Source organism: Neovison vison, chromosome 6 (genome assembly GCF_020171115.1).
Source record: "Neovison vison isolate M4711 chromosome 6, ASM_NN_V1, whole genome shotgun sequence".
Taxonomy (NCBI): Eukaryota; Metazoa; Chordata; class Mammalia; order Carnivora; family Mustelidae; genus Neogale; species Neogale vison.
Window position 1 is genome coordinate 94,251,014 of NC_058096.1, and position 248,686 is coordinate 94,499,699.

Here is a 248,686-nt window from a genome sequence, read left to right on the forward strand (position 1 = left end):
CATTAAGAAGATTTTTCCCCTTCTTTTCTGTTTTATCAATTAAATAAGAATATTTTTCTGAAGATTGAACATATGGGAGAATATATGCATTTGTACCTCTGAAATATGAATATAAAAATAAAAATAAGGGGGGAGGCATCTGGGTGGCTCAGTTGGTTAAGCAGCCAACTCAAGGTTTCTGCTCAGGTCTGATCTCAAGGTGGTGACGTGGAGCCCAATGTCAGGCTCTTTGCTCAGTGCAGTCTGCTTGAGTCCGCCTCTCTTTCCCTCTGCTCCTTTCCTTTCTAAAATAAATAAATAAATCTTTTTAAAAAATCAAAATAGGTTGTAAAAAAGGAGGTTGGTACTTCCAGAATCTTGCAAGGCTGGTTTAATTTTATTATCGCTTGTAGTGTGATGTGGTATTTCCTGTGGGCTCATTAACAAACTCCAAGGACAAATAGATAAATGACTAAGTTCTACAGTTGTACCTGGGTGCTTAAAATGGAGGGGCTTTCATGTAATTTAAAGCTTATTATAGCAGTCTCCCCAAATGTGGGGGAAATACAAAAGGTGTTCATTGTGTTCAAGAAAAAAATCCAATAGTTCACAAAAAGTAGAGTTACTTGTTAACATATCTATCTGATCCCTTCTAGAACTCCATCAGTGGCGAGAGATATTGATGATAAATCCTATGATGGCCATGAACCCTTTGTTGACAGCATCAGGGCAGCAGAGAATGCCACAGGTTCCTTCACCATTTGAACCTCCAACGGCAGACAGGTATTTTTTTCCAGTATACTAATCTGGTCTAAGGAGAAAATGGATGATCATTAACTTTTCAAATGATAATAACTCCAGTGTTGTTTCTTGACTAATGTTATTTCCCTGATTCGTGTCCAGTGCAGTGTCCAGTCAACACACTTCCTGCCACTTCCCATTTGAGGCCTGCTTGATATATTCACTCAACACATAGCTGATGAGCACTTGCCCTGTGACACTGAGAGAGACACAAGCAGGGGAAGCGGGAGAGGGAGAAGCAGACTTCCTGTCAAACAGGGAGCCCGATTCGGGGCTCGATCCCAGGATCGAGATCATGACCTGAGCCGAAGGCAGGTGCTTAACAAGTGAGCCACCCAGGCTCCCCATGTTTTGACATTCTGAGAAGAAAGTCATATCCATTATTTATTGTTGTTCGTGGAGCATCAATAATAAATTTGGACTTCTTGAGACCACTGAAGTTTGGCAAAATAAATAAATTGTCACCCAGGTAGTCAAACCCTGACCCCAGATGGCAAAACCCAATCCAAAGTATGTCCATAACATGGGGAGAGAATGTAGTGATCCAAGCGGTATGTTGGTCACGGGAAATCAGAAAGCAGTATTGATTTGATTAGATCTTGTTTCCAGACATTCTTAAAACGTTCTCTTCTTGCTTTATCTGTCGTGCTATCAGCTGAGTCAGTCTGTCCTTAGGAGTTCTTTCTTATCACCTTTCTACTTAAACCAATAGAGGCTGCAGGATTTTTACATTTCATTTTGGGAAGAGATGATAGAATTCTGTCTGGCAATTAAAAAAGCTCACTGTCTATAAAATGGGAAATTTGTACTATTTTAACATCATTTTATCTACTTTATATCTTTTTTCCCCTAGAGATTTATTGCCTTCCACCGTAGCTCCTCCTGACCCAAGACAGTTTTGCATTCCTTCCCAGTTTGGATCTTCTGCTCTACCAAATGCAAATGTGCCGAACATGTTGTCTAATCGTGTCTACTCAGGTATGGGCAAAAAATGGCTCCAGTCTGTGGAGCAACTGTGACCTGGGCAGCTGCTTTATGCTTGCCATCAAATTTACTGCTAAGTTTTGGTGGCAGAACTCTGTGGCGGTAATACGTGTAGGTTCTGTACTTGCAACCTAGATTTAAATCATGGTTCTGCCACTGTGTGCCTGAGTGTAAGTTGCTTAACTCTTCCAACGATCAAGTTACTGGTGAATAACATGAAAAGGTGCACTATTACTATCTGTCTTATCTTACACGTGAGGAGCTAAGGGGGTCACGAGGAGATGAGATCTGAGAGTTAAAGGGGTTTAGGGCTGTTTGTCTATGTCCTGACAGGTCACTGTGGGAGTTTGCCTTTTATTCTGAGTAAGAAGCAAAGCTTTTGAGGAGTTCAAGCAAAGGAGGCATGTGGTCTGACTTACATTTTACCAGGATCACTCTGGCTGCTGTGTCTGGGACAAACTTGATAGGATCAAAGTTCTGAGGATAAACTGATGGGAGTTAATGGGCTATTAGAATAGCCAAAAGATTATGAGGGGTTGGCCCTGGGTGGTGACAGTTCAAGAGCAACATGTGGTTGGATTCTGTAATTATTTTGAAGGTAGAAATAACAGGTTTTTTTACAGTTTAGAAATTAGCTGTGTGAGAGAGAGGTGTTAAGGAGGACAGCAAAAATTTTGGTCTGAGCAATAGGAAAGGCAGAATTTCTGTGTTGAGGAAGAGTGTGAGAGGAACAGAGTTCTTGGGGTGGAGAGATATCCTAGACAGAGTTCGCTCCTATTATGTTTGAGGCGCCTAACCGACCATCAGTGGGAGATGTCAGGAAGGCAGTTAACTCCCAGAAAGGACTTCTGGAGACAACCTGGAGATATAATTTTGGAAGTCATCAGCATAGATGAGGCTAGATGAGATCACCCACAGAACGAGTGTAGATAGAAGTTAAAAGGGTGATTCTTAGGACACAGAAAAGATCCAAAAGGTGAAAAGGAACAAGCAAGGAAGAAACAGGAAGAGAAACCAGTGAGGTGAGAGGAAACCCAGGACAGCGTGGTGGCCTTGACAGCAAGGGAAGAAGTTGTAAGGAGAGAGAGAGAGCATCTATGTGAAGTGTGCCAAGTAGATGAAAACTAGTGATATATGACTAGATTTAGCTAAGAGGAGCACATTGGTGATCTTGATAAGAGCAGTCAGTAGAGTGGTATCAGTGAAAACATGACTGGTTGGGGGCTCGAGAGAGATTAGGAAGTGAGAATTTCCTCACGATACTGAAGATCAGACTGATGTATCTTATCTCCCCAAAACTATATTCGTGAATTTCTGTTTGTCCTTGCTCTCCAGTTCCAACAACTCTTAGTAGATAAGAACAATGTGAGTGAAAAGTTTGACACAAGAAGAAATATCACTGGTGTCAGGGCCGGTGAAGACCAGCCTGGATTTGAGCGTGCTGTGCATGGATCCATTACAGTGGGATCGGGCAGACAAGCCAGGGCCAGATATGAAACTAGACACACTCCGTGGAGTGATCCAAGGACCAAAAAGGCTGTCCCAACAGTTGATCCAGATTAAAGCCCCTCCTGGCAGCAAGCACCCAGTAAATCTACAGCCCATGGTTACAGACAACACATAAACAGACCAGTTAAATAGTTTCATTGCTGACTCAGAGAGCTTGTCTTAGTGATAAAAAAAATCCAGAAGCTGCAAATATTTGAATATACACAAGCAAGTTGACCACCTGTCTCAGGGACATAGGTCAGGTCTCCTGCCTCAAGGCTGATGTGTAGCAGAGTGAGCCAGGGAAAAGTAAGGGCTGAGTCTTACAGAAACTGAGTTACTAAGTAAGTTAGCAAAACAGAAGCTAAGACAGAAATCTATTTCAAAAACTAGATGTTAGGTAAAGTGGATTATTACAGCTGGACTAGCCCTAAGTTTGATGTCATCTATTTGGGAAAGAGAAAGAAACTTGAAATAGGTTTGATGGTTCCAAATTTCAGAGGGTCCTAGAATCCAAGTAATTAGAACTGTGCCCTCTCTACTGGACTTCTCATGAGAATTTTCTCTGCATCCTTTGCCAGTACCTCCCGGGTCGAAAGTTTCATGCATACCGTCTCCCTAAAGAAGAATACTTTGAAGCCACTGAATTATAAAAATATAGAGCTTTAGAGTTAGGAAGATTTTAGAGGTCACCTCATTTAATCTCTGAATTTTACAAATGACAAATAATCTCCTTTAAAAAGATATAGTACAATTTATTTCAAGATAGGTTATTAATAGGAGTTAAAGGAGATCTTCTAGCTTAGTACAAAGGTTGTACAAGAAACAGTTCTAGCCTGCATGATACTAATCCCCTTGTTAGGGAGAACAGATTTTCATATGTAAAACTATCAGTGAACAAAACTATATTTAATAAGTACAATTTGGGTGTCTATTATGTTAAAGAGTGTTCTGTAGACCTGTGCTGGTCTGTGAGGAGGTTGTGCAAATAAATACATATATAAACTTTTGCAATGATTTGACAGGGTAATTCTCTATTGATCCAGTAATTTTTTTTTCACTTGTATTTGTCCTTGTTTTCATTTCAATTTTATAAAAGTTCATTTTGTTATAATTTTTAAAAGTATTGGTCCATGGGCGCCTGGGTTGCTCAGTGGGTGAAGTCTCTGCCTTCGGCTCCAGTCATGATCTCAGGGTCCTGGGATCGAGTTCCGCATCAGGCTCTCTGCTTAGCAGGGAGCCTGCTCCCCCCCCCCCCCCGCCTACTTGTGATCTCTGTCTGTCAAATAAATAAATAAAATCTTAAAAAAAAAAAAAGTATTGGTCCATGATTGATGATGGATAGAAAGTTTACGAGAAAAACATTTCCCTTTACCATAGATGGTTTGAAAAGCAACATATAGACACTAAGTGCATTAGGAGTACAGAGAAAGAAGATAGTCAATACAGCATAAAGTTACAAAGCAAGAATACAACCTTCAAATCTGTGATGTCGCTGTTATCTCAAGATATTTTAGAAGATTACATAAAGAATGTAATTTCTACCCAACATCATTGAAAACATTTTGGAAAAATTATCTTCCTCAGATACACAAATAAGTCCACATAGAGAGCTTTATATCCGACCCATTAAATCACTGCATTTATTTCCAGACATTTTGAAGCATAAGAAGCACTTATTTACTTTTTTTTTTTAAGGTCAACTAATTTCTCTTATAGCAAAAAAAAAAAAAAAAGTTATCCATTTTTACTTCAAAAACTAGAAGTGAAGAGATCCACAGCTCATTTAATCTTTTTTCCTTTTTGAAGTATGGCAGGAAAATGTCACCAATCATGAGACTGATACTTAAAGAAAAATAAAATTATCTAGTATTTATCATTCCATCACCAAAGTGACCGTAAAATGCTGAATAGCAATTATCTGATACTGTTTCCAACATTGTACTCTACTGGAGGGTTTTGTAGATGCTGTTTTAAATCATTATTTTTTTGTATTATTTTAAAATAAACATTGTTAATTTGTTTGTGGGGTGAGATGATGGTTTTCTTTTTTAAGGTTGGGGCATTTTACCACCTGAATCCATAAAGGCAATGGCCAGAAGAAATGAAATGATTCAAAGGCAGCATACTGCCAGGTAACATAACAGTGTTTTGTTTATTTTCTATTCACTCACTTGTTCGTTTATTCATTTGTTTTAGACACATAGATAAATAGACAGAAAGATAGGTAGACAGAAAAATAGCTAATGACAGAGATAGAGATAGTTTTTGTATACATACACTCATTCATTTGTTATATTTGTTTATTTGTATATATTATACATACCCTAATCATACACTTATTATATTATGTATATTTGATAGATTTATGATTATATACAAAAAGTATTTCAGGAATATTACAAAAAGAAATATATACAAACATAGATTCAGGCTGGTTAAAAGCAAGGTTGGAAATTATGTAATGAAGCAGGTAGATCATAAGAGTTTAACAATGCCTCACAGTTAAAATGCCTACTTGTGATGCCTCTGAAATTCATATCAGCCCTTCTATTTTAAATGACTTCAATTCTGCCCAAACATAGGAGCCACGCTTGCCAACTCCACTTCAGACTCTGTGAGCAGAGCCCAGACAGCCCCACGTCAGTAGCCCCCCACAATGGCCTTCTACTGTAGCAAACTGGAAAGAAAAGACAACAATAATGATAGGGCATGACCCTGGGGTGCAAGAAGGCATTATCCTCAGTTTTCTCATCACTAAACCCCAGGGGGTCCAGGTGATAACCAATAAGCAAAGTAAAGTAAGCAAAGCCCTCAACAAGTCCTCCTACATAACCCCTGCCAGCTGCATTGATTTGTAACAGTTGAGACTTGCATTGACTTACTGCCTGCCTTAAGTCCCACTGTGATTATAGTACATGGTTTAAAAACCTCTTTCCAGAATTTTAGTTTCTTTGAGGATTAATCTCTGGCAAGAAACTACCCTCTGCTATGTTATCCCCATTCCTGCTGAATTTGCCAGACCTATTAGAATTAATGCTTTAAAAACTGGCCTTGCCTTTCCGTTGAGAGATTGAACCAAACCTCTCACCCTCAGATCTTTATTCCAAACTCTCCTTCCCAGTGAATTTTGGGGGAGCTCGTGTTTCCACCCAACACACTTCAGATAAGCAGTGTGAAGACTCAGGAAAAGCAGAGCTCCCATCTCAGAAAAGGCAGAGGTCCCTTAAGACTGTATTTCTAATGGTTTTCTTCAGGTGTATAAAATATATTGTTCTGTTTTTAGGATGGAAATGGAAATGCATGCCATTTACCAACAAAGGAGAATAGAAAAAGTGAACCCCAAGGGACTAGCAGGCCTAGGGATACCATTCCTCTATGGCTCCAGTGTGCCACCTGCCCCAGCCCCCTACCATGGCAGAAGTATGCTTCCTGCTGGTGACCTGCATTTTCATAGAAGCACCCTGAGAAATCTTCAGGGAAACCCTACGCTAGTGGCCACTGGTCCACATTTTCTAGAGAGCTGGGGTCAGAAATGTCGTCGTCTCAGGAGAGGTACAGGGAATCAGAAAGTTCTAGACAGCGATATTGAGAGCTCCAAAAGTCAAGCAGAAGAAAAACTCTTAGGCCAGACTCATGGGATTTCCTATGAAGAGGATGAGTATGCAAAGGAACCAGAGAATGAAGCTCTCAACAACCAGAAGTCAAGTGAAACCAATGAAAAGCCAACTACAGCTCTTGCCAACACCTGTGGGGAGCTTGAGCCCTCCCACAGGAAACCTTGGGGAGCTCATGGTGCGCCTCTAGAAGCAAAGGCCTCCTGGGATGGTACTAAAGAGAAGCCTTCAGAGCAGGGCTTCTCAGCCTGTGGGGAAAAGAATGGTGTTTGCCCTCCAATTCCTCGACCAGTTCTGCCAGGTGGGTGTCAGAGGCCAATGGCAGATCTTAATGAGCCACAGGTCACCAATCCCTAAGTTATTCCGTAATGCTCTATACTCATCATGTTTCCTTAATTCTTTTCTTAGTCCTATTGAGAACTATGTCTTTTTGAAGTCATTTCAATTTATTAGCTCCACTAAAGCCATATTAGTGACATTCGTTTCTATTCCTATGTAGCTATAGAGAGAATTTTCAGCAAAAGCTAGGAAGGCAAGGGTGAGGAAGGGTGGGGAAACCTACCAGCATTTTAAACTAAAATTTTAATTTCATTGGCTGCTAATTTTTTCAACACACAATAGAGGGACTTCTTGCTTTAAAGTATGAATTCTATCTCCCCTGTATTTAACTGTAGAAAACTATGGACAGTGAAACAGAAACATTAACTTTCAATGCCCATTCCTGTGGTGATACCTTCTTACCTAAAAGCATTAGCATACTACCCACCCCACCCAAACACATACTGAATAGTTTTCTAGAACTTCTTTAGACAAAAATATTTTAAAATACTGGGATTTGTGGGGAGGGGAGGGGGGTGTGGTCACTGAACCAACTTCTTGCCTTACAAAGTGTTAATTTGCCATTTTTGAATATGTATCTAAATTCCCGTGTCACCTAGAAAGCATGATAAATCACAAAACATTATAGAACATGATAGTGTTCATCTGGAGAATGAAATCCACATGGCATGTCTCTTGGAATTGCAGAGAAACAGAACAGTCGGCAACTTCTTTGTTTATTTATGATAATGCTGTCATTAAAGATCTTTAGGGGAAGAAAAAGAAAGGACATACTCAACTTTTAAGAAAATATCTCCCAGTCTACGGCCATACCACCCTGAACGTGCTGATCTTGTCTGATTTCGGAAGCTAAGCAGGGTTGGGCCTGTTTAGTACTTGGATGGGAAGAAAACGTCTCTCAGTATCTTTTAAGGAGCATACACATAGATCTATAGGAACCTAAAGGGACCCTCTGTGGTAATAGAATTTGAGGAAATTAAGGTAACCATACATGAAACTGTACTCCTAGCTTCCCCCTTTTCCCTGGAAATTTTATATCACCAAATAATTTCCTTTCCATTTTTAAAGGAGCACACCCACTGGCTACAATTGGGGAAAATGTGTCCTTGGATGAAGATATTCAGAAATGGACTGTGGATGATGTGTACAACTTCATTAGTGGCCTTCCAGGTTGTTCAGACTATGCTCAGGTGACTTAACACTGAAGTGTTTTCATGAAAATAAGACACTTGTAGGAAATATATTTCCTTCCTAATGAGTTCTGTTGAACATGTATTTTTCTCTCAGAGAGAATTCCCAATAATCTGCCCCTTCGTATGTCACTGGTTGAAAGGATAGGAGCCTGGGATCCGTGAAGCTTGGGTCTAGTCCCTGCACCCCATTTCAGGGGAGGCTGGTAGAGCCATGTCTGTCTGGCTTGTTTCTGTTCTCTCAAGACTCCCAGGAGGTTGGACTTCACCCCAAATTAAAAGATTCAGTGGACAAACATCCAAAAACAGGGAGAAATGTCTACTACATTCCCTAGTCTTCTGTATAACAAATACTTTGGGTGTACACACTTCTGTACCAGAAGTTTAAGGCTACTCATAATAGGTAACAGAAATATTCTTCATTCTGAAAAGGGTAACAGGACAATAGATCTGAAAAAATAAGTTAACTCTTCTAAAATTCTATATGTATGCTGGGGTAACATACAAAAGTGCGTACACACAGATAATTAAATCTGGTAGATAAAATACTATTTTTTTTAGTTATAATGAACTGTCGGGAGAGTTGGAAAGAAGACTAGTTTCACTCATATGGGAAAATAAGTTGGCCAGTTTTTAGAGTTTATGTCAGTGCTATATTTTTGTACATAAATTTTATTTTTTAAAGTGCTTTATTTTTTTAAAATATTTTATTTGTTTATTTGAGAGAGAGAGAGAAAGAGAGCACAAGCCAGGAGGAGCAGCAGAGGCTAGAGGGAGAAACAGATTACCTGCTGAGCAAGGACCACCGCCCCCCCCCGATGTAGGACTTGATCCTAGGACCCTAAGATCATGACCTGAGCCAAAGGTAGCCGCTTAACTGACTGAGCCACCCAGGCATCCCTGCAAGTGATATAATAACACAATTTTAAGTAACAATTTGCCTAGTAAATCTGGTGTCATTATCTTTGGTTTATATATTAAAGGAAAAGAAAGCAAGGAAAGGACATTATAATTGAACATAATTAACAGATGTTAAAAATAACTTTTTTCAGCTATCAGTGTTGTGATCATTTTTTACTTCATTGTAATGCTGTCAATTCTTCTACATTTTCTTTTTTTTTTTTTTTCTGTTTATGGGACTTATGGAAAAATTAGCGTACTCATTAAGAGTATGGCTTATGAAACCAGGAAGGACAAGTGCAAAACCTGGCTTTCATGTTTTCTGGACATGTGACCTGGGACAAGTTGCCTATCTTCTTGGTACACAGTTAATCATCTGTAAAATGGGTATACTTGTATAATATATTCTCAAAGGATTGTTGTAAGCCATGAAGAGGGCCTCACACTTTATAAGTACTTGATAAACATTAATTTCATCATTCTAGCAGAGGCTCCTCAAGAGAACAGAACCGCAGCTTACTTACGAAGCAAGCTGTATTCTTCAAGTCACCCACCTTGTCTTTTTGAATACTTGATGAAAATTCCTGTCCTGTTCTCTCCTATTCAGCAAGTATAACATTATTGTTTTACTAGTCATTCACCATGGGGTAATCACTTTTTAAATTTATCTGTGCCATGCATCAAGTGCCTCATCAACCACTAGGAAAGTTATGAAATTTTGATAACAGCCAGAAATAAGCAACCCTGTGTGTAATGAACATGTGATCTCTGACTTCCAGTGGACAGAATCTATTTGAACCCTCATCATTCTTAATCAGACATAAAAGTGCTCTTGATAATAACCACTCTTGTGACAAATGATGCCACGTGTGCATTTCATACTTTATCATCCTCCACATCCTCTTGCGGACACACAGAAGTCACATAAACACGAGTACCCCAAACTTGGCTGACTCATTATCTCTCACCAACAGGATGTCAGTGCTCCTTTCCCCACCCCGAGAAGTGGTACAATTATTTCTAGGTGTTTCTCAAACGTGGCTAGGATCAAGTTCTGCTCTCGCTTCCTCGTTAGTCTATTGCCTCCCTGGGACTGCTGGCAAAATCAGCTGCAGAAAGGCCACTGCCTTACTGGGCACGACCCGCCATGCTCAGTGACAGTACGGTGTGAAACAGAGAGAATGTCCCTGGACACAACAGAGAGCAACAAGTATCAAAGCAGCACAACTCAGGCGCAGCTACCACTAAATCCCTTGTCTAGTATATCACAGCCTGGGGCTACCCTGGAGTTGCACTCCCTGTCCTCCCCCACATCCCCCAACCCTGTCCTCTTCCTCATCTCTGCCTTAGGTGGCTACACAGCAGCCTCCCACTACCTGCTTTCTGCAGGTATCAAAAGAAATCTGGAAGAAAAGAACCACAACTAGACCCCGAGGCTCCTATGCGAATGAGTTCTTTTAAACAGATGTAGAAAAGGGGTTGGTAGCTCACTTGTTCAGGGATGTCCAGGAGATGTTCCAACAGATCTTATTTGTCTGTTTGTTTTAATGTTCAGTTAGTCACTGTACAGTACATATCATTAATTTTTGATGTAGTGCTCAATGATTCTTAATTGTTCTAGGTGACTCAATGGTAAAATATTCTCTGTCTAAAAATAACTGAAATCACTAAAATTATGTGTATGTTTATAGGGTGCTCTTCAACTACTGTGTTGAGAATGAGGGGGGAGGGACATCCAAGTGACAGTGGAAAGTTCTGCAACTTTGCCTTGGGGCCAGGTTCCGCCACCAGGGCTGAGGGTCAGGCCATGCCTGCCAACCTGCCTGGGTTTGAAAATGTATCCCTTCCCTGAAGAGTGAGGCATCTGACAGTGAGTTTACAACTGAGGGGGCTGGTGAGGTGGAAGTGAGGCAAAGGAGGAATTTCCAGGAGAAGGGCCAGGAACCAGAAAGAATTTAGCACAGTTGGGATTTCAAGAGTAGTTCCTGGTAGCACAGAGAACCAAGGTAGGACAGGTGAGAATGGCAGGACAGGAGGCTGGAATAGGGGAAGGTGCCAGGTCACCAAGAGCTGGGGACACCCTGTGAGGGATTATGACTTTATCCTGAAAGCAGATGTGGTTTTAAGCATGAGTGGCATGCCTAGCTTTTTATTTCAGAAAAGTTACTTAGGTTGCTTTTATGAAAATAGGTTGAAGGTGGCAAGGCTAGTAGGGAAGCCCTAGACCCAGGGTAGCACCAGATGGGTAGGTAGATAAGAACACCATCTAGGACGCCTGCATGGCTCAGGCAGTGAAGCATCTGCCTGCGGCTCAGGTCATGATCGCAGGGGAGTCTGCTTGTCTCTCTCCCTCTGCCCCCACACCACACCACTGGTGTGCTTGCTCTGATAGAGAGAGAGAGAGAGAAATAAGATAAATAAAATCTTAAAAAGAAAAAAAGACAACTATCTAAAAGGCAGAATTAGCATGATGCAGTTTCTAAGTCTCAGGGAGACTTTAGCATAGAAAGACATTCACTGAGGCCAAAGACTGAGGTAAGTCAGGAAAACCTAAGAGGACCTAAAGTAGAAGCCTCAGAAACCCAAACAGAGAAGGATTTGGATAAAGAAATGGTAGCCTCAGTAGAGTCCCCAGGAGGGAGATGCCTCACAAAGGCAAGGAAGACCATTTTTCATGAAAAAGTGGTCAACGATGTCAAATGCAGCCAGGAGCACATCTGTGGTTAGGTTGCTGGGCAGAAATAGAAGAAGTTCATTTTTGGTGTTTTTATTTTTTTTTTTAAGATTTTATTTATTTATTTGAGAGAGAGAGAAATAGCAAGAGAGAGCAAAGCAGGAGGGTGGGGCGGAGGGAGAAAGGGAGAAACAGGTTCCCCACTGAGCAGGGAGTCCCAGGACACTGGGATCATGACCTGACTTGAGGCAGATGCTTAACCGACTGAGCCACCCAGGTGCCCCAAAGAAGCTCTGCTCTGCTCTTCTCTTCTCTTCTCTGCTCTTCTCTTTTCTCTTCTCTGCTCTTCTCTCCACTCCTCTCCTCTCCCCTTTTTTCTTTCTTCCTTCCTTCCTTTTTCCTTTTTTCTTTCTTTCCTTTCCTTTCTTTTCCTTTCCTTTCCTTTTCTTTCTTTCCTTCCTTCTTTTTTCAATTAGGAAGTTATATGGTCTGCTAAAAATGAGGGAGAATTCTGTAAGGTCTTAAGCTTGAAGAGTGTGAAGAAAGCTTGAAAATAGAAAAAACAGATCACATCAGTAAATATAGGATTGCTGGGCAGATTGAAGCTGGAGATCATGAAGTTACAGGGCTGCCAGTCTGCCCAGATTTTTTGATTCACCTTTTTATCTGCCTGGCATCTTTGTCCACCAGCAACCTTCCTAGTTTCTGAAAGAAAGGAAGGCGTGATGGCATCCACTCCACAGTCAGAACAGAGAGGGCCCCAGAAAGGCCCAGAATGATGGTTCTCACCAGCATTATCTCTCCTCCCCTTGCCATTCATCCAAGGCAGTGGACAGAGGCTGTATCTGTCTATGTGAAAAGTGAAATTTGTCTGCCATTATCTTTACCCACAATCCTTTACTCAGTCTGTTTGTGCATTCATTGAATTGTCCAGCAACATTTATTGCATATCTACTACGTGCCAGCCATGGCATTACAGGGCCACTGGTAAATAAGACACTGACCTGCCCTCAAATAATACCTACTCCAGGATGGACTTGAGTCCCATAAACAGAGTTATAATGTGCTCTAAGAGTAATGAAAGAACACAGACAACTTGCCACCAGAGCACAGAAAAGAGAATGGTATAAAATGAGAAATTTTATAATATTTAGTGTCAGCCTCAAGCAGCCTTAATGTTTCCTCCAAAACTTAAATACCTATATACAAAACAAGAATTTTTTTAAAACTCATAGAGACAAAGTTAACACCTTTTGTATTTAATAAGGTATTTAAAGATCATGCAATTGATGGGGAAACCTTGCCGTTACTCACAGAGGAGCATCTCCGAAGCACTCTGGGATTAAAGCTAGGACCGGCACTAAAGATTCAATCACAGGTATGCTGAGTTCTTGTAACTAAATATGCATTAATGGTATGAGACTTAAAAGAAATCTGTTATTTAATTTTTCTCCCGTTGTAGTATGCACAATACCTATTTGACCTCTTTATGAAAAATTGCCTCTGTGGGTGGGGACATGATAGGAGCGAGGGAACCCGAAAGCTTTGGATGGAGTAGTGGTACATGTTCCTAGCTATAGCTGGAAGGCATAAAGCAATGGTGTGCTGGTTAATGCTTAACAACTAGTTCTCTTCAAACACAAAATGAACGCTGATTTGTAGCATTTCATTTCTATAGGGCAAAAATCCCAATCTGACTGACAAACTCCTAATGTAATGCCACTGAATACAGAATTGGGAAGAAATGCACAGCAGTACCCCATTTGCAAATATTTTCTCTATTTGAAGGGACCTAAATGAACTCAGGAGTAAAGATAATAATAAATAACAGTATGAGGCATCTGGGTGGCTTAGCCAGTTAAGGGTCTAACTTGATTTCGGCTCAGGTCATGATCTCAGGGCTGTGAAATTAAACCCCACATTGGGCTCTGTGCTGGGTGTGGAGTCAGCGTAAGATTCTCCCTCTCCCTCTCCCCCTCCCCCTGCTTGCACGTGCACATCCACTCTCTAAACTAGTAATAGTAGTAATAATAGTAAAATAATTCAGTAGAAACAATTAAGAAGTGAGGAGTTTTTGAATATTTATTACTCGAGTTTTCAATATAATGTATTTAATTGTAAGTTTACCATAATTTAACTTCTAATAATGCCATGCTTAACAACTGGCTTGCAAACTTCCAAGGAGTTTCTCAACTGGCTCTTGAGACTGGAACAAGCTGACTCTAGCTCACCGCTTCTTGCCATCTCCACTGCTTCATTTGGGACTAATGCTCCATTATCTGTCCTTGGATTACTGCTTTAGCCTTCTGTTCTCTCTGCTCTGCCCTTGCCTTCCCCAGCATCTAGCCACAAAGCAGTTATGGATGATCCTTCTAATACATAATACAGATCATGTCTCCCTTCTCAAAAGTCTGCCTTAGCTCCCCATCTCCTTTAGAGGAAAAGCCAAAGATCTGTAATATTTGTGCTCCTATCCACCCACCACTATCCTTAAATTCCTGACCTCATCTTCTACTTATGTACCCTCCCTCCCCTGCAGTTACTGCTTTTGACCAGTTGCCTCTAGACGCTGCTTGAACATGTGGGCACACTCCACCTTAGGGCTGTTCCCTCTGCCTGGGATGCTCTTCCCCCGATACCTTCGTGCTTTCCTCCCTCCTCTCCTTCATCTGTGCTCCACATACCTGCCTAATGAAGCTTGCTCAGATCACCCTATTTAAAAGTGTACACAGCCTAACCCCCATGCATACTGCTGCTATCCCTTTTCTGCTCTTCTTTTTTCCTCCTTAGCACTTATAGATCATACTATATAACTCATTTATTATATTCATATTTATTGTTGATTTCCCCCACCCCACTAGAATGTAAGCTCCACAAGAGCATAGATACTTATCTGTTTTGTTGACCGATGTATTCTTAGAATATGCAAGACCAATAAATAGGTCAAAAATTATTTACTGAAAGAGTGAGTTTCCTAAAAGTGAAGCCAAGAAGCATCAGCTAATTCTTCCCAGAATTTATACAGGACTGCACTTTTCTACAATGCTTGTTTTATGCAAAGTACAATGAGATTTGAAAATATCCTTCAAAAACCATTCTTATCTGCTTAAAAATTTTAGGGCAAAAAAGTTCTTTATTTCATGTAAATACTTTCATGTTTCCATTGGTATTCTTTTTTTCAGCTTCTTATTTTGGAACAATTTTAGATATAGAAAAGTTGCAAAGATACTACAGAGAATTCACCCAGCTTTTTTTAACGTTAACATCTTACATAATGTGGCACATTTGTCAAAACTAAGAAGTTAACATCAGTACAATGTGGCCTTCATTTTTTAAAGATTTTATGTATGTATGTATGTATGTATGTATGTATGTATTTAAGAGAGAGCCAGAGAGTGCAGGAGCAGGGGTGGAGGCAGAGGGAGGGGCAGTGGACAAGCAGACTCTCCGCTGAGCAGGGAGCCCAGTGCGGTTGATCCCAGGACATTCAGATCATCACCTGAGCTGAAGTCAGTGATTAACAGACTGAGCCACCCAGGCACCCCATGTTCACTTTTAAATAATTTATTTTTCTTTAATGAGGATACTGTATCTCTTGGCATACTTTATAATGACACTGCAGGATTTTTTCCTCAATCTGATTTTCTTTAGCTTTAATTTATCATTTAGGTTTTTTTGTTTGTTTGTTTTCTTTTCTTTTGTTTTATTTTGGTCCTTACAATGTGGCTAACTCCAAGTAATTCTTTCCCCCCCACCCCCACCTTGACTATAGTTGTCATACAATGTTCTCCAAGTCTTCTCGCTTGCCATTAGTATTAACCGTGAATCATTTTCTGAGGGCTGTAGTCATTTCTTTGGCTCCCACCTGACATGTCTCAGTGCCTCCATAGAGCTGAGCTCTAATGTCCAAGCTCCTTCTGCCTGCACGACAGGACAGGGCTCCCACAGGAGTTGTGGGGGAAGGTCTGACTGATGCCAGACATTCCACCAAATGCAACAGTTGTAGAGTCCTTGGGATTGAGAACTTCCAGGCATCCAATTGAAGTAGCATAATTGGAAGGTTCTGGGTAACATCTGGAAGACCCAGGAAGTGAGCAGGCATGAGTTCATCAATGGATAAGATAACAAAGTCTCAATCTCCAAAATGGGAAGCAGGGGCAAAATTCCATTACAGTGAGCCCTGCTAAGAAGGAGACTCCCCCTCAGAAAACCAGAAACTAAGAAGGTGGACCTGGACAAGGCATACAAGGAAAGGGATAGAAGAGGAAAGAGTTACTAGAATTTGAGAACCCAGATATTATTAGAATGGAAGAAGCTGGGTTTGAGCTATGATAATGTGAACAACATAGAAATTGCCTGGGTCCCCTTGAGGGTTAGGTTTGTGTAGGAGCCCAGTGGATGATACTGGGGCATTGAGGCCCAAGTGGCAGTGTTTATGTCTCAACACTAAGCCAACTTAAAGCCAGCTGTGTGCTGAAGTCGTCTAAAGAATTACAGCCTGGGCTTGGAGAGGTTACCAGTTGGCCATTAGTAAACATGGAACGGTGTGTCTGTAGGATCTCTTGCAGGACTGTTTGAAAAGGATGAGGTGGACTGAACTCAGAATAAAATAATAGTATACACAGATGAACCACAGCAGACCTGGGAATGGGAATTTGGAAGTTACTACCCCCTTCATATCTAGTATTACAGTAATAAACACTGTATGCTACTGAGAGAAATAAAAAGCCCACCATGTCCTAGAACTGTGTCCCTCACAACTATTACAGATGACCCATGCCTGAAATTACCTCAACCTCCCTGCCCTCTGTGGCTAAGCAGAGTGTGTTGGGTTACTGGAAGAATCTCTAGCCTTAACTACTGTCACCATTTTGTCTTCAAAGGTATCTCAGCATGTGGAAAGTATGTTGTACAAGAAAAGTCTTTCACTTCCTACCAATACAAAACAAGCATTTGATCAACCAGCACATACAACTCCTCTTTTGGATTTTAATTCCTGGGGTGATAATACATTAGACATCCCTTGTTCCCAGGATATAACAATTCCTAAAGGAATTGAACGAGATAGCGTGAGAAATTAAAACCCTCAAGGAGTAAGAACGGCCTTAATCAGTTTTCCAAAGAGTCCAGGACATTCTGAAAGGTGTGTGAGGGTTTCCCGGGATGAGATGGAGGCTGGGAGGGAGAGAAGCCAGCCCACCTGGAGCTCTTAGAGACCTTGCCTGAAAGGCTTCCTAAAGTAACCTCAGAACAAAGTGGCTGGAGGTGTATCCTTGGAAGCAAATGCTAAATGAAGGAGAGAAATTGCAAACACCAAAACAAGCTACAGTAGGATGTTTCCATGTGGAAATCTCTGAAGAAGCCAAAAGAACCTGTATTGCATAAAAGAGCTCCTTATGTCTCTTCACTCATTTCCCATCCCCCAACCCAGAAAGAGACAAAGGCAACCTCCAGCAGTTGAAAGGAGGTAGAAGAAAAAGTGGCGAAGTGCAAAAAGGAGGAGACGTTGAAGTGCAAAAAGGGGGAGACGTTGACGGCAGGGCCTCCACTTTTTCTCATTTCAGGCTTCCAGGCTGAAGAAGGACCATGTTAGGGAAAAACAGAAACTTGGTTGGAACTTTAAGTTCAGAGTGACTGTTACTCAGCATTTTCTTTCTGACATGGAACTATGTTATGACTAAAAATAACTACTGGTTATCTGAGAGGGAGATGAAAAGCCATACTGCCCACCTCAGATTTCACCAGAGGGGTGGGGAAGAGTTATCTCTGCAAGCAGGTTTGAGTTGGCAGGAGGGAGGGAAGAAGATGAAAGTGGCTTTCTGCTTGTCCCTGTGGAGTGCCTTTCAACCTCCCATTTGACAGAAAGTCTCTGAAAGAATATACAAAGAACTGCTAGGAGTTTGCTCAAAGTGGGCCCGGTAACAGGGATGTGAGGGAAACTGACTGCATACCCTCTTCTACGTTTTAAATGTCTAACAATGAGAATGCATTTTTTATTTTAAAATTTACATTCAAAATAAGAAACTATAGCAGGCAGCCTCTGGGATAGCCCCCAATGATCCCTGCTTCCTGGCACTCATGTCCTTGTGTAATGCCCTCCCCTCTGACATGGGTTAGACTTACTGACTCTTTTAATGAACACAATATGGAAAACATGATGAGTGGCACATCTGTGGGTCTGTCTGTCTTCCTCTCCCTTTGAAATTCCTACTCTTGAAGAAGCCAGCTTCTGTGTCCAAAGGCAGCCCTGCAGAGAGGCCTGAGTGATTGAACATGGAAATGAATCTTCTGAGTTCTGTCAACAGCCACACTATGGAATTTGAAGGTGGCTCCTCCCCATTCAAGCCTTGAAATGGCATTACACACAGCTCCTGCCCCAGCTCAATGGAGGTCTTGAACGAGAGGCCCCAGCTAAGCTGCTCCTGGATTCCTGACCCACAGGAACTGCAAAATAATAAATGTGTTATTTTCCACCACTACACTTTAAAGTCATTAATTCCACAGCAATAGGTAACTAAAACAAACAAATAAATTGCGCTGATAAACATTTATAGCATGGTACCCACATTCACTTTTTGATTTGGAAAGTGGGCTTTTGAAGTTATTTCCCTACAAGCCCTGCTAACATAACTCAGCTTTGCTTTCTTTTACTTTAAATCTGAAAACAGCAGTGTTTTTTGCCAATATAAAATTATATTATACTCAGAAATATGCTTGTGACTTCCCCTCTATAGAGAGAGAAAGAGAGAGAGAGACTGAGGAGAGAAAGAGGGAGAAAGAGAGAAATAGTCCCTCCAAATTTCAAAACTTTAAGAAGTTTTGTCATATGACCTTTCAACTGTTACGATTTTCAGTATACAGAAGTTTCAGAGGATGCCACGTGTGAGTTAACAGATATTATGGTGGGGGATAAAAAGGAAAGCTTAATTAATATTTTTAGTGGCAAAGGCATCACGTGGTTCAATCCATATGATGGTTTTGAATTTCTTATCCCCGCTAAATGAGTCAATTGAGCTGGTAACTGATTCACTTGAACAGATGTGTCGCAGTGCTGTTCTAAGAAAGTGTTCTGATATGCCCTCCTGCCGCGTACTATCACTGAAAAAGGCACTGTGCTTAATCTTAGATCCCTGCATTAAAAAAAGAAGCAGAGGACACAGGTGAAGGAGGTGATTCCTCAGCTCCCCCTACTCTTCTGCAGAAGAAAAGAAAGCTGGAGTTGCTTGTCCACACTCAGGTTACTTTCTTTCCAGATGAATGAATTCAGGATATTTTTCAACAACAAATCTGCTTTAGAGATAGAAATTATATTGGGGGATGAAAATTTCACTCAGGTTATCATATAGAAATAGTGTTTAACTTTGCTGCAAATACTACTTTAGTCTTGAGCATACTCCGTAGTCTTTGTGAGAATATAACAAAGGACAGCAAGCGAAAGACCTCTCCTATGTTTGAAAACCAATCACAATGAAACTGTGTTTGCTAAATAAGATCTTTGACTTTTGAAATATTCTGTTTATACAGATTGAATAAATATCCATACAATGGAATACAATGTAACTCTTTTCCCTGTGAAAGTTTACAGATATTAAGAAGCAAAAATAGAATTTGAATATTATCATTTTGTACCCCTGAAAAATAAAGGATCCAGATGATGATCATGAGTGGCTGCTAACATCACAAAAAAAGAAACCACCAGACATTCCATGCCTCCTATGGAAGTCCATGAAACAGTTATGAAAATAGCAAAATCCAAGCTATGGGAAACTGCACAGTAGAAAATATTTAGTAACAGTGTAGTAGAAAAGACCTGATTTTCTTCAACAGATAAATTGCAAAGAAAAACAGAGAGAGGAAAATCAAAAGATTAAAAGATGCTAAAGATTCAGATCACTCAGATATAAACATCTTGGAAACAGGTAGTGATGATGGTTGCACAACATTGTGATTACAATTAATGCCACTTAATTGTACACTTAAAAATGGTTTAAATTGCAAATTTTGTTATATATATCCACAAAAAATTTGTTTTAAGATTCAAATCACCCAAAACAATTATTTGGATCCTATTGAATGCACTGTAAAAAACAAACAAACAAACAAACAAACAAAAAACTAAACTAAACTAAACAATTGGGGAAATTTAAATATAGTCAGAGATATCTGGTACTACTAAGGAATGGTCATCTTTTTTTTAGATGTCATCATAATATTACAAAGGATTTTTTGTTGTGGTAGGAACATATGAAGTGAAATCTTTCCTCATAGCAAAATTTTAAGTGTGCAATACAATATTGTTAACAATGGGCAAAATGTTATATAGCAGGTCTCTAGAACTTACCTCTATTTTAAAGAGGTCTCATCTTTTAGAAATGCATATTGAAATATGTATGGATAAATGATATACGTTGGATCTAGGGTTTGACTTTACCTTAATTACAACCTCATAAATTACCCACTTAGTATTTTATGGAGACTGGCAGAATATTCAAGACTCTTGAGTCAGAGACAGGGACTTTATTACTCATGACACAACAAGTCGTCCAAACCTTAGCATATTTGTGTTAGTTTCACATGCTCTCAAGTGCCACAGGGTAACAGACATGGGTCTAGAGGAGGCCTGCACATGCAGTGTTTTGCTTCAGAATAGAGTAGCACTGAGTTTTGGGAACCCACTAATTTTATAGAAAGCAGTAAGCAAAGCTGCTCTTTAACTGAGCTAGGGATAGAATGTGGGGGGTGGGATGGGAAAGAGAACTCATTTCTTAAGGTTACCAGTACATAATCAACCCTGAAAAATGGGCCCTAGTAAAAGAACTGTAATCTTGGCCCACCCAGAAAGATCTGTAGGAACAAAAGAGGCCAAGAAAAGAGTGTCTCTTCCAACAATATCATGGCATGGATTTGCTTCAAAAAAACCACTGAGAGGAGAGGGTGTAAGTCAGTCAGGGCATACAGGTGAAACAATTTTGCCCATGAATCAATACTTGTTGAAGCTGGGTTATGAGTCTATGAGGTTCACTATACTAGTTACTCTTCTTTTCTATATATTTGAAATTTTCCATAATAAAAGTTTTTAAAAATCTTATTACTAAAGAGTTATCATATATAATATGTGTGAATTCCAATATTTTGATAGAATACTCAAAATATATATATTCACTATTTAAAATTTATGGAATATTTTTTCCATCCATTAGTACTAAGAATTTACTCCAAGCAAATGCAGTTACTCATGATGGGAAGTAATTTTATTACAGATATATGAAAGATCTGTTTTATAAAGAGTTGTAGCCAATTTATTATATGTGTCCATCCTGTCTTTGGGGAAATTAATCTCTCTTCATGGAAATCAAAAGCAGAGTCTGGGTTCTTCAATATATCTGCTAAATAAGCACAAGATTTCATTGTGCAGCCATAAGAAGTATCTCCCTGGAAATGGTAATAGTTCACTTAACATGACTGGATGCCATTTTGAAAAAATCGGGATGCTTTTAGGCTGTGCAGATTTGTTTTTTAAAAAAATACATTTCTATGGAGGTTCCTCAAAATGTTGAAAATAGAACTGCCCTATGACCCAGCAATTGCACTACTGGGTATTTACCCTAAAGATACAAATGTAGTGATCCGAAGGGGCACGTGCACCCGAATGTTTATAGCAGCAATGTCCACAATAGCCAAACTATGGAAAGAACCTAGATGTCCATCAACAGATGAATGGATAAAGAAGATGTGGTATATATACACAATGGAATACTATGCAGCCATCAAAAGAAATGAAATCTTGCCATTTGCGACAACATGGATGGAACTAGAGCGTATCATGCTTAGCGAAATAAGTCAAGCGGAGAAAGACAGCTAACATATGATCTCCCTGATATGAGGAAGTGGTGATGCAACATGGGGGCTTAAGTGGGTAGGAGAAGAATAAATGAAACAAGATGGGACTGGAAGGGAGCCAAACCATAAGTGACTCTTAATCTCACAAAACAAACTGAGGGTTGCTGGGGGGAGGGGGTTTGGGAGAATGGGGGTGGGGTTATGGACATTAGGGAGGGTATGTGCTTTGGTGAGTGCTGTGAAGTGTGTAAACCTGGCGATTCAAGACCTGTACCCCTGGGGATAAAAATATATGTTTATAAAAAATTAAAAAATTAAAAAAAAAACATTTCTAATATATTTCACCACTACTCCTTTGGCTCATTCCCTAGTAGGTAATTTTATTTTGCAAGCTAGTTAAAAAGTTTGACTGATTATTAAATTAAATTCAATTATTCCTTCTTTCATTCTGCTAAAAAGTTATACTCATCAAATAAAATATAAAAGCAAGGGTTTCAAACACCTTGTTACTATAAAAATTTTTTTTAATCACCTTTTGTCTTAGTCAGTTTGGGCTGCTACAACAAAATACCATAGATTGTGTAGCTTATAAACAAAAGAAACATATTTCTCACAGTTCTGGAGGCTGGAAATCCAAGATCCAGATGCCAGCACAGCCAACTTCTAGTGAGAGCCTTCTAGGTTGAGGACTGCTGACTTCTCATTGTGTCCTCCTGTGGCAAAAAGCAAAGCCAGACCAAATTCTTGTGTCTCTTCTTAGAAAGGCACCAATCCCATCTAGGAGGGTACTATCTTCATGACCTGATCACCTCCCAGAGGGTCCACCCACTAATACCATTACATTGGGGGTTAATTTCAACATATGAATTTAGCAAAGGGATGCAAACATTCAGTCCATAATACCTTCATCAGCCCATTTGCTGTCAGTCCCCTCTCAACATTCCTCAGTTCTTTGATGTCTAAAGAAGTATTCAGCAATTTTAGATGCCCTTCTGTGTCTTTGGCGGGGTGGGGGTGGGGGCAGGAAATAGCCAGATTTCTGTACTTTTTTTCCTCCCACAGTTGCATTCCTATATAGGAAACAGCAAATTTCACATCGAAGAGGATGAGGGAGTTCCAGAAAAGATGATAAACCAGCTGTTACAAGAACTTAAAAATCCTGTTTTTTAACTGTACTTCTTCTTAACCATCTCCATCCTAAGAGCATGTCTTGGGAAGCACAAAAAGAAAAAGCATATGTCTCCCTTCTGATATTCAGCAACCACTGCAAAGCTTCTGCACAGGAGCCCTCATCACGGATTCTGCCATCCCACCATTCTTACAAAGATGGTTCTTCACTAGGTACCTGAACATCACTGTTGAAGCCATACCTGTGCTACTGATGTGTGGCCCTGGGGGATGTGGGCTACAAGGGGTCCAGGCATTTGTGTCAAGGGAGAGAGGCCCCCAAGCATAGCAAAATGTATAATGCATTCTGTTTAAAGTAAAAATTATCTGGGAAAACTCTCCTCCGAACAAATGCTCCAAAGTCCATCTATAACCAGACCAAAAGTACTCAAGAGTGAGCTCTGAAACAAGGAGGAGAACAAGGGAGAAGATGCAACCCAAGTCTACTGGCTAGCTACTCACTGGCCATAGCAAGAACAGAGGTGGGATAATTGCCTTTCCCACCGTACTAGGCACCCATCTTTTAAGCTAATTCCAACCACCCAAGGAAAAAAACAACACTGACTCACCCATACAGTTCATTGCTGACCAGCCTCTACCTTGGCTCACAGAAAAAGAAGGAAAATTTTTATTGTATTCTGGGTGGAAGAGAAGGGACATTACAGAATATGCTTTGGATTTACTCTCTCTACTCACACTGCCAGGAAAGATGAATGCCACTGGGATAGCACCTGGCAGATGGTCACCCATCTTTGGCTCAAGGCCCCTTCCCTTTTCCCACCACTTCCTCCTACTGAAATCATTCTGCGGTCTCCTGAATTAGGACTCTGAGTTTTGCCTTTCCCAGATAAGCAAACTCACCACAAAGAGCTTTGTCCACTTGTGAGAATCTCAATATTCAGAAGTCTCACTGACCCCACTCTATGGATGGATGTCCCTCCCTGTCCTGAGGACCAGGCTGAGACACGCCATCCTTTGTTCTACCTCTTGACTCTAAATTCCTTAGGACACCAGCCCACCCGTTCTAAATCCAGCCTACCTCCTTCCTGAGCACTTCCTGTTAACTGTAGGATATCCATTCTTTCTTCTAAATTGTTCCATCTTCCTATCTTGGTTACCTCAAGCAGTCTCCCACTAACTGTCCCGATGTCCTGAGGAAATATCTCCAGGGAGACAGGATCACAATCTCCTCTTCCCTCTAGAAAACAGGCCTCTACACACACACACACACACGCACGCATTAGGATGCAGAATCTATGAGCTATATTTATCATGTGGCTCTGAAATAGTCTTCCGTGTCTGCAAACCATTCTGCTGCTTCTCTCTACTTATCTGGGTCCTCAAACTGTAAGCACTTCTAAGACTTTATTCCATATTGTTGTAGAGTTATTTGATGAATTCAGCCAGACACACTGTACAGAATCTATGATGCAAAGTTTTCTGTGTATGTTGTACATCAGAAGCCCTTTTCTTCCCTAAGGTATGTTGTGCCACCAGCTGCCTTGAATCAAACTAGCAATGCCCACTGTTCTCTGAACACTACAAAGTGTTCTGTGGGGACTTGAAATTTCCATGCTTTCTCTATGGGCTAGGCAGATATCATGGTTAACTGTCAACGTGTTTTTTTGACGTTATATGACTAATCCAACCAGTTCTATGAAGAAAGCACAGTATTTGCTGGAGTTATGTCAAATACAGTGCTGTGCTTTGCCTTAATAACAGAATAGAACTGCTGCAGTGTTTTTTTCACCTACATGACAGAAATTACAAGTGTTTACAAAAAGCATTGGTACAGTTGATAAATGATCACTGAAAACAGTTCTGCTGATATTTTAAAGACTCCAACTCTAGATTTCTCTTGAAAAAAGGCAACATTTTCTTTTCAGATACACATTTAGGTCCCCAGACACTGAATAAATAGAAATAACTTCATTCAAACATCAGAAAGCAATTTTGTCCATGTTAGGTTTTGTTTTTGTTTTTGTTTTAATAAATTATATGATGAACAGCTGGTTGGTTCAGGGTCTCATGAGACTGGAATTACTATGGTAGTCTAACAGGTTTAGAACCTTTTAACACTCAGCTTTTCTTAAAACTGTTGGTTCTTAGTACTTTATATTAACACCAATGGTTTGCCACTAAAACCACTCATTTAATTGAGCAAGAAAATAAAGGGTCACAACATAAGAATCAGAATGAATCTGCCAACATCTGATTGTTAGGCTGTACCTAAGAGATACAGCAGCCACCCCAAAGGACAAATCCTTAAAAGACTGTTGCCTTTTTAATCCTGGGAGCCTATGACAAAAGTCCTTATTTCTAACCTGATGAATGTTCCCATGCCAGAGGCATAAAACTATCATTATTCACCAGCTTTTGTTTACGTTCACCAGCACTTAAGCAAATGACATTCACAGAATACATTCTAAGCATTGTTTCCCTTGTGGAGAATTTTCCAAAGTGAATGGTCTCATTGGGTTACTTCTTATGAGTCTTATTTCTGAAATATTTAATTCAAAATCAGAGCTATGTTTTAAAATTTAGGATAAGGAGGGATGCCTGGGTGGCTCAATCAGTTAAGATTCTAAGGAATCAGTTAAGATTCCTTGATTTTGGCTCAGGTCATGATATCAACACTCTGTACTGGGCATGGAACCTGTTTGAGATTCTTCCTCTCTGCCCCTGCCCCCTGCTTGTGTATTGTCTCTCTCAAATAAATAAATATATAAAAATTTAAGATAAAGAATAACAATAAAATGCAAGAATTCTTGTGAAGAGTCAAATGCTTTTTATGAACATGAAAATCTTTTATTTAAAAATAGTAATTTGCTTTAGTTAACTTGTTTTGGGATGGTGTGTCAATTTGGATGCTCTATGATGCAATTGCTGTACCTCTCTGTCCCCAAATGCTGACTCCTTTTGCTGAATTCAGATCACAGAGGGACTGAAGAAGGCCAGAAGCACTACCAGTAAATGATTTTAACCAAGGACAGCAAAACACACATCAGATTTTCTTTTTTGAAATTAGAAGACTTTCAAAAAAAAACAAACAAACAAAAAAGAAATTAGAAGACTTTCACTGTACACACAATGTTTTTAATAATACCTTAATGTCAAAGTTCAAGAACAAGATAACATAAAGTATGCTTAAACGTTTCCTGTTGTTTCAAGAACTTTGTTTTTCCCTGTATACAATGGACGGAGTTGCCCTCATTAAACTGAAATGCTTGTATAAGATTTAATACTGCTGACCTCTCAAAAAAAAAAAAATCGATTACACTCTCTAAGCTAAAAAAATATTTTAAAAATGTTTTTGACTCTCATTTATCTCTTTCTTGGGTAACCAATGATCGTGTCCCTGTTGTTCCAAGCTGTTCCAATGACAGAAGTTTGGCCCTTATTTAGCATGGACAGGTAGAACAAGTAAAGTAACCATGAAAATTAGTGCAAAGTGCCTGCTGTCCAAGAGGTGGCAGATGGGGTAAGAGAGGGTCACGTGAATACAGAAACAATGCCTTCCCTGTTCACGCTCACATCCAGTCAGTGCTTCCTGGAAGCCACAGCTCTTGGGGGAGACTGGAGACCACTAAGGACACTGCAGTCTAGGGTTGGAGAACACCTGTGCACAGCCCACCTGGCTCTGACAGACTCACCCAGCATATCTTAGTCAATTCTCAAAACTGAAAATAACTTTCCTTCCTTATTCCAAAAGTAATGCATGTTAATCATGCAGAATGGAGAAATTTAAAATTAACCCCCATCCCCAAACGGGAGGTAGGAGAGAGTAGTCCTCCCCCTCCCTCCCCAGCATACTGTTCCACTCACCGCCCCCCCGCCCCCACTTCTTGGTTAACATTTTGGTGTATATTTAAAGTTTATTCACTCCTCTCCCAATGACCCCAGGATCTTACTGTAAATATTCTCTCGAGTTTCTTTACATATTATTATTTTTATTCATCTTTCATTTCTCACAGAACCTAACACAATCCTGCCTGAGTAGGTACTCAGTAAAAGGATAAATAAGTGAATGTCCAAACCTGCTCCTTTTTTTTTTTCCATATGCTACTGGAAATAAACAGTAATTCCTCCACCATTTCTGTTCCCATGTCCCTGCCAAAAGAATACCAGGTATTGGCATTTGTCAGAAACCATTGAGAAACCACAGTATTTAAAAACTCCCTCAGAAAATCTCTCCTTAAAAGGAGTACTTCACAAGTGGAGAAGCCCTTAATTTGGAGCTAGAAGGTCTGAGTTTGAATTCCAGCTGGTTCATTGTATTTCTCCTTTTACTTCTCTTATTTATTTATTTATTTATTTATTTGACAGACAGAGATCACAAGTAGGCAGAAAGGAAGGCAGAGAGAGGGGAAGGGAAGCAGACTCCCTGCTGAGGAGAGAGCCCAATGCAGGGCTCAATCTCAGGACCCTGAGATCATGACCTGAGCTGAAGGCAGCGGCTTAACCCACTGAGCCACCCAGGCGCCCCTCCTTTTACTTCTTTTAAACCTCCATCTTCTAATCTGTGAAATGAAGACACTAACCTTTAGGATCCCCAGCAGTTAATAGCCCATGATCTATGGATCACCTTTTGTGTTTCTATGCAAACATACACACACATATATGTGTATATATAGGCTTTATATTTTAGTGAAGAAAGGGCCCGGAAACTAACCTTTGTAGTACTAGTATGATAGATTCTGGTTTTCTTTACTTATTTTCTAAAATCTGAAAATATTTTTTTAAAATATCTTATTTATTTGAGAAAGATAGAGTGAATGGAAAAAAAAAATGGGGTGGGGGAGGGAAGGGGCTGAGGGAGAGGCAGACTCCTGCTAAGCAGGGAGCCTGAAGTGGGGGCTCTGTCCTAGAGGAGCTCTGGGATCAAGACCCGAGCCAAAGGCAGACACTTAATCAATTGAGCTATGCAGGTGCCCCTAAAAACTAAAAATCTTATAGGAAATTGAGGTGGTTGTGAGTTTTACCCCATGTTGGGGGTAGAGTTTATTCAAAACAACAAAACTACTTTCCATGGCTAAGTTGGGAAAACTGAAAGCATGAAAACCAACAAAGGAAAACAGAACAATAAAAACATCTATGTGTGTGCCTTTTAGTAATTTTTAGTCCAGTTCTCAGATGTATGTTGTAATTTCATCTGAGTCACCCTGTCTTGTTTCATGGCTTTACATTCTGTTGTGTCATTTCTGAAATACCTGCCTCCCCTCACCCCATTCCCAAGATTACAAGCAGAGAATAGCTCTTCACCAATCTGTGAGTGATGAGCTGTTTGGTAAAGGAACTTAACAACTGAAGCAAAGAAATCCTAATATCAAAACAGGTTGAGACAGGAAAATGATTAAATCATTGACTAAATGATCAGTGTCTGGGTAAAAAGAGTAGGAACCACCACCATGTACTCTTTCTGGCCCATCAAGCTTGGAGTCACTTTTAAACCCCACACTCATTAGTGGAGAGCATTTATGAAATGAGTTGTTTCCAACATGATCTGGGCTAGGCTGGGGTTCCTTTATGCCTGTGCCTCTTCATCTGCTTAAGTGAAAGGTCGATGAAGGATGGTTCATGCTTCGGGGGTATGGTGGGACTGGGGAGAACCACCCTGGGAAAACCCTGCTCCTGGAAGTTTATCTACTCAAGGGCAACAAGCCTTTGGAACGCACCACCTTCAGTGTCTGCTTTTTCCAAATGACCAATCAGAACAGATTTGTCCATTCCCAATCTGACTGAAATGCAACCAAGTCTTATGCATTTCCTCTAGCTTGGGACAGCTGGCCCCTCTGCTCATTGCACCTAGTGCAGGCCTGGTCCAAAGTGTTGTCTTTGATTCCTGTCTAGGCCAGGTCTTGCTTATCCAGTTATCACTAATATGGCCACCAAACAGGATGTGAGTTTAACACCTGGGCCCTTCTGTTCCTGCGGTTCTAGCACTGGGGGGGCCGGTGTTGCTTCCAGTGGGGTAGGAAAGCAGTCTTCTGTCTTCTGTCTTCAGCTAGAGGTGCTGCTGCTACTGCTGCTGCTCCTCCTCCTACTACTACTTTTGTTTTTTAAATTTGAAATTTTAAAAAATATTTATTTATTTAGAGAGAGAGTGTGTGCCTACAGGGGAAGAAGGGACAGAGGGAGAAGGAGAGATAGAATCTCAAGCAGACTCTCCACTGAGCATGGAGCCCACTGTAGGACTTGATCTCATGACTCTGAGATCATGACCTGAACCGAAAACAAGAGTTGGATGCTTAACTGACTGAGCCACCCAGGCACCCCTGAGTTTGAATTTTATGGTTAAAAAAAATTAGTGCACGAGGTCAGGTTGCTCAAGAAGGTATACAGTGAAAAACCGCTGCTCCAGTCCTACCTTCCAGCTACTGATCAGCCTCTCATAACAAGCAAACATGTACATATATTTTTTACCCCCTTTTTATGAAAGCATTAAAATACTGCACTTGGCTTTTTTTTTAATGTAATAGAATAGTACACTGTTGCCAGCCATGCATGAGTGCCTGTTGCCCCAGACTCTTGCCAACAGTTTTATCAAAACTTCTGATCTTTGCTAATGCAATAGGTAAAAAATATCAGTAGAGTTTTCACTGGTAATATTTACCCTACAGGAAGTAGCAAAAATGTCTGCTTGAGGAACCTGTTCATTCTCTACATCCTGAAAAGGAGGAAAGATGGATCCCAGTATTCATTCATCAAGCCAGTCTGACCACCAGCATCCATTGTTGCCTTACTCTTGATACTCTTCCTAGAGAGCTCTTTGCCTGTGCCCTCAGTCTAGTAGCAGCTGGAATCTACCTTATGCTTAAACCTGAAGGGCCAAGGGCTAGAACTGTTTATAGAGCCCCAGTTGAGAGACCTGAATGGAGAGGGCCACCTAGCAAGAGCTATGATCTTCAACTAAGAACACAACAAGACCACTGTCTCCCAGCAGGGATGGGAACTGGCAGACTAAGCAAGCTGACCCTCTCTACCCTCCCTCCAATCTCCTGCCAGCACTCTCCATTGGCTGAATGTACCCAGAAACCTGAGTGGGAGGGAGACTACTGATTAGCCTCCTGATCACAAAGTAATGGGGAAGGATGGAAAATGGACCTAGGAAAGCAAGAGAAGACACTCAGCATGCTCACAAAATGGTCAGTCTCGTTCCTTTGGAACCTGTACCTCAGATACTTTACTTCATCTCTGGAATTTTCCAAGCTACTGAAAGATAAAGGTTTTCAGTCATGACTGTCCTTGCCTTAACCCATGTTAGATTTTTCTGGTAGATGGGCACTCAGTAGCATAGTAGCCATAATTGCCTCTGGGTTACTTATATATTTTTTGAAGTTCATCATTCAGATCTTGGACTAGCACAATTAAAGTCATATAGAAGAAAAAAAATATATGTTTATAAAAAATAAAAAAAATTAATTAAAAAAAGTCATATAGAAGAAAAAGATCTGAATAAGGATGACACAATTACTATTATTCATTTGCAACAGGAAGACAGTGTTTCATGAAGATCTCCTTATTTCATGGGTTGGAAATGGCTCATATATGTGCTCTGAAGACCAAGGAGATGAGGCCAAATTATTGTTTTAACCCTAGATCTTGGTGCCTCATTATCTTAAGACAATAGTTAAAATGAAGCCTGTTGATATTAATTATTGATATTAATTAATCAATTATACCTCATTCCCACTTGCTCAACTCTCTGTAAGAGGCCCAGTTTTTAACAGAGTCCTTATTTCTGGAAATTTGCTAGCATCCTTGGAGATCTCCCATGTATCCATGAGTCAGTAATGTCCATTGCTTGCCATTCTGGTGAGTTTGACTAGGATTGCAAACTCAGGGGCTGATGGTTCCATAAAAGTGATACCCAGCACTAAAATCACCCCTGCACCCATGGCTGTCCCCTGAATACTGGTAGAACAGAAACTCAACAATGCCTAGAGCTACCTCTAGTGTCACTGGTCTGGTGGAGTTGGAGAAGTGTTGTCTTTGAGGTGAGAGATCCAAATGTTGGTCTTACGAAGTGAGAAGGAGAATTCTCCCTGTAGGTGATGCTCAGGAGCGGAGTATAGGACCCCAATGATCTAAAACCTCCCCCCTCTCTGAAGCTCTGTTACTGGGTCTGACTTCCCTGACCAGGTCCCCTCTTCTCTTCTAAGGTGCTCCTATTGCGTTCATGCCCCACATTATTCCTTCCAAAATTCTGGCTCATGGGAGGACCCTGCCAGTCCATCACCCATGTTGTATATGCTTTCCTAGAGTTCAATGTCTTTTTCTTGCAAAGAGGTCTGCCCTCGATGCAGATGAGTGGATGCAAACAGATTCATAATGAGAGATGTCCTCTAGGTCCTCCCCACAAAAATACATGAGCTCTCTTTCACAATCTGACTGCACACATAGCACAAAGGCAGTAGTTCTTATGGGGTGGAATAGAGAACATAGTACCCAATGGTCACTGTGTTATCTCTCATTCTCAAACCATTCCTAAGTGATAGTCTCCAGAGAGTCAAGCCAAACTGACAACTAAATAACTAATTCACTATTCCCTACAGTAGTACCCCAATTAATAAATGTAGAGGGAATGATGGAAATAGAAATTATCTGTTTGGCAAAGATAATAGTAATAATTATTTCAGGCAGAGATAATTAATAAACCCTAAAATAAGCAGGCAGAAGTATGACAAAAAGCAAAATATTTATATACTTTCAAAATATCATCTCACTCAGGACCCCTGGGTGGTTCAGTCAGTGAAGTGTCTGCCTTTGGCTCAGGTCATGATCTCAGGGTCCTGACCTACATCGGGCTCCTTGTCAGCTGGGAGCCTGTTTCTTCCTTTGCCTGCCACTCCCATTACTTGTGTGCTCTCTCTCTCTCTCACTCTCTCTCTCTGGCAAATAGATAAAATCTTTTTTAAAAATAACAACAGCAGGGGCACCTGGGTGACTCAGTGGGTTAAAGCCTCTGCCTTTGGCTCAGGTCATGATCCCAGGTTTCTGGGATGGAGCCCCACGTCAAGCTCTCTGCTCAGCGGGGAGCCTACTTCCCGTCCCCTCTCTCTGCCTGCTTCTCTGCCTACTTGTGATCTGTCTGTCAAATAAATAAATAAAATCTTTAAAAAAATAAAAATAACACAACAGTATCACCTCATTAAATGCTTATTAATTTCAAAAGGAAGGCTATAACTTTTCAGTAGTGAAATGAAAGCTGGCAGATATCACCTTAACTAATTAGCATCATCAGTGATGGGAACACATCAACTATGTTCCTCCTGATAGGATGCCTTGAGAGGCACAATGTCACTTCTGTGACTTCTTGCTCAAAACGTGCAACCTGAATGTAATCATGCGGAAATAATCAGACAAACCCAAACTGAGCAACATTCTAACAGACCAGTTCTCTTCAAAGATTCAAAGTCATGAAAGACAAAGAAAAGCTGAAGTTTTTTGTTTGTTTGTTTGTTTGTTTGTTTGTTTTTTAAAGATTAAAGACTAATGAACCATGAAAGCTAAATGCAGTGCAGGAACTTGGGCTGGATCTTGAGCAGAAAAGAGATACATTAGTAGGACATGACAAAATCTGAATAAGGTCTGTGGATTACTGAGTAGTATTCTGTCAAATTAATTTCCTGCTTTGAAATGGTACTGTGGAAAAAGAAAGAAAGAAAGAAAATGGTACTGTGGTTACATAAAATGTTGACATTTGTAAGTTGGATGAAGAGCATATGGTAATTCTTCATATTCTTTTTTTGTAACTTTTTCATAAGTCTGAAAGTATTTCAAAATGGTTAGTTAAAAAAAGTTTTAAATACATTTAAAAAACTATGCCTGAGCAAAATTTACTTATTACAATATTGGTTTTTGGACAAAATAAAAATATACATATTAATTAAAAGAAATAACTTCACTCTTGAATTTAAGACTAGACAAGCAACTTTCTCCTTTGATTAGTCAGGTGTGGAGTTATTCAGGCATTTCTTAAAAGCATGCTCTAAGCTTTTAGCAAGTCATCAAAAGACATTATTACCAAAACCTGAATATCAGAATAGCAATTGTATGTGAAAATTTTTAGGTGACTCGGGTCTGTCCTTCTAACGATATGAATAGACCTTTGCTGGGAAGTGTTTTATTATGACAATAGAATTCTAAATAAACTGACCTCCAGATCAGCAATTCCTCGGTGGAAACTGGATAGAAGAGGAAAGTTTTCCAGTTGGCAGATAAAAAAATCAAGAACCCTCCCCCGCAAATCCCTTCCCTTAAACATATAGCTTAGGAAGTAACCCAGTACTGCTTTGCTGTTTGCCTTACCACGTCAAATGCAGTGAGTTCTTTTGTGGGGCAGGGGAGAAGCTGCATAACTTAGAAGCAACCTGTAGAAAGTAAGATAACAATAATTGGAGCCATGGGAAGCAAAATATCTTACATGTCACATAGGAATAGAAAATGTTGTATCTTAATAGTTGCTTACATAGATATACAAGGAAAAATAATTGAATAGTTTGTAGCTTTAATTTGGGGGTAGACGCATAATTACCACAGCCTCCACCAAGTTATTTAGATAACTACCCAAAAGTTAAAATATCCAATCTGTAAGATTTACTTGGCCTATTGTTCTTTTTATTTCAGAGAAATCAGCATTATTGAACTGCTAGTCAAGCACAAGAGTTGTCAGAAAATTATCTGAGGCCAACATAAGGAAGGAAAAGGTTAGGATTTTTCTCACAATGTCCAGGCTCTCCTGGTCTAGAAGCCCTGGTTTTCTTGGCCTGCCTCACTTCCATTCCATGAATTCTGTGCCAGGTGGACCTCTGTTCTTCATGGCCAATCCTCTCCTCTCTTCCCATCTTCACAGATGCTGGGTTTGCACAAAAAACAAGTTTTAAGTATATTAATAACCTCTGAGGTTTAGCTGCCTTTTCATGTCCAAAAGGCTTCAATCTGAGGCATTTAGCTTTGCCAAACCCTGTATTTCCTCTCAGATTGCTGGGTTGAAGGTAGGTTGAGAGGGTAGATTCTCACATGTCTCTTTTCTCAGATGAGACTACACTCACAGGAAACCAGGCAAAATGGCTGATAGATTTCTCTCTTCTTGCATGGGAAAGTGCCTCCTTAACCTGGACTAGGGGAGCTTCTTATTAAACTGATTTCCTTTTAAATATCAAGAGGACTATAGAGATAATAGAAGCCTTGGGGTATAATGAAGAGTCCCCAACACAACTTATAAGAATATTCTTATTTATTAAAGCTCCAGAGAATAACCTGTCAGTCTCATCATTTGTCACCTACTCCATTGACATCTATTCGCTCTGAACCAGACACTGGACTAGACATTGAGAACAGTCTGAGTGTTCAGTTTGGTAGAAAGAAAAACAACAAATTATAATGTAAATTTGTATACTATAGTAGTGAGTCCACAAAATGTTATAAGGGTCAGAGAAAGACACAATTGAGTCTGCTGAAGAAAGAATTCAGGGACGGTTTCACTGTGAAGGTGGTGTGTTAACTCGCCCTTGAAGGAGATGGTAAATGGAAGGGGAAAGAAATGGGAAACATGTGAGTATGAAAGTGCACATGGCAGGATGGGGGAGTAGGAGGAGAAATGTAGTCTTGGTAAGAGTGGAAAAATGTTTACCTTTCACCCAGAAGGCTGACCTATAGCCAGCATAGTTTTGATAAGGATCAAATACATGTTGGTTGCTACGTTCTTAACGGGTCTCATGACTGCCTGTAAATCATACTGATAGCCAAAATGAAACTGAATGACAAGTACCAGAGAAATCTTGCAAAGGTAGTTTCATGAATAGAAGTTCAAAGAAGACATTTATGATCTAATTCTCTTGCATGTTCTCTCCCCCCTTGAACGCGAAACATGTTACCATCACCTTCATACAGCAAAAGTGTAGCCCTTTCTGCCCATGAGTCTTGTCTCCTTGCGGTTTAACTAAATTTACTAAGTTGTACCCTAAAACGTCTCAAGATTTCTTTCCTGGTCATTGTACCCCACCACCCCACAATTGTCTCACAGTATCAAAGATGAAGGAGGAAAGGTAGACATGTACTACGTGATTCTAAGGAAGAAGGTGATGCTTGGATGTGGTCAACTAGCACACAGCAGAAGATGGAAAGCTAAAGTGTTCATTTCCTGACTCCCTTACAGTTAGAGTTCTGGTTCTAATCCAATGCACTGGCAGGGTATCAGGACCAAAGTAATGGGGAGGCCATCTTCCTGGTGCTCCTGGCAAGCAAGGTCATGGAGACAACAGGGTTTTACCACATTTTTGCTCCAGTGTGCATTCTTCAGTGTGGGAGTTAAGAGGCAGTTGTGACAGTGTGGGCAACAGCTTCTGATTCTGGCTTCCTAGTGGTTGGGTCACAGTTATCCTAGGAGTTTCTTGAACTCAGTGTTCCTAATTCTAGATTTCTTTCTCCCCAAGGGTAGAGATTTCCCTCACTGGTCTATGCTGAAGGGTTCTGGCAGTCATTCAGGCAGCCTCAGACTTGAATCTGCTCCTCCAATCTTTCAAGAATTTTGGAAACATCTAATTATGCTAATTAAGTTCCTTTCTTATTAAAATACCTAGATTAGTTCATCTTTTACACACTGAACCCTGATTAATAGGGTAAAGGAAATCATGAGTATCTGTTATTGGAATGAGATTGGTACTGCTAACATTTGTCCTTGAAATGACAAAAAAAATTACCATTTCAGTTAAAAAGACAGTGATTCTTACTTTATTTTTTTATATATTTTTAAGATTTTTATTTATTTGAGAGAGAGAGCATGGATGTTGGGAAGAGCAGAGGGGGAGGGAAAGGGACAAGCCGACTCTATGTTGAGGGCTTAGACTGATGGGGGGCTCAATCTTATGACCCTGAGATCATGAATGGAGCCAAAACCCAGATTCAGACCCTTAATCAACTGAGCCACCCAGGTGCCCCAACAAAGTGATTTTTAAATATTAAACATAAAAATATACATTTTTTAAAAATAGTGGATATATATATATATATAGCACTTTTTCAAGACAAAATATCTGTGCTTGTTTTTCAATAATACATGCTCAATGTCTTACTTATGCCATTTTTAATTTATGCTAGAAGTCTACAGAATCAACTTATTTTAAATATTACATCGGAGTGCCTGAGTGACTCAGCAGGATGAGCATCTGCCTTCAGCTCAGGTCATGATCCCAGGGTCCTGGGATTGAGTCCACACATTGGGCTCCCTGCTCCATGGGGAGTCTGCTTCTCCTTCTGCCTCTGGTGCTCTCTCTACTTGTGTTCTCTCTCTTACTTAGTCTCTGTGTCAAATAAATAAATAAAATCTTTAAAAAAATATTAAATTTGAGAGGCAGGGCGGGGGGGTCATTGGGGAAAGGGAGGAAAAAATGAAATAAGATGGGACAGGGGAGGGAGACAAACCATAAGAGACTCTTAATCTCAGAAAACGAACTGAGAGTTGCCTGAGGGGAGGAGGATGGTAGGGATAGGGTGGCTGGGTGATGGACACTGGAGAGGGTATGTGCTATGGTGAGTGCTGTGAATTGTGTAAGACTGATGATTCACAGACATGTACCCCTGAAACAAATAATATATGTAAAAAAAATAAAAATTTGGCTATTGCAAATAATGCTGCAATAAACATAGGGGTGCATATAGCTTTTCCAAAAAAATAAATATTAAGTCAATTTTTAAATAAAATGGGGCTCACTGTATTTCGTTTTATATTAAATATATTTATATTAAATTTATTTTCTTTGTAATAACAACTTTAAGTCACTGACATTAACTACATATTTTTAAATGCTCTTATAAAAACCATGCCCTCAAAAGGCCTGTTCATTTATTTTGCGATACTTCTCTATAATTTCTTCCTTTTTGATTTAGTCATACATATATGTTTAACATATACAATGGACCCAAAGAAAGTGCTATTTAAAACAAAAATCTGAATGTACCAGTTTCCAGTTTACTTAAGTCTGGTCAATGAGAATACTACTATATACTATTCCCTTCCAATTACTGAGATGGTAGAACCCAAGAAACTGAATTTTTCAAACCCCCATGTATTCATCAGTCCTCCCGAGACAGGATGCAAAGTGGAGAGCCCTTTGTTTAATAGAGCATGGTAATGAGTCTTTTAATCTATATGCCCAAAGGAATCCAGTAAAGAAGGAAGAACTCAATTCCTCTATTCTATGAATCAAGAGAAATCTAATTTTCAGAGGGAGCCCTAGGGAGAAGTGACAGACTTTAGGGACAAAGAAAAGTTTTGCTTTGGCAAAAGAAAAAAAAAGAGGCAATGCTCCTCCTTTGGGAAAGAAAGAACAGTCGAATGACAGGCGTGAGATTGTAAATTCAAAAGGAAATCAGAGCAAGAAATGCCTAGGAGAAACTCCCAACTACCACTAAATATATAAATGGAGTGCTGGGGAGAGTGTTTGAGCTGTAAATTTGGCTTAAATGTGTGAACATTGGCTATCATGAATGCTGTACCAATGGGGAGCCATAGGGTGGGGGAGTGGAAGACCGCTGGAATGTAGCAGAGAGGGTAGGGTTGAGGCAAATGATCAGGAGGCTCTTGCAACAATAGTCTAGGTTAGTAATGCTGAAGACCTGAGAAAGAAATGGCAGTAGGAATGATGAGGGAGGAAAGAATTCCAAACATCTCAGCTGCAGAATCAATTGAATTGGTAACCGATTAGCAAAGCATGGTTGGGATACCTCCAAGGTTCCTAATATGAGTAATTGCGTAAACAGTGATAAAACGATCAGAGATTTAAAATACAGCCAAAGGGGCAGGTTTTGTGAGGGAAATAGTGACTTTTCATTGGATATTCAGTGGAAATATCCAGAAGACAGCTAGAAATAAACATTCATGCAGTATATTTTTAAATTACGTTGTAAGCCTGCCTGAGAATCTCTAAAATAATAATAGCTGGAGTAGTAAGAGTAATTCACCAGACTTCAAGTAGCCTGCAGCCTTCTTCACTCCCAACTTCTTCGACTTCTTCTCCCATTTATCTTACTAGTTGCTTGTATTTCCCCAGGTTCTGACTCTCGGATTCTAAAGGTGACTTTTGGGAAACAAGGTAGAAAATGGAATGGAGAATCCAAACTTTAAGACGAGCCTTCCTACCCCGTACTTCGTATGGAAAAGAAAATTGGTTTAGGTCCCGGCTCCGCCAGTCTACCAACTGTGGGGACTTCGATAAATCAGTTCAAAACTCTGCCCCTCAGAAGTTTTCCCTCTCTTAAGTGGGTTTAAAGAATTGACACACGGGTCAAGTTTCGGTGGGTCAGAATTCGTTGACAACATAGGAATTGCCACAGAGACGTCCGGAATTCCGTAGATCTTAGTAAAACTCACTGTGAAGAGCCCCACCCCGACCCTGAGTGGGGTGGGGCCCGGGAATCTGTATGTTACTAACTTCCCAGGTGATGCAGATGCTCAGTCGGGTTTGAGAACCAAGGACTCTTTCCAGCCCTCCTGTTCTCTGAACCACTTCTCAGTTTCCTTCTGGTCCCAGAGATTTCCAGTTCACGCAACAAAAGGAGTGAAGAGGAGAAAGGAAGAGCCAACAAGGCCCGCCGGGCCCGCGGGGCCGCCAGGGTCCCAGGTTCTCGCCCGCCTTGCCCTTCTCTGGGCGCCCGGCGCCAGCAGCCGGCAGCCAGCCGCCGGATTACATAACGGGCCCACGCGCGCTCTCGCGAGGTTTCCAACGCCCCCCCCCCCGCCTCCCGCCCCCCTCGCTCCACGTCAGAGGGAACCGGGCGGAGCGGCCAACATGGCGGAACGCAGGCGACACAAGAAGCGGATCCAGGTAGTAAAGGCGAGCCCTGGGGTAGGGGGCTTCAGCATGCTCGGCAGTAGAAGAAGCGAGGGAAGCCCCTGGAAGGGCGGGCGAAACCGAGGGCGAGATGAGCTGGGGTTCTGCTGCGAGGTCTCCGGGTGCGGGCTGCGTCGTTGTGAGGGGCCTAAGGGGGGGCGGTGTTGGCGACCGTGGAGAGCTAGGCGGACGTGGTGGGGCAGCGGCGGAAGGCAAGAGGAGCCGCGCTTGGAATCGGCCGCGGAGGCGCGGCTGCCAGAGGAGGCTTTCAGTGACTGCTCCGGCCCAGGCCTGCGGGGGGAGGTCAGCCTCCTCCCGAGCTCAGACATAGACCTCCCCGGGCTCCTCCCCTCCCTTTTCTGCCTCATCCTCTCGCCTTAGTTATCCCGAAATTAAGGCCATGGTAATTAGGGTAGAAGGAGGTGGAGGACTGATTGACCTAAAGCAGCCGGTTCTTTGTGCGTAAATAGGAGACGAGTGATCTGGGTTCGGTCAGCTGCCTGGGGGCCCAGGCGACGGTCTGCCTATCCAGATGTTCAGTTGCGTATACCCCTTCTTTCTTCTCAATGTTACTAACTTCATAGTCCATTTGAAGCCTTCCGGCTCTCTTTCGGGCGACACAGTGTAAATAAATACAACCTCGTTGGTACTGCAGCGACCTGGTCGCGCCCAGAAACCTTTCACATGCCAGTGTGTTAGCCTCATAACCTACATAACATCCCTCGCTTGTTCCACTGCATGTCATTGGTGCATTTCTTCCCTGCAGTCTATCCCCCTGTTGTTCTTGCTTTTTGCCAAGAGGATTAAATACGTGGAACATCTTACACTCAGGATGTTTTTTTATTAGTTGTCTCATTAGCTTATTTGCCTAGAACCCTTCATATGTTATCATAAATTGATGAAATGTTGTGACTTTTTACTATACTAATCTCAAATTGTTACACTCAATGTCTTTCTGTTTCTTAGGATTTCATTGCTGAGAATGACTTTTTCTATTTAAAGTTTTATTCCACATTAAAAAAAAATAACAAAAAACTTTGTTTTTTTGCCTATACTGCAGGTGATTTGAGCCATGCACGTTAAAATTCTCTGGAAAACTATGAATTACTAGAAAAAAAAAGACGCCAGTGATCAGTAAATTTGGAATTTTGGAATAGAGCAGAAGTAAGAAAGTAGTTCCGAACAGAGTACAGAAGAGAATCAAAAAGAGACAAGTCCCCCAAGTTCCAACAGGTCATCAAACCAGGGCTTGAGGTTATTATGGAAGAAGTTTGTAATTCTGCTATTCCTAGTTTCAGAATTTAGGATTATTGGTTGGGTGTGGATATGTAATACTTTTGTTAAAATTTATATTGAAGTTGTTGGCGGGATTTGTAATTACTTAAATTTACACGTATAGTCCATGTTATGCCCTTTAATACACATTATTTGTACATTTCAGCTTTTCTTTATCATTGTTGTAAAGGTGATCCTTACTCACTTTTGAATAGCTGCTCTTTTTTCAGTTTTGATCCCCCCCCCCTTTTTTTTCAGTTTTGATCTTATATTCAATGGTAAGGTAGATTAGGAAGCTGTGTAGTAGTGTCAGTGGCAGGGAGCTAAAACTTGGGCCAAACTGTGCCTGTTTGTACCCTAGTTTCACTAATTATTAGTTGTGTAATTTTGGGCAAGTTACTTAACTTTTTACCTCAATTTACAAATCATAAGAAAGGATATGTACCTCAAAAAAAAGTTGTAGAGTTGTTACGAAAAATAGGTGAGTCAGTGATTTGTTATTAAAAGTTGTAGAAGTTAGTAAAAGAGGGGTTGGCATATAATTCATTCCTTTCCACTTCTTTAAAAGGAGGAAGGATTTAGGATAGTTTGTTTTATTTCTTTTTTAACCACTCTGATATGCTGAAGAAAGATTAACAGCTATCTATTCAGTAAATAAACCATTAAGTTGTGATTCCATAAAATATAGCTGTTTACTTAATATTATTTATTTGAGGATCAGATAAATATGTGAGGATTTGATTGTTAAAAATCAGCTTCACATATTGCTAAATTAAAATATATAACATTGGGGCGCCTGGGTGGCTCAGTGGGTTAAGCCGCTGCCTTCAGCTGGGGTCATGATCTCAGGGTCCTGGGATCGAGTGCCGCATCGGGCTCTCTGCTCAGCAGGTAGCCTGCTTCCCTATCTCTCTCTCTCTGGCTGTCTCTCAATCTACTTGTGATTTCTCTCTGTCAAATTAATAAATAAAATCTTTTAAAAAAAATTTTTTTTAAATATATAACATTTATTTTTCCCATCCTCAAAGTTTATATGTAGCTGTACTAGAATGTTGTGGAGATCTTGGGAGTGCTACTTGGAGTACTACTATGCAGTGTTAATAAAGTAATATAAATATAAAGTATCTTATAACATCCTTGGGTTTCTCTCTACCCATCCCACCCAAAATCAGAAACTATAATATTGGCATCACTTTAGACAAAAAGATCAAATGTAATGACAAAGTTCAGAGTTTAAGTTACAGAAGAGATTCTATTGTAAGACTTTTGGGCAAAAAGGTCTGTAATATCAACTGAATTTCCTGTTGTTTGTTACTTGATGTTTCATGTTTAGAAAAAAATTTTATGTTTAAAGATTCAAGTGACCTTGAATTGTAATTGGTACATTGGGGGAAATGATTGATACAATTTCAGGGTTTGGAAAAGTAGCTAATCCATTGGCTTTTTCTAGTATTGCATAATTTCAGATTCTGATATCCCATCAAAGTTGGAAGGAAGAGAACTATTTTGTCACATTTTCTTCTTGGATTCACTTCACTGATCACTGAAAACTGGAAGTGAGCTACATGTTTGTTAATGTTATAATAGGAAATTTTAATGATTGAGGTTCTCAAATGAGAATGATGTCAATCCAAATTAATGGACCATTTGAAAATAATTTTAAGATTTAAGAAATGAATTATGTAGGTTTTTAAGAATATACAGTAGGTGCTTTTTGGTTAACAAAGTGCTTACTGGTTTGGAATCGGGGCATCATGAAATTTTAGAGTTGAGAAGGATTTTCAGATAATAGAATGTGTTTGGGATCCTTTTGCACACATGCAGGGTTTTTTGTTGTTGTTGTTGTTTTGGTTCTTTTTTTTTTTTTTTTGCACACATGCAGTTCTCATGTAAAAGCAGGATGATGGGCCCAAGGCCCTATCACCTCAGTACCCCACTACCATCATCCCATACCTCATCGTCCTTTAAACTATTTTTAGGACCGACATCTACAAGTTTACTAGGTATAAAATTTATAGATCTAATATATCACCATCATTTTATAAATAAACTGAGGTTCAGTGAGGTTATGTGATTTGACCCAGTGTCACTCATCAAGGTAATAAACCCAAATTTAGACCAAGTCTTCTAATTCCCAGTTGAGTGTTCTTTACACCTCCCCAGTGATGTGATAAATTGTTCTGAAATACTTTAATCCTAAAATTTTTATATTAACTTGTATAACATAAAGATTTAACATAATTTGTCCCTGCTAAAGAGAAACATCCCATTTCGTGTACTGCTTATGTGTATTCAGTTGAGTATTGGGACATTTAAATGGCTTATTAATTCTTAGAACTTTTATAATCTTCATCTCAGTTAATTTTATTGCACTCCTCTGTCTTCCTGGCAGTAAAACCCTGACATATCATGGGCCTATATGCTTAATTTCAGAAAAGGGAAGGAAAGAGAAAGTTTGTGACTATACAAACTGTCTGAGAACTTCTGAAGAAAATAGAAGGAACCTGGGAAGCCAGTACTAAGTCTGAAAACTTCCCAGGAGGCTTAATGGAGAGTTTGCAATAGGAGTGAACAGTGGTATATTTACAGAAGGGCACTGTCATAGTCAAGATACAGAGACTCTTGAAAAGCTTTATTAGTAATGTGCTGTGTGACTTTAAGCAAATGGTTTATCTAAGGTCCCCCCCCACAACTTTCAGATTTTACTCTGTTAATCTATTTGCCTTTCACAAATATTTTATACTGCATGTATGAAAATAAAAATTAATGATTTGTGAACTAATCTTTTTCTTTTTTGCTTACTTCACTCAACAAATCAAGCAAGCTTATTTCTACTGAATATAGTAATTTTAAAAATTCAGTAAGATTGAAGACTGGCGTATTGACCCTTGATCAATATTTTTTCCTGAAGAGGTTATCATAGGTACTGGCTAAAACAATTTATGGTTTAAAATAGTAATCCTTATTTCATTATTGTATTTGCATCTTGATCTATTCTAAAGTAAAAAGAGTATTTGTTAAGTAACTTAAAAAGAGTGTTCTAACCGAACTTTCAACTTAAATAATTTTGGATTGTAAGTTGTGACAGCCAGCATTTGGTATTTGGGTGCAAAGATGGCAGTCCAGCCTAAAAACCTATTGGCTCTTTCTTTGCTTTCTCTTTCTAAGACATTTGAGCTCACTCATTGAACTATGAAGTTCTTTCCATTTGAGGGTTGATGAGCTGGCTTCTCTTTCTTAGTGGTTGGTACTGTTCCCAAAAGGCCTTCACTTTTTGTTAGAAGGTTTCTAGGAAAGTTAAGAAAATATTCTGAAGATTTGTTCACATCAAAAGGGAACAAAGAAGGGAAGTACTATAGTCTAAAGTATAAACAGGAAGAGGATAAGACTGTTTTTTATATACTCATTGGCTGCAGCAGGGAGCAGTGAAAGTGAAGACTCCATGGCAAGATCTTCTATCTAACCAGCTTTTATAGCAGTCTTTCTTTCTGTCTTCAAAGCCCCAACAGATGGCACAAATTCTATACTTTTCACCTAAAGGCATTCTACAATGTATATAACTTATATGTGGTATAATGAACTTTTCATAATTCACAAAAGAAAATAGAAACTTACTAAGGATTTGAATTTGAAGAAGGAATAAGGAAGTTTATCAGTTCTGTTACACCAATTATCTTGATAGAGGTCACTACTTTTCTGGTCATTTTCAAAGGAAGTTACAGATACTTTTAAAAAGTATCAATAGATAAGTAACTGTGTCTACTTAGGAAAGATTTTTCAAGTCCATGTTTTCTGGGTCTCCTCTATTCATTGTTACTTAGTAGTACCTTTGCCAAGGAGGGGAAAGGAATAAAAATACATTACTTGCATCTATCTTACGGTTGTTGGAAGAGTTTGGTAAACTGGAAGTTAATTGTTAAAATGAGGTGTAAAAGTGTTGTGGATTCATGTAGTATCAGATTCCCTACTGTAAAATAGTAGAATGGACTTTTTGCATTTCTTGTGTATCCTTATATCGATTTTACATGTGATCCCTCTGTCAAAAATCATTAGATTAGTACATTTATACCTCTGTTTAGTAAATGGTTTGAGTGCTAGTATAAGTTTGTCACATCTAAAGTTGATGTACTTAGAAAATATGTATATGTTTCCAGAATATAACAGTTGCTATTTTAGATGGTTGTAACAGAGTATAGATATTATGTCTTACAAATTTTGGTATTAACCTAAACACCCAAAGGTATTCTAAAGTATACACTCAGTAATATGTATTTGAACGAATAATGGTCATTTTCAATCAAGTATATTCCAGTAACAACTTATCAGTTAAGTACATAAAACTTTAAATGACAACAGATGTATCATTTGAGAAGAAAATTGAGCATATGTTGGTATGCTTATAAAGTAGAATTGGTTTCCATAAACTAATTTATAATATTGCATTATTTTCAACTATTTATTGTATTACGTATTACTTTTTTGGCAGCACCACAAATACATAGGATATTATTTACTAATAGATGAGCCTCCTAGAAATCCGTTTTATTATACAAGCATAATTAAATACTATCATTTCACATATACTAATACATATTAATATATTTTAGTGTGATTTCAAAAATTGAAATACAGACTTTCACCTTTTTAGTTTATCCAAAAGTATATTTTGTGGCTAAGTCCCAAATCATTATGAACCTTGTAGCTGTTAGTGAACTTGGAGCATTAAATTTTGTTAATAGTGTTAAATTTAAATTTGTAGTTTTTTAAGATTTTGTTTTTCTATGATACATATTTTTATATAAAACTAAAGGCTTTTTATTCACACAGTTATTTGTTTTTTACTCTACTCTTCTTTTGAATTGACTGGTTTGAGCTTTTAATTTTTATTGCTACATATAACCCACAGATGGCTTACTAACAGAATGTAAGAATCATGAACTATTAATTGGGTAGTTGGAAGTAGGGGAGTTGGAAAATGCAGAGGAAGAAATAGGAGAAGTAGCTACCAAGCCAAAGCACAGGCTTTCACTTCATCCAACAAATTACTCCTTTTCAAGATAAAATCAAAGCTGGAAGCTTTGTTTGTTAATTGTTTCCTCATTTTCATCAAACATAACTGAATTCAGACTTATATAAATTTTGCGTGATAACTGACATAAAGACAGATGATTTGGGTAGATTATTTTTTCTATTTTGTGTTATTAGAATGTCTTGTCTAAAACATAACTGTCAGGGGCGTCTGGGTGGCTCAGTCGTTAAGTGTCTGCCTTCGACTTAGGTCATGATCCCAGGTCCTGGGATTGAGCCCCACGTCAGGCTCCCTGTCCAGCAGATAGCTTGCTTCTCCCTCTCCCACTCCTCCCTGCTTGTGTTCCCTCTCTAGCTGTCTCTCTCTGTGTCAAATGAATAAATAAAATCTTTAAAAAAAAATAAAACATAACTGTCTTTAATAGCATTAATTGTTTTCAGCATCCTAGATTCTCAGCAGATAATTCTTTACTAATATTTGGCACTTCATTTAGTTAAGAAACAAACCTTCCTGAAATCATTCACATTTAGATTATGCATTGCTGGAAATAGTGCTTGAGTGTATATCATGCTTGAACATGAAATTAAAGACAGTACTTTTGTTCCAGTAGCTTATAGCAGTAAGACAACTTATAGAAGTTTATATATAAGATGTATACAAATGTAGACTGCCTTCATTTTCTTCAGTATATGGGTAGTAAGAATAAGTACACAGGAGGAATTGTCAAATTAAAGGTTCAGAATGTAAGGAAATAAAAAGAAGGTAGGGAATGAGAAACAATGAAGAAAGTAATAGAAAATTTGGAGAAATGAAGAGAGAGAATAGGGAAGGATTTAAGCAGCCTTTCCAAACTTCTGGGTACTTCCATAAATGAGTTAAATTAGATGATAATTTATCTGTTTATTGCATTTTAATTTTTGCTTCCCCCCTACTAGGGAAGAAAAGAAAGACAAGGTGAAAAAAGAGTCTGAAATAGTCTTATGGCTCCTACACTGAGACAGATCTCTGATTAATCTGAGAATTCCTCCTATAGTCTTTTGTCCATTGTTCAGGGTTCATAGCTTTGACTATTATTTAACATTTATTTATGGCACCTGTTTCTACTTACTTTGACATTTGGGCACTCACTTTTGGCAGCCTGTTAATCTTTTAAATTATTGCTTCATGGGTTACAAAGAGATCGGGCAAGAGAGAAGATGGGCTAGTACAAAGTAGTTACCATACTGGAAAAACAACTCAAAAGAAATAAATGCCTTGTAGCTGAGGCAAAGAGGCAGGTTTTGGCCCTATCAGCTTGTATTCGAAAACCATGTAATTTAAAAAATCTCTATTCCAGCTGTGCTTCATAAAAAGCTTGAAAGGAAGGCTTATACTTCACTTTAAAAGATTTGTGAAACACATCTGTAAATTCAGTGCACAAATTTGTGAAATAAATTATTATATTAAATTAATACTCTTATTTTGCAGGAAGTTGGTGAACCATCTAAAGAAGAGAAGGCTGTAGCCAAGTATCTTCGATTCAACTGTCCAACAAAGTCCACCAATATGATGGGGCACCGAGTTGATTATTTTATTGGTAGGATTACATCAATAATATTAGTGTACATATTTTATGAAGATAGCTAAATCTCAGTTGTGTAGATGTTTTAAAAGTGCTTTTTGAGTATGCTTGATGAAGTTGGGTGATGGGCATATGGCAATTGATGATTCTGTTCTTTTCTTTTATGATTGGAAATGTGAATAGCAAAAGATAAAAGGGGCATCTGGGTGGCTCAGTCAGTTTATCTTTTTGATTGGGCTCAGGTCATGATCTTATGGTTGTGAGGTCGAGCCCTGCATAGGCTCCTCACTGGACATAGAGCCTGTTTAAGATTCTCTCCTTCTCCCTCTGCCCTTCCCCTGCTCTCTCCCTCTTTAAAAAAAGAAAAAAGAAAAAAAAAAGTGCTGTGTAATACCTTTCATTGCAAATTTTAAAAATAAGATTTATTTTCAGTATTAGTACTGCCTTTTATTCAGATAGTATATGTATTGAAAGTAATCTTTTTAAAAACCTATAGTAAAATTCAGTGTGAAATAAGTCTGTTGGAACTAATGTAGGAGCTTTGTTGGAACTAATGTAGGAGCTTTGGTCTTCACATAATCCAAAGAACCTCATTATAAGCTAATGTCATCTATAATATAGCCCCATAACTCACCCACTAACCACAAGGTGGTTGAGTTTGCCTCTCATTGATTAAGATTGAATTGCCATTATAAAGAAATTTCTTATCTTCCTTTTCTTTAGTGTTATGATTAATGGTTTTGATGTTCGTTAAAAATAAGAATAAAAATAAAAATAAATGCTATTCTCTTCAGATCTAATATATTTAGCTCTTTCTAGTGGTAGCAGTAGATTGTTCACAGACTTATTTCTCAGCGGGTAACAGTAAAGCTTGATTTCTATTACCCTGGGAGAGGAAGATTTTTGGTTTGGTTAGCATACATTTAATGGTGATAATTTGATTAAGAGTGATACTTACATTTATTTTAAATGTATTTAGAACATTTTCCCATGTTTTACTTAATATTTTTGAATGTCATTTATTTCCCAGCATTATCTTAAAAAGATCTTTATTGCTGTGTTTCATAAATTGAGGTTTTGAGGAACTGTTTGTTTATCATGATCATTTCCTCTGGATTTGTTTTTATTTCCTGATGTCAGAATGTTGATAGTATGTCTTACAAATTACTATTTAGATAGACATAAATTCCCATGTATACTAAATTTAAAATGACAAATTTCTTCTTTAGCTTCAAAAGCAGTGGATTGCCTTTTGGATTCAAAGTGGGCAAAGGCCAAGAAAGGAGAGGAAGCTTTATTTACAACAAGGGAGTCTGTGGTTGACTACTGCAACAGGTAGTGTTTATTTCTTAGTGACGGATAACATAAGTAGTAATTTCAGAATCCTTGCCATAGTCCAGAAGCCCCTTACCCATTTTTATCATTAAATATAGTAATATAATAACATAGCACAGAGCTTTTACATGCAACCTGAATTTTTTTAGTACCTCTGGAAATGGCATTTATTTGGTGTTAGATACGATATTTTCATAATTTTAATTTGTGTTCTATTTGTACATTTGCTAGGCTGAGTGAACTGAAAGATCAGCAATAAAAATCATGTACCAGTGCCAAAAGTAACCTATTTTTCCTAGGGCGAATAGCAAGGGAGTCTTTTTCAGACCTTTGGCAGGGATTCCTAATAGACCTGTTACCCCTTGGCTGGTTGTTAGTTATTTTTGTGCCCACACGGGGTTATTAGTCAGGTACCCTTCCTTATTTTATTTAGTGATTGCTCATGTATTCCTGATAAAATCAAGGCAACTACAACATCTGGCTTTTCTTGATTCCATGGTGAAATGTAGATAGTTCAGTAACATCCATGTTTTTCATAATAGGTACTTTGGGAAACATCAAAACTGAAGTTTATAATCAGTAGGAATTTAACATCTCAGATTATTTTATATCGGTGGTAGTGATATACACATAGTATTTACTAATATATTGTTTAATGGCATTTAAAGTATCAGCCAGATGAGAGCCATCTAAAAACTACTGTTCCACAACCTGGTTTTAAAACTGTGAAGTGAAAGAATTATCAAATATTTCTTAAAATTCTTAGTTGCCAATAACTAGAGTCACTATTGGACCTTTCAGAAATAATGAAAGTTTCACTGTTGGTGGCAGAAATGAGCTTAGTGGTATAGCTGGTATTTTTCTCTTCAGCTGTTTATGTAGAACTCTAAAGTGCAAATTTCATGCCTACCTCAAAATAGATTTATTTTGTACATATGGTGTGAAAATTAAGAGATGTTATACATGCAAAAACGGAAGTTAGATAATTTACCCAAGGTCACATAGCTAGTAACTGATAGAGCTAGAATTCTAAATCCAGCACTCAAACTCCATAGTCCATGCCCTTAACCACTGTGGTATCCTTTCTCCTCCAACAAAATGAAGATGCATTTAATGAAACAAAAATTAAGATGAAGGATTTGTCTGTCAATACTATGTGAATATTAAATCTGTCAACCCAGACAGAGCAGCCAGTATTCGTGCACATATCTCTTTGTCTTTTCAGGAGCCATCATATAGTATTCTGTGAAAAGCCCTAAAGACCTAGAGATACACTCACTTTTTGTTGTATATTGTTATTCCCATTCATGTCAGGTTGTTTGTGTCCTTTCTGCACAAAATAGAGAATCATAACTATGTAAATTCTTCAGAGCCACTTCTGATAACAACCGCAGCCAGCCCTCATGGGTTCCAGCTTGACCATAAACAAAACCAGGAAGGGACATTTGTCTGGTCTCATTTTATGAAGCTGATAAGTGGACTTGAAGCTGTCTGAAGAGAAACAAAAGTAAACAGGAAAGTGTAGGATGATATACAAAGCAACCTTTTTTAATATGCTCTGTGCCTCTTAATGATCTGAGTATGAACCCTTGATCTAGCACCATTCTAACTCCATGTGACTTTGCCATCTCCAACCCATTACTACAGTAATGTCCTTCTCACTCTCATTCATAATACCACTTAATAAAACTTCACCATTGCCACATAGGTGAAAGTTTTTAACACATGTCTGGCTTCAATAAATGTTTGTGAAACCTGAAAAAAAAAAGAGATGAGGAAAAATATAAGCAATTAATAACTTTGTACCAGATGCTTTCAATGATCCATTTGTGTATTCAACAAACATTTATCAAACAACTGTTGTAATCCAGGCCCCAAGAATACTAAGATGACTGTGACTTGGTCCCCATCTCCTAAATATATATTCTAGCCTTCAGAGAAGATTCATGACTAATTATAATATGTTGCATTCTATAAGGAGGACAGGGATGAGAAAACTTCAAAAATGGCTTCACAGGGAAAATACTTAAACAAAATTTGAAACATAAATAGATGATTACCCAGGAAACAATGGGAGAAAGGACAGTCAATCCTGGCAAATGGGACAGAACATACTGGGACAAGGCAGTAGTTCTGTGAAAATGTAAGAGAGGTTTGTGTGAGTGATTTATACTATATGATGTGTTAAATAACGGAGACACTGATTTTATTACAATAGTAAATGTCATGTCACTTTTCTAGCCATAGAGTGAGTTGAAATAGGCATTCTCTAAGGACCTATTGAGGAATAAGTCAATAATTTTACTTATTACTGAGTAGATTGATGCTGTAATGTAATAATATGAACCCAAAATGTGTGTGTGTGTATTCCATAACTATTAAATAAAATTAAGATTTTGTTATAGCAATAATAATGCTAACTTTGAGTACATACATTCCAGGGACCACACTATATACAGTCTGCACTTCTCATTTAGTCCTAGAAACCCCTGTGAGGTACATAACCCATTTTTGAAATTTTACTAAAATTAAGTAATTTACCCAAACCCGTACAGTTAAGTGATAGACATGGCATTTGAACTCATGTACCTGAATGTGAACTTTTCAACACAAGTTTGGTTAATAGTTTGCAGTTGACCCTGAACAACATGAATGTTAAGGGGTGTCAACCCACCACACAGTCAAAAATCCATATTTGAACTCCAGAACTTAACCACTAATAGTGTACTATTGACCAGAAGCCTTACAGATAACATAAACAGTTGATTAACACATATTTTGTATGTTATATCTGTAATATGCTGTATTTTTACAATAAAGTAAGCTAGAGAAAAGAAAATGTTAATATGGAAATGTTATTAAGCTCAGTTGGTTAAGTATCTGCCTTCGGCTCAGGTCATGATCTCAGGGTCCTGGGATTGAGTCCCACATCAGGCTCCCGGCTCAGCAGGGAGTCTGCTTCTCCCTCTCCCACTGCCTGCCTCTCCCCCTGCTTGTTCGTTTGCTCTCTATCAAATAAATAAATAAAATCTTTAAAAAAAAAAAAAAGGAACTTATGGGAAAGAGAAATGCATTTATAGTGCATACTATATCTATCAAAAAAAAAACTGCATGTAAATGTATATGCATGGTTCAAACCTGTGTTCAAGGGTCAGTTGCATCTGGGTAGTAGATATTAATGGTAGAGTCTTTGGGGCATTTCAGACGTTGTGTAATTTTATGCTGTATGATTTTCTGAACAAGGAGAAGGCCAAATGAGAAGACCTAAAAGTTAGTTTTGTGGAGATGTTCATGGGGTGGACCTAATTGGGCAGGAGAGTGAAGCCCAGCCAGGCAGTTGAAAACACGTGCCTCAGAGGCCACAGCATAATGACCGGAAGTGGGCATTGGGCAGGAATGAAGCATCTAGTTAACAAGTGGTATGATGTGCTGAACAGGTATCAGTGGCGGTAGAAAGGCATAGATAGTGACAGTTAAAATGTAGCTTGTAGGTTGTGTTTTGGTAGCTGTACATCATCAAGGAAGGAATGAAGGAAGAAGTCAAGAACTCTGAAATTGGAACATAAAATTTGAAAGGATGGCTTTTAGGTAATAAAGGCAAGGGCAACCCAGTTTCTTGAGTAGAATTATAATGTTAGAAAGGAACTACCATCTACATTGACTTAATTTTGGGTCTTCTAAGTTCATCAGATAAAGAAATGAATAAAGCGAAGATCTCCTAAGGAGTTTATAGTCTAGTGAAGGGGGCAGACAAACATAAATTGTATATTAAGTTAGAAAATAAATGCTATAGATAGGATAAGAGGAAACAGGAGGGAGGGTGGGAGAATGGGTTTATAATTTTAAATAGGATAGGGCTAGTTGTGAAGGAAACATTTGAGGGAAGACCTGAAGAACATGACATGAAGAAAGACAGCTGAAGAAACGATTTAGATCAGACAAATCATGGGCACATTTTTAATCAAACATTCTTAAACTGTTTAATTTCCCCTTATGTCTGCTTTTGAATTTGAGACTTAATATTAAATGAAATAGAATCTTGATTTACTTTAATAAATTCATAGAAAAGCTTCATAAGCATAATTCCAAGCCTGTAATCTGTTATATCTAAATTATGTAGTTGAAAAGTGACAAACTTTTATGTAATCAATATAGTTGGCAATACAGTTTTTTCTAATTATTTATGTTAGGGGTTGATTCTTTCCATTGATTTACTAGTTGTAATTTCTTTTGTGAGTTGCCAGTGTAGTGTTTGCTCATTTTATTTGGGTTTGGTGTTTTTCTTTTCAGTCTGTGTTTGTATAGTTGATAAGGAATGGAATGTCATACCATTTTTTCCATAGGCTTTTAAAGAAACAGTTTTTTCACCGGGCACTAAAAGTAATGAAAATGAAGTATGATAAAGACATAAAAAAAGAAAAAGAGAAAGGAAAGGCCGAAAGTGGAAAAGAAGAAGATAGAAAGAGCAGGAAAGAAAATCTAAAGGATGAAAAGACGAAAAAGGAAAAAGAAAAAAAAAAAGACGGTGAAAAGGAAGAACCCAAAAAGGTGATTTCAACTACAGTTAAGTCAGAATAAATTATTATGTGGACATGATCACTGGCATATGAGTATTTTTGAAATGCTGTGCAACAACACTTAAATATAACTGTATTAGGTTTCTTATAAATACTATGGTTGAGAATTTTTATCTCTGTGTCTCGAAAGTGAAACTTTTTTTTGCCTCTGTGAATGTCTTAACTGTTTTTTTGCTTTTTTAAGTGTTTTTTTCTTCTGTTTAACTTGTGTTTTATTAGGAGGAAACTCCAGGAACTCCCAAAAAGAAGGAAACTAAGAAAAAATTCAAACTTGAGCCACATGATGATCAAGTTTTTCTGGATGGAAATGAGGTGAGAGTATCTAGCTTATAAATAGAATTCCAGTTTTCCATAAGAGTTTTTAGAATCATTTTGATAACTTTACTAAGACAAGAAGTATTTTTTGTAACTAACCATGTAGATACTACTCTTTAAAAAAAAAAAAAATCAGTAATTTCCCTGAATTTAGAGTTACAAAAATGTGTAAGAAAACCAGTCAGAATTGGGTTTAGCTATCTATGAGGGATAGGAAATCTGAAATAACAGTGACTTAAAATAAATGCTCTTTCTCTCTCATCAGTGAAATCTGCAGGTAAGTAGTACAGATGTGGCAGCTCTATGGTAGAGCTGTTTGAGGCAATTAGTAAAGATTAACTTATGGTTCAAAATGACTGCCAGTCTCATCTCTGCATCCAAAGGAGGAAAGAATGAGGGACATGCCTTCTCTTTAAGGACACCTTCCAGGAAGCTAGTGGCTGCATTTCTGCATGGATTCCATTGGCCAAAACTTGGTCACATGGTCATGGCCTACCTGTAGTAAAGTCTTAGAAATGTGCTTTTGTACTGGTGGTCATTTGCCCACCTACAATGCAGAATTTCCTTTACTCTCAGAGGAAAAAAGAGTAGAATGGTTAATGGAGAACACCTGTAGTTTTGTCCTCCTATAGTCAGACACAATATTTTGTTGTTTTTATTTCTTTTGTAATGGAGAGTTCTGTGATGATAGCCTTCCGTGAAGATTACTTAGTCATTTAATTCATACAGAAACATTAGTTATATACTACATTAGTTATATACTAGCCGTTGAATTCTTGTGAAATTCAAGACATATTTCTTCTGTTATACCTAGTACAAAAGTAATAGTATATATGAAGTAGTAGTTCCTAGAGCTATGAGTTTGAAATTCTGGGAAGGCTTTTCAGAAAATATGTGTTCTTGGCTCATTCCAAACATACTTGTATGAGAATCTGTAGTATGGAATATAAGGGTGTGTGTGTGTGTGTGTGTGTGTGTGTGTGTGTGTCTGTGTGTGTGTGTGTGTGTGTGTGTGTGTGTTGTATAACGTGTTCCAGGGTGATTCTGTTGTGAACCCCTGGTTAAGAACCACTGTAATAGAAGACCATAGGTCTTCGCTAGTGTGAAAGCTAAGATACCTTCAGTTAAACATCAAGCATTAGCTATATGCAAAGATATTTTTATAGGTGCTAGGAATAGCGTGATAAATAAGATAAATTCTTTTCTTGGAAGTGCTTTATACTCTAGCAAAGATATAAGCTTTTAAATATTACTGTGTTGTAGTGTGGTGAGTGTTACAATATGAGAATATCAATTAAGAATAGTAAATTTAATCAAGACAGGATAAGAAGGGTCTGGAGACCTTGAACACTTGAGCTGAGCTTTGAAGGACGACTGGCAGATTACCAGCTGCAGTGGGAAGGAATTCCAGATCTGTTAGGTGAAGGAAACAGCCTGAGCAAAAGCAGAGGTGCTTGCATTCTTGAAAAGACTATATTTTATTCTGTAGGAAGCAACATGCTTTCAAACTTTTAAAGCTGGGAAATGTCTTTAAAAACTTGGTTTTTAGAATGCTAACTGGCAGAAGTGAGGTCTGTGGATCTGATTTCCAGGGGAAATTTGCAGTTAAAAAAGAGGAATGGAACCCCCGTGTTAGAAACAGAACAAAATCAATTATAAAGAACTCTGGTCAAAATAAAATCAGGAAATGGAAGAGTACTGATACTTATAGAAACTAAGATAAAAGTAGGAGTTTTAGATAGGGATTGAGCAGATTTCTGATTGTTGTGAATGAAGTAAACTTCTCTTGTGTAAAAGTAAATCAAGCTTTAAAGCAGTGGTTCCCAACCTACAGGCTATACACCCTCCACAACAGAGTAGGCAATGTAATTATTGCAGATAGTCATAGCATCTTTATGTCTAGTAAGCATGAACTTCATTAATGAATCTTTGCATTTTACTGATGAAGGGAACAAGGTAGAGTTGATTACTGCTGGATCTGTAATAGGGCCTGGCTCAATCTTATCTTAACTGTGCTCTTAGCCCAGACTGCTTCTGCTTACATCAGTGTGTACCATTCCATTAGGGACAAAAAGTTGTACAAGTGCTAGTCTTTGGGTTGAAAATTAAGTAATGGTTGGCACACATGAACAAATTGTTAAGTTCATGTTAAATATTTGGAAATTTACTTAAGTGTATTACAGAATTTATAGTCTTGAAAATAATTTTCTAACTAAATGAATACCCAGAGAAACCCTACTACTGACGAAAGGGTCTTTGGAATTTGTTTGCCTTAGGGAATAGTTCTTATATGTTAAGAAGTTGAAAGCTACTGTAGTACAGGATATAGAATTAAGCTTAACTTTCTAAAGTAACCTTAAGCACTGGGGTTTCTTGATTTTTCTAGGTATTTGTGTGGATCTATGACCCAGTTCACTTTAAAACATTTGTCATGGGATTAATTCTTGGTAAGTACAATCTCTAAAATTTAGAAAGGAAAATAAAAATACAAAAGTCATTAGAATATTCAACATAAAATAGTTATTTTAAAATAGGTATACTTTAAATAAAGTTAGAAGATAAATGATAAGCTGAGGAAAATAATTACAAGGCATGAAAACAAAAATTAAGAGATTAACAACCTTGTAGAAAAATGGTAGGAATGCCTGGGTGGCTCAGTCAGTTTCAGCATCTGCCTTCGGCTCAAGTCATGATCCCAGGGTCCTGGGATGGGTCCCACATCAGGCTCCCTGCACATCAGGCTCTGCACAGGGAGCCTGCTTCTTCCTCTGCCTGCTGCTCCCCCTCCTTGTGTGCTCTCTCTTTATAATAAATAAAATCTTTAAAAAAAAGAAAGAAAGAAAGAAAAATGGTAAAGGCAGCCCACAGATAAATACAGTAATCAGTAATCATGAACAAAACTTAGCCATTTTATACACACACACACACATTAAAGCAACCATGATTAAGAGGCTTACAGAGTTTGATAGTACAGAGTCTTAGTGTAGGTCCAACACTTAGGGAAAACCAACACTCTCTAGCAATTGATTTTATGTCCATTGTTTTAGTTTTTAAGGAGAAGTTTGGCATTGTCTTCCATATTTTAAATGCACACACACTAACTCAGGTGTTATACTTCTAGGAACTTATCCCATGACTATTCTTAATACAGTTCCACAAAGTATCTATTCAGAAATGTTCATTGACGCATTATTCTTTTTTTTTTTTTTTTAAGATTTTATTTATTTGAGAGTGCATGCACATGACGAGGGTGTGGGGTGGGAGAGGGAGAGGGAGAAGCGGACTCCCCAGGGTGCAGGGAGTCCCAATGTGGGGCTCTATGTTGGGCTCCATGCAGCTCCCAAAACCCTGGGATCATGACCTAAACAACTGAGCCACCCAGATGCCCCTCATTGACATCCAAGTCCGTCAGACTATATTTAGGGTAATTAGCAAGTTTTAAAGTTTAAATGTCAATACCTTTGACCTAACAATTACACTTCAAGGAATATATCCTGTGAATTTACCCTATGTATACTACCCTAATCACACAAATGTATAATACTTCGGTATTGGTTGCATTGTTGTCTCTAATAGAATAAAACTGGACAATTCAAGTTCCTGCATAGGAGAATGGTGAAATAAGTTATAGCACAGCTGCACAGTAGAATACCATGCAGCTTTTAAGAATTAGGTAGGATATACTGATGGATAAATATCTAAAATAGACTAAGTGAAAGAGACTATAAATATAAGAAGAATATAAACTCATTTTTGTAGAAAAAATATCTTATGTCCCTTGTTTTAATTATACATGGGCAGTCTCTGGCAGTATAAATTAGAAACACAGTAGTAGTAACCTCTGACCAATAATTGGATGAAGACTTCACTTTATACCTTTTGGATTATTTTTCTGGGTATCTGTTATTCCAGTAAGTTCAAGGTGGGAGCCTGGGGAGGAAGGGTATTTAACGAACAAAAAAATAGAGAGCGGTCAAATAATAAGTGTCGTCGATATGATAGCGTAGGATCCCATACAAAATAACTCAGTTAAATCCTACCCAAATTGCTAATAAACGTCAGTCACTTACTAAGTACTAGAAACTTCATTGAATATTTTACATGCATTATTTCATCCTCATGGCAACCTTTAAAAAAAGAGGGAAAGGCACATATTAAATATAAGGTAACTTAGCCTTGAAATAACTTGCCTAGAGTTACTTAGCTTAAAAATGATAGAGCTCTCTTGTTCTCAAGACCTGAAACCAGACTTCTGATTTCTTCTGATTATTCCATGCGGTCCCATGGTACTTAGAAAAAAGCTGGAAGTGTTTGTATCCAGTTTTCCCTAACTACCAAAAAACAATCAGAGTCTACCTGCTGAGCTTTTTAGTCTATAGATGTCAGAGCTCCACCCCAGACTCACCCCTCCCTGGGGGAGGGATCTTGGGAATCATTTTTTAGTTAGAGTTGTTTGCGATTGTTTCTTTAAGCTCCCCTTATTCAGTAGGCAGATATATTCAAAAAATAAGACAGACATTGCTTGGAAACAGTAGCAGTTGATCATTTAAGGGGCTAACAATTTCACATTTTTAGACACTTTTTTCTAATCATATGTAATTTGTACTAGAAAAAATCCTAACCTGAAAGCAGTAGTTAAAATGTTAGATTGAACTGGGGCGCCTGGGTAGCTCAGTGGGTTGGGCCGCTGCCTTCGGCTCGGGTCATGATCTCAGAGTCCTGGGATCGAGTCCCACATCGGCTCTCTGCTCAGCAGGGAGCCTGCTTCCCCCTCTCTCTCTGCCTGCCTCTCTGCCTGCTTGTGATCTCTCTCTGTCGAATAAATAAATAAAATCTTTTAAAAAAAAAAATGTTAGATTGAACTGTGTAAAATGGCTGGTGATTTACCATTTTTTAACCTATAAAAATGGCAATTCTATATGTTTCAATATGTTTATATTGCACTTTTGTCCCCTAGGAAAATATTCACTGTTATTGCAACCAAGCCATTTAAAATTTTAATCTCAAAGTTGTCTATGTAACTTTGTCATTTCTTGTTCTAGTGATTGCAGTGATAGCAGCCACCCTCTTCCCTCTTTGGCCAGCAGAAATGAGAGTCGGTGTTTATTACCTCAGTGTGGGTGCAGGCTGTTTTGTAGCCAGCATTCTTCTTCTTGCTGTTGGTAAGTATTGTTATTAGTATATTTGGCCTTAGTAAGGTTGATACCCAGGAGTTGGGACTGTAGTCTGGAGCTTCAAGTAAAGCTTAATAGCAAAACTAATGTAGGCGAATGAAGAAGTATATGGACCTGCATTTTGGGTTATATCCCAAAACTGACTCAGGCTTGAAGTAGAATATGTACCTGATTCGATTTGGTCTATTGTGAAAAAAAAAGTATTTAATGTCTCTTAATCTGCATATAGATATGTTTTAAAGTTTAGCCACCACAAAGACTTTAATATTTTTACAGTGGTTGATCATTTATGAGATGTAATACTTTTAGTAAAGCATTATTATGTATCGATTTAAGGCAAATGAAACTTGTATTAAATATTTAAGTTCTATGCATATATTAATAAATGATTCTAATAAATTGAGTTGCCATTTTGGGAAAAATTTTGCACCCATGTACCAAAATAAATTCTAGATACATTAAGGAGTTTTTAAATGGTTTTAAAAATAAGAATGTAAGTAGTAGTTTTTTACATTTCTGGATGAATTAGGGTCTTTATAACTAAAAACAAACCAATATGAAAATATCTCACTTCAAATGAGAAAGTTAAAAACAAATGATTTTTAAATACATGAAAAATTCTTATTACCAGTAATCAAATAATAAAATTAAGATGATAAAGTAGGTTTTTTGCGTGTTTAAGTGGGAAGATTTTTTCTTTTCTTTTCTTTTTTTTTGAAATGGAAATAATGCCAGGGAGGGTTTGACTAGAAGGAAATACTCCTAAATATAAATAAGTTATGGTAGTTGTGAATACTTTTAAGGCTATTCTTTATGCTTGTCTGTATTTTTTACAATGAGTATGTTACTTACCATGAAAAAAAACCAACAAATACTGTTATACTTAAAATCCTAGTCTTTGAAGATTTTCCCATATAGGGTGGGTAGGTCTAATTTAATTTTTACTTTGAGAAAGAAATGGGAATTCTTCTCTGCTTATCTAAAGCTGTATATTGATTTTTAAACCTATATATAATTCTGTGGTAGAGTTTACATTGGCAGATGGTACTAAGTTCTGATTATTTCCCCAAATGACAAATCCTTCTTCCACCAAGACATAAGAGAGTACTTTCTGTACAAAAAGAAAATACAACATCACAGTATTGACCTAACATTTGCTGTTAGAGGACGTACTTTGTCTAAGATTATCCGAGCTGAGCACGTGTTATTCTGAGATTTGTGAAATATAATAGATTCCTATATTGTAAAGCATTACTCATCTGCCCCTAAGCAATTTTCCTCTGCATGCGCATTTCACCCTGAACTTCAGGGCATCCTGAGTTAGTGCCACCATCCCTGGACCCAGTGGCTCATGTAGTATTTTCATTCAATTTATCATGTTTATGGGCCTCCCTTTTTTCTCTGTGATCTCTGACTGTGTGAAGCTTTTTTCACCACCTTCATATTTTCCCTCCTCTGGTTTAGTCACCTTGAGGAAATCCCCTGATGCTTCTACATACAATACAGCACATTTGTAGGCCAAGAAATTATATCTAAGATTGTAAAGCAGCTAACTAGTGACAGTACACTATCTGCATCAAGAATGAGAAGCTATAAACTTTGATCTGACATTAGATAGAATCAAATTGGTGGGCACCTGGGTGGCTCAGTTGGTTAAGTGACTGCCTTCGGCCCAGGTCCATGATCCCGAAGTCCCTGGGTCAAGCCCCACATCGGGCTCCCTGCTCAGAGGAAACTCTCCTTCTCCCTCTGACCGTCTCCCGTCTCATGCTGTCTCTCACTCTCTCTCAAATAAATAAATAAAATCTTTTAAAAAAATCAAATTGATATCTTCAGGCTCTCAAATCCCTGAAAATTTAGAAGCTCTTTGAAAAATTTCAGTGAAGATTTAACTCTCTTGAATAGAATTAACCCACTTACTTACCTTTTATTTAAACTAGTATCATAATAATTTATGATTATTATGTCATTTTGCTCTTTAAAATAACAGTTTTCAATAGTGTTTTCCATCGTTTTTCATTTTAAATATACTATTAATCTAAGTATTCAGTGTGGATTAATAATCTTGTGAATTAAACCAGAAAACAAACCCAACATTTTTTTTCTGTTAGAAAATGCAAGGCCAAATATACTTTCAAATAGTGTTCATCTGTAGCCTACTTATAACCTGGATATTTATTTTATATTGTCCTGTGAAGTATTATATATTGGTCAAAATTATATTTGGTGCTCCTTTGAATATGTATAAGACCTTTGGCAGTTTTCTAAATGTATCCTTTTTAGTATGAACAATAGGACATTAAATACACCATGGTTTTCCCGTGACTCTTCACATGTTTGCCCCGGTAATCTAATGCCACAGAAAACCTGTTGGAATTCTGCTGTGCCCAGTTTATATATGTGGAGAATTTAAGTTTTATTTGTGTCATACCTGGTTTTTGTGGGTTGTTTTTTCTTTTTTTTTTTTTGATTTGAGTCAAGATTTCCAATTATGGACCATCTATCTTATAACCCTACAGTATCTCATAGTATCATAATTTTATTTGGAGGAAAAAAACATGCAGCCTCCTTAAGAGATATTCATTATTTCTTTTTATCTGTGGAATTTATTCTTAAATCGTAATTTCAAACATATTTACCTTTACTCTTTGTACCTTAAAAGATATCAGTGTGTACAGACTTTCAGAATATTTATGTTCTTTGTGAAAATACCAATTACTGCTTCATAAAACTCAAGGCAGTTATAACCATTTCCTTTTATTTATCCAAAGCAGGTAAGTGGAGGAGGCACAGATAGCTGAGCTTTTTTCAGACCTAATATGAAAATGGTGATATAATTGTAAAGAAAACAAAAAGTGAAACAAACCAAAATCTATCATAATTGTTTGTCCATAGCATTCCCATAATTATGACTTAAAAAAAAATAGGAAAATCTGTATAACTGGTAAAATAGAGAAAACTTTATGAAAAACTGAGATTGTGTTTGTGAAAACTCATTACTATAAACTTTAAAATTCTCAAATGCTTCCATTATCTAACCACAGTTTGGAGTTTGCAGTTTGCAATTTGAGAGTAACCTCAAGTCCTACTGCTTTATTATTTCCTAATATCAGGAGAGGAATGGTCCCTAAATAACAGAAATTATGTAACTAATTAATAAGCAAAATTGTAGCTATATTGTAGCTATATTCTCTTACTGTTCAGTAGTATGTAATTTTACTTAGAAGACATATGGTTCAGGCAGAGTAGGCACACGACTTGGACCCATGACATATTCGGGGCCCTATTGAAATGTATTTCCATTTTTTTTTTTTTAAGATTTTATTTATTCGACAGAGAGAGATCACAACTAGGCAGAGAGGCAGGCAGAGAGAGAGAGAGGAGGAAGCAGACGCCCTGCTGAGCAGAGAGCCCAATGTGGGGCCTGATCCCAGGACCCCGGGACCATGACCCGAGCCGAAGGCAGAGGCTCAACCCACTGAGCCACCCAGGCGCCCCTATTTCCATTTTTTTTTTTTTAATTCAGAAGTAGTAATATATACACATGTATATAATAATGAACCTATGCATATTTGCATTTACACCAGTATGATTATAAAGAGTATAATTTTTAATATTTTTTTTACAAAGGATTGCCTTTGTCAGGCAATTCCTAGAGTCCAGGAAAGTCATGGTGCAGCCTTGTTTTTTTTCATTTAAAGTGCTTCTTAAGATACCCTCCATCCCTGACTGCATGTATTTCCTTTTTCTTATACCATGGTCTCATGAATACTTAAACGTCAACTGAGGCTGTGCTTATTGATCTACGACATAGCAAAATGTGTCACTCAGGATCAGAGCAGAATGCTCTGCACCAAGAATACTGTGGTTGCTTCTGTAAACTAGCCAGGATTTAATTGTTTATGTTCACGGTACATGTAATGTGCAAATAATAAACTGAACGTTTTTTCAGTTTTTTATCAACTATTCCCTGCTATCTGAGTCACTGCTTGAATTACTCAATTGGAGACATTTTTTTTCCTACAGCTCGTTGCATTCTGTTTCTCATCATTTGGCTCATAACTGGAGGAAGGCACCACTTTTGGTTCTTGCCAAACCTGACTGCTGACGTCGGCTTCATCGACTCCTTCAGGCCTCTGTACACACATGAATATAAAGGACCAAAAGCAGACTTCAAGAAAGATGAGAAATCTGAAACCAAAAAGCAACAGAAGTCCGACAGTGAGGAAAAGTCAGACAGTGAGAAAAAGGAAGATGAGGAAGGAAAAGTAGGACCAGGGAATCATGGAACAGAAGGCTCAGGTGGAGAACGGCATTCAGACACAGACAGTGACAGGAGGGAAGATGACCGATCCCAACACAGTAGTGGAAATGGGAATGATTTTGAAATGATCACAAAAGAGGAACTGGAACAGCAAACAGATGGGGATTGTGAAGAGGAGGAAGAAGAAGACAATGATGGAGAAACAACGAAATCTTCACATGAAAAATCATAATCTGACTAATTTGGGACTAAAGTGCAGGAGGTTGGATTTTCTATGTTGGCTGATCATCCTAATGTACACATTTGTAGCATTCTTCAACTCCATTTGCTGAAATGTATTTTGACATCCAGGCAATTATATTCAGTCCTTCATTTCATAGAATACTATTATTGGTACAGTCTAAAGCCATTTATAAGTTGAATCTATTTGATAATTTTACAGTAAGTAGGTTTTACTCATTTTGATAGTTATCAAAGATGCGTTTTCCACAATGATAATGTAGATTAATGGCATTTTTGAGAGTTGTATGGCTTTTTACTATTAGATTAATCAAAATAACTAAAAGAGATAAACAGGAAACACCAACATTTCAGATTATGCATAGTTAGTGCTCGCTTCGGCAGCACATATACAGATTATGCATAGTTATATAGCCATTTCACAGTTTCTTTAAAATGAAATGCTTAAACTCCTTGGTCTTGATAGTTAAGCTTTGGTTGATTATAAAAGTATACCAGGAAATTTCTAAGATTCTGAGTTAGCAGGGTTCAAAGCATTTTGTGGAAACAAGTCAACTAATAATACAGCAACACTTTTAGTTTAGCTACAAATTCTCCTTTTCCAACTTAGGAAATCCAAACTGATTTGTACATCTGACTCAGAGAAAGATAGTCATCTCCAACATAGAAAGCAAAACAGCGTTGGTTGGAAGGCGATGGCTCTTCTTCCATTTCCTTGTCGTAAAGTAAATGTATTCTGTACATAATTTACAAATAAACATTTTATTTTAATTGTTACTTATTTAGACATTTTCTCAACACTTAAATTTGTAAAATTAAGACCATGTAAGGGTATGTTTTTAGAGAAATGGAAGTTTCAATAACCCACAGAACATCTGTGATCTTTCAACAGCAGCTTCAGTTTTGTGCCAACATTCCATGTATTTGAATATGAGTTTTAAAGATCCTTATTAAATAAGAGCAGACTTAAAGTAGCTGTTTGTACGCCTTAATGTTCATTTTGATTTATCTTAAATCTCTACATTCAGAAAGGAGGTACTATATTATCAGATCACGAGGCACTGCTATGAAAGATAATTTACTGTTTTAAAATACCAATTTAAAATAAAGAACATGAAAGAAAACATGAGAGAACCATTGGACTCTAATTGCTTTGAACTAGTTTTCAGTTTGATTTTATGTCTTGCATACCTTAGTTACAAATCTTTGGGGAAAATCTTGTGTTTACCTATGAGCAGAATATCATTCCTTGGACTTCTACTCTTTTAAAATGATAATGAATATTAAATTATTTTCCTTCAGTCACAGAGCATTTTGCTTTGTAGTTGAAATGGGTGTTGTGGGTAGGTCTTTTTTTCTTTCAGGCTGTTTCCCATCTAGTGTTTGACTAAAGATGTTAAATTTTTCTATTTGTGACAAAGGACATTTTCTGTATACTGACACCTTTTATTAAATGGCTTGACTGCTTCTTTTTAGTATTCCTTCTAAGTGGACAGAAATATGGCTATTTGATGTTAACACAACTCTGTCAAGGCTGCAAACAGTCATTTAAGAAGTTTCCTCCTAGCAAATGTTCGCTAAGTGTCTGGGTGTTTCCCCCTCACATTTTCAGGGCTCTACTGCTTATTTCCCCAGTAAGAGTATGCAAATTACAGCGTCTGAGCGTCTTAATCACCAGTAGCACTGATAACCTATTTTGGGGTATGGTAATGGTACCAAAAGCGTTTTTTCAAAAATAAAAAAATGACTTAATTTTTACTACTGTGATAATACCCAGGCACTCAATATTTATCCTAAAGCTCTTTATAATATATGTAGTGTGTCTAGTCTTAAAGACATTTGGAGCATGGCAAGAAAGTCAGCTTCTCATTGATGTTTGTGGATTCTTACAGAACGTTAGTACAAATTTTTATAAATATTTGGTGGTCCCTGGGGGAAAATATCATTCTTACTATGGTTAGAAAGTGAGTTAGAAATTTCAGCTCAGTATCTTCTACTATTCAAGGTTGTATACTTTAAACAACTATAAAAATCAAAAGGCTGCCACTATTAGATGCCTCAGAAGAATAGCTGGTTGTCTTTGTTGGCTAACATTAAATATTCTGAGGCCAGAGCATGGAAGAACTGTTTACATTAGTCAACGAAATGGTGATTTTTTTTTTTTAAAGGAACTTCAAGTTTGCAATGCTACTGTAAGTAGAAGCATGAAGCTTTTGGATAATGTATGACTTATTGTGGAATAGATATAAATTGGCCTAACTAAGGATTGAATTAACCAGCTGAGTCCAAATAATAAGCATAAATTGTATGTAATTGTTCTTAAAGTCAATGTATTAAATAGATTGTTTTCACTTTTCCCTCCCACTAATTTCTTTAATTTTCCAACTATATGGCCTTCTAGACAACTTTAATTGAAATAATTTGGATTTAGTCAAATACTACTCAGAAACTAATAAATTTTACTGTAACACATCAAAATTATGCAGTGGTGATGGATTTTAATGTTTCTCCCTTTTTTGGTTTTACATTGTAAGTATCAATTAGCTGCTGCCATAAAAAAATCATGTCTTTCATAAATTGAATTTTCTTACTTGAATCTTTATTAGGAACTGGAAAACAACAAGAACAGTTTATTGTTCTTCTTGGCAGAACTATTCTGTGGTCACCACTAACACAGAATTAATGCTAAACCATTGCTCCTAGGGGAAATACAGGGCTATTGTTCTGCAAGCCTCTGGTCACATTTTTATCAACTAATCAATACCTAAGCTTGTTTCAGGTGTCTTTGTGTTTTGTTGACTTACAAACATTAAACTTGTGGTCAACAGCCCTGTAACTTCACACTTGACTAAAGCTCGTCTTACACATGTTATTTTCTCCATGAGGCACGTCACAGCCTTCTTGTACCTATTAGGAACACTAGTCAGCCCTTCAGCACTACATCTGAGGGACATTTTAAACAGGGAAATCACCAAAGAAAGGACAAAGATGCAAAAAACGTGGTACTAACTAGAGCAAAGGATGCTCATTTATAATATGAGTGCTGAGGTACCCTGCTCAGCCTCAAGTGGGAACATACACGTTGAGCAAGTCAAAATTTTCATTCCACAGGTAACCATGAAAGTACCAGGGAAGTTTTAAAGAGTAGGCAAACATCCAAATACAGAGCCCATGTATAATGAGGCTCAATCGTACTTAACTGTATTACAAAGCTATGATATCTGTCTGCCTGATCTACAGAATATTGCTGAATCGTGTTCCCATATTTCTGTAACTTTTTTTAAAGATCTTATATATTTAATCTCTTCACCCAGCATGGGGTTCAGACCCACAATCCCAAGATCAAGAGTTGCACAATCCACTGACAGAACCAGCCAGTTGCCCCTCTGTGACTTTTTTTTTTTTTAAGATTTATTTATTTATTTTAAAGAGAGCATGCGAAAGTTGGACCAGAAGGAGAGAATGTCAAGCAGACTCCCGCTGAGCATGGAGCCCAACATGGGGCTTGATCTCATGACCTGAGATCATGACCTGAGCCGAAATCAAGAGTTGGAAGCCTAACCAAGTGAGCCACCCAGGTGCTCTCCCCTCCATAATACTTTAAAGATTTTATTTATTTATTTGTCGGAGAGAGAGGGAGAGAGAGCAAGCACAGGCAGACAGGCAGGCAGAGGCAGAGGGAGAAGCAGGCACCCTGCCGAGCAAGGAGCCCGATGTGGGACTCGATCCCAGGACGCTGGGATCATGACCTGAGCCGAAGGCAGCTGCTTAACCAACTGAGCCACCCAGGCGTCCCTCCCTCCATAATACTTTAAATGTTCAAAGTCTAACAGTAAATACTTGGTTCCTAACTGTTTGTAGTAGATAGTTTGCTTTTACTCTCTGTTTCAGCGGCATTTCAGTTCTTGGTTTAATCATTCAGTAATACTCAGTACTTAATGTGTGCCAGAATTTTATTAGGCACAGCCATGAATTTGAAAATTACAGATGTGCCCCCTTGGACCATCAAGTAGTGTGATATGTGTTCTGGTAGAGATTGGTCATACGTGGTGGACATCTCTCCCCCTCTATCTTTTCTTCACCCTCTTTCCCATGAAGCTAATGAATGGACCACAGCAATGAGCTCCCTTGCCTCGGGTCTTCTGAATGGGTTTTGCCAAGGAGAGTCCTTGTCAGAGACAGACAGATGATCAGGGTGTCAATTCTTTTGGCTCTGTCATAACTTCTTCCAAACTTCTCTTCACTAGTTTCCTTTGAATTGCCACTCCCTGTTCTTTTCCCTTCTGTCCAGGAGGTCATGTCACCTCTGCTGCCACTAACCTGGGGTTGCTAAAGCTAGTGCGCTTCCTGTTCTGGGTCTCTGGACCCATAGCTTTGCACAGTATCTCCTCAGAGTATCTTAATTTAAGGACCATCTGCTTCCTGTTGGAACCAAAACCAAGAAACCAAAGAGGAATTCCTAGAGAAAATACTCCAAAGAGTTTACCTCTGACAGTCCTTGTCACCAATTATCAGAAAGGATCTCACAACTTTACCGAGTATGTCCTAACAGTTTTGATAACCCAAACCCTTTTGTAGTAGATACCTATGCAGATAATACATAAAGAAATGAATTTGTTTTCTTGGACAAGCTCTTAAGCCAATGTCTGCAGGATTTAGTTGTGAGCTTATGAGTAGTTCTAACAGCATTTACTCCACTCTTTCAGCCTACCCTGGGGACCCTTTGAAACTTAAATAAGTCACACAGCTTTCCCATCCAAATAGATTCTCAGTCTGAGAAAGGACATCTTTTCTTAGATCTGTAGTTTTAGAATTGTCCAAAAGGCCTGTAATCTCTATTCTTAACCCAGCAGCAGAGAGGGCAGGAGGGCTAAGTTTCTCTGGAGTCAGATCACCATACTTTGTTCTCATTTCATTTAAAGTGAATGCCAAGATCCATTCAGTTTTTTGTACTATGGACCCTTTTTCAGAAAAACGTGTTTAAGTGCAGAAAATGAAATGCATGGGATTACAAAGAAAACCAATTATATTGAACTGTAAGTTATCAAAATATATGTGTGATACAGTAATAAATGTGTTCACTTAATAACCAAATCTAGCAGGAGGTTTAATAACTGCTCTGATAGCAAAGTAGCATGAATACTATATGGAGATCTCTGTAACAACTAATGAGATATGAAAATACCTGCTTTCTGTTATTGACTAGTCATAGTCACTGGCCTGATACAGTTCTGCATTTTTGCATTTATTATAATCAAAGGGAATACTAAATTCCACTTACAGTTTACAGAAAATAATTTTTATTCCCATGCAATTGCACATATCCTCTGAATTCTGCCCTTAAATCTCTTGTAGGTCTGTGACTCCAGGTTAAGAGTTCCTTACCTAGCTAAAGATATTGGTGGCAATATTTCAAATAGAACTATAACATTATATTCAAAGACCATCATAATCAAATGCTATTTAATTTAGCATAATTTGGTGTTTAATCTTAGTCATATCTCATGTCTACCTCATTAATACATATGTAACATGTGTGAGTTTCATTTAAAATAGCTTATACCTTGGGGTCCCCGGCTGGCTCAGTTAGTAGAGTGTACGACTCTTGATCTTGGGCTTGTGAGTTTAATCTCCACGTTGGGTGTAGAGATTACTTTAAAAAAAAAAAAAACTTTTTAGATAATTGTCATATGATCTCTCTGATAATGAGGAATTTGATAGGCAGGGTGGGGGGTCATGGGGGTAGGGAGGGAAAAAAATGAAATAAGATGAGATCGGGAGGGAGACAAACTATAAGAGACTCTCAATCTCAGGAAACAAACTGAGGGCTGCTGGAGTGGAGGGGAGTGGGAGGGTTGGGGTGGCTGGGTGATGGACATTGGGAAGGGTATGTGCTATGGTGAGTGCTGTGAATTGTGTAAGCTTGATGATTCACAGACCTGTACCCCTGGGGCAAATAATACATTATATGTTTTTCTGTTTGTGTTTTTTTTTTAAAGATTTTATTTATTTATTTATTTGACAGAAATCACAAGTAGGCAGAGAGGCAGGCAGAGAGAGAGGAAGGGAAGCAGGCTCCCCGCTGAGCAGAGAGCCTGATGTGGGGCTCGATCCCAGGACTCTGGGATCATGACCTGAGCCAAAGGCAGAGGCTTAACCCACTGAGCCACCCAGGTGCCCCAATACATTATATGTTAATAAAAAATTTTTTAAAACTTTTTTAAAAAGTAAAATATTTTTAAAAATTCATTTTTTGTAGGAACTTCATTAATGGGCAAAGCAGGGCACACTCTTATCCATGCTGAGGTTATCTTCCAATCATTCAGTAAATATTTGTGGGACATTCATTGTGCAATCACTGAACTCAAGGAGTTAGTTCAGTGAGGGAAAGACAAGTGCTTACGTAAACAAATACTAGCAGCAGAGCGCAGTGTGATGGCAAGAGTATCAATGACATGCTTGTGGGATCACATAAGTGTACATCCAGCCCAGATAGGGAAGGTCAGGAAGAGCTTGAAGGATGAGTTGGCAGTACGTAAAGAAGAGACAAAGGCTATCTGCGGTCACTACAACGAGATGCACAAAATAAAAGACAATGAAATAAGTCTGCCATGTTCTTGGAACTGAAAACAGTCCAGGTGCAGCTGGGAGAGAGATGAGTCTGGAGAATCATGGAGTGTGCCTGATGGTCGCACAGCCTCAGAGCCCCGGGAACAAGTCTGCTGCCACCATGGTCATGCTGCTTCCTCTGTGGCATGATTGCCAGCAACAACTGGGATGCCTACCTGGGGTGTTGCAGGCCCGTACCCCTAGGAGGCTGCCCTGGAGGCACGGGGCCTGAAGGGCTACTGCAGGGGCTGCATGCTGCTGGCCCACGCTGACCTGATCAAGAACCTGCTCGAGTCTGGCCGCCTGGAGAAGCGACCGTGCTGGAGCCTTCCGTTGCCTGCTGAACACAGGCAGGCAGGGTCAGGCCCAGGGTGCAATCCACTGAGGCAGAAGAGCGGCGAGCAATACCTGACCACCACCACGTGGGCATGTGTGCTCCCATTCTGGGAGAAACCATCCAGTAAAGGTCTTGGCAGAACCAAGAAAGAGAGAGAGAGAGATGAGTCTGGAGAGGGAAGAGGTCATGGTTTGCCTCAAATCCTTTCCTTTTGAAAATACTCATTCTCCTCTGTTGTACTCCTCATTCTATTCTAGAGTGATGGGCCAAGGAAGACCACGTGACCCACCCCAGGCCAACCCTGGGCCTCCCCCTTCCTCTGGATCCAAGTTTGAAGGACCATGGGTTGTCAGTGGCTATGTTGCCTTCACATAGAGCTTGTCTAGAAACAAAACAAACATGAGAAAAAGGAGGACATTATCAATGCCACCTTTGAATTCTTAGATCTAGCCCTGCCTAAAGACAACCTTGGACTCCTCAGTTACATGAGTAAAAAAAATTCCTCATTTTCGCTTAAGCTACTTTGAGTGAGGTTTCTGTCACTTGGAACTGAAAGGTGACCAACCTACACAGGACAGTAAGTTTGGACAGTGACCCTGACATCCCTTTGGAGGGGATTGACTCAATGCAAGGAAGTGACACCATCAAATTTGCATCATGGACGGTACTGACCACTGGAAATGGGCTGATGAGGGGAATGTCCAGATGGAAGGAGAATGATGTGGCTATTGGAGTGGCCATCATCTTCTCTGAATACTTCTAAGAATCCTCATATTTTCATGTTCTAACCATAACTCCCCTCTTGTTTCAAAATAACTTGAGATTTTTTGTGTATTATAGAAAACGCAAAAAATACTCAAGAGCAAAAATAAGGAAACAGAAAACCCCCAAACCTACCTCCAGGGACTATCACTGTTGAAACTCATATACATCTTTCTAAACCCTTATGTGTGTGACATGTGTCAGCATGTTCATGGAAGTAGGAAAAGGTATTAAGCAAATGAGATCATACCATATCAATGATCTAGAAAAAGGAACATGTGTGAAACCAGAGACTTAAGATTTTTCCAGAAAAACAAATCACTGATCAGCTTATGATTTTGAATCATATTCTTGTTCATCACCTTCAAACTTCAAAATGCAAACTTAATGTTAACCTTAGACTAGGTGTATGCCAAACGCATGCCACAGATAAGGATTTCCACATTGCAGGGTGTTTGATGATCAATGTAAGAGGGGATCAGAAGATTTCATCATTAGCTTTCCCATATCTTCAAATATACACCCTCATCTCTTCCAATGATGGGACTTTGCAGGAAAGAAGAAGTAAAATCAATAACAAGCAAAGTAGTCTAAAACTGAGAGAAAGCAGTGTGTACGTAGAAAGTGGTCTGCACGTTTAGAGTCTATTCAATATCCGACAGACTTCACAACTGTAAAGAGCTACTGGCATCACAGAAAGGAAGACAGGTGATAGCTCTGTTCCCACTCTTCAGCTGCATATAGTCTTCAAGGTTTACAAAATTGAAACTCCTATCCTTAATAACATTTTCTCTTACTGAAGTTTAATAAAAGAACACCCAGAGTTTTCCATTTCTCAAATTCCTATGCACTTTCTTCTACCTCACCTTCCATCCTACCCACAACTTGGTCTCTTCCCAAAGGTCTGGTTGCAAATTTTACTTCTTTAGAACAGCATATGGAAGGACTCTGAAGATGTCTAGTACTTCCCTCAGTTTCCAGCCGAAAGGACTTACAAAATCACTGTCTTAGCAGGGAGTATAGAATGTTTGTTTTAAAGGTTCCATCAATGTAAAGCCACAATTATAAGTAGATGAGTTCCCTATAGCAGGGAAATTAACCCCTGGGAAATAAGCTCTAATCTTCAGCTCATCGCCACCTCACATTCTTTCTTCTGCCCTACCCAGATGGAAAGGAGTGTGGTGATCAGCAGGGACAGGAGGAATGCGGTGGAGACTCCTTTTTCAGGGGCTGTTAGAGTTTCCTGCAGGACTCGGGAGGCAGGTCATCTGAAGAATCTTGAAACTGAAAGACCCTGATCCACCATCCCTTCTTCTCATCATTCAGCCAGTGAACACATTCTGAACCCCTGGTAGGTACTGAACAATGAAAATAAAACACAAGGGACCTGCAGCTTCTTCCCCCAGGCAGCTGAGTCCAGAGAAGGGGCTCACAACCATGCAAGAACAGATAAGGGGCAGGAGATCCATTTCTACCCAAAGAGCTACAGTCTCAGCCACTGCAAAGTTTCCAGCCTGGAGGGGAATAGGGCAACTACAAAGCCAAACCCCATGTGCCCTAGAGACAAAATATCGATGCTGTGGACTTAGAGAGAACCAGAAGGCGAGATTGGGGAGGCAAAGAGAAGACCAATGAGATCATGTTCGTCCAGCCAGCGAGGATGATACAGCTGCCATCACTCATTCCCTGTTTCTTTTTTGCCATCAACAGCTGCTTTCCAAACCTGAGAATATGACCCTCCAGGAGGTTACAAATCCAAGTGAAAAATAGCCACTAAGTGTTGGAGTAGAAAGGGAAGGGACAAAAGGATAACTCTTCAGGCCTCTGTGATAGAGACTTGCAGCACCAAGCCATAACACTAGGATAATATTCAACTAAGCATTCCATTTCTCTCTGAAGTATCTCTTCACTTATCATGGCTCAGGTTAAATCTGCCTAAAATAAAATCCACCAGGATGTTCCTTTTTTTCCCCCTACCCCCACCCACCATGTTACAAAGAGGAAGCAACCAAAGACATTGTTCTAGGCTGCTGAGAACAATTCCACTTCCTTTCTGTTGAATTTTTTTTTCCACTTTAATTTTTTTTTATTTTTATTTTTAAATTTAATTTTGTTTTTTCAGTGTTCCAAGATTCATTGTTTATGCAGCACACCCAGTGCTCCATGCAATAGATGCCCTCCTTAATACCCACCACCAGGTTCACCCAACCCCCACCCCTTTTTCAACATTTCCTTAGCAATTCGGGGTCTCTTCTGGTTCCAAAAAAATTTTGGGATTGTTTGTTCCAGCACTTTGAACAATGCTGGTGGAATTTTGAGTGGGATGGCATTGAAAGTATAGATTGTTCTGGGCAGTATAGACATTTTAACAATGTTTATTCTTCCAATCTATGAGCATGGAATGCTCTTCCATCTTTTTGTGTCTTCTTCCATTTCTTTCATAAGTCTTCTGTAGTTCCTTGAGTACAGATCCTTTACCTCTCTTTAGGTTTATTCCCAGGTATCTTGTGGTTCTCAGTGCTATGGTAAATGGAATCAATTCTCTCATTTCCCTTTCTATATTTTCATTGCTAATGTATAAGAAAGCAACTGATTTTGTGCATTGATTTTGTATCCTGCCACATTACTGAATTGCTGTATGAGTTCTAGTAGTTTGGAGGTGGAGTCTTTTGGGTTTTCCATATAAAGTATCATGTCATCTGCGAAGAAAGAGAATTTGACTTCTTTGCCAATTTGAATGCCTTTTATTTCTTTTTGTTGTCTGATTGCTATTGCTAGGACTTCTAGTACTATGTTGAACAAGAGTGGTGAGAGTGGGCATCCTTGTTGTCTTCCTGATCTCAAACGGAAGGTTGTCAGCTTTTCCCCATTGAGAATGATATTTGCTGTGGGTTTTTCATAGATGGGTTTTATGAAGTTGAGGAATGTTCCCTCTATCCCTATACTTTAAAGAGTTTTAATCAGGAACAGATGTTGTATTTTGTCAAATGCTTTTTCTGCATCAATTGAGAAGACCATGTGGTTCTTCTCTCTTCTTTTATTGATTTATTCTATCACATTGATTTGCGAATGTTGAACCACCCTTGCATCCCAGGGATAAATCCCACCTGGTCATGGTGGATAATCTTTTTAATGTACTGTTGGATCCTATTAGCTAGGATCTTGTTGAGAATCTTGTCATCCATATTCATCAGGGATATTGGTCTGAAATTCTTCTTTTGATGGGGTCTTTGCCTGGTTTGGAGATCAGGGTAATGCTGGCTTCCTAGAAAGAGTCTGGAAGTTCTCCTTCTGTTTCTATTTTTTGAAACAGCTCCTGGAGAATAAGTATTATTTCTTCTTTGAATGTTTGGTAGAATTCCCCGGGGAATCCATCAGGTCCTGGACTCTGGTTTTTTGGGAGGTTTTTATCACTGCTTCAATCTCGTTACTAGATATTGGTCTATTCAGGTTGTCAGTTTCTTCCTGTTTCAGTCTTGGAAGTTTATAGGTTTCTAGGAATGGATCTATTTCTTCTAGGTTGCTTAACTTATTGGCATATAACTGTTGATAATAATTTCTGATGATTGTTTCTATTTCCTTGGTGTTAGTCATGATCTGTCCCCTTTCATTCATAATTTTATCAATTTGGGCCCTCTCTTTTCTTTTGGATTAATTTGGTCAGTGGTTTATCAATCTTATTGATTCTTTCAAAGAAACAGCTTCTAGTTTCGTTGATGTGTTTTACTGTATATCTAGTTTCTAACTCATTGATCTCTGCTCTAATCTTTATTATTTCCTTTCTTGTGTGTGAGGTTGGCTTAATTTGTTGTTGATTTTCCAGTTCTTTAAGGTGTAAAGAGAGCTTTTGTATTCGGGATTTTTAAATTTTTTTGAATGAGGCTTGGACGGCTATGTATTTCCCCCTTAGGATTGCCTTTGCTGTATTCCATAGGTTTTGGACCAATATGTCTTCATTCTCATTGGTTTCCATGAATTGTTTAAGTTCTTCTTTGATTTCCTAGTTGATTCAAACATTCTTAAGCAGAGTGGTCTTTAACTCCCAAGTATTTGAATTCCTTCCATACTTTTTCTTGTGGTTGAGTTCCAGTTTCAAAGCATTGTGGTCTTGGTTTGAGACCTGTGGTATCGATTGAGCCCTGATTTATGACCCATTGTGTGGTCTATTCTGGAGAAGGTTCCATGTGCACTTGAGAAGAATGAGTATTCTGTTGTTTTAGGGTGAAATTTTCTGTATATATCAATGAGGTCCATCTGGTCCAATGTGTCATTCAGCTCTTATTTCTTTATTGATTCTGCTTGGATGGTCTGTCTATTACTTGGATGATCTGTCTAGAGTGGCATGTTAAGATCCCCTACAATTAATGTATTCATTAAATATGACTCCTTATTTTGATTAACAGTTGGCTTATGTAGTTGGCTGCTCCCATATTGGGGGCATGCATATTTACAATTGTTAAAACTTATTGGTGGATAAGCCCTTTAAGAATGATGTAGTGTCCTTCTGTATCTCTGACTACAGTCTTTAGCTTAAAATCTAATTTATCTGATATGAGAATTGCTACCCCAGCTTTCTTTTGAGGGCCATTGGCATGAAAGATGCTTCTCCATCCCTTCACTTTCAGTCTGGATGTATCTTTAGGCTCCAAATGTGTCTCTTGTAGACAGCATATGGATTATCCAATCTGCATCCCTGAGCCATTTTATGGGAGCATTTAGGCCATTCACATTGAGAGTGATTATTGAAAGATAAGTTTTTATTGACATCATGTTGCCTGTGAAGTTCTTATTTCTAGAGATTGTAAATTTCTATTCTATGTCACTCTCAGGTTCTTCCTTCTGTTATAGAACCCCCTTTAATATTTCTTATAGTGCCAGCTTGGTGGTCACATACTCTTTTAAACCTTGCTGGTCTTGGAAGCTCTTTATCTCTCCATCCATTTTGAATGTCATCCTTGCTGGATAAAGTATTCTTGGCTGCATGTTCTTCTCATTTAGTGCCCTGAATATGTCTTGCCGCCCTTTCTGGCTTCCAGGTTTCTGTGGACAAGCCTGATGTTATTCTGATGGACCTTCCTCTGTACATTAAGAATCTCTTCCCATTAGCTGCCCTTAGGAACTCTTGTCTAAAATTATGAATCATGAATTCCACAGTCAAGTGTCTGGTGGTCTTTCTAGATTCGCTGATCTTGGGAGGTGTCCTTTCTGCCTCTAGGACACAAACACTTGTTCTGTTCCCCAGATTGGGGAAATTTTCACCTAGAATTTATTCAACAATGACTTCTAGTCTTCTCTCTTTCTCCACCCACTCAGGGATCCAAATAATTTTGACACTGGAATGTTTCATGGCATCATTTATTTCTGTAATTCTGTTTTCGTGGTTTTCTAAGTTGTTTCTTCCATACCTTCTCCTGATCCTTTTTCTTTATCAGTTTGTCCTCTAGATCAATAATTCTAACTTCTGCCTCACTTACCCTAGCTGTTAGAGTATTTCGATTAATTGGATCTCATTGATAATATTTTTAATGTCTTCCTGGGTGACTTTCACTTCTGCCCTTAAAGATTCTATGTTGTCACTAATGGTTTTCTCCAAACTAGCCATTGCCTGATAATTGTTACCCTGAATTCCCTTTCCAACTGTTTATGTCCATATCCAATAGTTCTGTGGGAGAGGGCATCGTCTCTGAATTTTTCCTCTGTTAGGTGTTCCTCCTTCTAGTCATTTCGGTGAGAGGCGGTTGAGGGGATGTATAGCTGAATATATCAACCACGATCCAGGCCAGGTGCACCCTCATAAAATGACTTCAGGAAGTGACCATAACCTCCTAGGAGATATTTTCTGTCTGCAAATGGCTGGTTTTGTGTTTTGTTTGCTTGAGATTCCCTTGTCTTTTTCTTCATTCACCTTTCATTTCTAAGCTGCCCCCAAATTTCCCTTGAGATCTAGAAGAAATTTGGTTCTTTCCACTCCTAACCAGCTGAGAACTTCCCAGCTACTAGCACAACTGTAAAATTTTACATTCGTTCACTAACCATCCATTAACACCCTATAACAGTAGAGCAAGAAATGGATTTTTTTTCTTAATACGACATGCAATTATGGGAATTTTTTTCCAAATACATTTGTGCTTGAAAATTTAATTCCTCCTAGAGCAACATAAGATCCCCCTGCAGATGAAGGCAACAAAGAACTGTGCATTTAGAGAAGGTGGTTTGCTTTAATATTTTGTGTGACAGGGATACCTGGGTGGCTCAGTCAGTTTTAGCATCTGCCTCCAGATCAGTCATGATCCCAAGGTCCTGGGGTTGAGCCCTGCATAGGGCTCCCTTCTCAGCAGTGACTCTGTTTCTCCCTCTCCCCAGCTGCCTGCTTGTTCTCTCTCTCTCTCCCTCTCTCTCTCTCTCAAATAAATAAATAAAGTCTTGAAAAAATGTTGTGTGTAACCCACTTCCTTTTGCTTTTTAATGTTCTGTTGCTAGAACAGTTTAACTGGATAATTAAATTCAAAATGTATACATGCACAACAAATATTTTAAAACAAATTCTTAAAATAAAGTGTATCATACCTAAAGAAAAATGTTCAAATCTTAAGTGCATGGCTCAGTGAATCATTACAAAGAAAACTTACCCGCATGACATCAGTCAGGCCAAGAAGTCAAACACCAGCATCTAGAAGCTCCCCATGCACTTCCCAAGCACCTGACTCCTCCTCTCCCCACCATGTTCACTTTTGACACCATGGATTAGTTTTGCCTCTTTCTAACTTCATGTAAAGGGAATCCTTTACATGAAGTAGTGCAGTAGTCTTCTGCATTGGACTTTTCAACACTGTGAAATCTATATTGCATATAGCAGCAATACCTTCATCTTCTCCACACCAACAATTAATTACATCCTGGAGGGGAGACAGGATGACACAGATGAGTGTGAGTTTTCCCTCAGACTAGGACTCCAAGTGCAACTTCATTTCCTCATCTCCCAGTGTAACCTTGGAGAAGCATAGCTACCATTAATCATGGAGGGTGGATCCTGGCTAGAATAATAATTTCCTGAGAACTTGCTAACCATTGTAGCAAGAATTTTTCTGGAGGCGCCTGGGTGGCTCTATCGGTTAAACATCTGGCTCTTGCTTTCAGTGCAGGTCGTGAGCTCAGGGTCTTGAGATGGAGTCTGCTCTGGACTCTGTACTCACCAGGGAGTCTGCTTCTTTCCCTCTACTTTGGCCCCTCCCCCTGCTCTCACAAGAGCACTATCTCTCTCTCTCAAAATAAATAAGTCTTTTAAAAAAATAACAATCCTAAGTATGTATACACCTAAGAAAAAAGCTTCAAAAGACATGAATCAAAAACTATTCGACTTCATAGGAGAAAAAGACTGTCCTACAGATATAAAGATTTCAGGACTACTGTCTCAGGATGAGTAGAGAGAAAAATCAGAAAATATGTGGCAGAAAATTACATTATCAAGGAATTTTATTTCACCCAATTTATCAAACTTATTGTCATAAAATTGTTCACAATATTCCCTACCTCTTTAATGTCCGTAGGCATCTGATATTTGTCATTTGTGTCTTCTCTCTCTTTTTTTTTTCCTTGAGTTCCCATAAAGAAAATCCAGGTTCAGATAGTTTCACTCATAAATTTTAAAAATGCTTCACGATTCTCTTTATATAATATACTCACAATGCACAACTATAGACATGGAGAATGGACTAATGGTTACCAGAACATAATAGGGTAGCACAGAGGAGTTCTTTTGTGCTGATAAAATGGCCTCATATCTTGATTGTGGTGGTAGTTATATGAATCTATGTGTAAAATAAATTTGCACAGAACTATACACACAAGGGTACCTCGGTGGCTCAGTGGTTAGGTGTCTGCCTTCAGCTCAGGTCCTGATCTGCTCAGGGTCATGGGATCGAGCCTTGCATCAGGCTCCCTATCTGCTTCTCCCTCTCCCTCTGCTTACCACTCTGCCTGCTTGTGTTCTTTCTGTCTGCCAAATAAATAAATAAAACCTAAAAAAAAAAAAAGAACTATACACATGAACACAGATATATGTTAAAAATGATGAAAATCGGGGCACCTGGGTGGCTCAGTCATTAATCGTCTGCTTTCAGCTCAGGTCATGATCCCAAGGTCTCGGGATCGAGCCCCGCTTTGGGCTGCCTACTCGGCGGGGCACCTGCTTCTCCATCTCCCACTCACCCTGCTTGTGTTCTCTCTCTCTCTCTCTCTGTCAAATAAATAAATAAAATATTTTTAAAAAAAATTTTTTAATGATGAAAACCAAATAAGATCTATAGCCTAGTTAACAGACTTGTACCAATGCTATTTTCCTTGATTTGATATTGCATTACAGTTATATCTTTAGGAGAAAGTGGGATAAGAGTACAAGGAACCCTATGTATGCTTTTGCAATTTCCTGTAAGGCTATAATCACTTTATGATAAGTTATAAAAAATAAACTGTGCATTAGTGAGCTGTGGGAAAACTTTAGTTGAATATGTGTGTAATTGGAATCCCTGAAATATGAGAGAGGGCAACTGAAAGAACATAGGAAGAAATAACGACCAATGTTTTCCAAATTTGATGAAAACTTTCAACCTACAGCAAAAAGTCCCAAAAAACCTCAAGCACAAGAAACATGAAAAGAAGAAAAAAAAAACCTACACCATGGTACAGCATAATGAAAATGCTCAAAACCAGGGATAAAGAGAAAACCTTAAACGCAGAAATAGAAACAAATACATTACATACAGAGAAACAAAAATAAAGGCGATAGGGGAGTTCTCATCAGAGGCAAGTGAAGGCAACAAAAACAAAAACAACTAAGTAGGACTAGGGCAAAGGAGAAAGCTTCTGCACAGCAAGGGAAATCACCAATGAGATGAAAAGGCAACAACCTGGATGGAAGAGAATGTTTGCATATTACGTATCTGATAAAGGGTTAATATCTAAAATTTGTAAAAAGCTCATACAACTCAATAACGAAAAATCAGTCTGATTTTTTTTTAATGGGCAGAGGACCTGAATAGGCAATTTTCCAAAGGAGACAAATGGAGGAGACAAAAGATATAAGAAGCACTGTATATTAACTAACTAGAATTTATATTAAAATTTGAAAAAACAAACAATAAAGCAAAAGAAAACAAACAAAACAAAAGGTACTTTAAAAGGTGCTCCATGGGGCGCCTGGGTGGCTCAGTGGGTTAAGCCACTGCCTTCGGCTCAGGTCATGATCTCAGGGTCCTGGGATCGAGTCCCGCATCGGGCTCTCTGCTCAGCGGGGAGCCTGCTTCCCTTCCTCTCTCTCTGCCTGCCTCTCTGCCTACTTGTGATCTCTCTCTGTCAAATAAATAAATAAATAAAATCTTAAAAAAAAAATAAAAAGTGCTCCACAACACCTGTCATCAGGGAAATGCAAATCAAAACTGCAGTAAGATGTCACTTCACACCTGTCAGAAAGTCAAAAAGACAAGAAATAACAAGTGTTGATGAGGGTGTGGAGAAAAGGGAACCCAGGTGTGCTCTTGGTAGGAATAAAAATTAGTATTACCACCATGTAAAATGGTATGAAAGTTCCTCAAAAGATTAAAAATACAACTACTATATGACCTAGCAATTCCTCTCCTGGGTATTTATCTGAAGGAAGTGAATATACTTACTTGAAAAAGATATCTGCACCCCCACTTCCCTTGCGGCATTATTTATACAGCCAAGACATGGAGGCAACCTAAGTGCCCAGCGATGGATGAATGGATAAAGAAGATGTGGTCTATATAAATACAATGGAATATTATTCGGCCATCAAAAAGGAAAACCTGCCATTTGCAACAATATGGATGAACTTTGAGGACATTATGCTAAATGAAATAAGTTTCTCAGACAGAGAAAGACAAATTCTGTATGATCTCACATGTGGAATCTAAAAAAATAAAATAAGAACCTGAACTCAGACACAGAGAATAGATTTTGTCATTACCAGAGGTAGATGGTGGAGCGTGGTTGAAATGGATGAAGGTGGTCAAAAGGTACAAACTTCCAGCTATCAAACAAATAAGTCCTAGGGATATAATGTACAGTATGATGACTATAGTTAATAATATTATCTTGTATATTTGAAAGTTAAAAATACTATATTGTATATTTAAATTTACCCCAAGGAAAAAATGTTACTATGTGTGGTGATGGATGTTAGTGAGACTTATTGTGGTGATTCTTTTGCAATTCATACAAATATTGAATCATTCTGCTGACATCTCAAACTGCTTCAATGTTATATGTAAATTATAATTATATCCCAATAACAAAAAGAAACGTGAAAAGACAGTGGAGCAGCACCATTAAAAAACTGAAATAAAACATTGTCAACAGAGAGTTCTAACCCGCCCCCCAGTGAAAAAGACTTTCAAGATCCAAAACAAAATATACATTTTCCAAACATACACAAGGTGAAAGAATTCATTACAATAGACCACACTGTAAGAAATGTAAAAGGAAAATGGTGCCAGATGGAAGCACAGATCCACACAAAGAATGAAGAACACCAAAAATGGCAGTAGTTCTCAACAGCTGGTCTGGGGACTGCTGGTTGTCCCCCTGCAGGAGGTCTGCAAGTTCTAATTATTTTCATAATAATGCTAATATGTTCTTGCCTTTCCGTGCCCGTTTTCTCAAAGTGTACAGTGGAGTTTCCCAGTGTGATATAACAGAACATAAATGCACAGGCAAATATGAGATTCCAACTTTCTTCTATGAAGCCAGACATTGAAGAGATTTGTTAAAAATGGCACTGATTTTTAATTCCTGGGAAACATCTTTATGTGATTTAAATTAATCTGTAATCACTTTCACTGTTGTTTTAGAATTAATTAATGACTTTTTAAGTTTTAATTTTTTTAATTTATGCTTTTCAAATGTTCAGTGCAGTGAATGATCCACAGAAACAGAAGCTTTTCTTGCATCCTCAGTCATTTTTAAGATTATTTAAGGAACCCTGAGACCAAAAAAAAATGTGAGGGCTGCCCTTCCAGAGCAGTTTAGCATTTAAAGGCCCTTGACAAAGATGATGAAAACGAGGGTTTGGTGACACATCGAGCCATGTGGTGAGAAAAGGGATGAAGAAAAGGCTTCACAAACAAAACAGACAGCATAAGACCCAGAAAACCCAAGCTGGAGGCGTGCACAAAATAAAGGAAGGGCAAAAGCTTTGAGGAGATTGTCTCTGGGGTGTAAATCATTTAACTGCTCACCGTGGACCCATCGTGTCTGGCAAATATAATTGCCCAGCAACTTCAGTAGTGAGTTGTTTGAGACACAGATACGATCGCCGATTGTGGCTGCATTTAATAATACTACCGTTTAAATTGCATGGAGGTGCGGGGGGTGCCGCCAGGCTGGCTCATTCGGTAGAGCATGTGACTCTTGATCTCAGCATTCTGAGTTCAAGCCTCCTGTTGGACAAGGAGCCTACTTATAAATGAATGAATGAATGAATGAATGAATGGGTAAATAAATTGCATCGGCCCAAAGGGACACTGTCCATGTCCCTGGCGGCGTCGGCCACCACCTTCCCACCATCGTGCATCCTCTTTACTTTAAAGAAACTGCATACTTGCAGAAGACAGGAGTGTGGGGCTTGACTTCAGGGAGCCCCCTAATCCCGCCTCCCTATCAGACATTGGGACGTGAGATGCTAAGCGTTTCAGGCTTGGACTGCAGAAGGTGCTGGCCTGGGAAACCAGAGCGCAGGCTCTGCTCGGTCCTGCCAGCGCGCCTTCTTCTGCTCCAGCTTCTCACAGGAGTCTCAGAGCCACGCGGACAATGCCTCTCAGTGCATTTGCTTCTCATAACCTTAAATGAGGGCTCCCCTCTGCCCTCTCCTCCCTCGCACTTGTCACGGGCCGTCCGTTTTATTACAGCTATCCTAGCCAGAGTTGAGTTCCAGTGTTCACGGCGGAAGTGACTATGGGTGATCTCAAAGCAAACCAAGACCTAAGCACTTCTTGGAAACCCCACCCCCATGTGATGCTTCATCTTCCAAGTTGAGGGACTAATCTGACTTTTAGGAGCCCAGAGCAGTAAGAAGTCAATACCACATAACCCCAGAAAGCAAGGAGCATTTGCCCTTGAGGCCCTGGGGAATTCCCCACCCTTTTGAAACGGAGAGTTCCTGAAAATATCTATCCCTAATTTCCAAGTCCCAACATTTGCAAAGACTCTCTCTGAGTCCTGGGGTCTACATATAAACCTGGTTACAAGTTCCAGAGAATTAGCACATCTCAGGAGTGGCTTTCAACAATGACTACTGGGGGCTGGGATGTAACTGTTACAGTTGCCTCATCCCAAGGCAGGAGAGTTTTGTTAAAGATCCACTCTCTCTCACGTGCCATAAAACTCACACTTTATAAAGATTTGTTTATTTGAGGGAGAGAGAGAGGCAGTAAAGGGGGAGGCAGAGGAAAAAGCAGACTCCCCACTGAGCAGGAAGCCCCACAGTGGGGCTCCATCCCAGGACCCTGAGATCATGACCTGAGCAGAAGGCAGACGCTTAACGACTGAGCCACCCAGGCACCGCTAAAACTCACACTTTAAAGCATGCAATCCAGTGGTTTTTATATATTCACAAAGCTGTGCCACAATCACTACTAGAAAGTTTTCATCACACCGAAAAGAAACCCTATGCCCATTGGTAGCCACTCCCCATTCCACCCTCACTCCAGCCCCTGACGATCACTAATCTACCTTCTGTCTCTATGGATTTGTCTTTCTAGAGATTTCAAATAAAAGGAATCCTGTAATTGTGGTCTTTCGTGACTGGCTTCTGTCATTTAACATGTGTTCAAGATTCATTCATGTTGTAGCATGTATCAGTACTTCATTCCTTTTTATTGCTGAGTAAGATTCCATTTCATGGATAGACCACATTTTGGTTTTGCATTCATCAACTGATGGACTTTTGCGTTGTTTCTGTTTCATTTTGCTCCTCTGAGCATTTGTGTACAAGTTTTTGTGTGGACATGTATGTCCCATTCTCTTGGAATATATACCTCAGAGTGGAATTGCTGGGTTATATGATAACTCTATATTTAAGTATTTGAGGAACCGGAAAACTGTTTTTCAAAGTGACTGCACCACAATCTCACCAGTAAGGAATGAAGTTTCCTACTTCTCTATATCCTCATTAAGCCTTGTTATTGTTCATCTTTTTTATAATTAGCCATTATTCCCTAATTTTTTATGATGTTGCTATAGACTGAATGTTTGTGTTCCCCAAAATTCATATATCGAAGACCTAATGTGATGGTGTTTGAAGGTCAGGATGTTGGGAGGTAAGTAGGTCATGAGGTTAGAGAGTCAGGATGGGATTAGTTTCTTCATTAGAAAAGAAAGAGAGCTAGTCCTCTTTCTCTCCTCCATATGAGGGTACAACCAGAAGACAGACATCTGCAAGCCAGACCTTCTCCAAGAACCTGACCATGCCGGCACCCTGACCTTGGACTTCCAACGTCTAGAACTGTGAAAAGTAAATGTCTATTGCTTAAGCTATCCAGTCTATGGTATTCTGTTTTAACAGCTCAAACGACTAAGTCTGATGTTAAAATCCTTTCTTATACCTTTTGGCTATTTACATATGGATAAATATCTATCCTTGCCCATTTTTAAAAAAAATTTTTTTTTAAGATTTATTTATTTGACAGACAGAGATCACAAGTAGGCAGAGAGGCAGGCAGAGAGAGAGGGGGATGCAGGCTCCCCACTGAGCAGAGAGCCCAATGTGGGGCTCGATCCCAGGACCCTGGGATCATGACCTGAGCTGAAGGCAGAGGCTTAACCCACCAAGCCACCCAGGCGTCCCTATACTTGCCCATTTTTAAATTGAGTTGCCTTTTTTTTGCTGAGTCGGGCAGGACAGTTTTGAGATGCACATTCCCCATTGTTTACAGAGTTGTCCATTTGAGATTAAGACCCATTAGGGCATGTTGGTAACTCGCTTGACAGCATATCATTTATCGGCACCTTCTCTTCTGTATTAGTTTGCTGGGACGGCCAGAACAAAGGTGTACGGACTTAGGGGGCTTCAATAACAGAAATGTATTATCTCACAGTTCTGGAGACTGGAAGTCCAGATCGAGGTGCTGGCCATCTTGGTTTCACCCAAACAGAGAAAAAAATCTGTTCCATTCAATTAAGCTAGCTTCTTATGGTTTGCTTGCAGTCTTCAATGTTCCTTGTCTTACAGAAGTATCACTCTGATCTCTGCCTTCATGTTCATGTGGTTTTCTATCTCTGGGTGTGTTTGTGTTCAAATTTCCCCTTTTAACAAAAACATCAGTCATGTCGGATTAAGGCCCATCCCACTTCAGATGACTTTATCCTATGTGTAGGATGTGGAATATCATATTCACAAATAACATCACACAGGGGTTAGGAATTCAACACAAATTTTTGGGGAAAACAATTCAACCACAACATCTTCTTTGTTTTACTTTCCTACTCTCCAGCTGATGTTTGCTATCACTGCCCGATAAACTACAGGCACTCAAATCCTTGTCTCAGGGCCTGCTTCCAGGAGCCAAAGTCAAGACAAACAATCAGGCCCTTGCTGGGTTTAAAGGCAAACATCACTCCCAGGTCCTGTGATCACTTTCTTCCAACAGAGTCAAAAATTCCAGTGATACTGATCCTTTCTGAAAGAACCAAGGATTTGGTCTGCAAATATGAACTCATGAGCTACTTTTCTTAAGAACTTAATATAACCTGGTAACTCTGGAAGTGGAATCTTTGTCAGTCAAGCTTTTGTGGCTTATTTGGTGACATTTTCAACTTATAAAAATATTCAGATGAGGTTGGTAGACTAGAAGGAAGGATTTTTTGTCAAAGCTGTGGAGATCAAGTAAAGAGTCTGTCTAAAGCTCAAGATAAAAAATTGGGCACACCACTTATTATTCACTTCCCCAGTGACCACCACAAATTCTTCCGACGAACTGGAGTTTCAGATTTCGTTAAACGCATCAAGCTCTCATAGATCTTTCTGCCTTTGCCTGGGCTATTTTCTCCATCCCACCAACAATTCACAAGTTCTAACACTTTAAGTTCCAGCTCAAATGTCGCTCCTTATTTTAAGTTGTTCCCAACTTAGTCTAATCAGAGTGAATTCCAGGACCTATGTGGCAGTTATCAGTCTAGATAGGCAGGTGCCTGGAGCTCCTGGCATTCGTCTTGCCACCATATGGAGCCCGAGAATAAAGCCAACACGAAGATGAGTGGACAAGAGAAATGGAGAGAAGCCAAGAACTAGGACATCATTGAATTCCTGGATCAAACTATGCCAAACCCTGCCAATCTCTTGACATTTCCATGTCATGTGCCAAAGTGTTTCACCTTCTTGCTTAACTCATATAGAGTTGGTTATTGCCTTTCAAAAATGAATCAGAGATCTAAGACTGAATCATCCATCAGACACAACTTGCAAGACATGGGGGGGATGGCTATGGAGACCTGCAGGTCTAGCCTCTACCACAGCAGGCGTTCTAGAATGACACGGCACCTAACTCTTTTGTCAAGTCTCTTCTGGGTAGAACCCTTTGTTAATAAAGTCACATAATTTGGAAGTTCCCTTTATGTTATAATCTCAAAAACAGTATTCCCTAATGTTTTAATGAAAGTACTGAGGAAATCTTACTATTTTCACTGTATCTTACACTTAGTGGACATCCAATTAAAATATCTAGTTATGATTTTTCTATTTCTTAGCATCTAGATTTTAGAATGAGAGAAGATTTTTAAAGACATGGAGTCTGCCCCTTTTAATTTTACAGATGAAGAAACAGTTGCACAGACATTTAACATTTGATTAAATGGCTTTGCAAAGGTCCTATGGCTAGCTAATAGGGGGTGAAGGGGAGCCAGAGGGAAAGTACCCGGGTCTCCCAGCTCCTATGCCAATACTTTTGCATTATACATCTACCCCCCAAAGCATTAGCACAGTACTGAGCACATAGCAAGTGCTCGATTAATGAAGAAATGGTTGATGACCCATAGGGCATGCTGCTCAACTCAGGTGGAGGCCTGAGAGCATCAGCTCTGAAACTTCTCCCAAAGGACAGCAAAAATGCTTGAGGAGCCTCCTAGCTGCAGGGTTCCTAGCTTAGTTGGCCAGCAGTAGCTACCTTAGTGCTGTTTTGGAGAGAAGCTCAGATCTCAAGTAAGCTGGTTTCTTATAAGTCAGAGATGACACTCCAGGGCTGCTGCCAGCAAATGCAAACATCCAAGAGGCAGCTGGGATTGAAATCATGCTACCTAAAGCCCCCCCTCTTTCTTGCTGCTTTGCAGAGCCAGGGGCTTCAAAGACTGGTCTCTTGCTCTGCAATAGTAACTTTCCCAACTTTTAGGGGAAAACCACATCATGACCTTGAAGGTGATTTTCAGGTGGAAAATAAGGGGCCTTGACATGCCCCATGTTGAAAGATTTGGTGTTTCGAAGTCACCTTCTCCTCCAAGTGATGGGAGATCACAGAGAAGCCTCTGATAAAACAAACAAACAAACAAAACAAAAAAACCCGTAGCTCTCAAAACTACACCAACCAGGTCAGCAACCGAAAGCTGAGAGTCACCCTAGACTTCTGATAGGACAATTTAGCCCCATTACAAAAGGCTTCATGCTTGGCTTTTGAAACCCTCTTACGGGTTTCCTCGTTCTAGGCTAAAATCCCAACAACAGTGCAGATAGGGAGGAACAAAATGGTCTGCTACAGACCCAGTCACCAAAATTACCTGGACCCCAAACCCCAAATCCCTCCTTCTTGTTCAAGGAGTCCCTAGATAGCTCACAAGTGTTCCCCAGTGGTCACAATTGTCCTTTTGTGACCCTAGCACGCTCCCTGTCCCCCTCGCCCATGCACAGGGACCACTTGTGCTCTATATCCATCCCTTCCTTGCTATTCTGTCAAAACCCTTCTGCCATAAGGGCGGCCCCCTGTCATCACTCTCCTGACGTCCTGTTGTGTCATCCTAGCCACCCTTCTGCCAGGCTCCAGCAGGCACGGCTCTGTCCCTCTAGCCTTTCTCTCTCTGGTTCTATCAACTGTCGCTGACAGACTCTGTTTCGTGAGGCATTTCCCTCTCTTCACAGGAATGTGATGCCAGGCACCTGGTTGGCTGGACCGGAAGGTGAGATGAGTGCCCTACCAGGGCCCTTTCTGGGAAACATGCGAGCCCTTGGTAAATGTCCCCACAAACCAGTCTCAAGAAATGCTTGACAAAATATTCAGCTCCTGAAGAGTCCCTATCTTTTAGAAATATATACTGAAATATTTACAGATGAAATGATACAAAGTCTGGGATTTGCTTCTGAGCAAAACGTGGGTGGAAGTGGGTAGGTAGTGATGAAACAAGCCTGAGCTAAGAATTGCTGAAGTTGGGTGGTGGGAACATGGGGGTTGATTATACTAACCTATTTTTTGCATGTTTAAAATGGTCCATAATTAAAAATGTTAAGGAGAGAAAAGTCCTCACATTTCACTTTGTGTCACTGAAAGGAACTTAACGTTTGGATGTCACTCGCTACGTAATTTCCTAGGGGCACCTGGGTGGCTCAGTTGGTTAAGCGTCTGCCTTTGGCTCATGTTGTGACACCCCAAGTCCCAGGATCGAGCCCTGCATCAGGCTGCCTGCTCAGAGTCTGCTTCTCCCTCTGACCCTCCCCACTCTTGTGTTCCCTTTCTCTCTCAATCTCTCTCTCATATAAATAAAATCTTTTAAAAAATAAATAATTGCCTAGATTTAAAAAATAAATAAAAGCAAGCATACAGATATTTGACAAAATAATCATATTCTATGGTCACTGGAGTCACAGCTGAGAAGAGAAAGTGTTGGATATCTTGACTGATGCTCGTCTTGAAACAATAGTGGTCCTGTCCTCCAGAGAAGAACCAATAAAACTCTAGAATGTTATTCCAATAATTTGATTCAAGAGCTAAAGATATCATTTGGGAAAAAAACAGTTTAACTTGACTAAGGGATGATTGTGGCTCTTCATGGTGAAAGTGATGACCTGGCTTGACCTGTCTCAGAATTCTCATGCACTAATTTCTAGGCAGCGTATTAACTTTAGAAACCCTTTAGATAATGGAGCTGTGGTTTTTAGCCTCAGTACCAAGCTGAGAAAAACAACTTGAGAAATGGGTAGAATTTTCTTTGGAACATCTTCACCTGCCTTTTCAATACTCTTTTGAGGCAGTATTAGGTAGTGAAAAGACCAAAGATTTTGGAGCCAAAAAAGTTGCCTTGACTTCCATTTCAGCACCTGCGGTATGAATTTGGGCAAGTTGCATAACCTCTCTGAACCTCAATTTCCTCATCTCTGCACTTTACAGGGAAGCTGTGAGAATTTTGGGTTAATATATGTAAAATCCTTCTCCATCACAGACAATTTATGGTACCCTACTGTATTTATAACTATATCTTTCTCTTTAGCCCACTCCATATCTCCCAATATAGTACCTAGCACATGGTAGGAATGCAACAAATGTTTGCTGAATTACATTAAACCTGGACGTGGTAGACAGAGTTGGCAGGAAGAAGTAGTAGGACTATACCAGAAGCCCCCTCTTTGCAGGTCACTCATCCTCATGAGAGTTTCTCCACCTAACTGTTCAAGCCAGACAACAAGGACCTACTGGTGATGTCTCCAGGAAGAGGAAGACGTCTTCCTCAGATCTAATCAATCACCAAATTCTATCTATGCAAGTTCTCAATTACCCCTAGAACTTTCCACTTCCCTCAAATCCTACCATTATCACCTCAGTTCAAGATCTTCTCTTTTACTTGGTCTGTAGCAAACTCAGTTGTCCTCACATCTGTTCTGATCCCTCTACAATCCTTTCTGTTCAGTGCAGCTGGAGGGATTTTTTCTTCCTTTTAATTGTGGACAATTTTATTATTCACAAAAATAGAGAGTATCATGTAACTGGCATTTAGCTTCAACAGTGATCAATGAATGGCCAATTTTCCTTCATATATACTCCACCAACTTGGCTCACTATCCTCAGATTGTTTAAAACAAATCCAGAAGTCATCGGTTTTTAGAAGGATCTTTTCATGCATTCAGAATAAAATTTGAATTCCTTCACAATCTGATCCCTGTCAACTTCGACTACAGATCACAATTTGTTATTCCCCCTTCCCAGACTCCATCACACTGGCCCCCTCCCAGTTCCTCCAGCATTTTAAGTTGTCTCCTCATGCTCCAGAAATCTTCACCTTGGGCTATCTTCAAGTGCCCAGAAAGCCTTTCCTTTCCCTTCTCTTGCCCTTGTTGCTCAGGGTCAGCTGCTACATCCTCTGCTATCACCGTACACATCACTCCTGAGAGGCTCTGATGATGGGGCTCGAAACCCCATGTCTGCACAGTTGGTATCCTATGTTTCTCCTCCAGTTATACATACACAATTTTGTAAGTAGTCATGTGAAGTCGTCTCCCCTGTTAGAAATCAATTCCATGGACTAAAGAACTGTGTCTGTCCTATTCCTTAACGAGAGATCCAGTGTGCAATTCAATACCCTCATTATAAGAAACATTTAATAAGTATTTGTTGAATGAGATGCCTGAGAAAAGGAAACACAAAAGCCAATGCATTTCATGTTATAAATTGCTTAGAGACCAATGTCCTAAACCTTTTAAAACCACAAGAGCAGTGCTTAGGCTTTTAATTTTCAGTGTTTTTTATTCTGTTCAGTGTGTTACATGTTATATTCAATATGACTTTTTAAAAAGATTATGAGCTATATTATGCTAAACACTAAGGATTCAGAGATGAATAATGCATAGATCCTATCCTCAAAGAGCTGAGTCTCATAGAAAAGATAGTCATCTAATTGTTTGAAAATTGGTAATTTCTCATGTCATATATATATGAATCAGAATATTAATAGTCAGAGAATCTGCAAACTTTCAAAACAACTAAGAATAAACATAAATAGCTATAAAACAATTACTGACATTTACTGGATCCTTCATTTGGTCCAGCTGTGATCAAAAGCTTATTTCACACATGATGTCATTTAATCCTTATAATACCCTTTGAGATATGCTTTATTCCCATTTTGCTGATTTTTTTTTTTTAATTTGACAGACAGAGATCACAAGTAGGCAGAGACACAGGCAGAGAGAGAGGAGAGGCAGAGAGAGGCAGAGACACAGGCAGAGAGAGGCTCTCTCTGCAGAGAGCCCGATATGGGGCTCAATCCCAGGATTCTGGGATCATGACCTGGGCTGAAGGCAAAGGCTTTCCCACTGAGCCACCCAGGCGCCCCTGCCAATTTTTTTTTAAACTACAAAGACATTAAAAGCTTAGATAACTCTAAGTTACCCAGGATTTGAAACTGGGGAGTCCAACTCCAGAGAGCAGCTCCTGACACTCTTTGCTGGGACTGACAAGCAATCTTTGAGTATTGCTGCAAGAAAAAATATAGGACACTTTCCAGTTCATCCATGGTTTCTACTTGGTGTCCTGGTTTCTGAGCTATGTGTACACACTTTCATAGGAAAACAGCAGCTGTTGAAAACCTGTTACTGATAAGGTCAGGCTCCTGTGGGCCCAAGGCTCTAATCATTGAATTTGGACTTTGGTTGTTTTTTTTTGTTTGTTTTATTTTAAGATTTTTATTTGTCAGGGAGAGAGAGAGAGGTAAGCAGAGGGAGAAGCAGGTTTCCTGCTGAGCAGGGAGCCCAATGCAGGATTTGATCCCAGGATGCTGGGATCATGACCCGAGCCAAAGGCTCCTTAACCTCCTGAGCCACCCAGGCATCCCTGAATTTGGACTTTGTACCAAATCTTTCCTGTTAAGAAATATAAACTAGAAACTTGCAAGTTGTAAAGACACTGCCTGCTATGAACTTAGCCTGTCTTCTCAGCCAAATTGAAAGCTCTGCTTGTTTCCTTCATTGTGCAGTGGATCTTGTCTGCTTATTTCCTACCAATGGGTTCTGACCCAGAGGAAATTGATTGTATTTTAAAAGGGAGAAATTGTTAGAGTAAATTACGTGTGTACTCTCTGAGCCATGAAAAATGATTTTGTATTAATTATGCATACTTCGGAATTTGTTTCTAATTTTTTATTAAGGAAATTTTCCATCATATACAAAAGTAGTCCAAATAATATAATAAACCCCCTTGTACCCATAACCCTGCTTCAACTGTGACCAACTAATAACCATTCTGTTCCATTTATATTGCCATCGACTTTCTACCCCTCTTGTGTTGAAAGCCGACATGTTTGGGAATATTCTGAATGCTATGTTCTGCTGGTAAAATGTAGAATGCATGGAATCAAAAGAATAAATAAACATGACTTGGTCAGCAAGATACTTGGGGGAAAAGGAACAAGAAAGAGGAAAAAGTTGTGTGATTTGGAGCACAAAAAACATGGGAAGACTGGCATGGATTATTGGTGGTGTTTGCAGAAGCAGACAAGAATGCACCACAGGGGGCGCCTGGGTGGCTCAGTGGGTTAAGCCGCTGCCTTCGGCTCAGGTCATGATCTCAGGGTCCTGGGATCGAGTCCCACATCGGGCTCTCTGCTCAGCAGGGAGCCTGCTTCCTCATCTCTCTCTCTCTCTGCCTGCCTCTCTGCCTACTTGTGATCTCTCTCTGTCAAATAAATAAATAAAATCTTTAAAAAAAAAAAAAAAGAATGCACCACAGGGGCAAAGTTTTGATTGTGGACAAGGGAATATGGTGGGTCTACCTGTCAAGGTTCTTGAACATACCACCTCTGCCTCTTGTTCTTCCCATCCAGCATGTTCACCACCAACGTAATTAAGTCATTTAGTTGTGGATCCATACTGCCTCCCTGTCTTGCCTAAACCATTTCTTCATGAAAGGGACCCCTAGAGCAGCACTATCCAATCAAAATATAATGTGAGCCACAGGTATAATTTCACACATTCTGTAGCCACATTGTAAACAGTAAGGAGAAGAAACATGTGAAATTAATTTTAATTCTCTTTCATTTAACCCAATATCTATAAAATATTATCATTCCAATATGATATTAATATACAAAATTATGTAAGTATTTTATATTCTTTCCTTTATGCAGTTATAGCATATCTCTGAAAAATGAGATTTTGTTATCTGAATCACTGATATTTTAAGGGCTTAAGAGCCATATGTACACTAGTGGCTACTGTACTGGACAGAGTAGCCCCAGAGATCCCAGGGCAGCAGAGGCAACAGTCACTTGGCAATTTACTTGAAAATATTGCTATTAAGATTTCTGGTAAAAGTTGAAGTATATTATGTATAGCTGGGCTTCTCCAGGAAATCTACTGAGATGAACAAAAGAAAATGCAACAACACACAAAAAAAACTTAGGGACACCTGGTTGGCCCAGTTGGTTAGGCATCAGCCTCTGGCTCAGGTCATGATCCCAGGGTCCTGGGTTTGGGTCCCATATTGGGCTCCCTGCTCAGTGGAGAGCCTGCTTCTCCCTCTCCCTCTGTCTGCTGCTCCCCCTGCTTGTGTGTTCTCTCTCTGTCAAATAAATAAATAAAATCTCTTAAAAAAAAAAACAAAAACAGCCCTATGACCCAGCAATTGCACTACTGGGTATTTACCCTAAAGATACAAACATAGTGATCCAAAGGGGCACGTGCACCCGAATATTTATATCAGCAATGTCCACAATAGCCAAACTATGGAAAGAACCTAGATGTCCATCAACAGATGAATGGATAAAGAAGATGTGGTATATATACACAGTGGAATACTATGCAGCCATCAAAAGAAATGAAATCTTGCCATTTGCGATAACATGGATGGAACTAGAGCCTATCATGCTTAGCGAAATAAGTCAAGCGGAGAAAGACAACTACCATATGATCTCCCTGATATGAGGAAGTGGTGATGCAACATGGGGGCTTAAGTGGGTAGGAGAAGAATAAATGAAACAAGATGGGACTGGGAGGGAGACAAACCATAAGTGACTCTTAATCTCACAAAACAAACTATGGGTTGCTGGGGGGAGGGGGTTTGGGAGAAGGGGGGTGGGGTTATGGACATTGGGAAGGGTATGTGCTTTGGTGAGTGCTGTGAAGTGTGTAAACCTGGCGATTCACAGACCTGTACCCCTGGGGATAAAAATATATGTTTATAAAAAATAAAAAACTTAAAAAACAAAAAACAAAAAACAAAAAAACAAAAACAGCCCTATGACCCAGCAATTGCACTACTGGGTATTTACCCTAAAGATACAAACGTAGTGATCCAAAGGGGCACGTACACCAGAATGTTTATAGCAGCAATGTCCACAATAGCCAAATTATGGAAAGAATCTAGATGTCCATCGACAGATGAATGGATAAAGAAGATGTGGTATATATACACAAAGGAACACTATACAGCCATCAAAAGAAATGAAATCTTGCCATTTGCGACAACGTGGATGGAACTAGAGCGTATCATGCTTAGTGAAATAAGTCAAGCAGAGAAAGACAACTATCATATGATCTCCCTGATATGAGGAAGTGGTGATGCAACATGGGGGCTTAAGTGGGTAGGAGAAGAATAAATGAAACAAGATGGGATTGGGAGGGAGACAAACCATAAGTGACTCTTAATCTCACAAAACAAACTGAGGGTTGCTGGGGGGAGGGGGATTGGGAGAAGGGGGGTCGGGTTATGGACATTAGGGAGGATATGTGCTTTGGTGAGTGCTGTGAAGTGTGTTAACCTGGCGATTCACAGACCTGTACCCCCAGGGATAAAAATATATTATATGTTTATAAAAAATTAAAAGTTAAAAACAAAAACAAACAAACAAAAAAACTCAGACAAGTCCATCCAAAAAGAAGGAAATGGCTACAACATCTAAAACCTAGACGATGAAGAAATGTGGCTCTTCAGATCTTGAGCAAGGTTATAGCGAGTTTACAAGGATGGCAAAGTGCAATGGCCCTGGTTACTCAAACCCTGCTCTGTTCTGTACATCATGCAGCTTGAGCAAGTTCTTTCATCTCTCTGTGCTTCCAGTTCCTCATCCATAACATGGGGATCATAAAATTGAGCATAGTTGGAAGACTTCTATCAGGGAATATCGATTGTAAAACACTTAGAATTATGCCTTGCCCATGTGTACTTCACCATGGAAGTTAACCATTAAAAGCAAAAACAAACCCCAAAGCCACAGAATTGCGAACAGACAGAGAGGAAAGTAAAGCTGATGATAAAACTGAATTCCTGAATCATTTTTATTTTCTCTGCAACCTGTGTTCTAACCTATTGAAGTTGCTTGGCAGTCAGAAGAAGGAAGAGGAGGGGCGCCTGGGTGGCTCAGTGGGTTAAGCCGCTGCCTTCGGCTCAGGTCATGATCTCAGGGTTCTGGGATCAAGTCCCGCATCGGGCTCTCTGCTCAGCAGGGAGCCTGCTTCCCTCTCTCTCTCTCTGCCTGCCTCTCTGTCTACTTGTAATCTCTCTCTGTCAAATAAATAAATAAAATCTTTTTTAAAAAAAAAAGAAGAAGAAGAAGGAAGAGGAGACCAAAGCTGGCTTGGCAGGTGCTGACCAGTCCCACTCAGAACAAGGACAACACAGATAACTTGGCCTGAGCAATCCGAGGCCACATTTTCACTTTGAAGCTGCCCTCTATGTCAGCTCACTTCACTGACCCTCTCCAAATTGTTTTTGAACAACACCAGACCCAGGCATAACTGTTCACATTTGGAGGTGAGTCGAACACAAAGTATGACTTAAGTCATAGCACAACTGAAAGAAAGAGACACATATGGTAGGATATTTAAGAAAAATACTTCCCTCAAAGAATTTAAAAAGAACCTATGATTCACTGAGCCTATGATTCAAGGGCTTCAGGAAGAGATATGAGAGGTCAGAGAGGAAGATGAAGTAAAATGGCATCCACCAGGAAAGAAACGAGATGTAACATTGAAAGCATTTTGGAAGTGAAAACCACAACAGAAATGGTACAAAGTGCAGATATGTTTGAAAAAAAAAAAAAAAAGAATCAATGACTTGAAAGATGGTCTTGAGAAAATAGAGAAGGCCAAGGTAAAGGAAAGACAATGAATTGAGATGATAGATATAAGGAGGGGTGACTCAAAATATGGCATTGATGCATCAACTCTTCTCAGAAAAGTTACTTGCAAAATCAAGACAATCAAAAGACAGTGTGAGATAAAGAATTTAAGAATGGGAAAGACACTACTTTAGGGGATCATTGGTGAGCAATGATTCCTTTAAATATCAAACTAAGGTAATCATTAGCGAGAATTATTAAATCAGACAAGTGGTCTAGCAAGTTAGACATCTGGGCCCAGAGGCACCAGCAGTGGGGTGTTCGTGGGTGCAGTCACCAAGGTACAATTTGGCATTGTTCCTGTCTGCAGAGGTGCATTTGGCTCTCTGGTCTGCCCTGAGATTCTGTGAATTTCCCTTTAAAAAAAATTATTTTTCTACTTACATTAGCTAAAATGGATTCCATTGTTTGTCATTGAGACTCTCTCTAAGAAGCCCTTTAAATACACTGAAGAGGGGTGCCTGGGTGGCTCAGTGGGTTAAAGCCTCTGCCTTCGGCTCAGGTCATGATCCCAGGTCCTGGGATCGAGCCCCACACTGGACTCTCTGCTCCGTGGGGAACCTGCTCCCCTTCTCTCTCTGCCTGCCTCTCTGCCTACTTGTGATCTCTGTCTATCAAATAAATAAATAAAATCTTTTAAAAATAAATAAATAAATAACACTGAAGAAAGACAGGTATGTGATCAAAGTGGTGAATGTGAGTGGAAACCAGTGCTCAGTTGGTAGGAATGTTGTTCCAACCTTTTGAAAGGGCAATTTGGAAGTGTAGATGAAAATCTTGAGCATAAAGCCCCATGACCCAGAAATTGTACTTCTATTCTAGGAACTTCTCTTACATATTTAAATATTTATGTACATATTTACATATTTCATTCATTCAACAAGTCTATCCTGAAAACTGCTAGGTGCTAGAGATACTTCAATAAATGAAACAAATCCCTACTCTCAACAACAAAAATCCTTACCTTCTCAGAGCTCACAGCTTGAGGTAGAAGGATGGAGGCATAACAGACAGTGAAGTAGGTAAACACTTCAAAGATACAGCATGTTAGAAGGTAAAAAGTGCTAAGGGGAAAGGAGAATGAAAGGGAACCAGGATATCTTGGGCATTTAGTAATTTGTGGCCAGGGAAGACATGCCTATGAGTAAAGACTTGAAGGAGGTAAAAGATGAAGTCTTATGGTATTTGGAAGAAGAGAGTTAAGAGAGAGGAGATGGCAAGTGCAAAGGCCCTGAGGCAGAAGCATACACAGCACATAAAAAAATAGACAAGCTACAAGGAAGCTAGTGTGGCTGGAACAGAGTGGGGTACGGTTCAGGGAGGTAATGGAATTGGGGGCAGACAGTATAGCTTTATAGTCCATTGCAGAGACTGGTTTTCTCTCTGAATTTGAGAAGGAAGCCCCGGGAAGTTTTGAGCAGAGAGGGATAATATCTGACCTGACATTTTAGAACATTTTTTAAAAATAAATTTTATTTATTTGACAGACAGAGATCACAAGTAGGCAGAGAGTCAGGCAAAGAGAGAGGGAAGGAAGCGGGGTAAGGGAGCCATTCAGGAGGCTCTTCAAATAATCCAGTCAACAGATGGACAGTGGCCTGGAGATGGCAGAATGGGGAGGTAGCAGTGGAGTGGGGAAACGTGGTCAGCTTAATGTGGTAGCAGTGGAGTGGGGAGACGTGGTCAGCTTACTGTGGGCCAAAGTGTGGGGACTAAGATTTTCAAGGCAATATTGTTTGTAATGAGAGAAACTAAAAATAACCAAAATGTCTAGTAATAGAAGGCAGGTTAAATTATGGTAATTTTTTTAAAAAGATTTTATTTATTTACCCAACAGAGAGAGAGATCACAAGTAGGCAGAGGCAGGCAGAGAGGGGGGAAGCAGGCTCCCCACTGAGCAGAGAGCCCAATGCAGGGCTTGTTCCCAGGACCCTGGGATCATGACCTGAGCTGAAGGCAGAGGTTTAACCCACTGAGCCACCCAGGCGCCCCCTCAAATTATGGTAATTTTTAAACTTAAAAACTACAGGGTGCCTGGGTGGCTCAGTCAGTTAAGCATCTGATTTCCATTCAGGTCATGATCTCAGGGTTGTGAGATCAAGCCCTGCAACAGGCTCCATGCTGGGTGTGGAGCCTGCTTAAGATTCTCTCTCCCTCTCTTTCTGCCCCTCCCCCCAATAAAAATAATAGTAAAAAATAAAAAATAATTAAGGAGGGCACTTGTTATGATGAGCACTGGGTGTTGTATGTAAGTGATGAATCACTGAATTCTACTCCAGAAACCAATATTGCACTGTATGTTTACTACCTAAAATTTAAATGAAAAAAATCTGCAGTAAGGCGCCTGGGTGGTTCAGTGGGATAAGCCTCTGCCTTCAGCTCAGGTCATGATCTCAGGGTCCTGGGATCGAGCCCCGCATCTGGCTCTCTGCTCAGATCTCTACTTGTGATCTCTTTCTCTCTGTCAAATAAATAAATAAAATCTTAAAAAAAAAAACTGTAGTAGTTGAAAACATGTATATTTTTTAAGTAAAAATCTAAGTGAATAATACTCATTTTTTAAAAGATTTTAGTTATTTATTTGACACAGAGAGATCACAAGTAGGCAGAGAGGCATGCAGAGAGAGAGAGAGAGAGAGAGAGGAGGAAGCAGGCTCTCTGCTCGGCAGAGAGCCTGATGTGGGGCTCGATCCCAGGACCCTGAGATCATGACCGGAGCTGAAAGCAGAGGCTAACCCACTGAGCCACCCAGATGCCCCAATAATACTCATGTTTAATGTTATTCAACGTCAGCAAAGAGGGATATGTTGCAATTTGAACAAAAGCAAGTTTTTGTACCATTAAAACATTTTGTTTGGTAGTTAAAAATGCAAACCTAGAAGCATTCAAATTAGAGTTTCTTGTTTTAGAAAGAGTCAAATATGCACCTGTATTTGTCAAACTAGGGTACCAGTAATTCATGACTAGTCACTACAAAACACACGTTTCTATTCTTTCATTTTTTAATTTTTAATTTATTTTTTTAAGCAAACTTTAGGCCCAAGGTGGGGCTCGAACTCATGACCAGATCAAAAGTGGCAAGCTCTACAGACTGAGCCAGCATGTATCTCTCTATTCTTATTTTTTAAAAACAATTTTTGGTACAGTAGGTATAGGTTAGAAATTGAGGAAACAAGATACTAGACAAGTGAAGGTTTTTACTTAAGGATTGGCTTTGCTGTTACAAAGCATCTAAAATCTGAATAGGCAAAAAGGCTTGTGTAAGGGATGAAACTGGAAAGTGAATACGTGATTCTGAATCTACAGAAGGCCAGGTATGCATCTAGTGGAGACTAAAAACCATTAGATAAGAATCATCCCAATATCTCAATGATCATTTATTAATCACTCACTGTATGCCAGGCACTGCATTTTGTGTGTGTGTGTGTGTGCGTGTGTGTTTATGTTTTTATGACTCCTAATTTTGTGTTTTTATGTGGTTTTTTTTTTTTTTTGGTTTTTATGTGTTTTTATGACCTCTGGGGTTTTTTGTGTTTTTATGGATTTTTGGGGTGTGTGTGTGTGTGTGTGTGTGTGTTTATGTGTTTTTATGACTTCTAATTTTACAAAATCTAATTTCACAAATTTGCCCAAAGTGGCTAACTAAAAACAAACAAACAAACAAAGGAACGAAGAGTTGAAACTCATACTTGGACTATTTCATGCCCAAAGTCCTCCTCTTTCTGCTATTACTACTCTGTATTAGGCAGAGTATTAATCAGGATTGATGTTTGAAGCTTATTCTTGGGAAAGAATAGCGTATCCATTAGGATTGTATTCAGTTGCTCGAGACCACACCCCTGGTGTGTCGCCCTGAGGTCATACCACAGCCGCCCCTCCTCGAACCTCACAAGCACCTCACAGAGGGAAGGAAACATCGAGGCAATGTTAGGAAGGTAAAAATCTCAGATGTGTTAGGCAACTTCCTCCTGCATCCCCATGGCCTGAATCAAGTCATGGGACTGCCTCGCAAGGACCTCTGGGAAGATGAGCGTTTTCCCGCTCCGCCTGTTGCCTCCCTGAACAAAATGTGGGTTCTCTCAGAAAGGTCGGGGAAGCGGATATCAGGAAGGCAGACCGCAGTGTCTGCCCCGTGAAGAATGTCTGACAGATCAGAGATGCTGGGGGAGGGCTAGTCGTCTCAGAAGTGCCGCTGCGTCAAGTGGATTCTGAGGGCTCTGGGCAACCCTGTCGATGAACATTGTTGCTAGAGAGGCAAGGAAACGTAGTCTTTGTTCTAAGCGGTCCCAGGCTCAGCTCAGCTCTGTTCTTATGGAGGGAGAGAGCAGATACTGGGGGGCTGGGGGAGCGACCCGGGGTTCTGCCTCCGTCCCTCCCCAGGACCCTGAGAAGGGGTTCCCCTTGCGAAGGAGTCCCACGGGCACAGCCGCGAGGTCGGGCACCTCTTCCAGACCGGAGGGGTCTGAGGGCAGTTGGGGACCCAGGCCTTGGGAACGGAGGGAGAGCAGCCGGCACTCGGGGCTATCCGGGGATGCTGGGAGCGTCGGAAGACAAGTCCAGCCTGCCGGGCTGGCCTGGAAAGGGTCGGCTAGCGGGAGGCTAGCGCCTCAGAGTCACCTCGTCCCAACGCCGTCGCCGGCCAAGTCTTCATTTCGCTCTTGGAGGAGTGACAGCCCTGCCTTGTGGGGCTGGTGTGAGCTTCGCTTCAAGGGATGCGTGCCCAGCTCCTGTCTTACCTACACTCCACGGATGGCGGCTGTTACTTTTCACAGGAGCACCATCTGGCCCCCCGCGGCCGCGGCCCCAACTCAGCTCGCGTCCTCTCCTCAGCCACACTGACTCGCGTGCCATTCCTCCGTCCAAACACGCACACCCTGCCCAGCTTTTTGCTTCTGGCTTTGCTCTCGGTGGGATCCCGGCTGGAACACTGCACTGCCCAATGAACCCTGCAGTCCTTTTTTTTTTTTTTTTTTAAGATTTTTATTTATTTGACAGAGATCACAAGTAGGCAGAGAGGCAGGCAGAGAGAGAGAGAGAGAGGCAGCGGACTCCCCGCTGAGCGGAGAGCCCGAGAGCCCGATGCGGGGCTTGATCCCAGGACTCTGGGATCCTGACTGAGCCGAAGGCAGAGGATTTAACCCACTGAGCCACCCCGGCGCCCCTACCCTGCAATCCTTCGTGACAGCTCACCTCTCCCCTTCTTCTGGAACTCTTCACGGGGGGAGGTCTTGGGTTCCCTCGGCGGCGCACACTTACTTCTACCACGGGGTTCTTCTTGCGCCCTCTGGCGGGCGTTCCCCAGACTCCTTGTAAAGCCGGCGCAGGCTCTCTGAGAAATTGAGGAAGGCTCAGGCCACGCCCCTCCTTCAAGGCTCTGAAGGAAAACGAGGAGGAAATTGTGCCACATTTTAAACGTTTAAACGACTGGCAAGGTGTAGGTGTTCCACAAATACTTACTGGATAAAATCAACATTTTAGCACCGTTGTTGGCGAAAAAAAGAAAGATAATGTAATATAATTGTATTATTTGCAAATGTGCTATTTGCAGATTTTTATATAAAAAGTGAATTCATAGTGCCCTACCGGCGGTTGCCTAGTGGCATGCCTGTTTCAAGGTCTGTTACCCTGTGTGTACCTTCATCTGGAGACAACTGCCAATGGCCCCCGCCCACCCTGCAGACACAGGAGCTCCTTGGGTTGGGGTCTCAAGGCCGGGTACGCGGAAAAGGTCTCCCTGAGCGGCGGGCAGCTCCCGCTCTCCCCATCCTCCATCGCCTTTCTTCCCCCCACCAGCAGGCGGCGCCCCTCCGGCCAGCCTCGGGGCCGGCGCGCTCAAAGGCTGCCCGGCTCGGACGCCCGCACTTCCTGGTCGGAGCGGGCCTAGCGGTGGCGGGGTCCCAACAGAGTCCCCGGGGGCTACGCTTGTTACTCCGCTCCTTCTCCTGGGAGCGCTGGGGGCGGAGCCCGGCCAGCGCGCGGAGCTCCCGCCCCTCTCCCGGCGGTCACCTGGGGCCGGGCGCAGCAGGTGTCTGGTCCCGCGCCCAGCGCCGGGGACGCGGAGCGCGATCCGGAGCCCCGCCGCGCCGGGTGAGTGCGACGGGAGGCGGTTCGCCGCTGCCGGCGCGCCTCGGCTTGGGGCAGTCGACAGCACCCGCGCTGCCTGCGGCTTCTCAGGCGGGCGGCGTGCGCGTCAGGGAGGGAGACGAATTTCTCTCAGGGATTCAGAGGCTGGGGTTTCTCTACCACTTGAAGAGATCGTGGAGTGGGGCGGAGGCCCTTGGCGGAAAGCTGCAGACGCCCGAGCCTGACTGCCTGGGCTTGGGCGGCGGCGGTGGGGGGGCGGTTATCGCGTAGCCTTCGCGCTGGCGGGCCGTTGTGGGTCTGGGGCCCCGGCGTGCGGGGATGGAACCCGGTGGCCTGGGCTGGCCACACACTCGCACCCTGCGTTTCCAGTGGAGATAGCTTTTTAAACATTATAAAATAGGTGACGTTTCAGAAATGGTGTCTGTAAGTTTCATTCTTCTGGCACCCAAAGGTGGGTGTAATCAGTCACGGACACAGACGGACGTATGTTCGCTGGGGCGGACCCTGCGACCCCTCTCCTCGCCCTTAGTCGGTGGAGACTGTGTCCCCGCGCGCCGGGCACTGGGATTAAGCGTCAGGGATTTTGCGGGGCTGTTTGTTGGCGGACGCCGTGGCGTCCTGGTTGGTTCTTCTGTCCTGGCTGGCTCAAAAGTCTCCCTCAGTAACCTGGGACTGCCCTCCGGAACTGGTTGGCTGAAGCTCTCTTTTTCTCACCTGAGCAGGTGGCCCCAGGAGGTGGCGGCAGGGCCGATCCCCTGAATTCCAGAGGCGACCGCAAGGACACAGCCCGCGGAGGAAGGTCCTGCAGGCCGAAGACGTGCAAATGACTCTGGTAAGGCGGGGGTGTGCAAAGATAAACCTACACGGATCAGAATTGCAAAGGGCACGTGATTGAGTGTTTGGCTCTGAGAATTGCTAATAATTGCTCAGGTCAAATCGTTTCGCGTTTGCTTTTCAGATTTTTTTTTTTTAACTTATTTCATTTGTAAAAACGTCTGCTTAATATGCGTGCCTGATTTCTTTGACGAACCTCTAGGACTGGAATCTTTTTGTGGTATCCGCGGTATGGAATTATTGGGAATTGCCAATAGAGATCAGCCTGGCCGCTCTGAGAATCGCGGCCACGGGGAACCTGCGGTTTAAACACTGTTGAAGAGACATGACGCAGTAATGCAGTGTGCGAACGTTGGTTGGATCCTGATTTGAAGGGGAAAAGTTCACCAAAAATTGAGCTGATAAGGACTTTTTATTGGTTAGTTGCTAGTATTAATATTATTTTTGTTATTTTTGGTAATGGTGTTACGATTTTTAAAAAAAAAACCTTATCTTTTAGAAATACATACTGAAATTGAAATACAGGTGGAGGATTTGCTTCCAAATAATTTAGTTTTGCAAAGCGCTGCTAGTGGAAAAGTAAGGGGTGGGAGAGAGTTCCAAAGGAGATTGGCTGTGAATTGTCACTAGCTGGGATGAAGGGTACGGTATGGAATTCCTCACACTATTGTCTCTACTTTGGTATGTTTGGCATTTTCCTTTAAAAGTAACACCATCACCACCAGTGGAACTTGTTGTGCAGAAGGTAGGTTTGGAAAGCACTGCTGATGTTTCTAGATTGCAGGCCTTCCACAGACCCTCACTCTTTGTAAATCAGGTGTAAAGTCTGCCTCTCTAGACTCATTAAAAAGTCTTCTTCTCCCTGCTGCAGTGCTGCTTTATTATTATCTTTTTCTTTTTTTCCTTTTTCTTTCTTTTTTTTTTTGGCTCTGTAGGCATTGGGTGTTGCTGAGGGTGACAGAGCTGAAGGGATCAAGTTGATGCAGGTAGATGCTGGGTCAGCTCTTTTTATACAGAGGGTATTAGCAAGCTGGGGATTGAGTTGTGCCAACAGACAGGTTGTGTAAAATGTGTTAGCAGTTTTTTTGAACTACCCAAATTTTTTCCCAAGTTCTGCTCATCAAATAAAGCTCAGAGTAATAAACACATGACTTACCCACTTGATATTTGTGTATACTGGGTGCCTAGGTGGCTCAGTTGGTTAAGCTTCTGCCTTTGGCTCAGGTCATGATTTCAGAGCCCTGGGATGGAGCCCCCCACCTCCCTGGGATCCTTGCTCAGCGGGGAGCTGCTTCTCCCTCTACACCTACCCCCCCCCATGTTCTCTCTGCACTTTCTCTCTCATAAATAAATAAAATCTTAAAAAGATTTATGTATGCTTCTGGAAGCATGGTATACATCAATAAAAGGTATATGTTGTAAAAAAAAAAAAAATCACAGGGTGAGTGAGGATGTACTTATTGCCTGATAAAGAGATCTTATCTGTTTGTATTGGCTTTTTCACCTTGTTGGCCTCAGGCATCATGATGTATAAATATTTAGCAAAGAATTGACTTCTAAAATATTGGGCTCTGTTCTTTTTGCTTTCCAAGAACCGCATATCTATATATTCTCCCAGCTTGCTCATTCTTTCCTTTCTAGATTTATCATACAATTCCTACTCATTCTGTCATGCTTGATTAGTAATTTGGAAATGTGGTGATTGCGTGAGGGGGATGTTAAAATTTGGGGGGGCATACTCCTGAAAGATAAACCTACATTTCTTAGTAGCTTCAGCGGAACTGACTTTAATGCCTCGTTGCTGTTAAGAGAAAAATTAAGTAGATGATACTGTGCTCATTGAAAGTTGAAGTGCCAGATCAGCCTAGCCCTTGCTGGTGTGGGTCCACCAGTGGAAAGAAGTTGTAAAGATGCTGTCAGTCCGTGCAGGAAATGCCAAAGCATGTCCCAGTTTTCTCACAGGGTGTGGGAAAGGAGAGCTGACAAAAATTCCCTTAGAGTTGGAAAATGTCATAGTGAATTCTTGATGATACTTAAGTGGAGTCATTTGGCCTGTGGCTGTTTTTTTGGTGTGTGGGTAAAAGAAAGCAGCGGCTGGTAAGTGACTTTATTTTCTACCTCAATTCCCTAAAACAAGAGCATGGAGAGAGAAAAACAAACTTGCTGGGCTCTTAAGTGACCAGGCGGTGACCTAATAATGTTTCCTGGCTTCTTTGTGAGGGTGGAGGGGATTCAGCCTTGAGGAGTTGATTGCTAATAGCCGTTGTAAGGAATGACCACACCTGTGATTGCATGTTATGGAAGGGTAGAAACACATCAGGGAAGCAAATTAGTGCTTTGTTGGCCTTGAAAAGAAAGGAAAAGGTGTTGGCAATCAGGTCAACCATAGTTCTCTAATTTTTAAGCACCCTGCTTTTATCTGCACCACTTCATGCCTTCCTGTGGGGATAGAACAGAGCTGCTGGAGCATGATTCTCCTTTCCAACAGATGAGGACCGTGAAATGTAAAGAAGCTAAGACTTGGCCAAGTTGTTTCTTTAGAAAGATGGGGAAAGGAAATGTGGCATTTATGAAGGGTTCATGGTAGTCTTCACACACACACACGTTTTGTTAAGTGTCTCCGAGTTGGGTATTAGCCCATTTTGCAGATGAAATTATAGCTAAGAGAGTTTGTTTAATGGTTTACTTGAGGCCTTGCAGCTAGTAAGGGTAGAGCCAGGATTCAAACTCACATCTGTTAGATCATAACATTTACATGATTCTCCAGCCTCTGTGCTGTCCACACTGCCTTTTGCAGACACCTGAGTGCCACACCCGAGTTGGTCAGTCATTGTAGGCAAGCTGTCTTTTGACTACTTTCAGCTGCCATGGTTAGGAACTCGGGGCATGGGCCATGTTCATACATCAGCTGTTTTATCAGGCCAGGCCAGCAGAGTTAAAACTGAACCGGTGTTGCGAATTGGGAAATTGAACTGTTCTGTGCCCAGGGATTCGCAGAGGCAGGCCTGAAGCAGCCTCCTCCCTGGAGCAGAGTAGCATGCCCTGGTTCCCCTGGTCTCCTCTGCTCCCTGAGATGCCCGCCATCTTGAGGCGGGGCCCCAGTGTGCCCGCGATTCTCCCATAGTGAGCAATCTTTCTGTGGATTTGTCTGTCCAAAAGGGGATAACAGAAATAGGTCGAGAGGCTCTTGTTCCAAGAAAAATGGGAAAGCACATACTCACTTGAGGGAATGAAGAGTCTTGTTTTCTCTGCAGTGTTTGCATGTCACAGGAATACAAGGTATGTCATTTCCTCGCACCCTGCCTGCTGGGCTTATCACATAGAACTTTAATTTCCTAGCGTTGCTCTACAACACAGACGGAGTGTTGCATGTATGGGCAAGCCACAGTGGAGAAAAGGAACGCCCCAATATCCAAACCACTAACTGTGAGTGGGAGTATGGGTCTTGTGCACCTTGGGGGTCCCCAGGATGTTCCGTGGGGATAGGGCACCAAGAAGCCCTCCTTCCTTTAAGCAGCCTGTCACTGGGATCCACACGGATCCTCGAGGTTGTGCATTGGCTCTCTTGAGCGGCTCTGAGGGGTTCCGAGGATTTGCAAAAGTACTCCCCACCTTCTGTTCCCTGGCCACCCATCTCCAGCTTGGGACAGATCTGCTCCTTCCTGCATGCTGCTTAGACCCAGCCCTGTCTGAGTGCTCTACAGGAACGAGGAACTGAGAGGCTCACAGCCCAGCCTTTGAGAGATTTCTGTGATATGAGACAAAGGATGGCCCAATTTCCTCCTCTTGAAACTTTCAGTTAAGGGTCATGAAACAGGTATTTTCTCCTCTGTCTGTATCCGCAGTTTCGTTACAGTTGAAGCTTCTGTTTTAATCTGTGTTTCCTTTCCCTGAAGTCCAAGTGTTCATAGATCTTGGAGGTTAAGGGGGTTGAAAAGGAAGAGAAAATAACACCACAAATGGAACCTTGTGGAGTGGTTTCAAGGAAATGTCAAGTGATGTTTTGTGGTCTTTGTCACTAGAACTGTTGGTGCAGGTATATAATACCTTAGGTGACAGAAAAGAACGAATGAGGGCTGTAAGTAGAATGCCTTGTTTAAACACAAGTTTAGAGACTGAGGTGTTTGGGATATGCTGGAATACCCAGTTGATTGCACCCTTTCAGGAGAACTTGGATTCAAGTTTGTGGGTGCATGCTCCCACAAGAGAGGAGATTACTAAGACCCGGTCGCACAGACAGATGGCAAAGGAAAGCGGGCTGCTTGGTATTGGCTAGACCTAACAGAGGTCTAGAGGTCTAGCGATCCTGCATGTGGACTGTTGCCAGATGGCTGGATTTATTTCTGGTTCTTCTATTACTTAGCTGTGTGTCCTTGACTGATTTTTTTTTAAACCATTCTGAGCCTCGGTTTTCTCCTGTGTAGAACAGCGGTAATAATAATCCCCATCTTGTAGGGCTGTGTAAATTCCATGGCACATCAAGCCTTACAATATAAGGATTCACCGGGGGTTAGCTCTTACTGTTGTTGGTAGAGCCCTGTCTCCTTCACTTTTGCCTTTATTTGCAGGATTTTCCCCCATGGCTTTAGAAGGCAGGCTAGGGGGGAGAGATGGTTCCCAGCTCTGACCCTTCTGTTTTCAGAGTGAGCCAAGGGCTGCCCATCTGAGCAGACTTGGGGCTTAGAGAAATGTTCTCCATGACAAATGCTCACAGCGTGTCTGGTGCAGCAGCAGCTCTGGAATTGATGAAGAGTAAGGCCCAGGCCCATGGCGGTCAACCCTGAGCTTTGGCTCTATTGTTGGGGGATTAAAACCTGCTCTGACTCTGGAAAAGAGATGGAATCTCCTGGCGTTCCATGTGGGTGCAGACTTCATCCTATGGTGGAAGAACAGGCTGATGTCAGCGTAGACTAGGGGGGATGGACACAGGAGTCCCAGCCCCACCTCTGCCACCTTCTGTGGCGGCTTGGGGCAGATGGAGGGTGCTGTGCTACCAGTGCCTCTCCCTCCATCGGCTAGGGATCAGTGTGTCTCACAGGAGGAGTGTCCCGAGAGGCTTACAAAAATTTTGTGAAATCCTGATACAGGTACAGTGAAGCCTTGTGTCCAACTTGCCTCTCTTGAGCGGTGAAATCATAGAGCAGGTCCACTGGCAGGTTTATCCTTTAGCTTGGAGAAGGAATGAAGATGCTGTTAACGAATACTTCCATAGTATTTTGCAGTTTTAAAAGGAGCTGTCCAGTTTGATCATCAGGCAGTGGTGCAGATTTATTTGTCTTCGTTTCTGTTGCCTTTTGTTGCCTGTCAGGAGAGGTACCAAAGCAAAATGAGGATCAGGCTGGGAGTGAGCCCAGAAATGGGAACGCAGCAGGGCTTTATTAGAGGAGGTCAAGGTGAGTGTGTATTCCTTACGCCCTCAAGGAATTCTAAGGAGGCATGACATCCTGGGGAGGGAAAGGGAGAGAATGATAGTTGGGGTGTTCCTAGGAATCAGAAGGCATCCATTGTGCCCAAGGAGGCAGAGTGGTGCAGCTAGCACCCTCCAGCCATCAGAGGCAGTGGCTCCCCTGTTGACAGCTTCTGCCCAGACCTCTCCGTGGGAGTGCCAGCTGGGTCAGGGAGAAAGGGAGTGGGCTTTTGGACCCCTTCCTCTTCCCAGCCCATATCCAGACTTGTAGCTTCAGCCATCCAGCCTGCCTGACTAAACCCTGTGTCCTTCTCCTCCCATTTCTCTCCCTCTACTCCCAGCCAGGTGTTCCAGTGAGTTCTCTCACAGTCCACACTAGCACCCCACCCCCCAGCTAATAAGCCCCCAAGCCTGCTTTCTGTCACCTACCCTTGTATGCACTTCCCTTCCCTCCACTGCCTTCTCCACTTTGCATGGGTACCCTTGGATCCCTTTATCCTAATCACTCTCAAGCTCCTTTCTTTCCATCTTATTTTATTCTTGAAAGGTGAAAGGAAAAAAAAATCTTCCATTACCCCCACTATTCAAGGACCCAAAGACATGAACATTTTGACCTGTTTCTTGCCAGTTTTGTTGTGTTTTGCTTTTTTAAAAAAATAATGATTTTAACATGTTATAAACGTTTAATTCATTTTATGTTAGCATTTTAACAAAGTTCTCATACTGTGATTAAAATTTACCATTGCTTTTTTTCATGTCATTACAAATACAGTGTGTAGTAATTGCATGCTATTTCAACCTTTTTTGAGCTATTCTCTTAATATTGGAGAACTAGAGGAGTGCTTATTTTTTGATACTGTGTATCATTCTAAGTTGCCCATACATAAACCTTTGATTCTGCAATATTATAAGAAATTAATACACTCAGTCTTCATCCCAGTTCCGGTACCAGCTTTGGACGAGAGGAGTGCCTTTTGTTATTCAGAATAAGCTCCTTTCCATTATAAAGGCATTTAATCGAATGAGAGGATTCTTACCCGGGGATCTGGTTGCAAGAGGAGCCAACCCTGTGGATAGAGGGGTGGAGCTTTCAAGCGCCCCCTCTGCCATGGGGCTGTAGGTTCTCTTAATCATTAACGGCCAATTACTTAATCAGTCGTGCCTAGGTGTTGGGATTTGGAGAGCTTTGGGTTGGTGAGCACCTCAAGGTGCTGGGTTGGGGGTGATGTGCCCAGAGCAGGTGTGGAAGCTGCTCTCCTCCCACTTTGCTTTGTGCATCTCTTGCATTTGGCTGTTTCTGAATTGTAGCCTTTATAATACACCAGGAATAGTCAAGCGTAGTCCTGAGTTCTGTGAGCTGTTAAATCGTTAACCCGAGGGGGGCATTGTGGAAACCCCCAGTTTTGAGCTTGGTAGAAGTGTAAGTGACAACCTGGACTTGTGGCTGGTGTCTGGAATGGGAGCGGCCTTCATGGGGGGACTTATACCCACCCTTGGGGCTGTGCACTAACTCTGGGCATTGTCAGAACAGCTTGGTGTGTAAAACCTCCACCTGGTATTAGAAGTGTTGTGAGTAAAGACCGCATTTTTACCTTTTGATTTTACTTTTTGATTTTTACCTTTTGATTCCGTTTCCCATTATTTGGGATGGACTCCTGTGAGAATAATTACCAGGTCCCAGGTTTTGAATAGTAAAAAGTTTTCTTTCTGATTACAAAAGCAATACATTTTCAGCATAGGGGAGGTGTAAAAAGTAAATGCGCCCATGCTGTGACCAACCAGAAAGTCAGTTAGTGTAGCTTGGCTGTTCTGCAGGATGTGTCCATCTCTAGCCATGCTCTTCTGTGTGTGTGTGTGTGTGTGTGTGTGTGTGTGTGTATATGTATCTGTCTGTCTGTCTTTCTGTCTCCCGTGGATCAGCAGGCCGGACATAACCTGGAAGCTTGTTAGAAACGCAGAATCTTAGGCCCATGCCAGACATTGAATCCATTTTTCAAAAGGTTTTTTATTTATTTGAGAGCACGAGTCAGGAAGGTGGGGGTGGAGGGAGGAGAGGGAGAAGCAGACTCCCTACTGAGGAGGGAGCCAGCTGGACTCTGGGCTCCATCCCAGGCCCCCAGGATCACTACTGGAGCCGAAGACAGATGCTCAATCGACTGAGCCACCCAGTCACCCCCACAATCCATTTTTTAACAAGACCCACACAGATTTGAGAAGTATTGATTTACAAGGCCACAGTCTTACCAAACACAGAGGGCCTGGCATTGATTACCCCTGATCTGTGTACATACGTACATTTTTCCTATTCACCCGGTATTAGGGTAGTCCTCTCTGTACCACTGGTTTTCAGCCTCCCATCCCCCCTACCTAAGACTGTCTGAGGACAAGGGCTCACTCCCCTCAGGAACACTGATTCCAGGATCAGCAGAATCTTTGGGAAGCAGGGAGAATTCCACTCTGGGCCACGCCCCTCCCCCCCGGAGCCCTGATACATACAGCTTTTAGCTTGCTTCTGTCACTTAACATTATATCGTCAGCATTTTCCACTATGCTTTCCCACAAAGCTTATCTTTGATGGCTGCAGGTAGTGTGACCATCATGATTCATTTGACTACTTCCCTGTTGTCAGACATTTAAGTTGTTTTGATTCTTTTGGGGCAGGATGGTGTTCTCTAGGCAATTACAAGTTTGCCCAAGTAGGCTGCTCATGTGGTACTTCCTCCAGCTCTGATTATTTCCTTATGATAAATTCCTGGAGTGGAGATACTGGTTCAAAAGCCACAAACATTATAAACGGTCTGGAGAAGGTATGAGAGGAGTGTAGGAAGTACCCTGATACTGTACGCTCCTGTGCACTGGCCCATGTGTGCTGTAGACAGACTCTCTGGGGAGCAGAGGTCGTGCCTCATTCGTCATCACATCTGCAGGCCTGTTGAGAGCAGACTCTAAGCTGTACCTCTAAGGTGGGGGTTGGGAGCGGAAGGGTGGTGGCTTCCTGTGGTGGCAGCGGTCCCTTCCTCCTAGCCTGAGTCCTGAGCTATAAAAGATGCCACTGTCCAGTGAGTGGCTTCAGGGTGGAGGGGAGCAGCTGTGTGTGTGTGTATGTGTGTGGACGTGTAGTTAGTGGAAGCCTGAAATAACCACCTCATTTACTAGTCCTGAATCTGCTGGACTTGGTTGGCACCAAACGTGGTTTTGCTTCAGAAGTCTGAGACAGTCAGGTTGTCTGACACCACTTCTTCCCATGACCAGATGAGGAAACTCACATTAAGCAGACATCGTTCTGAAAGGCCCACTCTGATTCTGATGTGAAGAAAAAGTAAACTGTCAATATTGTTTTTGTGATTGAGTTGCAATTTGAAGTTGGATGCCTGGAAAATATTTTTAGCCCTCCCTAAATATTTTTGGAGGAAATGAGTGAATGAATATACAAAGGGTAAATGAGTTTGATTCTGTTCCATAACACAAAGAAGTTAAATATATATGTATATATCACATGATATAATTAAAACATTTAAAAATAAGTATTAAATCATTAGCCACTCATTTTTATTAACTGTTTGGCATGTTACAATTTCCAAATAGACACATACCATTCCTTCTGGAAATAAGTTATGAATGATTCAGAGTTGATCTAGTAGTAAGGTCATTGTGGGGTTTGGGAGGGCATTTCTATTTTTTTTATTTTTTTAAAGATTTTATTTATTTATTTGTCAGAGAGAGAGAGTTAGAGAGAGAGAGCACACACAAGCAGGCAGAGTGTCAGGCAGAGGCAGCGAGAGAAGCAGGCTCCCTGCCTAGCAAGAAGCAGGATGCTGGACTTGATCCCCGGACCCTGGGATCATGACCTGAGCCGAAGGCAGTGGCTTAACTAGCTGAGCCACCCAGGCGTCCCTGGAGGGCATTTTTAATCATTTAAAAATTCATCAGGTGCATACAGGAAAATGCACAGATCTGTAAGTGTTACGTTTTGATCAGTGTATGCACCCAGATACACAACATCCCTGTCAAGGTACAGAACATTTTTGGGGCGTCTGGGTGGCTCATTCAGTTAAACATCCAACTCTTGACTTTAACTTAGGTCATGATCATGGGTTCTGGGATCAAGCTAGGCATCAGGACTCTGTGCTCAGGGAGAAGTCGGCTTGAGGATTTTCTCTCTCTCTCTCTCCCTCTACTCCTCCCACCCACCCCTACTTGCTGTCACTCTCTCTTTCACTCAAATAAATAAATAAATCTCTAAAAAAAAAAAAAAAAAGATACAGAACATTTTCATGCTCCAGAAATTTCTCTCATGCCCCTGTGCAGTCTCCTTACCCCAAAGGCAATTGCTGTTCTGAATTCTAGCACCATAAATGAGCTTTGCCTTTTCCTGAAATTCATATAAATGAAATGTAATGTACATTTTATAAATGGAATACAGTATAAATAGAACAAAACTGGCTTTTTGTTAACATGTTTTAGAGACTCTTTCATGTGTGTTTCAGTAATTTGGTTTTTATTAATAACTAATATTCCATTTTTTAATCTATCACAATTTATTTATCTGTTCTCCTTGGAAGACCATTTGGGTTGTTTCCAGTTTGGGGCCATTTTAATGAATAAAGCTGTTACAAACATTGTTGTACAAGTTAAAAGACAACAACAGTTTTGCTGAGGTGTAATTTACATGCCCTAAAATCCATCTATCATACGGGTACGGTACAGTTCTTTTATTTTTATAGACTTTTACACCCATCACTGCATTCTAATTTCAAAACATTTCCATCACCCCGAAGTTTGCTCATGCCAGTTTACAGCCAAGACGGCCATTAATCTACTCTCTATCTTCTGCCTTTCCTGGATATCTCCTATAAATGGAATCCTTGAATCTGCAATTTTTTTGTGTCTGGCTTCTTCCACTTGGTTTAATAGTTCTGAGGTTCATCCACTTTACCACGTACATCAGTAGCTTGTCCCTTTGAATTGTTGAATAGTATTTAGTTTTATGGATGTGTACTGTATTTTGTTCATCCTCTTACCAGTTGATGGACATTTTGTTTCCAGTTTGGGGCCACTATAAATTTTGAACAGGTGTTTGTGTGGACCTGTGTTTTTATTTTTCTTATGTAGATTCTTAGGTGTGTGATTACTGGATCATATGGTATGTTTATATTTAAGTTTTTAAGAAACTGCCACACTTTTTGCAGAAGAGGCTGTACAGTGTTAGAGTCTGACCACAATACACGAGGGCTTTGATTTCCCTACATTCTTGCCAGTGCTCAGTATTGTTAGTTGTTTCGATTATGACGGGTTAAGTGGGTATGTGGTGATATCTTACTTCAGTTTTAATTTGCACTTCTCTAATGACTAATGATGTTGAGTACCTTTCCGTGTGCTCATATCTTTGGCAAAATGTTTAGTTAAATCTTCTGCCCATTTTCAGGGCGCCTGGGTTGCTCAGTTGGTTAAGCGTCTGCCTTCGGCTGAGGTCATGGTCCCAGGGTGCTGGGGTCGAGCCCCACATCAGGCTCCCTGCTCTGCGGGCCTGCCCTCCCTCTCTACCTATTTGTGCTCTCTAAATAAGTAAGTAAATAAATAAATAAATAAATAAATAAATAAATAATTTTTTTAATCTGCTTATTTTTATTTTTTAATTTAAAAAAATTTTTTAAACTGAAGCTTTTTTTTTTTTTTTTAAGGATTTTATTTATTTATTTGACAGACAGAGATCACAAGTAGGCAGAGAGGCAGGCAGAGAGAGAGGAGGAAGCAGGCTTCCTGCTGAGCAGAGAGCCTGATGCAGGGCATCATGACCTGAGCCGAGGGCAGAGGCTTTAACCCATTGAGCCACCCAGGCGCCCCAAAAAATCTGCTTATTTTTAAAACTGGGTTGTCACTGTTATCTTAGTTTCAACATTTTAAAAATATTCTTTAGAATGTTTAATAAATTCAGCAGGGAGTGTGCTTCTCCCTCTCCCTCTGCCTGCCACTCCCTCTGCTTATTCTAGCTCTCTCTCAAATAAATAAAATCTTTTAAAAAATTAAATGTTTAATAAAAATATTCATGTTTTAAGAAATTCTTTAAGAAAGTCTTTTATCTGATGTGATTTGCAAATATTTTCTGAATCTGTGACTTAGCTTTTTGTTTTCTTAATGGTGCCTTTTAAAGAAAAAGCTTTGAATTTTGATGAAGTCTAAGTTACCCATTTTTTTTCTTTTATGGTTTCTGCTTTTATATATCTAAGAAATATTTCCTAATCTACAAGCCTTTTTTATTGTAGACTTTATCTTTTAGAGCAATTTTAGATTCACAGCAAACTTGAGCAGAAGGTACAATTTCCCAAAGAGATTCCCCATCTACGCCCTACCTCCACACAGGCACAGCCTCCCCGTAACATCAGAGAGCTACTTTTGTTGCAGTTGTTGAACCTACATTGACAGATTCATAATTATCCCAAATCCACAGTTGACATTGAAGTTCACTATTGGTGGTACATATTCCGTGGGTTTGGACAAATCCATAAAGACATATATTCACAATTATAATATCATACAGAGTGCTGCTTAAAATCTCTGTGCTCCGCCTGTTCTTCCCTCCCCACCCCTCTATATCCTGGCAACCACTGATCTTTTTACTGTCTCCCTAGTTTTGCCTTTTCCAGAATGTCATACACTTGGAATCATAAAGTGTGTAGCCTTTTTAAATTGGCTTCTTTCACTTAGTAATATGCATTTAAGTTTCCTCCATGTCTTTTTGTGGCTTGATAGCATTTTTCTTTTTAAAGCACTGAATAATAACAGTTTATCCAAGGACATCTTGGTTTCTTCCAAATTTTGGCAATTACAAATAAAGCTGTTGTAAACACTTGTGAGCAATCTTTTGTGTGGAGATCAGTTTTCAGTCCCTGTGGGTAAATACAAAGGAGGACAATTGTATGATAAGAATACATTTAAGGGGCACCTGCCTGGCTGAGCTGGTGGAGCGTGTGACTCTCTGGGTTCTGAGTTTGAGCCCCACAGTGGGTGTAAAGATTACTTAAAAACAGAGTCTTTAAAAAAACAAAAACAAAACAAAACTACCAAACTGTCTTCCAAAGTCGCTGTACCATTTTGCATTCCCACTAGCAGTGAGAGTTCCTGTTGCTTCACATCGTCACCAGCATATGGTGTTGTCACACCAGTTTTTGGGTGGATATTATTTTAGTTTCTCCTGAGTAAATACCTGAGAGTGGAAGCACTGAATCATAGGATGGGTGTATGTTTAAGTGCCAGCCTGATTTCCAAGGGATTATACAACTTCACACTACTGCATCTTTTCCAATACGTGGTAGTGGTCATTTTAATTTTAGCCATTCTGATAAGTATGAAATTGTATGTCATTGTGGTTCTAAGTGGCTTTTTCCTAATGACTAATGATGTTGAGCACCTTTTCATTTGCTGTTGATCATTTGTACATTTTCCTTTTGAAGTGTCTTTTCAAGTACTTTGTCCATTTTTGTTCTGAGTGTTTGTTTTTTTATTCTTGATTTGTAGGCTATCTACATGTATATGTATGTGTTTGTAGTCTGGTAGTCTGAGCACAAGTCCTTTGTTAGATACATACATTGTGAATATTTCCTCCAGGGTGTTTCTTGCCTTTTCATTTTCTTATGAGCACATTTTAATTTTATTGATTCTTCTTTAGCAATTTTGCATAAAATTGAGGTCCTCCCCCCACACACACACATTTATCCAGTTGGTCCAGAATTATTTGTTGAAAAGACTTTCCTTTCCTCCATTGAACAACATTGGTATTTTCTTGTAAGTCAGATGGACCTTTGGTATTTATTTGTAAATCTTATAAACTGTTTTCTTTGTTCTTAAGTCAGTACCACGCTGTCTTTGGTTCTGCGGTTAATAGGTCTGGAAATCAGGTATTGTAAATCTTTCAAATTTGTCCTTTTTCAAAATTTTTGACTATTCCAGTCCTTTGTATTTTCTTATACATTTTAGAATCAGCTTGGTTGATTTTTCTACAAAAAAAGCATAGTTGGATTTTGATCAGGACTATATTGAATCTGTCAATCTGGGAAGCATTGCTATCTTAGTATTAATCTTTTTATTCATGGACAAGGTATATTTGTCATTTATTTAGGTCTTCAGTTTCTCTCAGCAGTATTTTACAATTTTTAGCATTGATGTTTTGTACATATTTTAAGAGTTTTGTTTCTACATATTTGATGATTTTTAGTCTATTGCAGAAGGTATTTTTTACATTTTAAAATTTTGTTTTTATATATATGCACATGTGTATATATATAACTTTTTAAAAATTGATCTGTAACCTTAATAAAGTTAATTTATTAATTCTAGTAAGTTTTTGGTTGTTGCCTTAGCATTTTCTCTTTACAGTTGACCTTGAACAGTGCAAAGGTTAGAAGTGCTGACCTATCCCCTCCATAGTGGAAAATCCACATAAAACTTTTGATTCCCTAAAACTCAACTACCAGCAGCCTACTTTTGACCAGAAGCCTTACCAATAATATAAACAGTTGATTAACACATATTTTGTATATGTATTATATACTGTATTCTTACAATAATGTCAACTACAGAAAAGAAAATGTTAAAAATCATGACAGGAAAAACATTTATAGCACTGTACTGTTATTATTTTTTTTTAAAGATTTTATTTATTTATTTGAAAGAGAGAGAGCATGAGACAGGACAGGGTCAGAGGGAGAAGCAGACTCCTCACTGCACAAGGAGTCCGATATGAGGCTTGATCCCAGGACCCTGGGATCATGACCTGTGCCAAAGGCAGATGCTTAACTGATGGAGACATCCAGGTGCCCTGTACTGTGTTTACTGATACCAAAGTTGATGTTGTTTGCTTACAAGATGAATCATTTCTCTGTCAGTACCTACACCAGTATTGTTTTATATGGTTAAAAACACTGTAGCTGTTTATATTGCTAACACTAGACGTTGAAAATGAAAAATAATGTGAAAAAGAAATTCATGTTTATTTACAGGTCTAATGATTCTTGGTAACAAAGAAACACCAATGTAATTGCTTTTTCTAGCTTAGCTTATATGTTAATTAATGAATAATTATAATATTTTTATGGCAGGGGCCTGGGTGGCTCATCAGTTAAGTGGCAAACTCTTGGTTTCAGCTCATGTCAGATCTCAGAGTTGTGAGATCAAGCCTCGTGTCCAGCTGTGCCCTCACCGTGCAGTCTGCTTGAGATTCTTTCCCCCGCCTCCCTCCTACTCTGTTCCCCACCCCCCGCCCCTGCCACCTCACATTTTCTCTCTTTCAAATAAATAAAATCTTAAAAAATTTTATGGCAGGGGTGCCTGGGTGGTTCAGTGGGTTAAAGCCTCTGCCTTCGGCTCAGGTCATGATCCCAGGGTCCTGGGATCGAGCCCCACATCAGGCTCTCTGCTCAGCGGCAAGCCTGCTTCGCTTCCTCTCTCTCTGCCTGCTTCTCCACCTACTTGTGATCTCTGTCTGTCAAATAAATAATCCTAAAAAAAAAATTTTTATGGCATACAGTATTACAGTCAATTTGTAATGCAATATTGGAAACATTACATTTTTTTAAACCACTTACCTTTGGTGATGGGTTGATACACAATATCTCCATTAGGAGAGAGAGGGACATATTGTATGGTAGTGTTATTCTTTGAAAACAAAGGTATGAAACAATATGAAAACAACACATAATTAGTTTTACATTAAATATCATTCAGCTTATGCTGTGTAGGAGAGGCTCTCCAATTCTGTACAAGTTTACACACAGTTTTATATGATGAACACTTAGGTGATAATATTGGTGATGGCATAAAAATGTGTCCTACAGTTTTTGCCATACAGTTAATTAGATTTTCACACAAAGATGCTCACACACACACACACATACACACACACAACAGGTAGGTTTATTAACTCTGCAGCATGATGATTACTTACTGCTCATTAAGTGGAAGTGGACCATGGTAAAGGTCTGCCTCCTCCTCATCTTCACATTGAGTAGGCTGAGAGTGGCAGAAGTGGAGAGGTGGAAGGGGAGTCAGGAGAGGCTGGCACACTTGGTGTAACTTTACGGAAATACATTGTAATTTCTGTCTGATGTTTTTGCTTTTTCACATCTCTAAAAATGTTTCCATATGGTACCAGTCCTCCTTCCACCATTTGCTTTAGCTTCAGTGCTAGTATTACAGAAGAGTTCATACCGTAAAAGTAAATAGCAATCTTGAATAAGCAGAACCCTTATTGTCTGCCAGACTGTCTAATCTGCCAGCTTGGCAGATACAGTTTGTTTTCTGGGACTCCTTGCTCTACATCTTCTTCCTCATCATCTTAGCACAGGTTTGGAAGCACTCAAGTCATTTTCTGTTAATACCTCTAGTATGGTGTCTGTTATTCTGTAATTTCTTCAAAATTCATATCTTGAAACCCTTCACCCCTACCTTTTTTTTCCCCACCATATCCACTGTTTCTTCCATAACTTCTTTGATTGGCTCTGTGTTTTTTTTTTAAAAAATATTTTATTTATTTATTTGACAGACAGAGATAACAAGTAGGTGGAGAGGCAGACAGAGAGAGAAGAGGAAGCAGGCTCCCTGCAAAGCAGAGAGCCCGATGCGGGGCTCGATCTCAGGACTCTGGGATCATGACCTGAGCCGAAGGCAGAGGCCCTAACCCACTGAGCCACCCAGGCGCCCCTGATTGGCTCTCTTTTAAATCCCATGAAGTCATGCACAACACCTGGACACAGTTTTCTCCAGCAGGAGTTTGTTTCAGGTTTGATGGCATTTTCAGTGGTGTAATCCTTCCAGATTTTGATGACGTTCTCTCCACCAGCATTCTCTTCCATAGCATTGACATTCCTTTCCATAGAGTACCATGATCCAGAGGCTGAAGACATTGTGTTTGGAGGCAAGTAGGCCACTTTAATGCCTTGGTGTTGAACTCATGGGGTTCTAGGGTTCATATGGGTTCTGTCATGTTATTCAGGGTTTGCAGTATCGCACTAAACATGATGAAGAATACAGAAAAACTGTGAGAAACCACTTTTTATTCCGAAAAGCCTTTTACTGGAGAGGCAAGTGGCTCACGTGGAGATGATTAAGTTGGCATCACATGGCATTTTAAGGGGATAGTCGAAACACTTGAGCCACCACAAACAGGAGGTGGCTATGAGATTATTACGGTAGTACAGTATATACTAGTTAGTTTCATGCCGCTACGATTTCACACTGCATCTTCACGCTTGTTTACATTTCTCTTGATTGCAAATGGTGCCATGTATGACCTGTAAGTGTGTGTATAAGTTTTGATTAAGTTTAACTTTTTATAATTTGTGTGTATTTTATGGTAGTAAATGTTAAAACAGAATAGTATAATGTATCTACATATATTTTATGCATTCTTGGCATACCTTTTTCTTAATTTTTTCGATATTTCTAAGTTACACAGTTTGTGTCTTAGTTTCTTCAACTTGTCACGGATCTGAAAAAGTTTTCCCATATATTTATTGAAAAAAAATCCACATGTAAATGGGCCCGCACAGTTTAAATCCGTAGTTTTAGTGTTAACTGTATATACACATCACCTATAAATAGTTTTACTTTCCCTTTCTAATCTCTGTGCCCTTTTTTCCCCCCTTGCCTTACTGAACTGGCTAGGACAAAAAATGTTGGATAGAAGTGATCAGAGCAGATATCCTTGCCTTGTTCCCAGTTTTAAGGGGAAAGTGGTCAGTCTTTCACAGTTAAGTATGATGATAGATGTCCTTTCTCAAGTTGAGGAAATTTTCCACAATTCTTATTTTGCTGAGAGGTTTTTTTGTTTTGTTTTGTTTTTTTATCATGAATTGGTGTTGAATTTTGTCAGAAGCTTTTTCTGCATCTCAAGATGATCATATGTTTTTCTTTATTCTGTTAATCTCTTTTTCATAGGGCACTTTCTCCTCAAATTAAGGAAAAATTATTAGGGAAAAAACTATTACTCAGTTTTAACACTTGAACATCTTAGTATCGTTCATGGAATGTAGGTTCAGGAGCATGATTTAGACACTTTGAATCACACAATCTCCATAAAATATAAACTAAAAATCACCATATATATTTAGGTAGAATTATTTGACTTAAGGGATCTGCCTGCCCCAAAAAACTTGTCTTAATCTCTGAAACTTCTACCATTAGTGTATGCTTTTAAAGAAAAAAAAAAATCACTCTGAGGAGATGTGTATATTATCTTTTTTGAAACCTGAGGGAATAGAGACAAATGAGGCAAGTGTTTATGGTGGTGGAGTAAGCTGATGTGGAACTTTGGTACCCTTGTGGTTGATTAGCTAGGTTACCCCATACTGTGTGATTTGGAGGTGACTGGCTTGGTTCACTTTCTCAGCAATGACAAACAGAGCCTTGGTTTTAGAATCCATAAGTAACTGAACCTGAGCAGTCTCACATCTCTGTGGCTGCTAAGTCATCCCAAGAGCTGTGTTCTGTAGCTTGGGACTTCTGGGTAAAGTCTCAGGAATACTGAGCGTATATTTCTGATTGGTACTTACTGGTCATGGTATGGTCACTCTTCCTTTGCTTAAGAGCAAGACCAAACGTGATGAAACGTGATGATAATCACTGAGAAGTAAGAAGCGATCTCTAGTTCAGTTGTGCTTTGACAACAAGACGTGAGCATGTTGGCTAAGCAATCATCCCGTCTGTATTTGGACATTTCTGGTGGTGGTGCAAACAATAGTTCACAAACAAATAAATCCTTCTCTCAAACAACACCCATTCTTATGATCCTTTAACTGTTGCTGTTATGGATAGCTTTCCCGTATTTGTTAATTTCTTTAGGTATATTCCTATTTAGTGATATCTTAAAATTTGGTAGCAGAAAGCAAACAACTACTATAAGGTATAGAACTCCTTTTTCCCTAATTCTGAGCATTGTACTTACATTAATTATCTGTTCCCACCAAATGATGAAAAGGCAAATATATGTATGGAATTTTGAGTAAACGAGAAGTCACAGTCACTTTGTGAGGGAGGGATATGTTAAAATATACATCACCAGAATATTAATTTACTATATTTAAGCAAACATAGTGCATTGGGTTAAAGTTAATGGTAGCTGTATGGAAAACTGAATCATATCAGTATAACCTGATTTGTTCAAGAGCAATTAGAAGGATCTGGAGGAAGCAGGGCACATAGATCTTGATTTTCTCATACTGTTGATTTAATTATAAGAAATGTAATAATCGACAACCTTGGGAAACATAGTTTAGCTCAGATGATACGATTAGATGGTTGGAAGATCATACAGAGACATTATAATAAAGGATATGGTGCTGGTATGGATAGCTTTTATCAGTTAGCCTTTCAGAGGTCAGGCTAGAACCCAGTTTTATTTAATGAGTTTTAATCCATGACTAGTGATGTACTGTGTATATATATTTATATGCCAACAAGTCAAAATAACCTAGATAAATTGGGTACTTAGCAATTGGACAAAGTCAAATGAAAGCTAATTAATTTTATAGGTAAGAAGTTCAAATTGCTGAATGATTGGCTTTGTGCCTGTTCTTGGCAGAAAAAGCCCCTGGGCCATGCTGAATCATGAGGTAGTTGAGCCATCAATAACTGTAATACAAGTACTTGCAGAATGCCACATTTCATAAATTAGTGCTCTGGTTCAGAATATTTACATGAGGGGGACGCCTGGGTGGCGCAGTTGGTTGGACGACTGCCTTCGGCTCAGGGCGTGATCCTGGAGTCCCGGGATCGAGTCCCACATCAGGCTCCCAGCTCCATGGGGAGTCTGCTTCGCTCTCTGACCTTCTCCTCGCTCATGCTCTCTCTCACACTCTCTCTCTCAAATAAATAAATAAAATCTTTAAAAAAAAAAAAAAAAAAAGAATATTTACATGAGGCTGACAGCAGGCAAAAGATACAGTGAAGGTTTACAGTGAATAAAAATTTTGTAATAGAAGTAGGGACATAGGCAGCAAGAGGGGAAAGATGAAAAAGAACCAAGTAGAAGTATATTGTATTAAGTAGAATGGGCTAAAGTGCTGTACAAATAGATCAGAAATATAATGGCTCAAATTTAATACAACTTTATTTCTTTCATGTCACAGTCCTGGCGGGGGTGGCGGACGGGTAATTTCAGATTATTGGGTGGCTCTGCACACTCAGGGACCTGGCTCTACTGCCTTTACCATGTATTCTTTGGAGTTGCTCTGGTTGCCCACAGGAAGAGGGGGAGTTAGCTCAGCCCGGAAGTAGGTAATGTCACATCTGCTTACCTCCCTTTGGCTAGAAATCAGATATGTGTCCATACCTAACTGGAAAGGAGTTTCCCTCGCTGGAAATACAGATTAGCTCTGGGCTTCAGAAAGTGAAGGGAACATAAATTTTGAGAGCTGCTAATAGTTTCTGCCATACCTCTGAGAAACAACAGCTAATCTGATGACAGATTCTCATCAACAATAGAATTTAGAACCCAAGAGACTAATATTTCAACTTAGAATTCAATATTAGTTAAACTGTCATTTAAGAAAGAAAGACAGTGAGGGGAAAGATGGCAAAGTAAGAGGATCCTGAGCTCGCCATGTCTCACAGACACACGGAGACAACAATTATATCTATGCAACTAACTCTGAAACCCTAAGGATTGGCAGAACAAATCTGGTAGTTGCAGAGGGAAGGCCACATCAAAAAGGGTTGGATGGGTGGAAATGCAGTCTGGAACCAAACTCCCGCTATGACTCACTACAAACAGGAGGGACATCACAAGCATGGAAGAGTGAGGGTCAGACCCCACACTGGGTACCCCGGGCACCTGGGCCTTGGGACCCACCCTAGGAAAACAAGACCCTTTAATAGCTGGCTTTGAAAATCAGCCCCAGATTAACTCTGGGAGAACCAATGGGTGACAGAAAACCAAGTCTTTGCCCTTATAGAGCCAGAACCCAGTGGGCGCCTGGGTGGCTTATTCGGTTAAGTGTCTTCCTTCAGCTCAGGTCATGATCCTAGGGTCCTGGGATGGCCCGTATCTGGGCTCCTTGGCTCAACAGGGAACCTGCTTTTCCCTCTGCCTGCCACTCCTCTTGCTTGTGCGCTCGCTCTCTCTCTCTCTCTGACAAATAAATAAATAAAAATCTTTTTAAAAATAAATGACTTTCCCAGAAACACAGCCCAGAAGTTGCAGTTTGAAAAGCACCTGTGGTATACATGAAGGAGGTTTATCAACTAATCTTATAGCATGTGCTGCAGGGACAGGAATCTGTAGGAGATTTCTCCTGGAGCAAAAGTGATGGTGGGTGCCATATTTATTACCCTGCCTTTGCCTAGATAGCCAGACACTTGCAGGAGCCAGTTCTAACACTCTGCATCTACCTTGCTAGCACTGTGTGCTCTGGTCCAGAGTTCCCCTGCAAACCCACCCCACACAGCCTACCTGCTTCTGCAGGCACCACACCAAAGTGATTTGTGCCCTAGGGAGACAGAGAAAATAATCCAAGCCTCTTAGGTAGATGCTCAGGGAGAAAGCTCTGCCCTTCAGTATGCCTACCACCATGGCAGAGGTTAATTGCAGATGCTTTTAGGCTGAGTGCCAGCCCCACTCACCAGTGAGCCCACCACAGCTGCAGCTCTGTAACTCTGCTTAGGGCACCCACATTAGGTAAAGCAGGACATTTTAGCCAGCTGGGTTAAAGGCCAGCCCCATCCACTAGCATGCCCACAGTGATTGTGGCACAACCAATATGGGAGATTTGATGCAACCCACAAAGGGGATACCCCTAGAGAACTGGTATGGTTGACCAGTGGGGATTATGCCATTGGGAACCATAGGACCTTTTCTACACAAGGGTACTACTTTCAGAACTAGGAGTCAGCTGACCTACCTCATACATAGAAACAAATACAGAGAGTTAGACAAAATGAAGAAACAGCAGGATATGTCCCAAATGAAAGAACAAATGAAAAATCACAGAAAAAGAGCTGAATGAAATGGAGGTAAGGAAAATGCCTGACACAGAGTTCAAAGTAATGGTCGTAAAGATACTCACTGAACTTGGGAGAAGAATGAATGAATGGACTCAGTAAGAACTTCAACAAAGAGATAGAAAAAATAAAAAACCAGTTAGAGCTGAAAAATAACAATAACTGATGGGGTGCCTGGGTGGCTCAGTGGGTTAAGCCTCTGCCTTTAGCTCAGGTCATGATCTCAGGGTCCTGGGATTGAGCCCTGCATCGGGCTCTCTGCTCAGCAGGGAGCCTGCTCCCCCCTCCCTGCCTCTCTCCCTACTTGTGATCTCTCTCTGTCTAATAAATAAATAAATAAAATTTTTAAAAAATACAATAACTGAGATGAAGAATACTTTAAAAGGAGTCAACAGCCAGATTAGAGCGTATGGTCAGCAGTCTGGAAGAAGGGTAATGGAAAACAACCAAGGTGAACAGCCAAAAGAAAAGAGGAAAATAAAATACAAGAATAGGTCAAGGGAACTCTGTGACATCAGCATGTATAATAACATTCACGTTATAGGGATCCCAGAAAGAGAAGAGAGCAAAGGGACCAAAAGACATATATGAATAAATATTAGCTGAAAAATCTCTCTAATCTGGGAAAGGAAAAAGACATCTAGATTCAAGAAGCACAGAAATTCCCAAATAAGATGAACCCAAGAAGGGCCACACCAAAACACATAATAATAAAAATGGCAAAAATTAATGATAAAGATCATTTTTAAAACAGAAGAGAGAATAGTTATGTATAGGGAAACCCCATAAGAATGTCTGCTCAGTTTTCAGCAGAAACTCTGTAGGGTAGAAGGGAGTGGATGATATAGTGCTGAAAGGAAAACATTACAACCATGGATACTCTTCACCAAGATTGTCATTCAGAATTGAAGAGTAGAGTTTCCCAGACAAACAGAAGTTAAATAAAGGAGTTCATCACCAGTAAACCAGCGTTACAAGAAATGTTAAGCAGCATTCTTTAAGTAGGAAGAAAGGGCCATAAGTGAAAGAAAATTATGAAAGGAAAAAATTTCACAGGTAAAAACCAACATATAATAAAGGTAGTAGATTCACCACTAATAAAGCCAGGGGAGGTTAAAAGCAATTGTATCTAAAAATTTTAGTCAAAGGATACACAAAAAGATGTAAATAAAATATGAGATACATAACATGTGGAGGAGAGTATAGAAGTTTAGTGCTTTTAGAATGTGTTCAAATTTAAGTGACCATTAATTTAATATAATTTAATATAGACTGCTATACACAAAATGTTAGGGGCACCTGGGTGGCTCAGTCGCTAAGCGTCTCCCTTCGGCTCAGGTCACGATCCCAGGGTCCTGGAATTGAACCCATATTGGACTCCCTGCTCAGCAGGAAGCCTGCTTCTCCCTCTCCCACTCCCCATGCTTGTGTTCCCTCTCTTGCTGTGTCTTTCTCTGTCAAATAAATAAATACAAAAATTTTAAGTGTTATATATGAACATAATACTAACCACAAATCAAAAACCTATAATAGATACACAAAAAATAAAGAGAAAGAAGTCCAAACATAATGACTCAGACATCAAGAAGAATGAAAACCTGCCGTTTTTGACAGCATGGGTGGAGCTAAAGGGTATTATGCTAAGTGAAATAAGTCAGAAATACCACATGATTTTGCTTAGATGAGGACTCTAAAAAACACAACTCTCAAGCCAAAAATACAGAGAATAAACTGGCTGTTGCTGGATGGGAGATGGGTGGTGCAATGGGCAAAATTGGCAAAGCAAATTCAGAGGGCAAACTTCTAGTTATAAAGTCAGCCCCTCATGGAAATGGAAAGTACAGTATAGGGAATATATTTCATAGTATTGTAACAATATGGTGTGGTAACAAATGAAGACTAGTTATTGTGATAAGGGTAAAAAAGGAAGTCCGCAGTCACGATGGAGGAGAATTTGGTCATACTTAACAGAAGCTTATAAGCATTTACCCTTTGACCTAGCAGTTTCACATCTAGTAATTTTTCCAGAGGAAACACCTCTACAAATCATTTTTGCAGAATATGCTTAGGAACTATAAACCAGAAACAAATGGTAAGTGGGTGGTGGGTATGGTTGGAGGGGGATAAGGAAGGAGATGGGGCTTTCCTGAGTATTCTTTTATATATGGTTTTGACTTTAAACCATGTAAATATTTTTCATATTCAATTACATGAAATGAAAACAAAGCAAATCCTATAATTGAATGTACAAAGAGCAACTAATATAAACAAGTTGGTTACATAAACAAAGTAAAAAAAAAGATAGTTTGGTAACTTAAGACAGTGCTCTGACTGTACATGGTAGTGGGATATGTTGTAGGGACAAAAAGAGTGGGAAAGACATGTTGCTCTTTATTTCATTGTTAGTTATTGACAATGGTCCTGTGTATTAAGTCAGAAGCTATTTAATATGTATTTGAGTCGGGTGCCTGGGTGGCTCAGTAGGTTAAAGCCTTTGCCTTTGGCTCAGGTCTTGATCCCAGGGTCCTGGGATGGAGCCCTCCGTTGGGCTCTCTGCTCAGCAGGGAGCCTGCTTCTCTGCCTACTTGTGATCTCTGTCAAATAAATAAATAAATCTTTTTTAAAAAAATCTATGTATTAGAGCCAGGATAATAAATAAATCAACATACTAATGTGATTGGGAACAAGGTTCTAACTTTGGGAGAAGGGAGATAAAAATATGGAATGAGATGGGGCGCCTGGGTGGCTCAGTTGGTTAAGCAGCTGACGTCGGCTCAGGTCATGATCTCAGCGTCCTGGTATCGAGTCCCACATGGGGCTCCTTGCTCGGCAGGGAGCCTGCTTCTCCCTCTGCCTCTGCCTGCCTCTCTGTCTGCCTGTGCTTGCTCTCTCTCCCTCTCTCTCTGACAAATAAATAAAATCTTTAAAAAAAAAAAAATGAGGTAAAGTGAAAGGAAGAATCATGTGATGTTAGCTTTGAATTGGAGGTTATCAGTATAAACTCTTGATAAAAAAAAAAATTAATTTCCAGCCCCATCTACTGAAAGGGCCTAGACACAGTGACACCTCAGTGTAACATGTACCTTGAGCTCAGTTGTTGCTTTCTAAATACCATTTTTTCAATAAAAGGTAGGGTTCCTTGAAAAAAATGACTCTGGGTCGACAGAAGTTCAAGGTGCCATAAAGCAAACAAGCACTTTTAGAGACTGGACCTGTCAAGAGGATACAGGAGCTAGCTTGAAGGAACTCTGACAAGAGGAATTTGGGGAAAAAATAAGGCATTCAAAAGAATAATGATGGTGCTAGATTATAACACACTGCATAAAAAATCAAAATATATTTCCTGGATAAGAAAAAAACCTGCCAGTTCATGAAAGCAGAGTGAATCCTGGAATTAGAAAAATCATTGTTTTCCCAGTATGGTAATTGATTCAGGCAAGGATGATAAATGGATGATAAACCATGAGATGAAACTATGTTGCAGAACAGCATAGTCTAACAGTCTCAGGGAGAAGGTACCCCTGAGGCAGAGAAGTATGGCACACACCTCAATCAAATGATATAGCTTCACATGAGCAGTAAGAAGGCAAACTGATATAATGGGATACAGAATCTAGATAATATTTCTGTGAAAAATGTTTATGCTGAGGACAGTTACTATAAGAGGCCATCAGCATCCTGACTCAAGACATAAAAAATGGGATGCCTGTGTGGGCATGGGTTAAGCCTCTGCCTCTGGCTCAGGTCATGATTTCAGGGTCCAGAGATCGAGTCCCACATCAGGCTCTCTGCTCAGCAGGGAGCCTGCTTCCTCCTCTCTCTCTCTGCCTGCCTCCCTGTCTACCTGTGATCTCTGCCAAATAAATAAATTTCTACAAAAAAAAAAAAAAAGACATAAAAAATGTTGGAGAACGGTGTGCCCTAAAAATAGGTGAACTACAGACTTCTGTTTTAAAGTAAAATTTCCTTATTTTCACTTTCAGATATAACCTTAATTTTTACCCAAGTAATGAAGGTGCATGTTCAAAAGGATTACCTAATTGGGTCAGCACTTTAAAAAAAAAAAAAAGAAAGAAAAAAGTCCCCTTTTCCTGCCTGCTCCTCACAGGCAACTTCAGTTCCTTTTGCTGATGGTATTGACCTTCACACCTCTGGTGACTTGCTCACTACACATTCGGCGTTTCTCACTTCCAGGATTAGCTGTTTACTTCCCAAAGGGAAGGTGATCACCCAGGCCTCTCCGTCTTGCTGGGAAGCCCCACTACCACCATCGCTATATCCGTGCACTCTTCGAGGCCCCGTGCTATCGGTATCACTGGTGATATTGGTATCACCAAGCATGTTTAGAACAGTATCCAGTGTTAACGTAAGCAGGACTCTGCAAAAACCATCCATAGCTAGTCAGTGTTGTTGTTTATTACAGTTGCATTTCCTTTCCTGAACATTTTTGTTTTCCTTTTGTCTTTTTTATTTCTTTATATTTATTACTAATTCAACCATAAACTCTTCCCTATTCTGTAAATCTCTTCAGGTACACTAAAAAAGATGGAAGGTTCATCTTATAGAAATTTCTCCCACAGCCATATGCCCTGCTAATTTAGATGGTATGATGTACACAAAAATGTATATAGCTCACTGGACTACAAGGTAAACACCCTTGTAACTGCCACTCAGATAAAGAACTAGGCCTCTGCCCCATACAGCCCTTCTGTGTGATGTCTCCATCCCCAGCTCCTCTCCCCCAAAGTAGCATGGCTCATAGAATAGTCACTTTCTTGTATTTCTGAAAGATCATTTTATCACCCAAATGTGTATCCCTGCAGACTTCAGTCTTACTCTTTTAAAAAAATTATTTCAGTTTTTTTTTTTAAATAGTCATCCCAACATGGGCTTCGAACTCATAACCCTGAGATAAAACCTAAACTGACATTAAGAGTTGGACACCCAAACGACTGAGCTACGCAGGTGCCTCTGAGATGTCTTAAGTCTCTTTTTTGCTCTGTAGATTACTTCTCCGTTCCCCATTCCCCTGTTCTTCTGTTGAAGAACTGAACCGTTTGACCTTCAGAATTTTCCACAGTGTGACTTTTGCTGATTACATGTTCATAGTACCACCCATTAGGTCCCTCTGTCCTCTATTTCTTTCCTTTTTTAAAAACAGCTTTATTGAGGCACCTGGGTCGCTCAGTCATAAAGCATCTGCCTTTTGCTCAAGTCATGATCCCAGGGTGCTGAGATCAAGCCCCGTGTTGCCTGCTTCTCCCTCTCCCACTTCCCTTGCTTGTGTTCCCTTTTTCGCTGTATCTTTTCTCTGTCAAATAAATAAATAAAATCTTTTTTTAAAAATCAGCTTTATTGAAGTATAACTAATATACAATAACATACTTACTTGTACTCGTTTGATACCTTATGCCATAGTCTGCACCCACGAGAAGAAAATAAATACTGCTATCGCCCCCCCAAAAGTTCCTTATACCCTTTTGTAATTTCTCCCTGTTGCCCCTCCCTGTTTCCTTTGCAACCGAGGATCTGCTTTCCTTATTATAGGCAAGTTTGCATTTTTTAAGATTTTATATAAATGGAATCATGCAGTGTGCATTCTTTTTCTTTTGCCCTGGCCTCTTTCGTTCAGCATAATGATTTTGAGATTATCCCTGTTGCAAATTTTGGTACTTTCTTCCTTTTTTATTGCTGAGTGATATTCCATTGTGTGGATAGACTGCTGTTCGTCCATTCAGTCGTTGATAGAAATTTGGACTGCTTTCAGTTTGGGTCCTCTGTACTTCTTTCAGATTGGCAGCTGATCTGGAGATTTTGACCAGACTCAGCGTCAGTCTACAGGAGACACAGAATGTCTGGGTTCTCTCCTGTTGGGAGATGATAGCAATAGTTGCTTAAGGTTTACACCTGTTAATTCATGGGTGGGAGGCTGGGGAGGAAGGGCTGGTTGCAGAATGATGGAATTCTAAGTCTGCAATTTATTTCTCATTTTAATTTATTTCTCATTTCTCATTTTTAAGTTGGAACACTCTTTAAAGCGCTACTTTTTGGAAGAGGGTGGTGTGGTATGGACATTGGGGAGGATATGCGCTATGGTGAGTGCTGTGAAGTGTGTAAACCTGGCAATTTACAGACCTGTACCCCTGGGGCTAAAAATACATTATATGTTTATAAAAATTTTTAAAAATTTTAATTTAAAAAATAATAAATAAGTAAATAAAGCGCTACTTTGCCTCATCTGCTACTTGGTTGTCCAGTGGTACATCTCCTATGGGGTAGGGTAAATGTTTTATTCTTTCCCTTAATTTACCTGTTTTTAAGATATCCACCCCAGCTCTCATTTCTTTGAATGAAACCTGTTGTTTTTATTTTTCTGTTGGAAAAACTGGTAATCTCTTTGTTGCCATTGTTTTGAAATTTCCAAGGATGTCTGTTTTCTTCCATCAAGGTGGGCACTTATAGACTCTAAGTCTTGAAAAACCACTTCTAGAAAATGCTGGAGTCTTTGATTTCTTCCCCTCCTGTTGGTTCTTTTTCTATGACACCCATTATTGAGATTTTGCACCTGCTGGGCTGGTTCTCTCACGTTGCTCTTTATCTTTTTCTAAATTTTTTTGGGAATTTCCTGAATTTTCCAAGTTTTATGTTCAGCTTATCATTTCTGCCATGATCATATTTTTACTTTCCAAGAGTACTTTCTCGTTTTCTGTTATTTTAAATAGTCTCTCTTCTTGTTTCATGGATGTAGTATTTCCTTCCTGAAAACAGTGAGTTTCTAAATCAAGTTTTCTCCTAATGTTGAATGCATCTCTTTCCTCCAAGTTGTCTATTTCTTCTTGTGGGTTTGACTTTGAGATTTTCTTTGAATGTCTGATGATCTTTGGATATGTAGTTCATATTGATCAATAGGGCATTATCTAGGCTATTTCCTTAGGGAAGACTCAAGGTCAGTATCGTTAGATATTTTTGTGATAATGGTATTCAAAAATCCAAGTGGGGAAAAGAAGACTGGAGAGGTCTCAACTTTTAATATGTGTGTTTTTCCTTGATCTCCCTCTTTTTCAGCATGGTATCCCTCCATTTTCAAGTCTTTCCAGAGTTCAGCCGGAGACCACCTAAATTTTACTCTTGCGGGAGGAGAAAACCTCTTATTCCATGGAGAGGCAGTCATCTGTTGCACTGAGACTGGGAAGGGATCTGGGATCTAATTGTTTGTCTAATTTGCATGTAATCCTGTTTTTAGCCCCACCTTTGCATCCCTTTCCAAACTGACCTGAGCCAGCAATTCCTGAGCATTTTGCAGGCTCTGAGGTAGAAATTAGGTTGCACTGTGCCTGCTCACCTGCTAGCTTTCTTCAGTCTATTATCAGTATGTGTGGTTCATTTGGGGATTTTATTAAAAATGCAGATTGAGAGATGCCTGATGGTTAAACTCCTGCCTTTGGCTCAGGTTATGAGCCCAGGGTCCTAGGAATGAGCCCCACATTGGGCTCCCAGCTTGGCCAGGAGTCTGTTTCTCCCTCTGTTTCTCCCTCTCCCTCCGCCTCTCCCCCTGCTTGTGCTGTCTCTCGAATGAATAAAATCTTTTTAAAAATAAATAAATGAAAATGCAGATTGATTCAGTAGGTCCACATTGGAGCCTGAAATTTTGTATTTATAACAAGTTCCTAGGTGATGCTGATGCCCCTGCCTCTCAGACCACACTGCATGTGGCAGGATGCTGTCATTCAACACTTGGCCATTCATTTTCCAGCCTCTGGACTGTTTTTGTGATTTTTTTCCCCCTGGTGTCTGCTATAAATTCTTTCATCGTTGGAAGTTTTTGTCTTTAAAAAATTGATGAAAAATTTCAGACATACCTACAAAGAAACAGAATAACCATTAATTAACCTGTGGTCAGTCTTGCCCCATCTATACTCCCATCAACTCCCTCCCCAGCCAGACACATATTCTGTTATTTTGAAGCAAATTCCAGAGAATATTGCTCATCTGTAAATAATTCAGTATGTAGTTTTACAGGTTTTGAATTACCATAGAAGTTGTTTAGGGCTGCCACCATGTCCTTGCATGATCTTTCCTCTCTGTGCACCCAGCCCTGGTATCTCTTGTGTGCATCCAAATCTCCTTCTTATAAGGATACCAGTCAGATTGGATTAGGTAACCCCCCAAAGGTGGCCTCATTTCATTTTAATTATCTCTTTAAAGGCCTTATATTCAAATACAGTCACATTCTGAGATACTAGAGATTAGGGCTTCAACATAAGAATTTGGGGGACCACAGTTCAGCTATCGCAAAATACCATTATAATGCTAAAAATTAATAACTCATTAATACCCTCAAATTTCTAGGCAGTATTCTAATTTCCAGTTGTCTTATAAATGTAATTCTTTTTTAAAGATTTTATTTATTTATTAGAGCAAGACAGCGGACACAAGAAGGAGAAGCAGCAGGGAGAGGGAGAAGCAGGCTCCCCGCTGAGCAGAGAGATGGATGTGGGACTCCATCCCAGGACCCTGGGATCATGACCTGAGCCCAAGGCAGACGCTCAACCAACTGAGCCACCCCGGTACCCCATAAATGTACTTGTTTGTTTTGTTGAATTCAGATAAGTCTTACACATTGCACTTAGTTGATGTATTTGAAGTCTCATTTAATCATTTGTTATTGATACAGTTTGTTGAACATACAAGTTGTTTGTCCCAGAGAGTTGACCTCCATCTGGATTTTGCTTACTGTGTCTCCTGGGGCTATGTAACTTGTTCTTTCGTCCTCTGTTTTTTTGTAAGTAAGTAGTTGAATCTGCAGGCTTGGTCAGGTTCTATTTTCAGCAAGTCTACTTTCTAGATAGTGGTACATCCTTCCTTCTCTTCCTTTGGTTGGTAGTAGCTACTGATGATCATTGGCTACCTCCATTAATACATCAGGAGTTACAGAATGGTGATTTTCAAATTTTATTATTCCTTATTCATTTATTAGCGTGCTTCTATAAAAGTAAACATCCCCTCACTATTCTGTCACCTAGTGGTACAGTTAGTTTAAAAATAAAAAAGAAGGGGGCACCTGGATGGCTCAGTGGGTTAAAACCTCTGCCTGTGGTTCAGGTCATGATCTCAGGGTCCTGGGATCGAGCCCCGAATCGGGCTCTCTGCACTGCGGGGAGCCTGCTTCTTTCCCACCCCCCACCTGCCTCTCTGCCTACTTGTGATCTCTCTCTCTGTCAAATAAATCTTTAAAAAAAAAAAAAAGAAAAGAAAAGAAAAGAAAAGGCAGGAAAAAATACCTGTTTCCTATTTTTACCAGTTTAAAAACATAGTGACTTGTTTCCCTCGTGTCCTCACGTGACAAATTAGGTTTGTTTATTTGTTTTAGAATCAGGTACAGACTCAATTTACTGTTAGTTTTGTGGCATTATGAGAGCAAGTAGAGGTAATTGCATTTGTTCAAACTGCCATCTTTCATTGGAAGTCATGTCATAATTTATATACCCAATTTCTTATTGTTGGATATTTAAATGAATTCTGGGCTTTCACTTGTATATCCAGTACTGTGAGATGGCCATCCTTAAAAATAAATCCACTCATTTTCAGGGTACAGTTTGAATTTTGAAAAACATATTCTTTTGTTGAACCACCACCTCAATCCAAATATAGAACATTTGCATCTCTACAGAAAGTTCCCTGGTGCCCCTTTGCCCCAGCCTGGCCCCACATTTCCACGGACAGTCTGCCTGGCTCATGGATTTCTTTTGCTATTCTGGAATTCCATGGAATCTTGCCATCTGTACTCTTTTGTGTCAGGTTCTTTTCATTCAGTACATTTCTGAGATCTATGCCTGTGCAGCATATATTCTTTTTATTCATTCCTTCTTATTGCTGAGAAGTACATTATATGGGTACACTACAATTTGTTTATTCATCCTCCTATTGGTGGACATATGAAACATTTCCAGATTGAACCCATGGTGAACAAAGCTGCTACACACATTGGTGTGCACATTCTCTGGACATCTCTTTTCATTTCTCTTGGGTAAATAGCTAGGAGTGGGATTACTGGATGAAATGGTAATTGCATGTTTAACATTGTCAGAAAGCTCCAGAGTGCTTGAGCAGTGTTTGAGTGGTCTGGTCATTCTGCTTCCTGGCCCCACACATCCGGGCAGTCTTCTCAATGTTGCTGTTGTAGTGGTGTGTGGAAGCAGCGCATTGTGGTTTGCGTTTGCATTTGTGTCTGCTCAGTGTGTCTGTTTAAATCTTTTGCCCATTTTGCTAATGGACTAATTATCTTACTGAGTTTAAGAGTCCTTTCACATTCTGGATTCAAGTCATTGGTCTCATATTTATTGTATTTTCTCCCAGTCTGTAGCTTTCCTTTTCTTCTTCTTATAACTATGCTTTTAAAGAGAAGCATTTCTTTTTTAACAAGCCCGCCTTTTCAATGTATGTGTGGATGTCCTAAGAAAAGCTTTGCCTACTGGAGTGGATTGTCTAGGATCCCCCCAAAATCCACGTCCACCTGGAATGCGGCCGTTTTTGGAAATGTTTTTTTTGCAGATATAATTAAGGGGAGGTCATGTAAGATTAAATTAAGGTGGACCCTAAATCCAGTAGTGTCCTTACAGAAAGAGGAGAGGACACAGAGAGACACCGCAGAAGGCCCTGGAGAGACAGACAGAGGCAGAGGTGGGTGGTGTCCCGCCACAGGCCACGGAGTGCCAGCAGCCAGCAGAAGCTGCAAGAGGTGGGGAAGGATTCTCCTCCAGGGCTTCAAAGGGAATGTGTCTTGGCTGATACTTTGGTCTTCGGGCTGCTAGAACTGTGAGAATAAATTCCTGTTGTTTTGAGCCACCCGGTGGTTAATTTGTTATGGCAAGCTGAGAAATTGAATACACCTGCCCAGGGCCACAAAGATTTTCTTTTTTCTTCCAGATATTTTGATTTCATTTCTACATTTTTAAGGGTTTTTTTAAAAAAATTTTTAAGTGTTTTAAAGTTTTTATTTAAATTCCAGCTAGTTACTGCGGTATAGTAATAGTTTCGGGTGTGCAGTACAGTGATTCAGCACTTCCAACAACATCCACTGCTCATCACAAGTGCACGCTTTTATCCCCGTCACGTTTCACCCATCCCCCTGCCCCCCCACACATTTAGTCTTATCAGTTTTGAGTTTATTTTGGGTACAATGCGATGTAATTTTTCCCATATGGATATCCACTCTCCAGCATCATTTTTAGAAGAGGCTGTTCTTTCCCCCATTGAATTACCTTCCTTTTAAAAATCAAGTGACCATAAATATGTGGATTTATTTCTGAATCCTCTTCTGTTATTACATTAATTTATAGGACTATCTTATGCTGATAGCATCCTCTTCCTTCTGTACCCTTATAACCAGGTCTTAAAATCAGGTAGTAGAAGTCCTCCAGCTCTGTTCTTAAAAAACTGGCTCTACTCAGTCCTTTGCATTTCCATATAAGTTGTAGAATCAGCTTGCCACTTTCAACAACAAAAAGATATACTGAGTCTTCCAACCCATGGTATAGATCTTCTTTGATTTAGATCTTTGATTTCTTTCTGTATTGTTTAAATTTTTAAATATTGTTTAATTTTCAGGATACTGGGCTTGCGTGAGTTTTGTCAAATTTATCCCAAAATGTTTCCTATTTTTAATGCTAATAAAATTTTCTAATTTCATTTTTCAGTTGTTTATTACTAGTGTCTAGAAATAAGATTTTTTAAAAACCTGCAACCTGGCTGCCTGGGTGGCTCAGTTGGTTAAGCGCAGCTTTCAGCTCAGGTCATGATCCCAGGGTGCTGGGATTGAGTCCCGCATCAGGCTCCCAGCTCTGCAGAGAGCCTGCTTCTCCCTCTCCCTGTCACTGTGCCTACTTGTGCTATCTCTCTGTCAAATAAATAAATAAAATCTTAAAAAAAAAAAAACAAGAACCTGCAGGCTTGCTAAATTTACTTGTTACTTTTAGTAGCTTTATTATAGACTCTTTAGATTTTCTAAGTACATGATCCATGATTACAGTTTTACTTCTTTCTTTCAAATCTTCCGGCCCTTTATTTCCTCTTAAGGCCTTATTGCACTGGATAGGGTTTCCAAAAAACTGTTGAGTGTAGGGTGGATCTTGGAGGGGGAAATGGCCACTCTTTCATCACTAAGCATGAGGTTAGGTGTAGGTTTTAGGTTTTTCGTAGCTGCTTTTTATCTGGTTGGCAAGTTCCCTCTTACTGTTTGTTTGTGGAGGTTTTAATCATGTTGGATTTTGTCAAATGCTTTATCTGTGTCGATTCAGATGATCATTACAGTTTTTCTCTTTAGTTTTCTTAAAATGTTTTTGCTTTTAGTATCAGGGTGATTCTGATCTTGTAAAAGAAGTTAGGAGGTATTTCTGTCTTCTGTTTCTTCCTTAAATGTTTAGTAGAATTCATCTAGAGTGAGCCTAGAACCTTTGCGGGAAGGTTTGTGGGAACCTAGAACCTTTGTGGGAAGGTTTTTAAGTCCAAAATCACTTTCTTTATAGAGATCGTTAGGGATATTTTTTAATGCGATTTGGTCCTTTCAGAAATTTATGTTCCGGGGCCCCTGGGTGGCTCAGTGGGTTAAAGCCTCTGCCTTCAGCTCAGGTCATGATCCCCTAATCAGTCTCTCCTCAGCGGGAAGCCCGCTTCCTCCTCTCTCTCTCTCTGCCTGTCTCTTCACCTACTTGAGATCTCTGTCAAATAAATAAAATCTTTAAAAAAAAAAAAAGAAATTTATGTTCCATGACAGTTATTAAAATTATTCATAGCAGTCCTTATTATCCTTTCAGTGTTTGTATGATGTGTTGTGAGGTCCTCTCTTTCCTAGTTTTAGTAGGTTCTTGCTTTGTTTGGCTGAAGTTTTATCAATTCATTGTTGTTGATGTTGTTGTTGTTGTTCCAAAGAACTAACTTTTGGTTCACTGGTTGTTCTGTTTGTTTTATAAACTTCATTGTTTTCTGCTCTTAGAGCCTTCCTTTAGTTTACTTTGGGTTTAATTCATTCCTTTTTTAAGGTGGAAACTTAGGTCAGTGACTTGAGACCTTCTTTTCCAATACAGACAAATATAAAGAAAATCACAACAAAACAATGCAAAACCAGTTCATGTATTGGGAATTAACACTGAATTTTTATTTTACCAATTTTCTGACATTTGCACTGTTGCTTTTCAAAGTTGTTTTCTACTATAGCTTTTTAAATTTGATAATAATACATGCTGTTAAAAATTTCAAGTTCTGTGGAAATGTGAGGATAGGCAGTAAGAAATAATCACAAAATCCTTGCAGCTTAATATGACAGATTTTTCTCACTTACACCATACATCCACTGTGAGTCATCAAGGCTTTGCTCCACACAGTCACTCAAGGACCCAGGTTAAAGCCTCCACCTTCTCAAGCTGTACCACCTGGAACACATGGCCACTCTATTAGCTGTGGCAGGAGAAGAGAACACTGAAGAGGCTTCTCCTCTGCAATTAAATGCTTGAACCTCATAACCCTTTGGCTGGAAATACCCACATCATGGGCCCACCTAATTTTAAGGGTCAAGAAACTGAAATCTCCCTGTGTGCCTAGAAGCAGAGAAGTAGGTAGGAGTGAGCACTGTAATTCTATACTCCAGGAAAATGAGAGCATCTGTCATTCTACTCTGAGATAATCCTTACTTCCTGTCTTCCTTCCTGGCCTAGATGACCTTCCTTCCTCATGACCAGCCTTATATTTGGGGTTGGTGGGAATTACTGCTGTAATCTGACTAATCATTGATTCATATTTTATTGTGTTCTACCTTTGAAACTCTTACGTGATTTTTACCAGTATATGAATGAGACTTGGAAAAGGGCAAATCAAGAATTCTTTGCTAGCTTTCTTAACAACATGGAAATTTCAAGTTTCTTTGTAAAACCTTGCTTTAGAGTATCTCTGAAAGACAGGCAAGTAAGTGGTAACCATGGTTTTACCTAGGGAGGGAACCGAACTGGATAGTGAGGAGTTTGGGGGTAAAAGGGTGTTGAAAGAGCAGGCAGGATGAATTTTCACAGCATATAATTCTATAACTTGACTTTTATACCATGTAAATTGTTTTACCTATTTTAAAAAACAAGTTAAATAAAAACCAGTTTCCTATATTTTAACTTTCTATATTGAATTTCATTATACTATAAATGAATGAAAACATGTTTCTTTAAAAGTTATCAGAGTTGAGGGACATTTTGTTTTTTTAACTGAACTTTGACATACCAAGCAAGGACTGTATTTTGAAAAGTTTATGTACACTTACCTTTTGAAGGAATAAAATTACATCATCCACATAGATTAGTTACAGTCCTTCGGGTGTCAGTAATCAACACAGTTACTTTTATTTGGAATGTCACCTTTTCAGAATTTTTTCACATATATAAATTGGGTCCCTTTCTTCATTTCCAGTTGTGAGTCAAGCCATAATGTCACTTACTGAAGAATAAGAGCTTTGAATTCAGACCTGAGCTTGAACTTCAGCTCCAACATTTATCAGTCATCTGCCCTCAGGAAATGTGCTTATTTACCCCTGCATCTGTTTCCTCATGGGGAAAAATATTTACCTTTTGGGGATTTTTGTAAAGGTGATTAGATAAAAGGTATGTAAACCCCTGAACAAGGCTCAGTACATGATTTCTACTGTAGGTTTTCTCCATTCATTGGGATCAGGGAATCTAGTTGCAGTACTAATTCTATTTTCTGTACAAGAGTAGACCAGAATGTTAGCTCTGCTCCTCTTTAACTACTTGTGTTTAATGCAAACGGTTCTGTCAGACTTCTGAGACGTATAATACAGCTCTTTGATTGTAATAGTATGTATTTTTATTCTCGAGCTCTCATCATGTAACACAGGACTTTGCAAAAGCTGCGTGATGTGTGATACCACAGCTGGTAGAGAGGAGACATTCAGCTCCTGCTATTGAGCTGAACACCAAAGCAGCTTGTGAAATGTAAAAAATGGCCCCTGCTCACTAAATTTTTCCTTTTGGGAAAATAAAATAATTTTTCATTAAAAAAAAATGTTACTAAAAAAAAAAAAATGTTACTTAATGTTATATGGCACTAGTGTCAAAAGGTCCTGAAACCAAATAGTTTGAGAACCACTAGTTTAGACTCTGAAGCCTAAGGGCAGAAACTGCAATGCCAGCAAGACTTGTTTAAATAGATGCCATGTGATATGTACCCATGTCTCGGGGTCTTTGGGGGCTTCCACCTAAATGTATCCCATCTTCCTATCCCTGGAAAAAAAGAATATAAGCAGTTAATGACTGGCTTTAATCCCTCAGAAAGTTAGTTTTTCTAAGCAGAGAGTTGGAGCCAGTTAGTTACACTGAATCCCACAGTGGCTGCTCTTAATGGTGGTTGTTTATGTTTTCTCTCTTTCACGCAGAGCTTAGTCACATGGCATCTGGAATGCCACGTACCAAAATCAAGATCCCTAAAGGAAGTAAAACTGAGATTATCAGCCAAGAAGGACCTACTGGAGAAAGCACAGTAAGTAAAGCATTGTATGTTGTCAAGAATTGTCTGTTTGTTTGTTTTAAAGATTTTATTTATTTGACAGAGAGAGACAGATTACAAGTGTGGGGGGGAGCTCTCGAAGGGGAAGCAGGCTCCCTGCTGAGCAGAGAGCTGGATGCGGGCCTCTATCCCAGCACCCTGAGATCATGACCTGAGCTGAAGGCAGAGGCTTAACCCACTGAGCCACCCAGGCACCCTATGTTTGTTTTTTAAAAGATTTTATTTATTTACTTATTTGTCAGAGCACAAGTAGGCAGAGTGGCAGGCAGAGGCAGAGAGAGAAGCAGGCTCCCCACTCAGCAAGGATCCCACTGTGGGACTCAATCCCAGGATCATGACCTGAGCCCAAGGCAGCAGCTTAACTGACTGAGCGACCGGGGCATCTAATTGGGGTTTTTTTGGTTGTATTTGATTTGATTTGAGAAAGAGCTCGAGTAGGGGGAGGGGCAAAGGGAGAGGGACAAGCAGAGTCCCTGCTGAGCTCAACATGGGGCCACAGGGCTCACTCAATCCCATGAACCTGAGATCATGCCCTGAGCCGAAATCAAGAGTCGGATGCTTAACCGACTGAGCCACCCAGGTACCCCTGGGCTTTCAATAGGAGTCTGGACAAGGGATTAGTGAAAAAAAAAATCATGGTATTCACGTTGTATATGAAACACACGAGTTGATTCATACATAGTTTAAAAAAATCATTCAGGAAAAGAGCCATATCTTATAAATCTCTGGATCCCTGCAGTTAATGTGAACATTTTTCAAGGGAAAATTCAATACAGGTAGCCTATCAAAGGATATTTTTGTCTTGTCTCAGGAGGTTGTTTAAAGAACAAAATACTGGAATTTTGAGTACTTTCAGTGGACTATAGGGGAAGTGTGGCATAAAATTGGTATCATGAAAAAGTTTTGATTGGTTCCCAGGATCACAATATTCAGGAGCCAGTGTAAAATGACTAGAACCTCATGTTCCGATATCCTTCCTTATGATGGCTCTTTACTGCTTCAAGTTGCAGAGCTTCCCAAGGCCTTTCCCACCTCAGCTCTAGTTTCTTACAGCCTTCTGGTTCCCTTACACATTCCATTTCAAACTTGTCTTCATTCTTCCACTCCTCTTCTAAAGAGGTTCCTGGCTGGTGTCTTAGTGGCTATAGCTGATCATCCTTCTCCCCAGTTACTTTCTTCATCCAGGGACAAGCCTGCTTTTCTGTCCTTGCAGTTGGCCCCTGAGAGCCAGTGAGGAAATGGAAAACTCTGGAAATATCCCTTCGTTGCTGACCACTTAAACAGGATTCCTTAGCTTTATTTAATTTCAGATGAGTTACAAAGGATAAAATCATTTTATACAGATAATTCTCTTTTATCCTAAAGATATCTTTTTAGATGGGTCTTTATAAGTATGAACCTACTCTATTTACCTTCTTCACACCCCTTCTAAACCAATATTGGCTATTTAAAGCAGCCTGTTTTTTTTCTTGACACAAGGAAGACTTCATTTATTTATTCCGTCTGGGCTTCCTTATCCAGACACCACGACTTATAAAAGCCAGTGGCATTTATCAAGATGGTAGCCATGAGTCTATGCCTTTTTACATCAAATCTGAATGGAACTTTTTGGGAAAGTATCAACTATATATGAACTATATACCTACAAAAGCTTGTTTCATTGGTTCTTTTATAGTTATGAAAATAGGTATTAACTGATTTTTTTATAACTCTTTACATATATACACATTTGTGTGTATAAATACATAATTTGTGTACCTTAGTCAGCTTATGACATTGGCAGTATTTAAAGGAAAAATTATTCATGACCCTTGTTAAAGAACAGTAAAACAGACTTTAGACTTTACCCAGGACCTTTACGATGGGATTTTGCAGTCGGGTAGAAAGACTGGGCTCAACTCTGAATACAATGAGGAATAGTGGGAACAAGGAACCAAGGAACAAGGTGGAGGTTAGTTGGTGGAATATTACTGAGGAAACATCAGGGATAATAAGGGATTCTTGCTAAAGGCAGGACACGGTGATAGGTCATCATTGGAAGATGGTGCAGGATAAGGAACCCAGTCAGATATTGTTGAAGGACATCAGATCCTGAGGATAAGAGTCTGGCTAACCTCTCTTAGCAAGATTCTTGCTAAAGTTGGACAAGGAAAAGATGAGCCCAAAAGCTCAAAAAATCAGTTGAACTCTCTTCTCAACATGGAAAGACTATCAAGTTAGAGTTCAGTCTGTCAAGAGAACAGATAACCTTCCCTCACACTAATCTTCTTTACCCTCAGGCATTATCCTCAACTACTTCCTTGAAATTATTTAAATCATCATTTTTCTGGTTTTAGGCAAATCCAGTTTGTTTTACTTTTCAGACTTAATATTCCCTTACTAACTTTTTTACTTGAAGTTTGAGAAATTTGAAGAAATCTCTAACACTACATTAGTAACTCAGTGTGTACCCTTAGTTTTTTTCTGTACATGTATAATGTCTTAATAATTAAATGTTGCTACGTAATTTGGTGACCTGCAATTCACTTAGACATACTGTAGGAGTTTGTATTTTTTAACATTTAACAAATTCATTAGGCTTAACATTTAACGAGTACAGAGGAGGAAGAAAGAAAACGGTATTCCTCCTTAGAGTATATTGTAAGGATGCACCATGTATTATTTTTAACCCATCTCCAATTGTTGACATTTGTGAGTGGGTTCATTACTGTTTATTTTATTATTTATAAATACTGTGGGTGGGACAGAAACAACTTTTGGTCAAACGTGTGATTTTTTTTAATGATAAATTTCTTAAACGGCCTTCCATCTTTTTTTTTTTTCCCCTCCAAAGTAATCTCTACCTCCAGCATGGGGCCCAAACTCACTACCCTGAAATCAAGAGTAGCAAGCTCTACCAACTGAGCCAGCCAGGTGCCTCTCCTTCCACCCTTTTTCCAATTTCTTACCCTTTGACCTTTCTTTTTCATCATCTTCTTTTTTTGCTTCCAAATGCTTTAGTCCCTCAAGCCTTAACTCCTGTTCCTTTGCCTTTACCTGGCAGTCCTTAATGTTCTTTAATCCATACTCAATCCCTATTCCTTCACCCAGATTCCCTTGTCTATCCAGGTGCCATATTTGAAAGACCATGTCCCAAAGTGAATTTTCTTTCCTTTACCTGTGTCCCTAGTATTTTCAGTTTTACCATCTGCTTTCTATCTTCAAGTTTCAGAATGATGATCCTGCAGCAAAATGCTATCCTAAAGTTCACTGACAAAAAGAAAGCTGGGTGGGTCTGGAGTCAGAGTTAAACTGGGTTAACAGGCATCAGTAATTGTTAACTGAGTATTCCTCTCAGGCTGCTATTTTATCCTGCATTTTGGTTCTGGTAGATAAAAGTACTTTTCTATCTCTACAAGTTATTAAAATCCATACTTTTATAGAAGTAGTAATTTATATGTAACATTTTGTTTATAGAGCGGAGAGTTCTGGACCATGTGGGTCTTAAAAAATGACCGAAGTGTACACATTAATTCTTTCTGATCATATTCTGTATTATGAGAAATATAAATTCCTAGTTATATATTTATAATGGACCCTTGAACAACACAGGTTTGAAGTGCAAAGTTCCCCTTAATGCCGATTTTTTCCAATAAATACGGTACAGTGCTATACATGTATTTTCCTTATGGTTTTCCTAATATTTTCTTTTATCTAGCTTACTTTACTTTAAGAATACATCATATAACACGTGTACAAAATATGTGTTAACTGACTTACTGGTAAGGCTTCCAGTCAACAGTAGGCTATTAGTGAAGTTTTGTGGGAGTTAAGTTATATACAGATTTTTTTACTGTACAGGGTATCAGTACCTCTTACTGCTTCCTTGTTCAAGGATCAACTGTAATTATTTGAGAAATGATTGGATTAAATTAGTTCTTTGAGAATAAAGTTTTTGTGTTTTTTTTTTTTTAAGACTTTTTAAAGATTTATTTGACAGAGAGAGAGACCAGGCACAAGCAAGGGGAGGGGCAGATGGAGAAGCACGCTCCCCACTGAGCAAGGAGCCTGATTTGGGACTCAATCCAGGACCCTGGGATCATGACCTGAGCCTAAGGCAGCCGTTTAACAGACTAAGCCAGCCAGGTGCCCTGAGAATAAAGCTTTAGTAAAATTAGACATGGCATCAGGTTTTCTTTTCATTTTTCCTTACAGGGATGGAAGCTAAAATGAAGCAGTGTTTTATCGTATGTACTTCAGCAGATCTTCTGCAGTTCAGCTAAAACCATGACTGCTCTTTCTTCAGAGAACTGCTCTTTTCAATACCAGTTACATCAAGCAAATCAGCCTCTAGATGGTAACTGTCTGCTGTTCTTGATTATACTTGGGAAAATATTACTGAATATCCTCACACTAGGAATGAGAAGAAAAATCAGCTATCAAAATTTTATGGAATATTTTTGCATTTCACTAGCATTCATCGATCTTTTACTTTTAGTAAATATTTCCATTATATTCTATTTCAGGGATTTTGTAGTTTTAGGCATTAGGTTTACTAAATACCACATTTGCCTATTTACTCAAATTATTTCTTTCACTTACGGCTTTCTGCATTATCCAGTTTTCCTGATAGCTTGTGTAGATTATTACCTGAATTTCTCTAAAACCACAAAGCTTGCATTTAAGTGTCAAAAACTATTTTATTTCTTTATAGTAATTTTAATTTGGATTTCAGTCCTTGCTTATGTTTTGGGAGATCCAGCTATCTACCAAAGCCTGAAGGCACAGAATGTTTATTCTTACCAGTGTCCTTTCTACATTAGCATTCAGAGTTACTGGCTGTCATTTTCCATGGTGGTGATTTTGTTTATGGCTTTTCTAACCTCTTGGTCAGAAGTTATTGCCTTGGTACAGGCTGTTAGGATGACTTCCTATATGAATGAGACTATCCTGTATTTCCCCTTTCCATCCCATTGTGGTTATACTCTGAGCTCTAAAAAAACGCTCTTGCCCAAGTTCATTATCTGTTTTCTCGGTACCTGGTTACCATTTGTACTACTTCAAGTAATTATTCTTTTACTTAAAGTACAGATTCCAGCATATATTGAGATGAACATTCCGTGGTTGTACTTCATCAATAGTTTTTTGATTGCTACAATTTATTGGTTTAATTGTCACAAGCTTAATATAAGAGACATTGCATTACCTGTGGATCCATTCATCAACTGGAAATGCTGCTTCATTCCACTTACAATTCATAATCTCGAGCAAATTGAAAAGCCTATATCAATAATAATTTGTTAATGTTGCCATGTTAAAACTAATTAAAACTGACAACTACAGTAAGAATAATAATTTTACAAACGGGAAAGGACAAAAACTGAACTGAACTGAAGCTCCACTCCCCAGGCCCACCTTACATACCTTTTCAGAATGTGTCTTTGGGGCTATGGCAGCAAAACCAAATAATTCCAAGAGAATTTTGCATGTTACCCAAAAAACTACTGGATGCAAACATGTTATATAAATCTGAGATTCTCTGCCAATACTATACAAGTGTAAATAAACATTGTTATTGAATTCAAAGCAAGGAAATCAAGATCATTTTGTTAAAATTATTTGGTGTAAATATTCTTTTAACATAAAGGGAAGATCAACTCAATTTAAATTTAGGTAATTTTCAAAAATATATCTCCGTTTTTAATACAGATAATCCTGGAAAAAAGTTTTTAGTTGCTCACCTTACAGAACTGGGAGTAGTGACTAAGTCTCTTTCCATGACATACCAGATTCATTTTCACTTATAACTTGTATGTCACATACTTGCATGTCAAATTGTAATCACATGGGCAATGTGTCCCACTGAAAAGTAAAAGAGGATTTCTTATCCTCAGCACTGCTCACATTTTGGGTTGGGCAGTTCTGTGTTGTGGGAGACAGCTCCGTGCACTGGAGGGCGTTCAGTATGTGCCTTCCCTCTGCCCAAGACATTACCAACGAAAACGTCTCAGACACTGCCAAACCTCCCCTGGTGGGCAGAACTGCCAGAGTAAAGCCACCTCGATGGCAGAATCATCTGAAGTCACTTTGTTCAACTACGTAGATACTGTCTGTAACTGTCACTATTTCTAAACTTGGTCCCCTCTGCTTCTCTGGGTTACTTTCCCTCTGACTGTACCACTTTCTAACTGGCCATTACCTAGGACTGAGATACTTTAAAATATACTGTACTTAATTAGTAAAGATTTACACTCTGCAGAGTTTTGTAAATATTTCAAGGCTCTCATAAGCTTAAAGAAAAAAATTATCCAATAGACCAGCCAAATGGAAGAGGCTTTTATTTGTAAAGAAATGAACTTACAACTGGTCTACAATATATTATTGTAATATAAACAATATAAATAAATGATCCTGTAGGCCCACTAACCTTCCATCCAGACCCACATGAAGCAATGTTAACAACAATATTCTGTGTGAAAATGTGCAGGTAACAAAGGTGCAATTACAAGCAAGGTTAAGCAGCAGAGTATAAGGTGCTTTAATTGAACAGTTAATGTTGCCATCAACAAACATCTGAATGCTCAATTTTACTTCACTGAATACAGACACAACAAATATGAAAATCTAAAATTCATACACATGCTACTTGTTAATATGAAAGTGCTTTCTCTTTTAAAAAAATACACCAAATGGACAGTCTTTTTACATAGATCATGTTGTGCTCTTATAATGCAAAATTAACTTCATTTTCAGGTTATACATTTTAAAACTGTAGCTACAGACACCAATCTAGGAGCGCTAGTGCTAAGAGTGCTAAAACGATTTCATTCCCTGCAAGGAGGGCGCTAATACAATATCCAATGCAAAGAATACATCTATATATAATCTTAACATCTGTTTTCTGGAAAAGTAAAAAAAGGTTTCCTTTCCCCTTGGTGATGCTTTGTTCAACCTGGGTAGATGAACCTTGGAGGTTTTAGTAATATGAAACTCCTATTTTAGAACAATGGGAGGAACCAAAAGGAATTTAAAAATCAGTTAACATGTGCTTGAAGCATCAAAAAAAAAAATTACAACAATTTGCCTTTGTTAAGTCAACAAAGTAACTTTTTTTTTTTTTTAACAAGAAGACAAAAGCAGTGATTTAATAGAGGCCTGAAATGCCCACCCTCGCCTCTCCCATCAGTACGCCTTTGCACACTGTGTCTACAACTCCAGCCTTTTACCACAGCTTACTCCTCACTCTGAGGATAGTTTTTAGAACTCATTTTGACTTTTTTTTTTCCTATGGGAAAAACAAGATCAAACTTCTGAATGAGGTGACTGGGAATCTAATTTAGTATACTAGCAATCAGAAATCTAAAATTATACTATCTTTGCACATTCCATTAGCTTTTTAAAATTTAAAAATGCATAATGCATATACAAGAAGTATACAATAGATATTTTAACAGCATAAAATACTTGAAAACTTCGGTAAATTAAAACATTTTAAAAGTAAATTTTAACCAAGACTATGGCAAATTTTAAACCCAGACTATCTGGTTACTTGGATGTCAGTGTTCTATTTTCAGTCCGTTTTAGATTCTAATCTAACATGTACTGGGACACTTTCCTGCTTTAAAAGCTGCAACTATGATGCACAAAAGATCTTTTTTAATAGCCGATATTTTTATTTTGAGGGGTGGAAAAAATTATTTTCATTTGGTATCTTTATGGAGAATGCTAGGATGATGTTAATCTGTATCACTGGATCAACAGGAATTAGAACATCATTTCACAGAACCCCCAAGTGGTAAGGAAACTTTACCCAGTTACTCAATGCCATTCAGTATTCCCCAAACAGCTGTCAGTTCAAGCATCAAATGGTTTTTTGTTGACCAGTACTGCATCTTAAAGGAAACCCATTTACTATGTAATACATGTGTGCTTTTTAAAAAGTAGATATTTGTAATAACAGTAAATTTGTGTAATTTCTTTCTTTATCAAAAAAAGACAATAAAAAACAAAAATGTTTAGCAATCCCCCTTGAGACTTTTCAGTTTGAGAAAGTTATTCCACTGTCAATACTGGGTGTAAAGCTTTTGTAGTTACAAATATATAGTAAACCAGCACCAGCTTCTTTCTTTGTATTGTTCTGTCACACACCCTGTATAGCAACACCTCTGGAATAGATTCAAGTGTCAAAATAATTTTGAGAAATAATGGGCTGTCACAACAGTCTCAAAATGTAAATCCCTATCAGGTACCCTTGATTTTATAACCTAATCAGGTGTATAATTGACTGTGATCGGTATGTGAAATGTGTTTTAGGAATAGTGCTGTGATTCACTCAGACCCTTTAGATCTAGCTTAATGCTTTAACCCAGTGGATAAAAATTTCCCCCAGTTCCAGCTTCACATTCAGTACAGCAAGTAATAATAATAATAATGTCCATGTTTGTTTAAAGCCACAATTAGAATTTTGTTTGGGAAGATTCTGTGTACTCATTACCAGTTCCTTAAGTCATGTATACCACACAGCGCACACAGTAAGTGTTCACACGGTTTGCTAAATGAATGGATGAATGCATGAGTGACAGTGTGCATATGTGTTCATATGTTCAGGGTGAACTAGTAGGAAGCATTTAGAAAAATGCCCTCATTTGCTTGTCTGGACAATTTTTCTTCTCTGCTTTAATCTGTAAGAGAACAAAGACTGCCAGTGACCCAGGAAATGGACACTTAACAAGTATCTTTTAGCAAAAGCTCTTAGTATGAAATGAACCAATAAAAAGGGAAAAAGAATTAAGTAGAAACAACTTGAAAAATACCCCCTTATGTGGCCTAGAATCATAGTTTTAGAGCCGGAAGGTGCCTTAAAGAGGATTTAAACCAGAATCAGCCTTTTGAGTAGTAGAGGCTCCATAATGTGTATTCAGGAGACGGAACAGATTAAAGGCTAAGGAAGGGCTGAAGGTGTCACACACGCTAAGTCACCAACTGCAAGTAAAACTCCCAGCCCCCAACCAGCATTTTATCTTCATTCATCTTGTTAATTTAATGATTATGTTCATCTATTATTGAGTACTGAAGTAGACTATTTAGTACTATCTAAAACAAAAAGAATTAAGACTTTAACCACATATTCTAAACAAAGATTTTAAACAATGGACACTTCTGGTTTGCCTGAGGCCAAGACTACACCCAGTTCCTTCTTTCTCAAGCTGGTTAATGTTCATTACACTATCAGCCCCACCACTACCTCACACACACCAACTTCCTCACCTCCACAAAAAGCTGTTCAAAAAAGCTCCACAAAACATGGATTTAACACTGATAATGTTCCCTAAAGCATAACTTTTAAGCCAATAAATGCTGGCTACTATCAATCCTTAAGAAGATTACTGGAGTCAATTTAAATAGGTGGTCTAAAAGGACTTACTATATTACTCTTATATTTAAAACTATGCCATGTTAGCATAACAGTACTTTAAATTTATATTAAGTTCGTTTTTCTGACTTAAAATTCATCACTAGACTTCTTTTCAACAATACATTTTAAAACCTTTGTACAGGTTTTCTTTCTATGGATTCATACTGATGCCATCAATATCACGGAGAGCAATTCTACTTTTCAGAAGCAGTGAGAACAAATACTTCTCTAATGCACCCTCTTCTCCAACATCTGAGATGACAACTGTCATCTTTAAAATTAAATGTTCACAAGCTATAGATAAAGAAAAAATGAACAATTCACAGAAAAACCTATCCTAAACGGTCCCATAAACATGGCACTTACAAGGTGTGTGTTCATGGGTTCGAGTAGAACGGGGTCTTCATTAGAGAAGCTGGGCCTCAGATCTGAGGAGGAGGGAGACCACTCCCTTTAAGTCTGCAAGCTCAAGTGAAAGTTCAGAAAAAGCCAAACACTGCTCTGGAAAATGATGCTAATTTATATTAGTGCTTTATAATGTTCAAAAAAAGCTTTCTCATAGTATTACTTTAAAATAGATTAAATAAGCTCTAAAAATAAATGTAAAACTTTAAATTCTTAAAAATTAAGGAAACTTTTTCCAAAGAAGATATTGTCAACATTTTTTTTTTAATTGAAGAAATGGCTTGTATTGCTGCTATGAAGGAATTATGTATCATAATATGGTACATATTATGAACTAACAAAAAAGGAATATCTTCCCAAAGAACTTTTTTAAAGATGTACAGCTTATAGTAGCTTTAAATTAAACTTTAGTAAGACTGCATATTTATTTTTCTAATACTGTATTTGTGCTTATCTAAACTGAATCACAATCTTTAAGAGGAAACCAAATGCTCTCAAATAGATTCATAAAATACCAATATTGATGAATGTGAATTGAACAGTTCATTTCATAATCCACACTACTGTGCATTAAAGAAACAGAGGTAGGCTTCCATTGAAATCCATACTAATAAAGAAAAACCTATTGCTCTTTAGTCACCCAATTCCTGGATACAACCTAACAAATAAAATACTATCTTAAAATGCCTTTGTAACAATCTGCAAGGTTGATTCAACTGTGGTATCTGAAAATGGATACTCTCCTCTACAATTCCAGTAACTCAATTATAAATTAACCTTTGAGTTTGACAGATATTCTCTAAGTACAATAGCTGTCACCTTTAAAGTCAAAATTCACTAACTTATGTATCACTGGAACTATTTATTAACAGTTCTTTTAGGGACAGGAAGTCCTCCTAAGGGCAGGATCACTTGATGGAGAAGGAAGGAACGAGAATGATTACAGATGAATCTTACTGCTGTAACTGCGATTCAACCATTGCAATGTATTATTTTGAACCACTGAAGGCCATAGCGACACTACACAACCTCACTCCGTTAACTGTGCTATCCCCTTGGGTTTGGGATGCTTTTCCTCCTTTTGTCTCTTCCTCCACTTCCCTCTCCTTCCCCCATGGTGCACAGGAAACAGATTGAACACTGCCCAAAGGTTTCACTGAAACATGACTGTTAGATATTAAAAACTCCTGCCCCAACTGCCTTCCTAATATTAACCCTACTACCAAACCCTCTCTAAGGACTTTCAGATGAAGGTGTCTAAGAAGTTTTCCCACACCTCTGAGGCTGTCCACTCAGGCTCAGGCCCACCGCACCCAGGCAGCATGCATTCCTACCAGTCATCAAGGATGAGGATCTTCAAACCACAAGATAGAAGCACAGGTTTCTAGATTAAAATGTCTTTACAACGTCTTAACAGTGTGTCCAACCGGGATTTCAGCTACTCAGTATGGCTGTGAGGATAGCATCACTCACATCCATCGATCATAGTTTATTCTTTCCAAAATGGTATACACACATGTAAACATGTAAACACAACCCTATCACACTTAGGCTGCGATGGTACCAGAACACTGAGAATGTAAATAACAGGACTTTGTAACATTTAACTGAACAAGTCTGTGATATGGGACACTGGGACAGATTTCAGTCTCAGACTGGTAACTGAGTATATGTCGGACAAGAATTTCACACTAGCTATATGAGGATTAGCTAGGTCGAAAATTATTCAAAGGCATGGGCACAACAGTACTTACTTCATACAGTTCTAAGTAAGTGTTTAAACACATTAGGAAACAAAAACAAACAATGGGCTATCTAAAAAAATCCTTTCTATTTAAAACTAGGTAAATCATGAATATTCAAAAGTGCAGAAATCTGTTCAGTGTCGAAGTGGGATAAACAAAGTGGCAGATCTCTTGTCCGCCTCTCTCCCATGCTCAAGCTTCTTCGCTAATGTCTTCTCCACAAACAACCCTTAAGCTAAGACTAAGAAAAACATCTGTTTAGTGATATCACAGCAAATTAAAAGTATCATCCTGGAAACAGTTACATGCCACTTAAAAAGAGACAGGTTTACGGACAGCACTCTGCCTTAATCAATAGTGATTACATCCAAGCTGCATGGCTTGTCAGACACATGCCTACACCAGGCTTGATGAAAATTCGTGTCATGTAAAAACGTTTACAAACCAGCTTTCTCAGTGTGTTTATTTTTTTAGGAACCCAAGGCTTAAAGCAAATAAAAATCGAAATGTGGAGGTTTTATTTCCCTCAATGGGAAAAGAGTGCATCAGTTTAAACAAGTCAGAAAATGCAAACTTAGGTAGCAAAAATAGGAAGAACTTCCCATGTCCCCTTTTTGTCATTCTTTCTCCTCAGTGAAAATCCTAAAACAATTAGTAGCACGAAGGAAAAAGAACACTCTCCCCACCTAATTCATACCAGAACTGTGCTTAGAACTTAGGAGAGAGGTGCATGCCCAGTGTTATCATCCATACCCATCATATATAACTGAAGCTCTGATTTTAAAGTGTCTAGAAAGAAACAGATGCATCAACAGGGAAAACTACCAGTTGAGCAAATGAGCCATTTCTAAATAAAATAGCTCACTTGAAAAACTAAGTATATTTTCTAGGTATGTTTTGAGTGAGGACAAGAGAAGATCTGGACTACTTTTGAGATTTACAAGATTTAAGATTATAAGGTGCTCTCATCAAATGGAAATCCCCCCTCCTTTAAGCTTTCTTGGATATTTAACACAGTGCTAGGTACAGGGGCTTTCAGTTAGTATCTAATGACTGATACAAGAAAAGGGAGTAAATAAAAGGAGAACTTATACATACTTCAAAGTAAATACCTTAAAGGCTATAGATAATATAGTAATGGGAGATACTCATTATTGCTAGGGGAGTCTATCCCCAAATAATCAATTGCTTGTGGATTATCTATGAAAAAGTTTTACTTTCAAGGGGAGATTTTCCTTTGTGCCCTCCACACCCCCCTACAGTGGACCATCTCCCACTAATGCTCAGCCTATACTTGTGTTCTGAAACTGGAAGATGATGGGGGAAAGTCAAGCATATGACAACTCTGTCATAACGATTAACTGCTAACAAATGAAAACTAATTATAGAGTACCTACCTTTCCTTGAAACTTTAATCCAGTTAAAAATGTGATATAAAGAAATATGTGACGTAGACTACAGCTATTGTAGGTCTGGAACATGAGCCTTACGCTATATTACACCTTCTAATCCTACATGTAACTATCAGTAAACATCTTTTCTTTAAAACATTACTACACAAAAGAATCCCACAAAGCATACATTCAAACAAGAGGCATCTAAAGATTAAAAAAATTACCCGCTGTATTTTTGTATAAAAATAATCAACATTCTCTAATGTACACAAAGCCAAAAGATAAATATCTGTGATGTCTTTAATGACATCTTTAGTCCTCTACTAGCTCAACACAATCTTTTTGAAAAGAGCAGTGACAATGACTGAAACCCATGGACTCTTCCCCACTTATTGAACTTCTGCCAAGTATCTGTGTATGTTCCTTCTATTTTAAAACATTTCCATCGTGTGGCAAAGATTAAAAAAAAATTTTTTTTTTAATGTCCAGGACTATAAGGCTCTCACAGTTCCCACAACAATTCTGTTTTATTGTCATAATTCTGATTATTTAACTATTTAGTGAAAAATTTTACTTTAAATTTTTTTTCCCCTAAAACATATATATACAAAATTAGGTCTGATAATCCAAGAGATACTACTTGGTGGGTACTTTGTAGGAAGCATGCAAGAGTTTAGTCAAGGAAAAAGGAATGTGTATTCTAGCTAGACCCAGCATGTTTAAGGTTAGAAAAAATCCGAAGACCAACCACGTATCCACTACAAACTTCTGTCACGCCAAGTAAGCTTGGACTACTTGTAAAGGCTATGCACTGGTTCATAAGGTATAATCACAGTATGCCCTCATCAGTGCAGAGGAGCAGGTATGAAAGATAATTAATGTGAAATCTGTACTTTCTGAGAGTCAAATTATTTGTATGCTAGTCCTTATTTTACGGGTCGATTCAGTGGACTTTCCCCTTTTTTCTAGAATGGGTAAAATTAGGAAAAATACTTGAACATCTGCTATCTGAAATACTTCGACTGTATCATGTATTCCTTATTGTGCCCCATCTTTTCAAAATATTCCTTTGGGTAAAAAAGAGCAACATTTACCACTCCTCCATCAGGTTTCCGAACTTTGACACTACTTGGTATTTTGGACCCAATAAATCTTTGTTTTGGAGGACCATCCGTGAACTGTGGGATATTTAGTAACGTCCCTATCCTCCACAGCCTAGATGCCAATAACAACCCTACCCAGCCTCTCCAAGCTGTGACAACCAAAATGTCCCTAGACATTGATAAATGTCCCCTGGGGAGCAAAACTGACTTCTGCTGAGAGCCACTGTTCTAAATGTCCAAAAACTAAGAGGAAAACCAACTTTCTCAGCCATACCAAATTCTTACTCAAGTTTGGAATAGAAACCAACTCTTCTGACTTCCAGATCAGTATTATTCATGCTAGAATGCAGTCCCTTTTTATAGACAAAGCAATTGTCTAACAGACATATTTTTTTTAAATGCACACTGATAGCTCATTGCATACAATTCCAGTCACTGGACTCCTATACTAGTCCTAAATTACTCCTAAATTATATCTCTCATGACAACCTATAGAAAACTTACAGGGTAGAAAAATGTATAAGAAAACCGAATCAAAACAGGAGAAATGTAAATAATTAAATTATTTTTAAAAGGATTCTTTATATTAACGATAAACATCACCTTTAAAAAATTATCTAGTATAACATGTTTCTTTGAAAAATATCATGGCCCTCTATATCAGTCTTTCATTGTTGCATGTAACCTGTAAAATCAATCTTACCAATGTAGGCTACTTATGAAAATGTATGATGAATCATATCTGTAGAAGAAATGTCAGCTTTTGATGTGGAGATTCCAATGTGCTTGGCTATTCACCACAATATATAATATTCTAGGCCAACTTGCGCCTTTACCTTACAAGTCTGTTTAAGAAGAGTAAAAACCGCTGTTTTCTCACAGCCTCATGATCCTGTTAAGATTCCTTCAGAGAATTGATGCGTGCACAGATCTTTAGAGCTGGGCCTAATTTGATATTCATTGCACTCATAAGATGGTCTTCTTTTAGCAAAAGAAGGGCCTGTCCATCAATCTCCTGTGCTCTGAACTCATCTGCAATATCCTGGCAGCCTGGAATTGATTAGAGGAAGGAAATTAGCCTTAATATATAACAATTAGATGTTACTTCTATCAGTCACAGTTATGTTCTCAGTGGATCTGAGTATCTGAAATACAGGCTGAGAAACAAATGAAATTTATTTATGGTAGTCTTGGGTTCACTCCTGAAGAACAGAGTATCTCTTGGCATTCTGAAAATAAAAATTAATTCAAAATTCAAGTAAAGCAATTTACTTGGAATTCTTGTTCTAAAAATATTATTATTATAGAAATAATTAGAGTCAGTAGAAATGTAGATTTATCAGTTCAGATATAACATACCTTGACAAAAAAAAGACAATGGTATCACCTCAAAGCATGCCACACCTATAACAAGTTTGGATTAACTAGTTACTATACCTCATGAACTTTTCTTTGTATAATATGCCCTTCACATACAGGTGTAGAGAAATAAAATACAATGTTCTGTCATTTGAGTAACCATTTAGAAATATTTTTTCAAGTACCAGAGTACCACTTTCATTATCATTTGTACCTTATTCTAATTTATAACTTTGAATTGCCAAGTACATGTAGAACATTTTTATTTTTCACTCATGAAAGAACCAAACCAACAAGATCATAGTATCAATGTACTGCAATGCTGCTGAAATGTATTGCACTTCTTGACTTGTAATACCAACTTCAAATCACTGGATTTGTCTCCACTTTTGATAAAAAAACAAATTCCCACTGAAATTATGAACTTGCCCCCTCATCTCTTGCCAAATAATATCTGATCTCTCAGTGTAAACCAGGTGATTTAGCAGGTAACAATACTAACATCTACTTCAACTTCAAATGTTTTTACGGTCTACCAAATTTTCCACAGCCAGGTTATTCAATCAACTTCCCCGCTAATGATAAAGAAACAACCAGGGAAGGTAATGAGTTAAGGTACCAAGAAAGGAGAGAATGCAATAATGGGGAAGCTTCCTTATGAGAGACAGTGAAATTATAAAACTGAATTTAAGAGTAAAAACTAACAGCTTCAAGTCTATTTTATTCAAATCAGCATTCTATGAGAAAATAAAACAGTAACAAGTAATGGAAATGGTTACATTACACCACTGGAGAGCACAACTTTGCTGGAGTGATTATCCTTTCTACTGCAAATGTGTCACCCACTTGCTTACAGAAGATAATAATGTCATCCCTATAACCCGGGTACCAAGCACAAAGCATTGTTAGGTGCTAGATACATCCATTTCTGCATAAGTCAAGGACTGGGTAAGTGAATAAACAAACAATAAACAAAAACAGGATCTGCTACAGAGGAGCTATTTGTAAGAGTGATACACTTTCTTCTATATTCAGCTGTATGGCCCTCTTTTCTCTCCGTTATTTCTTTTCCCATCTTCTCTGTTAGTTGTTTCTTTACTGTTTCATATATAAAGCAACCAGCTTTTCAACTTCTCTACTTTAATTTCCAGACTTAAAAACTGACACTTCAAAAGTACCCTAAGCAGAATGTTATGGTTTTTGCCCATTTACCATATAAAAGAAATTATACAGTTAAAATGGGATTACTCACCATAGAAAAGCTCCCTTTCTTTTCCCAGAGGTAGCTCTCAAAACTGGGCAGACAAAACTGACTAATCTTGCATCTAGTTGTGACTTCATCCTTCTTTTTATGAAAGAACTAATGTTCTTCTCTCTTCAGTCTTATTTACAAGAACACAGGAAAGAAAAGAAGAGAGAGAGAGACAGGGCGGGACTTACTTAGATTCAGAAAACAGGAGCAATGAGAAGTAATGAGGACTGTTAAGAGCTACATTTGGGAACAGAAACAAGGAGTTTTCCCTAAGGAAATATACTGCATCTGTTGTTCCTCTGTACTGGGAGATCCCTCTTCAAATGTCTTCTTGTGATAAGTAAATGTATTAGTAAAATGATAAAGAACAAAAAAATGTTTCAGGAAACAGCATGATCGTGGAGGAACGCATTATATTCAGAATTTTAGATCACAACTTCCATAAGCCAACCACAACAAAGATTAGTTATACTATACATTAGTAAAGAAATGAAAAAATAAAATTACTTTAAAAAAAAAGGGGGGGGAGCACGGTGGCTCAGTGGGTTAAAGCCTCTGCCTTCAGCTTGGGTTGTGATCCCAGGGTCCTGGGATTGAGCCCCACATCGGGCTCTCTGCTCTGTGAGGAGCCTGCTCCCCCCACCCCTCTGCCTGCCTCTCTGCCTACTTGTGATCTCTTCAAATAAATAAAATCTTTAAAAAGGGGGGGGCAAAAGCAATTATTTTTCTGAAACTCATTAAAGAAAAATTAATTTTCAAAAGATATTTAGATGCTCAAGGTATACTAAGCTAGAAATTCAATGAGTTTCTGACATTAGAATCTACTTCTCTAAAATGACGGTGCCCCAGGATCTCGTACAAAACATATCCCAACTGCAGCAACCACTCAGCACTGCTGGTTTTATGTCACCAGCAGCAGCTATCCAGATGGGCACGGACCTCAGCAACTGAATGACCCCCAAATGAATTTTGCAATGTCCAGTCATTTTTCCAGCTAAACCCAAAACCAAACACTCTGCATAGAAATGATCTCAGTAAGGCTGGTTAAAATATATCACTTGCCACTTAATATTACATAAGAAACAAGTCCTAATATGAGTATTATGAAATCCAACAGTCATATGTTTTTAGGTGAATTCCTATTTTATATGCCTACAGAGAAACCAAATCTACTAGAGATCCACAAATTAGTAAGTACAGAAAAAACTGACCTTTGCACTGTAACGAGTTAAGAAGATAACTGCAGTTAATTGAGAATAATCATTCCCATAGAGAACCTTTTAACGCACAAAAGTTAGAAGAAAATATATATATTTTTTAATTTAGAGAGAGAGCATGCACACGTTGGGGTAGGGGGGTGGACAGAGAGGAGGAGACAGAATCTTAAGCAGGCTCCAATCTCAAAACCCTGAGATCACAACTTGAGCCAAAACCAAGAAGAGTCAGACACTCAACTGACTGAGCTACCCAGGCACCCCCAGAAAAATGTAATTTTTCACTGCGGTAGCAACTCTGAGATTGGATACACAGCATACAGCTCTAATATGGTCCCGGCAGGATGGTTCACAAGATGACATTATACAAAGAAAAAACTCTGTAAGTAAATATAGGTGCCCTGATGAAAGAGGGATGCCTGTCTCAGCTGGAAACAAAGAAAATACATGAGATTACAAAATATATAAGCTTGTTCATTCTATGAGAAAAGGCTGGAAGCAGACTACATGGGAGAAGAAAAACAACACAGACCCGAATGAGCCTGAAGAGGCTCAAAAGATGTTTATAAAGGCCAGAAGAGCATAGAGAAATGAAGACAAAAGCATTTTCAGATACAAGATTTACTTTAGGCCACAGGGATTATTCAGAGAGAAATACTCAGAAAGAAGATATAACTGTCACACAAATAAGCCTGTTATTTTAGCCTGTCAAAGGAGTTTGGAAGTACTCCCATTTAATCAGTTAAAGAAAAGGAGACTCTTATACAGCAACAAGCAATTCTAAATTTTATAAAGCAGCTTCTCTTTAATGGTAAGTCATGTTCTCTAAACAACTGACAACAAAACTGTATCCTGATGAACTAAGATAAGCATCTCAAATATAAGCAATGATTTTTTTTTTAACTGAAATGAAGCAAGAATGAGACAAAGGAGTTCAGCCTTTGTTCTAATACAGCAGCCAAGAGTAACCTCCTTGCAATGGAAATTGGGGCAAGTTAGAAAATTAGCCCTAAAAAAATGCATATGAAATGATAGAAGAATCAGATACCTATTATTTGGTAATTATTTGACCAATCACCGTCCTCAGGATATGAACCTACGCTCCTCCCCAGAGGAAAGGAAATAGTATCCCCAAAGGAGAAATCGAGCTAACAGCTCACACACCCCAGGTGGAAGAGTGAGATTACTTCTGAAGATGACAGAATCAAAGTCCAATCCCAAGGAATCATTAGAGATTCCAGTGTTAATTCTCAAGATAACTAGACTGGTCTAAAAACTAAAATTTATGTCATTAAATATTAAAACCACAACCAGTGAAGACTAATCATCTTCTAATATATCGGTTTGAGAGCAGATTCAAAACCTATGGTTAGCACTTAACTTCACACCTAAGTTTCCAAAGGTGCATATTTAAAAATCTTCCATGAAAAATGTATCCTCTCTTTAAACAACTGTAATCTTTCTTTAAAAGTGACCATATCTTGTTTAAAAAAAAAAAAAAAACTTAATTGAGCGTTTCTGAAACAAGCTACTGAAAAAGAAATTTGTCATAGAATTCTGTTTATATAAGGTAAAATGGCAGATAGGTTTTTTTTTTTAAAGCAGTTAATAGTCTTTCTTTACTCAGCACATTAACTGTAAGTTTGCTTCTGAGAGTTATCTTCACTGAAAGATTCATCAGCAAAAATAGCTGGATTAATTTTAGTAAATCTGTAGAGTTCAAAGGGGATATACTATATCAAGAGAATAGTGTGATTCACAATAAAATCAAATGGAGCAAACATCTTGTTTTCCACATTCATAAGGTCAAAATGAGTAAGATTTGCTGAATTAAAAAAACAGTCTTAACATACATAATCAGTGTGGGTCTCATCATGAGCAATGGTGCAGTTATCTTTAGTAACCAGCCCCTTGGACAAAGGAGATATAAAAGACTGCTGCATTAAAGAAAAAAAGATAAAGAACATAAAGAATTAAGCTGATGGAAAGAGTACCAAAATGAAAGAGCAGTAAAACATAAATAAGAAAGTTACCCTCAATATTGAAATGGAATATCGTAACTGAATCTTAGTTGTCTACTTAAAAAATCAAATTTTAGAAGGGTTCTTGATGTCTGCTTATTATAAAGAATCAAGGAATGCAGTTCCCTTTAAAAGAACCAGCTTGATTTTTAAAAAAAGAAACCAAAATGTTAATCATATTCTAAAAGGTCTTGATTAGCTTTCAAAAATTAAAAAATATATATATATAGTCTCTCTTATTTTATTTTTAAAAGGTTAAATTAGGAAATAAAGAAGAAATAGAATAGAAAAATAGAAGAGCAGAAGGGAAGAAGTGTCTGACTCAATCTCTCTACTGACCTCTCGAGAGAAATCAGACTGAAGAGAAGAGAGCACCTTTAAGATCTTCACCGGCTGAGGTGTCACAGCAGAAGCAGGACTAGTCAGTTTTTATCGACTTGGGGGGTATGAGAAAATACCCAGTTGTGCTGAGGGAATAAGCAAGAGGAAACAGATCATATTTCAATAGCAAATGCCATTCAATTAATATACATACATAGTACTTCTGTAGCCCTCTTGTGCAATAGGTGCGGATGGATCTAACATCATTCCTGTGTGGGAATGCACAAGAAAGATACAAGACCCAAGTGGTGAATTACATACCAGGCAAAGAGTGGATGAAGGCCCAGACATCATCAACTGTCCAGATAGATGGCTCTGTTTGTGCAACTGGTAGCAAGTCACTGTTCTCAGGCATTTTCCTAATTCTCACATCCCGAAGCTCACGTTCTCTTTCCCGCTCACTCTGCCTGCGCAGGCGTGTTGTCATAGCAGATGGAACAGAATCTTCATGAGAAGCCAAGTCTTCTTCTGCAGATGGATAAGTAATTGGAAGCTGGAAAATGTAGTACAAGTAAAATACAGCATTGCACTTTCCTTGCATTTCGGAAAAGGGTATAGTACATTGAAGCAAGGTTTCTACAGACCTGCCTAAGGATATGTTCTCTTGCTGCCCCATCAGGGCCACTTGGACGACGGCCACGATGCCCAAGACTTTGATTATCAGGCTTACGATTCCAACGACTAAGTGCAAATTTTTTAGAACAGCTAACATTGTACCTAAGAAATTCAAGTAAGAAAAAATATTAAGTGATAGATGGAACACCCCAGTTAGTATTTAATTATGACTTTAAAGTGCACTTGTGAATCAGTAAGTGCCAAATACTTCATTAAGGACTATAATACCTCAGAAAGTAAACCATAGTGTTCAATAGATTTACTTATGCTGACAGTCAAAAAATGGCTGTATATTTCAATAATATAGCTCTCAATAATTACTGGATACCTATAACAAGGTACTGATATTTTCTTCTATTAACAGTATGATACCAGGAAACCTCGTGAAAAATACAAAGGATAACCGATTTTTTGCAAAATAATTCAAGGTTCAGGAGAAAATACATGAATTATGTAGATGTTCACACTTATGTTTTCTCAAAAGATGTTTATGTTTATCATTTCTGGAGAGAGATTAATATAAAGAAGTTAACAGTAAAGAAGGGGAAATCTCAAATGGCTAGTAAAAGATTTTTCAAATATTACTGAAATCAAAGAGTGAAAATACTGTAAAGTTAAGATTTCAGAGTTACACAAGGAATTTATAGTTCTCACTATTCACGAAATTCGAATACACTGATTCTTTAAAATTAGCTGAAAGAGTATTTTCATTTTATCAAAACAGACTAGTAGTTTTTAATAATGATCTTTATAAGGCATGATGACAGTTTGAAAGAGTCCTATGCTGTTTACTGTGTTTCAAGGCCTAGAACAGGGCAGGCAGACTTTTTCTACAAAGGGCCAAACAGTAAGTATTTTAAGCTTTGTGGACAATACAAGTGTCTGTCAGAACTACTCCACTCTGCAACTGTTAACGTGAAAGCAACCATAAACAATAGTGAATGAGCATGGCTGTGTTGCAATAAAATTTTACTTAGACCAAAATTTGAATTTCACATAATTTTCATGTGTTATGAAATATATTCTTTTCATTTTTTCCCAGCCATCTCAAAATTTAAGAACCATCCTTAGCTCAGGCACCATCTAAAAATAGGCTACAGGAAGGATTTGGCCTGGGTACAGTTTGCCAACACCTTCCCTAGAAAGAAGAGCGAAAAGAAATAATCTAAGAAACAAATTTCTGAAAAGCTAAAGAAAGGCAAAGAAAAATACATATAGTTCCTTTTTTACACATATAGAACTGCCACTGTAATTTCTTGTTTTCAAAACTCTTAATCTAAGAAGATTTCTCAGGAAAAGGACAAAAATAAATTCAAATGAACTTTGCTATTGATAACTATTCTAGGACCAATATACAGATACCAAAATAAATTTTCCTCATCTATGTTTTATGACAATATCAGGAGGTGGAAGTAAGGAGTACTATGAAAATGAATAAGCTATCTTTTTTCCCCCCCAAATTTTCTTTTTTAAGTGCCCTAATGGCCACTTCATTTTACCCTAAAACAACTCAACAAGCTTCTGCTGTATTCAGTACGCTGGTCTGTGCACACAGCTCTATAGGTTTCTGATTTCCAGTCACAGCAATCTACAAAACATTTTTCCCCACTGACTAGAGAATAGAGACTAACCCTACACTTGCTATTTAGTCCCTAAATATTTAGATCTCCAAGGCAGACATGTAGATAGCAGTTCTTCCCGGACCTAAATTAATTTATCTTTTCCTCCTTACTGTCTCATCTGCATTTCCCTTATATTAGAACCCCTCACCCCTAAAGAGGTTCAGACAGCTCAGCAATCAATCACCTCTGGGAGGAGTTATGGTAGTGTTAAATGTTCTAAAATATTTAACAGACAAAACATTTAAAATATTCTGAAAGGCCATCCTTTTCCCTCAGAGTTTTAATCACTTAGAATCAGAGAGCCACTCATCTTTTTTGTGGTGTATGCAAACTGGAAAACTCCCAAGTTAAAACAGCAGTTACGTAACTTGGGTAGGGCTGTCAATAACACAAGATAATATGTAAATAAAAGACTGACAACTAACTAAGAAACCAAATGAAGTCATTTTTGGAGGAAAATGCTCTGATTATTTTTTTAACTTAAGTTTTACTAAGTATCTTATAGTGGCACCATACAATATAATATGTTCATGCAAGAAAATTCTACATACAAACAATTAAGATCTTATATTCTTTGAGAGAATAATCACTTTCTGGAACAGAGAATAAACTTCAAAATAACCTGTGCATACACTTCACCCCCATGGTCAATACCTGTATTAGGACTGATTACCAAAATCAGAGTTTTTTTTTTTTAATGTAAACTAAACATGTGAAAACAAGGAAGACACTGAACACTTCTTTAGTTCTGAATACGGTTTACCTCTAAAATTACTATTGAAAATAGATTTAGAAAAGACCTATTTTGCTCTCTGATGATTTAACAATGTGGGGAACTTGTGCCGCAGCTGTCCCACTTAAAAACCCAGGATAAACAGGAGTAATATATGAACAGATATGCATATAATGAATATAATATATTCATAATATGAATATAATGAAAACAGTTTAAAACAAAACAAACCAGTTTAAATCCTGGTATTTTATACTGATCAAACAATGAGGTGATAAAACAAATACTGTTTTGATATCTTAAGGACTAGTTCACAAGAGACATTCTCCTAAGCATATTCTTGCCAGGAGATTGTTACTTATATGTTAGAATAAACTCACTGCTATAAAACTCACTGTAACTGTTATGAATACGTAACTCTTACAGAGAAAAATTTAATAACTAAATATCAAAGTAACTCCAAATAATGCCTATTTGATATTCTTCCTCTATATTATAGTATCTAGTTTTGGCTGCTTATAAACTCTACAAGTTTTTTGGGTTTCTCGAAATGATTGTTTGTTTCCGCTTTAGGAAAGTCAAGGGAACAGAAATACCTTTTGGCACAGGACATAGTGCAGAATCGTTTTGACCGGAGAAATTCATTAGCATATCCCATCTTCCCACAGAATTCACACTTGAGCAACTCACTGTCCATTTCTTCTAATGTCTCTAAAAAAGAAACAAAGGAAAAAACTTCCAAAAATTTAATCGTGGCAGATTTTCCTTTAGCATCTACTTCAGTTGGATACAGCTACTTCAGTCCTTCCAGGAAACTTAAAGGAATGGTCTTTTAACTTTTCAATGGATAGCCACTGTGGCAAGGAAAATACTCCAAAAACAACTGCAACCACCAATTCCCTCCTACTCCTCCATAAACATTTTATGGAGTTATCTCTGTATAAATAAGCAATGCATTTTTAAAGGTTCATCTTGCTAAAATCCAACATACTTAAAATGGGCAAATAACTTTATTGAGCAGTGTAAAAGAAATGAAGATGAATAAGACAAAACCTTCAGGAAGAATGCTCTCAGAAAGTACTGTGCAGGATATGAATTTTGTGCATGGTGCTATGAAGATACATAGCAGAGAATACTTCATTGTAACTGGACAGAATGAGGATGACTTCAAAAAGAAGCTAAACTTCTGATATGCTGGATTTTAGAGGAGCATATAAGAGAACATTTTTAAAGGTCTGCAGTGTACAGTAGAAAATACAGATACAAGGGCACCTGGGTGGCTCAGTATTTAAGCGTCTGCCTTCAGCTCAGGTCATGATCCCAGGGTCCTGGGATTGAGCCCTGCATCAGGCTCCCTGCTAAGCAGGAAGCCTGCTTCTCCCTCTCCCACTCCCCCTGCTTGTGTTCCCTCTCTTGCTATGTCTCTGTCAAATAAATAAAATCTTAAAAAAAAAAAAAAAAGATGAAGAAAGGACTCTGAAATGTAGACATGGATGACAAGTACTCAGAAAATTTAAGCATATTATCCTAGTGTTACTGAAGAAGCAAAGAGCAAAGTGCTGAGTCAAGATAAGACCACAAGAACTACTAAAAAACATACTGTGAAATATCTGAAGTTCCAAGGGATATCCAAATATATCAACATGACTGATCAAATCATGAACTAGCAAGAGTTCACCAAAAAAAAAAATTTTCAGGACTACGTTCATAAGCAAGTCATCTGGTGAGTAGCAGTAAGAAAGAGTCTCAAAACAAGTAAAATTAAAATTGCTCCTTCCAATGACCTAGAAATGGCTTCTACACAACTGCGGCTCAACAACACATTCCCGGGTACTGATGTCATAACTTCCAGCATTGTTTTACTTGTCATGCTTGTAACCTGATCTGACAGAAGACAGGATCTCTCACTCTACCACCAAGGCCACCAGTCTGGCCCCAAAGAATCTAGTCAAGTTGTTCCATTTCCAGACCATACTGAAAGCTTTAAAAAGCTTGTATTCACTGATGTAGCAATATGTAATACTTGATATTGAAAGGCTAGAATCCCTTATAAAGGAGAAGAATGTGTTTTTGCTGGTGAGAGAGGGGAGATCCAAACAGGTATGGGTCTAAGGACAGACAACGTAACAAAAAATGAACATCAGTTTTACTTCTCCTAATGAAGAGAGGAATATCAACATTCAAAAATCCCTGTTCTCGTGTTTGTCAGAATTTTAACAAATTTGGTATTACCAAGGCTACTTTTTGACATCTGTGAATAAAAAATTAGAGACAAAAAACTGTTGCTTTAGCTAATAAAGATGGAAGTCTATGGCATAGACAGCTGCTAATTCACCAACGTCCATTCTTTGCTTTTCTCCCACAGTAACAAAATCCTAAATTTCAGCAAGGTATATGGGCTCTGAAAATAAAAACTAGTTACTGCCCTAGGTGTAGCCATCCATGACATGTGAACGGAAATGCTTGCAAATTCCTGGTGGTGTCCTTTTCTCCCATCTCACTGATTAGAATGTGAAAATGAAAATTAGCTATCTTGGAAACAAAAGCAACATTCTAGGGATGAGAGAACTGTAACTCACTGGCATCTTAGGTATTCAACACCTGCCTGCCTTTGGGCAAAAATTAAACTTCTACCTTATTTAATCAAATATTATTCTGGGTTTCTAATGGAGTGGCCTAACATATATCCTAACTAAGAGATGTCCCATTTTTTGTGTGGGAGGAGTAGTTACTTTTTAATTTTCTTAAGACTTGAGGTCACTTAATGGTATGAAGCAAAAGAGGGAGGCAATGAGATAGAAATCATGATCAATATGGTTTACCATGGGAGACAAAAGATATTTTGGTAAATCACAGTCTACAGGTTGGTGATACTAGTTACAGAACCACTCCAAATAGAAATAGAAACTATCCTTTAAAAAGAGAATAATCCTTACACTAAGTTTTTAAGTACTGAATTAAACTGTATTTACTACTAATAACAGTAAACAAATGACTTACTTCACCATTTCACTCTATACCACTTCCCATAAACTAAACACTAAAACACACAGTAGTAGAAATACTTTATAAAATTACCTTGGGAAATTATGAAGTATTTAAAAATTTGGCATATTCTGTGTAAATAAAGCTCCACTTTATTTACAGATTTGAAACAGATTAATCTTTTTTGACTATATTTACCTTATAACTGTGCAAATTTAATTGTACAATGTATTTATTTGGTACATTTACATATTATGCTTGTAGCAATATTTAGCACCTCCATCACCCTCTATCACTTTACATAATTATCCTTTCTTTTCAGTGATTGGAATACTTAAGTTCTAGTCTCTAGGCAATACTGTTGTCTATATTCATTACACTATGCATTAGATCTCTATGGCTTATTTACTACTCAATGCATAGATTAATCATCTTTAAATCTTCCTTTTCTTTACTCTGGTAACTTACCCTGTGAAACTACCCTTTACCTTGTTTTCCATACATTCTTTCCTTCCTCTTCCCACTATAACTACAAGTATCAATTACATACCAAACCTATATTCATCCTACAGATTACCGGCAGCTTCCAAAAACATTCTTTTCATTAATCTGCCTAAAAATGTTCAGCAACCGGGGCGCCTGGGTGGCTCAGTGGGTTAAAGCCTCTGCCTTCGGCTCAGGTCATGATCGCAGGGTCCTGGGATCGAGCCCCGCATTGGGCTCTCTGCTCTGCAGGAAGCCTGCTTCCTTCTCTCTCTCTTTCTCTGCCTGCCTCTCTGCCTACTTGTGATCTCTGTCTGTCAAATAAATAAATAAAATCTTAAAAAAAAAAATCTTCAGCAACCATCCTCTTGACAAGATAACTCCTAACAACTCGGTCAAATATCCAAAATACTCTAGAATCTGATTTTATCAGTCTAACTTCTATTTCTCTAAACCCATGGTCTACTCCTCGCTGTCCCCTGCTAGAGTTATGTGAACATCCTTTGTACATTTATTCACAGTTCCAACCTGAAAGGTTCTTCCTGTTTGTTATCTATGTTTTATCATCCAAGACCCAGGTCAAATCCCATATCTAAAGGAAACTTGGCAAACTGGCAACAAAGCCAGGTTTGTTGTCGTTGTTTTCCACTACAATAAGCATATTCTTTAATCCCCATCATTATTTCACCTACCTCCCTTCTGGTAGCCAGTTTGTTCTCTATAGTTAAGAGTTTGTTTCTTGGTCTTTCTTTTTTCCCTTTGCTTGTTTGTTCCTTAAATTCCACATGAGTGAGGTCATACGGTATCTGTCTGTCTCTCACTCATGTTACACAGCATTATATTCTAACTCTTTCCATGTTGCTGTAATGGCAAGATTTCATTCTTTTTTATGGCTGAGTAATATTCCATTATATGTATATACCACATCTTCTTTATCTATTCATCCATTGATGGACACTTGGCTGCTTTCATAGTTTGGCTATTGTAAATAATGATTCAATAAACACAGGGGTGCATGTATCCTTCTGAATTTGTGGTTTTGTTTTTTGGCGGTAAACACCTAATAGTGCTATTATTGGACTATAGAGTAGTTCTATTTTTAATTTTTTCAGGAAACTCCATACAGTTTCCCATGGTGGTTGTACCAGTTTGCATTATTTTCAAGTGTTCTACAGAAACAACCATAAAACAAGTAACAAAACAGCAATAAGTACATGTCTATCAATAATTACTTTGAATGTAACTGGACTAAACTCTCCAATCAAAAGATGACAAAGTGGATAAAAAACAAGACCTATTTATATGCTGCCTACAACAGACTCATGTCAGACAGAAAGACACCTGTAGATTGAAAGCGAGGGGATGGAGAAACATTCATCATGAAAATGGATGTCAAAAGAAAGCTGGGACAGCAATCAGATAAAAGAGACTTTACAACAAAGACTGTAAGAAGAGACAAAGGATACTATAATGAAAGGGACAATTCAACAAGAAGATATAACAACTGTAATTATTTATGCACCCAACAAGGAGCACCCAAATACATAAAACAGTTAATAACAAACATAAAGGATATAATCGACAGTAATGACATACTGGACCTGATGGATTTAACAGACACATTCAGAACATTCCATCAACCAGGTTTTTTTTAAATTGAAATACACTTGACATGTAACATCGAAAAGGACTCTTTGGTGCAAAAGGTAGTCATTCAGCAATTATATTCATTATGAAATATTTGTACAAGTATATTACAATATTAGTCCCTATATTCTCTATCCTGTATACTTTTCAACCCTGTGACTTATTTATAACTGGAAGTTTGTACCTTTTAATCTCCTCCAGTTTCACCCATCCTCTCACCCTCTCTCCTTCGGCAACTACCAGTTTGTTCTCCATACTCATAAGTCTGCTTCTTTCTATTGTTGTTTGTTTGCTTGTCTTATTTTTTAGATTCCACATATGAGTGAAATCATAGGGTTATTTGTCTTGCTCAGTATGGCTTATCTCATTTAGCATAATACCCTATAGGTCCGTCCATGTTGTCACAGATGGCAAGATTTCATTCTTTTTTATGGCTGAGAAATACTCCATTGTGTATATATACCAACATCTTCTTCATTCATTCATCTATTGATGATGGACACTTAGGTTGCTTCCATATCTTGGCTACTGCAAATAATGCTGCAGTAAACATAGGGGTACATATATCTTTTTAAATTCGTGTTTTCATTTTCTTTGGGTAAATACCCAGAAGTGGAATTAATATGGTACATCTTTTTTTAGTTTTCTGAGGAACCACTATACTATTCTCCAGAGTGGCTGCACCAATTTACATTGCCATCAACTGTGCATGAGGGCTCCCTTTCCTCCACATTCTCTCCAACACTTGCTATTTCTTGTCTTTTTGATACTAGCCATTCTGACTGGTGTGAGGTGATACCTCATTGTGGTTTTAAAACCACAGCATGGTTGATCTCAACTGGTTTTAAAATCAGTTTTTAGGTCCCAAGTTCTTACCATCTATATAATTCATTTAAAACTTACAACATGTTACTCCTTAGTTATCTTAAATTCACTAGTTCCTACTAGACCAAAAGCTCCTCTCAGGTTCAACCACAGTCTAACATAGGCTGTATGTCTATTATATTATAAACCATGAGTATCATGACATATGCTGTGAAGCCTCCTAACCAGTTTTCCATTTTTTCTCCAATGTGTACACACAATAGGGCATATTATATATGCTTTTTAGCTTAGAAATTTCATTTATACACTTCCTGTAGTTATAGGCAAGGAAAAAAAAAAATCCCTGCAGGGCACCTGGGTAGCTCAGTCAGCTAAGCATCCGACACTTGGTTTTGGCTCAGGTCATGCTCCTGGGGTTGTGAGATCAAGCCTCGAATTAGGCCCCATGCCAGAGATAGAGCCCGCATGAAATTCTCTCTCCTTCTCCCTTTGACCCTCCCCACAATGAAAAAAAGAGAAAAAAAAAAAAACAACCCTGCATATTCACCTTTACTAGTCTTCATCTCAAATGAAACATTTTCTCAGATAAAATACTATGCATAACAAAGTATTCAGGAATTAAATGAAATTAAGTTCATAATAAAAACCAAAATGTATTCACTGTCTAGATACTGATTTGAAAAATAACTATAAAAGGATATTTATAACAATTTACACAATTATATAATTAAGGAAATCTCAATATGAACCAGGTACGAGATGACCCTAAAGAACTACTGTTAATATTGTTTTGTGTGATGTAGCATTATAGTTACATAAGAAAATTATTTTTTTAGAAATGCACAATGAATTATATACCAGTGAAATGAAATGAGGACTATGAATTTTTTTTTTTAACAGAAAGGAGGGAAGAAAAGATAAAGAGGCAAGAGAGAAAGAGAAGGGGGAATGGAGGGAGGAAAACAAAAGGGGTAGATGAAGCTAGAATGGCAAAAATAATGTTTGAAATTGGGTAACAATGTTCAATCTGGGTGAGCGAGGAGTCATTATAGAATTCTAATTTATGTATGTTTGAAATTTTTCATTGTTAACATTCTTTTAAAGTGAAAAAAACCACAGTGATCTCCATACAAGTTAGAAGTAAAAAACCAAATTTTATACTACTATCATACTCTTTGCAGTTCAAATAAAAGGTAAACCAGTGATGAATACATTTCAACAGTTTATAACTTACTGACAATGACAGAGGTGCCTTGCTTTGAAGAAACAGAAAAACCATGGGCAAAGACTATTTTGTTTATAAGCATACTATTTTGCTTAATTCACCAAAGTATAGGCACATACAGTATATGCTCAATAAACATGTGAAAATTAATTTTACATGAAATATACTAAGATATTAAGGATAATTACTTAGACACAGATATTAATTAAATCACTACTGTAAAGCCCTCTGGCTATACTAAATGCTATTTGACTAAACTGTATCACAATTATAGGGCCATGATCAGAATCAATGAAAAATAAAATATATCACTTCTGCATTTATTGGTGTTTGTTTTCCTATAGTCATTTTGTATACAACTGACTTTTCTGGGGTATTTCACTCTTATACTGACATCTATAAAGAAGGAATCTCTGGGGGCACCTGAGTGGCTCAGTAGTTAAGCTTCTGCCTTCCTTCCGCTCAGGTGGTGATCCCAAAGGCTCCCTGCTCGGCAGGAAGCCTGCTTCTCCCTTTCCCACCCCCACTGCTTGTATTCCTTCTTTCACTCTCTGTCTCTATGTCAAATAAATAAATAAAATCTTAAAAAAAAAAAAAGGAAATCTCTGACATTAAGATTTAGCGATATTTTCCTCTTTGAACAAATTTAATCACCTCTTGATTGACAAGTAGATCCTTAATACAACTGTAACACCTACCTGACATCAAACATCAGGATACAGAAAAGTCTAAAACCAAACAACCCAAGAGCTTTAAATTTTTAAGCAAACTCAGTAAAACACTTAGTTAACTCTGCTTAGGAAAGAAAGAGAACTGACTGCTTTGATGCTAAAATTCTAAATTACTTTCATACATTGTAGAACTTTCCCTCCCACACTCCTTCAAAAGTCAAATTGACATTATGCAAATTAAACATCAATCTTTCTATTTGAATGATGTAGCCATTAAAAGTCTGATTAGCTTTTCATTTACTTCAGTTAAATAATGCATTATGTAATAATAAAAAGTGAACAGCTTCCTAGTGTATGAAAATATGTGTAGAATAAAAATCCATATCCTATTTCAAATGGTAGAAGTCAAAGTTAATTTACACAGTATCTTAAGTAAAATCCACAAACCTTCAGCAATCATGTCCTCCATCTCTGTGTCAGATGAATTATCTGCATGCTTTGTATTATTCTGTAGCTCTGGCTGAACACATACAGAATTTATCACCGGATTATCCAAAAGAGGCCTTTTTTTCACAGGCTGTTCTATTAGCAAGGATGAACGACTTACCTTTAAAAGAAAAAGAGAAAAAAATAATCTTTTAAGAGGACTTTCAGAAATAACTTGGTTAAAAAACCTCTTGGAATGGATAGTATCTGTACTAATTTACTTGTTCAACTGATCAGCTGAACTGATTCACTAAGTGCTTAATTCCTTAAGAAAATTTTAGGCAATCTGGACATCCACAGTTTGTAATTCAAGTCATCAGCACTACAGATGTTTCAAAGTCTCTTGTCAAATGGAACCTAGTGTACTAGTTTAGGCAAGTAGTTTAAAAATGTCTTTAAAATGCAGTAATAGGAGCACCTGGGTGGCACAGTCAGGCATCTGACTTGGTTTCAGCCCAGGTCATGATCTCAGGGTCATGAGATCAGATCAAGCCCTGCTCTGGGGCTCCACACTCAGCATGGAGTCTTCCTACGACTCTCTCTCCCTCTCCCTTGACCCCTTTCACCCAAACCCTGTGCTAGATCATGCTCTCTTTCTCACTGAACTAAGTAAGTATTTTTTTAAATAAATAAATAAATAATAAAAATCTGTAATAAATTTTGATTAGCCAGTATCCTTATTTTCTTCGTGCAATAACTTTTAAGATTTATTTTTCATGCACAAAGCTTTTTACTTCTAGGGTTGTCTCCTTAAGATAGATCACTACTGTATGTACTTTAAAGATAAGTGAACTAATGTTAGTGTTTAGGTGGTTTCTTTACAAAAGCAGAATCAGGACTAGAACTTAGGTCTCCTGACTCCTAGTTCAGCAACCTAATCCATTATAATCACAAAAAGAAATGGAAAAATCCTCAAACATTAACATGAAAATCAGTTAACAAAATACTTATAATTCAACATACTTGGTTAAGTCATAAATACTACTTATTTTAGAAATGTTTTCAGCAAAAACAATCCAGACCAAAAATATTTACTGATTTGCAAGTGAACCTTTAGCAAATTTGAAATAGAACCTCCTTTAAGAATGCTGGTTAAGTCTCCAATATCTGATACAGATGGTGAATGATAGCTTATTGTAAATTTCTACATTTAACTTCAGAGAATTATCCACCATGAACTCTTAAATTTTGTTCATTTCAGTTAGTATATTTAATATACCTCAAGTAAAATTTACAAAGGGTATTGCTGAAGAAACTGTAATACTCAGTGCTGCTAAGAGTTTACACTTCTGGTGTGAGATTGTATTTAAATAATCTTCCCAGGAGCACCTAGTAGCCCCTGTCAGAAGAGCATGTAATTCTTGATCCTGGGGTTGTGAGTTTGAGTCCCACACTGGGTGTAGAGATTACTTAAAAATAAAATCTTTAAAAATAAAAATAAAGCAAATAAGTTATCTTTTTTTTTTAAAGATTTTATTTGTTTGACAGACAGAGATCACAAGTAGGCAGAGAGGCAGGCAGAGAGAGAGAGAGGGAAGCAGGCTTCCCGCTGAGCAGAGAGCCCGATGTGGGGCTCGATGCCAGGACCCTGGGATGATGACCTGAGCCGAAGGCAGAGGTTTAACCCACTGAGCCACCCAGGCGCCCTGCAAATAAGTAATCTTTCCAGAAAATAATTTGGCAATATATATCATGAGCCTTATGAATACATATGTAATGTGATTCAATATCTGTACTTCTAGGAATTTGTGCTAAAGAAATTACTAAATATGGAAACCTAAAATGTCTAACAATAATGCAAGGATTAAATAAATTATGGTTTCCATAAAGTGGAGTATTATGTAACCTTTCAAAATGTTTCCAAAGTACTATTAATCATACAAGAAAACAAAAGCTCTAAATATCCGAAGTGACAGAAGCAGAACTATATATATAGTAATTTTGATCATATGAAATATGTATGTAAAAAAATACACAGTGGTGTTATTGGGAATTATCTGCTCTGTATATTTCCCGTATTTTCCATTTAAAATAATACATTATTAATTTTGTAATCAAAAAAAAGTTGTAACTGTCACTGTTAATAATAGAAGCTATGGGTACAAGTGCCAGGAATTACACAGAACAACGTGCGCAAATCTAATCCTCACAATAACCCTCACAGCCAAGTATCATCTCTGTTTGCCAGATGAGCCAAACTTAAGATCATAAAGGTTGAGTGACTTAACAAAGGTTACTGTATGCAGCACTGCCAAGATCCAAACCCTGAGGAGCAGGGAAAAAAGACTATTGCTCCACTCTCAGAATTCTTATAGGAGATCCAAATTTAAAACACAGTTAACTGAATATAAGAGCAAATGATGAGGCAACCCGCGAACACAACGCAAAATCTTCACCACCCATGAATCTAAAAAATATGGGTATAAAATGCCTTTGAAATGAATTATTTTGTTTTCTTGTCTTAGATTTTGGCTTTGACTTTGGCCACTTGTCTTTGATTTATTTTCTATGGAAAAATATTCATCTCTAGATATTAGCATATAAATTATATACAGCTAGTCTCAACTTATAAGACTTATGGTGACAGAAATAACATCTCCAACGTGAAGTGAAGATTTTAAGGCATTTTTAAAATTTGACTGAAGGCTGAGATTTAAGAATGAGAAAATCTACTTGCTAATTATAAACCATTAACTGGGTAACTTCAGAAGTATCAGGTCATTGGGAAATTATTATTTTATGCACTCAAGTTAAAGTTCACCAAGTATGCATTATATAAGAAACACCATTTTTTAAAAAATAATGTACTTTGGGTGTCATTTCAGTCCTCTTAAAAAAAGAAAAAATTTTATTTTACTGGAGTAAACTTCCCATTATCTTTCTCTAAAAATTATAAAATTGATATCCTTAATATCCTGAAATTTTTTCCTTAGTTTATATATAGCTAGCATAAAAATTCTAGAAATATATAAATAACATAGAAAAATTCTAAATAAGAGATTGACAACTTTTTTGAAATAAAATTATTAGCATTTTATTAAAGAACAAATATACTACATTTAAAGATAATGCCACTTGAATAACTGAAAAAATACAAATTTGCTTACTACTTACAGGAAATGGCTCCAATCCCTCCTGAATCACAAAGCCTTCAATAACATGGGTTAAGATCTGTGGTTTAACAATAGCCTGTGGAGGTTTGTTTTCTATACTGGGAATGCTGCTGGGCACCGATGTACTATTACTCCTCGTGGTAGCAGCTGGAAGTAAGAGTGGAGGTGGAGGAACAGAAACATGTGAAGGATCTGATGGAGATTTAATTACTGAAGCACTGACTGATGCCACAGCAGGTAATTCCACTTGCTCTGAAACAAAAAGTCATTTTCTTATCTTTAGCATTCTGTGCAGCAAGTAAGAAAAAAAATTCCAGAATAAACATTATTAACAATAAAAGTCCACACCTGGTGCTTTAAAAAACCATTTTAAGAACTTTATTTAATCTCATGAGATAGAAGCTACTACTATCCCCACTTTACAGAAGGGAATAACTTGCTCAAAGTGATTGTTTCAACCCTGGTTAAAAGAACTGTTCCTGTAAGATATGAAAAGTGTTTTAGAATGTCAATTTAAGAATGATTATGAAAACTGCTGCTTTTTAAAAAAATTTCAAGCTACACAAATATTAAATTCCCTATGTTCCTGTTTATATATTCCAGATGCATGGGGGGAAAAGTACTCTGAAAGTACACTTAAATAAAAAAGGATCATCAAATCCACAGAATAAGTAGAGATTTTTACAGGATTACACAGCATCATCTTTATTTCATGTAGTAAGTCTAATCCAAATCCATGCACATTTTTTTTTTAACAACTCTTCAGTGACACTGTGTATGTCAGTTTGGGGGAGCACTTTAATATCAGGCAACTGCAAAATATCGGGTTGGATCACTGTGATCCCTCCTCTTCAACCTCTGAAGACCACAATAAGAGAGACCCCACAGCCTATGACAGACTTTATCTACCCATATGACAGCACCAAACTTTCACTGACTGATGTACTAAAGAGGATAGATGGAACCGGTTGGCAGCTAAAAATATCCGTGATTACAGACGTCTAAAAAAAGTAACAAAAAAACAGCCTGTCTCAAGATAATACTACAACTTACTGAACGCTTACATGCCAGGTACTGTGTAAATGCCTCACATCCTGTAACTCATTTAACTCTCAAAACTAGCCCAAGAGTAGGTACTGTTGTTATCTCCATTTCATAGTGTGGAAACAGAAAAATAAATTAACTTACCCAAGGGCACACAACTAATTATGTAATGGAGCTGGGATACTAACCCAGGGGGTCAGTTCTTGAGACAGTGCCCTTAATTGCTGGGGTAACTCTTCTCCACTAGTAAGGAAAGGGTTAACACCACTATCAAAGATGCTCAAAATACAGCCCAGTTGGGTAGAGAATAGGAATCCCTAAAGAATAAAATTTCAGCTAAGAAAATAGTGTACTGATTACCTGCATAATCTCAGAAATGGAAAAGCTCTAACAATTCACACTCAAACTGTAATTAATATCATAATATAGCTTATCACAGCACTATTATATGGCATTTATTAATATCATATCAAATAATCCACCAGGTAACTTACACTGGAAAAAGTTTAAAATTACACAATCCCTTATTAAAAACTAAACAAGAAAGTCAACAGAAAATGCTAGTTTGCTGAATTTCAGGAACAAACACAGTATTGTACACCTGCTTTACCAAACTGGAGAACTCCAGGAAAATCCTATTCTACAAACCAAATCTTCACATTTACTACTAGAGGAAAAGGAATAAAAATTATAAAACTCTAACGTGGGACTGAAAGGTATTTTTTTCTGTTTGAGGGATAATATAAATCTATGGGATACTGAAAAATAAGATAAAAATTTTTTTTTAAAGATTTTATTTATTTATCAGAGAGAGAGAGGGAGAGAGAGCGAGCACAGGCAGACAGAATGGCAGGCAGAGGCAGAGGGGGAAGCAGGCTCCCCGCTGAGCAAAGAGCCCGATGTGGGACTCTATCCCAGGACCCTGGGACCATGACCTGAGCCGAAGGCAGCTGCTTAACCAACTGAGCCACCCAGGCGTCCCAAAATAAGATAAAATTTTAATGTCCCTTACAGATTTATAGATACTTTGTTATTTTAGAAATAAAAGCCACCTTAGGGCACCTGGGTGGCTCAATCTGTTAAGCATTTGACTCTTAGTTTTGGCTCAGATCATGATCTCAGGGTTGTGACACTGAGCCCCATGTCAGGCTCCCAGCTCAACAGAATCTGCTTGAGATTCCCTCTCCCTCAGCCCCTCCCCCCAACTTGTGCCCTCCCTCTGTCCCTCTGTCAAATAAATAAATAAAAGCTTTAAATATATGTATAGCTGTGTCAAGTAGAATATGGTTTGTTAAGAAGATACTGCTTGGTGTATGTTCTAACTAATTTTTAGATCATATGCGCCCATCTTCTAACATCCTCACTGTTGTTAAAACTAGAGCTGTAAGTTACTAACTTTTTGAAGAAGCTATTAGCTGTTACTTGCCAGTGTATAATCAGCTGTTAAAATAAACATAAGACAAACACTGATGTATTACAGTAGAACAAAAACACAATTATTACGCTCTCTAGATTTAAGGTAACTAGGAGAGAAAACAAAACTGACAGAACTCTGCCTATTCACAGTCTCATTTTCTAAACAAGATCTATGAGCTTTTTCCACCTTTTTTTATGGATGCTTTTCACTTCTAAAAAATTTTTAAAGATTTATGAAAACTGAATACTGGATGGAAAAAATCCCTCTATTTTTGCAAGTCAGTTTATTTCATGATTTAATAAAAGTTATTCTAAAAGTCAATTTGTGCTTGCTTTACCCCTCATACACATTGTAGTAAGTATGAAGTAAATTACAGGAACATTCAGAAGTCTACATTGTACTCAATTTAGCCAGAGGGATTTGCTTGACAGGATCTTGCCCTGAATTCTTGAGGAAAAAAATATGAAGATGTTTTTGTGTTCCAATATTTCAGAAATGTTTAATTTTTCTTTGTGTTACCATTAATAATGCTTTTTAGGTAATTAAATCACGCTCACAATGCAAGGTTAGTATCTAATTAAACTTTTATTTCTGCCTTTAAATCAAACTCCAGGCAATCTGCAGCAACATTAAATCCATTTTCAGTTCAGAGAAACTACAAAGATTTAATACTATAGATTTTCGTAAATCTATCTTTTGTGGTATTACTATGAATAAACACAGGCAATAGTATTAAACTTGTCTTAAACATTTTATATCATTTTACTGACTAAACATTTTCTATTTCTCAGCAGGGAGAAATTATTGGAAGAAAAGTGATTTTCCCCCTTCTGTGCTTTCCAGAGATTCACACTGATAGTAAGGAAGGAAATCCGAGAGAAGGGAAGGGTTAGAGCACTGGCACACTTGGAAAAAAGAGAGAGAGGGCAAGGGTATCTTTGGTAGCAAAGTCAATGTCCTGTTACAGTTTGTTTCCACTTAGGTGATGGTAGTTCTTGTTTACTGTAAATAATCATAAGGGCCATGAGGAGTTCAGAAGAACTGAATACTTACAAGGAAGACTGAATCAAGGTTAGGATTATCTGGGCCAAGGGTCAGCTCTTCTTTCTATGAAGAGCTATATGGGCTCTGCAACTACTCTTCTTTGTCACAGTAATGCAAAAGTAAAGACAATATTCGAATAAGTAAAGGCAGCTGTGTTATACAGAATTTTTTTTTTTAAGATTTTATTTATTTATTTGACAGACAGAGATCACAGGTAGGCAGAGGCAGGCAGAAAGAGAGGAAGGGAAGCAGGCTCCCTGCTGAGCAGAGAGCCCGATGTGGGGCTCGATCCAGGACCCTGGGATCATGACATGAGCCTAAGGCAGAGGCTTTAAGCCACTGAGCCACTCAGGCACCCCTGTACAGAATGTTTTTATGGACAATGAAATTTGAATTCAGCATGATTTTCACGTGGCATAAAATACTATTTTTCTTTTTATTTTTTTTCAACCATTTAAAAATTTTAAAAGCATCCTCAGCTCATGGGCCATGCAAAAACAGGCAGCAGGAAAGATTTAAAGCATGAGTTACAGTTTGCCAACCCCCATCTAAATAAATTATTCATAAATTTTTAAAGAATCTAACAGTAGAGCATGCAGCTCTTGATCTTGGGGTCATGAGTTTGAACCCCATGTTTAAAGGGGGGAAAAAAAAAGAAAGAAAAGTTCTTATTAAATAAATAAAAATAAAAATCTAACATGGACTGTTGTCTTTTTTAGGACCTAGACACTGGGCTCTAGGTCATACTAATGTTTTAGTAAAACACCTAGGATTCACAGTCACTTTAACATTGTGAGGAGCACACAGCATGAGCAGCACTAAAGTAATGAATAAAAATTTAAATGCTTAAGGCCAAGAATTTTTTAATCCATGTCTCTAGTGAAAATTAGTGAGGTTTAATTTAAGAACTGTCTAGGAAAGAAGTGAAGACTTTTAAAAACAGACTCAGCCTGGATCACAAGCAATTATGAGGAATGTCAGATATGACTCAGAATGCTTTGTGATTTCTGGAAAGCATAACTGGAATCTTTTAATAGTACTCTGGTTTATTCTAATTTTTAATGAATTATTCTAATTTATTCTAATTTTTGAACAATAGCTTGACACATGAATCTGAATGGGCATATAAAATAGATCTGTGCAAACTTCCAAAAATTAGAATGCTACAGAATGTTTTTTATTTGGGTGACTCCTCATTAACTGTTTTAACTGTTCCTCATTTTAAAAAAATCTTGAATTCTATCTGTATTTTGTTATAATTACACAATAGCTTAATACTATTTCCAGTTATTAAACTTCATTAAGTTTACTAAACTTTATTACTAACATTTACTTAATAGAAAATTCTCCAAAATTTAGGTATTTCCTTACCTAACAAAGGATGTTCAGAAGTCAAATCTTCTCTCCCCACAGTTATAGCTGCTGGAGACAGTGTGGGTGGTGGTGGGGTTCTGTCCATCCGGACACATTCATCTGACTCTTCAGGCATTTCTTCTTCACACACATCTTCTACTTGATAAACCTGCAATGACAAACCACACGACCTTAAAATGTTTCTAAAAATACATTTACTAAGGTGTTTCTAACTTAACTGAAAAAAAAATAAATAAACTCTAAGTGTTTTAAATTTTAAAAAGACAGAATGATTATTTGACAGACTGAAAGGAAAACTTTAAAACAGCTCAAGTGAGACTTTTCATAATGCTTGACAATATTTCACTAAAAGAAAGCTGTGGATCAGTATCTAAGATACAAAGTACTAAAGTTTCAAAAAGGTGAAAGTCAAGTCAGAGCATATTTTTAATTTTGAGAATTAAAAAAAAGTTTTGACTTTATACATTCAAATAACTATTTGGGGAATTTACTATTGTTTCTATTAACTTCAACTGTCATAAGTCAAAATAAATACTAGTATTTTTCACAAGCCCACTAAGTAAATCTCCAAAATCACATATATCAGGAATTATTTAAAGGATGACACACCAGGCTCTTCTTTATTATATTCATGTGAACTGAAGATTGAATTATGAAAAGTAATGTCTGAAAACATACATAAAAGGTATGCAATTATATCTTTAATTTTCTAATCTACTCAAGAATCTAATGAAGTTTTATAAGCTAGTACCAGGTAAACAGAAAATATATGTCCTTGAAATAATATACATACATACACACACACACACCCCACCTAATAAGCCATTTAACATATTATTTTTAGTTCTTTAATACTGTTCCTTATAAAGTTTTTAAGTTTTTAACTTAACAACCTTGTTATCTAATGCTCAAGAGCACACAGTAAGAAGAAAACATGGACTCAATCCAAGAAGGTACTATGTAACTTAAAATAACTTATTAATTATTCATTAAACTTAAGACTGTTTCCCAAGGCCACTTTTAGACTATTTTGTCATCATACTTAACCATTATTTTTGAAAAATGACAGGCTACTATAAACAAAGCCACAAAGCAGTTCCCTTCCTTTCTTTTATATACAAAGCTTATTACTTAAATTTACGAAGGTCATGAGTTTTTAAGATTACTTACCTAAACTGATTAATATTTCTAATAAACATTAAAACAAGAATCTCAACATTCACAAAAAACTTCGTGATATCTAATATTATATATATTTTTAATCAAATTACTGAAAAAGTCGTGATTTGAAGTATATAAAATTAAATACAAAAATGGTTAAAATTATTAAAACCAGCATAAAGCATGTGTTATTAAAAGGACTATCAAGTTTCATCTACCAAGGAATAAATCTAGCAACAGTGATAGAGTTTAAAAAAAAAAACAAACAAAAAAAACTAACTTTCCAAGCCTCTACTAAGAATAAAATATCTCAGGACGCCTGGGTGGCTCAGTCAGTTAAGCATCTGCCTTCAGCTCAGGTCATGATCCCAGTGTTCTAGGATGGAGCCCCGCAATGCCCTCCCAGCTCAGCAGGGAGCCTGGTTCTCCCTCTCCTCCCTGCTCCTCTCTTTTGCTGTCTGTCTCTCTCAACTAAATAAATAATATCTTAAAAAAAAAATAATAAAACACCTTAAAAAGAAAAACATGTCTCTTCCTTTGTTTAAAAATTTAGAAATTCTAAAAAAAAACTTTAAGAATCTACCAGCTACTGATAATCTTATACCAATTATAATATTGAATATAATCAGAACTGTGATCTGATTAACAAAGTAGACTACATTTTTAAGTTATTTGCTACCAACCCTGCATCTTGAAACCTGTTTCACTGACAGATTCCTGCCTCACGTCTGGATGCTCAAAAGTAAAAACAGCTGCTTATTATTATACAGTACAATGATAATTTTTTTTAATGACAACAATGTTCAATACAAGGAAAGTCATCCAAAAGAAATGTCATGGGGGTTAAAGGAAAAAAAGGAAAAAACAATAAAATCTTCTACTGAGGAGCATCTGCTGTCGGGATTACCTTACTTGGCAGTGGTAGGAATGTTGATTCAGAGGTAATTAGAAAAGTATGGTTTTATCAACCAGTTCAATTTTATCTGTGTAACATTCCTTTATTAGATATTATCTTTTCTTAAAATGTTGAAATTCTCTCTTTAATATTAATGTTGTCAGAAGTTTTTAAAACACATACTACAGTAACTTTTAAGGAATCTAAGTTTTATTTTTGAGTTTAAAAACTCTAGTTTTTAAAAAATAATTTAAGAGTTTTAAAGGGTAAGAGTCATAACATAAACAGCACATACTGAAATAATCCATCAAAGAATATTATAAAATATTTGTCATTCTTTATAGGTAGGCCTAACTATATATACTTTCTTCCAAATCTGCTACGTAAAGGCAAAATAGGTTAATAAAAGAAGTAGGCAACAACATCTGTCACAGACATCTGGCACCATGAGCATAAAAAATCCAAGTGCAACAACTAAAATATTGAATAAAGCAAAGAAATGGAGGTTTTACTCACAAGATCATTAGAAGACTGCACAACACAATTTCTGTTTAGCTCATAACTACAACTATTCTAAAACCAGCAATGAGTGCCAAACTTACCTCAATAAAATACATTAGTCCCATCTGTCTTCCTTTCCTAAATAAACTGTAGAACATTTACTAGTTCTAAATTATCTACTCTCACATCTTATCATACCCAAATGTCAATGAAAAATCTTAGTTTTATAAATGTAACTTTTATAAATATATTTAAAAAAATACTTTTACTTTGATAATTCACAATCTTTTAAAATTTCACATCTCTTAAGAAGTAAATAGATATTATCTTTAAATATTTGAAACAACCAGGTAACTGTGAAGAGATGCAAAATTCATGAAGAAACATGAGTTAATTTAAAAAAATGAGATCAAGGGCAATGAAAGAAAAACAGAGTAACTTAATAAATAGGGTATGGTACTAAAAGAAAGATAAAAGATAAGAAAAATAACACAGGAACATCCATAGCAAGTATGAGCACACCAGTGACAACAGCACAAGTTACTACTTTCATGAGGGAAAACAAAAACTTCCAAAAATGAGAAAAATCTAGATTTTTTTAAATTGTTTTTAAAAGAAGACAGCAAGAACTACCAAGACCTCAAATTTTTTAGCCGTCTTATTATGTTGGTATTCCTATCCCAAATATGTTCCTCCAAAGTTTCCCCTAATAAAAACAATTAGAAAATTAGAAAGCATACTAAGAAATTTTACTTTTTACTTATTAAAACCCAAATCACAGAGCTAGAAAGAATATAAATTTAAAATTTCTTAGAAATTACTGTACACTTGGAAGCCTATGTTTTATATTAAAATATTCATTGTAAATATATTCATTGTAAATTCTTCAAAAATCTAAAAAAAGATACATGAGAAATGAATGACAAACTTATTTCTAGATGCCTATTATTTCTATTGAGCTGTTTTTAATAAAGGTAAATTAGAAGTGGAGGTCAATTTCTTTATGCCTATTAACATCAATGAGGATGATAAGAATAAAGAATTTATAAATTTGCATCCTGAAAACTAAAATGTTTCCCATTAAGGAACAGACTTTAAAACTCCTTTCCTTTCTGAATTAATGATTATTAATTTTAAGTGATAAAATCTTTTCAGTGAAATCTGATATGAAACCTTCTTTGGGAAGACTATTTTCCTCAATTATAAATTCATTATTAATTTGAGCATTCTGCCCAAACATTTAGAGACCTTATTTCAATTTTTATTGTAAATTATTTTACAAATTTGAAAAGTCTTTTAGACAATGTTTATTTATTTTTTTTTTTTAAGATTTTATTTATTTATTTGACAGAGATCACAAGCAGGCAGAGAGAGAGGGGAGGAAGCAGGGTCCCTGCAGAGCAGAGAGCCCGATGCCGGGGCTTGATCCCAGGACTCTGGCCCAGGATCATGACCTGAGCCGAAGGAAGAGGCTTTAACCCACTGAGCCACCCAGGCGCCCCACAGACAATATTTTAAAAAAACATTCCTCAGGCTAATTTTCTTTTCGAGGCAACCTATACCACTGCTAGAGGTTTATTCTGATAAATTTCACCATGATCTCAATTATTCAGAACTTTTATTCCTCCCAATTGATTTTTTTCATCCTCAGTATTCAATTTATCCACTCAGTATTTTTTAGCTTTTTAAATGAGAAACATTTAAAGTATATCTCTTCTCTTCATAGAAATTTAAAAATCAGAAGTTTAATAATTCTAAAAGATGGGCTACAGTTAATGTTTTTCGCAAAGCTGCATTCTCTCTTGGAGTAAATGTCTTTTCCACAAAATTTAATTACACAATATAATTTTACCCCAAAATTACATCATACAAGCATACCTCCACCTTGAAACCAAAGCCCATAAAGGCCCAGGACTTCAGAATGCACACAACCAAAAAGGTTAGGTAGATAAACCATACGTTTAAGAACATACAAGCCAACAGAAGGGATCTATGAAGGATAATCACCTTAAGAGAAAAAACTTTGTGCAGATGACACTGGTTCAAATGCATTCCCTTGGGGAAAAAAAATCAACTCTGTAAAGATAGCAGATGGATTTGTTTAAATAGTAATAAAATTAACGAGGGACTTTAATAACCATCACAAATTATCAAGCATGCAACCATACTACAACAAATGGCATTTTTTTTTTTTTTGCCCATACAGCATGTTTGTCAGACACTGACAGATGGAAATTTCAAGCTTTTTAAATTCAAAGGCATTTAGATCTAGCAATATAACATAATGTGGGAGAAAATAGTTTTTACTCTCAGTTCAGCAAGAAAGTCAAAGAGCTTCCAAGGGCTTACCACTGGTGGATCAACAGGTGCTGGTGGTTGTACTTGTAGGTTTACCGCAACAGTCTGTGGAGGAGGAAGAGTCTGAAATGGCAACTGGACCAAAGCTTCTGCAGCTGGAAGCTCCTCTTCCGACACCAAAGCATTCTGCACCAAAACCTGGCCCTGGGATAGAATTTCAGGCTGCACTTGTAAAGACTGCATAGACTGCAAGGGCAGTGGTGGAATCTGAGCTGGAGGAGATGCCGACATCTGCGGAGGGGTTGCAATTGGGATTGGAGAGGACTGCAGGGTTGAATACTGCTGGTGTGATGTTGGAGACACAATCTGCTGACCTGGGGACACCAAAGCGGACTGCTGAACTGGGCCAATGTGCACAACAGGGGAAGCTGGAAGTGGAAGATGGGATGGAAGATTCAGCTGTGCTGTAGGCTGCACCTGATTAGCAGTGGATTGCTGCAGGTTTGGCCCTGGCTGGAGAGCCGAGGACACAAGAGAGTGTGGCTGAATAAGGGCCTGTGGATGGATAATTATAGTAGGAGACTGACTTGGAGAATGAGGCGGTGGGGGAGACACCACTACAGACTGCTGTGCTGACTGTGACTGGCTAGGAGACATTGTCAAAGGAGGGGGATGGCTCTGAATTGGCGAACAATGCTGAGACTGGGCATTACTAGGAGCTGGAGGAAGGCCATGGTTTTGGAGTGGCATACAGTGCTGGGATGGGGGTGGGTCTTGAGTTGGATTTTGAAGTGTGATTGGCTGAATTTGCTGTTGCTGCTGCTGTAATATCAGCTGATGATGGGAAACCTTGGGAGGTGGTGAATGAAGAGGAATCTGCTGATGTTTTATTAGAGGATGAGGCTGAATTGGAGGATATGAAGCTGTGAGAGAAAAAAATGACAATTAGTATTTTTTTCCAAAAATAGCCTAGAAATTTATAAACAAATATAAAAGAGGAAAGATTTCACATCAGAAGGTCTTAATCACCAAAAGTCTATTACAAGTCTTCCCGACAAGAGTGATTTGAAAATATGACAAAAACAACTTTTCCTTGGAAAACTATTAAGATTTCATGAAACAGACTATAGCTGTGATAAGCCCCAAAAGAAAAAACGGCCTAAAACAACTGATTCATACATCTGAAATATACACGATTCATTCTTATTAAATTATTAAATATACACAATTTATTCTTATTAAATTTATTCTTATTGAAGTTACCAGAAAATCTGCATTAACTTTAAACAAAGTTTATCTGAATTCCTTCTCTAGGGAGAAGAGGAGTATCCCAGAACAAATATAAGATCTATAAAAATAACTTCAAAATCATAAAAATGCAGTATCAAAATTCATAAAATAAAGGTCTCATAACTTTCTAGTCTATGTCTAAATAGTCTTCCAACTAACAGCCAATGTAATTATTTATAAAGGTTCCCAAGTAAGTTTCCAAATTTGAGCCAAGATGAAAAGTTGGTATTATTGGACCCTGGAACAGAAAATGTTTTGTATAACAAGTTAATTTAGCTAAGCAAAACATATGTATGAATTCTACAGCACTGCTGAATAATCACTGTAACTAAGAAATAAAATTTCCCGGGGCCATTCCAAACCCAGGACAGCACTACTTTGGCGGCAATAAGTTCATGCTGTCTAAATAAAGGATCTTGTTTCACTTCCCCCCTGACCCACCCAAAAAAAACAAAAACAAAAACAACAAAAAAACCTTACAGTAATCTATAAAAGACAACATCCGTTTCCCCCCCCCCACAGAGGAGTCACTCACAACAGGGATAATATATATAAGAATTAGCAAAATCAAGTAGTAAATAGTTGTCCATTATCATGCCTCTTCTGCACACTAGTTCGTATGTTTACGCAGAGGGAGGTGCTGGTGAAACCCTCTCTAAATATAAATGGAAATGGGGTTCACTAGAAGATAAACTGAAAAGATTTCTTACTATCATACAAAGGCTGTATGCATTTAAAACAGGTCTAAAGAGAGGGCAAAACTTTCTTAATCTCAGAATGTTAAGATAAAGGCTGTAACATCTTACATCTACTAAGATGTTTGTTTGTGACAAAGGCCTTATAAAAACTTATAACAACTTTTTAACATTGTTGCATTTGCTTAGTTATCATTTAAAATTGGGGGAGGTCTTTTAAGGAAATTAACATCTGATTAACATCTAAAACACAGGCACTTAAAAGGTTCAAAAAATATCCACCAATTGTATTTTTTTAAAAAATAGAGATTCATTCTAAACTTTCACCTAAAGTAATTTTCGCATAACTAGACTAGCACTTCAAACTAAGACTGAAAATGTTATGCCAGCACTTTATAAATGTGTTGATAAGGACTCTACACTACAGGGCATTCAATTAAAATCTCAGAATCCTAGAGTGCCTTTCCTTCAAAGGGCTCAAGGTGCTTTCACATTTCTCTCATTTGTTCTCACAAAATGCCTGTGGAATAGGTAAGTATTATTTTTCCTCTTTTACATAAAAGGGGAAATAGAGGTTTTGCCACCGTAACAGCAAACAGCCACTTTAATTCAATTTTTAAAGTTATAACTAAAATACCATATTCTTGATGCACAATGGGTATCACATTTATAGAACAGAAGTTCCTTCTCGGTTCTAGTTAGTAAGCGATCTTTTTTAATACTCTAGAACTGGTAATTTAATAGTATTCAATTAACACTTTTACTTAAATGAGGCTTTTCTTTGATCAGAAATCAAAGTGAATCTATATATTTTATATTAGTCCCTAAGCCCAAGTGACAAGAAAACAGAGAATAATTGTAAGGCTATCTGAAACAATACTTCTGTATAAGAAAAGCCCTAGTGCTCTCGAGAATACCATGTTCGTTAACTTCTCCAATTTTAATAAACCTTTTATTATTGTCAGGATGGCCTTTATTTGGAGAATTAATGATTGGCACCATCTCTCACATATATAGAGCTCTTTATATAATTACTTACGGTTAAATATATTATTAAATAATTATACATTACTGTATTAAACACATTATTTTACTAAGTAGTTACAACAACCTTATGAGGTAGACAGGGTGCTACATTAATCCAATATATTACTGGAGAAGGAACTGGCCAGTTAAGTGCATTGCCTGAAATCACCCAGCTATTGAGGTGCAGCCTTGGGTGTAAAAGAACCCAGAGTCCCTAGCTGAGTCTGGGTTCCTATTATGGATTGAATGCAAAAATGCATACTTTGAAACCCTAAACCTCCTGTGACTACATTTGGTAATGGGGCCTCTACGGAAGTAATTAAGGTTAAATGAGGTCAGAAGGTTGGGGCCCTTACAAGAAGAGCAAAAAGCTCACTATCCTCTCTCCCAGCACTCAGATGAAAGACCATGTGAGGACACAGCAAGAAGGCAGCCATCTGCAAGCCTTTAAGAGAGCTCTCACCAAATATAAACACTGCCAGACCTTGATCTTGGGTTTTTCAGCCTCCAGAACTGAGAAAATAATGTTCTACTGTTTAAGCCACCTAGTCTATGATATCCTTTATGGCAGCCTGAGCAGACTAGCATAGGCTTTTCACTACATATTAAATTAATGTTTACAAAAAGTTTGGTATATATTTTTTCTAACTGATGTCATAAAAGCTCTAAAAACTGCTATAAAAACTTGAACTCGAATACAGTTAGTGATAATTTCCAGTCATATGGTTAAAATTCACCTTTATTTTATATATTAAAAATAGGTTAACTATCAAGTGAGAGCTACAAATTCAAGAAGAAATGAAGAAAACCAAATGGTTTTAACATCTTAGAAATAAATATAAGGAAACAATAACCATATCCATTATAATAATTATTAGTCTATGCTACAGTAGAATACCAGAAGATTTTTTTCATATTTGAAAGTGACCTATATAAATAAGCATTTTCTAACTGAGGAACAGGATAAATTACCAAGAATCTCAAAAACAAAAAAACAAAACAAAACAAAAAACCCTTAACTTCAGACTAACTTCTCACCAACACGAGCAGAAAACCTAAGAGTGGAAAAATTCAGCTATTACCTAGCCAGAAGATACCAACTGCTTTGAATAACTGCAGTGTAAGGCTTGAGTGAATTTATAAGTTTGGTAACTGCAAAGGTTTTTGTGGCTTAGGGTATTTCATTTGGTTTTACTTCTAATCAACACCACCACGGGAAATTGGAGTTTGGTTAACACAGTTAAGAGATCTAAATTTGGTATTGCAATTGTCCTAAGAGTCTGATGGCTTTAGCTTACTGATCTCCTCCAAACCTACATAAAATACTGGCCATCAGAGGAAGGCAACGATAGGGATCCTACCACACTATCAATTAAAGAAAAGCGGAAGAGTAATTGTCAACTTAGAACTAGGTATTGGGAGCTCAGGAGAACTGAAAATCTAAAAGTAATCTCCTTGCTTGAACTAACTAACCCTGCAAGAGGTCCTAGCTTTATCTGAAGGGAGCATTCTCGTCTACGGCCATACCACCCTGAACGCGCCCGATCTCGTCTGAAGGGAGCATTCTCTTTGGAAGGAAATTACCTACCCCCCATTATAATCTTGTATCAAAACTATAATCACTAAAAATTGTCCCAAGCAGTCATGTCAAGTGCAGCGGGTCACTAATGCTCCGCAATGACGCCTATCAAAACTGGCCAGAGGTTGGATTGAGGCTGAAAATACTCTAAACAGTAGAGTACAAAAAGCCTGTTAGCAAGCCATACAGAGAGCAGGACCTAGGCACACAGATGTTTATAAAAAAGAATTCACATCACACTAAACTATGAATGGACTTATTAATTTATACATTACAACAATGCCTGCACTTATCTAAAGATTCAGATTTAAGAATTCCAAGCAGTGATACCCAATCTGAATGGGGGGGGGGGTTGTGCTGTAATTTCCAAAATTCAAATGGAAAAATAGACCAACTATTAATCCACCAAATAGTTACTGTCCCCCTAATGTAAATAAGTACATATAAGGCACAACTTAGTGCTGTCAAGAAAAAAGGGTGAAAAGGTGAAACAAAGGAGGATTAAAGAAGTTAATAATTGAAAAGTACCTGACACGTAAGTGTTCATTATTATCATCCTACTCTCAAAGAGCTTACTATACAGTAGAAAAACTAAGATCAGTAAGTATACAAATAACTATAAAAGAAAAAGGACCACAAAGACACATAAAAACACTACACAGTTCGAAGTGATGAGAGATTTCTAACTAGGGGAATATCAAACAATCCTAAAACACTGAGATTGGTTACTACAGAGAATGCAAGCAATATTAGCACAGAGGAAACATGCAAGAAAAACAGATTTAGGTGGAGAAAAAGCAGACTTCAATAATATAAAATTAATCTTTAAAAAGTAATACATAGTTATAAAAAGACAGAAAGAAGGTGCTTACTTGATGAAGTTGAAGTAAGGGAGGACTTTTTTTTTTAATAAAACATAATGTGGTGTCTAGCCCAGTGCGTAACACACACACATACTTTGAATAAACAATAGCTGGACTGGAATAAAAACATAGGCAGATATATTACAGAAGAGATACAAGTATGGTTGAGAAGCAAAGGAAGGGATCCAGCACGAGGGAGACAAAAGATTCTATAACAACTACAAGAGAAGGTTAGGAGCTGGTAAGAAAGATACAATCGATGACACAAGCAAACAGTGTTAACTTTAAAGTAGAAAACCAGTAACTCCTTATCTTATTAGAAGTAAAGGAAGCTCAACACTGAGTAATTCTGAGATGAACAGAAGAGGTGGTAAGAAAACTCACTCTGGATGGCCCCAACATTTTCAGCCTAAGAACCATGAAGGATCTCATCTTGTGGAGAGCAGAGAGAGCACATATGGGATTCAAAGGTGGATGAGAATGAAAATGACTTAGTTGATTGCCTGACATCTTCCTCTCAGAGATGGGAAAAAAAGGAACATCATAAGAAAAATAATTATACAAAATCCTTATTTTTGTAAAGTGGTAAACTCCACTAACGATAACTTTTTTTTAAAAATGTGCTTTTTAAAGAGCTTTTAGTTCTGTCCCACTAAAGCATATTAAGTAAACTACAGGCAAATCTTTTTTTTTTCTTTAAAATAAAGGTTTTTCAAGAAACAAGAGTTGACAAGGATGTGGAGAAAAAGGAACCCTCGGGCACAGTTGGTGGAAGGCAAACTGGTGCAGCCACTGTGAGAAACAGTACAGGGGTTCCTCAAAAAATTAAAAATAGAACTATCCTACAATCCAGTAATCACAGTACTGGGTATTTACCCAAAGAATATGAAAACACTAATTTGAAAGGATATCTACATCACTATTTACTGCAGCATTATTTACAACAGCCAAATTACGGAAGCAGCCCAAGTGCCCATCAACACGCGCGCACACACATACATACACACACACACACACACACAAATTATTCAGCCATACAAAAGAATGAACAGAGCTAGAGAGTATAATTCTAAGTGAAATAAGTCAGAGAAAGATAAACACCATATGACTTCACTCATATGTGGAATTTAACAAAGGAAAAAAAAAAAATAGAGACAAACCAAAAAGTAGACTCTTAACCATAGAGAACAAGCAGATGGTTACCAGAGGGGACTGGAGAGAGGTGGGAACAGGTAAAATAGGTGATAGAGATTAAGAGTACGCTTTTCTTGATGAGCATGGAGTTACATACAGAATTGCTGAATCACTATATTGTACACCTGGAACTAATATAACACTGTACGTTAACTCTACAGGAGTTAGAATTTTTTTAATTAAGTAAATAAACAAAAAATAAAAGCTATTGGTTTTACCAATACAATGAAAGACCAGCACATAATGAAGATGTTAATCAAATGTCGATTAACCAAAAAAATTTCTTTTATTATTATTTTTGTTTTAGCTATTGGGCTCTTTTGATTTCTCTTTCTTCAACTACAATACTGTTTTTTTTTTTTAAACTCATGAAATTCACATTTAAAAATGTTTTTAAAAGTATTTTTGTTCCCATAAAAGACATCTTTTGTTTTGCTCTGCCTGCTGATAAAGTGAAAAATGCAACTATTTCCAACAAGTTTATCCCACCTGGTGCTATTAACTGGTGAATACTTGATGTCCGGGTAACAGCTGTGCTTCGTGATTCCAGACTTGGACTTTCTCCTTTCTTATTACTTTCTGGAGAAGGATCTCGTTGGCTGATTTTAGAACTGGTGACTGTTGTTTTGTTATGACAAATTGTCAATGACTGAGTTTGACTAGTGCTTTTTGGCGGACCATTCTGTGAGCTAGATAATACACCCAACTTCTGGCTGCGTAATGTTAAATTCTGAACCTAAGAACCACACAACAAAAAATAAGGATGAAACAGATGGAATTAATTGAGATATGATAATCGTTACCATTATAACAGCAATGACAATACATTTATAGAAAGTTTTTTACATATCAAGTTCCAAGCACTTGAAATGACTGATTAATCCTAAAAGAAAGGGGAGTTATTATTCTAAGTAATCATATCTTAAATATTAAGTAAAAAATTTTTTAAAGACATTAAGAGAATCATTAAGAACAAAATGAAAACAGTATATATATCAAACGAACTATATATATGAGGAAATCACTCTGCAACATACTGCATTTTGAAGTTACCAGCTCAGAGACAGGTGAAGGGAAGGAGAGAGAAGGGTACTCCAGATAAAAAGGAAAACTTGATCAAAGCCTCAGTGGCAGAAGAGCCCAGGGTGTGTAAGAGAAGGAGCAATCCCTTCAACTTCACTCTGACTCCTCCAGGCCAAGAGTGTGAAACCTTGAATGTTACAATTGCTTCATACTCTTGTGAGAAATTACTACATACAGTTAGGCATGTGCATATACAATACTGTCATCCTCACACAGATCAGAAAGAAAAAGAAAAGAAAAAAAAACCTACCCCTTCTACAGAGGTTATAAGGGAACATTCATCTTGTATATTAGAAAACGCATTCATCAAATCACCTGCCCACTGTGATAATTAAAAGCATATCCCAACTCCTTTTTAAAGTCCTGTTGTTATGGATACTCACATGGCTTTAAGAACTACCTCTCATGAACTGAAAAAACCTCGAATGGGGCCTTGAAATGGGTTACACTATGACTCCTGTCTATACCCAGGGCTATTCTAAACATACCAACAATCTGGATGGTAGCAAGATCATCCCCCAATGAATTTCACCTGAGGTTTATACCATTTCCAAAGAGCAAGACAGAAAATGCCTCTCCAATAGCTGCCTAACCTTTTACCGATCTGGAAATGAATGCATTAAACACATTTATGCTAGCACGGACCCTGAGACGTAAACTGAAACAAAAGATTCTAAAGTGACAAAGCAAATGAGATACTGCTGCTTTATGCAAACTCCTGTTTCATGTGTGTTCTGTCTCTACAACTGTATCATTTAACTGATACAGGCTAAAACTTCTCTTCCTAAGTGCCAAATGCAGTGGGCAGCCAACAGCAGGTGCTGAACAAATGTTCACTTCAGAGCAGTTGAGGCTTGAAACAGTCTATTCTAAACTACTGAAAGAATTTTCTGAGACCATATGGAGCATCTTCTCAGATTTTTGTCAAATATTTCATAGCAATGTAAGTGGACTAATAATTGTGGTATTACTGAAATTTAATACAAAAATAAAATTGCTAAAATCCAGGTTTCTCAGCTTGCCACTCAAAGCCCTCCACAGTCTAGGCCCAAACCACTCTAAGCCCCATTCCCCACTATTTTAATCCACAATATTCACATTCTAGCCAAACCGTTCTGCTCACCCTTCTCCGAATACACCTTATACTTCCTCCATTTAGAGAGAGCCCCTGCTCGAGTGTCTCTTGCCTAAAATGCCATTCTCCTGAAGCCCAATCCTTTCTTCAAGGCCCAGTAAAATCCCTCTCTCCCCCAAAGAAGCCTCTCCAAAGTTCCTGGTTAGAAATAATTTCTCCTCTCCTCTACAATGCCTTTCCCACAGAATTTGGACATACTGGCCTACAGCACTGACATATGTCTAGCTTATTTTAGAATTACTAATGTGTCTGTGAAATGCTGAGATACTTGCTGGCAGGCTCTCATCTCTGACATTCATTTTTGTACTCCCCACAGTTCAGTGCTACAGACATAACAGAAACTCCGCAAGTCTGAGATATTCTCCTACATCTGATTTTAAAATATATATTAACTGCCTTTTTTTTTTTTTGCAAAGTGTTTAGTTCTATTTACAGTTTTTTTAGGCAAGCAGTAAAATCTGTTCATATTTAACCAAAAGAAAATCTCAACCAGTATCTAGTGGAGCTACATTAAAGTCTTTTAAGAAGCAAGGGAAAAAAACAGCATAAAACTGAACATCAGCCATAAATGATCTAGAAGTGAACCAAATCATAATAATATTCAAAGGCTAAATTATAATCTGAAAAATAAGAAAACTTTCTTTCAAATAAAAAGCACATTCACAGTATATGAGGATTTCACACAATGAACCCTAAACCTGCAGCAATCCATTTCTATAGAATAATTTTGTTCTTTGGAATTCTGAAAGAAAATGTATGTATGTGCTTATTATATGTATCATATACATTATCTATATGAATAAATTTTGGAGTATAGCCAGAATAACTATGGTCATCTTGGCTTAAATATTTATAATAAATTTAAAACATGTCAACCATACTCCTAGAGTACAGTAGAGTTAATTCAGCTGTTAATAGAAAGACCACATACTCAGATGTCCTTGACAAACGTTCCCTTTCAAGAAGAATCCACCCTTTCTAAATACAGAATAGCTCTGTAATGTCCAGCTTTCATTTCATCTGAACTTTTCCTATGATCAAATTATGGAAACATTCTGACTTTTAAAAATCTAGGTTGCACATGATCTATTTCTGCTAATTTCACACATTACATTTTTATAGTGGGTTACTCAAATACTCATATCTATTATTTAATTTAGCTCTAACAAATACTGTGTGAATTACTGTGTAACATCCCTTCTTTGCAGATGAGGAAACTAAGACTTAATGTCATACTGCCGACAGCAGAGCTGAGTTTCTAGCTTTTAAATCCAAAGGACTATTTTTTTCCTCAATTCTAAAAGCATTGCCTGATAGCCTTGGTAAGTAAGATTTGCTACTTTTAGTCCTAAATCTTTCTGAAAGTCAGACTTTTTACTTATTTTCTTGGTCATGGTGGGGAGAAGGGATGGTGCATTTAAAATAGTAAATAAGGGTAAGATATTCCAAATTTCTTATTTTTGGACAGTATGCTACAAATAAATTTTAATACTAAGAAAAAATTAACTGTTACACTGACTTCTGTAAAAGAACATTAAAATAAAATGTCAACTTTTGCATCTCTCAATTACAAATTCATTGTTTTAAAAATTTCATATTAAGTTTAAAAATTAACAAAGTGGAGCACGAAGTTTTTCAAAACTAACAGCCCCAAATTTGAGGACAGTTACCACTAGAATATGCAAAGTATTAGCATCCCCTACCACTGTCATCTTCATTTACTGCCATTTCAAAAGCACTGCAAAGAAAAAACATTTGTAGACAAATTCCTAAAGGTCAATCCATCCCTTTAGTTTCTCAAAGTCTATCCTTGAATTAAGTCAAATTATTACAGAGCCGCATACCTGTATCACATCAAACTGGACCCCGAAGACCCACTTTTATAAAATTACTTTCACTATGCTCACATTAAAGGTACTACTAAAGACACTCTAAGAGGTTTTCTCCATGAGAACACACAAGACACACTCTAGAGCACTCTTTAGAGGGCATGTTAGTTGTTTTTCTAACAGCTGGTTTATTTTACCTTGGAAACTGTGAATCATTTAAATGGCTACCTTTCTCTCTCACTATTAGCTATTGAAAGCTAAGAAGTGAAGTCATGACTTATCTTTAGATAATATATAACAAAAATAGTGATTAGTGGCTTGTGATATGTGCCAGGCACTATGCTAAATACATTTGAGTATTGTCTCATTTATTCCTTTTCACAAGTCTGAGCTATTCTAGCTCACAGTGAAGAAACTGAGGCTTAAATTATATCCAACATAATTTCATTTAAATGTATCTTAAAAACAGGCAAAACTAACATAGGTCAGGATAGTATGACTCTTGAGGGGCAGCAATGACAGGACCAAAACAGGCCATCGGAGAGGCTTCTGTGGATCCTGGTAAGTTTCTCCCTTTTGGTCTGGGTGCTTGGGATGTAAGCATATTCTGGTACAGACTGCTGAACACTTAATATATGTTCTGGATGTATATTATACTTTAATGAAAGCTTTAGAATGTCCAAAAAAGAAAAAAGAAAAGAAAAAAGAAACTGACGCTCAGGGCACCTGGCTGGCTCAGTCACTAGAGCATGCAGACTCCTGATGTCAAGGGTCATGCATTCAAGCCCCACATGGGTGCAGAATTTACTCTAGAAAAAAAAACCTAAGGCTCAGCATAGGTAATAATAACAACTAACATCTAAGTATCAGATACTGTTCTATTTTTCAATTATTTTTTAAGGATGTATTCATTTATTTGTGAGAGAGAACATGCATGCAAGAGTGTGGTGGGAGAAGAGGGAGAGAGAATCTCAAGCAGACTCCCTGCTGAGCATGGAGTCTAACGCAGGGCTCCACCTCGGGAACCCTGAGATCAATCATCACCTGTGCTGAAACCAACAGTCAGATGCTTAACTGACTGCCCCCAAGCGCCCCTTATTTTTCAATTATTAACATATTTAATCCTCACTACAACCCTGTGAATCATTTTATAAATATTTATTTTATATTGTTGAAACTGAGGGAGAGGTCAATGACATATAATGAAAAAGTGGCAGAGCATGTACTTGAACCAGGAGAGTCTAGTTCTAGAGTCCAAACTTATAACAATATGCTACACTACGATCTTGTTCAAAATCAATCAACTGGTGAGTGACAAAGCTGGCAGTTGTTGAAGTCAGAATTTTAACCCAAGTCTTTCAATTCCTCCCTTTGCAAAAAAAAGTACTGAGTACCTATAATGTTCTAGACACTAAACACACCTATTATTCATTCTTCAACTTACCCTACAAGTACATATGACTGTATAGATATATACATACACAAATATATATGATAAAAATGTTTGATAACTTGGCTAATACAACTAATAAATAATTGAAGTGGGAACTGAAATTAAACCCATGGAGGATTTCATGTGTGTAACTTGAAGAGGACCCCCACTCCTAACTCTATGCCACTTTTCTATTTTGATTTCTGCTTTTTTCATGCATGTTTTCAATTTATTTTATCTTGTTTTATTGTATGCATTTTATAAATCAATTAAATAAAATCTTAGTTGAAACAAAGTCAAGAATAAATAAAAAATAAAATTTAACATGTTCTGAAAGTTGATTATGGTCTATCTTTATTGGGTTTTATAAAACCAAAAGAAAACAGGAAGATCATTACTTCAACAAATCACTCCACAAAGAGATATCATAAAGGTTTAGAGGTCAAAGAACCTTAAAGGTAATAAAGGTCTCATTTTGTAAATATGGAAAACTAAAGTACAAAAACGTTAAGGAATGGTGGATGGACACAAAGCACATTAGGAGAAACCTGAGTTTAACTGATCACCATCTCTATATGCTGATATTGAAAACTGGCCTTTATTATTCAATAAAATAATAAGGAGGTTCTATGAAAAGTACCAAAGAATATTACTACTAATTTTAACTTTTACCAAAAAAATTAAGATTAAATTAAAAACAAAAAGCCAACGATGACTGTAAATTATACCTATTTCTGCCATATGCAGTCTAAAACATTAGCTACGGAAAAAAATACCAAAATAGTATTATACAAAGTAATATCCTACTCAACTGGTTTTTGGTTTTTTTTTTTAAGATTTATTTGAGAGAGCGTGTGTGTGGGATAGCAGCAGTGGGACAAGAAGAGAGAATCTCAAGCAGACTCCCTGCCAAGCACAGAGCCTGAAGAGGGGCTCAATTCCATGACACTGAGATCATGACCCGAGCCAAAACCAAGAGTCAGACGCTCAACTAACCACACCACCCAGGAACCCCTTCTATTCAAATGTTTGGTTTGGTTTTTTTTTTTAAGATTTTTTATTTATTTATTTGACAGAGAGAGAAAGATCGATCCCAAGTAGGTAGAGAGGCAGGCAGAGAGCAGGGGTAAGCAGGCTCCCTGTTGAGCAGACAGCCCAATGCAGGGCTCGATCCCAGGACCCTGAAATCATGACCTGAGCCAAAGGCAGAGGCTTAACCCACTGAGCCACCAAGACACCCCTACTCAATTGTTTTAATTAAAATTTATTCAGGGTCCCTGGCTGGCTCAGTCCATAAAGCATGCAATTCTTGATCTCAGGGTTGTGAGTTTGAGCCCCATACTGGGTACAGAAATTACTTGAAAAAAATAAAATTAATTTTAAGAAATAAAATTATTTAATTTAATTCATTTTAGTCAACTTTACTGAGCTGTAACTTACAATAAAATGAACAAACCGTTCAAAGAGCTATACAAACGCCTTAATGAAAATATGGAACATTTCCATCACATAAAAGTTCATCCATGCCTGTCCCCAATCTCTCCCACCTTCTGAACCAGGTACCACCAATTTTTTTCACTATAAATTAGCTGTGCCTGTTCCGGAATTTCAGTGAAAAGAACCACGGGGGGGGGGGGCAGTTAGTTGAGTGCCCGATTGTTGGTTTCGGATCGGGTCATAACCTCATGGTTGTAAGATCTAGCCCTGCTCATGCTCCACACTCAATGTGGAGAATCTGCTTGGGATTCTCTCTCACTCTCCCTCTGCCCCTCCTGCTTAGGCACGCTCTCAAGTAAATAAATAAATCTTTAAAAAAAAAATCACATGGTAGATATTCTCTGGTGTCTGCCTTCTTTTGCTATTATGATGTTTCTGAGATGCATCAAGAGTATGTCCTTTTTTTATTTTTGAGTAATATTCCAGTTTGTTTATCCATTTACCAGTTAAAAGACAATGGTTGTTTCTAGTTTGGGGCTATTCTGAATACAGCTGCTACAAATATTCGTTTACATGTCTTTATATGTATATACATTTCCAAACCTCTCGGAATAAAAAACTATAAGCAGATTTGCTAGGTCACATGTTAAGTATATGTTTACCTTTATTAGGAACTGACAAACTGTATTCCAAAGTTGTGACACCATTTTACACTCTCACTAAGAATATTATGAAATTACAGCTGCTCCAATTCCCACCAACATGTGGTATTATGAAGTTTCCTTCACTTCCACCATTTTAGTGAGTGCACAATGATATACATTGTGGTTTTAATTTCTGTAAGGATTACTGATGCTGAACATGTTTTCATGTGCTTATTGGCCTTTTGTATATCTTCCTTTGTGAAATGTTAAATCTTTGGCCCATTTTTTACGGATTTTACTGAGCTATAAGCATTACTTTGTATATTCTGGATACAACTCTTTCGTCAGACATATGTATTATATTTTCCCTCAGTCTGTGGCTTGCCTCTTCACTTTTGTAACAATGTTTTTTGAAGATTTTAACTTTTTTTTTAATAATTTTATTTTTTATAAACATATATTTTTATCCCCAGGGGTACAGGTCTGTGAATCGCCAGATTTACACACTTCACAGCACTCACCAAAGCACATACCCTCCCCAATGTCCATAACCCCACCCCCCTTCTCCCAACCTCTCTCCCCCCTGAAGATTTTAACTTTGATAAATTCAGATTTGTTATTATTTTTTTTTTATGGTTAGTGCTTTTTGTGTCCTAAGAAAGCTTTGCCTAGTCTACGGCCATACCATTCTGAATTCACCCGATCTCGTCAGAAAGCTTTGCATACCATACAGCTGTAAAAATAATCCTTATGTTTTCTTCTAGAGGTTTTCTAGTTTAGGCTTTACCTTTAAGTTTATATTCTACTTCTAGCTCATTTTTGTGAATTGTGTGAGGAGAAAATTAAGGTTTTTTTCATAGTACCAAACAAACTAGTATTCTATACCATTTTTTAAGTTAAGAATTTCCCCAATTCATTTTTTTTTCCAATTTATTTATTTTCAGAAAAACAGTATTCATTATTTTTTCACCACACCCAGTGCTCCATGCAAGCCGTGCCCTCTATAATACCCACCACCTGGTACCCCAACCTCCCACCCCTCCGCCACTTCAAACCCCTCAGATTGTTTTTCAGAGTCCATAGTCTCTCATGGTTCACCACCCCTTCCAATTTACCCAAAAGCACATACCCTCCCCAATGTCCATAACCCTACCCCCCTTCTCCCAACCCCCCTCCCCCCAGCACCCCACAGTTTGTTTCGTGAGATTAAGAGTCACTTATGGTTTGTCTCCCTCCCTATCCCATCTTGTTTCATGGATTCTTCTCCTACCCACTTAAGCCCCCATGTTGCATCACTACTTCCTCATATAAGGGAGATCATATGATAGTTGTCTTTCTCCGCTTGACTTATTTCGCTAAGCATGATACGCTCTAGTTCCTCCCCAATTCATTTTTAAACTTAAAATCTATCTTCACTTAGTTATTACACAACTGCTTGCAAAAGAATCTACACAAAAGTATACAACTCACATAGTAAGAACAATAAGCCTGCTTTATAATAAAACTAAAAATACCATGTTATAGCAAAAACTCATTAACTTTCTCTAATGTCAAATAACCTAAATATCTGTGCTTAATGGTAATTTCTATGTAACCAAAACTTCTTGAAGTTCTCACAGTATTTCATTAAATTCCAATCCAAAATGTGGGACAAAGAGCACTGAAATCATCAGCAACTTAAACACAATGTATGTTTATCTTTAACCTAAAGATCCAGACCTCAAGTACCACATTATGAAGCAGACAAGCTCACCTGAGTAGCTGCAGACTGACAGGAAGATGACGATGACGACGAGACAACAGGAATGTCAGACTGTACAGCAGCCACAGTGGTAGCGGGTGTGAAAATCAGCTGTACAGACAGAAAAACCAAAAAATACCCTAAGACAAAAGAACGTGTCCCACACACAATGTATAGCAGGCAAGAGAGACTGAAATTTGTGACAGAAAGACAATGCAGTTTAGGACTGTCCTCTAAGCAAAAGGTTTTACGTGACAAAGAAAAGTTTCTAATACAGAACTCAAAAAAAAAAAAAGCATAAACATTTTGAAACAGCTCATGATTCTGATGAGTAGAAAAATAAATCAGTGCTCCAAAAAGAAAATGTATTTTGGTAATATGAAATCCTCATACCAAATTTTACCCCAAATAAGCTATTATTTACTCAAACTTTTCCCAGCTCAGAAACTACTATGGCAGGATTTCTAAAATGAATTTATTTTTAATAGACAACCACTCTTGAATACAAATTTCAGTGAGAAACCTGAAAAGAAACACAAGAGTCTTTTCAGTCTTCTTTATCACAAAAGATAACTATGCCCCATACTACAGGATTTCACTCAGCCACATGGGATCTACAATACAAACCAAATTGCTCTTGATTTTAAAACTAGTCATAAAGAAATATTCATTCCAAATGTAAATGCCACATGTCAAAATACAACAACAAAACGGCCTGCAAAAAAGCTTCACATCAAATAAATAAGGAAGAAAGACATACTCGATTTATTTACTTATCACCGTCTCTTCAAACGTTATTTTTCAATGTTAAAACAGAATGCCATTAGTTTAAAAAGGCACTATCAATCCATGCAGAGATTATCCAATCCAATTTAGTATATTATGATAGTCGTTTCACACAGTGTGTAAATACTCTATTTTAAAATTGCATTAGGAGTTATTCAGGTCCTCAAACTATTCCTGTTTAAGTTAAAATTACTGACTATAGGATCTTTTAAATTTCAGTTCTTTAAAATACTAAATTTAAGTGAATTAAACAATGAAGTATAACTTTCACAAGAAGGTAACTGCCAGAACAAACAACTAAAAGCACTAAAAATAAAAAGATGTTTGTTCTATTTAGCTTGAACCATAAGAAACTGTAAGTTTTATAAAGAGGTCAAAAGTAGTCACTTCAAATGATTCAGCCTAATTTTAAAGCACATTATTAATTAAATAAGATCTCTTAGGGGAAAAAAACCAGAAGTATGGTAATGTCCACTGAATAATCTGTAAATAAAAGGTGGGTCATGTCATTGTTTCCTATTAGAAATATGATGGAAAACTTTCTTTATAATTTTAGTGGAGAACTAGGGATCCAGATATATATTTAGTTCATTGGACAAAAAAAGAATATTAAGTAAATACACACTAGACCAAAGCTCTTGTCTAGCTACCTGCAGACATCAAATAAAGTAAATGCTAACCAACGCCTTAAAGAAGCTCAACAGGTCTAGGAAATCAGTAGGTACTCAAATACAGAAGAGCCAAATTAACATTCCTGTATTAGCAAAAGATTAAAGTGAACATAATAACACAAATATTTTGTTAAATTTAAGATAGGAATAACCAAAGCTAAAAGTTATCTGGTAAATTACCAGGAACTCCAATACAGATTTAAGAAGATGCCACAGTATAAATTCTAACTTATAGTTAATAACAACTTTTTAACATTGCTAACTATTTAATCAAATTTAAGTTGTCAAAGATATACAATGATTTTTCATATATATTTCTACATATCACTGCAAACATTAATTTTAACTGTAAGATGCCATCAATTATAAATGCACCTCAATTTGAGAGATGTTAAGATGTGAAAAAAGTTTGAAATCCATAAAATTCGATATTAAAAAAACAGTCACTCCATGTTACAGAATCTGTTAGCTTCCCAATGTTACTATTTGATACACCAAGAAGCCCTACCAATTAAAAGTAGAATTTTTCATGACGTAAATGTGTAAGAGCTAAGCACATACATATAAAAAATTTTGTTAAACATTTAAGTATTAAAAATGCCTCTTATTGCATCAAATCAAGAAACATTTCGATCTCTCTCAAGTCCTTAAACACTGAAAAAATTTGGTAGCTCATATCTTACCATTTGAGCTCGGAGATACATTTGAGCTTGGCTTGCCGTTAGGGTAGGGGAGGTACTCCCTAGTAACATAGTCTGTTGGGTAATACTGCCGCTGGTAGAACTGGAAGCCTGGGAACGGCTTATTAACTGTGCAGGTGTAGGAGAAGTGGAGAGGTTGATCTAAGGAAGAAAACATATTAGGTCATAGGCTTCCATTTCTTGCTTCCATGCCAGTGAATTTCACCAAGCTGCAGTTAGGCAATCAATGGTATAAACTATGGCTAAGGAACCTAAAAGAGAGGGCTTCATCTATGACAGAGCCTCTCTCACTATTTTGGGCAATTATTTGCACATATGCAAACAACAATATGTACTGAATAGTAATTAGGATAATTTTTAAGGATATGCTCAAGGTGTTTCATTCACTAAGATTTCACTATCTTAAAATATCATTTCCACTACCTCTCAAAAATTAGGGTTAATATTCTACTATTTTAATATTCCACATACTAACTTAAAACATCCGAATCAACAGTTTATACTATTTTGTCAGATTCTGTCACATTTTGAGGGATTTCTCAGGCAAACAAAAATTAAAACACAGATAATCCATTCACATATATATAAACACACATATAACATATAATTAGTATAATGTTCTCTCTCAAAAGCTCTCAAAGAAATACAATTGCTACTTGTCAAACAGATGGAAAAATCCTGAATTCTGGTTACAAAATTAAATTATAAGCACTACTGTAAAGTTATAACTTCTGTTAGAAAAAAGAAAACCAGTTCAGAGTCTACCTCTAGGATATATGAGAACCTTATAAATGGGCCTTATCTCTGAAGGCAAACTTCACAAGGAAGTAAAGGGCAAAGGGTGATGTATACCCTTTTTTATTTTTCCAATTTCATACCACAAGCATATATTACCTTTTTTTTCTTCTTTTTTTGTTTTTCATTTTTCTATTTGGGACTTTTTTAATTTTTATGCATTATCCATTTTAAAAATTAATATTTTAGTAAGTAATATAACCTGATCTCAAGTACTTTTTGTGAACAAATAATAAATTTAAGAAATAAGAAGTTCGGGGCGCCTGGGTGGCTCAGTGGATTGGGCCGCTGCCTTCGGCTCAGGTCATGATCTTGGTGTCCTGGGATCGAGCCCCGCGTCGGGCCCTCTGCTCAGCAGGGAGCCTGCTTCCCCCTCTGTCTCTGCCTGCCTCTCTGCCTACTTGTGATCTCTCTCTCTGTCAAATAAAATAAATAAAAAATCTTAAAAAAAAAAAAAAGAAAGAAGAAATTATAAAATAGTTTTTTAAGCTTTTGATTCAAGCAACAAGGTAGACTAGCCTAATATAGCCATATGCCCAAATATACTCACTGAAATGCCAAAGCAACATGAAATACCAGAACACAACTGAACTCCTAAGAGGGGAAGGGGGGGAAATTCCCAGGTTCCAGAAAGGAAGAAACTCTAGCTGACACCCAGCACCAAGGCAATCTCAGGGGACACTGGTCTAAAGATAGAAGACCTGATTTTGAGCCTATTTCAGAAAAGAGCTAGAGGTAAAACCCCTATTTTGAGCCAAGATCGTCAAAAGGGGTGCTCAGTATGTGAGAAGAGAACAGGAAAAGCTCCACTCATATGCGCTAAGAACCAGCAAGGAAGCCTGCCTTCTGCCTTGCCCCGAATGGAAGGAGAAAGGCTCCTATGAGAATCAAAACCCCAGGCTTGCACCATGTTGGGGGGGTACACAATCCAAATCTACACTACCTGCAATTTCATAACCCATCCCAAAACATTAGCATTTAAACCAGTCCAGGACATTTGGTAAACTGAAAAAGTAAGACATCTGGTAAATTGAACAAGTACCTGGAGGAGGCTAAGTGAAGGCCATACTGGAGGACCTCTCTGTGCTGGTTTTACATAATTTCCTATGAGTCTATAATTATTCAAAAATTTAAAAGTTTTTTAAAAACTGAAAAAACTGTATAGAGGGTACAAAAGAGTTGATTGACTAATTCTCTAAACTTATCTGTATCTTTAAAGTATTATTAATTTTAATAAAATACATTATACTTACATCTATAATTCAGTGCATAAAGGCAACGAATACAATATATAGAATTATTCTGCAATATGCTTTTTGCTCCTAGCATACCACTAACGTCACATTAAGCAATAATCACTAACGCCGCCCATCTGACAAATTCAATGGATCTTTTCAGACCATTCCCTCTCAATCTTCTTACCAGCTCTTCTTTCAGGCCCAACCTCAAAATGTTCACCCCCACCATTTTTCTTCTTGAACTCCTAGATTACCACACCCACGCTCCCACAATTGCAAAAAACTCAAACCTGATGACTCTAAATCCTTAATTATAAACTCATTCTGAGCTACAGATCCACATACGTACAGAACACATCTTTCTGGGTATCTCTTATCAACTCATATTCAACATGTTCAAACACCATTATTCCTTCTTAAGCCAGCTTCTGCTCAAATAATCACTGGCATCTACTAAAATCCTACAGAACAGATGATCTGGAAGTCATCCTGATTCTTCCTTCTCCTTTACCACACATACAAAACCAGTCACATCTTACTGTTTATACACCTTTATTTTCTTTGTTTTCATTTTAATCACTTAGTTTTAGAGTCTGGGCCTATGGCACTTCCAGCTAGATTACTTCAACAGCCACAAACTGACCTCCCTGCCTGTAATCTTGTTTCCTTCTACTTGCCAATCTTTCCCTCATTTAATTAATTAACTATTTAAAAATGTGGGTAACATTCTAGCATCACTCCTCCCACTCCTCCATACACACCTTTCACATTAGCTATATGAAGTTATTTGCGATATCATAATGTTCCACACCTCTGTGGTCCTAGTAACAATGCTCTGGACTGGTCTGGGCATCCCCCTAGTCACAGGTCCTACCCCATCTGTACCTATGTAGTGAACAGCCCTCTCTCAAAAAGCATCTGCTCTAATAAGTTTTTTCAGGCATCCCTACATCCCACAGAACTATTTCCCTTCCTTTTTGCTTGTTATCATTGATATACTTCTATCTCACCCTTCTAAACAATCATTTCTATAAGGGTAGGGATTATGAACTATTCATCTTCATATACCCAATATCTACAAAAATACTTTCATTCAATACATTTATCAAGTTAATGAATACCATGTTATTTTAAGACATACTTCATTGTTTCAATGTAATATATAAGCTCATCATAAAGAATATCAGTGTGAATGAGGAAAAAAAAAACAATTTTAGTAGCATCCCTAACAAAGCAGAGTAAAAATGCAGAGACAGTGTGGTGATATTAGCTCAATTCCAGTTTTGATATGCTACATAATAAGTTATTAGTAAGCCCCCCCAAAACTTACTATTTTCCTACATGTCTGAATGGACATTTTGGATAAAGCCTTACTAAAAAGATTAAATCACCTTGCAGGATAAAACTGGACCCAGGTTTTCTGACTCACGTATTTTGGCATTCAGAGTGGTTTCCTACACCCTGATAGCTTGTAAATTTGGGTCACTGCAATAATAGTGCCATGGCACTTTTTTTCAGACAGTGGAAGGAAAAGAGAAGGGAGGGAGAGAAAAAAAGAATGAACTGTAGTCAGGATAGACCACACAGTCTTTAAACAGAAACACAACAAAAGTCTTTCTAAAAAATGACTGGATGGTAGCTAAAATGCCTGAGAGTGCTCTTTAAGGAAGCAGAACGCACAGTATGAACAGAATGCTTTTCTTTTTCTTAAAAAAGAAAAAAGGAAGTAAGAAAACAAAATAGTAACTTCCTAACCACCTGCATTTCCATTTTGTCTAAGTTGTGAGAACAAAAAACCAGTATCATGTTTATTTTTAAGTTCCACATAACAGGTAACATTTTAGGCAGTGTCTAACTCACTGCCCAACCCATGAATGAGGGCAATTATACCTCTACAAGAAGTCCACCTCCACAACTGGCCTAACTTTAAAACAAAAACAAAAACAAAACCTTCCCTTCCACTCCACAACAGATAAAGCTCTCCCTACTTTCTGCTTTTCTCTGCTGACCTAAGCGAAAGGCCTCAAATCATTAGCATTATGTTCTCTGTCAATTCCATCCCAACATTCCTAACTCCTTTTCCCTTTAAAGCCTTGGCCAATCCTGTCACTTCATACCTGAAACCCCACACTCCCTGAAGGAACTCACTCTTTGAGCCCTTATTACTGGAAGCTCTCTTCCCAGTTGGAAGCACTAATTTCAAGAGTCACCAGAGAAAACCATGTCTACAAAGAAAAGCTGTTTAACTCACAATCACATCTTGGTGTCCCTCCAACACGAGGTTATGTAGGCTTTTTGGCTCAGAGTACTCCCTAGAACCAAAGCCCATCTGAAAACCATTGATGCCATTTGACCGATCAAAATCAATCAGGTATATTTACAGAAACATAGTACACAGACATTAAAAGGATAATGTATACCTGTATTATTCAACAACATGAAAATATCTTTATAACCAACTGCTGAATGAAAAAAACTATGGAATAACATATCCTGAACAATCCCATTTACATAATTATATAAGTATGTGTCCATGTATACACACGTATCACATATGAAAAAATGTTGAAAGAAAAGCAAATGTATATACACACAATAATGTACACTCATAAAACTGTATATTATTAAATCTCATATAGATATATAGGCATACACACACCACTTTGGAAGAATAAGCATCAAACTGTAAAAGTGAATAATGCCTACTAGGGGTAAAATTTAGGATAACGTGTATTTTTTTGTCTTTTCTGTGTAGGTACTAACTTTAGAATCAGAGAAGAAATGCTATTTTCCTTTTTTTTAATGTTTACTTTAGTACATTGTTTTTACCACTTTTTTTAATTTTTATTTTTATTTTTTAAAAATATTTTATTTATTTATTTGACAGAGATCACAAGCAGGCAGAGAGGCAGGCAGAGAAGAGAGGAGGAAACAGGCTCTCCGCGGAGCAGAGAGCCCGATACAGGGCTCGACCCCAGGACCCTGGGATCATGACCTGAGCCAAAGGCAAAGGCTTTAACCCACTGAGCCACCCAGGGGCCCCTGTTTTTACCACTTTAAAGCAGTGTATACATTTTCTTGCCTCATTATTCAGTGGGGATTTGTATATGAGTAATTTAAGTATCTAGAATATAAAATGCTATATTAAAATTTCAAATAATAATATCTACCCATGAAGGATTTCCTTTAAGAGACTGTACTTTCTCACTAATAATATGAAATAAAATGTGAATCCTATTTATTACAGAAAACCATTATTTCTACCATTTGCAATACATGCTATAAACACAACAGCAGGGACGCCTGGGTGGCTCCGTCAGTTAGGCATCTGCCTTGGGCTCAGGTCATGATCCCAGAGTTCTGGGATCAAGTCCCACATCAGACTCCTTGCTCAGTGGGGAGCCTGCTTCTCCCTCTGCCTGCTGGTCCCTCTGCTGTGCTTTCCCTTTTCCCTCTCTCTGACAAATAAATAAATAAAATCTTAAAAAAAAAAAAAAAAAACACAACAGCAAAACAAGAAACCTCATAACTTCCCATTTGCTTTCAGATTTTGATATCCTAAAAAATTTGCAATGCTGAAACAATTAAAATACTGGAAATACAGCATTCAGCAATGGGGATGGTTACATAAAATAAAGTGCATCCATACCGTGCAACACTATACAACAGCGTGAGTGAGTGAGATTGACCTTTGTGTGCTAGTACAGAAAGAGCTGAAGACTGTTGGGTGTAAAAAACAAAATGCAGAATATTGTGTTTCCAGTGTATAAAAAAAAAAGCACATTAACACATACACACACATTTCTTTATGCTACATATGTCCATAATACATAGGTAAAGATATGGAGGGATAACCAACAAACTGAGAAGTCAGAAGGACTGAAGAGGACTTCAAGAAGGCTGAAGGGAACTTAACACTTTTTCACTTTTTCTGTACTACTGGAATATTTCACAAGAATGCACTAAAGCTCCTCATGACCATACAAATATTCAGACTACAGTTTTACTTTAAGGTAGTATTAAGTTTTGGAATAGTCTTCTAAACTCAATTACTTGAAATTACATTTTTAAAAATCCTTGATTAAAGTGCCTCCTAAAATAGGTATTAGGATGAGAACATTAGCAATAGACCACTGGGAATGACTGGTCATAACCAAGTACTCTTCTCTCAGAAAAAAACCTGTAACGGGTTCATTTGATATGTGATTGATCTGACTTAGACATGTTTAGAGAAAAGTAAACATTTTTAAGGTTCTTGATCTAGAAAACCATCTCACTGACTCAATAAGTGTACTCTTTAGAAAATTTTTTAAAAACAAATAACTAGATAAGTATACAAAAAATATATAACAGAACTCCAATACAAGTTTACTCATAACAGCAAAATTTCTAATATAGTACATGAGGGCTTCAATACATGAACTTTGGGGAGATGCAATTCAGTGTATACCTTGATCTAGACTCAGAGTTATCTAGAAGAAAAGAGTAACAAAAACCACTTAATTAGACAAATGAATTTTACACAGAAGAAAAATGGGGTATAAATGACTAAGGAGGCTAAACGACTTGCTATAAGCACACCACCAGTCAGTCACAGAATAAGGACTAGAATCCATGTCCTTCACCTCCTCCGTTCTACCCATCTTTCATGATAACCCAGAATTGGTAGTGAAATCATCATGTACTCTTTCTTGTGACTTGAATTTTCAATGAGATGCACAAGACATCACTAATACCAGACTTCCACATGAACTCCAAACTCATATATCCAATGTTTACTCAACATCTACCATAAAGTCAGACTGTCCAAAACTTAACTCTTGATTTTCTTCTCAACACCTGCTTTGTCAGATCCTTCTAAATGTTTAGGCCAAAATACTACAGTTATCCTTGACTCCTCACCTTTCCTCACATCTTTGATTCAATCCATCAGCATACCCTATTAGCTCTAATTTTAAAATATATACAAATTTCAATTAAAAAATACTGGTGAAAAAAAATTATCTAGAATCTGGCCAACTACTTCTCATCGTATCTACTGTCACCATCATGGTGCAAGCGCCCAATCTTTCTTGGATTACTACAAGAATCATCTAACTTGTCTCCCTGCTTCTATCTTCACCCCCCACAACCTAACATTGTCACTAAGTTAAAACCTGAGATCAGGACGCCTGGGTGGCTCAGTGGGTTAAAGCCTCTGCTTTTGGCTCAGGTCATGGTCTCAGGGTCCAGGGATCGAGCCCCGCATTGGGCTCTCTGCTCAACAGGGAGCCTGCTTCCCCCTCTTTCTCTGCCTGCCTCTCTGCCTACTTGTGATCTCTGTTTGTCAAATAAATAAATAAAATCTTAAAAAAAAAATTAGAATTAAAAAACCAAACAACAACAAAAAAACCCTGAGATCATGGGGCTTCCCTACTGAAGTAGCTTTCCAATAGCTTCCCAATTTGAGTAAGAGTTTTATAATCTCCTTATGACTGGACTACAATTACCTCTCTAATGTCGTCTCTAACACACTACCACTCTCTCATTCTACTCCAGCCACAATACTCCTTTCTGTTCCTTGAGCATGTTTGCCTCCCTAACCCTCCTTCAAATACCATCTTTATTAGCAGTGCCTTCCCTGACCACCCTAGTTAAAATAGCGAATTCCCTTATCCTATTCCCCTTTCTTGCTTTATTCTTCTTTACAGCACTTACCATCTGACATATTATATACCAGCAGTTTACCATCTGTCTATCCCTAGCTCCATAAGAACAGAGAGTTTGTTGTGTTGCTGTGTTCCCGTACCTAAAGGGTTTTGACACATATTAAATGCTCAATAAATATTTGTTGTATCAATGAGTGAATATATGAATGAAAAAAATCATAAAACTAACCAGGCTTCAAATGCTCATCTTGTCTGGCACCATAACCAGAAAGCTATTACAAACAAGGTTTTTTCCTTTTTCACTAAAATAGTACAGTGAATTTAAGTCAAAACATCTGGGATTAATGTAGATTATAAGACCAAAAAACAACAAAGAAAAGATAAAGGGAATGAGATACAAATAGCCCTTGAGTCACTTAGAGACTCATGATTGCAATTTTTCAGCTACATAATCCTTTCCAGCTGAAAATGCTCAATGAAGCAAAAGTATATAGAGAATGATAGTATAAAAGTATATAGAGAATGATAGCACTTCATTTACATTAAAACAAATAAAATTAACCACAGGCCTATTTACATTTATGTATAGAAACACACAGTAATAAATAAGAAAGCTTTACACATAACTTTTTCACAGCAAAAGGGACTACTGAGAAGGGATGTCCCTTTTACTCTACACATTTGTAGTGTCTGTACCTTGGACAACAAGAGCATATTTGTGTTTTATTTAGGCAATATAACAATTAACAAAATAGGGGCACCTGCGTGGCTCAGGCAGTTGAGCAATCTGCCTTAGGCTCAGGTCATGATTCCAGGACCCTGGGATGGAGCCTTGCGTTGAGCTCCCGGCTGAGCAGGGAGCCTGCTTCTTCCTCTCCCCTACTCGTGCTCTCTATAGCGTGCACACTCTCTCTCTCTCAAATAAATAAAATCTTTTTTAAAAATTAACAAAATGAAGCTCTTCAGTCCACTTCCTCAGAGAAAACTACTGATTAACAATTTGTTATGTATTACAGATATTCTTCTTGAGTCATCAAGCAGATATATAATTTTTTAAAAAGTAATTTAAATGACAGGAATTGTTTCCAGAAAGATGGAACAGACATACTTTTCCCTATTCCTGCCCCTGTGGAACAGACATACTTTTCCCTATTCCTGCCCCTAAATATAACTAAAAACCCTGGATGTAACATACATAACAAGCAAAAGAAGATCCTGAAAGGTGGAGAAAAGCAGACTGGCTAGGGACCTCAGAACACACAGGACCACGTGGTTGTGGGCTCCCTGGTTTTCCTTTTATCTTATATAAGCCAAACTTAGAGCTGAAACAGTGTGTAACCCAGAAACACAAATGGGTGCAAACAAAAAAACACCCCAAAAGAAGCCTGCTCTTTCTAGCCAAATGAACAAGAAAGAAATTCCCTAGCAACATAGAAAACTTTTAGATAGTTGCTCTACTCCAGCCAAACACCACAGAAAACACTGTGGCCCCACACACACCAGCAAAGACTTCCACCTACACCAGGTTGTAACAAGGCACCTCAATTGCCATAATCCCTCCAATGGATAAGCATCAGAGAAGTAGGTAGAGGTAGAGAGCCAGGACTTTTATCCCAGCCATGCAGGAATAAACCACCTCCACCAACCCACCCCATCCCTAAGGTATCAGTGGACACCAAGCGGGGAGCCATAACATGGCATTCTTATTCCTTCCCCCCAGCCCCTCCATCCAGGGACACATCCATGGAGGTCTAGTGAGGAGCCAGAACTCTCCCCCCGCTCAGGAATTTTGAGAAGCACCCTCTCAGGTGTCAGTCTACCCTCAGACGGTATTAAGAAGTTGGCACACATTCCCTTTCAGAAGCCAGGAGCCAAAATGCAAAGTTTAAAATGATCCATAGTCTCATAATACTCAAAATGTTGAGGTTTCAATCAAAAATCACTCATACCAAGAACCAGAAAGACCAAAGCTGAATAAAAAAGACAACGAGTGGATGCCAACACCAAGAAGAAAGAGATACGAGAATTCGGACAGATTTTAAAGCAGTCATTATAAAAATGCTTTAAATAAGCAACATGAGCACACTTGAATGAAAAAGCAAAATCTCTCAGCAAACAGAAGATATAAGTAAGAACCAAATGGAAATTTTAGAACTGAAAAACAGAATAACCTAAAGAATTAACTTAATGAGATCATACTACACATTTTTGCTTTTTTCACTTAGTATCTAATGAAAATCTAAGTCTCTCTGTATACATACATACAGCATTTTTTGTTAGCTGTAGTATTCCTCTGTATGAATTAACTATGCGTTAATCTTTGATTAATGGGCAATTACTTATACTGTTTATAATTTATCATTATAAGTCATGCATATTTGACAATTATGTCATTTTTACATGATTATCTGTCATAATTATCTATCATTTTTAGTAAATGACATCACTAAAAATAACAGTGATAAGTGAAAGGGAATGCACAATTTAAAATTTCATACACAATGTCAAATAATCCTCCAGAAAAGCTGTACCAAATACATTCCCACTGATAGTAAATGAGTGTATCTACTTTCTCACATCTTTGCCAACAATGCGTATTGGCTCAATGTTTTTCCTTGTTTTCTAATTTGAGAGATGTCATTGTTATTTTTATATACATTTCTTTATTACTAATATGATTAATATGTTAAAAAATACATGTTTAAAAGCCAGAAATAGTCTTTCTTTTGAAAATTACCTGTGCAGGTCTTTTGTGAATTCTCACTGTTTATCTCACCACTATAAAAGAGACCTTGTTATTTCACAAATATAAGCTGGTCGATCTACAAGGTACAAATATATTTTGAACCATTTTTTAAGTTTGTTGATGCTTTAACTGGTTTAGGGTTCATTTTGACAAACCAAATTCAACCAAATCTAAGTCCTGTTCCCTTAAAGTACAGAGACAACAAACTAAACCCTCAGTCCCAACTAGTTTTATAGCCAAACAATCATAAAACCACCACTCTCACTACTGATCGGTGTCTAGAATTAGTCTTTCTGTTTTAATGACGGAAGAAGAGAATGCTTGCATCCACTATGTACCTATATATTCAATTAACAACAGACTTCTCCAGTTTCCCGAGGTCATAATCCACTCTTTAATAATATTCCATTTCCCTACTGGGATCCCACTTCTACTTTAAACCCGCCTTAATCTGGCTAAAAACTTGACAACCTACCATCCGGTCCTTTATTATACTAAAGGCTGGAACCTTCCCCACAGGCTTTCACTATTAATCTGGAACCCTACCTTGAAATAACCAAAACTGAAAATTACTAGACTGCCCCCTAACATGGGTCATTAGTATCATTACCTAGAGATTTCTGCTACCAGATTCTACCCCACTTTTGGAGACTGACCCCATATTCACTAAGCTACCCTGGTATCACAATTTGGACAGCTAGTCAACTCCCTTGAGCTATTATTCAGCTGGGATCAAAAACAAAGCAAATACAATGCATTACTCCTTTTTTTTCCTGGACATCTGTTCTCCCTGCTTACTTCTTTTCCTCTAACAACCAGTCACAGGTTCTGGCACACTTTATCATATGAGGCTGCCTGGTTTATGACAAGCAGCACTAACAACATCATAAAAAATAAACACTATCACTGTAATTATAATTTCTGTGAAAGTCACATACATAAAATCATAATGAGAGAAAAACAGTTTAAAAGGATACCTTTTAATAATTTGAAAAATTAAAAACACATCTTTATCCATATATACCCTAATGTTATTCCAGTATTTCCTGGAATAAAAAAAACTGTCTATAATTTTTTTAACCAGACCACAAATGTTTATGAATGCTTGCCTTAACTACCAATGTATTAAAGAAAGATATGACATCAATAATCATATTACAGTTATTAAAGCTTAGGGCTAGATTATACTACTGAAATTTTTTATTTTCTTCAGCCTAACATTTTCAAGTCATAATTTATTATCTAATTTTACATGTTCCAGGATACTTCCATGCTAAAAAAGAACAGAATTTTTTAATTAAAAATGTCATGGCCTAGTTGGTTAAGCATCCAACTCTTGATTTTGGCTCAGGTCATAATCTCAGGGTAGTGAGATTGAGCCCCACAACAGGCTTGGCACTGGGCACAGAACCTGCCTAAGAGTCTCTCTATCTCCCTCTCCCCTGCCCTGCCCTGCCTTTCTCTGGCCCCCCCCAAAAAAAACAAAGTCAGATCAATATCCAGAAAAATAACCATATGCATATATATGTGTGTATGTGTGTATATATATATACACACACATATATAACACACACATATATATATATATAAAAAACATATATATAACACATATATATATAACACATATAGATAGAGTATCAAGTCAGGAAAGCCCAAACCCTTAGACAAAGAAATACAGCACAAGTTCATCATCAATTTCTTAGCAATCTACAAACTAAACTCTATTGGAGTCAACTTTATAAAGTATCAAAATATTATCCTCCTGGATCAGGAAAAAAACAGCTGGTAAGGATATGATTAGGTTAACTTAATGGATCTCAACCAGAGGCAGTTTTGCCCTCCAGGAAACATCTGGCAGGGTCTAGAGATATTTTTGGTTGTCACATTGTGGCAAGGAAGGAGGACATAGCCTACTAGTATCCAGTGGCTAGAAGCTAGGCATGCCGCTAAGCATCCTATAACACACGGCACAGTCCCCCCACAAGAATTATGTGCTCTATAATAGCTACAGTGATGATGCAGAGAAATCTGGAACAGGTGATGAAATGTGAATATGGACTACACTGTATCAATGCTAAATTTCCTGAATCTGATTATTTTCATGTCGCTCTGTAAGAGAACAACTTTCTTTCTGGGAAATACATATCAAAGTATTCAGAAATAAAGGAACATGTCTCAACTTACCTGCAAATGGTTCAGAAAAAGATATGTCTATATGTGTATATGTAGAGAGAAAGAATGAATGGTAAAGCAATGAGCCAAATGCTAACAACTGGTGAATCTGAGTAAAGAATATACAGAAATGTTTATTATTTTTCTAACTTAAAATTATATCAAAATAAAAAGTTAAGTATTATAATGCCTGAAAATTTCTTTCAACTGGAAAACTTTATACAATTTCCCAGTATATATGTGTAATAAAGCCAAGCAGATTTACTCCTTTCTCAAAATAAATTACATTATCTTGAATAGATACTTGTAAATTTGGTCAAGATAAGGAAGCATAAGCTGAAAAGTATTAATTTCTAAAATGTGAAGTGCCCAGAAAAACCTAGAAACATTTATGTGTCAAGGGTTAACATTCTTTAGTATATTATACTATATCACACAGTAAATGCATGGCCTAATACCCCTTGCACTGTGTATTTCAGGCTTTCAATACACACTGAAAACTGCAAACATTTTGAATCACGTAAGATCTGAACGAAATCAATGGGAAAATGTGTATAAGAAATTATACAAAAACATTTTTTTTAAGACTCAGATTTTCAGAAGCTTAATATTAGTTCCGGATTCTTGAAACTTACCACTTCTGTTTCTAGGCACTTATTACTTAAGAAGCAATCAACAAAACACAATAGCAACTTTGTAAACAGTAACAGTCACTTTTGGAAAACAGTAATTAAAATTTTTAAATCCAGGAAAAAAATTAGGGCACTTACAGATGTCTGGGACATACTTGACTGTTGTGTGACACTTCCTGTTGGGGATGTAGATGGTCTTCCACTGGACAAACTTGCCTAAAATAATAAGATCTTTATAACAGATCTATAAGAATCTAAAGTTAAAAGCTTTTGGTACCAGGATACCACAAAACCATGATAAAAGTCAAAACGTCTGTTATAAACCAATCCATTTCACAGCCAACATAGATTAAGCTTTGGCCAAACAGATTAAGAGGAAAAGAAAAAGCTGAACGATGAAAACTGAGGACCCAAAGGCTAATCTTATTTTAATGCTGCACCCATTGTCAGTTTTACTCAACAGCTCTCTGTCTTCTTTGAAGTGAAACCACCCATAAGAACATTATGAAAAAGAAATTGTAGCTACATGAAGTACCAGTGGGTTTCAGTTTCCTAACTTGTATCATGAACACGAGGTTATTTAGAAGTACACTAGGAAGAAGAAGCAACAGCTGGGGGTGTGTTTCTAATAAAAATAACTCTTTTTCAGGTTTAGTCAACTGAGATCCTCCTTTAGTAAGAAGATTTAAGATTAAATCTCACATGTAGTTTTATCTAAATAAACAGAATAACAAAAATCTTTTTTAAAACAAGTATTTAATCATAAAATTATCCTGTTATCAGTAGGAAAAGTGGGTATTAGAAAGCTTCATGGATACTATTTTAGATAGAAAGTTTCTGGAGTGATATAGTATTAACATTAAACATATTAAACACCTCTGAAGAATGAAAAACAGCAGTGAGTCTAGAAAAGGAACACCTCTACTTTACCTCTTATAATTTTATGCAGTTCAATTTTTTTAATGAATGTAAATTACTTACATTAAAAAAAAAAACATTTTTCACTGAAATGTAAATACAATTCACGTAACCTGAAGTATTCACTGTTGTACCTAGAATTTTATACACATATTCCTGACACTTGCACTGAATTTCTGCAGTGCAAATAAAAAGCAGTGGGACAAAAGCTAGTGACAGAGCACCATATAAGACATAGCCATATTTGTTTCATTAACTTCTATTTGGCTACCTATTAATTTTTTTAAGAAAAAATAATCATAGGACATTTAAGGATTCTGAAATAACTCCCAATGTATTTGTTTTCAGTGATTATCTGTTAAGAATGTCAACTTTTCGTTGATGTTGGCCTCATAAACTCTCCACTTATGGAAGTCTTACCTGAACAGCAGCAAGGCTCTGCAGCTGGGAGCTGCTCAAGTGCTGCTGCTGCAGCGCGGCCGTGTGCAGCATCAAGTGCTGCTGCTGAGCGGCGTACATCTGCTGCAGGTACTGCGCCGCGGAGCTGGGCGGCCGGTGCAAGGCCTGCTGAATCACCTGCGGGCAGCCAATTGAACCAAGGTCAAACGTGGATCTTAACGTTCATCTGAACCATAAAATAAAGTACGAAAGAACAGGCAGTTGAAAATTTCACTGCTTTAATATTCAATGTCAAGTTTATTAACACAGTTCTCTCCTAGTTACACATTACTGAGATGCACTAATCTATACAAATTACAATCATCCAGAAGAGACAATTCACCAAAGAACAGAAGAGCCAAATGAGCACTTGAAAAGATCTTCATTCTCATTAGTAGTCAAAATTTATAAATTAAAACAAGATACTATTCAGGGCACCTGGGTGGCTCAGTGGGTTAAGCGTCTGCCTTCGGCTCGGGTCATGATCTCAGGGTTCTGGGATCGAGTCCCACATCGGGCTCTCTGCTCAGTGGAGAGCCTGCTTCCCAGCCCCCCCCACCCCCCCCCACCAGCTGCTCTACTTGTGATCTCTGTCAAATAAATAAATAAAATCTTCAAAAAACAAAAACAAAACAGAACCAAGATACTATTCTCCAACTTTCAGATGAATAAAGATTTAAAAGAATACTTCCACTAAATGGGAAAAAAGATACTCTCATAGTGTTAGTAAGTATGGAAACTAGTATAACTATTTTGGATAAAACTTAGTAGAATTCTGGGCTTGGGTGTAGAGGGAATATGCACTACCCTACAGTAGTTACAAATAGTAACACAGAGGTGCCTGGGTGGCTCAGTTGGTTGAGGGTCTAACTCTTGATTTTGGCAGGTCATACATGATCTCAGGGTCTAGAGAATGAGTGCCGTGTCGGACTCTGCACTGGGCATTGAGCCTGCTTAAGAGTCTCTCCCTCTCCCAACTCTCTCTCTCTCAAAAAAAATAAAATAAAATAAAAATAGCCCTGTAGATCCATTCTGCCCAGTATAGCAGCCACTAGCCACACGTGTCTCCTGAGTACTAACCAATGTAGCTAATGCAACTAAGAAAATTAGTTTTTGATTTTACTAAATTTTAATATAAATAGCCACATGTACTTCGGAGCAACTGTGTATTGAATACAGACATATCTACATTTATCGACAACACAAGAATTCCCAATATATTATTAGGTGAAAAAAGCAGATTACTAAATGGTGTATAGAGTAAGATACCATTTTTATATTAAAATATTTAAAAGAATATTCAGAAAAACATTAAAAGATTCCCGAGAGGCAACTAGATTTAAGGTGATTTTTACCTTCTCATGTGTATTTTTCTTTAAATGTCTGAAAAAAAATCTGAGTAGTATTATATTAATAATCACATAAAATTATAAGGATGTTTCATGTTTTAAATTAATTTTTTAAATGTTTTTTAAATGTCAGATTCCTTTCAACATAGAATAAAACTATTTTAACTAAAAAAAATTCCTGAAAAAGTGTTAATTACTGTATTTGCTAATGAAATATAAAATCTGAGCCTGAGATTTCATAAACAGATAAATGTAGGAAAGTCAAATATTCTAAAAACAGAGAAAAATCCTTTATCCTTTATCTGTCCAAACCCGTAAGTCAGACTACGCCAGTCCTCTGCAACCATGTCCCAAAATCACATCATGCCCACAGTGACTCTTAAACAGCACAGAACCCTAACCTCAGCATCAACTACAGAGTTTTCAGAGCTAAGGGAGTAACAGAGCCATAACCCTACAGCTTGAGGTCTGAGTCAGGATACCATGAGCCATAAAGCAATGAATCTCTTTATTCAAATTCCAAGAAAACATATTTCCTTGTGTTAAACACTTTCATGTATACATAGCTCATCTCTCCAACTACAGATTGCTAAACCTGCTACAGATTCTTATCACAAAATCAATGTAGGAGTTTGAACCTTAGTTGCAGAAGACTATAGACCAACATTAAGTGATAGAGAATTATAATAGTATGCCTTTTTGGTCAGGTAAATCTATATATGTTCTTTAAATTACATAACAAAACTAAAATCAAATTGAAATAAGAAATGAGTAATCTATTTGACACATTTTTGTCAGAGTATAGTCATTTCTTATCATCAACATAGTCTTTCATTGTCATTCAACCACAGACTCATGGAAGAGAGACTCATTAAATACAAATTAAAGGTAAACTGCACTGTTCTTATATTGTTTCTCTAAAGAAATGAAAAGGGCAAAGAGTATTCACAGGAATGAAAACAAATGCCGGAAGGTATTAAAGAATTCCTTAGGTAATTCAATAAATATTGATTTGATTACATTTTGGGGGTAACAATTATATGACTTCATAAGAACTAGTGTTAGTGCTATTTGTGAGATACATGTATATCTACACATTTCCAGTTAACACTTAATTTTTTATTAACACATCCAGCTTAGGTAGAAACTAGAGATCAAAATGGCACAGTAAAATACCACATTTCTGTGTCCCTTGCCTCAAAGAAAGGTGAAGAACATTAATAACACATTCCTCATTCCTGTCTGAACTTTTGCTGAACTGACTCAGCCTCTCAACAATTTTGATTCCACCCCATGGTAACTTCAGAATCCTAAACAACAAATAGCAATGAAGTGGAGAGAGGAATATCTTGCAAACAACTAAGTTATTTCAGAGTAGAATGAAATTATGGAGATTGTAGAAAGAGTAAGCAGGTACAACAAAAAAAATAAAAACTCAGAGTGGTTAAAGGCACAACTCTAAAACCAGACAATCTACTAGCTATGTGAATTTAGGAAAAGTTATTTAGCCCATTTAAAGCACCAGTCTTCCCACCTATAAAATGGAGATAATACCTATTTCACAGAGGTGTGCTGAGGATCAAAAGAGATAACCCACGTAAAGCGTTCATCAAATGCTTGGCACATAGCAACTGTTCAATAAATACTAGATATTATTATTGACTGGGTATATATATTGTGCCCCACACAGTTCTAATGCTTCTTTTAATCCTCATAACTGGGGTGCCTGGGTGGCTCAGTCAATTAAGGCTCTGATTCTTGGTTTCAGCTCAGATCATGATTTCAGGGTTATAAGACTGAGCCCCCACAACCAACTCAATAAGCAGCTGGGAGTCTGCTTAGGAGTCTCTCTCCTTCACTCCCCCTTAGCTCCTCCCCTTGCTTGAGCTCATGCACTCACACTCTCCAGCGCTCTGACTCTTAAAATCTCTCTCTCAAAATCTTTTTTTTTTTAAATCCTCATCATAACTAAGGAACTAGGTGGTCTTATCCTCATTTCAGTTTCCTGATGTGCAAAGAGATCACACCCCTCATCCAACACTACATAGGTATTAATGATTAAGAAGATGGAATTCAAAGAGTGTATCAGACTGTAATGCCCATGCCCTTTTTATGCAATACCATATTGTCTCAACATCCGTTATTATAAAGATTAATTTTCTCAACCAAGTGAAGACCTAAAACTTTTCCTAAATATTCCCTTCCCCCTCGGCCCCCAAGCTTAAAATGGATCCTCCTACTTAGGTTCTTAGACCACTTGAGTTTTAAATGAACCTCTTAATACATCTACAGACCTGAATAGATCTTCCTAAGTCTATATTTTGGGTTCAAATACAAAGAACACAGAAAAACCTAAAGCCATTCTACGTATCAAGGCTGTAGGTTGAGTTTCTCCACATTGCAGCAGCACCTAGAGTCCTTTCAGCTATAATTTTCCTGACATATGATTTTATAGGCCACCTGCTGATAAATATAAGCCCTGTCAATAGGATTATTAAATAACTTTTTTATTGTTTCAAACATTAACAATCCTAACTGTACTCATTTAGAGAATATCATGTGACTCATCTGAGGACGTGAAACAATAGTTTCATCTGGCTTAAGAGAAAAGTAATGACATCCTAAGTCTCAGTCTACCACGCATCCTAACTGAAATACCTGTACGGCATGTCGGTCTGAGCCACTGTAGACAGAGATCTGTGGTTGCTGCATTCGAGAGGAGGAAGTGGTGATAGTGGTGGTGGTCGTGCTGCTGGTTGTTGTCGACACAGAAGATGTGCCAGGGTTTGGTTCACTATCCATAGCTGTACTGTGGTCCTTGAATCTGTCAGGTAACACAAAGGATCTGCATTGGCAAAAGCATTATTTCATGGGCTTTAAAGAATATTTAATTATTTCAAAGAAATAATCAGCAACAATCTAAATTTTTAAGACCCTCCCAAAATGGCATACATCGCACACAGTCACCATAACCACTTAGAAAGGAAAAGTACTTCGCAAAATACGTAGCATATTTGATAGTTAATACCTACTAACTTTGCATTCAAATGATTCAGGATAAACTTAAATAAATCCTGGCCTAAATTTTATCTTTCCATTACTGAAAGATAAGTGAAACCAGAACAGGTTTATAAGAGACCACTAAACTACCTAAAAAAACAAATGCTTAAGCAGCATCAGAGTACTTTAAAGTATTTTTTTACGTTCTTTTGTCCATACTAATCACAAATTAAAGTAATTCTTATCTATATATTAAAACAGGATGCCTAAGGACTTGTGTTAATTAGATTATTTCTGGTTACCATAGGCACTCTGCTTTAAAAACATGTTCTCTTATTAAATAATTTAAAAAACTTTTTTTAAGATTTTATTTTTTAAGTAACCTCCATATCTAACACGGGGCTCTAAGGGACACCTGGGTGGCTTAGTGGGTAGGGCATGTGACTCTTGACCTCAAGGTCCTCTTGAGTTTAAGCCCAACACTGGCATAAAACTTACATTAAAAAAAAAAAAGGTAAATTGGGGCGCCTGGGTGGCTCAGTGGGTTAAGCCTCTGCCTTCGGCTAGGGTCATGATCCCAGGGTTCTGGGATCAAGCTATGCCTAGGGCTCTCTGCTCAGTGGGGAGGCTGCTTCCCCGCCCTCTCTCTCTCTGCCTACTTGTGATCTCTGTCAAATAAATAAATAAAATCTTAAAAAAAAAAAGGTAAAAATAGTAATTTTTTATTAACTCACACTGGCTTTTCCCTTATTAGTCTATAACATTGCCCTTACTACATCTAATAACTCTGGTTACACTTATTAGCAGATTACTCTGGGAAAAAAGAGAAGCACCTGACAATTTTCCCACTTCCCCACAAAAGTGTCTTTTCACAAAGAATTGCTCCAAATTCTGAAAACAGCACAATTACGTCACTTTCCCCACATATGAACAATAAAGTTCATAAAGTACATTTTTGTACCAGACTTTTTGATTTCTTCCCCTCCAATACTGCAAACTCACTTCACTATTGTGATATAAACTTCCACTTCACCTTGAATCTATAATTTAATTCAATCAAACATTATATTTTAAGTCAATTCTGAAGCCCTTGAATTGTTAGAGAGTAGAACTGCAATAGTTTTTGTAGAGTTAGAAATGCACCAGAATGGTGAAAAGCACACCTGTGAATACAACAGTCTTATCTGCCTTTCTTAACCCCTCTTTTCTTCTGAGAAACAAAATTTGACACACATCACATCAGCATCATTGACAAGAATGTAACAAGAACACTTTCTACTTCATGAAAAGACAAAGGAATTTGGTACTAATTATGCATGCATACGCTATTCCCATATGGTGTCCTTTTATGTACAAATATTCTTTGTTCTGTACATCATTTATATAAATAGTATTTATATGCTCAAGGAATTAAAAGTAAAAAGAAAATTCAATTTAATAAAAAGTGAAAGGAAAACAGCTGACTTCACTTTTCTGATTAGTAAATGACTCACACAGCTTTATGCTTCTCTGGGATTTTGTTTTGTTTTTTTATAGTTTTTCAAACTGCCTTCTAATCATCAAATCACACCATCATATGGCAACTGTTCAACATCATTCAGATTTAGTGGTAGATAAGGTAAAGTTTTTACCAAATTACTGGCTTCATAACACTTATGAAACATGTAGCAGTGACATGCAAAAAGCCAACTTAAATTCTGGTCCTTTTAGAGTGGTATTCTATGCAATCATGTGGTCAAACTCAGACCCCATGGTAGGTATGTTCTGTAACAAACCAAAAACGGTCACAGATACTCCAAATTCTAGGCACAAGTCTAAACATCAGTGAGTAGAACTGGTCAAACCATTGTACTGCATTAGGAGACCTGGCACAAAAGAACAATTTTGCTAACTCCATCGTGTGCGTAGTACTGTCTGCAAAATACAGCTGGCAGTCCTGGTGCCCAAGAGGCCTACCCAGGAAACACTAAGTTTGAGCAGCTAGCTAAGGATACCATCACACCACACCGCCACACAAGAATATGGCCCTCTAAGGGTGCATCTACACTGCAGCCAGAGACCCAAGGGAGATAGGGTCTTTCTTCTGGGGTGTTTTCTGCCTAGCCAGACCCGCAGGAACATTTCTCCCCACCACCCTCCGCTCCAAGGCCCGCGCAGGGACACCTCCACGCCTCCCAGGGGAGGGCAGTGAGCAGCCTCGTCTCAGGTTCTCCTACCGAGGAGTAGTGGGTTGACGCCGGGGCGGGAAGGAGGGCAGCGCGAAGGAGGCCTGGCAGTGCCCGCCCAACCCTCCCCAGCCTCCGCGGGCCCCCGGCGCGGGCATCCGTGACAAGGCTGCCCTCGGGGCCCGCTTGCAGGGATGACAGCGCCTGAGGAGCCCTCCGGGACTCAGCTCCCGGAAGACCCCAGCGATCGGGGTCCCTGGGGTGACTCTGCGCGCAGGGCCCGGCCGATTTGGGATCAGACCGCGGAAGGGGCGCTCCCGCCTGGAGGGAACTAGACCCTTACAGTTGGCCTCCGCCCCCCGATATGGGCCAAGCGGGATCCCCAAAGATTTAAGGAAGCTCTTGGGTCTCCCATTCCCTGCACTGCCCGCCAGAGAGCCTTGAGCTTTCCCCTTAGGGGACATGTCGCTGCCCCACTCGCCCCCCGGTTACGACATCAGTCACCAGCAAGTCACTCACTCCGCTTCCGCCATCTTCTCTCCTCCATCACTAACACGGGCTGCGCATGCGCCCCCCGGCGGCCAGCGGAGGGGCGGGGTCGACTCAGCCCGGGGGCCTCCCAAGGTCACGTGGCGTCCTCGGCTTCCAATCCCCCCTCCCACCTGAGGCCTTGCGGGCTCTGGGAAGTAACCAGGTTTCCTTGTCTCCCGTCCACCCCTCGCTTTCTATTGCCTAAGGTCTCGCTCTCGAGAAGGGATCTGTAACCGAGATATGAAAAGTTGTGTTTAGACTGTTAAATTACATATTTAAAGAACATCTCAAATATACAAAAGCCTATGTAAATTGCAGAGAGTGGGATGAAAGAAAATACAAGAAGACTGGATGCTTGGAGTTCAGTGGGAAAGGAAATACTGTGGTGGTGCAGGGCTTGCTAACTGGGGTCAGTGGAACTATAGGTCCAAACCAGCAGGCTCAAAGATAGTGTTCCAGTCGCTGGTGAGGTTAAGGAATCACCCTGCTTACCCTATGAGTATCATTCATGTCTACGACATGAATTTACTGAGCACTTGGTAGGGATTGCAAACTTGAATACGAGAGAGAAGTTTGCTAGTACGTTTTACTGTTCAGTATATATGCTAAGTCCTCTGAGGCAGAATGAGACAAAGAGGAGTATTAAAAAAGTCCCTGTCTTCCAGGAAATCCTAATTTGGAGACTGGGGAGAGTTTTGTAGAAATATCCCTGCAATATAAGTGTTCTGAAACAGATCCGTTAAGTGATTTGGAAACCTTAAGTTCACAGAATAATCAATCTTTACCATACCTAACAGAAAAAAAAAAAGTGTACTGATCACAAACAATGTCTTCTTTTGGTATTTCTTAAGATGGTAGAACTGCACTAATTTCAAGAGCTGAGAAATGAAGTACTGACATAAATCTATCGTGAAGTGTCATGTGGTCTAATGAAAAGTATACTTAATCTCGGAAATCTTGTGTTTCAGGCTCTCCCTAGGGTAGGGAAAAGAACACTTCCAATGTAAACTAAATTGTCAGTTTACCCCTTCCCCCCTATCCCACCTCTGAGAACACGGGGGGTTTTTTAATTTTCTTTTGTTAAAAGACTTTATTTTTTTTTTTAAGATTTTATTTATTTATCAGAGAGAAAGAGGAGGAGAGAGCAAGCACAGGCAGACAGAATGGCAGGCAGAGTCAGAGGGAGAAGCAGGTTCCCCGCGGAGCAAGGAGCCCGATGTGGGACTCGATCCCAGGACGCTGGGATCATGACCTGAGCCGAAGGCAGCTGCTTAACCAACTGAGCCACCCAGGCGTCCCAAAAGACTTTATTTTTTAAGTAATCTCCACACCTAAAGTGAGACTCAAACTTATAACCCGTAGATCAAAAGTTGCACACAATACCGGCTAAACGAGCCGGGCACCCCTGAAAACGTGGTTTCTTTACCTTATTTTCCTCTCTGAGAGCAGTGCCTTTCCTACTACTCCTAGGAGAACTCCCTAAGAAAGTCCCCTTTGAAAAGTCCCTGTAGATACTTAAAAATAAGATATCATCACTTTTTCTTTCTTTTCTGACCTGCTCATATGGTGTCATTGTCATTTGACTCTCAAGAATCAGCTGTCCATTGGTATTGCTGAAATTTCTTTTAGAGAAACAAAAGTAAAGAAAGCACAGTCTTTTTTTTTTTTTAATTTTATTTATTTATCAGAGAGAGGGGGAGAGAGCACAGACAGACAGAATGGCAGGCAGAGGCAGAGGGAGAAGCAGGCTCCCTGCTGAGCAAGGAGCCCAATGTGGGACTCGATTCCAGGACGCTGGGATCATGACCTGAGCCGAAGGCAGCTGCTTAACCAACTGAGCCACCCAGGCGTCCCAAGAAAGCACAGTCTTACACTTAAAGATCAAAAATGCATAATTCCAAGGAGTGTTTGTAATAAATGGGGCAAAATTGTTCCTTTCTTTCCTCTTTCCTTGAACATCTAAGGCCCATGTCTATATTGTCACCTGGTGAAGATTGGCTTTAAAATTCCAGATGTATTTTAGACCAGTATTGCTTTTTAGAAACATTTCCAAACTTGATAGTTATTATAACATCAACCATTTCTACAACCTTTTACTAAGTGCAGAGGATTTTCACAAGCTCTTTTACTCTGCACAACAACCCTGTGGTATTTTACCATCACTCCCATTTAGCACAGAAGTATAGTGAGGTGATTAGATACCCACAGTGTCTAAACCTAGACACAGGATTCTAATTTAAGCTTTCCATCTCCAAAGCCAAGTTTTTGCTGTTGTTGTTGTTGTTGTTGTTGTTTTCTTCACAGCAGCATTCAGCAAGCCACTGTGGGATATGTTAGAACAGGAAAAGTATGATAAGGGACTACTCTTAAGAAATTTATCATCACTCACGGGGCACCTGGGTGGTTCAGTGGGTTAAGCCTCTGCCTTCAGCTCAGGTCATGATCCCAGGGTCCCGGGATCGAGCCCCACATTGGGCTCTCTGCTCTGTGGGGAGCCTGTTTCCTTCTCTCTCTCTCTCTCTGTCTGCCTCTCTGCCTACTTGTAATCTCTGTCTGTCAAATAAATAAATAAAATCTTAAAAAAAAAAAAAAAGAAAGAAATTTATCATCACTTATCTGACCAGAGAGAGGACAGTGTTTTACTTCTTTATGAGCCACCCAGGGACCCCCAGTGTTTTACTTCTTTATGATTTCCTAAGGAAAGGATGTATATGGCATGCTAGAAGGTTGAACTTCTTTCTAAAGTTTCCAGGAACCATTACCTTGGAGAAGTGCTAGGATTCTCTTTGATTTTAGAAAAAACTCTCTCTAAAAAAAAAAAAAAGAAAGAAAGAAAGAAAGAAAGAAAAAACCCTCTAGCTTTGTGAAGAATGGATTGGAAGAAAAGGAAAACGGATACAGGGCAACTAACTGAGAAACTGTATGAATCCTAAGAGAAAGAGTAAGGGCTACAGGAGTGGTAGAAAGGGCTAGATTAAAATTTTAGTTCCTTAGTTGCATGAGTCACACATCAAGTGCTCAATAGCCACATGTGGCTAGTGGCAACTATATTGTGCTGTGCAGATATGGAACATTTTTCCATCATTACAGAAAACTCTATTGGACAGAGCCAGTTTAGACTCTAGATCAGGAGTTGGCAAATTACTATTTCTGCCTTCGTCTTTGGGGCCACTTATACCAAATACCATCGACTGGGTGACTTAAACACAAAACACTTATTTCTCACAGTTCTGGAGGCTGGGAAGTCCAAGATCAAGGTGCCAGCAGATTCACTATCTAGTGAGAACCCTCTTTTTAGTTTTGCAGACAGCTGCCTCCTTGCTCAATCCTTATAGGGTAGAAGACATGGGGACTATAGACATTTGGGCCACTTCTTCATGTAACCCCATTTGGGCCACTTCTTCATGTAACCCACTTCTGCCTTCACAGCCTGCTGGGCCCTTTCCATTTGGTGATGGAATGCTGCTATGCACCCCCAACTTTATGGCTTGGTAGCTCAAGTAACACTCAATTTATGATAGGTGGCTAGGTCTCATGGTAACTGCGTGACCCATTGAGGCCCTACTAAGGCCCAGCAGCAGGCCAAGAGCTGGTTTTCAAAAGAAAAATAGTTATATGAATAGGATGAAAGGGCTTTTTTCCCCCAAATTCTAAGGACCTGCGCAATGATTTACCTATAGGGGCCTATCAAAAGCTCTAAACAGCATCCCCATCTACAACATACACTTCAAGCACCTTTATAACGCCCAAGTGGCAAGGCAGCTTGCACAGCAGCTTGGACCTGTCAACGAGCCATCTCTTGTTCTGGACCCCCTACAAAACTAGCAGCTTTTTAGGTCACTTAGTAAATGGGATGGAGTAAAACACCCAAAAGAGGAATATGTTGCCTCCGAAAGCCAAGACGCCCACTAGGCATCATGCCTTGTTTTTGTTTGGAGGCCAAAAGCAACAATTCATTCTTCCCTTTAGAAGGGATAACTTGATGTGCCCCATAGCAGTGGACCCATAGAAATGTCACTGAGGTGACAAAGTCTTTTTGGATTTATTTCCCACCTTGTTACATGGAAATGCCTTCCAAACAAGTCTAGAGTAGTTGCTACTCCTTACTTACTAAATTCTATCAGCATAATGTCATCCATGTACCAACCAGTGTGACACTTTGTGCAAAGGAAAAGTGATCAAGATCTCTGGGAGCTAAATTATGACGTAGGGCTGTAGAGTTGATGTACGCTCAAGGTAGGAGAGTGAAGGTGTACTGATGGCTTTGCCAGCCAAAAGCAAGCTGCTTTTGGTGGTCTTTACTAATAGAGATCAAGAAAGGAATGCATTTGCCAGATCGATACCTATGCAGCAGGGTATGTGTTAATTTGCTCAAGCAAGGAAACCACATCTGGTACAACAGCTGCAACTGGTGTCACCACGTGGCTAAGCTCATCATAGTTCACTGTCATTCTCCAGGAACCTTCTGTATTCTGGACAGGCCAACTAGGGGAGTCAAATAAGTATGTGGTAGTAGTCATCTCTGCTATCCTCCAAGAAAGGGCTATTGATTTTTGGCTTACTATTTTACTTGGTAGAAGCAGTTTCAGGGTCTCCCACTTGCCCTTTTCCACCATAATAGCCCTCACTCCACAGGTCAGGGAACCAATGTGGGGATTCTGCAGACTGCTAAGTATATCTATTCTAAGATCGTATTCCAGAACCGAAGAAAGAACCACAGGAAGAGTTGGAAACCAAGTGGGCCCATGGTTAGATAGCCCTGAGACCAAATTCCACCAATAACCTGACCTCTGTAGGCCCCTCCTCTGGCTAATGGGCCACAGTGACATTTGGGTCTCCTGGAATCGATGTTAGTTCAGAGCCATTGTCCTGCAGTCCCCAAAAGGCCTGATTATTTCCTTTACCCCAGTGCACAATTACCCTAGTAGAAGGCTGTAGGTCCCTTTGGGAAATGTTAGAGAAATGAACTATAAATTTTTGGTAGTATCCCAGAGTCCTTTCTCTGGGGCATGTGACCTCCCCTTCATTTAGGGGTTTCTGGGATCTGTGAACTGGCTGGAGTCTGAGAACTGATTGAGGCACTATGACTCTTAAGATACAGGTTAAACTGTTATTTCCTTAACCAAGAACTTCTCTACTGACCCAGTTCAAGTAAGAATTTAGTAAGTTTCTTATTTCCCTTCTAGGAATGTCATGATGAGCTAGCTAATGACATAGGTCTGTGCAAGTCAGACTGTTCTGACTGCGGCTTTGATTCTGCTTTCCATCATGGTGACCATGCCCGCTGAGCCTTTGGCAGTTATCTGCTGCCACTTGACCCCTGCCCACTTAGGATCCAATTATTCCTGTTGCATTTAGTTCCCCAAGTCAGTGGCTGCATTTCCCACTGTAAGGTCTGGCCTGCAGAGAAGAGTGATCACAGAACTCTTCAGGATGCCAGGGCTCCCCTCGTAAACTGCAATGGAGTGAATGTGTCTCCCCTGCCCCAAACTTCATATATTGAAGCCTTAATCCCCCAATGTGATGGTATTCACAGCCTCCTCTAAATTAGGGAGGTGATTAGGTCATCAGGATAGAGCCTTCATAAATGGAATTTGTGCCCCTAGAAGAGGATACAAGAGAGGGAGATGCTCTCTCTCACTCTCATGTGAGGATACAGCCAACAAGATGGTCATCTGCAAACCAGGAATAAGGCTCTCGCCAGACACCACCACATCGGCCAGCATCTTGATCAACTTCGCATCCTCTAGAACTATGAGAAAGGGTCGTTTGTCGTTTGAGCCACCCAGTGGTGGCTATTTGTGGTATTTGTGGTGTGGAATTTGTCATAGCAGCCCAAATTCACCAACTCAAGCCCATGGTCCAAATCCAGCCTGCCCCTTGTTTTGGTATAGCTCTCAAGAGGAGAATTATTTTTCCATTTCTAATGATTGTGGGGGTAGGGGGGATCAAAAGAAGAAAAGTATTTAGTGACAAGTGAAAATCGTGTGAAATTTAAATTTCATTTTCCATTAAGTAAGGTCTTACTGGAATACAGTCATGCCCATTCATTTATGTTTTGCCGTCTGTGCCGGCTTCTTTGCTATGAGAGGTAGGGCTGACATCAGTGTAAGGATCTGCTCACTGTGTGGCCCTTTACAGACAGAGCTTGGGACCTCTATTCTAAATCACTGATGGCCCCCTACCTCCCATGCTGGACACTTTCAGGGTAGTTAATACAGCACACACACTGATTTGAGTTTTATAATACAAAAAAGAAGGGGGCAACAGCACCTGATACAATTATTGTGAAATCTTGGGGTTCCTGGGTGGCTCAGTCGGTTAAGCCTCTACCTTCAGCTCAGGTCATGATCCCAGAGTCCTGGGATCAAGCACCACGTCAGGCTCAGTGGTGAATCTGCCTCTCCCTCTGTCCCTCAACCCACTTGTGCGCTCACTCTCTCTCTCCCCCTCTCTCTCAAATAAATAAATAAATAAAATATTTAAAAAAAAAAAAAAGATATCTGTGAAGTCTTAAAAGGCCAAATGTAAAGTCTAAAAAAGTCCTCTTGTTTATTTTTTAACTTTTTCTCATGATCTCCCTCCTCCTAAATTAGCTCAATAAATGTTATTAGGTATGCATAATACTCAATGGTTTTAAATGCTTGTTAAGGAAATAAAGCCTTGACTGTTTGGATGAATGAGGCTCAAAATTCTAGTACATCCTGAAAATTAAAATGACAAAAATGTATAGACCTGCTTTCTCTTTTTTTTTGGAATTAATCTCCTAAAACCAAATCCTTGTGCTAAGCCAAATAATGTTGAAACTGAAAATACAGTCTCTTAAAAAAAAAAAAAGAAAGAAAGAAAGAAAAGCAAAGACAGTCTCTAGTCCTATGTCCTCTCCTCTGCTCTCGCAGTCATCAGTATGCTAATCATATGCTAATCCAGGTTATCTTCCCCGGTACACCTGTGGGCAGCTCCACACACAATCGGCTGTATCTCCCCAGGTATTGAATAGTGGAAACACAGAGCATTAAAGCTAGAAAGGACATTAGACATGTGACCCAAGCTGATGAAAAATCCAAGGCAAAAGCAGAGTTTGAACCTTGATCTCCCATCCTCCCCATCCAGAGTTGTCTTGTGTTGTGCCACTAAGCCTTACTTCAAGCATATAGGTGCTCAGTAAACATGTAAAAAGACTATGTACTTTCCATTCTGCCTTTATGCTTTTGTCATTTAGCACTGTGGTGCATAGAATTGTCCCTAGAAGCATGGCTGTGGAATCAGACAAATTTAGATTGGAATAATGGGTCCGTCACTCACCAGCTGTTCCACCTTCAACACATAACCTCATCCCTGGCCGCACCACCACGAACATGCATGAAATCATCCAGATACAAACTGAATTTGACTCTTCTCACCACCTCCACTGTTATCTGCCTAGGCCCAGCCACCATCATCTCTTCCCGGGGCCCCGGCCATAGGCTCCTGACACGTCAACCAACTTCTAGTCTTGTTCCTCTACAGTCTATTTTCCACACAGTAAGTCGGCTTTTAAAACTTGAAATCAGATCATGTCACTGTCCTGTTCAATTCCTCCAATGGCTTCCCATTACACTTAGAAAAAGAGCCCAGAGGGTCACCTGGGTGGTGCAGTTGGTTAAGCTTCCCACTTTTTTGGTTTTTAGGCTCAGGGTCCTGCTCTCCGGATTGTGAGCTCAAGCCCTACATCAGTCTTTGCACTTTGCACAGAGTCTGCTAAAGACTGTCTCTCTTCCTCTTCCTTTGGCCCTCTCCCCTGCACTCTCTCTCTAAAATAAATAAATCTTTAAAAAAGAAAGAAGGGAGGAACAGAGCCCAGAGTTTTCCTTTGCTTTTTTGCTCCAACTACACTAGCCTCCTTACTTTGCTTTTCCTCCTTTGCATTTCCTGCTTCTGCAGCTGAGAATGCATTCCCACCACTGTTTTTCCTTTATCCTACTTTTCTTCTTAACACTTGAATGCATCAGACATTATGTTGTATACATATTTGTTTGTTTATGACACCCCTCAACTGGCAGGTTGTAAGCTCCATGTTTTATTGTTTCGTTCCCTACTGTATTCCTAGTTCTTAAAACATCACGTGCTCAATAAATATCCATTGAATGAATGAAATTACTTACCATCTCTAATTATGGATTTCCTAATCAGAAAAACAGGGATATTTACCACAATGGTATTGTAGAAGTTAAATAGAAATGGGGGAAGCTTCCAGCTGGGCCTCAGTCAGTGGAGCAGGTAACTCTTGATCTCATGGTTGTGAGGTCAGCCCCACACTGTGTAGAGAGTACTTGAAAATAAAATCTTTTTTTTAAAGATTTTATTTATTTACTTGACAGAGACATAGCGAGAGAGAGAACACAAGCAGGGAGAGTGGGAAAGGAATAAGCAGACTCCCCACTGAGAAGGGAGCCCAATGTGGGGCTCAAAGCCAGGATCCTGGGATCATGACCTGAACCAAAGGCAGATGCTCAACGATGAGCCACCGAGGCACCCTGAAAATAAAATCTTTTAAAACAGAAAGTTAAATAAAAAGGAAATAATGTATATAAATGGTGCCGCATAATAAATTCTCACTAAGCATAGCTGTTATGATTGCTCATGTTTTTTGTTATTTTGCTACATACTATTAATATTTTTAAAGTAAAGGAAAGTAGTCTTCTTGTCCTATTTCTGAAGGTTATTCATTTTTTTTTTGCTTTTGACATTATTTTAAAAATTTTTTTAATTTTTTTATTTTTTATAAACATATATTTTTATCCCCAGGGGTACAGGTCTGTGAATTGAAGGTTATGCATTTTTAAAAATTATGAGGCAGTCCTTACTTTTGAAAGTTTGTTTGCATTATACATTTTTTTAATTTGCATAAGCTGTATTTAAATTATTTATTGTCGGTATTAAGAATAGATTTTTGCCTGTATGTTCCTAATGTAGTAAACAGTATCATACTGGTTTCATATTAAATCCTTTTTAAAATTAAAAAAAAAATTTTTATTAAATTTTTTTTTTTTTTACGATTTTATTTATTTATTTGACAGACAGAGATCACAAGTAGGCAGAGAAGCAGGCAGAGGGCGGGCGGGGCTGGTGGGGGGAAGCAGACTCCCTGCTGAGCAAGGACTCCCATGCAGGATTTGATCCCAGGCCCGGAGGATCATGACCCAAGTCAAAGGCAGGTACTTAACTGACTGAGCCACACAGGCATTCATCATATTAAACCTTTCTTTAAAAAAGATTTTATTTATTTATTTGACAGAGGGGGAGAGAGAGAGAGAGAGAGCACAGGCAGGGGGAGCAGCAGGCAGAGGGAGAAGGGGGAGAAGCAGGGAGCCCAATGCAGGACTCGATCCCAGGACCCTGGGACCATGACCTGAGCCGAAGGCAGACACTAACCGACTGAGCCGCCTCATATTAACTCTTAATTGTAATGTCCTATTTATGATAGCTAAGGCTTTCATAATTACATAAAATGCTAACAAGAGGCAGAACAAAATACATAATAGGGAACAAGCAAAGCTTATGAGCAGGGATGAAAAGTTGGGGAAAAGTTATGTGGCAGAAGCATCCACGGATGCAAAATTTAATTTTGATATTTATCTTCAGTAAATCTGGACTACAAAATTGTGTAAAAATTTAAATAATGCAGAAATACATATGAAGTTGAAAGTAAAAGTCCACTATAAATCTGTTTTCTAAGCCCCCAAATAATCATTATTAACAGCCTATCATATATTCTTATTGATTTTCTATGCACTTAACATACGTGTGTGTGTGTGTATTTTTTTTTTTTAATCAGAAATGGTGTTGGGATATGTATGGAACTAGAGGGTATTATGTTAAGTGAAAAGTCAATCAGAGAAAGACAATTATCATATGATCTCACTGATAGGAATTTGAGAAGCAGGGAGGGGTCGTGGGGAGAAAGGAGGGGAAAAAAATGAAACAAGGTGGGATCCGGAGGGAGGCAAACCGTAGGAGACTCTTAATCTCAAGAAACAAACTGAGGGTTGCTGGGGGTGGGGAGGGATAGGGTGGCTGGGTTATGGACATTGGGGAGAGTATGTGCTATGGTGAGTCCTGTGAACTGCATAAGACTGATGATTCACAGATCTGTACCCCTGAGGCAAATAATACATTATATGTTAATAAAAATAAAAAAATAATAAAGAAAAAAGAACGGTGTTAGATTATACGTGCCCCCTGCCCCTTTTTTCAAATAACAGTATGTTTCCATGTCCATGTGCCTCATTTCCTCGCAGTTCCTCAAACACCACTGAGCTTACCTCAAGGCTTTCCACACAACCCTAGAATATTATTTCCCACACTTTTCAAATCTAGTTCCTGGTTTCCCTTTAATTCATTGCATAAATGCTATTTATCTAGATAGATTTTTCCTGATGAATTAATAGAATTCTCCCCACCATTATTCTCTGTAACTACACAATCTTTGTCTCTTGCAGCTTGTACCACAGCTTGTAATCGTGTTTGTTCACCTGTTTCCTTGCCTATTTTTCCTCTCTAAACTGTGACTCTCACAAGAACAGGGCCTAAACCTGTTTTATTCCTTACTGGATATGCAGTGCCTAACACGGTGCCAGGCACATAGTAAGCTCTCAATAAATATATGTTGGAAGAGTAAATAAACATACAAGTAATGCACCAAAAAAAAGTATATTTGATCTTTCATTTCCTATACATGATGGATAGACCACTGCCTCTTTTTTTTTTTTTTTTCCATTTCTTTATTTAGTCTTAGTTCAGGAGCAATAACATAGTTGTCCCTGATTTGTACCTGAGGTTTGTTTTAATTCGGTATGATAAGATGACAGATCTAGGGACAACTGCTTTTGAAAGGAATTTATTATTACAGCTTCCCCTGGGAGGGGGCATGTCACACTATGCAGGGCCACATGGGGAACTACCAGCCAGTTAAGAGGCAGAGAGGGTGAAAGAGAAAGCAAGGCCCAGAGCATGTATTGTGGTTTCTGCAGGAAGGAATGGACAAGGCAGTACAAGAAAGTTTGAGCAAATTTGGGATTGGATGGTAAGAATAATTTTGGTAGGCTCTTGTCGATAATGGTGATCTCTATTTGTCCAATGCCTGGGCCTGGAGTAGTTTAGAGCAGGGGAAAGAGTGGCTTGAATATGAGTGTAATAAAGGAGGTGGTTGGGGATACAGACTGGGGTGGATTCATTTGCATATGAAAGGCACCGTCACAGAGGTGTCATCTTCTATCTCTAGGAATTAGCTAGCCCTTGGAGGGCTCCTCTGTCATTAAGGCCACCAAGATGGCAAAGCCTCACAAAACACACAAAATAAAAATCCTGATTCAATGCATTTCCAATTTAGGTGTTATGAAATTCATTCCCTGATCAAAGTCTTCAGATTAACTATAAACCTTGATTACTATGTGGTATTTTAAATACACTTATGTATTTATGCAAAGCATAGTACGATATATATTGATTTCAGAATAATTTCTGTTATGATGATTTAATACATATAGTTTATTCAAATAATTTGTGTAATATTGACATATTACTTTGAGTATGGTTGGGTTATTTATTTAAGATAGTTTTATGAAAATAAGTTAAAACTTTTAAAAGCGGATAAATTTCTCTTAGCCAACACTATACTATTTAATCTACAAATAAATGACCTCTACCTCAATATAGTATGTAAGAGCCCAGAAGCAGTCCTTTCTTCACAAGAGGTATGGAACATTTTGTAGGAAATTAAATATTTGTGTGTCTGTCTATCTGTCTGTAAGAGCCTTTGTCTAGTTCAATGCAGGAAGATAGGCAGGAAGATAGGCAGATCCTAGCTGCTTAAGTCTAAACAGTGGTCTGGGTGCTCTTAGGGAATTCATGTAACCTCTCTGCACAGATAAAAGTAATCATAACAGTAATCTCTGCCAGATGGGCTTGTTGCAAGACATCATTAATGTATATGTAAAGATTGTATTTGTAAAAGTGTTTAGTAACTGTAGTGTACCACGCACATGTGTTTAGAATTTACTCTTACCAAAATATGCAGCAGGAACTTTTTCAGAAGGTTTTTTTGTTGTCATTGTAATTGTAGAAATGTTCAAGGGCAAGATTAGACTAGGGAAGACTAAAAATTGATTCAGGAAAAGAATAATAATTCACTGTCTATTTATATAGTAAATTTCAGATTTGAAGGATCCTTTCCATCAATGAACTTCAAAGAGCTTTGCAATGTTTATTTATTTTCATAATATTTTTGAAGTCAGTCGGGCTAAAGTTGTCATCCTCTAGTCTCTGAAAAGGAAATAAACTCACAGCAAGTTACATAACCTGCTTGAGTCAAAAATTAGAGCCAAGTCTTCCAATTTTGCCATGGAGTGCTCAGGCTGGGGACTGTAGCTTCCCACAATAAACACCTTTTTTGCTGGAATCATCTAACGTTTGGTTTCATCAAAATACTTAACTGAAATGAACAATTAAGATATAGAAAATCTGTCATCTAGGGGCACCTGGGTGACTTACTTGGTTAAGCCGCTGGACTTTTGGTTTTCAGGTCAGATCATAATCTCCCTGTCATCGGGGAAATGGGGCTCACATCATCAGACCTGCTCAGCAGTGAGTCAGTTTCTCCTCTCGCTCTAACTCTGCCTCCCCGACCCCATGCTTGCACTGTCTCTCTGAAGTAGATATTAAAAAAAAAAAAAAAAGAAAATCTGGGCGCCTGGGTGGCTCAGTTGGTTAGGCAACTGCCTTCGGCTCAGGTCATGATCCCAGAGTCCCGGAATCAAGTCCCGCATTGGGGTTCCAGTTCTTGGGGAGTCTGCTTCTCCCTCTGACCTTCTACCCTCTCATGCTCTCTCTCACTCTCTCTCAAATAAATAAATAAAAATCTTTTTTAAAAAAGAATGTGTAACTTCTAAAAAAGAAAGAAAATCTGACATCAAATAATTATTAACTATTCATCAGCAAACAGGCCACATCAAGTGTCTCTAAGAACCAGGCATTTGGTTTACACTTAATGAAGTTAAAAGCCTACATTCTCTCCTAAGTTCCCAGAGCGACCTTTTTTTTTTTTTTTTTAAAGGTTTTATTCATTTATTTGTCAGAGAGACTGAGAGAGCACAGGTATACAGAGTGGCAGGCAGAGGGATAGGGACAAGCAGGCTTCCTGCAGAGCAAGGAGCCTGATGTGGGACTCAGATCCCACGACACTGGGATCATGACCCGAGCCAAAGACAGCCGCTTAACCGATTGAGCCACCCAGGCGCCCCCAGAGCGACCATTCTTACCTATTTTGGGCCACCCCTCCCTTTGCTCTAATCTAAAGAACCAACATCTTCACATTCTTCTCTAAAACGTCTGCAGATTAAGATCTCAATCATAGGACCAAGTTCAAAGCTCCTTCTTTGGCTTACAGAGTCTCTATTTTCTGACTCTAAAATGCCTTGCTCTGCTTCCAACTCCCTTTATACTTAAGGTTCATTGAACTTCCTGACATTCAGACACAAGCAAGGCCTTTACCCTGCTCTGCCTTTACACTCAACACTAATTCTGTCTAAAATACCAATAAGAGGTTGAGGTGAGAAAGAGAAGGCTATGCTTATTGAGTACTTACCAAGTGCCCTGCATATAATATCCCATCTAATTTGCACAGCGAATCCATGAAATAGGTTCCTCCCTTTTGCTGACGAGGATACTCATTTTAGCAGCATTAAGTAACCTCGTTCAAGCTGACTCTGCTAGTGTATAGCAGTATTAGCTTTGGAGCCGAAGTCCAGCTCCAAGATGCATGGCCTGGTCTTTTCAATATGGCTGACTCTCTCCAGCCACTGTTGTATCTGGCATTATCCTTCAGATTCCAATAGTCTTCTTCCTTTGGCCTACACAGCCTCTCTCAGATGTAGTTAGCTGCATAGTACTCTGTTTATACTCCTCTCTGAGTACTTATATTTTTGAGATAAAATTTACATGATATAAAATCCATCTGTTTAAAGTTACAACTCATGGGGCCCCTGGCAGGTTCTGTTGGTAGACCATGGGACTCTTGGATCTTGAGGTCATGAGTTCAAGCCCCATGTTGGGGATAGAGTTTACTTGAAAAAATAAAATAATTAAAGTGTACAACTCAATGTATATTCATGTTGTATAACTATCACCACTATCTAATTTAAAAACATTTTCATCACTCTAAAAGAAACTCCATGATCATTAAACAATCATTCTTCATTACACCTTCTCTACAACCTCTGGCAACCACTATTTTGCTTTTTGTTTCTTTGGATTTGCCTATTCTGGACATTTACTGTAAGTGGAATCATACAGAGGTGCCTGTGGCAGACTCTTGATTTTGGCTCAGGTCATGATCTCAGGGTCTTGTGATTAAGCCCCGCATCAGGTTCCCTGCTCATCCTGGAGTCTACTTGAGAATTCGCTCCCTCTGCCCCTCTCCCCACTCACTCTCCCGCCCCCGACTCCCCGCTCTCTCAAATAAATAAATCCTTAAAAAATAAAATCAGATAAGGGGTGCCTGGGTGGCTCAGTGGATTAAGCCTCTGCCTTTGGCTCAGATCATGATCTCAGGGTCCTCAGATCGAGCCATGAATTGTGCTCTCTGCTCGCAGAGAGCCTGCTTCCCCCTCTCTCTCTGCCTGCCTCTCTGCCTACTTGTGATCTCTCTCTCTCTCTGTCAAATAAATAAATAAAATCTTTAAAAAATAAAATAAAATAAATAGAATCACACAGTTTGTGACTTTTTGTGTCTGGCTTCTTTTACTTAGCTTCATGTTTTCAACATTCACTCACATTGTAATATCTTTCAGGACCTCATTCCTTTTTACAGATAAGCAAAATCCTATTTTATGGAAACACCACATTTTGTTTATCCATTCTTCAACCGATAGATATTTGGTTTAATTTCACTTTTTAGGTATCATGAATAACACTTCCCCCTTTTTTTTTTTTTACCTTCACATACTTTTTATGAATAACACATCCATGTACTAGTTTTTGTGCAGACATACATCTTTAATTCTCAGTTATATATAACTGGGAGTGTGATTACTGGGTCATACTCTCTGTTTTACATTTTAAGGAACAATTAGATGTTTCCAAAGCAGCTGCAGCCCTTAGATTCCCACCAGCCATGTATGAGGGTTCCAGCTTCAGCTCATCTTTGCCAACACTTGTTATTATCCACCGTTTGATTATAGTCAAATTAGAGGGTGTGAAGTAGAATCTCATTGTGATTTAGAGCTGCATTTCCCTGAGGACTAACAATATTTTTTTCATGTTTTTATTGGTCATCATATGTTGTTTTCAGGGAAATATTTACTCAAATTCTTTGCCCACAAAGAAATTGAGTTATGTGTCTTCTTATAGTTTAGTTCTAAGAGTTACTTGTATATCTGAATACTTGTACCTTATCAGATATATGATTTGCAAATATATTCTCTCGTTCTGTGGAATGATTTTTCACTTTCTTGATGGTGTCCTTTGAAATACCAGTATTTTGGGGGGCACCTGAGCGGCTCAGTCAGTTAAGTGTCCGACTCTTGATTTCAATTTAGGTCATGATCTCAGGGTTGTGAGATCGAGCTCCACATCAGGCTTTGCTCTGGGCATGAAGCCTGCTTAAGATTCTCTCTCCCCCTTCTCTCAGCCTGTTCCCCCCACTCCACCAACCTCATCCCTTGTGTGCTCTAAAAAAAGAAAGAAAATCAGTGTTTTAAATTTTTTTTAAAGATTTTATTTATTTGACAGAGAGATAGATCACAAGTAGGTAGAGAGGGAGGCAGAGAGAGTAGGAAGCAGGCTCCCCACTGAGCAGAGAGCCCAATGCGGGGCTCCATCCCAGAGGCCTAAGATCATGACCTGAGCCAAAGGCAGAGGCTCAACCCACTGAGCCACCCAGGTACCCCTGGGTTTTTAATTTTTTTTAATTTATTTTTTATTTATTTTCAGCATAACAGTATTCATTATTTTTGCACCATACCCAGTGCTCCATGCAATCCGTGCCCTCTATAATACCCACCACCTGGTACCCCAGCCTCCCACCCCCCGCCCCTTCAAAATCCTCAGATTGTTTTTCAGAGTCCATAGTCTCTCATGGTTCACCTCCTCTTCCAATTTCCCCCAACTCCCTTCTCTCTAATTCCCCATGTCCTCCATGCTATTTGTTATGCTTCACAAATAAGAGAAACCATATGATAATTGACTCTCTCTGCTGGGTTTTTAATTTTAATGAAGTTCAATTTATTTTTTTTCTTTTGTTCTTTCTGTTTCTGGTGTCAATCTAAGAAACCATTGCCTAAACTTAGGTCATAAAGATTTACTATGTTTTCTTCTAAGGGTTTTATAATTTTAGCTCTTACATTTAGACATTTAGATCTTTAATCCTTTTTTTTTTTTTTTTTTAGATTTTATTTATTTGAAAGAGAAAGAGAGAGCATGAGAGGGGTGGGGTCAGAGGGAGAAGCAGTCTCCCCACCAAGCAGGGAGCCCGATGTGGGACTCAATCCAGGGACTCCAAGATCATGACCTGAGCTGAAGGAAGTTACTTAACCAACTGAGCCCCCCAGGCACCCCGATCTTTAATCCATTTTGAATTAATTTTTGTAAATGGTTTGGGTAGGGGTCCAACTTCATTTTTTTGTACATGGGTATCCAACTCTTCTGGCATCATTTGCTACAAACCCAAACAACAACAATTATTTCCCATATTTAATTATGCTTGGCTCTTACCACATTTTTTTTTTAAGATTTTATTTATTTATTTGACAGGCAGAGATCACAAGTAGGTGGAGAGGCAGGCAGAGAGAGAGGAGGAAGCAGCTCCCTGCTGAGCAGAAAGCCTGATGCGGGGCTCAATCCCAGGACCCTGAGATCATGACCTGAGCCGAAGGCAGAGGCTTTAACCCACTGAGCCACCCAGGCGCCCCCTCTTACTACATTTTTTAAAAAATTTTATTTATTTGAGAGACAGAGAGAGAACACAAGTGGGAGGAGGAGGTATGGTGGAAGAGGGAGAAACAGACTCTCAGCTGAGCAGGGAGCCTGATGTGGGGCTCAATCCCAGGATCCCAAGATCATGGCCTGAACCACCCAGGAATCCCCCTTACCACAGGTTTTTAAATAAATGTTGACACATATCTACTACTGTGAACTTGGGGCAAGTTTTTTTTTGTATTCCTACTTCCATGTCCGGCATGGGACTATGATATAGTAAATCCTCAACAATGAAACAATGAATGAAAAAGCTGGTTGAAGATTCCAAGTGTCAACCAACAAATACCAAGTGCCATAGACTTTGCTGGATGCTGGGGAAATTTTATACACAAAGAAAGTTCACAGATCAGTAATTTTTTTCAAACCCAAAGGGGTCCAAGAGGTCCCAGAATCCTACGATTCTAGACTGGAATTGGTCTTGGAGATCATGGACTTCATTTTCCTATAAGAAAAAGCAGATCTTGAAAGGCTGCTTAGCAACTTGTGGCCTATCTCATGTAAATTTGCCAAGGGACTCCAGTCTCTGGGAAATTACATTCTATTACAAGCTAACAAAGGATTTTTTCAGTAAGTCCTTGATAAAGCATTTTTTCAGTTAGTCCTTGATAAAGTCCCTTCCAGATGAAAGACAACTGCTTCTGTTTTATACCACACTTATCTTCTGAGATAACTGCTATCAGAGATTGAAAACAAAATTCCTCCATCCTCGCTGTACATAATTACTCCTTTTTCTGAATTTCTATGGATCAGACTTGCTTTTCCACGAGATTAGCAATTTCTTCTGCACTGCCCTATTGCTTTCAATTGTTATATAATCTTGAATTGTTGCTAATCACGGGTTTATGTATGACCCTCCTAAATAGACTGCTCCAACTAGCTTTAAGGGCAAAAACTGGATTTTATGTGTTATTGTATGAAATGTAGAGCCTTTTATCCAGGGGACATGCGGTACCTGTTTCTTGATAATATTTGTGTTTTTAAATATATCATGTTTAAAATAAGAAGCTAGTTGGCCTAAGTGTCATTCTGTTTTCTCCCTTTCACAGATAATAATGCAGCTTAGATGCTCAGGATGACAGGGTCTAAGAGAAAAGCACCTTCTCTCATTAGGGATTTTCTAGTGCCTCTCTACTTGCTTTCCTGGAAGAATGGAGAGATGGAGACTCAGTAATTAGTGCATAAATATATTTAAATACTTCTTTTTTTTTTAAATTTTATTTATTTATTTGACAGACAGAGATCACAAGTAGGCAGAGAAGTAGGCAGAGGGAGAGGAGGAAGCAGACTCCCTGCTGAGCAGAGAGCCCTATGCTGGGCTCGATCCCAAGACCCTGGGATCATGACCCGAGCCAAAGGCAGAGGCTTTAACCCACTGAGCCACCCAGGCGCCCCTATTTAAATACTTCTTAATATTACTCTTAAAACTTTAAAATTCTATTAAAAGGATAAAAAAAGATTGACAGAATTCCCCCAAGAACTGAGTAAATTAAACTAACTCTCAATGGAACTCTAAGTAGTAGTTTCAAATTACTGAGTCATAAAGTAGAGAAAGACATCCTGTTTCTCTTCGTATCTCAAGCTTGCTTTCTACTGATGAGTTGGAGAAAAAAGATGTGATAATCTAGTCTCATACTGAATAGTGTCTTGCAGGACATAACCAAAAGCTTTGGAATTGTTTGAGTTAAAATTTTACTTTATTTTTTTTTAACTTTATTTATTTTTTAAAGTAACATTTATAGCTAATGTGGGGCTCAAACTCACAACCTCGAGATCAGTGGTTGTAAGCTCTACTGACTGAGCCAGCCAGGCATCCCAATTTAAAACTTTATTTTATTTTTTAAGATTTTATTGGTTTGTTTGAGAGAAAGAGGGAGAGGGAGGGAGAGCACAAGAAGGGGGAGGGGCAGAGAGAGGAAAAGCAGACATCCTCCCCTCCCCCTCTCCCCCCCCACCCGTTTAGCAGGGGGCCCTATGCAGGACTCTATCCCAAGACTGCAGGATCATGACCTGAGCCAAAGGCGTCCCCCTGACTTAAAATTTTCAAATTAAGATTAAATAAAAGGGGATACCTGGGTGGCTCAGTGGGTTAGCGTCTGCCCTTGGCTCAGGTCATGATCCCAGGCTCTGCGGGGGGCCTGCTTCCCCCTACTGCCTCTGCTTCTCTCTCTGTCTCTCATGAATAAATAAATAAAATCTTTGAAAAAAAAAAGACTAAATATAAAAGGTTGCTAAACGAGAAAGAATGAGTATGTCAGGTGATGCTACTCGGTATACTGTCATTTATCTACGGGAATACAGTGAGCCTATTAATTGATTGTGATGAGAACAAACTATGTGTGGGTTAAAGTGATTCTCTAATTACAACAAATCCAGACAGCATTTACATATGTGGTTAGATCATAGAAAACAAACAAATAAAAATACGAATCTAAGAATTTGGGGATGTTAATTTTTTTCTTCATCTGCCAGAAATCAGTTTCCCTGTTTCAAATTCATGGTATTTTAAAATTATGCTAATGAATGAAAAGCTTTGAAGCAATGATAAAAATCATTGTCATTTCACTTCTCTGGACTTCATTTGTAAAATGAGTCCCAGATTTTTTGCTCCTCAAACTCACCATTGGGCCAGGAGCATAAGTATCCCACAAAAGCTGGTCTGAAATGCAGAATCTGGGTCCCATTCTATACCTTTTACAAAATCAGAATCTGCACTGTAATAAAATCTCCGCTTGTTCCATATTTAAATAAAATCTCCATTTATTCCATATTTAAAGTTTCAGGAATGCCTGTGTGGCCCAGTTAGTTAAGCGTCTGCCTTCGGGTCATGATCTCAGAGTCATGATCCTAGAGTCCTAGGATCGAGTCCGGCATCAGGCTCTTTGCTCAGCAGGAAGCCTGCTTCTCCCTCTGCCTCCTGCTCCCCGGTTTGTGCATGCTCTCTCCCTCTGATGAATAAATAGAAATCTTAAAAAAAAGAAAATGAGGGGCGCCTGGGTGGCTCAGTGGGTTAAGCCGCTGCCTTCGGCTCGGGTCATGATCTCAGAGTCCTGGGATCGAGCCCCGCATCGGGCTCTCTGCTCAACGGGGAGCCTGCTTCCTCCTCTCTCTCTGTCTGCCTCTCTGCCTGCTTGTGATCTCTCTCTGTCAAATAAATAAATAAACAAAAATCTTTAAAAAAAAAAAAAAAGAAAATGAATTTAAAAAAAAAGTTTCAGAAAACTGAATTAGGTGATATAAAGTAAATTCTAGTTAGGAAACTCTATGAACCCATGATTCAGGTTGAAAGGTTCCAGATTAGGTAAAATCAGAGTCATTTCCTTAAAAGCTGTGTTTGACTTGAGTAAACGGATTGCTCAGCAAGCTGAACTAACTTTTCAGGTCACAGCTCTAACAGCTTTAAGGCAAATAGCAAATAAAGACTCGCTCTGCTGGTTTGCTGTTGCAGCTTCCTTCCTCTTTCACTAAGATTAATCTTAAGTGGACATGAACCAACATAAAGTTATTTAAATATCAAATTAAATAATTTCATATATGTTGAATACCTAGAATTTTCTAAATGCGAAAATAATTTACAAGGTAAGATTCCTACTCTCGAGGCACCTTATGAAGATAGCACCTTTGCTGTAAGGTCTCCCATGTCTGGAGCCCTTCACTGATTTAATTATAGACTGATGCATAATTTGTTATTTTCTGGAAGAAGAAGCCATACTGATTCAGTGAAAGATCTCCTGCTTAAGTTGCAGGATGATAAGCCCGGTGTGCCAATGAACTAACCGGCAGCTTTATCTCTGGAGTGCTGCTCCCATTGACATTGTATGTGTGATTAAGCAGCCAGAAATCATTACAGACTAGGAGCCCTGCTTTTTCCTCTGATTTCTCTGTGGCCCAAAATAGAATATAGTTTAATTCAAGGTCAGCAGAAATTCAATATGAAAGTATTTGAGTCCAATAGGAAGTAGGTGGAGGTTGTAGGGAGAATGAGTACGTCGTCTGTGGCAGGGGAGAGGGGTTGACTCCAGAGGCTAAGATAAAGAATTGGGTCGCTGAAAAGGCCAGTGCTGGGGTGAATGAGTGCCTGCAGCCTCGAGAATTTATTAGATAAAATTTACATATTCAGTTGACTGTGCCAGCGTCAAGAACAGGTTTGCTTTTTCAAATTGGAGGGGAGCTAACATTTAGTGGTTGATTGCAGTTAGTGACAGCAACCTTGGGTATGCAAACATCATTAGACAATGATACTTCTAAATGAAGTTTCTGTGTGTTGATGGAGGCCCTTTCAACATGCTGTTTAACTCATCAGCTTTGTGCCTTCCAATCTAGCCAGACACCAGGGGATTCTTCTGGTTCCCAAAGAAGACAGGGTAGTATTCATGAGCTGTTGCAATTATTCCTTACCACAGATTGGCACACAGCTTGCTATTTTGCATATTTCCCCCCTCTTTATTGGTATATGTCCTGACATTCTACCTGTATTATACCTTTCTTGAAAAGAAGACAGTAGTGCCTGACACCAATTAACCTTATAGGATTTAATTATGCTGCGATTTCCTAGACCTCTTTGAGTATTCAGCAACTTTCATTAAGTAAATGTTTTATAATTTTTGTATCACTCACTCCTCCACTTAATGGAGCTCTCCATTGGTGGCTCATAAAGCAAACCTCTTGTTTCTTGTGTTTTGACATTAACATAGTGCTCCTTTACATTTTAAGAATTAAATAATTAATCCAGCCTCAGGACATTCTTATTAAATTAAACAAAGTCTTATCCTCATCCTATAGATAAGAAACATGAAGCAAAGTGGTACTACTCAGTGTCAATAGCGTCAACAGTGTCAACCTAGTCCGATCTGGGCTAGGTACCCGGGACACAGTGATGAATCAATTACAGTTCCAGCCTTACAAACGTGTCAGCAAGAAAATAAACTATGATACTGTACAAGACATGCTATATTTGACATATAAAACAGAATGCAGAGCACAAGTACAAAGAGGAAGAATTAAGGGAATGGGTACCTAATGGTCTAGTGGAGCAGAGGCGAGTGTATAAATGGTTCCTAGAAAAAGACAGTGGCAGTTGGCCAGGACTGGTAAGGACTGAGTTTGGGAGGGCATTTCAGACTAAGCAGAGGGTACTATAGATACAAAGACAGGAATATGTTATCATTGGCATAAATAAATGAGTTTCTTTTTTTGTGATTGTCAGGCAACATATGATATGAATCTTAAAATTATTTTAAGTTCGAAGTGAGGACATTTTGGGTGCCTGGGTGGCTCAATCGGTTAAGGGTCTGCCTTTGGCTCAGGTCATGATCCCAGGGTCACGGGATCAAGTACTGCATCCAGCTCCCTACTCGGCAGGGAGTCTGCAGCTCCCTGTCCCTCTACAGCGACCCGCCCCCCCAAGCTGTGCTCTCTTTCTCTCAAATAAATAAGTATTTTTTTAAAAAAGTGAAGACATTTTATTTTACTTTTTAAAGATTTTATTTTTAGGGCGCCTGGGTGGCTCAGTGGGTTAAGCCGCTGCCTTTGCCTCAGGTCATGATCCCAGGGTCCTGGGATCGAGCCCCGCATCGGGCTCTCTGTTCAGCCGGGAGCCTGCTTCCTCCTCTCTCTCTCTGCCTGCCTCTCTGCCTGCTTGTGATCTCTCTCTGTCAAATAAATAAATAAAATCTTAAAAAAAAAAAAAAAGATTTTATTTTTAAGTAATACACCCAACTTGAACTCACAATCTCAAGATCAAGCATTGCATGCTCTACTGACTAAGCCAGCCAGGTGCCCCAAAGTGAGGACATTTTAAATAAGTTAAGGCTAAAACTGCTCTATGTAGTGTGGGAGTGAGATTGGGGAACATAATGGGAATAAGTTTGTGAGGATGGAGTGAAGGGAGTACCCAGATAATGTGGAGATAAAGTAGGCCATGTCAATGTGGCAGTGAGAGGGCAAAGAAGAAGGGGTAAGAAAGTCATGGTGGTATTCTCCATTTAAATCAGCAAGGTTAGGGGAGCCTGGGTGGCTCAGTGGGTTAAAGCCTCTGCCTTCAGCTCAGGTTATGATCCCAGGATCCTGGGATCGAGTCCCCCATCGGGCTCTCTGCTCAGCAGGGAGCCTGCTTCCTCCTCTCTCTCTCTGCCTGACTCTCTGCCTACTTGTGATCTCTGTCAAATAAATAAATAAAATCTTTAAAAAAAATTCAGCAAGGTTAATTAACACAATAAAACTAAACTCTCTCACTAACCTCAGCTGTCAGGACTCCAGTCACGAGTTTTAGTCGTGGCTTCTGTTCTTGAAGGTAAGGTACAACAGTGTGATAGTAAAACAGGATCACACAAGACCCATGTCTACTATTCATTATCTCATTCGCCATTTTCCAGGCAGGATATTTTTGCTCCACATTGGGACAAGTACTTTTGTGGTCACAAAATAGGAAAATGTTGGCCAAAAAATTTTAAATCTCTTAAGCCTGTGAATCTGCACATTAATTAATTTTCCCTATTAAAGTTATTGCAGTGAGTCAAAGGCAGGTTAATTCAGCCCAGTGCTCAATGTTTATCTCTGCAGGTCACAAAGTCGCCACCCCCCTCCTGCAAATGATCAAAACTTACAGTTTAAATCCTTTTTTTCTCCTTTTAATTACATTATCCCATGCTCAGTGTATCCCATGCTCACTGAAGAATGCTATGTTAAGGGCAGCAGGCTTACACAAAGCTAAGTGTATTAGTAAGCACCATTAGCAAGCACGGACAGAAAGAAAATGGCTGTGGGAGATTTGGTCACAGCATCTACCATTGAGTTTACATTTTCTACCATTTGATTCTCAACTGAGGAAGAGGCATCAGAAATACCGTAGCAGTATTTGCCATCAACAAGATGGCAAACAAGTTTTTGTATCTGATTCTGACTGCAAGACACACAGGTGAGGCTCAATAAGACTGAATATAAAGGTCAACTTCTTCTGATTATTCTTGTAAAAGCAGCTCAATCCATAGAAAGGAAGTGGCATTTTCCTAAAGATACGATTAATGTGATGCCAGGTTCCTTTTAAACCCTTTTACAGAGTTTTTTCTTTTTTTCTTTTTCTTTAAAGAAATAGCTTTTTTCTTTAAAGAAATGGCTAGATAGTTTTCAGGGTTTTCTTTTGTTATAACATAACATAACATAACATAATTTCTTTGACCTGATCATCCTGTAAGCATAACTCTTTGTGCCTTATATCTGTTATAATTTCATCATATTGACTTTTTTTTATCATATTGACTTTAAAAACTAATGTCAGAGCACTTACAGAATGGAAACACGAGGAGCTCCCTATATATACTCTCCCCAGTGAAACAAACGTAACTCATGAAAATTATAAATAAAAATATAACCATTCAATCAGACCTTGGGGCCATTTATGGCCCAGGGCATTGTCAGAAGCACTGGGGCAATCATTTTCCAATTAGTGGAGACTAACAGCTAGGAATAGTATCAATATAGGCAAACTAGCCAAAGGCTGGATAGGGACATGAGGAAAAGAGTCAGAGAATCTGACTAAAACCACTGTCATTTGGGAGATGCGCCAAAGCCCTAAGGAGACATCAGAGCCTGCACACTCTGGGAGAAATAAACTCCCCTCAACTTGTCTGGCCAAGTCACTCAACAAATAAAGAAGTGAACAACAATGACAACAAACGTTGGAGCCAGTCTGGATCAGTCTCCAGAGTTGCTATAATGGAAACCTACAGCTTGCAACAAAAAAAACAGTGAGACATACAAACATGCAACTGAGCCCCATGCACGCAGAAACTGCCTTTGAGAGGATGCAGATGTTGGACTTAGCTGACAGGAAACAATGCTTATGAGTGCAGATTTGGAATTCTTCAACAAAATACTAGCAAACTGAATGAAGCAACACACAAAAAGGATGGTAAGTCACAACCAGTTGGGATTTGTCCTAGGAATGCAAGGTTTGCCTACATACAAAAATCAATTAATGTGACATACCATATCAATAGAATAAAGGAAAAACGGGATTATCTCAATAGATAGAGAAAAGGCACTAAAAGAACACCAGCACTCTTTCAAAATAAATATAGTCTAACGTCTGTCTGGCTCAGTAGGTGGAGTGTGGGACTCAATCTCCATGTCTTGAGTGCAAACCCCATGGTGGCCACAGTGCTCACTTTAAAACCAAAGAAAGAAGTAAAGTCAACAAACTAGGAGTAGAAGTTCCTCAACCTGACAAAGGGCATCTGCAAAAAAAAGGAAAAAAAAATCTAGAGTAATCA

General features: G+C 38.6%; 4 protein-coding genes across 15 annotated transcripts; 3 read left to right on the forward strand and 1 right to left on the reverse strand.

Moving 5' to 3' along the window:
- Window positions 1-676: 676 nt before the first annotated feature.
- SAMD7 (sterile alpha motif domain containing 7) lies at window positions 677-17,053 on the forward strand. The gene is made up of 7 exons (XM_044255107.1): window positions 677-762; window positions 1,634-1,758; window positions 5,309-5,387; window positions 6,539-7,170; window positions 8,277-8,398; window positions 13,240-13,350; window positions 16,856-17,053. Exons 1-7 carry the CDS (start codon window positions 677-679, stop codon window positions 17,051-17,053), a joined length of 1,353 nt encoding a protein of 450 aa, XP_044111042.1.
- A 21,650-nt stretch (window positions 17,054-38,703) lies between these two features.
- Window positions 38,704-65,060, forward strand: SEC62 (SEC62 homolog, preprotein translocation factor). Its single transcript, XM_044251758.1, has 8 exons — window positions 38,704-38,806; window positions 46,584-46,692; window positions 47,907-48,012; window positions 52,356-52,560; window positions 52,809-52,901; window positions 55,291-55,351; window positions 57,947-58,066; window positions 62,105-65,060. The coding sequence occupies exons 1-8, from the start codon at window positions 38,771-38,773 to the stop codon at window positions 62,572-62,574; spliced, it is 1,200 nt and encodes a 399-aa protein (XP_044107693.1). The 5' UTR covers window positions 38,704-38,770; the 3' UTR covers window positions 62,575-65,060.
- Window positions 65,061-101,370: 36,310 nt separating this feature from the next.
- Window positions 101,371-144,839, forward strand: GPR160 (G protein-coupled receptor 160). 4 transcript variants are annotated; one of them, XM_044251768.1, is made up of 5 exons: window positions 101,371-101,475; window positions 102,195-102,304; window positions 138,149-138,339; window positions 139,131-139,234; window positions 143,456-144,839. In XM_044251768.1, exon 5 carries the CDS (start codon window positions 143,528-143,530, stop codon window positions 144,542-144,544), a length of 1,017 nt encoding a protein of 338 aa, XP_044107703.1. In that variant the 5' UTR covers window positions 101,371-101,475; window positions 102,195-102,304; window positions 138,149-138,339; window positions 139,131-139,234; window positions 143,456-143,527; the 3' UTR covers window positions 144,545-144,839. The 4 variants fall into 4 exon arrangements, with proteins under 4 accessions (XP_044107703.1, XP_044107704.1, XP_044107705.1 ...); XM_044251769.1 differs by lacking the exon at window positions 138,149-138,339; XM_044251770.1 differs by lacking the exons at window positions 101,371-101,475; window positions 102,195-102,304 and adding an exon at window positions 102,556-102,724.
- Window positions 144,840-145,561: 722 nt separating this feature from the next.
- PHC3 (polyhomeotic homolog 3) lies at window positions 145,562-223,421 on the reverse strand. Of its 9 annotated transcripts, none has more exons than XM_044251760.1 (15): window positions 223,395-223,421; window positions 220,369-220,534; window positions 216,344-216,499; window positions 215,144-215,221; window positions 201,757-201,915; window positions 199,629-199,727; window positions 190,805-191,051; window positions 183,720-184,591; window positions 178,811-178,961; window positions 173,936-174,186; window positions 170,783-170,942; window positions 163,096-163,210; window positions 160,114-160,246; window positions 159,791-160,022; window positions 145,562-154,352 (listed from the first exon to the last, which is right to left on the reverse strand). In XM_044251760.1, exons 1-15 carry the CDS (start codon window positions 223,406-223,408, stop codon window positions 154,198-154,200), a joined length of 2,988 nt encoding a protein of 995 aa, XP_044107695.1. In that variant the 5' UTR covers window positions 223,409-223,421; the 3' UTR covers window positions 145,562-154,197. The 9 variants fall into 9 exon arrangements, with proteins under 9 accessions (XP_044107695.1, XP_044107694.1, XP_044107699.1 ...); XM_044251759.1 differs by having other exon boundaries at window positions 220,369-220,555; window positions 223,395-223,410; XM_044251762.1 differs by lacking the exon at window positions 145,562-154,352 and adding an exon at window positions 156,027-156,043 and having other exon boundaries at window positions 220,369-220,555; window positions 223,395-223,410.
- Between the last annotated feature and the right edge of the window lie 25,265 nt (window positions 223,422-248,686).

Excerpts from the sequence above, each read along its gene's own strand:
- PHC3 (XM_044251759.1), bottom strand. Across the intron at positions 216,500-220,368 it reads CAGACCGACATGCCGTACAG|GTGATTCAGCAGGCCTTGCA; the intron begins GTATTTCAGTTA and ends GGCTGCCCGCAG. Across the intron at positions 163,211-170,782 it reads GGAGGACATGATTGCTGAAG|AGACATTAGAAGAAATGGAC; the intron begins GTTTGTGGATTT and ends TTTCTTTTTTAG.
- SEC62 (XM_044251758.1), top strand. The coding sequence starts at position 38,771 with ATGGCGGAACGCAGGCGACACAAGAAGCGGATCCAG. Across the intron at positions 52,561-52,808 it reads AAAAGGAAGAACCCAAAAAG|GAGGAAACTCCAGGAACTCC; the intron begins GTGATTTCAACT and ends GTGTTTTATTAG. Across the intron at positions 55,352-57,946 it reads TGTCATGGGATTAATTCTTG|TGATTGCAGTGATAGCAGCC; the intron begins GTAAGTACAATC and ends TTCTTGTTCTAG.
- GPR160 (XM_044251768.1), top strand. The coding sequence starts at position 143,528 with ATGACTGCTCTTTCTTCAGAGAACTGCTCTTTTCAATACCAGTTACAT.
- SAMD7 (XM_044255107.1), top strand. The coding sequence starts at position 677 with ATGGCCATGAACCCTTTGTTGACAGCATCAGGGCAGCAGAGAATGCCA. Across the intron at positions 5,388-6,538 it reads CAAAGGCAGCATACTGCCAG|GATGGAAATGGAAATGCATG; the intron begins GTAACATAACAG and ends TTCTGTTTTTAG. Across the intron at positions 7,171-8,276 it reads TCCTCGACCAGTTCTGCCAG|GAGCACACCCACTGGCTACA; the intron begins GTGGGTGTCAGA and ends CCATTTTTAAAG.